The sequence below is a fragment of the Chiloscyllium plagiosum genome, unplaced genomic scaffold, assembly GCF_037043375.1.
Source record: "Chiloscyllium plagiosum isolate Xiang-an unplaced genomic scaffold, Cpla_swu_hap1 HiC_scaffold_4, whole genome shotgun sequence".
In the NCBI taxonomy this organism is placed as follows: domain Eukaryota; kingdom Metazoa; phylum Chordata; class Chondrichthyes; order Orectolobiformes; family Hemiscylliidae; genus Chiloscyllium; species Chiloscyllium plagiosum.
Genome location: NW_028270142.1, coordinates 102,837,285 through 103,051,890, shown reverse-complemented (window position 1 = coordinate 103,051,890; position 214,606 = coordinate 102,837,285). Strand labels below are relative to the sequence as shown.

At 40.9% G+C, this 214,606-nt stretch overlaps 1 protein-coding gene and 1 long non-coding RNA gene across 5 annotated transcripts; one reads left to right on the top strand and one right to left on the bottom strand.

Annotated features, from left to right (window-relative positions):
* Positions 1-4,212: 4,212 nt before the first annotated feature.
* On the bottom strand, positions 4,213-17,031 carry LOC122548999 (uncharacterized). The gene is made up of 3 exons (XR_006311384.2): positions 16,937-17,031; positions 6,285-6,368; positions 4,213-4,879 (listed from the first exon to the last, which is right to left on the bottom strand). It is a non-coding gene; the product is annotated as an uncharacterized LOC122548999 (long non-coding RNA).
* On the top strand, positions 16,830-110,852 carry triqk (triple QxxK/R motif containing). 4 transcript variants are annotated; one of them, XM_043688080.2, is made up of 4 exons: positions 16,834-17,215; positions 65,807-65,888; positions 97,928-98,013; positions 109,169-110,852. In XM_043688080.2, the coding sequence occupies exons 2-4, from the start codon at positions 65,828-65,830 to the stop codon at positions 109,289-109,291; spliced, it is 270 nt and encodes an 89-aa protein (XP_043544015.1). In that variant the 5' UTR covers positions 16,834-17,215; positions 65,807-65,827; the 3' UTR covers positions 109,292-110,852. The 4 variants fall into 4 exon arrangements, with proteins under 4 accessions (XP_087842656.1, XP_043544015.1, XP_087842654.1 ...); XM_087986528.1 differs by lacking the exon at positions 16,834-17,215 and adding an exon at positions 17,222-17,370; XM_087986529.1 differs by lacking the exon at positions 16,834-17,215 and adding an exon at positions 39,661-39,761.
* The last annotated feature ends 103,754 nt before the right edge of the window (positions 110,853-214,606 follow it).

Sequence of the window (214,606 nt, the reverse complement as noted above, 5' to 3'; positions counted from 1 at the left end):
GGAACTGGTCCTCCTCCCTCCCTCCCTCCGTGACTCCCTCGTCAGGTCCACACCCCCCACCAACCCAACCTCCACTCCCGGCACCTTCCCCTGCAACCGCAAGAAATGCAATACTTGCGCCCACACCTCCTCCCTTACTTCCCTCCAAGGCCCCAAGGGACACTTCCATACCCGCCACAAATTCACCTGCACCTCCACACACATCATCTATTGCATCCGCTGCACCCGATGTGATCTCCTCTGTATTGGGGAGACAGGCCGCCTACTTGCGGAACGTTTCAGAGAACACCTCTGGGACACCCGGACCAACCAACCCAACCACCCCGTAGCCCAACACTTTAACTCCCCCTCCCACTCCTCCATCGCCAGACCATGGCAACATGACGGTTGGAGGAAGAGCGCCAAGAATATGAAGCCAGTTGAGTAAAGGAGGGAAATAAGCTGAGGAAATGAATGATAAATTAATTGAATAAATAAATGCAACAAACATAATAAATATGGCAGGACAGGTGATGTGTCATAGCATGTGGGTGCTCCTTGACATCACAGCAAACCATGGCAACAACACTTATTAGATTAGATTCCCTACAGTGTGGAAACAGGCCCTTCAGCCCAACCAGTCCACACCAACCCTCTGAAGAGTAACCCACCCAGACCCATTTCCCTCTAACTAATGCTCATAACACTATGGGCAATTTACCATGGCCAATTCACCTGCCATCTTTGGACTGTGGGAGGAAACCAGAAATCCCAGAGGAAACCCAGGCAGACACAGGGCGAATGTGCAAACTCCACACAGATAGTCGCCCAAGGCTGGAATCAAACCTGAGATCTTGGTGTTGTGAGGCCACAGTGCTAACAACTGAACCATCATGCTACCCTTATAGTGAGTGTCTGCAGCTAGAACAGCAGTTTTTGAGCTGAAGCCACCTGCAGAAACTGCGACCCATCAGGGAAAGGGAAAAATACCTGGATATCTTGTTCCAGAGAGCAGCCACATCCTTTAAGTTAGCATCATCCACTTTTCTCAGTAGTCAGTGAAAGGAGAGTGACTGCAATTTAGGATCCCAAAAAGGTGGTAGTGGAAAGGTGTGAGCCCTTGCAATTGTCCAACAGGTTTCAGGTATTAGCAGCTTGCAGGTATTATAATAAACAAAATCTCATTGCTGTCACCATGTATGATAGGGTATTACTGCCACCCAATCTTACTGGCAGTCCAAACTGCTGACACCAATACAGAAGGTCACCAACACAAAGTCTTCAGAAGTGAATGAGCTCAATCTTGATAAATAATGAAGGTTTACTAAATAGTACTTATTATCCAGTTACTTCACATCGAATTTCATGATTGCTTCTTATGATACATCAGACTCAACTTAGCAGGAAGTAGCTGTTCCTGAAACATACTGCGACTGTCCTGGAAATTAAAACTGCACAATAGGAAAGAAGATGATGCCTACACGGAAACGGGGGATGAAGTGATTCGACTTAAGGGCAGGTGGCTGCTGGACTTATTGATGTGAGGATCTTTAAAGGGAAACAGCATTACACACAGACCCATACACTATACAAGACCCAGATCTGTGAGGCCCCTAATTCCTATCCATTGTATTGCACTGGTCGCCTGTTTGCTGTGTACCTCCTTTGCCCAGACATTGTGGACCACCTCATTCATACCAACACTTTTGGACACAGAGGTTCAGGAAAGAATCAGGAAGTTGCGGTTGGATGTGTGTGTGTGTGTGTGCATGCGGGGAGCTATTGTCCTGTATACACTTGTTCCTTTCATTGCCACATGCTTCAGCAGGCTCTCATCACAGACATTAATCGTACATCTTGTGTCGATGTGACATTAGGTAACATATTGACATGGTTATATGACAGGAAGACTCAAAACACACAGATGTAAAGTCAAAATGCTGACTTTTCACAAACATGAGAGATTGTGTGCAGTGTATTGTTATTAATGTCACCAAAGTCCCCTGAATAGGATTTCTTCTTTCTCTCCCTCTCATTAGGTCTCAGTGTACTCTCTGGATCCACTGCTGGGTGGAGGGAGCGTGTTCAGTAGTGTAGCCCACTGGCCAAAGAGGGTTGTGTCTGATTGTCCCAGACATGCCAAGGGTCTTCCTGCCAGAGGCAAGTGAGCGGTCTTTGTCCACAACTTCTAAGGGGCAGAAAAGAGTCGGCAGGGTGAAGGAGAAGGGCCCACCTGTCTCTGGGATGCCCTGATCGGAGATTTCTAAAAGGCCAACATGTGCTTCTTCCTCCAGCTGGGTGCCTCCTTGATGCCATCCTGTCCCTTGTGAGGAAGGGGCAGCTGGAGTGTGCAGCTGGTTCCCTGTCCCCTCAGCTCATGCCTTCAGTCCTGAAGATCAATGTCTGGGGCTAATGTGTGCCCCTGTTTGGCAGACCTTGATGGTACTGACCAAGCTCTTCATGGCAACCTACTAACCAGCTTATCAGACAACAATCAACGCTTTTACTCCAGCTTATCAGATCACTTTTCCCAAGTTGCTGAAAACCTTACTGCGAAGCCTATGCCAATGATGCCCACCTTGAAGAAGTACTCCTTCTCCCTCCACATGGATCTCAGCAAGTCTCTCTCCCACTGCACCCTGCAGATCATCTCCTCTGGCCTGAAGCTCTTCAACCATATCCTGAAGCAGACCTACTACGACAGCCACATCTCCTTCCCCACACAGGGCGAAAATGAGGATGGCAGATGCTGGAGATCAGAGTCAAGATTAGAGAGGTGCTGGAAAAGCACAGGTCTGGCAGCATCCGAGGAGCAGAAAAATCGACACTTTGGGCAAAAACCCTTCTTCCCCATGGATTCTAGACTACATTCAGATCATTGCAATTTGGTCTTGAATGGGACAGTCACTACCTATGGCAAATCCAAAGCCTCCGAAAACGGTTATCCCTCTGGATCCTCTGCTCCATGCTCACAGCCATGTGCTGGCATCTACTCTTCTTGCAGTCAGTCCTACCTCAGCTCAGGGCCTCACTCTCCCAAACCTGCAAAGGACCTCCACTGTTCTTCATCCTCAGAAGGTTCCACGCCCTCATCCAATGCTTTTTCTCCAGCTTATCAGGCACACTCCAGAACCCACTAACCTATCCATGGACGTCTGTAGATAGGCACATGGTTCACAGCACTGACCAAACTTCTCAGCAATGAGGACATGTTATCTAATACATCTTTCTGCCATTCCTGTTGCTTCTTCAGCATTCTGACAAAATCCTTGATGCTGACACCACAGGGTCTTCTATCGGGATAGGTGTCTGATCTCCAGGCAACCCCAAAATGCCAGCAGCCGAGAGCTTTTCCTCAGATGGCTGCAGAGTTGTCACAGTGATTGCTCACCAGCCTGAACTCCCAAACCTTGCAATGCTAGCATTTTTACGAGTGTCTGAATGGGTGAGAGGTACAGGAGACAGCATTGCTGACGCTTCTTTCTGACGCCTCAGTTCTTCGAGCTCAAGGAAGTGGTGTGTGGTGGTGCTGGCAGTTTTTCAATGGTGATGGTGGATATTCCACTGTTAACTGCAGTGGAATAACTATTGGCTAGCGAACATTCACTTCTGAAGAAGAGTCATATCAACTCTTAGCTTTGTTTTTCTCTCTGCAGACCTGTTGAGTTTCTCCAGCATTTTCTCTTTTTATTTCAGACTGCCAATATCTGCTGTTTTGTTTTTACATGAGGAAAAGGTTTTCCCTGTCAATTTAATCTTTCAGTGGTTCTATTTCGAATCCTTGTCCAACTGGTTGCAAAAAAGTGACACACAGAGTCAAAGGAAAACTTCAATGTTGACGAGATTGTTCTGAAAATGCTTGCTTGCCACTCATGAATCTCTGAGCAATGATCAAAGCCACATTTGCCTTTTGGATCATCAGTGGAACCATCATGGTCTGCAAAGATTTCTTGAAAAGCTTCTTGGGAAATCTTTTCCTGCTTTTTTCATTGTTCCTTTTTTTTGAACAGATTGAGTAGGGAGTGATTGAAATGAACTCAGAATAATTGTCTTTGGTAGAATGACCAGTGCACTGCAGCTTGCTGATTGATAGCCCTGGTGGGCTTGTGAGGGCTGGTGGTGGGGAGCACAGGAAGAGGTCAGCGGGGTCTACTACCTACTGTAGGTTTTCATTAAACTATTGTTAATATGTCACATATCAATAATTATAAACTACAGACTAATTTAGTTTACTGTAAGATGTAAATATCATTTAATGATAACTTTAGAATCTCACTATTCATTTTACAATTGGAACTTATGTGTTCATAATCAAATATACAATACATTCCATTCCAATGTCATAACTGAAGCTCTTTGAAGTTTTTTTGTGAGGTTGACTAATCTCCAAAAAATTTTCCAATATTATTTCATAGATATTCTAAAGTAACCCTACTTCAACCACCTCTCATCGTCCTTCCAATATTGTTCCACTCAGCTACATCATGGTACGAGAATAGCTTTGCAGAAAAATAGGTTGTAAAGATGGTCATAAATATTTTGCAATGTGCTAAGAATAAAACTGATTCATGTCCCACCTCTTATATATGCAGCTTCACTATATGTAGCCTTTCACAAGGAGCTTTGCACCTAATGATGTACAAATCCTATTCAAGCACATGGAAGCATTTATTCAATTAGTCTGATGCTACTAATGAAGATTTTACAATACTTTGTGAATATAACTATATTATTAACTACAAAATAATTTAGTCTCCTGCAAGTTGTAAATACCATATTGTAGAGATTCACGTTTCCTCTTGCAATTGGAGCGGACATGGTCATAATAAAATATACAACACAATCCATTCCAATGTAATAACTGAAGCTCTTTGAGGTTGCTTTTGTGAAGTTGACAAACCTAAAAAAAAATCCAATATTATTTTATGGATATCCTCTGTCAAGAAACAATATTTTATTTTTGTTTCAGTAATTCAATAGATTTTCATGAATTATTTATATGTTTCACTCTTCATTTTCTTCATGTTGCCTTTTCCCTTCTGGAATTTTGTAAACAAAAATAATTATTTGCTTGCTTTTTAAAATTATTATCTGATAGTAGAATTTTGATTATTGTCAGCAAATGACTTTTTTTAGATTTTGCAATAAAATATTAATTATACTGTATTCTAGACGGTCCACATTCATTCTCTCTATGCTTCATTAGGTACAAACTACATTTAATTCACATAATTTGCATTAGCATTAACAATTCAAAATGCCCTGATATAAACATTCCAGTTTATATAGTGACACAAGCTCGAACAGATTGATGAACAAATTCTAGTTCCTTTCCATTATGCTTTCATGTTTTGTACCCTGGGAATCTAACCAAGCACCCGAGAAAGCAAAAGAGAATATTACACAGAAGCAAAAAATGTAACAGGCCTAAATTATTTTAAAAGTCACTGAATTGGTTTGAATTCCATCAAAGTGGAGTATTACAATTTGTTTTATTTTTTTCTTTATACTTTTAGCATACAATTGCATCATCGTTCACATCAGACTTGGGAGGCAATTTGAGTCTAACCTTTTGTAGTAATGCTACAATTTTATTAATTTTTTTTCTGTTCTGCACGAATTGTTTTATGGCATGCAGAATTCGTCATGCTCATCACATTACTCTTTATCTGTTCTTGAGATTTTCTCTCTGGCCTAATTCTGTGCCAGTAATCTTTCAAAATATGTTCAACTGTTTTTTGCTGTGCTATGTCTTGATCTAACTTTGGGAATGTTCTAACAAGAATACATATTTTTCAAGAACAGCAGGTATCTAGGCACTTGGAAACAAGAAACCTCACTATTTACCATTTTCAGTTATCATTTTACACTATTCATTTCACAATTAGAACTAATTTCAAGAAAAAGCAGCAGACTTAGATTTTTTCAATGCAGAATGTTCACGTTTTTTTTGGTAGTTCTTTGTTGTTTATCCAAGTAAGAATGCTATCAATTTTAGAGTTTACTATTATTTTAAAAACATAATTACATTTGCTATTTTGAGCATGATTTTAATACTTCTTTTATTTCAAAGGTAAGTGTCAAAATGATCTGATGAAGCATGCAAACAATTAGTACGTAACACACAATAATATGATGGAACAATATTGAGTTTCTTTACACTTTCTTGGCAAGAAACTGACTGAAATTTGTGTCTGGAGCTGTTGAATGATACTCCATTCTATAACTACCATTTACATTTTTGTCAAAATGTTATTCATTTGAATTAATGACCACCAATTCTATTTTTAAATTATACAACTTACCTTTATATATGAATTGTAACTTCATATCCAACTTCAACTTCATATTCTACTTGTTCTACTTTTTATTGAGGAATAATTGTAAACCTGAAAACATTAAACCGCAACAATTAACGGTGAAGTGGTAGTGTCCCTTACCTGTGATTCAGGAGACCCAGGTTTAAAGCTCACCTGCTCCAGAGGGGTGCAATAACATCTTACCCTATCTACTTTAATGTCGAGGAGTGTCCAAACTGTTGTAGACAGGCACAAGCAAAACAAATACTGTAAAAGGCGTGTATACATAGAGAGACCATCAAATGGTGAAGGAGGTGACTTTTAAGGGTCTTCTTGAAAGAAGTGAAAAGGAAAGGTACAGAAAGATTTAGGGAGGCAAATCTAAGGTGGGACTGAGTGTGCTATGGGCAGGGCCACCAGGGGTGGGGAGAAAAAAAGAATGGATGAGACTGTAATTACAGGAGGAAAGAGCTGGGCAGGCAGGATTGTAGATCTGGAAGTGCATAAGAAGATTAGTTGAATTGGACAACTTACAATTAGTGCAGCCCAGTGACAATATAATTCATGAACAATTGGGAGTTGGTCTGGGATAGGATCTGAGCTGGCCAAGATTCATTCGGAATAATATTAACGTCCTAAACACTGAACAAGAAGCCCAGGAGTAAAACCACGAGAATACTTAAACAATACTGCTTTTTGTTCTTTTTTAACACTTTTATTTATTGGTCATTGAAAGGCAGTATAAAACGCAGAGTTGGAGTTTGAAGTGATGGGTTTGAGTGCTGTGGTAAGCTATATTTGGAGGATTAATGGTGTAGTGGGTTTTTAATGGAGGATATGGTGAGATATTTGTTGTGTATTTTCCAGGGTTTTCAGTGTTATAATGAAACACTGTTGGAATGTGTTAGTGCCACGGTTTCATTGCAGAATATGGGTACTTCTGGATGCCAGTGCAATTCGGGGCAAACAGTCAGCAGTAAGTGTTTATAACTTGAGGAGCTCCACTTTGAGGTGGAGGCCAAACTACAGACAATGCAACACATTATGGACGGAAAAGTTACCTGAAGGTGTTGTTCCAGAAGGTGGTCACATGCATTAGGACAGGATCTACAGATTCTGTCACTGGTGGAGGGTATGACTGCAAGTGAGATAGGGGAGGGGACGTAGAGAAAGCGTCGGCTTTTGCTATTGTTCAATAGATTCACAATTAATTCAGTTTTGTACACATTCAAGGAGATACTTTAGAAAATGCAGTATAGTTACATTTCAATTAAAAAAATTCAACAGGAGGAATTACCCATCTATTAGTAATTTAAAAAAATTAAAATGGCATTAAAGAAAAAACATAAAATTGTGCAGTGAGGGTGTCAGCTAAGAAGATTGTACAGTATATGAAATACAGCAATGAATGATAAAAATAATAACAAGGGGGACAGTTGGAGCATGAAAGAAAGCTAGCTAGATTTATCGAGCTCAATCTTACTTTTTTTTTAGTGAAGTGCAATTTACTTTGAGTTTTTTGTGAGGCCAACTGAGTTTTCACACCTTATCTTTAACCAACTTGCTGCATTAATTACCTGCACTGCCTCAATGGCATCCCTCATAATTTCCACCCTATCTTACTGCGTGCTCTTTTCACAGCAACTCACCACTGAGTGGCTACCTGCCCAAAGACAAACATTCCTTGCAGCTACGTTATTTTGAAAGACTGCTGTTCACTTGCCCAAGCATTGACAATCCAAATTGCTCATCAGCAGTAATAGCTTTGCACAATAGTTACAAAGCCATGTTGCTTACAACAATATCCAATATGACCAAAACTCCTTCACAAATGCAACCGCACTCTCTTGTCTTAGTCCACATGGGACTACTTTGCAACACACTTTGCCCCTGTCCCTAGCTACACCCTGTCTGAACATCCTCAAAGTACTGCTCAAACCCCAATTGTGGGATGTACCCTTAGCAGTAAGTAGGCTTATTGACATGGAATTCAATCAATGTTGAATGTTGGGCCTGGGAACTCAGGAAATATGGAGGCAATACTGCCCTGTAAATTAGTTTGGTAACAAACTGGAATTGCACTGGCAATTAGGCACTTGTATTCAATCTCAAGAATCCTAAAGAATATGGTCTATGGAGAAAAGATTGAACCACCAGATGTGAATGCTTACTTATGCAGCCTGTGACAAAGCATCTTTTACTGGTTTCCGAGGTTAATTTTTTGAAAGTAATGCATTGGAATCCGTTGCAAGGGAGGCAAAGTTTTGATGAGATTTGGTGACTCACAGTGCCACAAACTGGATTGCTGAGAAATCCATGGGATGAATCTTAACTGCATTGTTATGTGATGTATCCTGGTGTGTTTAATCACAGCTTGTCTGACCACCCATTTTTAACTTAGGTTAGTTCTGAACATTAGAATACATATGCAGGTATAACAATGGCAGGTATTTCTGGGTATAATGCAGAAGATGCAGGATCAGTTCATTCCAAAAAGGAAGAAAGATCCTAAGGGGAGGCAGGGGTGGCTGACGAGGGAAGTTAAGGAGAAAGTGAGGAATGCAGAAGTTAAGGACCATATAAAGACAAAAGGGAAAAAGTATAACATAGCAAAGATGAGTGGGAAATCGGAGGTCTGGGAAGCTTTTAAAGAACAACAGAGGATAACTAAAAAGGAAATACGCAAAGTAAAAATAAGGTACGAAGGTAAACTGGCCAAAAATATAAAGGAGGATAGTAAAGGCTTTTTTAGGTATGTGAAAAGAAAAAAAAAAGGTTAAGACTAAAATTGGGCCCTTGAAGACAGAAACGGGTGAATTTATTACGGGAAACAAAGAAATGGCAGAAGAGTTGAATTGGTACTTTAGATCTGTCTTCACTAGGGAAGACATCAGCAATCTCCCAGATGTAATAGTGGCTGAAGGACTTGAATGAAGGGAATTTATATGAGGCAGGAAATGGTGTTGGAGAGACTGTTAGGTCTGAAGGTTGATAAGTCCCCAGTTTAATGTGGATAAATGTATGGTTATCCACTTTGGTGGCAAGAACAGGAAGGCAGATTACTACCTAAATGGAGTCAAGTTAGGTAAAGGGGCAGTACAACAAGATCTAGGTGTTCTTGTACACCAATCAATGAAAGCAAGCATGCAGGTACAGCAGGCAATGAAGAAAGCTAATAGCATGCTGGTCTTCATAACAAGAGGAATCGAGTAATGAAGCAAAGAGGTCCTTCTGCAGCTGTACAGGGCCCTGGTGAGACCGCACCTGGAATATTGTGCGCAGTTTTGGTCTCCAAATTTGAGGACAGACATTCTAGCCATTGAGGGAATGCAGCGTAGGTTCACAAGGTCAATTCCCGGAATGGCGGGACTATCTTACGCTGAAAGATTGAAGCGACTGGGCTTGTCTATGCTTGAGTTTAGAAGGCTGAGAGGAGATCTGATTGAGACGTATAAGATTATTAAAGGGTTGGACATTCTGGAGGCAAGAAACATGTTTCCGCTGATGGGTGAGTCCCGAACCAGAGGACACAGTTTAAAAATAAGGGGTAGGCCACTTAGAATAGAGAGCAGCAAGTCAGGCAGCATCCAGGGAACAGGAGAATCGACGTTTCGGGCATAAGCCCTTCTTCAGGAATGAGGAAAGTTTGTCCAGCAGGCTAAGATAAAAGGTAGGGAGGAGGAACTTGGGGGAGGGGCGTCGGAAATATGATAGGTCGAAAGAGGTCAAGGTGAGGGTGATAGGTCAGACTGGGGTGGGGGCGGAGAGGTCAGGAAGAAGATTGCAGGTTAGGAAGGTTGTGCTGAATTCGATGGATTTGACTGAGACAAGGTGGGGGGAGGGGAAATGAGGAAACTGGTGAAATCCGAGTTCATCCCTTGTGGTTGGAGGGTTCCTAGGCGGAAGATGAGGCGCTCTTCCTCCAACCGTCGTGTTGTTGTGGTCTGGCGATGGAGGAGTCCAAAGACCTGCATATCCTTGGTGGAGTGGGAGGGGGAGTTGAAGTGTTGAGCCACAGGGTGGTTGGGTTGGTTGGTCGGGTGTCCCAGAAGTGTTCTCTGAAACGCTCCGCAAGTAGGCGGCCTGTCTCCCTAATATAGAGGAGGCCACATTGGGTGCAGAGGATGCAATAGATGATGTGTGTGGAGGTGCAGGTGAATCTGTGGCGGATATGGAAGTTTCCTTTGGGGCCTTGGAGGGAGGTGAGGGGGGAGGTGTGGGCGCAAGTCTTGCACCTCCTGCGGTTGCAGGGGAAGGTGCCGGGAGTGGAGGTTGGGTTGGTGGAGGGTGTGGATCTGACGAGGGAGTCACGGAGGGAGTGGTCTTTACGGAATGCTGATAGGGGAGGGGAGGGAAATATATACTTGGTGGTGGGGTCCGTTTAGAGGTGGCGGAAATGACGGCGGATGATGCGCTGTACATGGAGATTGGTGGGGTGGTAGGTGAGGACCAGTGGGGTTCTGTCCTGGTGGCGGTTGGAGGGGCGGGGCTCAAGGGCGGAGGAGCGGGAAGTGAAAGAGATGCGGTGGAGGGCATCGTCGACCACATCGGGGGGGAAATTGCGGTCCTTGAAGAAGGAGGCCATCTGGGTTGTACGTTTTTGGAACTGGTCCTCCTGGGAGCAGATGCGGCGGAGTCGAAGGAATTGGGAGAATGGGATGGCATTTTTACAGGGGGCAGGGTGGGAGGAGGTGTAGTCCAGGTAGCTGTGGGAGTCGGTCGGTTTGTAGTAGATGTCCATGTTGATTCGGTCGTCTGAGATAGAAATAGAAAGGTCGAGGAAGGGGAGGGAGGAATCTGAGACTGTCCAGGTGAATTTGAGGTCGGGGTGGAAGGTGTTGGTGAAGTGGATGAACTGTTCAACCTCGGGATGAATAGTCCCACAACCCCGCACCTCCGCTTCTACCTCCTGCCCAAAATCCACAAACCTGACTGCCCCGGCCGACCCATTGTCTCGGCCTGCTCCTGCCCCACCGAACTCATCTCCACATACCTTGACACCGTCCTGTCCCCCTTAGTCCAAGAACTCCCCACCTACATTCGGGACACCACCCATGCCCTCCACCTGCTCCAGGATTTTGCTTCCCTGGTCCCCAATGCCTTATTTTCACCATGGACATCCAGTCCCTGTACACCTCCATCCCCCATCACGAAGGACTCAAAGCCCTCCGCTTCTTCCTTTCCCGCCGTACCGACCAGGACCCTTCCACTGACACCCTCCTTCGACTGACTGAACTGGTCCTCACCCTGAACAACTTCTCTTTCCAATCCTCCCACTTCCTCCAAACGAAAGGAGTAGCCATGGGCACCCGCATGGGCCCCAGCTGTGCCTGCCTCTTCGTAGGATATGTGGAACAGTCCATCTTCTGCAACTACACTGGCCCCACCCCCCACCTTTTCCTCCGCAACATCGATGACTGTATCGGCGCCGCCTCGTGCTCCCACGAGGAGGTTGAACAGTTCATCCACTTCACCAACACCTTCCACCCCGACCTCAAATTCACCTGGACAGTCTCAGATTCCTCCCTCCCTTCCTCGACCTTACTATTTCTATCTCAGACGACCGAATCAACATGGACATCTACTACAAACCGACCGACTCCCACAGCTACCTGGACTACACCTCCTCCCACCCTGCCCCCTGTAAAAACGCCATCCCATTCTCCCAATTCCTTCGACTCCGCCGCATCTGCTCCCAGAAGGACCAGTTCCAAAAACGTACAACCCAGATGGCCTCCTTCTTCAAGGACCGCAATTTCCCCCCCGATGTGGTCGACGATGCCCTCCACCGCATCTCTTTCACTTCCCGCTCCTCCGCCCTTGAGCCCCGCCCCTCCAACCGCCACCAGGACAGAACCCCACTGGTCCTCACCTACCACCCCACCAATCTCCATGTACAGCGCATCATCCGCCGTCATTTCCGCCACCTCCAAACAGACCCCACCACCAAGGATACATTTCCCTCCCCTCCCCTATCAGCATTCCGTAAAGACCACTCCCTCCGTGACTCCCTCGTCAGATCCACACCCCCCACTAACCCAACCTCCACTCCCGGCGCCTTCCCTTGCAACCGCACCTCTCCCCTGCGCCCACACCTCTCCCCTCACCTCCCTCCAAGGCCCCAAAGGAAACTTCCATATCCGCCACAGATTCACTTGCACCTCCACACACATCATCTATTGCATTCTCTGCACCCGATGTGGCCTCCTCTATATTGGGGTGACAGGCCGCCTACTTGCGGAGCGTTTCAGAGAACACCTCTGGGACACCTGGACCAACCATCCCAACCACCCTGTGGCTCAACACTTCAACTCCCCCTCCCACTCCACCAAGGATATGCAGGTCTTTGGACTCCATCATCGCCAGACCACAACAACACGACGGTTGGAGGAAGAGCGCCTCATCTTCCGCCTAGGAACCCTCCAACCACAAGGGATGAACTCGGATTTCACCAGTTTCCTCATTTCCCCTCCCCCCACCTTGTCTCAGTCAAATCCATCGAATTCAGCACCGCCTTCCTAACCTGCAATCTTCTTCCTGACCTCTCCGCCCCAACCCCAGTCTGACCTATCACCCTCACCTTGACCTCTTTCGACCTATCACATTTCCGACGCCCCTCCCCCAAGTCCCTCCTCCCTACCTTTTATCTTAGCCTGCTGGACAAACTTTCCTCATTCCTGAAGAAGGGCTTATGCCCGAAACGTCGATTCTCCTGTTCCCTGGATGCTGCCTGACCTGCTGCGCTTTTCCAGCAACACATTTTCAGCTCTGATCTCCAGCATCTGCAGTCCTCACTTTCTCCACTTAGAACAGAGTTGAGGAGAAACTTCTTCACCCAGAGAGTGGTGGGTGTATGGAATGCTCTGCCCCAGAAGGCTGTGGAGGCCAAGTCTCTGGATACTTTCAAGAAAGAGTTGGATAGAGCTCTTAACAATAATGGAATCAAGAGTTATGGGGATAAGGCAGGAACAGGATACTGATGGAGGATGATCAGCCATGATCATAATGAATGGTGATGCTGGTTCGAAGGGCAGAATGGACTACTCCTGCACCTATTGTCTATTGTTACACATTTTAAACTTGGTATAGCAACTTCTCTTTGTCTGTTTCAGTAACTTGAGGCTTTATTCACTAAGTACCTGGGATCTCAAATTACACTTACTTTAAATTTAAAAAATGTTACTGGCTGCTAATAAGATTGTAATATGAATTTGGCGCTCTTGTCTGCGATCAAAATATAAATTTGTGGATCTACCAGAGATTGTAACATAATTAACATCATTCTCTTTATTCTTAGGATGGGAAATTAGTGGCCACCTTTACTTAAAAAGTGAAGGAGACAAAGCAAAACTATAGGTTGACTTAACATCTGTAATTGGGAAAATGTTAGAGTCTATTACATAAGATGTAATGGCAGAGCACTTAAAATACATAGTATTATCAAGCAAAGTTACTGTGGTTTTATGAAGGGTAAATCATGTCTGACAAATTTATTAGAAGAATTTGAGGAGGTAATAAGCAGAGTAAATGGGAAGCAATGAACGGATTTTGAGAAAGAGAGTGTGATTAAGGTATCACAGGTTAGGTTATTTAATACTACCAGTGTCCATGGTGTTGGAGATATATTAGCATGGATAGAGGAATGGCTAACTTATAGGGATTTATTAAGGAATGGTTAACTGAGAAGGAGGGAGGCATTTTCAGCATGGGAACCTGTAGCTAGCAGAGTACCAGAGATCAGTGCTGAGGCCACAATTAATCACAATATAAAATTATGCCTTGGATTAGAGAAACGAATATACTGTAGCCAAGTTGTGAATGAAACGAAAATAGATGGGAAGGCAAGCAGTGAGGATGCCACAATGATTCTGCAGAGGGTTATAGAGAGGTTAAGTGAATGGTCAAAAAACAGTCAGAAGTAATATAATGTGGGAAATGTGAGGTTATGCACTTTGGCAGGAAGAATAGAGGAGCTGAATATTATTTAAATGGCTAAAGACTTCAGAAAGCTATAGAGGGATTTGGGAATCCTTGTGCATAAATCACTAAAATGCTAGCATCCAAATTCAGCAGCTAAAAGGGAAAGCAAATGGAATGTTGCCTTTTATTTCAAAGGGCATAAAATATAAAACAAATGGACAACTTGCTAAAATAATGCAAGGCACTAGTCAGATCACATCTGGAATACTGTGAATAGTTTTGGTGCTTGTATCTAAGAAAAGACATACTAGCATTTTAGACAGTCATTGGAGGTTCCCCAGGGTGATCCTGGGCATGGAGGGATTGTGTAATGGGGAGATGTTGAATAGTTTGGGCCTGTACTCACTGGAGTTTAGAAAAAAAGAGGCAACCTCATTGAAATATCCAAGATTCTTAAGGGACTTGACAGGGTGGAAAGTTTGTTTCCCCTTGTAGCAGAATTTAGGACGAAAGGTTGTAATCTTAGAATAAGCGATCTCACATCTAAAGCAAAAATGAGGAGGTATTTTCTTCCTCAGATGGTAGTAAATCTGTGGAACTCTTTAGCCCTGACAGCTGTAGGTGCTAGTGCACCAAGTGCATTCAAGAGTGAAGCTGATAAAGTTTTAAAATCAATAAAGGAATCAGGAATTTGGGGAGAAAGCAGAAAAGTGGAGTTGAGAATGACCAGATCATGATTTCATTGAATGGTGGAACTTGATGGGCCGAATGGCCAACAAAAATCTTTATAATATTAATGACCTCACTATTCATTCACTTTTTTTTTCACAGATGGAGTCTTTGAAAATCCTCTCTGTACCTCGCCTAAGAGGCTGGTAGTTCACCATTGAAAGCAATGGCTATTGCTAGTACCAAATTTTTACCTTCAAGTGGCACCAGGGCAGGAAGCGAGCAGTATCCCCATCTGAAACTCTCCCACATCCAATCAAATACTCCAGCCCTACCTCCTAGGAGAACATTAAATTGTACCTGATGCTTTCCATGGTGAGGGAATCTAAAACTAAGAGGCATGTTTTCAAATAAGGAGGTGGAGATAACAAGAATTTCATTTCTCAGAGGTTTGTGGAATTCTCAATCCTAGGTAACTGTTTGGGTTGAGTCATGTTAGATGCAGTACATGGATACATTTTTGGATAGTGATTGAGACAAGGATTATGAGAACAGTCAGAAAAATCAAATTGGTAAAAATTCAGATCTACCACAAAATGATACAATGATGGAGCATTCTCAAGGTATCAATGGCCTATTCCTACTTTCATCCTTATGTTCATGACACTAAATAAAAACTGAAACAACTGTGGATGCTGTAAATCAGAAACAAAAACAGAAGTTGTTGGAAAAGCTCAGCAGTTCTGAGGAAGGATCTCTGGACCTGAACTGTTAACTCTGATTTCTCTTCACAAATACTGCCTGACTTGCTGAGTTTTTCCAGCAATTTCTGTTCTTGTTCATGACACTAACTTCCTTATGATCTCCCTCATTGATCAGAAGCTTTACTGGACCAATTATATAAACACTGAGGCCAGGAATGGGGTGAGTAACATGTCTCTTTAATCCTCAAAGCCTGCCTATGTACAAGTTTTAAGTGAGGCATTTGATGCAATACTCACCACTTACCTGGATAAGTGCAGCTCCACTAATGCTCAAGGAGCTTGACACATTCAAGACAAAGCAGTTCACTTGATGACCCTATCTACCAATTTAAAGTATTCACACTCTACACCACATGTACATTGGCAACAGTGTGCACCATCGACAACATTCACCGCAGCAATTTACTAGTGACCAGTATCACTATCACAAAAGAAGCAAAGACATACATGCAACCACCTGCCCATTGCCCTTATAGTCACATATCACCCTGACTTGAAATATCTCCCCATTCCTTCACAGTGGGTAGACCAATCATGAAACTACCACAACAGTGGGGTGGACATCGGATCAACTGCAGTCATTCAAGAAGGCTGCTTGTTATCCACAGCAAATATCTGCAATGGCCAAAAGTAAATAATAGCACTACCAACTCACCAGATGTCCCATGAATGAATAAAAGAAAAAAAGATAACCAATAGGTTCAGAGTAGGATTCGAGATTACAATAAGATAAAACAAAGAACTGTGGATACTGAACATCTGAAACAAACAAAAACACAAATTGTTGGAGAAACTCAGCAGCAACTGTAGAAGGGTGACTGGACTGAAACAATACTCTCAAGATTAGTGGTGCTGGAAAAGCACAGTTGGTCATGCAGCATCCGGGGAGCAGGAGAATCGACTTTTCGGGCAAAGCCCTTCATGCTCTTCCAGTACCACTCTAATCTTGACTCTGATCTCCAGCATCTGCATTCCCACTTCTGCCCTGAAAACAATACTCTGTTTTCTCTCGCTACAGATCCGCCAGGCCTGCCGAGTTTCTCAGCAATTTCTGCTTGCTTCGGGAACGCAAACAGTGGCTGAGAAGCTGCCTTTGAAAGTTACAGTACGTGCATTGCACAAACAGGGGAGCTGTGGTGGAGAAGCGAGCTCCGTGGCTGATTGCTGTGCGGAGAATGGAGCTGACGGGTTGTAAACACTGAGCCCCTGCCGCTGATTGAGCGGAAATGGGAGCGCGAGGCGATCCGGGCCAGGTTCTACAGCCGCTCGGCCCAGCCACCCGGGACTATCAGCACAGGCACTGACCTCGAGTTCCTCCACACCCACTACCAGCACCATAACTGCCCGAACACTGACTCTTCCGAGTGGGCGTTATGCACCATACCCGAGAGGAAAGGGATTGGCCTCAGGAAGAACACGGAACACCTTCCATTGCTGGTTTATGGCCACTTTCTAGCCTTTGATTGGTTGGCGCAGACGTCAATTTGGGACTGGTCTGACTCGGAAGCAACGTTGACAATTTTTTTTCGTGTGATCGGTTCATGAGGGGAGCTCACCGAATTTTTATCACATTTGCAGTGAGAGGTAATGGATTATTGTGTTTTAGGATGGCGAGAGGGTACAGTGGTAAAATGTGCAAACAAGCTTGAGCAAATAATTTAGGATCAGTTTCATTATACATTTCTAATTCGAACTGCTGCACTCTTGCCAACCTAAAAAAGGGGAGAAAGGACTTGCATGTAAGTATCATGCTGTATGCATCAAACTTTTCAAAGCATTTTGCACAAGGCATTATTTGAAGTGTAAACTCTGGGTTGCTACGTTTGGTCCAAGATATGTTTGAAAGCCTGATCAGGTTATTATCAATCGTATTGGCACTGTTTCTTTGCTGCATTTGACCAGACCAAGGGTAAGGAGACACTTATAAAAGTAGACCACGCCCCCACCCCCCCATTACTATACAGTGGAACAGAGGATAGTTCAGAGATAATGAAGGCATGTAATAAAGGGAGAAATCATCATGTTGATTGGGACAGTCAGATTGGAAGAGGAAGATGAAATAACTTTACAGAGGCTGGTATCATATTACCAAGACACCCTTTGACTAGATTCACACTCCCAATCAGGGAATTCATATTCTGTGAAGTGAACTCATTGCGATCACTACAGAAGGAATAGGAAGAATTCATAGAGTGCATTTGGGACACTTTACAATAACAGTATGTTATAGGTCCAACTAGGGATCAGGTTATTCTGCTAACACTATGTCCCATCCCACTCCTACTCAGAGGTGTCCTGGGCCCTTTTAGCACCAGGTCAGGTTCCTTTGATTTGGCATCCGACACGGGCGGGCGTACCTCTTGCATCAGTAGTGCCTCAGTAAACTTTCACTCTTCTTCTGGCGGCAAAGGTCTTGAGGTGGCTTCTTCTGTCTTTGTATTCATCTTTGATTCAACAAGGTTTGATGGAGAGGTGAATCCATGGGCTCTGGCAGCATTTCCAAAGGTTTCCAGGGGCATGGCACATTTTGTGCTCACAGCATCTGAAAATTCACAGCTTTCAAAATCTCTTGATTTGGAGATGCCGGTGTTGGAATGGGGTGTACAAAGTTAAAAATCATACAACACCAGGTTATAGTCCAACAGATTTAATTGGAAGCACACTAGCTTTCGGAGTGTCGCTCCTTCATCAGGTGAAGGAGTGCCGCTCAGAAAGCTAGTGTACTTCCAATTAAACCTGTTGGACTATAACCTGGTGTTGTGTGATTTTTAACTTCAAAATCTCTGATGCTTATTCAGGACTGTTGTACTTACCTGAACTTTAAACTTTGCTGGCGCTGACCTCACATTGACCATGCCCCATGCCTCCTACCCATTCAGGACCATTTCTGTGATTCTTACACCAAACTTCATCCCCTTGTCAAACTCTCTCACTTGGTAGAGTCTCGGGTCTGGCATTGGAGTTCCTGACACCGTTTCACACTCAACCCACCCTCGGTTCGGGTAGATCTTGGTATGGAGTCTTCAACCCATTAAGCACATTGCCGATGCTATCCCTGCATTTGCATGTGAGGTGGTCCTATAATCAAATAAGAACTGTACTAGCTTGGTATCTCACGAGGCTGTAGACGTTTCTTCAATCTAGCCTTTAATGTTTGGACCACTCTTTCTGCCAGGCAATAGATGATGGTATGGAGCTAGGCAATTAGATGGTGGTATGGGAGCTGTCCTTATATGTTGAATCCCACTCAACTCCAGAAATAACCAGCTTCCCTGCTAGTACACGATGGCCTGTTATCTGTGACCAACACTTGTGGGACTCTGTGTGCTGCAAAAGATGTGCACAGTTTTTCTATTGTTGTCCTGGTATTGACGAATCGACCCTATGCACGTCCAACCACTTTGAGTGAGCATGTACAATGATTAAAACATGGAACCCTTGAAAGGACCTACATAGATGACATGTAACTGAGTCCAAGGTTTACCCAGCCATTCCAACAGTTGTGGAGGTGCTAGTGGGTGGTAATCTTTGTACTTATTGGCACTCTGGGCACTGCCCCACCAATGCGGCTATGTCTACATCCAAACCTTGCCACCAGACATAACTTCTCACCAATATCTTCATTTTGGAGACTCTAAATGATTCTGGTGGAGTTCATCCAGTATCTGCTGGCAACCTTTGCTTGGGACAAGCACTCTTGATCCCCACCAATATGCTATCCTCTACTGTGAGCCAGTCCCTCCTGGTCTAAAAAGGTTTCAGTTGTAGTTGTGATGGCTTTTGGTTTCCCCCATTAATACTAATTGTTTCAGTTTGAAAAGGATTGGACCTTTCTGTGACCAAAGTCTGACCACACCATTGTCAGCTGTGACTGGGAGTGTGTACCGAAAATTTAATATCATTATAGACTCTTCTATTGGGGGTACCAGTGGTGGTGTATCTGCTAATGGGAGGCGGCTCAATGCATGTGCATTCACTATTCAGCCTCGAAGTTCTAACTTATAAAGACTTAGTATTAGAGCCTACAGCTGAATGGGGCCTCAGGCTATTGGGTGGTACTGCTTTAACCTCTTTAAGCAGACCAAGAGGTGTTTGTGATTTATGGTCCGTAAAGGTGTTGGTGGAACTTTTTAATGCCAAACATGTCTGTCAATCTTTCTTTTCCTATCTGGCTATATTTATGCTGTGCATTAGCCAAAGTGCTGAATATATAAGCTATTGGATGTTCATCTCCATTGGGCCATCTATGAGCTAATACCACCCTGATGCCGTACAGGGAGGCATTGCATATCACTCCCAGATCTTTCTTAGGATCAGAGTGTGCCAACACCTTAGAGAATGATAACTGCTTTGTTACTTCTTTGAAAGCTAGGGCTTGTCTGTGAGATCATTTCCAAGGCTAACACTCTTTTAGGGATTGATGCAAAGTTGCCAGGATGGATGTCAATTTATGTATGAACTTTCTATAATACTTTACCAGCCCAAGAAATGACCTGAACTTCTGGACAGACATGAGAATTGGGCTCCTTTAATCGTCTTTACTTTATCTTCCAGTGGGCGTAACTTGTTCTGGTTCACCCTGTAGCCCAAGAAGGCCATTTGGGGTACTGGAACATATTTTTCCCTTCTTAGGCATACACCCATCTTAGAAAAAACATCTTAGGACTATATACAAGTTACTCTAAGTGTTTCTAGTTAGTTTTCCCTGTTATCAGGAAGTCATCCAGGTAAATGGTAGTCTGAGGTAGACCTTACAAAATGTTCTCCATCCTCCACTGAACAGGCTGACGATATGTCAAATGGCAGTCTCATATGTTGCTACAAGCCTTTATGGGTATTAATTATAGCAGACTTCTAGTAATCCTGATCTAAATGCTATTGCAGCTATGTGTGGCACATGTCTAGCTGTGTGAAAGACAGGCCCCCCTGTCAGTGTTGTGTATAAATCCTCTATCCGAGGGATTGGGTAATTATATAGCTGAGAAAAGGGGTTCACTGTTTATGTAAAACCTCCACAAAAGCGAACTCACCGATCGGGCATCAACATTGGTACACTGTTTGTGCCTATTCCATAAATTGGACTGGTTTGATGATTCCTTAACTTTCCAGGCTTCTATAAGGCAAATGGCACGAATGGGCCTTGCAGAATCGAGGAATTGCTTCCTCATCAACATGAAAGGTGGCCTTGGCTCATCTGATAGTCCCTTGACCTTCCTGGAAAACGTTGTGTATTTAAATAAGTCTTCACTCATGCAGCCACTTTCTAATAAAAAAATGTTGACCCCAATCTAGGTGAATCTTTCCCCACCAATTTCGCCCCAACAACCTTGAGTCTTTTGCTACAATTACTGGTAACTGAACCATCTGCTTTTCTTGAGAAGTTGGACATTTTATCTGTAAAGGTTCCCCTGTGTAGATTATCAGCCTAGTTGAGGTCTTGCACAAAGTTGAGGGCTGAAGTCCAGGGTGAATTTTATTAAAAGCTGGTTCTGTGATCGTTGATATAGCCGTATTGGAAATGGATGACCATTTAACCAGAAGGTATTTTGATTGGTTCTGATTTGGATGTTACTAAGCAATTTAAGGTAGAAGACAGAGAGTGGGGTTGGGTTGGGTTGCTTTGCTTTCAGACTGTAGGCCTGTGACCAGCAGTGGTGTGCCACAAGGAGCGTGCTGGGTCCACTGTTTTTTGTCATTTATATAAATGATTTGAATGTGAACATAAGAGATATAGTTAGTAAGTTTGCAGATGACACCAAAATTGTTGGTGTAGCAGACAGCAAAGAAGGTTACGGAATCTTGATCAGATGGGCCAATGGGTCGAGGAGTTTAAATAAATGTGGAGTCCTGCATTTTACAAATGCAAATCATAGCAGGACTTATACACTTAATGGAAAGGTACTTGGGAGTATTGCTGAACAAGGAGACCTTGAAATGCAGGTTTATAGGTCCTTGAAAGTGGAGTCACAGGTAGAAATGATAGTGAAGAAGGTGTTTGGAATGCTTACCTGAATTGATCAGAGCATTGAGTATAGGAATTGGGAGGTTATGCTGTGCCTGTACAGAACATTGGTAAGCCCACCTTTGGAATATTGTGTGCAATTCTGGTCTCACTGTGAAACTTGAAAGGGTTCAGAAAAGATTTACAAGGATGATGCCAGGGTTGGAGGTTTTGAGCTATAAGGAGCGGCTGAAGGCAGGGGCTGTTTTCCCTGGAGCATTGGAGGCTGAGGGTGACCTTATAAAGGTTTATAATATGATGAGGTGCATGGATAGGATAAATAGACAAGGTCTTTATCCTGGGGTGGGGGAGTCCAGAACTGGAGGGCATAGGTTTAAGCTGAGAGGGGAAAGATTTAAAAGGGACCTGAGACACAACGTTTTCACAGAGGGTGGTGTATATATTGAATGAACTGCCAGAGGATGTGATGGAGGCTGGTACAATTACCGCATTTAACAGGCATCTGGAAAGGTATGAGGAGTTTAGAGGGATATGGGCCAAGTGCTGGCAAATGGGACTAGATTAATTTACGATATCTGATTGGCATGAATGATTTGGACTTAAGGGTCTCTTTCTGTTTTGTATATCTTTATGACTGTATGACTCTTTAACTGTTGCAAGTCAGACGTAGGTGGACTTTCTAGGGTGTGCACTCTCTTGAATACTGCCAGTGAGTCCTCTTACTCAGTTTAGGTCAAGTGAGACTGTTTTGCTGTCTTGAGTCCGCATACTGGCAACAGCTATAATAGCTTGCTGTCAGATCATGAATAAAATTATAACTGTTTGGCTGGGGCTTGGTTTTGTTTTGGGGTTTTGCTGTGGGCCAACCTCAAGTCCCTATGATGCAAGAGATGTCCTGAGTGAGGCTAAACAGTTGTCTGCATTCAAGTGGTGTTTCCCAAGCTGAGTCGGACTGGCAAGGGTGTCCAATTCCATTCGCATATCTTGTTCCTTGTATGCTCCACTTGCTGCATTTTCCAGTGATAAAGCCAGTTATTTGAAAGCCAGTTGTCTGTTTGAAATTCAGATGAGCTTCAGCTAGCAGGTATTTTTGCATAGTTACATCATTAATCTCACATACCAGATGGTCTCTGAACATTTCAGTAAGGGTTAAAGCAAATTCACGAACTTCTGCTAATTATCTTAACCTTGTCAAAAACCCCAGAATTGTTTCCGCTGGTTCTTGAATTGCTGAGTAAAACGACAGAATCTCAGAGTTAGAGGAGGCTTGGGTTCATAATATTCCTTAACTATATCTGTCAATTCTTGAAAGGTTTTAGTATTTTGGTACCTCAGGGAAAGTTACACTCCTAATGACAGAAAAAGCTGCAACTTCACAGGCTGTCAGGAAATTTACTTGTTATTTTTCATCTGCCATAATGTCATTGGTTCAGAAAAATAACACAGTCTTTCCAAGTACTGGGCAGCAGGGTCAAATGAGTCAAGCGTCTCAAACATGGCATAATGTAAGATAATACTTACCCAACTCAAACGCAATTGTTATGAGCAAGTTTCTTCAGGATCATGCTGTACTCTCATCACCACTGAAATAACCATTTAGAGGCTGGTATCCAGTCACCAATTCACTGTTTACTTACACATGAACAGTCTTTGACTGTCATCTATCTCATACAGAATCAGGCATCAGTGTGTCAGTATTCCTGACGTGCAACCTTTTCATGTCAACCAGGGGTCCCTGACTGGACCACATTAATAGCCCCAGTCATATTCTCTGTGGTGCAATTGGCTGACCTTTTTACAATTACTACAGAGGGCATGAGGAAGAATTTGTAGAGTGTACTCAGGATAGTTTCTAAGAACAATATGTTGTGAATCCTACCATGGATCACGTTATTTTGAATCTGGTGATGTGTAGTGGTTTAATAAATGATGTCAGACTAAAATATCCACTAGCAAACAATGATTATAATATGATAGCATTTGTTTTGAGATGGAGTAACTTTTGATGGAGACAACTGTGCTAAACTTAAAAAGGTGAATTACAAAGAATGAGAGCAGAGCTGGCTGGAGTGGACTGGGAAAGGATTTTAGCAGCAAAGATATTAAGGAACATTGGCAGATGTTTAAGAAAATAGTTAATGACTCACATCAAATATATATTTAATTGAGGAAAAATGATTCTAGGAAGGAAATAAGCCAACCATGGCTAACCAGAAAAGTTAAGGGTAACATTAGATTTAAAGGGAAGAAACATACAATGTGTCAAAGATTAGTGGTAAGGTGGAGGATTGCTAAAGTTTAAAAAGAAACAACAGAAAATGACCAAAATAATAAAGAAGGAAAAAATAAAGGTTGAGGGTAAACTTGCAACGAACATCAAGATAGATGGTAAGAACGATTTTAAATTCATAAAAAAGAGAAACATCAAAGTGAACAGAGGCCACTTGGAGAAAGTGGCTGGGGAAATAATAATGGGGAACCAGGAAATGGCAGAGGAATTCAATAAAATCTTTGCATCAGCCTTCACACTGGAAGACATTAATAGCATTTCAAGATCACTTAAAAAATCAAGGAGCAAAATCAGGAGAAGAAATAAATACAATACCTATCAGTTAAAAAATGCTCAGAAAACTAATGGGATTAAAGGCCAGTAAGTCCCTTGCACCTGATGGGGTTCATCCAGTTGCTCCAGAGATAGTGGATTCATTGATAGTAATCTTCCCGGAATTCTTAGATTCTGGAAAGCGTTGTCAGATTGGAAAACTGTCAATGTAACACTTTATTTAAAAAGGGAAAGAGACAAAAAAAAGTAACTATAGATCAATTAGCTTAATGTTAATGTCCGTTATTAGGGAAATGTTAGAATCTATTATAAAATATGTATTGGCAAAATATTTAAGAATAAATGTTATGGTCAAGCAGAGTCAGGAGGGCTTCATGAAGGGTTTTCTGCCTGATAAATGTACTAGATTCTTTGAGGTGACAAGCATGAAAGATTAACAGGAAGCAATGGATTTAATAGATTTAGATTTTCAGAAGGCATTCAGTGAGATCAGGGTTGATTTTGTAATCCTCAACTCCACTTTCTTGATTAGCTTACAGTTTAAAAGTCTGTCTATCCCAGCCTTGCTTATATTTAACTACCCAGCTTCAATAACCCTGTATGATAAATAATTCTACAGACTCACTTCCGCTGAGAGAAGAAATTCCACTCTGTCTTAAATGTGCAGCCCTTATCCTGACATTATGTTCTATGGTCCAAGACTCTTCTCACAAGAGGCACAAACCTTTCTGCATCTACCCTGTCAAGTCTCCTAAGAATCTTTATTTCAATGAAGTAGCCTCTCATTCTTCCGTATTCCAGTGAGTGGCCCAACCTATTCAATCTCTCCACTTAAGAAGGTACCGGACCTGTTACCAGTTTTGTGAACCTTCTATGAACTGCCTCCAATACTAGTATGTGTTTCCTTAGTGAAGGGGCCCAAATCTATTGACAGTGTTCCAGCTATGTCTCACTAGTGCCCTATAAAATTTTAGCAAAAGCCTACCTCCTTTCATACTGTACTCCCTTTGAAATAAAGGAAAACATTCCATGGCCTTCCCTATTATCTGTTGAACTTGGATGCTGGCTTTTAGTGATGTATGTGTGCGAACTCCTAAATCCCTCTATTCTGTAGCCTACCAAAGTCTTTCCCTATTTAAATAATATGTGTTTTGTAAGAAAATATGTGACCATAAATAAAATCAACGTAGGTTTAGATTACCTACAGTTTGGAAACAGGCCTTTTGGCTCAACAAGTCCATGCTGACATTCCGAAGAGTAACCCATCCCCCTACCCTATATTTATCCCTGACTAATGCACCTAACACTCTGGGCAATTTAGCATGGCCAATTCACCTAACCTGCACATCTTTGGATTGTGAGAGGAAACCAGAGTACCTGGAGGAAACCCACACAGACACGGGGAGAATGTGCAAACTCCACACATACAATCACCCGAGACAGGAATTGAACCCGGGTCCCTGATGCTGTGAGGTAGCAGTGCTAACTACTGAGCCACCATGCCACCCTCATTTACAAGAATAATACCTGGAATTCAGGGGTTGAGTTATGAGGACAGATTGTACAAATTAGGCTGGTTTTCTCTAGAATTTAGAAAGTTAAAGGGTGATATTATCAGGAGAAGATATGATAGGTAAAGATAAACTATTTCAGTCGATTGGAGATTATATAATTCGGGCCATAGTGTGAGAATTAGGGCCAGACCATTCAGGAGAGACGTTAGGAAACACTTCTACACACAAATCTGTAACTTTAAATCTGAGACAAACACATTTTTATTCATCAAAGGTATGAAGAGGTATGGGCCAAAGGCTGGTACTGTATATGGAATTAGGCTACAGATCAGCTCTGATCTCAATGAATGGCAGAACACTCTCAAGGGACATACTCTTGTTCTTGTGTTCACTGGTTTTTAAAATTCACACACAGCCATTCTCTTTTCTTGAGAACAGGCCCCATTTGAGCTGAATGAACAATGCAGTGGCAAATGCACAACTAGATCTCAATGTTTATTTCTGGACAGAAATTTCTAGTCTAAGCCAAGATTTGTGAGAGGCACAGGTCAGCAAATAAAACCTTAAGTGAAAGAATTAAAAGACACAAAAGACTATAGATCAAGCTAAGTACATTGTGAAGCATATCTTTTTAAATATGTCGGTCAGACTCCTGTTCTGCATGTAACAAATTTCAGTTGTTGTGGAATAAATGGCAGTTAAATACATTTTCAGAAGTTGCTGAAAGAATCTTGGGAACCCATGGGCTGCATTTATTACAAGGCCAGGTGTATGCTTTCTTTATCTATTATAAATGTGGAATTAGCAATTAACAGTTGAAGAAGACTGTAAATTGATGTAAATGAAAGATTTGTTCCCTCTCTCTCAGTCACATTTAGTGGGTAAACATGAACACAATTAAAGCTGACTGTCAGAAGTCATTAGCTCACCTTAATATTTTTCTGCTTCAAGTTCCCAAGCAGCCAGTTGTGGAGGAAAGAAATGCCTGATCTCACAGCCTCCAATTTCTGCCTTTTAGCTGGTTTGATCATTTTTGCTGAGTGCGTATGTATCCTACCCTTGAGCTGTCTTTGTTCTGGTAAACTTGTTTTAAATTATGGGACATGGGAACATGGAGGAACAAAAAATGAGCCATTTACATAAATCATGAAAAAAACAAATGCACTGTTACGGAGGCAACTCAACCTGAGGGCCGGAGAATGACTATGAGAGTGTGGGATTGTGCATAAAAACATTTCAAGTCCTAAGTGCAGAAAAGTTTGGTTTTGCAATAGAAGGAGTGTGTCTGATTTGAGAGAAAGTACTAGAGGAGAGCGTTGAATGCAGTAAAGCATCAGATTGGAGAACAAAGAGAATAGGTGAGGTCTGTGGTAAAATTAAGGAGACTAACCCGTAGAGTTTTTACGCAAAGCCTTCTTATTGGAAGATGTATGGAAGAATGTGGGAGTTCAGTATCTTTTCACAATGTATGGGCAGGTTGAAACGTTGCAGGTACAAAAGACAATTTATGCTGGCCTAGAACTAAAGTTATTAGGTATGTAACTACTAAGTTGTATGTATTTATAAAGTCTTGAGAGAATGTAAGACATTTTTTGAAAACAGATTTTGCTGTATTACACTGAATGTTACCTGTTTAAGGTTCCAATTGTAGCAAGACATGCTTGCAAACTGCCTGTAACAATGTTATGTGAATGGTATGCTTAAACTTAAAACTTAAAACTTTTTGCTGTGTATAGCACAGATTCCACACAGTCAGGATGGAATAAAAAGAAAGACATGTAGGAAGATTTAAAAGAGGTGTAAACATTATAGAGTAATAATAGTAGGGGATTTCAACTTAGAGTCAGAGAGTCATAGAGATGTACAGCACGGAAACAGACCCTTCGGTCCAACCTGTCCATGCTGATCAGATATCCCAACCCAATCTAGTCCCACCTGCCAGCACCCGGCCCATATCCCTCCAAACCCTTCCTATTCATATACCCATCCACATGCCTTTTAAATGCTGAAATTGTACCAGCCTCCACCACATCCTCTGGCAGCTCATTCTGTACAAGTACCACCCTCTGCATGAAAAAGTTGCCCCTTAGGTCTCTTTTATATCTTTCCCCTCTCACCCTAAACCTATGCCTTCTAGTTCTATACTCCCCCACCCCAGGGGAAAGACTTTGTCTATTTATCCTATCCATGCCCCTTATGATTTAATAAACGTCTATAAGGTCACCCCTCAGCCTCTGATGCTTCAGGGAAAACAGCCCTAGACTATTCAGCCTCTCCCTATAGCTCAAATCCTCCAACCCATGGCAACATCCGTGTAAATCTTTTCAGAACCCTTTCAAGTTTCACAACATCCTTCTGATAGGAAGGAGACCAGAATTGCACACAATATTCCAAAAGTGGCCTAACCAATGTCCTGTACAACCGCAATATGACCTCCCAACTGAAGAAGGGCTCATGCCCGAAACGTCGATTCTCCTGCTCCTTGGATACTGCCTGACCTGCTGCGCTTTTCCAGCAACACATTTTCAGCTCCCAACTCAATGCTCTGACTAATGAAGGAAAGCATACCAAATGCCTTCTTCACTATCCTATCTACCTGCGACTCCACTTTCGAGGAACAATGAACCTGCACTACAAGGTCTCTTTGTTCAGCAACACTCCCTAGGACTTTACCATTAAGTGTATATTAGTCCTGCTAAGATTTGCTTTCCCAAATGCAGCACCTCGCATTTATCTGAATTAAACTCCACCTGTCACTTCCATGCCCATTGACCCATCTGATCAAGATCCCATTGTAATCTGAGGTAACCTTCTTCGCTGTCCACTACACCTCCAATTTTGGTGTCATCTGCAAGCTTACTAACTGTACCTGTTATGCTCAAATCCAAATCATTTATATAAACGATGAAAAGGAGTCGACCAAGCACCAATCCTTGTGGCACTCCACTGGTCACAGGCCTCCAGTCTGAAAAAACAACCCTTCACTACCACCCTCTGTCTTCTACCTTTGAGCCAGTTCTGTACCCAAATGGCTAGTTCTCCCTGTATTCCATGAGATCTAACCTTGCTAACCAGTCTCCCATGGGGAACCTTGTCGAACGCCTTATTAAAGTCCACATAGATCATGTCTACCACTTTGCCCTCATCAATCCTCTTTGTTACTTCTTCAAAAAGCTCAGTCAAGTTTGTGAGACATGATTTCCCAAATACAAAGACATGTTGACATATCTCTAATCAGTCCTTGCCTTTCCTGTACATCCTGTCCCTCAGGATTCCCTCCAACAATTTGCAGACCACCAACATCAGGGTCACTGGTCTATAGTTCCCTGGCTTGTCCTTACCATCTTTCTTAAATAGTAGCACCATGTTAGCCAATCTCCAGTCTTCCAGCACCTCCCCTGTAACATCGATGATACACATACCTCAGTAAGAGGCTCAGCAATTACTTCCCACAGAGTTCGAGGGTACACGTGATCAGGTCCTGGCGATTTATCCAACTTTATGCGTTTCAAGACGTTCAGCACTTCCTCCTCTGTAACATGGACATTTTTCAAGATGTCACCATCTATTTCCCTACATTCTATATCTTCAGTGTCCTTTTCCGTAGTAAATAGTGATGCAAAATATTCGTTTAGTATCTCCCCCATCTCCTGCGGCTGCACACAAAGGCCGCCTTGCTGATCTTTGAGGAGCCCTGTTCTCTCCCTAGTTACCCTTTTGTCCTTAATGTATTTGTAAAATCCCTTTGCCTTCTCCTTAACTCTATCTGCCAAAGATATCTCATGTACCCTTTTTGCCCTCCTGATGTCCCTCTTAAGTATTTTCCTACTGCCTTTAAACTCTCCTAAGGATTCACTGGATCTATCATGTCTAGGAAAGGCGCAGCAGGTCAGACAGCATCCAGGGAACAGGAGAATCGACGTTTCGGGCATAAGCCCTTCTTCAGGAAAGCCTTCCTGAAGAAGGGCTTATGCCCGAAACGTCGATTCTCCTGTTCCCTGGATGCTGTTTGACCTGCTGCGCTTTTCCAGCAACACATTTCCAGCTCTGATCTCCAGCATCTGCAGACCTCACTTTCTCCTCTATCATGTCTATACTTGCTTCCTTCTTTTTCTTAACTGAAACCTCAATTTCTTTAATCATCCAGCATTCCCTACACCTACCAGCCTTTCCTTTTACAGGAATATACTGTCTCTGGGCTCTCGTTATCTCATTTTTGAAGCCTTCCCATTTTCCAGACATCCTTTTACCTGTGAATATCTGCCCCATGTCAGCTTTTGAAAGTTCTTGCCTTATTCTGGGGAAGGTGGGACCTGTACAAACAGGATGGTCTTCACTTGAACCAGAGGGGTAGTAATGTTCTGGGTGGAAAATTTGCTGATGCTATTCGGGTGGGTTTAAACTAGCTCAGCAGGGGAATGGGAACCTGAGGTGTAGTTGCAGTGCACAGGAGGATGAGAGTAGGGAGGACAGGGGCAGGAATTCATGGTCACAGGAATGTGTTAGCAGACAGCAAGCTGGTTTGAGGCGTGTCTACTTCAACGCCAGAAGTATCTGAAGTAAGGTAGGTGAGCTTGCAGCATGGATCGGTACCTGGGACTTCGATGTTTGTGACCGTTTCAGAGACATGGATAGAACAGGATGAGGAATGAATGTTGCAGGTTTCAGGATTTAGATCTTTCATTAAGAACAGGCAAGGTGGTAAAAGAGGGGGAGATGTAGCCTTGTTAGTCAAGGACAGTATAACTTTGGCCGAAAGAACTTTTGACAAGGACTCGTCTACTGAGGTAGTGTGGGCTGAGGTTAGAAACAGGAGAGGAGAGGTCACACTGCTTGGAGTTTTTTATAGGCCTCCGCAGAGTTCCAGGGAGGTGGAAGAGAGGATTGGTAAAATGGTTTTGGGTAGGAGTGAAAGAAACAGGGTGGTCATTATGGGGGACTTTAACTTCCCCAACATTGACTGGAAATTCTATAACTCCAGTGCGTCTGATGGGTCAGTTTTTGTCCAATGTGTATGGGAGGGTTTCCTGACACAGTATGTGAAAGGGCTGACAAGAGGGGAGGCCACACTGGATCTAGTGCTTGGTAATGAACCAGGCCAGGTATTTGATTTAGTGGTAGGTGAGCATTTTGGAGAGAGTGACCATAATTCAGTTACATTTAATTTAGCAATGGAAAGGGATAGGTACATGCCACAGGTCACCAGTTATCGATGGGGCAAGGGCAATTATAATGCGATTAGGCAAGACTTAGGATGCATAGAATGGGGTAGCAAAAAGCAGGGGATGCAGACAATGGAAAGTGGAGCTTGTTTAAGGAACAGGTATTGCGTCTCCTTGATAGGAATGTCCTTGCAGGCAGGGAGGAAGTTAGAAGGTGAGGGAACCGTGGCTTACTACAGAAATTGCATCCCTTGTTAAGCAGAAGAAGGAGGCTTATGTCTTGATGAGGCAAGGTGGTTCAGATGAGGCGATGGAGAAATTACAGATCAGCGAAGAAGGATTTAAATAGAGAATTATGAAGAGCAAAGAGAGGACACGAGCAGTTTTTAGCAAATAGAATAAAGGAGAACCCTAAAGTTTTCTATAGGTATGTGAGGAATAAAAGGGTAGGAATAGGGCCAGTCAAAGACATCGGAGAGGTGCTAAGCGAACATTTCGCATCGGTTTTCATTCAGGAAAGGGAGAATATTGTAGAGGAAAAGAATGAGGTACGAGATATTAGACTAGAAAGGATCGAGGTTAGTTACGAACAGGTGTTATCAATTCTAGAAGGAGTGAAAGTAGACAAGTTCCCTGGGCCGAATGGGATTTATCTGAGGATTCTCTGGGAAGCTAGGGAGGAGATAGTAGAGCCTTTGGCTTTGATATTTGAGTCGTCATTGTATCCAGGTTTAGTACCAGAGGACTGGAGGATTGCAAATATTGTGCCCTTGTTCAAGAAGGACAGCAGAGATAACCCAGGTAATTATAGACCAGTGAGCCTTACCTCTGTTGTAGGAAAGGTTTTGGAAAGGATTATAAGAGATAAGATTTATAATCAACTAGCAAGCAACAATTTGATTTCAGATAGTCAACATGGTTTCGTCAAGGGCAGGTCGTGTCTCACAAACCTCATTGAGTTTTTTCAGAAGGTGACCATGCATGTAGGTGAGGGTAGGGCAGTTGACGTGATATACATGGACTTCAGTAAAACCTTTGATAAGGTTCCACATGGTAGGCTATTGGAGAAAATACAGAAGTTTGGGATTGAGGGTGATTTAGCAGTTTGGATTAGAAACTGGTTTTCTGAAAGAAGGTAGCGAGTGGTGGTTAATGGAAAATATTCAGCCTGGAGTCTGGTTACTAGTGATGTGCCACAAGGTTCTGTTTTGGGAACACTGCTGTTTGCTATTTTTATAAATGACTTAACCGCAGGCAAAGGTGGATGGATTAGTAAATTTGCAGATGATACTAAAGTCGGTGGAGTAGTGGACAGTTTGGAAGAATGTTACAGGTTGCAGGGGTCTTGGAAAAAATGCATGCATTGGGCTGAGAGGTGGCAAATGGAGTTCAATGCAGCTAAATGTGAGGTAATGCACTTTGGGAAGAATAACAGGAAGGCAGAGTACTGGGTCAATGGAAAGATTCTTGGTAGTGTGGATGTGCAGAGGGATCTTGGAGTCCATGTACATAGATCCCTGAAAGTTGCCACCCAGGTTGATAGTGTTGTTAAGAAGGCATACAGTGTGTTAGGTTTCATTGGTAGAGGGATTGAGTTCCGGAGCTGCAATATCATGCTGCAACTGTACAAAATGCTAGTGTGGCCACACTTGAAATATTGTGTACAGTTCTGGTCGCCCTATTTCGGGAAGGATGTGGAAGCATTGGAAAAGGTGCAGAGGAGATTTACCAGGATGTTGCCTGGTCTGGAGGGAAAGTCTTCAGAGGAAAGGCTGAGAGACTTGGGTCTGTTCTCATTGGAAAGAAGAAGGCTAAGTAGGGATTTGATAGAGACATAGAAGATAATCAGAGGATTAGATAGGGTAGACAGTGACAGTCTTTTTCAGAGGATGATGACGTTAGCTTGTACAAGGAGGCATAGCTCCAAATTGAGGGGTGACAGATTTAAGGCAGATGATAGAGGCAGGTTCTTTACTCAAAGCGTGGTAAGGGCGTGGAATGTTCTACCTGTCAGTGTAATTGACTCAGCCACATTAGGGAGATTTAAACAATTCTTAGATAGATGATGGTGGGATAGTGCAGGGGGATGAGCTGAGAATAGTTCACAGATTGGCGCAACATCGAGGGCTGAAGGGCCTGCTCTGCGCTGTATTGTTCTATGTTCTATGTTCTACTGTCAAAATTGGCCTTCCTCCAATTTCGAACTTCAACTTTTAGATCTGGTCTATCCTTTTCCATCACTATTTTAAAATTAATAGAATTATGGTCTCTGGCCCCAAAGTGCTCTCCCACTGACACCCCCGTCACCTGCCCTGCCTTATTTCCCAAGAGTAGGTCATGTTTTGCAACTTCTCTCGTCGGTACATCCACATATTGAATCAGAAAATTGTCTTGTACGCACTTAACAAATTCCTCTCCATCTAAACCCTTAATACTATGGCAGTCCCAGTCTGTGTTTGGAAAGTTAAAATCTCCTACCATAACCACCCTATTATTGTCAAACAGGTTTATTTGGAAGCACTAGCTTTCAGAGTGCTGCTCCTTCATCAGAAGCAGTCCAACACCGGCATCTCCAAATCACCCTATTATTCTAACAGATAACTGAGATTTCCTTCCAAATTTGTTTCTCACTTTCCTGCTGACTGTTAGGAGGTGTATAAAATATAATCCCAATAAGGTGATCATCCCTTTCTTATTTCGCAGTTCAACCCAAATAACGTCCCTGGATGTATTTCCGGAATATCCTCCCTCAGCACAGCTGTAATGTTATCCCTTATCAAAAATGCCACTCCCCCTCCTCTCTTGCCTCCCTTTCTGTTCTTTCTGTAGCATTTGTATCCTGGGACATTAAGCTGCCAGTCCTGCCCATCCCTGAGCCATGTTTCTGTAATTGCTATGATATCCCAGTCCCATGTTCCTAACCATGCCCTGAGTTCATCTGCCTTCCCTTTTAGGCCCCTTGCATTGAAATAAATGCAGTTTAATTTATCAGTCCTATCTTGTTCTCTGCTTTGTCCCTGCCTGCCCTGACTGTTTAGCTTGCTTCTGTTCTCAACTGTACCAGTCTCAGATTGATCTCTTTCCTCACTATCTCCCTAGGTCCCCACCCTCCCACCTTACTAGTTTAAATCCTCCGAGCAACTCTCGCAAATCTCCCTGCCAGTATATTAGTCCCCTTCCAATTCAAGTGCAATCCATCCTTCTTGGACAGGTCACTTCTACCTATACAAGAAGAGATTCCAATGATCCAAAAATGTGAATCCTTCTCCCATATACCAACTCCTCAACCATGCATTCATCTGCTCTAACCTCCAATTCCTACCCTCACTAGCTCTTAGCACCGGGAGTAATCCAGATATTACTACTCTCGAGGACCTCCTTTTTAAATTCCTGCCTAACTCTCTGTAATCTCCCTTCAGAATCCCATCCTTTTTCCTTCCTCTGTTATTGATTCCAATGTGTACAATGACCTCTTGCTGGCCCCTCTCCCTCTTGAGAACATTCTGCACCCTCTCTGAGACATCCTTAATCCTGGCACCAGGGAGGCAACACACTGTTCTGCTTTTTCGTTGCTGGCCACAGAAACGTGTGTCTGTGCCTCAGACTAGACAGTCCCCTAATACAATCGATTGCTTGGGACCCGACGTACCTCTCAGTACATTAGAGCCAGTCTCAATACTAGAAACTTGGCTGTCGTGCTATATTCCCCTGAGAATACATCACCCCCTACATTTTCCAAAATAGCATACTTGTTTGACAGAAGACCCCTGCCCTAGGTGCCTACCTCTCTTATCTTTCCTGGAGTTAACCCATCTATGTGACTGTATCAGCAACCTTTCTTCCCTCCTACAACTGCCTTCCATTAACCCCCTTACTCTTGTAAATTCCTCATTGCCTCTAACTGTCTCTCCAACTGATCCATTCAATATGATAAGATTCGAAACCAACGGCACTTATTGCAGATATAATCCTGAGTAACACGTAAGCTCTCCCTAAACTCCCACATCTAACAAGAGGAGCATATTACTCTACTAAATTGCTTCTTTCAGTCTACAGACCCAGAAAATAACACTGTCTTGTTCCCCTATAAAACACTGCTCCAGACTAATGTAATACTTATGGCTTATATTTTTAAGTTTAATCAAGAGACATATCTCAATAAAACATATAATCAAGAAAGAACCCACTCTACTCACTACTGCAGACTTACTGTAAAGGCCACATTTAAAACTATTCACTTATATGTTTCTGTGCTGTGACCTCTCCCAAACAGGTTCCTCCATGATCAGGTGTGAATTTTACAGTTTGTTAATTTTCCCTGATGCACTTTGATGTCCAGCGATACATTCTTTCAAACAGCAAAGGCAATAACTGCGCAGGTTGCTCAATATTTTCTTGAATAGACAAAATCTGAAACACTTAGACAGGGTGGAATTCTTAAAATATGTCCAGAAGAGTTTTTAAGCCGACTACAGAGGGTGTGACGCTGGACTGACTTTTAGAAAACAAAGCCAGGCAAGTGGTAGATGTGTTAGTGGAGGAGCATTTTGGAAATAGTGACCATAATTCAGTAAGATATAGGATCATTCTGGATAGCGACAAAGATAAATAGGAAATAAAGGTTCTGTATTAGGAGAAGGCTGATTTTGATCACACAGAATCTGACCAAAATGAACTGGGAGCAATGACTTGCAGGAAAATCCGCATCAGAGCGGCAGGAGTCGTTCAAAAAATTAACAATGAGAGTGCGGGCCAACTTTCTTGTCAAGGTGAAGGGTGTGACGAATAGGTCCAGAGAACCCTGAACATAAAGGATGAATAGGATCAGATAGGGAAAAATACAGCGGGCTCAAAACAGCAGATGCCCCAGGGTATAGAAGGTACAGGGTGTTACATAAAAAAGAAATTCAGAAATCAAAGATGGAACATCGAAAAACACTGGTTGGGAACATTAGAGAATAAATTTCTAAATATGTTAGGGATAAGAGAATAACTAGGGAAATAGTAGGGCTCATTAGGGACCAAAATGACAATCTGTTGACCCAGGTGATGTAGCTAACAATTTAATTAGTACTTTATATCTGCATTCACAATAGAGAAGGTCTGTAGGTAAGGCATGTGATCAAAAGGCCAATGGAATGCTATCCCTTATTTCGAAAGAAATTGAACATAGAAGTCAGGATGTCATGTTGCAGTTGTACATGGCACCAGTGACTCCACATTTCAATTACTTCATGCAGACTTGGTCTATTTATTTAAGGAAGGATGACAATGCAATAGAGGCGGTTCAGAGGAGATTTACAAGATTGGGAGATGGAGGGCGTGGGTTATTTGAGAGGACAGGCTGTGATTATTTCCACTGGCCGACAAGATTAAGGAGTGACATGATTGAAATGTCCAAGATCCTGAATAGTTTTGACAAGATGGATGTGGAAAAGATGTTTCCTGTTTTCAGTCAGTCTAGAACGAGGGTGCACTGTTTGAAAATTTGGAGCCTCCATTTTAGGATGGAGATGAAGTGCAATTGTTTCTGTGCAATTTTGGAACACACTGTCTCAGAAAGAGGAGGCAGGGGCCTTAAATATTTTGAAGCTACAGGTGGTTATATGGTTATTGGACAGGGGAATCCGGGTTATTGGGGGTAGATTAAATGTGGAATTCAAATCACAAACAGATGAACCATGATCTTGTTGAATGGCTAACTTTTATACTCAGTGCCCCGACCAATGAAGGCAAGCTTGCCGTATGCCCTCTTCACCACCTTACCCACTTGTGTCGCTACTTTCAGGGAGCTTTGGACTTGCACCCCAAGATCCCACTGTTTATCCATGCTCCTCAGGGTCCTGCTAGTTACAAAGAACAAAGAAAATTAAAGCACAGGAACAGGCCCTTCGGCCCTCCAAGCCTGCGCCAATCCAAATCCTCGATCTAAAGCTGTTGTCTATTTTCTAAGGATCTGTATCCCTTTGCTCCCTGCCCATTCATGTATCTGTCTAGATGCATCTTAAATGACACTATTGTACCCGCCTCTATCACCTCTGCTGGCAACACGTTCTAGCCACCCCCACCCTCTACATAAAGAACTTTCCATGCATATCTCCCTAAACTTCTCCCCTCTCACTTTGAACTTGGTAACTGAATTTCGCACTCTGGGAAAAAGCTTCTTGCCATCCACCCTGCTTATACCTCTCATAATTTTGTAGACCTCAATCAGGTCCCCCCTCAACCTCCGTCTTTCTAATGAAAATAACCCTAATCTACTCAACCTCTCTTCATAGCTAGCCCGCTCCATACCAGGCAACATCCTGGTGAACCTCCTCTACTCCATGTCCAAAGCATCCACATCCTCCTGGTAATGTGGCGACTAGAACTGTACACAGTATTCCAAATGTAGCCTAACCAAACTCCTATTCATCTGTCACATGGCCTGCAAACTCTTGTACTCAATACTCTGATGAAGGAAAGCATGCAGTATGCCTTCTTGACCACCTGTATTGATCTGCGTTGCCACCTTCAGGGCAAATAGACCTGAACATCCAGATCTCTCTACATCAATTTTCCCCGGGACTTTTCCATTTACTGTATAGTTCAATCTTGAATTGGATCTTCCAAAATGCATTACCTTGCATTTGCCCTGATTGAACTCCCATCTGCCATTTCTCTGCTCATCTCTCCAATCTATCCATATTCTGCTGTATTCTCTGACAGTCCCCTTCACTATCTGCTACTCCATCAACCTTAGGGCCATCTGCAAACTTGCTAACCAGACCATCTATATCTTCCTCCAAATCATTTATGTATATCACAAACAACAGTGGTCCCTGCACGGATCCCTGTGGAACACTATTGGTCACAGGTCTCCATTTTGAGAAACTCCCTTCCACTACTGCTCTCTGTCTCCTGTTGCCCAGCCAGTTCTCTATCCATATTTTACTGTATACTTACCTCTTTTTTGACCTCCCAAATGCATTACGCCACACTTGTCAGGATTAAACTCCATCTCCCATTTCTCCACCCAACTTTCCAACTGATTTATATCCTGCTTTATGTTTTGATAATCTTCCTCACTATCTACAATTCTACCCATTTTCATGTTATCTGCAAACTTACTAATCAGGCCACCCACATTTTCATCCAAAGTCATTTAGGTCCCAGCACTGGATCTTTACAGAACACCATTGGTCACAGATTCCAGTCTGAAAAATTCCCCTCAACAACTACCTTCTGACTTCTATGACCAAGCCAATTTTGTATTCAACTCACCAATTTACCGTGGATCCGATGTGACTTCATCTTCTAGGCCAGCCTATCATGTGGGATCTTGTCAAATGCTTGAGTAAAGTCCATGGAGACAACATCCACTGCCCTACCATCATCAATCATCTTCATCACTTGCTCAAAAACTCGAATCAGATTTATGAAACAAGACCCTCCACTGCATAAGGCCATACAGACTATCCCTACTGTGATTTCATTCTCTCCTACAAAGCACCCTGATAAGGGCCTCACATTGCACACACAGATCTTGTGTGCTCAGAAAGAAAGACAAGCTAACTGCACTAATTCTGGTAGTGATTGCAGCCACTTTTCATTTCCAGGCTGCACTTATGATTCATGTGAAAATGTATGGCAATGCAAGTCATGTTTAGCAGAAGCAGACAACAGACTCAGCTTGGTAACCAAAGGACTCCCCTGAACCTCCGTGATTGTTTCTTCCTTGCATTCCCTGTCGAGTCGATCAATACTGAGTTTCCACACATTCCCACAGAACTCTTCCATTTACAAACTTCATCTCACAGCAGTACCCCTCAGGGCCTTGCCGTCTAGCTACGCCACACTGACTGTTCTGCTACACTATCTCACGTCAATGCCAGGGTGGCGGTGATAAACGGTGGACTTGCACTCACACAATAACCCATGGCCTCCAACGCACTGTTGTTTTGTGCCCTCCCCCACTAATATGTTGACTCCGTCTCAGTTTTCACAATTACTGTTCGCTCTCCCTCCAAACAGGCTGTCCCCAGTGCCCTGAACTCCAGAGTTGACTCGCCCAACTTCCCTCCTACGGAATTGGCCCTCAAAAACCTTCTTGAAAGTCATTGAACTGAACCCCAGTGATAGGATCAGACAGAGTCAGCCTGGATTTCCTGTTTGGCCATGTTTATTTTTGATTAGATTCCATACAGTGTGGAAACAGGCCCTTCGGCCCAACCAGTCCACACCGACCCTCTGAAGAGTAACCCACCCAGACCCATTTCCCTCTGACTAATGCACCTAACACTATGGGCAACTTAGCATGGCCAATTCACCTGGCCTGCACATTTTTTGGACTGTGGGAGGAAACCGGAGCACCTGGAGAAAACCCATGCAGACACGGGGAGAATGTGCAAACTCCACACAGTCAGTCGCCCGAGGCTGGAATCAAACCTGGGACCCTGGTGCTGTGAAGCAGCAGAGCTAATCACTGAGCCACCGTGCCCCCCCATGTTGATTTGTTAATGGAAAGACCTGCATTCGGAAAGCATTTCTCCGAACCACTAGCTGTCTCAAAGCACTTTGCAGCAAGTGCAATATTTGTGAAGTGCAATCACTGTTTTTGGAAAGGCAGCAGTTAGTTAGTATTGGGAGACTCCCGTGAACAGCAAAGTGATAATGACCAGATAATCTGTTGATTGGGCCAGAGTACTGGGAAAACTCCTGTACTCTTTTTTGAAATAGCTCTATGGTATCTTTTACATCTTTCTCGGAGGCAGAACGTGCTTTAGTTTAATACTAATCCAAAAAGGACACTGTAACCATGCAACGCTAGCTCAGTACTGCAGTGTCTGCTTTGAACCTTGTGCTCAAATCCTGGACATAGAACTTGAATCAAGAATGTTCTGCCTCAAGACGTGAGAGTACTGCCAACTGAGCCACAGCTATCACACAGGTACCTGAGAACAGAAGTTCTTGTGTTTTGATATTGATGATTAATGATGTATGCATGTATTAAAGCTTTGCAAAGCAGATAATTTACAAAGCAGTTTGCAGCTTTGGATGTAAGTTGTTTAAAGTGTGCAGGAATGTAAATTCACTTCTCAGCTGGGCTGTTAGGTATAATGCAATCACTATGCAAAAACGAGAGGCGAGTGAATTATTTTTATCACCCCTCTCCTGTTCATAGTAGAGATGGTTCTTAATTTTCTTTTCTTGGTTTCTTTTACCTTTTGAAAATAAGCGGTCCTGTATTTCTCCAAATGCTCTTTCTGAAGTCCAGTTTTAAAGTGATCCACAGCATATTCTTTCGGGTTGAAACACGTGAGGCTTTGAGGCTGCATTCAAAATCCGGAGAATGGTTCACACTGTACATTCACACTCACACGCACCCAAAGACAGAGAGAGAAAGAGAATGAGAGAAATAGCAATTTACTTAAAACAAAGAAATCTCAGAGTCCAGTGAGTCAGCATACACTTGAGGTTCTTTCACTTGGCTGTACACAAAAGTGCCTTTTTGTTGGAGTTCAAGGCAGTTTTTTTTTCTTATATATAACTCACTTGGAAGTGGACATCACTGGCTGGGCCAGAATTTCGTGCCAGTCCTTAGTTGCCATTGAGAATGTAGTAATGAGCTGCCTTCTTGAATTGCTGCAGTCCATGTGCTGTAGACCCCCAATGCCACTGGGGAGGGAATTCCAGCATTTGGACCGATTGACAGTGCAGGAGCAGAGATACACTTCCAAGTCAGAATGATGAGTGGCCTGGAGGGGAACCTGTGGATGGTGGTGTTCCCATGTAACTGCTGCTCTTGCTCTTCAAATTGGAAATTTTTGTGTGTTTAGAAAGTGCTAACAAAGCAACTTGGGTGATTTTCTGCAGTGCAGTTTGTAAGTAGAATACGCTGTAATTACTGAGCATCAGTGGGAAAGGAAATGAATGTTTGGGGATGTGGTACCAATCAAGTAGGCTGTTTTGGCTTGGATGGTGTCTAGTTTCTTGTTTTGTTGGAGCTGCATTCATCTAGGCAAGTGGGTATAGCCCATCAGATTCCTGATCTATGCCTTGTGGATAGTGGACAGGCTTTGGGGAGTCAGGTGGTGAGTTACTTGCTTGCAGCATTCCTAACCTTTGATCTACTCTTTTAGAAACTGTATTCATATGGAGAGTCCAGTTCAGTTTCTGGTCAGTGGTTAACCCCAGATTTGCTAGTGGGGGATCCAGTGATGGTAATCTCATTGATTGTCAAGAGGTGGTAGCTATCTTGTTTCTTTTTGGAAATGGTCATTGCCTGACGTTTTGTGAGATGAATGTTCCTTGCCACTTTTCAGCCCAAGCTGAATTTGTCCAGGTCTTGTTGCACTTCTGAAGAAGGTTCAGTGATTGTAAGCTGGAATTTGATTTACTGTGCAATGAAGTACAGGTTTGTGTTCAGGAATCGGTCTTTCAAGTAATATTGAGATCAGAAATAAACTTATAACTAAGCTTGGAGTAGCTTACCCTTTCGGTGTTTCAAGTAGACTGACAAGCAAAAGTCAAACCTTTATAATGAAAGTTGGTTCAAACAAACCAGCTATTTAGTCTTGACTGGGGTTAGGTGTTGAGACACTAAGCTCTGTGTCTGACTCTGTGACTGTCACCATGGTTGAGGAAAAGAGAGGTCAAGTTACCAAGAAGGCCACTAACAAGATGGTGAAGAGGGCGCTGTTAAAGAGTGGTCGGAGGAGGAGAAAGTCCAGGAAAGAAAGTTATTCTATCTACATCTACAGAGTGATGAGTATCATGGACTTGTTTGTCAATGATATTTTCGAGCGTATTGCTGGTAACCTTCCTATCTGGCCCATGACAACAAGCGCAGCACCATCAGCTCCCGGGAGATCCAGACTGCCACGCATCTGCTGCTGCCTGGGGACCAGGCCAAGCTCGTCGTGTTGGGGTCAGGAGGTGGGTGGGGAAGAACTTCAATGTCTTAGTTCATCAGCTCGAAGTGAAAAAGAACATCACGCTGAACAAAAACAAGAACCCATTGTGTTTTTGTAGTGAATAACTTGGGAGTTATTCATACCAAGTAAAGTCATAAGGTGTTTTGATGGTATTCTTTGTCAGAATTTGCTGAGATTAACTTGGCTAGAATGTTTATACGATGTAATTAGTATCACCTTTTAGGAAGTATTGAATTTACTAATTGCTGGATTTTTCTGGGAGCAGTCAACTTTCTCATGAAAACAAAACTGGAAAGATGGCTCAACAGTGGCTCACAAGGGAAATTAACAATAGTATTAGATCCAAAGAAGAGGCATTCAAATTGACTAAAACAAGCAGCAGGCCTGAGGATTGGGAGTACATTAGATTATAGAAAAGGAGAACAAAGGGATTGGTTAAGAGGGGGAAAATAGAATATGGAAGGAAGATTAGTAAAGTCAAGTGCAGGTCTCTGACAGTCAGAAACAGGAAGTTACAGCAGAGTACAAGGAGATGACAGGGAAATACACATTTTGCTTCTGTCTTCACAATGGAAAATGTTGGGGAATACAGGATCTAGTGAGAAGAGGAACTGAAGGAAATCAGAATAGTAGGGAAGAGCTGTTAGTTGAATTGATGGGATTAATGGCTGAAAATCCAAAAGATCTGATAATCTACATCCCAAATTACTTAAGGAAGTGGTCCTGGAAATAGTGAATGCAGTTGCCACCTTTCAAGATTCTATCAACTTTGAAACTTGGGAGGGTAATGAATGCAACCCCACTATTTAAAGAAAGGCAGTAGAGATGAGAAAGGGATTATGGAAAGGAATTGCATAGCTTTACATTGATCGTGGGTAAAATGCTCAAGTCTATTGTAAAAGATTTAATAGAAAATAGGATTGGACAGAGTCATGATAGATTTACAAAAGGGAAATCATGGTTGAGAAACCAACAGGAATTGTTTTCAGAATGTAATAGAATTGATGAAGGGGTGTTAGCAGATTTGTTTTATTTGGACTTTCAGAGGACTTTCGATAAGGTCCCACATAGGTAATTAGCATGTAAAATTAAAGCATGTGGGATTAAGGGTATTGTACCGAAATGGATAGGGAACTGGTTGGCAGATGGGAAACAAACAGTAGGAGTAATCTGGCTTTTTCCAAGTGGCAAGCAGTGATTAATGAGGTACTGCAGGTGTCAGTACTTGGACTTCAGCTATTCATAATTTATATTAATGATTTAGAAGACTGAACTAAACATGTTATCTCCATGTCTGCAGATGATACAAAGCTGGGTGGGAGGGTGAAATGTGAGGGAGATGCAGAAGTATTTCATTGTGATTTAGACAAATTGAATGAGTGGGCATATGCATGGCAGATGAGGTGTAATGTGGATCAATGTGAAGTTATCCACTTTGGTAGCACAGACAGAAAGGCAAATTGTTACCTGACTGCGATAGGCGATGTTCAACAAGACCTGGGTGTCTTTACACCAAATGCTGAAAGTATGCAAGTGCAGCAGGCAGTGAAGAAAGCAAATGCTGTGGTGGTTTCCATAGCGAGAGGATTCAAATACAGGAGCAGTGATGTCTCACTGCCATTGTGCAGGGCCTTGGTGAAACCATGCCTGGAGTATTCTGTTTCAATCTCCTCAACTGGGAAGGAATTTCAGGTGTGGAGAGAGTACAGCAAAGTCTTACAGGGCTGATGCCTGGGATGGCAGGACTGATATGAAGAGAGACTAAATCAGTTAGGACTATACTCACTGTAGTTTAGCAGAATGAGAGAGGAATCTCGTAGAAACTTTAAACATCCTAATAAGAGTTGAAGTGATAAATGCAGAAGGATGTTCCTGATAACTGGGGAGTCCAGAAGCAAGGGGCATAGTCTCAGGATATAGAGTAGCCCATTTAGGATTGAAATGGAGAAACATTTCTTTACCCAAAGAGTGGTGAACCTATAGAATTCTCTCCCACAGAAGTTGGTTGAAGTCAAAGGGTTGAATATTTTCAAGAAAGAATTTAATGTAGTTCTTAGGGTTAAAAGAATCAAAGAGTATGGAGCAAAAGCAGGAACAGGGTATGAAATTGATCACCTGTGATCTTATTGAATGGTGGAGCAGGCTTGAGGGGCTGACTGGCCTAATCCTGCTCAATTTTCTATGTTATATTCAGTATTTAACAACAGCCGTTTTTACATGCAGCAAGAGTCATTAAAATTGTAGAAGTTCATATAGTTTTTTTTCAAACAAAAAATTTAATTCTGGGCACAACACACACAAAATGGCAACTTTAGACTTAGTTTTATAATACACATATAATTATATATAATTAACAATTACAGAGTGGCATGACAGTTACTGACCAATAGAAATATTTTTCGTTTTGACCAGGTGGCCCTTAGTGACCTTGTACTTTCTTATGTCTTTACAAAACAGATTAGTGTGTCTCTTTAAGTCCATATCCCAGAATATTCTGCCTTCATAACTGATAAGGAAAGGAGGTTGGAGGCGTTGGGGAGAGATTCAAACAAAGAAAAAAGAGAAAGGTGGAAGCATATGAATTGCACACTTCAGTTCTGCTGCTGAGCTGATAGGCTTTTTACATTTTTACTGTAGTTCTTAGGGTTAAAAGATTTCTGCTGACTTGTGCATTTACACAAAATTTCCAACTGTATATGACATTTTACCCAAGTTCAGATTCTGACTTAGTTCCAATGGATGTTAATATTTTTGGTAATGTATTCATGCTCTGGTAATATTCAGCTATTAAAAATTAGCATTAAGATTTATGAAGTAAGACCCCAGATGATCGATAGGTTTGAATTCGTAATCTTTCAGCTGTATGACTGAGAATAAAATAAGAATACTCTTAACACTCAGCAGATGTGCAAGGTACCTTGCAGGAGGGGCATTTCTAGGTTAGGAATTGCAATGACATAATTAGTCCAAACATTACTACATTTACCTAAAATAAAAGCTAGGCCCCAAATGTTAGACTAGGTTTGCTCATGGTTTAGACCCAATAGCTGCTGTATAAGAAGTTCAGACATCAATAAAGCTACCTATGAGCAGACATGAAGGAACCCATGTTTCCTGGCCTAGAGGTAGGGAAACTACCACTGCACCACAAGTGTCCTAGTCACAGCGACGGTCAGATGCTTCATCAATGACCTACCCTAACCTCCATCATGTTTGCTGAGGATTGCACAATGCACAAATTAGCCGCAACTCCTGATACAGACGTAGCAATGTCCAAATTCAACAGGACCTGAATAACATGCAGGCTGAGCTGAAAAGGTCATAAAATCCCTCCAGTGTGGAAGCAGGCCATTCGGCCCATTAAGTCCATACCGACCCTCCAAAGAGCATTTCACCCAGATCCACCCCCCCCCCACATCGTATCCCTGTAACCCTTTATTTCCTGTGGCTAATCCACCCAGCCTGCACATCCCTAGACACTATAGGCAATTTAGCCTGGCTAATCCACCTAACCTGTATATTTTTGGACTGTGGGAGGACACTGGAGGACCCAGCGGAAACCCTAGCAGACACAGAGAGAATGTGCAATCTCCACACAGAATCACTCAAGGGTGGAATCAAACCTGGGTCCCTGACGCTGTGCTAGCCACTGTGCTATAAAAGTGTCAGAAAATGACGATCTTCAAGAAATTATAATCCAACTATTGACATACAGTGGCATTACTGTTACAGATTCCTCCACTCTAAATAACCTCAGGATTACCATTGGCCAGTACAGGTAGGGAGTGTGATGGAATGCAACTTACAAAGAAGTTCGACAACTTACAAAAGCTTTTTGGCTAGCACCTTCCAAGCTCATGATCTCAATTATCATAAAAGACAAAAAAAAAACACCTGCATGCTCCTCCAAGCCAGAAGCTATCCTGTCTTGGAACTATATCATTGTTCCTTCACTGCCTTTCTAACAGCTCTATGGGTGTATCTATCCCCCATGGACTGCAGTGATTCAGGAAGGCAACTCCTCACCATCTTCTCAAAATCAATTGGAGATGGGTAATGAGTGTGAGCCTAGATTCATCCATGGATAAATAATAATTTTTTAAAATTACACACATATGAATACCATCACCAGAGTGACAACTGGTATGTTTTGCAACTGAAATGTGCCTGCATGCATCTGACACAATTTTGGATCTCTAATGGCACCCATCACCACCTAAAAGACAGATGCTGCCCAGAGCAATATTTCTTGAAGTTTGTAAGAATACTTAAATCATGGCTGATTACTTCGCCCCTTTCCTCAAACCCACAGATGCTGCAATACTGATGTTGTTGTCCAAGTTCAAATGAGCTATCTCAGCCAGAACCATTATTTGAATGAGGAATATTCCTGCCGTACCTCATGGTGCATTTACCTATCCAACTATTACTGAAGAAATTTCTAGGCCTCTAACCTCATTCTGAAAATACAACATTAACTCAAGCAGTAAATTTGATGTCTGGAGTTGAGGTAACTATGAAGTATAATGTCCTTTGAATTGCAATTTCCAAAAAGGTTTCAACTCAGATTCCCTACATAGTGATACTAATTGTCTGAGTGGCTGATAAAGTACTTTCTTAAATTGAACCATTGCAATTTAATTTGGTCAAGGTTAAATAAATGTTCAAATAACTTATGTGTACCCACAAGTAATATCGTTAAAAAATCTTAATGTTTTGGAGGCTGCAGTGGGTTTCTTTCCTAGCGTGTTTCATCAATTGTGTGAGAATATCAATGTAGTTTGGTCTTCTGAGGTATAAACTAGACTTTATGAGAGTACAGTGGTGATGAGTTACAGTCCCAAAGGAATGTGTTTTTGATAACAGCCTTCATTTCAAACATACCAATATAGATCTATTATTCCCTTTCCACATCTACAGCAACACATTTTAAATTACACTTGATACTTTATGCAAATGGCTATCTGATTAGACACTGTGGCAGCGTCTGCTGATGTCTCCCAGGATTTCTGTAGAGTTTTGTTTACTAACCATCAAAGCAGTCTGAGAGAATGAAGATTATTGGTAGCTTTGAAAGAGGATTGCTAGCTCACTGTAATATGCATCTTATCATTAGAAATGCACTGTAGACTACAATTTCCAGTATGCTTTCACTTTAAATATAGTAAAATATTAAGGGACAATAATTCTTATATTCTAGCATATTTCTTAAAAGCTTCTGAAATATACATTAGCAATGCAAAGGCAAATTGAATTTGAAGTTGTATAAGCAATCAGATATAAATTCATTCTGCAAAGCATTGATGAAACTTCATTTTAAATATGGTGAAGATTTGTGGCCATTGTACTCAGTAGAAGAAATTATACATTTATAATATACATGGACTGACAAGGTATATGAAAAATGATCTCTTTATAACTTAAGGTGAAGTAAAGATTTAGTTAATGGGAATTTAGTAATTGGCTGAAGTGAAAAAAGCACCAAGCTAAGAAAGCCTGGGCCACAGTGGAGAAGGTACTGATTGATTGGTGGTAGAGTTTACAGTGTAAAATGAGTGCAATTCCCAAACAGGACTTATTGGCCACAGAAGGAATGTTCATGACATGACTCAAAGGGCTAATAACCAGACCAGGAATCATTTTATCCACTGTTTCCCAAAGTGAAAAAGAGATATTTGAAGATAGCATGATTGACCAGGACGATGTCATGGATAAAAGTACTGAGAAGGGTACCAATATCCTGGAGGTTATCATTGATCAGAAATTGAACTGGGCTAGCTATATAGGTACTGTGGCTACAAGAGCAAGTCAGAGAGTAGAAATCATGCAGTGAGTAACTCCTAACCTCCACCCCGCCACCCAAAACAAAAAGCACATCCCCCATCCTGTCCACCATCCATAAGACACTAATCAGGAGGTCAGGACTGTAATAGAATACATCGACTTGCCTGGATAAGTGCAGATTCAACAACAATTAAGAAGCCAGAACAGAGCAGCTTATGCTGATTGGCACCATATCCAGCAACATTTGCTCCCTCCAAAGCCTGTACACAGTTGTAATAACAGTGTGTACCATGTACAAGGTACACTCCAGAAATTCACCAAGGTTCTGTAGATAGTACCTTACAAAGCCGTGACCGCTGTCATTTGAAGGGAGTCGGGCAGAGGATACATGGTGATGGGAACATCACCACCCACAGGTTATTCATTAGTATGTAAATCCCAGAACTTTTTTCAAGGCACAATTTGAGAAAACTTAAGGTTTTATTAAATAAAGGTGACTTCTCAGCTCAGACAATGCATTAAAGGTCTGAGGTTAAAATCTGTATGTCTTCCAATCTGTATGAATCAGACTGGTTCTATTTACAAAGTAGGAATTTATAAAATGTCACATGGATTGAAGTTCTGGAATTGACATATTAATGAATCAGAATCTACAACCATTCTCAAAGATGAAAGACTTAACAGCAATCTAGGTTTGTTCAATATTTTGCGTCAGTTGTCTGATGTGATCTTTTGCTATAAATTCTGTGTCATTTGATCCTGCTCCATTAGCTACCTGACAAAGGAGTGGTGCTCCAAAAGTTTGTACTTCCAAATGAACCTGTTGGACTATAGCCTGGTGTTATGTGATTTTTAATTTTGACACCCTAGTCCAACACTGGCACCTCCAAATAAGTCAATAAGTTAGAACATTTGAATGCCTCAGACTGCAACATGTAACATAGATTCTTAAGTTATAAAACTAAATATAAGTTAAAAGAATGATAGAAGAGTTTAAGGTAATTTATTTGAAGTGTTTTATGACAGAAAGCTCTACCCTTAAAGAATCTACAGTAGCCACCCTTTTCAATACTTATCCATGTCTTTTGGAATGAAAAAGCTTTAAATGCTATGGAGCAGGGGAGGAGAAAAGAGACTAAACTCTGTCAGAGAACTGGTACAGGTGCGATTGGCCAAGTAATGTCTCTGTGCAAAATTATAGGTATTTTTAATCAGCCTGTTTGTGGATGTTATTAGACACGTCTGGAGCAGGTGGAATTTGAACCTGAGCGTCCTGACCTAGAGGCACGGACAGTATACTAATGCAAAATCTGGTTGCAATTTAAAATAAAAAATTTAGTGGCCCAAAGTTTGTTTGAATTTCATTTAAGAATGTGATTCTGGAGATTAAAAGTAAGCTAATAGGATTCAAGAGATTGTAAGAGCAAGCAAACTTATTGCCCAGACTAAAGGGAGAAGCAATCGTTTGATTTGGCCCCACACATAGGTCTAAATATAATACACATTTCTTCAAATTGAATTGGCTATAAAACAATTGAAGAATTTATACCATTATTTGTGGAGTGCAAACTTTCCTTACCTGCATTGGCTACAATGCAATTCCGGCCCCATTGGTTTAAATAGTGCTGCTATTATGCGATTTTCTTATAACACGGGATCGCATGGGAACAGAACTATTGTGTATATCAGAACAGACTATAAATGGGTCAGGAGAGGTGTAATGACTTTTTCTTCTTCCTCTCCCTTTTCATCGAAGGAAAGTGATCTATGAGTTATCGTAGAAAAGATGTGGTAAGATACAGTTCATTTCAATGAATGAAATAATGACATTGTTGTAAAGGTGATGTTATTACATACTGTGATATCTCTTCTGTGGTGGTTAGAAAAACTGTAATTTTTATGTCTGATGTTTACTTGTCCTTAAATCAAGACCATTGAAAAACTGTATCGTTTTCTCGTATAATCAGTTCGTAGTATTGTTTAATTTTGCCAGATAAAATCGAAAAGTTTATGGTATGCATACAATTGTTATTAAAGTAAAAATCCTACTGTGTGTTTTGTAATTTGCTGCTTTATGTTAATGTAAATATGGTGAGTAAAGCTATCCACAAAATGTTTGGAATAAATTTAGTTGACAGTTATGGGAAATTTAAAGTTTTGTTTTTTGTGACTTGGATTTAACCTGAGGAAAAGTGACAATTATTTGGCTCACTCATTCACATTTAATGTCAGATGTGTGTGTGTTACTAGCAGACTGACAGAATCACATCTAGGCATGAATGGGTAATGACTACTGTAAAAGAATAATACTGTGGGTTGTCCTCAAGTGCTTTGTTTAATTAAAAAGCAAAGTTGTCATAGTCCTACTGGAACCAGAGGCTGGTCTATTATTACAGAGAGACGATTGGTGGTGAGAGACACCATAGCTCAGGCACTGCACTGCTGGAAAATCCAGAGTCAATTCATTTTATACATTTGCATAATTGTTAAAACCCTTGCTGATTTTTGTTATCCTACTTTTCTCTTTTTATTGTTTTGGTTTAGAGCTGTGAACTGTGAGCTGAGAGCTGAACATGACCTTTTGACTGTGCACAGCACCTTGTGTTTTCAAAAACAATATCTGTTATTTGTTTTTGAGATCAGGCCTGAAAATTAATTGCAGCTAGATTTTTGTTAAAAATGACCATAGATACTGCAAATCCAAAGAGACCTTATGCTCAGTCAGATGGTGGATGCTGAATGTTAACAGTGACCTCATGGAGAGATGGTCAATCTGGCAGATAGACTTGGTTTGTGAGCTTTGATTAGGTTAGAAAGGTTGAAATGCAAAAATTACAGGATAGAGGTTGAATAGTTCCCTGATGTCCCCTCATCATCAACTTGATGGAGAATGGCATCTCAGTTATAAGAATTAAATAAATATTCCTCAGAGCCTGCTGGAAGCTATCTGCAAATTCAGTGTCAGCATAAACCAAGCTGTAATCCCATATGCCAGTGATGTTATAGATTGTGGAGAATGCTAAGTGAACCGGCCAGTTATTTCTTATTTATTTTTTCCTTTTGATTTTTCTTTTAACTCTGTCTGTTTGTCTATCTATCTTTGTGGGAAGGTGGGGACTAGAATTAAAGAGGATTGGGGTTAAATCTTAGATATTGATTAGATTACCTTGCTGTTTAACTTTGCTCTGCTAAACTTACTGTATTTTTAATAAATTGTTAAGTCTTTTGTTTGAGCTAGAAATCAGATGCCTTGTATCAATGATTCACAATGTCTGGTACTGCTTATTCAAAAAGTCTGGCTATGCACCATTGGGGTCAATTTTGAAGGTCACTGAGTATTGTAATTTTACTGTGTTGTAAGGACAGAGATAGGAAGGCTGATTTGATTCAACTGACTGTCTCAGTGTGGTAACAATAGTCATTACAAAATCTTTAGATCTGGCTTTCACTGTACACGGTGTGCTATGAAATGACGAAAGCATTAACATTAAGATGTGGAAAATAATATCAAAACTAATAACATTTTAAAGAAAATTATGATGTTTGAAATATTTGTGTGCTTTATCAATTGAGAAATTATATTTTTACTATAAATCTGTTTCTTTGACAATCTTCATATGAAACAATTTGAAATATTAGAAGCGTTTTTATATTATATGCATCAAAATAAACAATCTGCTGAGTGTTGTTACTGTGGTTAGTTTTAGAAGAGGCTGAATGTTGGATTAAGATCTAGAGCGACTGCTGCATCTAAGCTATTTGTTGCAATTACCTTTGTCAGTTAACAATCTGTTAACTATTTACACTACTTAACATAGCACCAGGCGCCGTACAGAATCATTTCCCTTCAAAGTATGCTGTCATGTGATCTCTCACACTACTGTACATCTCTGCTAAGTCTCTGACTTTATACTTTAATTATGTTTCCTATTCTACTCCCCAAAAAGAAAGTTGTCTGTCTTCATTCCTGGTTCATAGAGATAAATGTTTTGGTAGTTTTGCAAATCTCTCAGACCTTGTTCTTGGTCCTCGCGGAAGAAGATGAGGATCTCTGTACTCTTTAAAGTTTCATTTTTCTCTCTGCCATTTTGTTTAATTGTGTAATATCAAGACAAGGGTCCTGTTTAGTTTTGGCACGGACACCTTAAAATCAAACCAAATCAAATGACAGAATCACTTTGTTGACTTTGTCGCTGGTGAATTAATTCTCTGATGTAACATTGCCTCAATGTCATGCTTCACATTCTTTAAAAGTGGATGTGCAACTTTCCTTGGAGTGAATAAGTGCATAGCTTTAGTATCCAATCTCAACGTAATATGGTAAGCTAATTCTGATTTTCCGAACAATTTTGGGAAATTCACTCTGAATCCTTTTCGTCTTCCCAATTTGTTAATGTTATTAATAAGTCCCAGATTGTTACAAGCTTTGCAGCTTAGTTATAAACACCTGATTTTGATTCACATTTAGGGGTTCTGTGATTTAGTTTCCTGTATGTTGCAGTGTTACAGTTAACTGATCTTTAATTTTGAGTTGAATCCTTCTTGGTCCTTGGCATCGAACAGTTCAAAGCTGAAGGTCTTTTTTAGCCACTTTTCTGTGATTGAAACAGCTGCTGCTCTGTCTAACTTCAAAATTGTTTTGTGGCTGTTTAGTTTGATTTAAGCAGTCCAGTAATTTCACTTGGATCCTTTTATTTCATTGTGTTTAGGGTTGTCAATCTTTTGAAAGCTTCATGAACTGGTAGATTTGTCTTTTTGGTTTTGAGTTTGACCCTTTTTTACTATGGCAAACAGTTTTAAAATATCCTGTCTTCTGGTGGGAACGTCACTCCCATTTTTATCAGGGCAGTTTTCATGTCAGTGCAGCTTTTTTTAACACAGCAAGAACACTGCATAATAGGCAGCTATCACTTTCTCATTGTGCTTTTTTTGGCCTTAGTTTAGGTGCATTGTCACTTCCATGACATACCAATTACACTGCCTCAATTGGTTTTCTCCATGAAGCCTCCCTGATGTCTCAAAGAAAGCGCAGGACTCTTTTTTTTCACCTCTGCCTTGCTAATTGCATGATGTTAGCTAGTGTCTAATCTCCCTTTTATTTTAGAAAAATATAATAAGATCTCTTCCAATACTCTGACCACAATCTAATTAGGGTTTCATATTCGCAATTATCTGTTAATCGATCCAAATCATTAGTTAAAAGAATGGATGCTCTCACCTGGTTGTTCTTAAAGGGTTTGTTAAATTTCACCCTTTCTGCCATGATATTTCAGCCTTTGAAGAAATATGCATTGAAAGCTGAAATAACATCCTCAAATGTGACAGTTTCTTTGTTTATACCTTACCTCGCTAAAACATTTTTCTGCTTTGAATGCTGCCGATTGCGGAGAGGAAGGTACTGATCTGATCTTTGGTTTACCTGCTAACCTTGAAGGATTCCTATACTTAGTGAACTGTTTGTGCCAGTTTTGCCACTTCTTTGTTTTGGGACTTCCAAGTGCTCGAAAGATTCGGGCAGCAGTAAAATTTCTTCTGTGGCTTGTCTTTGCTAGAATTACTTCCTGCACTGCCCCTTATTCACAGTTACTGTGCTTATGACTGCTTTCCAATCACTTGCTTTGTTCTCTGCACTGCTCTGTCTTGTTACTATAGGGCTTTGCCTTTGGTGCTTTTACCTACTGTCTTTCTCCTACTGTTGGGTCAGTCACTCGCTGTTACCATCTGTTGTCATGGTGGTGAGTCTAAGAAGAGGTTGTGTCCTGGATACGGATCTAGAAAATCTGCTGAGTCTAAGCTGTTGGTGAGATTATCTTTTTACTCAAAATTTTGTGCAGAATAATTTCTTGACTTGTGATCTCCTACACCACTACTAATAGAGGCTGACTGTTTACTGTTTGAGTATTAACCCCCGAGACCAAGGAATGGATAAACTCAACACGATCAACAAAAAAATTACAAACACAAATAAGTAAAAAAAAATCCCAAACACATCCAAAGTAAGCCTGTCTATGTAATAGCTTATTCTTTGTGGAATTTGAAGTGATTTTCAAAGCGTGTTCTTTATAAAACATAGAACATAAAAAAAACAGCATAGAACAGGCCCTTCAGCTCAAGATGCTGGGCCGAGAATTAATCCTAATCTAAAACAAAATAAACTAACCTACACACCCCTCAATTCACTGCTGACTATGTGCATGTCCTGCAGTTGCTTAAATGTTCCTAATAACTCTGCTTCCAGCACCACTGCTGGCAACGCATTCCATGCGTTCACAACTCTCTGCGGTAAAGAGCCTACCTCTGACGTCTCCTTTATACCTTCTTCCTAACACCTTAAAACCATGACCCGAGATGGCAGTCAGTCCTACCCTGGGGAAAAGTCTCTGACTATAGACTGTATCCATGCCTCTCAATACCTTGTACATCTCGATCAGGTCACCTCTCTTTCTCCTTCTCTCCAGAAAGAAGAGTCCGAGTTTAGTCAACCTTTCTTCATAAGACAAGACCTCCAGTCCAGGCAGCATCCTGGCAAACCTTCTTTGCACCCTCTCTAAAGCCTCCAAATCTTTCCTATAGTAAGGCGACCAGAACTGGATACAATATTCCAAGTGTGGTCTCACCAGGGTCTTGTAGAGCTGCATCAAAACCTCACAGCTCTTAAACTTGATCCTCCTGTTAATGAAAGCCAAAACACCATATACTTTCTTAACAACCCTATCCACTTGAGTGGCAACTTTTGAGGGATCTATGCACTTGCACACCAAGATACCTCCACTCTGCCAAGAATCCTGTCTTTAGTCCTATATTCAGCATTCAAGTTCGACCTTCCAAAATGCATCACTTTGCATTTATCCGGGTTGAACTCCATCTGCCATTTCTCAACCCAGCTCTGCATCCTGTCAATATCACGGTGCAGCCTGCAATAGCCCTCAATACTACCAACGCTATCACCAATCTTTGTGTCATCAGCAAATTTACTAACCCATCCCTCAACCTCCTTATTCCAAATCATTTATAAAAACTACAAAGAGCAGAGGCCCAAGAACAGAGCCCTGCAGGGCACCACTCACCACTGACCTATAGGCAGAATACTTTCCATCTACAACCACTCTCTGCCTTCTGTCAGCCAACCAATTCTGAATCCAGATAGCCAAATCTCCCTGCATCCCATACCTCCTGACTTTATGAATGAGCCTACAGTGGGGAATCTTATCAAATGCCTTGCTGAAGTCCATATATACCGTATCCACTGCTCAACCTTCATCGACCTGTCTCGTCACCTCCTCAAAGAACTCAATAGATTTGTGAGCCATGACCTGCCCCTCTCAAAGCCATGCTGAGGGCCTTTAATCACACTATGGTTTTCCAAATAGTCATAAATCCTATCCTTGATAATTCTTTCTAAAACCTTGCTGACCACAGAAGTAAGACTAACTGGTCTGTAATTACCAGGGATTTCCCTATTCCCCTTCTTGAAAAGAAGAACAACATTCCCCTCCCTCTAATCCTCGGTATGACTCTCGTGTAGAGTGAGGAAGCAAAAATCTTCACCCACGGCTTAGCAACCACCTTTCTCGCTTCCCAGAGCAACGATGTCCAGGGAACTTATCAATCTTAATGTTTTCCAAAATTTCCAGCACATTAACTTCATCAATCTTGATCTGTTCAAGTCTATTTCCCAGCTCCTCAAAGTTCTCATTCACAACAAGGTCCCTTTCCTTAGTGAAAACCGAAGCAAAAAACTTATTTAGGGCTTCCCCTATCTGCTCAGACTCCATGCACAAGTTCCCTCCGCTATTCCTGATCGGCCCTACCTTCTCCCTGGTCATTCTCTTATTCCTCACATATAAGTAAAATTAGGGTTCTCCCTAATCCTTCCTGTGAAGCTTTTTTCATGCCCCATCCTGGCTCTCCTCAGTCTATTTCTGAGCTCGTTTCTAGCAAGCCTGTAATCCTCTAAAGCTGTGCTAGATCCTTGCTACCTTCACCTTACGTAAGCTGCCTTGTTTCTTTTGACGAGAATCTCCTCTGTTCTCGTCATCCAAGGCTCCTTAATCTTACCCCTTCTTGCTTGTCTCAGAGGAACAAATTTGTGCATCACTTGCAACAACTGCTCCTTTAACAGTCTCCACAAGTCTGTTGTGCCCTTCCTGTGGAACGATTGCTCCCAATCTATACTTCCCAACTCCTGCTTGATAGCGTCATAATTTCCTTTTCTACAATCAAATATCTTCCTATGGTAACAGCTCCTTTCCCTCTCCATGGTTATGGTAAATGTGAGGCAGTTATGGTCACTGTCACCAAAGTGTTCTCCCACCGTGTGACCTGACACCTGTCCTGGCTCATTGCCGATCACCAAATCCAAAATGGCCTCTCCCCTCATTGGCCTGTATGCATACTGAGTAAGGAAACCCTCCTGAACACACCTGACAAACACGGCTCCACCCAAACCATCTGCACTAAGGAGGTTCCAGTCAATATTGGGAAAGCTGAAGTCATCCATAACAACAACCCTGTTACATCTGCATTTTTCCAAAATCTGCCCGCCTATGAGTTCTTTGATCTCCCTACTGCTATTAGGGAGTGTGTAGAAAACCTCCAATGAGGTGGCTGTTCCCTTGCTGTTCCTAACTTCCACTCATACTGACTCAGTAGACAAGCCTTCCTTGACAACCTTGGTTTCTGTAGCTGTGATCCACTCTCCGATTAGCAATGCTACACACCCTTCTCTTTTTCCACCCTCCCTGTTCTTTTTTAGCATTCTAAACCCTGGAACATCTAGGAACCATCTCTGCCCCTGTGAAACCCACGTCTCCATTATGGCCACAACATCATAGTCCCAAGTACTGATCCATACTCTAAGTTCATCACTCTTATTTCTGACACTCCCTGTATTAAAGCAGACACACTTTAACTGATCCCTTTGTTTCATCACATGAAAGATCTTCCAGATAGATTCACTACATCCTGTCGCTGCCCCATCTAAAACTACCCCCTCTCAGATGTATACCTCTGGTTTCCACCCCTCTGTCAAACTAGTTTAAACCCTCCCGAATCACACGAGCAAATCTCCCACCCTTCAGTTGAAGTGCAACCCATCCTTAATGTACAGGTGCCACCTTCCCCAGAAGGCATCCCAATGGTCTAAGTATTTGAAGCCATCCATCTTGCATCAGCCTCACAGCCATGTGTTAAGCTGCACTCGCTGACTGTTCCTCACCTCACCATCTCATGGCATCGGTAGCAAACCTGAGATCACTACGCTACTCGTCCTGCCCTTTAGCTTCCAACCTTGCTCTCTGTTGTCACTTTTCAGATCCTCAGTCCCTTTCCTGGCTGTATCATTAATGCCAATATGAACCACGATTTCTGGCTTCTCACCATCCCCCTTCAGAATCGTATAAACCTGATCAGCGACATCCCGGATCCTGGCACTGGGAAGACAATGTACCTTCTGGGAGTCCCGTTCCTGACCACAAAATCTCCTGTCAGTCCGTCTAACTATTGAGTTCCCTACCACTAGAGCATTTCTATTCTCCCCCCTTCCCTCCTCCACTGACTTAAAAACTTCATGGCAGCACACGCTTCTCTCTGCCCTCTCTCCTCACCACTCTATTCAAAAATGTATTGATGAACTCTTCCCTCCATTTTAGGTTCTGCCTGGGCGTATGCCCAATAATTTAATCTTATACTTACATGCCATTGCAAATATTTGCATTTGAGATCATGCCCAGCCTAAAAGGCCAATGGATTATCAGTTTCAGGGCTGTTATTGAGAACGTTGACCTCAATTGTTTTGCATTCCTTGCTGAAAGCTTGTAAACAGTGATATGGAAGAAAGTCAGTCACTATAAGGGCACATTGGAAAGATATTTCAAATTCTAGAGTGATTAGACCAAGGAGAGCTGACATTGGGAAGATGTTTCCATTGGCAGGAGAGACAAGGACCTGAAGGCACAGCCTTAGATTGAAGGGAAGACTCTTTAGAATGGAGATAAGGAGAAACTTCTTTAGCCAGAGATGGTGAATCTATGAAAGTCACTGTTACAGAAGGCTGCGGAGGCCAGGTCATTGAGTATATTTAAAACAAAGATAGATAAGTTCTTGATAACCTTTGATCTTCCTGGCAATGGGGATAAAGCAGGAAAATGGGATGGAGAAACCTGTCAACCATGATTGAATGGCAGAGCAGATTCAAAGGGCCGAAAGGCCTAATTTCTGCTCTTATGTCTTGTGATCTATTGGTGTTGGTGACAGAATCTTTCACCTGTGTGTTGTGAGACAATTGATATATGTTTACAGTGATTACTAAGGATAGGAGCAAAGTTAAGGAATTGAGATTCCACCAGTTTCAGGTCTGGCGATGATAACACATGAAAATCTTTGAAAACAGTAGTCATTGCTTGTAAAATAACTGGAATCAATTACTGTACTCTATTAGCACAGGTGTATCCAGTGAAATATTGTTGTTATTAAGTGGCCAGCGAAGAACATGTAGCTGAAACTGAATATGGCAAATGATAAATTTTGTCACTTGTCCTATTGTGTTTGGAAAATAGTGCAATTGCAATTTACGCAATTGGGATATTATTTCTTCCTTTACAGGAAATTACAGCAGTGTCATTGATTTCGGGCAGAAATTTAGAAGACAAAAAAAAATCAATTATGTTAAAACCACTTGAACAATTTGCTTATCAGTCCTCCAGTGTTTGGAAAAGGATAAAGAATACAATAAGCTGATTGAGGAGGTAAACGATAGATGTGAGATTTACAAGAAATACTGAAGGACACTGTCTAAGCCAAAAGTAACTCAAAACTGAGCAAGAAATTTAATTTAGGCACTATCTATAAATTTGAAGGTTTAAGAGAAAGAAGAAAACATTCATTTTATGTTGCGTAGACTTGGCAATCAGATTTATTCAGTTGACAATAAGAGATATAACATTGGGGTGACACAGTGGGACAGTGGTTAGCACTGTGATGTTAGAGTTCGATTCTGTGTGTGTGTGTGTGTGTGTGTGTCGTTTGCACATTCTTCCCATATCTTCGGGTGCTCCAGCTTCCTCTGTCATTCCAAAGATGTGCACATTAGGTGAATTGGCCAGGGAAACTACAGTCTTACAGGGATTGGGTAGGGGGGTGGGTTGCTGTTTGGAAGGTCGGTATGGACTCGATGGGCTGAATAGCCTACTTCTACACTGCAGGGATTCTATGATTGTAAAGGATAGGAAAATATTTGTAGTTAAGGTATCAGAAATGTGGTTAGGGACTGGACTTGGAACACTTGCAATATTTCTCCCTCCTAATGGGGGAAATTTGCTGATGATGAACTTAGAGATATGTGTGCAAACATTAACATAATCATAATGAATATGGTAGTAGAAAGTCCTTTTAGCAATGAGGGTGTGTGAAATAAACTATTTGATATTAGATAAAATGGTTCCTAAAATTTTGGCAGATCAATCAAAAAGTAAAGCTTGGCTTTCCATGGCTAAGAATTTGCTGCGTGTGATGGGAGGATGTTCTTTACATCAGTTACTTTTCAATAGAAAACCAAAAGTTCCATCAGCCGTAAGTGATTAGCTGAAAACTAAGAAGGTGACCACAATTAGCTGTAACGTTTTGGATCATTTGAATGCATTGCAAACAAGCAGAAAGACTTTCATTAAAGCTAAAATCTCACAAAAACATTCTCAAACCTTAAGACACAATGTAAAGGAAATGAAAACCAGTTTCAAATAGGGAGATGTGGTTTATTTTAAAGAGAGCAGCTTAAAACCAGACTAGTGGTATGAGTTTTTGAAGAAAAAATGAGGATCAAGATATAAGTGTAAGTTCATTCATAGCAGGAAAAGTGTTTTTGAAGATGTTCCTGGATTACTATAAACAAATACTTGACAGTGTAGACCAGTTGTTCTTAATGCTGCATTTCTGCAGGGGGATTAGCCAGAAATTAAGTCTTTGTGTGCCTTCCAAAAGAGGCGGCAGTATAGCCGTGACACTTATTTTTATGGCCGATATGATGCCTCTGGAGTTTGGTAATCCTTAGTAAGGTCTGTCTTATTAAAATTGTCTGTCTCCAGTTGAAAGCAGACCCTGCACTGATTTACTGGGACCATAGTGGACAGCTATCAGGCATCTTTATGATGCATGATTTTATTTGGATTGACTCCATGACCGGTAGGAGGGGTAGGCAGGTAGTGCAGGAATCGGGCGGCACGGTGGCACAGTGGTTAGCACTGCTGCCTCACAGCGCCAGAGACCCGGGTTCAATTCCCGCCTCAGGCGACTGACTGTGTGGAGTTTGCACATTCTCCCTGTGTCTGCGTGGGTTTCCTCCGGGTGCTCCGGTTTCCTCCCACAGTCCAAAGATGTGCAGGTCAGGTGAATTGGCCATGCTAAATTGCCAGTAGTGTTAGGTAAGGGGTAAATGTAGGGGTATGGGTGGGTTGCGTTTCGGCGGGGCGGTGTGGACTTGTTGGGCCGAAGGGCCTGTTTCCACATTGTAAGTAATCTTAAAAAAAAAAGAATCCTTTGTGGCTATCCCCATTTCAAACAAGTATGCTGTTTTGGAAAATGTAGGGGGTCATGGACTCTCAGGGGAATGAAGCATGAACAGCCAAGTTTCTGGTATTAAGATAGGCTCTAATGTAATGAGGGGCATGTCAGGTTCCAAATGATTGATTGTAATAGGGGATATCCAGAGAGAGGCACAAACAGTTGTTTCTGCAGCCAGCAGCGAAAAATGAGAATGATGTTTTGTGTCTCTGGTGCCAGTATCAAGGATGTCTCAGAGAGGGTGCAGTATGTTCTCAAAGGGGAGAGGAACAAGCAGGAGGTCATTGTACACATAGTACACATTGGAACCAATGACATAGGAGGGGAAAAAGGAAAATATAGAGAGTTAGGCAGGAATTTAAAAAGAAGGACCTCGAGGGTAGTAAGATCTGGATTTGTCCCGGTGCTACGAGCTAATGAGGGCAGGAATAGAAGGATAGAGCACATGAAAGCATGGCTGAGGAGCTGGTGTATGGGAGAAGGATTCACATTTTTGGATCATTGGAATCTCTTTTGGGGTAGCAGTGTACAAGAAGGACAGATTGCACCTGAATTGGAAGGGGACAAATATACTGGCAGGGAGATTTGCTAGAGCTGCTCAGGAGGATTTAAACTAGTAAGGTGGGAGGTGGGGGCCAAGGGAAATAGTGAGGAAAGAGATCAATCTGAGACTGGTACAGTTGAGAACAGAAGCGAGTCAAACAGTCAGGGCAAGCAGGGACAAGGTAGGACTAATAAATTAAACTGCATTAATTTCAATGCAAGGGGCCTAACAGGGAAGGCAGATGAACTCAGGGCATGGTTAAGAACATGGGACTGAGATATCATAGCAATTACAGAAACATGGTTCAGGGATGGGCAGGACTGGCAGTTTAATGTTCCAGGATATAAATGCTACAGGAAGGATAGAAAGGGAAGCAAGAGAGATGGGTGGGGGGGGGGCAGGGCGGCGGGGCGTTTTTGATAAGGGATAGCATTACACCTGTGCTGAGGGAGGATATTTCCGGAAATACATCCACGGAAGTTAGTGGCTGGAACTGAGAAATAAGCAAGGGGTGATAATCTTATTGGGATTGTAATATAGACCCCCTAATAGTCAGAGGGAAATTGAGAAACAAATTTGTCAGGAGATTTCAGTTCTCGGCAAGAATAATAGGGTGGTTATGGTAGGGGATTTTAACTTTCCAATATAGACTGGGACTGGCATAGTGTTAAGGATTCAGATGGAGAGAAATTTGTTAAATGTGCACAAGAAAATTTTCTGATTCATTATGTAGATGTGCCGACTAGAGAAGGTGAAAAACTTGGCCTACTCTTGGGAAAAAAAGCAGGGCAAGTGACTGAGGTGCCATTGGGGGAGCACTTTGGGGCCAGCGACCATAATTCTATCAATTTTAAAATAATGGTAGAAAAGAATAGACCGGATCTAAATGTTGAAGTTCTAAATTGGAGAAAGGCTAATTTTGATGGTATTAGGCAAGGACTTTCAAAAGCTAATTGGGGGCAGATGTTCACAGGTAAAGGGACGACTGGAAAATGTGAAGCCTTCAGAAATGAGATTATGAGAGTCCAGAGAAAGTATATTCCTGTTAGGGTGAAAGGAAAGGCTGGTAGATATAGGGAATGCTGGATGACCAGAGAAATTGAGGGTTTGATTAAGAAAAATAAGGAAGCATATGAAAGATTTAGATAGGAGAGGTCGATTGAATCCTTAGAGGAGTATAAAGGCAGTAGGAGTATAGTTAAGAGGAAAATCAGAAAGGCCAAAAGAGGACATGAGATAGCTTTGGCAAAAAGAGTTAAGGAGAACCCATACGGTTTTTACAAATACATTAAGGACAAAAGGGTAACTAGGGAGAGAATAGGGCCCCTCAAAGATCAGCAAGGTGGCCTTTGTATGGAGCTGCAGGAGATGGGGGAGATACTAAACGAGTATTTTCCATCAGTGTTTACTGTGGAAAAGGACATGGAAGATATAGAATGTAGGGAAATAGATAGTGACATCTTGAAAAATGTCCATATTACAGAGGAGGAAGTGCTGGATGTCTTGAAATGCATAAAGGACCTGATCAGGTGTACCCTAGAACTCTGTGGGATGCTAGCGAAATGATTGCTGGGCCTCTTGCTGAGATATTTGTATCATCGATAGTCACAGGTGAGGTGCTAGAAGACTGGAGGTTCGCTAACACGGTACCATTATTTCAGAAAGGTGGTAAGGCGAAGCCACGGAACTATAGACCAGTGACCCTGACATCAGTGGTGGGCAAGTTGTTGGAGGGAATCCTGAGGGACAGGATTTACATGTATTTGGAAAGGCAAGGACTGATTTGTGTGTGAGAAATCATGTCTCACAAATTTATTGAGTGTTTTGAAGAAGTAACAAAGAAGATTAATGAGGGCAGAGCAGTGGACATGTTCTATATGGACTTCAATGAGGCTTTCGACAAGGTTCCTCATGGGAGACTGGTTAACAAAGTCATGAATACTGGGAGAACTAGCCATTTGGATACAGAACTAGCTAAAGACAGAGGCTGGTGGTGGACGGTTGCTTTTCAGACTGGAGGCCTGTAACCAATGGAGTGCCACAAAGACCAGTGCTGGGTCCACTTATTTTCATCATTTATGTAAATGATTTGGATGTGAACATAGGAGGTATAGTTAGTAAGTTTGCGGATGACACCAAAATTGGAGGTGTAGTGGACAGCGAAGAAGATAACCTCAGATTACAATGAGATCTTGATCAGATGGGCCAATGGGTTGAGGAGTGGCAGATGGAGTTTAATTTAGATAAGTGTGAGGTGCTGCATTTTGGGAAAGCAAATCTTAGCAGGACTTATACACTTAATGGTAAGGTCCTAGGGAGTGTTGCTGAACAAAGAGACCTTGGAGTGCAGGTTAATAGCTCCTTGAAAGTAGAGTCGCAGGTAGATAGGATAGTGAGGAAGGCATTTGGTATGCTTTCCTTCATTGGTCTGAGTATTGAGTACAGGAGTTAGGAGGTCATGTTGCAGCTATACAGGACATTGGTTAAGCTACTTTAGGAATATTGTGTGCAATTCTGGTCTCCTTCCTATCAGAAGGATGTTGTGAAACTTGAAAGGGTTCAGAAAAGGATGTTGCCAGGGTTGGAGGATTTGAGCTATAGAGAAAGGCTGAATAGGCTGGGGCTGTTTTCTCTGGAGCTTCGGAGGCTGAGGGTGACCTTTTAGAGGTTTATAAAATCATGGGGCGCATGGATAGGGTAGATAGACAAAGTCTTTTCCCTGGGGTGGGGGAGTCCAGAACTAGCGGGCATAGGTTTAGGGTGAGAGGGGAAAGATATAAAAAAGACTGAATTGGGCAACATTTTCACGCAGTGGGTGGTGCATGTATGGAATGAGCTTCCAGAGGAAATGGTGGAGGCTGGTCCAGTTGCAACATTTAAAAGGCACCTGGATGGGTACATGAATATGACGGGTTCAGAGCGATATGAGCCAAGTGCTGGCAAATGGGACGCGATTGGGTTGGGATATCTGGCCGGCATGAACGATTGGACTGAAGGGTCTGTTTCTGTGCTGTACATCTCTATGACTCTATGACTGTATTTGTGGCATGGTAGGAATGAATTTGAAAACATTCATAAATGGACTTAAAATTGGAAGCCATGCTGCAGGGATTTAAGTATATTTGATTGGAAAACAGGCAAAATAGATCAAGTATTGCTTTCTGTCACCAAGCTTATTTGAAAAATAGCAACCCCATTGCTATGCCAGAAAGACATAGCTCTTTCCAACTAAAATAGGGAAATTGCAAAGTCTGATTGGATAGCTGCATTGGTCTGTCACCAAATGAGGCCAATGCAGTTTTGAGGTCTTATAATTGAGTATGACATGAAAAATCCCAAGATGGAAGATACTATTTCAGTAAAGGGGGGGCATTGAAAACATTTCAATTGGAGTCTTGTATTGTGAAATTTCTGCCGTTAGGATGTGTCTGAAACATAAAGCTTATTGATCTGGATATTCTGAGGAATGGCAACCACAGTCAGATTGCCACTTCATTCCAGGTTTTGGTATCATAACTGAGTTCCAAGTTCCTGGCCAACAGCTCTGATCCCAGCTCTTTCAGGATTGTGTAATGTACCTAAAGGCCAACAGTTCTCTTGTACTTCAGGACGGTCAAGAGATGTCAGACCAAATTGGGAGGGAGAAAAATAGGGTGTTTAGGTCCAGAAGAGGTGAAATTTCGTCCAGGGTGACATCAGTTTGACAGATTGGATTTTGCTGTCAGGCTGGTAGGTGCAAGGGGTACGTTTGGATCTGGGTGTTTGAGGCCAGCAACAGTGGGATGTTGGTTCCTGGAGGAGTGTGGTTGGAATTGTGCTGGTTTCGGATGGGGCTTGCTGGTTGGATACTTGTTAGAGGTTTGGGGGGTTGTAGTGGTGTAAATGATGAGTAGGGAGTCAGTATTATAGTGACCACAGAGGTTAGACTAAGTTTTTAGCATTCTAAATTTTCCTGGGTAACTATTTGTGAAACTGGACCAGATTTTTTTAATGGATTTCTTTTTGAGCATTACAGATGCTGGGTAGTCCTTTTAGAATTTTCAATTTCTATATAATACCCAGGGAGTCAACTGCATTTAGGATTCCTTATGGTTCCAATGATCACATCCAGTCAGTGCTGCTGAGACCATCAGCATATCTAGCCCATTGATTTTAGTGACAATTTAATGCAAATCTCTCTACTAGGTTGTTGAATACAGGAGCATATCTGCCTTTTCTTTCAGAATGTTGCCCTTTAACTTAGAAAACTGAAACAAAAAAAAATCAGAACAGCAACACTCAGGAAGCTTGAAACCAGCCAGGATAAAGCAACCTATTTAATCTACATCCTGTCAACTTCCTTAAGCATTCAGACCCTCCACCCATCACCACATCATGGCTGCAGTGTGTAGCATTAACAAAATGGACAGCTCTCCCAGGTTTCTTCAACAGCAGCCCTCCAATCCACATGGCGGCACGGTGGCACAGTGGTTAGCACTGTTGCCTCACAGCGCCAGAGACCCGGGTTCAAGTCCCGTCTCAGGCGACTGACTGTGTGGAGTTTGCACATTCTCCCTGTGTCTGCGTGGGTTTCCTCCGGGTGCTCCGGTTTCCTCCCACAATCCAAAAAATGTGCAGGTTAGGTGAATTGGTCACGCTAAATTGCCCGTAGTGTAAGGTGAAGGTGTAAATGTAGGGGAATGGGTCTGGGTGGGTTACGCTTCGGCGGGTCGGTGTGGACTTGTTGGGCCGAAGGGCCTGTTTCCACACTGTAATGTAATGTAATCTAATCTAATCCTCCTGTGCCTTCAAGTTGCTTCATCGTAACTGGATCAATATCCTGAGGTTTTCTAGCTGACAGCTCTGTATCATGGACTGTATCAATTCACAGGCTGCTCACCATCACCTTCTCAAGGAAATTACAGATGGGCAACAAATGTTTACTTTATCAACAACACTTGCATCCTATGGAATAATGGAAACAAATTTTGTTGGAAGAAGAATTGGGTGTCCGCCTAGACTTTGTTCGAAAATATGAAATGGAGAAATGAATATGTTAATTTATCTTGCAAAGTGATTTTAAAGGAGCAATTCACTTTAAGTAGAGTTAGAACTCATTAAGTTAAATAATCATTATTAAAATATTTGAGTTTCTTTTTGAACATACCTCCTGATCGCACTGTTCTTAACTTGTAGATATTCTGTGCAACACTGAAAATGGGAAGGAAAGATGCTGCTGCTTCTAAAATCCCAATTGATCACTACCGGAAACAGATAGGTATTAATTCTTTTAGTATTGCATATTGCAGATTTTAAAATAACTATAAAAATCTTAACTCTACCAATTATAGAGTAAATCATTCTATTTTGCTGAAGAATTAGTCCAAACATCTTTGTGCATTAATTAGGAAATTACACCAATTTTTTGACACATTATTTATCAGAGAGTTTAAACATAGACCTGACTCATTTGGAAATAGCCATTAGAATGTAGAACATGGAACATTACAGTGCACTACAGGCCCTTCAGCCCTGGATGTTGCACTGACCTGTGAAACCAATCTGAAGCCCATCTAACCTACACTATTCCATTATCATCCATATGTTTATCAATGACCATTTAAGTGCCCTTAAAGTTGGCAAGTCTAGTACTGTTGCAGGCAGGGTGTTTCAAGCCCTTACTATATTCTGAGTAAAGAAACTATCTCTGACAACTGTCCTATATCTATCACCCATCAATTTAAAGCAATATCCCCTCATGCTAGCCATCACCATCCGAGGAAAAAGGCTCTTACTGCCCACCCTATCTCATCCTCTGATCATCTTGTATGCCTCTATTAAGTCACCTGACAACCTTCTTCTCTGTATTGAAAACAGCCTCAAGTCCCTCAGCCTTTCTTCATTAGACCTTCCCTTCAGACCAGACACATCTTGGCAAATCTCCTCTGAACCCTTTCTAATGCTTCCACATGCTTTCTATAATGCAGTGTAATACTCCAAGTGTGGCTGCACCAGAGTTTTGTATAGTTTTGTACCTCATGGTCCTGAAACTCAATCCCTCCACCAGTAAAACCTAACACACCATACGCCTTCTGAACAACTCTATTCCTGGGTGGCAACCTTCAGTGATTTATGCACATGGACACCGAGATCTCTCTTCTCATCTACATTACCAAGAATCTTACCATTAGCCCAGTACTGTGTATTCCTGTTACTCCTTCCAAAGTGAATCACCTCACACTTTCCCACATTAAACTCCATTTGCCACCTCTCAGCCCAGCTCTGCAGCTTATCTATGTCCCTCTGTAACCTGCAACATCCTTCGTCACTGTCCACAACTCCACCGACTTTAGTGTCATCCTCAAACTTACTAACTCATCCTTCTACGCCCTCATCCAGGTCATTTATAAAATGACAACATCTGTGGCCCCAAAACAGATCCTTGTGGTACACCAGTAACAACTGAACTCCAGGATGAATATTTCCCATCAACCATCACCCTTTGTCTTCTTAGAGCAAGCCAATTTCTGATCCAAACTGCTAAATTGTCCTCAATCCCATGCCCTGGTATTTTCTGCAATAGCCTACCGTGGGGAACCTTATCGAAAGCTTTACTGAAATCCATGTACACTGCATCAACCACTTTTCCCTCATCCACCTGTTTGATCACCTTCTCAAAGAACTCAATATGGTTTGTGAGGCACGACCTACCCTTCACAAAACCGTGTTGACTATCCCTAATCAAATTATTCTTTTTTAGATGATTGAAAATCCTATCTCTTAAAATCCTTTCCAACACTTTACCCACAACCGATGTAAGGCTCACAGGTCTATAATTTTCAGGGTTGTCTCTACTTCCCTTGCTGAACAACGGAACAGCATTTGCTGTCCTCCAAACTTCTGGCACTATTCCTGTAAACAATGATGACATAAAGATCAAAGATAAAAGCACTGTAATCTCCTCCCTAGCTTCCCAGAGAATCCTAGGATAAATCCCATCTGGCCCAGGGGACTTATCTATTTTCACATTTTTCAGAATTGCCAACACCTCCTTATGAACCTCAAACCCATCTAGTCTAGTAGCCTGTATCTCAGTTTTCTTCTCGACAACATTATATTTTTCCTGTGTGAATACGATGAAAAATATTCATTTAGCGCCCCTCTTATCTCCTCGGTCACCACGCACAACTTCCCACTACTGTCCTTGACTGGCCCTAACCTTACTCTAGTCATTCTTTTATTCCTGACATACCTATAGAAAGCTTTAGAGTTTTCCTTGATCCTATCCACCACAATTATTTCTCTTGTCCCCTTCTGGCTCTTCTTAGCTCTCTCTTTAGGTCCTTTCTGACTAACTTGTAACTCTCAAGTGCTCGAACTGAGCGTTCACGTCTCATCTTTACATAAGCGTCCTTCTTCCTCTTGACAAGAGATTCAACCCCCTTAGTGAACCACAGTTCCCTCACTTGACCACTTCCTCCCTGCCTGACATGTACATACTTTTCAAAGACACACAATAGCTAATCCTTGAACAAGCTCCACATTTCAATTGTGCCCATCCCCTGCAGTTTCTTCCCCATCCTATGCAGCCTAAATCTTGCCTAATTGCATCATAATTGCCTTTCCCTCATCTATAACTCTCCTCTTGTGATATATACCTATCCCTTTCCATCGCTAAGGTAAACATAACCAAATTGTGGTCACTATCACGAAAGTGCTCTAAATTTAACACCTGACCTGGTTCATTACCTAGTACCAAATCCAATGTGGTCTCGCCTCTTGTTGGCCTATCTACATATTGTGTCAGGAAATCCTCCTGCACACATTGGACAAAAACTGGCCCATCTAAAGTACTCAAACTATAGTGTTTCCAGTCAATATTTGGAAAGTTAAAGTCCCCCATAACAACTACCCTGTTACTTTTGCTCCTATCCAGAATTAGCTTTGCAATCCTTTCCTCTATATTTTACAGTTTATGGGAAAATGTTTCCAATTTGGCCAGGTAGTATGTAACAATTAACATCATTGGAGTCACTAGTTATACTTAAGTCAATTATGTTTGCTCATTCGTCACTCCTGTCCCTTTTGTTTTGTATCAACTACTTGTCCTCAATCCTATTATATTCTAAATCGTCACTGTTAGCATTAAATCTCTGTCTTATCTCATTTCAGTGTTGTCCTGTAACCTGCCTTCTTGGCCAACAAGTCTTCTTGGTGGCAGACTTCAGTTCTTCATCTAGCCTTTGTGTACAAAATCAAAATACTATTGATGTTGGAAATCTGAAATAAAAGCCGAAAACGCTGTGGGCACTGTCTTCCCATAATGCCATAATTCTTTTCTTTCATCAGTTTAAAAGCCTTGTCAACTATTTGCTTTCTGTCAGTTCGACTAATCACTTCCTCCATTGATTAACATCTATTTCCTCATCTATTTATTTAGTACTTTTTCTCTGCCCTCTAAGGAGCCCTGGACTTTTTCGGTGTTAAATGAGAATACAACCAAAATTTGCTCATTGCCTTTGTCCAGTAGATTGGAATGGAAACGTAGAGTTAACAATCCATCACCTGAACTACACAGATTTGCAATACTATTGATAGACCAGTTTGCCAGTCCAGTTCATTAATGGAATCTAAAATGAAAGGTTTTCTAGTGAGGCTGTGATTCTTTCCACTTGGTTTAAATCCCTGTTTAGGAAAGGTAAGCGTAGCTAGATGAGCAGTTGGAAGCTCCTAATGTTTTGAACTGGTTAAGCTATGGGCTTTCAACTGGTTTAGTTCCACTTTATCCCTTGGGATTCCTAAAGCTCCACTGCTGACTACCTGTAATTAAGGAAGCCCGGATGTGGGTATTTTATAAGTGAACATACAGTGAGAGATTGTGCCCTGTACATCTGGTAAATAGCAAGTTCATTTGTGAATTTCTCAATAGCTTAGTTTGGATACACTTAAAGTGATGTGCTCCCCAGCAATTTCCCCTTTGCAACATTTCAACAGGTATTCTGCATAAACTCCAACTTGTACCAAATACAGCTACCCAAATCCTTCCCATTTCGCCCAACTTGCCTGCTGAACGGCATTACCTTCATGTTTGAAATAAAAATTGAGTTTAAATCCTTAATATCCTTCTCAGATTGTGAACTCAGCTGTTCTGAGGAATCAAACCTGTATGACAATAGCACAGTTTTTCATGTCTCCACTTCACTCTGTGTATCTTGATGTTTACTATATTTGTAACTCTTTTTATATTTAGTTTGTGTGAGTGTTTGTATGCAAAGAAATGATTAGTCATACATATCCACTGCTATTCTTCAGTGGTAAGATGTGAATAACATCATAATTTTTGATGACCTGATGTTTTGTGAATTTTTGCAACTTCTGCTTCTGGGCTGCATTACAACAGTTTACTTTTAATTAAATGCAACTACTGCATGTGACAGAACTGTTAACTGACTTGCTGTAACGGAAGCAATTCGTAATAAAATATACAAAATAATGAATACCTGTGTGAAAGTGAAACCATGTTTGATTAATTTATGAGTTATTGTATAATGTAATAGGTAATATGGATAAAGGAGACACCTTAGATGTTGGATACTTAGATTTCTAAAATATGTTTGATAAATTGCCACATCAAATGTTCCCACACAAAGTAATAGCTCATGGTGTAGGATGGACCAGACTATGTGGTTAAAGGATTCTTGATTAGCTAACAGGACCTAGTGAGTAAGGCTAAATGGATAATTTTCCAAATGGCAAGTTGTATTTTGTGGAGTAGCGCAGGTTTCAGTGATAGATTGTCAACTATATTTGGTCTATTTAGAGTCATAGAGTCATAGAGATGTACAGCATGGAAACAGACCCTTTGGTCCAACCCGTCTATGCCGACCAGACATCCCAACCCAATCTAGTCCCACCTGCCAGCACCCAGCCCATATCCCTCCAAACCCTTCCTATTCATATACCCATCCAAATGCCTTTTAAATGTTGCAATTGTACCAGCCTCCACCACTTCCTCTGGCAGCTCGTTCCATATATGTACCACCCTCTGCGTGAAAAAGTTGCCCCTTAGGTCTCTTTTATATCTTTCCCCTCTTACCTTCAACTTATGCCCTCTAATTCTGGGCTCCCCCAACTCAGGGAAAAGACCTTGTCTATTTACCTTATCCATGCCCCTCATAATTTTGTAAACTTCTATAAGGTCACCCCTCAGCCTCCGACGCTCCAGGGAAAACAGCCCCAGCCTGTTCAGCCTCTCCCTATAGCTGGCAACATCCTTGTAAATCTTTTCTGAACCCTTCCAAGTTTCACAACATCTTTCCGATAGGAAGGAGATCAGAGCTGCATGCACTATACCAACAGTGGCCTAACCAATGTCCTGTACAGCTGCAACATGACCTCCCAACTCCTGTACTCAATACTCTGACTAATAAAGGAAAGCTTACCAAACGCCTTGCTCACTATCCTATCGACCTGCAACTCCACTTTCAAGGAGGTATGAGCCTGCACTCTTAGGACCTTACCATTAAGTGTATAAGTCCTGCTAGGATTTGCTTTCCCAAAATGCAGCACCTCGCATTTATTTGAATTAAACTCCATCTGCCACTTCTCAGCCCATTGGCCCATCTGATCAAGATCCTTTTGATGTCACAAGGAATTAAGGGCTACGGGGAGTATGCGGGTAAGTGGAGTTGAAATGCCCATCAGCCATGATTGAATGGCGGAGTGGACTCGATGGGCCGAATGGCCTTACTTCCGCTCCTATGTCTTGTGGTCTTATGGTAATCTGAGGTAACGCTCTTTGATGTCCACTACACCTCCAATTTTGGTGTCATCTGCAAACTTACTATCTATACCTCTTATGCTCACATCCAAATCATTTATATAAATGACGAAAAGTAGAGGACCCAGCACCGATCCATTTAAATGATTTGGATGAAGGGACAAATGGCATGGTTGCTAAATGTGCTGATGAGACATGGGTAGGAAAGTAAATGGTGAGCGGAATCAGAAAAAGTCGGCAAAGTGATTTAGATAGGCTAATTGAGTGGGAAAAACATTATAAAATGGTGTATAGTGCAGGAAAACATACCTGCCCACTTTGGCAGAAGAATAGAAAAGCAGCCTGTTATTTGAACATGGTTGTGATTGATTGAATGAATGTAAAACTCTTTACACAGGGATCTGGGTGTCCATAAATGTGAATCAGAGAAAGTTGGTATGCAGGTACATCAATATTGTGAGAAGAATGGAACAGAAAAGGACGGAAACTTTTGCTGAGTTCTATCGGGCATTAAGAGAACATATCTGGAATACTGTGTACTGTTTTAGAAGCAATTTAGAGAAGATTCATTTGATCTATTCCTGGGATGAAGGTGTTATTTTATGTGGAAAGATTGAACAGATTGAGCCTATCTGTTTAGATAAATGAGAAGTGATCTTATTTAAAAAAAATATAAGGTCCTGAAGGGAATTGACACTGTAGGTGCTGAAAGGATGGTTCCCTTTGTAGGAGAAACTATAACTAGTTTAAAAATAAGAGTTTCCCATTTTAGATGGAGGTGGGAAGATTTTGTATTCTCTGAGTGCTGTTGGGCTGTGGAATTCTCTTTCCTAGAGAGCAGTGGAGGTAGAGTCATTTTATATTCCTTTAGATAGCATTGCATTGATTTTTGATCATCAAAATGAGTAAAATGGAGATAGTATATTAGCATGGGTAGAGATAAGCCAACCAATAAAAGAGAGTTGGGATAAGGAGGCTATTTTCAGGATGGCAACCTATAACTAGGAGAATGCCACAAGATCAGCACTGGGCCACAATTATTAAGTGTATGTATTTAATGACTTGGATGATGAGAGTTAATGTACTATAGATTAGTTTGTGCATGACATAAAAATAGGTGGGAAGGCAAGTAATCAAGATAAAAGCCTTTGACAAGTTTCTTCATGGTAGATTAAATACTAAAGTTAGATCACATGGGATTCAGAGTGAGCTAATCAATTGTATACAAAATTGGCTTGATGGTAGGAAACAAGGTGGTGGTGAAGGGTTGTTTTACAGACTGGAGTCGTGTGATCAGAGGTGTTCTGCAGGGATCGGTACTGGGTCCACTTTTGTTTGTTGTTTATGTAAATGATTTGAATGAGAATATAGGAGACATAGTTAGTAAGCTTGCAGATGACTTCAAAATTGATGGTATAGTGGACAGTGAAGAAGCTTATCGAAGATTAAAGAGATATTGATCAATTAGGTCAATGAGCTGAGGAGTGGCAGCTGGAGTTTAATTTGGATAAAAGTAAGATATTGCATTTTGGTAATGCTAAAAAGGACAGGATTTATACAATTAATGGTAGGGCCCTGCATAGTATTGTCGAACACCTATTTTTAGGTACATACATTTTTGAAATTTGCATTCCAGGGTAGTCAGCATGGTTGAAAAGGCATTGAACGTACTTGCCTCCATTGCCCAGTTGAGTATAGGAGTTGAGACATCATTTTAAGGTTGTATAGGATGTTGGTGAGGCCAGTTCTGTTGTACTGTATACAGTTCTGGTCACCCTTTTATAGGAAGGATATTATTAAACGAGAGAGAGTTCAAAAAAAGATTTACCAGGATGTTTCCAGGAATGGAAGGTTTGAGATAGAAAAATAGACTGAAAAGGCTGGGACGTTTTTCACTGGAGCATAGGAGGTTGAGGGGTGACCTTATAGAGTTTTATAAAGTCATGAGGGGCTTAGAAAAGGTGAATGACAAGAGCCTTTTTCCGAGGTGCGGAGTCGAAAACTAGGAGGCACATTTTTCAGGTGAGAAGCGAAAGATTTAAAAGGAAATGAGGAGCACAATTTTTACACAGAGAGTGGTTCAACTGTGGAATGAACTGCCAGAGAAAGTGGTGGATGAATGTACAGTTGCAACATTTAAAAGACATTTGGATAAGTTTACGAAAAAGAAAGTTTGAAGTGATATGGGCCAACTGCAGGCAGATGGGACTAATTTAATTTGGGATTATGGTCGGCATGGACTTATTGGACTGAAGGGTCTGTTTCCATGCTATATGACTCTGACTTTAGCACAAAATGTCTGCAGAGGGAGATAAACAGGTTAAGCTTGTGGGCACAAACTTGGCAGATGGAGATAATGTTAGAAAATGTAAGATTATGTACTTTGACAGAAGGAGTTGAATATTATTTAAATGGAGAGAGCCTGTAGAAAGTTACTGAATACAGGAATTTGGGAGTCCTCATGCATGAATCACAGAAAGCGAGCATCCAAGTTCAGTGGTGAAAATGAAAGCAAATCGAAAGTTGGCCTTTATTTCAAAGGGAATGGAGGAATGTTTTTCTAAAACTATATAAGGCGTTAGTCATAGAGTCATACAGCAAGGAAACAGACCCTTCGTCCCAACTTGCTCATGCCGATCAAGTTGCCCAAACTAAAATACTCCATTCGCCTGCGTTTGGCTCATATCTCTAAATCCTTTCTATTCATATACCCATCCAGATGCTTTTTAAATGTTATAATTGTACTTGCCTCCACCATAGAGTCAGAGACTCTGACAACACGGAGACAGGCCCTTTGACCCAAACTGGTCCATACTGACCAAAATATCCATCTATGTTAACTTCATTTCCCTGTACTTGGCCCATGTCCTTCTAAACCTTTCCTATCCATGTAGTTGTCCAAATGGCTTTTAAATGTTGTTAATGTACCCACCTCAATCACTTCTGCTGGCAGCTCATTCCACATGCATACCACCCACTGTGTAAAAAAATTGCCCCTCAGGTTCCCTTTTATTCTTTCCCCTCTAACCTTAAACTGATGCCCTCGAGCCCTTGACACTCCAAAGTGGGGAAAAAAGACTGAGTGCACTCATCCTATCCCTGCCTGTCATGATCTTATACTCTTCTATAAGATCCTCCTCAGTCTCCTACATTCTAAAGAAAAAAGTCCTGGCAACATCCATGTAAATTTCTTCTGTACTCTTACCAGTTTAATAACATCCTTTCTATGACAAGGTGATCAAAATTGAACACAATACTCCTAAGTGCAGCCTCACCAACGTCCTGTACAACTGCAACATAACTTCCCAACTTTGATACTCAATGCCCTGACTGATGAAGGTCAGTGTGCCAAAAGCCTTCTTCATTGCCCTGTCTACCTGTGACTCCACTTTCAGACAACCTTGCACCTGAACTCCAATATCCCTTTGTTCCACTACACTCCTTAAGACCCTACCACTAACCATGAAATTTTGATTTCATTTGACTTTCCAAAATGCAAGACTTCACGCTTATCTATATTAAACTCCATTTGCCATTTCTAGGCCACTTCCCCAGCTGATCAAGGTCCTGCTGCAATATCTGATAACCTTCCTCACTGTCCCACGATATTGCCTATTTCAGTGTCATCAGCAAACTTACTAATCATGCCTTGTATATTCTCATCAAATTAATGATATAGATAACAAACAGCATCGGGCCCAGCACCACCCCTGAGTCACTCCACTAGTCACAGGCCTCCAGTCCAACAAGCATCTTTCTGCTATGCTTCCTACCATCAAGTCAATTTTGTATCCAATTTGCCAGCTCGCCCTGACTCCATGCGATCTAACTTTCCAGAGCAGCTTACCATATGGTACCTTATCAAGGGCCCTACTGAAATCCATATAGACTACATCTACTGCCCTGCCCTCATCAGCCTTCTTGGTCACTTCATCAAGAACTCTACCAAATTTGTGAGGCATGATCTCCCACGGACAAAGCCATGCTGACAACTCCTAATCAAATTCTGTTTCCAAATGCATGTATATGTTATCTCTCAGAACCACTTACTCTGGCAACTTGTTCCATACACGCACCACCCTCTGTGTGAAAACGTTACCCCTCTGGTCCTTTTTAAATCTTTCTCATCTTACCTTAAACCTATACCCTCTAGTTTTGTACTCCCCCATCCCAGGAAAAAGATCTTGGCTATTCATCCTATCCATGCCTCTCATGATTTTATGAACCTCCATGAAGTCACCCCTCAGCCTGCAACGCTGCAGGAGAAAAATCCCCAGCCTATTCAGCTTCACCCTATAACTCAAACCCTCCAACCCTGGCAACATTCTTGTAAATATTTTCTGTGCCTTCTCAAATTTAACAGCATCCTTCCTGTAAAAAGGTGACTGCAATTGTACGCAATATTCTAAAAATGGCCTCACCAATGTCCAGAACAACCCCAACATGACATGCCAACTCCTATTCTCAATGTTCTGACCTTTGAAGGCAAGTGTGCCAAATGCCTTCTTCACTACCTGGTCTACCTGCGACTCCACCTTCAAGGAATTATGCACGTTCAACCCCAACAACAAGCTCCAGGGCCCTACCATTACTTGTATAAGTCCTGCCATGATTTGCCTTACCAAAATGCAACACCTCACATTTACCTAAATTAATCTCTCTCTGCCACTCATACAAGATAGAGGGTTGCTTTTCGGATTGGAGGCCTGTGACAAGCGATGTGCCACAAGGTTCAGAGCTGGGTCCACTGCTTTATGTCATTTATATAAATGATTTGAACATGAAAATAGGAGATATGGTTATAAGTTTGCAGGTAATACCAAAATCAGTGGTGTTGTGGTCAGTGAAGAAGGTTATCTAGAGTACAACGGGACCTTGATCAGATGGGCGAATGGGCCAATATTGCAAGTGTTCTTTGAGAATTTAGGGGATTATGAGCTCACTTTTACCAAACAAAATGCACATCAAGTTGAAAGTAAAATTATCTTGTAAAGCACCCTTTGCACCTCTTTACCTTTCTTTGCTTGAAGAATCTTGTAACATTTTGAAGTTTTATCTTTTTTTTATTCATTCATGGTACACAGTCATCACTACTGAGGCCGGCTTTATTGCTCATTCCTAGTTTTGCTTAATCAACCATATTAAACTCCTTATTTTTATAACTCAGATATTTTATCAGGATATATTTTACTGCCATTTCCACCATCCTTTCTCCATTTTTCAGATTTCTCCTATTTCATTCTGATATTTTTACTTTTTCCATTTCCACTTCAGTTGAAATACACACATGCTCAGTAACAGCTGTGACCTTATAGGATTGTCCCATATTCTGATTCAACTTCAATAATCTACATTCTTATTAAAGTATATCCCACGCCTCCTAATTCTTCTAATTATCAATTCAATCTATTCCTGGGTGCTCTTGTAGTAAAGTGGTAGTGTCCCTACCTCTGGATCAGTCGCCCAAGTTGAAGCCCCACCTGCTGTAGAGGTGTGTAGTAATAGGTTGATGAGAAAATATCTTAAATGTACTTCTGCTCCTAAAATTCTGCTGACTCCACTCTAAGCAGCTGACATTTAAACAATGCTGTTTAACTGTATTTCAGCAAACTTGATTTTCCATATCAGCTAACCCCTTTTGCACAGATGGAGGAAAGAGTTTAAAGGTGCACAGTTTACTTTCTTGTTAAATTTTGTACTTCAGTACCAGCATAAGATCTTGAATCTCTCAGCGAAACTATACAGAGCAAAATGATATGTGCAGCAACAGATACACACAGCTGACATTAGCCAGCCAGTGCTCATCAGCTGTTGTGTACATCAGACAAAAGGGAATTTGGCTCAATAGCATCTCCTCCAAAGAAGAAAAATTCCAATTTAACTCCAGCAAGGCAGCATTAATTAGACTTACTTAACTCCGTAATGGAATAATTGTTCTTTGTTTACAAAAAGGACACATGTATAAACATAAACATAAAAGTGCAATTCGATATTTACTCCTATTCCTCCCCCTTCCCTTCCTCACAACCCCCCTAATTTTCTCTCCAACATCACTGCAGGTGGTGCTCATGGCATTATATGGTTTCATTAGTACCAGCAGTTTTCTGGTACCCATCCAAGTTGGCATTCTGCACATGAGAGTTTAGACAGTGAGTGCCAAGAGACTATTCTATAGGAAGCACTGCAGCATTGCCCCATCCTGTCCTTGCGTGACATCCAAGCACACACGATCCAGCAGGTGTCCTGAAGTAGTAATCAGGAACTGCAACTACTGGCTGGCTTTCTCTGAGGCATGAGACACTGAAACCAAATTACCCTGCTTCCATTACTACCCTGTCTAGATGAGATCATTTGCTGTTCTATAATTTTGATACAGGCAGCACGACTAAAATTTAGTCAGATGTTGAGAAGGCTGGTTTTATGCAGTAAATAAGAACTAGAATCTGTTATCTGATAATCTGCTGCTTGATTGTGATTTGCAATACTGTTGTCCTTTTTTAAAAAAAAATTTATACGTGTTTTGTTCATAATGAATTAAACAAGATTAGTCAAATACTTGACATAAAAACATTGTGCAGTTGGTGCTAGAATACTGTGGATACACATCTCGATTTTTAATTTCCAAAACTTGTTATATATGTAAACCTACTAGTAATTATGTCACTGATAAGAATTAATTCACTGCATATGTTCTGTCAATACATTAGTTGATTTATATTCACTCAAATAGAAATCAATTAAAATATCTGAAGAATTCCCCCTCTTTTGTTTCATTTGAAAACTGAATGGCATTTATGTTTCATCATACATGCAGAAGTAATATATTTTTCTTCTGAGATTTTCTAATTGCTGTGCTTCTATCCAAAGCCAAACAAAGATTATGACCTTGTGTTTTTCCACTTGAATCATTTCATTGTACTGAAATACTAAATCTAATCTCTTGAAAAAAAAAAGTGCAATATTTCAAAACTAAATTTATTCCAGATATAAAAGAATACTAAGTGAGTTTCATTAATTTTATTTGAATAGTTTCCATACATGCATGTACTGCAGACACAAATTGGTTTAGCTGAACAGAAATTTATTTGAATTTTCAGGAAAGTCGAAAGCCAACTCATTCAAGAAAAGTGATTAAACCTGCCATTAACTATTTCCCTTTCATTAAAGATTATATTTTCATTGATGTGTGAGAAAACATTATAATAAACAGTCCCAGTGAGAATTTAATGGCAAAATATTTCATTAAAATTACACGCAGAAGAACGTTTTCCTATACATGACCCATATTTATAAAGGTGTCGAGTTGAAGTGCTTAAAGCAGTGTATAGGAGGGATAGAGGGAACATTTTTTTTTCTGGTGGGGAAATAATGGAATGTGGGGCATAACCTTGAAATCAGAGATGGATAACTTGGGAGTGATGACAGATGGTACATCTTCACATAAAGAATGGTGAAAATATGAACGATTCTCTCAAAACCAGTTGAAATTAGTTTAGGAGAATTACAAATCTGGAATAGATACGTTTTGGACTATTGAACTATTAAACAGGCTTGAAGAACTGGGTAGACTACTCCCATTCTTGCATTCCTAATAAAATTACCTTTATCTCTTGTTTTCTATGTCATTGGATGTGAATCTGAATTTTGAGAAAAAGAAATAAGCAACACATGCTTTTTCCTAATAAAAATACAAAGCATTAAATATTGCACGAAAATGTTAAATCGATTTTTGTTTGGCTCCACTTGGAATTTTAGGTCCTTACAATATTTGACTCTCAGATTTTGCCAGTTTCCACCTACCCATGACTAATCCTGAATCACTGTGCACTCTTACTATATCCTTTGCCCTCTCTAATGTGAGTACTATTTTATGAACCTACAGATCAGGAATGACAGTAGACCAATATTTCTGATCCTTTCAATAAGGTCATGGCTATTGTAACCATTCTCAGTCCTGCTTATCTCTACTAACCTTTGATTCCTGGCTTAACAAAAAATTATTTACATCTGCCTTAAAAGCATTCCATGACTGCGTCCATCAGCTTTTTAGAAAAAGATTCAGAGGCTCACGACAGTCTGAGAGAAAAAACCCCACTTCTTCTCAGTTTGAAGTGAACGATCTCTGATTTTTAAACAGTGATCCCTAGTTCTTTATTTTCTCATCAGAAGAAATACACTGTCAATTTCTATCCTTTCAAGACTTCTGGATACTCGATCCTCATTGCGAGTTTCCATCTCAGTCTTCAAATTTTAAAAACCTGAACTATCACTCTAGCACAATATAAAGTTAAAAATCACACAACACCAGGTTATAGTCCAACAGGTTTAATTGGAAGCTCTAGCTTTCAAAGGGCCGCTCCTTCATCAGGTGACAGGAATCGCTCCGAAAGCTAGTGTGCTTCCAATTAAACTTGTTGGACTATAACCTGGTGTTGTGTGATTTTTAACTTTGTACACCCCAGTCCAACACCGGCATCTCCAAATCATAGCACAATATATTTATACTAAAGTCATTTTAAACTGCTTTCAGTCTTGGAGGTTATGGTGTTTGACTTTTGAATAGCAATTTAAAATAATTGGTCATTCTAGATTTCCCATATTTATGGTTTTTTCCTTCTTGCTAATGCTTTTATTTTTTGTCTTTTTGTGTGAGCCATTTTGTTTTTGATTAAATTCTCAAAATTCTACCAATACCTATTCCAAAATCACAGAGATTTTAGGTAAACATTTAGGGGCTGTGAAAAGATCATGTTCTCTTCTTCATTCCAGAGTGTCTTCTCCACAAACCTCTTGTTTTTCCAGATAGTATCGACAGAGTGCTTTGAGCTTGTTTCTATAGCAACTGCATGCAAACAGCAAATAATCAAAAATAAGTTCACAGCATTTAATGTGCCATTAGTTTCAGAAGGTTAAGTCAAACTATTGAACTCTCAACCTTGGAAGAAAACTGAATTATTGGAATTCAGCAATATAACTATTTATTTCTACCGTTCTCTTATCTGATATTTCTTTAAATCCCATTACAATTAATGGCAAATGTAATTAAAAGAGTTGTATAAAAGATTCAAGAATTAAAAACATCCATTTGGGAAATAATGAAATGCACCCATTAGGAAAATACTTGAATGATGGGCATAAATTTAATTCATATTCTTTATGAAAAAATTTCAGTGTTAGTTGTAACAATCTCCAGGGTATTGTCAAGCATTCAGGTATCATGTGCATAGAATTTATTGGTGAATGCTTGTAGGTTATTTTTCGCTAAATCTGAAGTAATCATTGCTAGATGTTGGTGTCAACATTGATCGCTTTTGCTGACACAAAAATTGGCCAAAATAGAGTAATGTTTCTGTTCACATTGGAAAACAAAGTCAAAAATACATACATGTGAGAGCACTTCGATGGAAAATTGGCAGTTGTTTAAAAATCTCAGTCTGTGAAGCAAGCCACTTGATAAGTCAAAGATTTTGGCAGGTGGCTGTAACTATCGTGGTACATCGACTAAGAAAAACCATAAAATGGTAAGAAATCCCAAAGACCGAGGAATGATCACAGTCAAGCTCTCAATGCTCACATATTTGCATAAAATGTGTCTGGGTATCTCAACTGAACAGTGACATCAAACACATTTTTAAATTGCCTTTGTTAATAACAGGAAGAACTTTATCTCCATATATGCTTATACATTGCCATAATTTTAAGACTTTTTTAAGAGTTTCCTATGTAAAATATAGTGACACTTTGTAACATGTTAAATGGTTATTCCTTTTGGGCAGTGATAATCTTCGTAAACTGGCCTTTATTTCTTATGGCTGTTGATGTCAGTCTATAATTATATGTATTATTGCCTTGGGATATGTATTATCTTGTATGTAATGCAACATCACATACTGTAGTGAAATCACATGTGGCAGTTGGCTTCAGAACTTTTTAAGGTCCTTTGTCAAAATACTGTCACAATTTTGCTCAGTGTCATGTTGCAGTGAAATAATTGCTGAATAAAACAAATTAGAAGAAAAGCTAATTTTACTAATTTAGAATTGCAGTAATTATTATAATATATTCACAGTACAAAGCTTAGTCAATGTATGCCTGAATTAATCAATACATCAATGAGTTACTCACTTCTGGCTACATAATCTACCCTATGATGACAACACATCAGAATGCCAAGAATTATTTTTGTTTTCATTTTGTTTAAGTGCACGTTTCATTCCAATATTTTATTATTTATTTTGATGTATATTCTAATAGAAGAAGCCATCTGACATGGAAAAGTAAACTCTGTCAGAGACAGAGGACAGGATTCTCCCAGCATCTGAGCAGCATGGGCTGTGCTGAGCAAGTTGGGAGAAAATAGCTAGAATGAGAAAATAAACTTCTTGACATTGAGGAAAAAAAATCTAATCTTCCCCTGAGGCTTTCAACAGTTAACTGAGAAGAACCTCGTTTGTAAGCAGTGAACTGCTGCTTACATGCATTAACATTTTATTATGACCTAATCTTGCCTAATGTGCAGGTTTCACTTCTGCCAGGTACTGTTGAGAAACCAAACAGTGTCAATTCCTGATTTGAATGTCAGAGCTCTTGCCTAGAGGTTGCAGCTCACTAGTGTCTTCTCAGAGCCTTCAGATGGGCTAGCATTCCCCAACACCTCAGAATAAACTCCAAGAGCAGTGACTTCCTGCAGCCTTCAACCACATAAGTCGATGTCAGCAAAGCACCAGTTTCACCACAGCATTGTGGCTAATCGTGACTAAAACACAGTTCTTCAACTCATGTTGCAGTACTGCTGCCATGCAGTACTTTCCATGCAGCGAAAGGCAGCAAGGCGCATTGCAGGGTTCAGAGCTTGCATTCGTAAAGCTGAATCACATTGTTTGGTTGCTCACAGCAACTCTGCCTTGCCTCTTGCCTTTTAGCACAATAGGCAGCATAGATTTATGAAGAGCCAAGTCATGTCTGACTAATCCAGTTAAATATTCAGAGGAGATCACCAGCGTGCTGGATGGGGATGTTGTATATATGGACTCCTACAAGATATTTGATGAGACTCAAGATTAGATTGGCAAAAGTGAGAGCATGGAGAATCAAAGGGAACATTTTGACATCAGTCAGTAATTATTTGGTAATTACTAAGAGTAAAGATAAAGGGTTTGCTGTCTGACTAATGGAATGTGGCAAATGATGTTCCGAGGAATCTGCACTTCAGCCTCATTTTTTCAGCATCATTTTAGAATGATTAATAACGTAATTGAAGAAATCGAGAGTTGCCTGTCAAATTTGACAGGTGAAACTAAATTAGGAGGCACAGCATGTTGTCAGGGATTAAAACATCAAATTGCACAAGGCCTTATCACAGCATTAGTCCAGTATTGATATCAAAGTAACATTTGACGAATTGTGGCATCAGAGAGCCCAAGCACAATTGGACTTAATACGAATTGGGGGGAATCTCACCATTGGGCACATTCACAGCAAGCAAAACTAGTCCAAACCTGTGACTTTGACCACCCAGTTGGTCAATGGCAGTAGGCGCAAGGACACCACCACCTGCAAATTTCCCTTCATATCATACACAGTCCTGACTTGGAATTGCATCCCTACTTTTCTTCAACCCTTGGACAATATCCTGGAACTTCCTACATGAAGCTGCTGTGGACACAGCTTTACCACACAATCTTCAGTGGTTCAAAAAGATGGTGCCCGGCCACCTTCTCGAGGGCAACAAAGGATGGCAAAAAAAAATATTGTCCCTACTAGTGATGCCCACATTTAATCAATAAATTATTTTAATGTAAGACAAAAATCAGAATTTGTGTGATAATATCGAAGGAATTTTTTTTTTGATAAAGAAATTCACTTGTGTTGCATTAGATGTTTTAAGTGTGTTCAGAATCCTAACAACCAGATGAATTCTCGGGATTAAACTGTCATCTCAACTGTGAAAATGCAAATGATCTAATTAGCCAGGAGATGAGGTTGGTCCCCAGTTGGAGGAGGCAGGAACTGGCTCCCTTGAGCTGTTCAGCAAAGGAGGCAACCAACATGGATATGGCTGCCTTGCCAATTAGAGAAGACAGTCTAGGAATGTAAACATGATGAAAAGTGGCCATGAGGGACAAAGTTAGAAGCAACATGCATGCTAGAGCTAGTTTGTCCTATATCTATGAATAAATGGCAACTTCAAAGAAATGTATTTATGCCCCATGCTGAATCCAACACATCTCGTACACTGAATTGTTTTAACCATTGATCATAATCCCAATTACCTGAGCACAATACCAACTTTAATTGAAATGTGTTTATTTTGAAAAAAATGAATGCGCAGACATGGGTGTAAGTTCATTAACTGCCTGGAGAGAGACTCTGGAATGTCACATCTGATGAGGTGTCAAAGAAACTTAAAAGGGAGAAAATGTACTACAAACTGAACTTGTAAGCTCCTGGGGCATCTCAGGCTATGGATATGATGGTAAAACATGACAGCGATCTAAGCAAGAAGCACGTTTGCATTTCTCCCCTTTCAAGAATACACAAGGAGGGGTAGTACATGGATGGGTGGTAAAGCCAAGCTTCAATCTTAGTCTCTGTCTGTCAGTGTTCTAATGTCTTCATGTGTGGACTGCTATACTATGAGGGGCATAGCTCTGAGAACAACCACTTAAACATCCTTGCAATTAAAAGAAAGTGCTACCAGTTAGCTGCTGCCAAACTGGTTTAGGGTAGGAGGGTTTCAATCAACCTACAAAGTGAAAACATTCAAAATTGACCTTCAACAACTAACATCACTGCTTCCGATAATATCCACTGCCATGGTCACAACATTCAGCTTTCTGTTCCTCAATTCAGAGACTGATCCATGTATTTATTTTTTACTTTTTGTTTGGACTCACCTCTTACTTTTAATATGTGTGGACATATTAGCAAGCCGGAACGGGAGTCTCGCATGGTGTGTTGCCTACCCGGTGCCAGGGTTCGGGACATCTCCGACCGGCTTGAAAGGATATTGGAGCAGGAGGGGGAGGATCCAGTTGTTGTGGTCCACATTGGGACTAACAACATAGGCAAAGCTAGGGTGGATGACCTGTTTGGGGATTATCGAGCACTAGGAAGGAAATTGAAGTACAGATCCTCAAGGGTCATAATCTCCGGATTACTGCCCGAGCCACGTGCCAATTGGCATAGGGATAAGAAAATTAGGTAAGTAAACACGTGGCTAAGGGATTGGTGGGGGAAAGAGGGATTCCACTTCATGGGGCATTGGCATCAGTTTTGGAACAGGGGGGATCTGTACCGTTGGGACGGACTCCACCTGAAACGATCAGGTACCAATGTTCTAGCGAAGAGGATAAATAGGGTGGTCAGTAGGACTTTAAACTTCTGAGTTGGGGGGAAGGGAAAGTGAAAGCGACAGGGAGTATGGAGTTAAATGGAAAGATAAGTGGCAGGATAGCATATGTGCAGGCAGATTTAAACTTGAGACAGACTGGGAATGCAGCAAAAAGGAAGGATAACTTAGGACATCTTATGACTTCCAATATCTCTAATGATAAGAAAGTTAACATTAAGGCACTTTACCTGAATGCTCGTAGCATTCGTAACAAAGCAGACGAACTAATGGCACAGATCACCGTGAATGATTATGATGTGGTAGGCATCACAGAGACGTGGTTACAGGGGGGTCAGGACTGGCAGTTAAACGTCCAAGGGTTTTCAACTTATCGAAAAGACAGAGAGGTGGGCAGAGGGGGCGGGGTTGCCTTGTTAGTTAAGAACAAAATTAAATCTATGGCACTGAATGACATAGGGTCGGATGATGTGGAGTCTGTGTGGGTGGAATTGAGGAACCACAAAGGCAAAAAAACCATAGTGGGAGTTATGTACAGACCTCCTAACAGTGGTCAGAACCAGGGGCGCAATATGTACCGGGAAATAGAGAAGGCATGTCAGAAAGGCAAGGTCACGGTGATCATGGGAGACTTCAATATGCAGGTGGACTGGGTCAATAATGTTGCCAGTGAATCCAAAGAAAGGGAATTCATGGAATGCTTACAGGATTGCTTTTTGGAACAGCTTGTCATGGAGCCCACAAGGGAGCAGGCTATTCCGGACCTAGTGCTATGTAATGAACCAGACTTTATAAAAAATCTTAAAGTAAGGGAACACTTAGGAAGCAGTGATCATAATATGGTAGAGTTCAGTCTGCAGTTTGAAAGAGAGAAGGCAAAATCGGATGTAATGGTGTGACAATTAAATAAAGGTAATTATGAGGGCATGAGAGAGGAACTGACGAAAATAGACTGGAAGCAGAGCCTAGCAGGGAAGACAGTAGAGCAAAAATGGCAGGAGTTTGTGGGTATAATTGAGGACACTGTACAGAGGTTCATCCCCAAGAAGAGAAAGATTATCCGGGGAGGGATTAGACAGCCATGGCTGACAAAGGAAGTCAGGAAATCTATCAAAGAAAAAGAGAGATCCTATAAAGTGGCCAAGAGCACTGGGAAATCAGAAGATTGGGAAGGCTACAAAAACAAACAGAGGATAACAAAGAGAGAGAAATAAGGAAGGAGAGGGTCAAATATGAAGGTAGGCGAGCCAGTAATATTAGAAATGATAGTAAACGTTTCTTTCAATGCATAAGAAACAAACGACAGGCAAAAGTAGACATTGGGCCACTTCAAACTGATGCTGGAAGCCTAGTGATAGGAGATAAGGAAATAGCAGGAGAACTTAATAAGTACTTTGCATCAGTCTTCACAGTGGAAGACATGAGTAATATCCCAACAATTAAAGGGAGTCAGGGGACTGAGTTGAGTACGGTTGCCATTACAAAAGAGAAAGTGCTAGAAAAGCTAAAAGGTCTTAAAATTGATAAATCTCCTGGCCCCGATGGGCTACATCCTAGAGTTCTGAGGGAGGTGGCTGAGGAAATAGCGGAGGCGTTGGTTGAAATCTTTCAAAAGCCACTGGAGTCAGGGAAAGTCCCGGATGATTGGAAGATCGCTGTTGTAACCCCTTGTTCAAGAAAGGATCAAGGCAAAAGATGGAAAATTTTAGGCCAATTAGCCTAACCTCGGTTGTTGGTAAAATTCTAGAATCCATCATTAAGGATCAGGTTTCTAAATTCTTGGAAGAGCAGGGCCGGATTAGAACAAGTCAACATGGATTTAGTAAGGGGAAGTCATGCCTGACAAACCTTTTGGAGTTCTTTGAAGTGGTGACAAGTAGGTTAGACTGGGGAAACCCAGTGGATGTGGTCTACCTAGACTTCCAAAAGGCCTTTGATAAGGTGCCACACGGGAGGCTGCTGAGCAAGGTGAGGGCGCATGGTGTTCGAGGTGAGCTACTGGTATGGATTGAGGATTGGCTATCTGACAGAAGGCAGAAGTTGGGATAAAAGGTTCTTTTTCGGAATGGCAGCCGGTGACAAGCGGTGTCCCGCAGGGTTCAGTGTTGGGGCCGCAGCTGTTCACATTATATATTAATAATCTGGATGAAGGGACTGGGGGCATTCTAACGAAGTTTGCCGATGATAGAAAGTTAGGTTGGCAGGCAGGTAGTGGAGGCTGCAGAAGGATCTAGATAGTTTGAAAGAGTGGTCCAGAAAATGGCTGATGGAATTCAATGTGAGCAAATGCGAGGTCTTGCACTTTGGAAAAAAGAATACAAGCATGGACTACTTTCTAAACGGTGAGAAAATTCGTAAAGCCAAAGTACAGAGAGATCTGGGAGTGCTAGTTGAGGATTCTCTGAAGGTAAACATGCAGGTTGAGTCTGTGATTAAGAAAGCGAATGCAATGTTGTCATTTATCTCAAGAGGGTTGGAATATAAAAGCACCGTTGTGCTACTGAGACTTTATAAAGCTCTGGTTAGGCCCCATTTGGAGTACTGTGTCCAGTTTTGGTCCCCACACCTCAGGAAGGATATACTGGCACTGGAGCGTGTCCAGCGGAGATTCACACGAATGATCCCTGGAATGGTAGGTCTAACATATGAGGAATGGCTGAGGATCCTGGGATTGTATTCATTGGAGTTTAGAAGATTAAGGGGAGATCTAATAGAAACTTACAAGATAATACATGGCTTGGAGAGGGTGGACGCTAGGAAATTGTTTCCGTTAGGCGAGGAGACTAGGAGCCGTGGACACAGCCTTAGAATTAGAGGGGGCAAATTCAGAACAGAAATGCGGAGACATTTCTTCAGCCAGAGAGTGGTGGGCCTGTGGAATTCATTGCCGCAGAGTGCAGTGGAGGCCGGGACGCTAAATGTCTTCAAGGCAGAAATTGATAAATTCTTGATGTCACAAGGAATTAAGGGCTACGGGGAGAATGCGGGTAAGTGGAGTTGAAATACCCATCAGCCATGATTGAATGGCGGAGTGGACTCGATGGGCCGAATGGCCTTACTTCCGCTCCTATGTCTTATGTGTCGTGTTCCTGCTTTTTCCCATGTTTACTCACATGATTCTGCTAGTTAATTCAAGAAAGCCTGATTAAATTGCCTCCTTTTAAGCCACAAGTTCATTTGGGTTTGGGCACAAGGGAAGGGATCCTTTTAAAATTAACATTGTTACAACCGAAGGGGACGCGTGAATAACCAAGAGGAGCCATTTCTTGGTTCCAGGGAAGTTAGCAGTTTAAGGTATCCCAGCTGGAACCGAAACAAATTGGGGAATCTTTCCTGGGGACTAGTCATAATACAGTGCACAGTTTGGGCTTACTAAATGGATGTGTCCCTTATTGGATTCTTTAAGGGGTTTTTAATTGATGGCAGTTACATTTCATGCTTCATTCACTTCCCCCATTGACGTTTTGAAATTATTAAACTGTCTCAGCAACATTGGGATCCGAAGATAAACTCTGAGGCTATGACTTTTTAAATCTGACACTAATCCCAAGCCTGTGGTCCTTTGAATACTCCTTTGAGTAAATTAAATAAACAAACAATTTTGGGGTAAAGGCTCTCCTCACAGAAGCTCACTCAAAAGAAATGTAATTGCAAAATCAGATGAGGAGCTGAATATATCCAACTTTTTATGTTTGATTACTAATTGGCAAAGCGGGACCAATCCAAGCGAACCTGCAGATCTGATCTTTTTTGATGTGTTCAGGAAGAAACATCCTCTTTTACAGCATCCAGGGTGGTCAGTTACATTACTATTTAATTTTCACTGCATTTTTAGTCCTTCTATCCTCTGCTGAAGACATTGACTCATAACTGATTTGCCTCCAGTACCTTATGAAGTAACAGTTTCACATACTTGGACCTTGACGGTGAATGTCAACTTAGTGTTCCACTGCAAAGAATATTCAGCCTGCCACCAATGACATGTAATCAGCAAGTGTACAATGTTGATTTTGTTCTCCTGCTCTATTAATCTTTCCATATATACTGAGACCGGTTTCCCTCACTGGTGGCCCAACAAAAGTTTGACTAAAAGCACAAGTTGGCGCTCTCCCGGTGTGGTTCACTTCTCAGATACTCACCGGCCAAACTGGCTGGGCCACCTGAGGCACAAGAGATTAAATTTCTAAAGCAGTCTTGCAAGGATCAAACTATTGTTCATGCTCAGTGATTATTTTGTGTCATATCATATGATCAGTTCTAGAATATATTTGCAAGATTAAAGCTTTGATTTTTTTTTCCTAATCAAGAGCAATTAAGTATTTGCAGTTAAAAAAAAATTAAAACAAGCGTGGGACTAAACACAGCTGAGAGTCCATTTGCAGGTGAAAGGATGAATATTCTTTGAAGCTGTACCAGCTGTGTGTTTGTTGAAAGAACAGTTTACTGAGCTTCTGTGCAACTGTCCACTGATATGTATAATGTAGTCATAAGCAGCTTATGTAGTATTCAGAAATAGCACTGCATTAATTTTTCAAGCACTAAATGCATAAGAGGCACAATACTGCTGCAGGATGATAATGAAACTCGAATGTTAAAGTCTGTAGGGAATAAAGCTCTGAGCCAGTGAGATGTAAGTGTTCATCAAATAATTTGGAGATATTCACATGTTAATGAACCTGGTCAACAATATCAATGAATGTTTGGATTTCTAGTTTCAGTGTTTATCTTAAATAATTTCTGTCTATGCCAATTTTATATATATATATATATGTATATTCGAGTTAGTATCATTTAAAAGATGTAAAGTTGGAATGAGTTCAGGTGGGAGTGGAAATCTTGAGTATCAGCCGAATGAATACTAAAGCAAAAGATCATGAAACAAAGCTTGAATTCTGTTTCACTGAGCTGGAATGACTATCAGTTAAAATAATTCACAATTCTACTGACCTTCAAAACTAGATTAAACCGTTGTAAGAATTCATCAGTTACTAAGTCATTGGTAGCATTTTGATTCTTTTCTTTGCAATTGGTGTTTCTTCAACAACTACTGAACATTTCAGAAGAAAAATGATGAAAAGCCAGGAATCAGTGACACAGATAGACAAAAGGTTGAGGTTTTGCAGTCTCTGGAGCTAGAAAGGCAGTTAAAAATCAGGATCTGATAGCTATTAACCTCTGGATTACTACCAGTGCCATGAGCTAATGAATATCAGGGATAGTAGGGTAAAACAGGAAAACCTTGTTTTTATTATTTATTCACAGGATGTAAGCCTCACTGACTAGGCCAGTATTTATTGCCCATCCTAATTGTCCTTGAGAAAGTGACAGTGAGCTGCTTGAGGTACACCCACAGTTCTGCTGGGGATAGAGTTCCAGAATTTTGACACAGCAACAATGAACAAACACTGACAGAAATCAAAGTCATGAGGGAATCTTGTAGGTGGTGTTGGTGGCATTCCTATGTACCTTCTTCCCTTGTCTTTTTCGATGGTAGTGATCATATGTTTGGATGCTGCTGTCAAAGGACCCTTGCAATGCATCCTATACATGGTACATTTAATCTACTGTGCATTGGTGCTGGAGTGAGTGAATGTTTGCAAGTTTTAGATGGGGTGCTGATCAAGCAGACTGTTTTGTATGAGGTGTCCTAATACTTGTAGTGTTCATTTTGGATACCTGTAGAATCTGATGAAGGGTTCAGTTTCCACATGCAGCAGGTGGGTTCTCAGTACCTTTCAGACTGGACCTTTCAGCACCTGCAATGCACCAACAGATGTCTAGGCTCCAGTTTATGTTGAGGGCTGTTGTAGCTGCAATCATCCAAGCAAATGTATTCCATCACACTTCTGGTTTGTGTCTTTTAGCTGGAGGGGCATTTTTTTGAGTCAGCAGGTTATTCAGTGCAGAACTCCTCGCCTTTGACTTGCATTTGGAGACACAGTATTTATATATCTTGAGTACAGTGAGCAGTTTTGGTCTCCTAATTTGAGGAAATGTATAATTTAATTAGAGTCAATTCAGAGAAGGTTCACTAGGATGATCCCTGTTAAGGACAGAATGTCTTATGAGCAAAGGTTACTTAAAATGAATTAACCGGAGGATGAGCGCAAAACATTTGAGAGTGGCTTACCGGGTTATGGGGATGGAGTGATTAAAAGTCATTGATTTTATTGCACAGTAGGACAGGCTCAACGGGCTGAATGGCCTAGTCTTGATCCCATGTCCTATGGAATGAACAAGGTACACTGAAGGTCGATAGACACGAATAGCACTAAAGTGAAGAATAATTAAGATCTTGAAATGATCAAACTGTTGGTCAATGGAAATTGGTCAAATATGAATCCAGAATCCATGAGCTATATATTCAGACCCAAACAGGATAGGGCTTGGTGGTCATTAGTCCTGCTAGCCTGCATCCAAAGCTCTATCTTCAAGCCATTTTTTAATCTAAAGCCTATATGCATTACTGGATGAAATCTGCAAATTATTAAGTGTTTTCTGCTTAAATTGCATAAAGTTTTTTTCATAAACAAATTCAATTTGAAAACTTCTCAAGAAAAAATAGTGGGCTAATTGCATCCACCTCTATTGATTTAAAATTTCCTCAATATAAACATTGTAATTCAGCATGCCCTGATAGTCATCCAAAACTGTAAGTATGCTCTTTGTGTTTCAAAGAGGCAGATGTTGGCCACCACGAGTGACTTTGTGATTACAGTACTGGTGGGGAGCTGAATGAGTAAAACAGATAGCAGAGTGATTTTTCAATCTCTTCTTTTTCCAACCAGATATGCTATTACGCACTTCTGAGCCTTTTGCTTACCTCCACTAAATCACCCCTGTTTGTAAATAAAGACCAATTATCAATTATTACCCACTGAGCAATAATAATAAATGCAGAATAAGTTAGGAAAATTGGAGGGAACGAAATTAAAATGGAGTTGAGCGGGAAATAATGCAGTCTAATCCTTGGCAGTACCTACCTCTCTCTAAATGCATTAAGGGTGTTGCTGGCTATTGAGTGTTCCAACTCTAAAGAATACCCAGGCGTAAGTGTGGCCATGAATGAGGGGCAGGCATTTGCAGCAGACCGATTAAAAGTACACAGTAAGTAAACTCACCTTGTGGTATTTCAGGGGTCAGATGCAAATCCAACCACTTTGTCCTGTGTCTCCTCCTCAATGCTGTTAAACGTTACTGACTCTCATTGCTGCCAAATTTTAATTCTTTTGTAAAAATTGAAGCCACTTGGCCCTTAAGCCAGGCCCGCCAGATCATGGCTAATCTATATACTCCACATTCCTACCTACTCTTGATAATTTTTCAGCTCCAATTATCACTTATCAATGACTCTATTTCCACTTCTGAGGATGAGGGTTCAAAAAGCTTGTGAGAAACCTTTTTCTTCGTCTCTGTCTTAAATCATCAGACCCTAGTTTTTAAACAGTGATCTATAGTTCCACTCACAAGCAGAAACATTCTCTCTTAGCCACCCTGTCAAGACCCCTTAGTATTTTTCACGTTTCCCTCAAATTGCATCTTCCTCTTCTAAACTCCAAATTATTCTTTGCCTACCCAATCTTTTCCAATAGACACCTACTCATTCCAGATGCTAGTCTCGGAAATATTGTCTAAACTGCTCCCAGTGCATTCATGTCTTTCCTTAAATAAGGAGACCAATGCTTTACACAGTACTCCAGATCTGTTGGGACTAAAATGGTATGCCTCTATTTTTGTATTTGTAATAAACAATTATACTGTATTAGTTTTCCTAATTGTTTGCTGTATCTGAATATGAATGTTATGTGATTCATGCGCAAGGCCAACCAGAGCCCCTTGCATTTCAGAACTCTGAAATCTCTCACCTTTGTGATAATATACTTGTTTGTATCTTTCGTGCCAAAATGGAAAATTTACGTTTTCCCACACCATTTTTCAGATCTTTGCCCATTCACTTAACCTATTTATATCCCTTTGTATCCTCTTTCCTATGCATTACTTTCCCGTTTCTGATGAGTCATAAGCAAATTTAGCAACTATGCTTTCGGTCTCTTCATCATGTTATTTATACAGATTGTAAAACGTTGAGGCTCCAGCAATGATGCTGTGTACATTTAGAGACAGAGCATTTAGCTCCATCATTTTATTATTTTTGAAACTTCAAGCAATAGCTTTTGATTTGCCCTTCAATTTGTACTTCTTATCATTGCTCTGTCACAGTTTATCTTTCATATTAATACCTTTCTCTCTTGCCTCTACATTTGATTTACTGCATCTTGCCAAATTTGATCCCTTGCCCCCACTATTTAGTCTCTACTTTATTAAATACTTGCATAGTATTACTTTTCTACCTGCAATGTTTTTAGTTTGCAGGGTATCCCTATCTATTTCATTTGCATCCCAGAATTGTACCTACTACTATCACCAGTAGATGCACTCCATTCCAAAGTCATTCTGGCCAGTATGTATGTATATACTATAGTAATTGTAATGCGGTCAGTCAGGTGTACCTTATAAAATACGAGTTTCCAGAGCTGTTAATCTGGTCCAATCAGGGAGCCCTAGCTGACAGATAGGAACAGGAGTATCAAACAGCCTATTCACTCTGGGAGCTGGCTTGGAGGAGCTGGATCAGTATCAAGAACCCACCATGTGTAAATAAAGGGCGACTTGGTGATGGAATACTGGCCTCTTTGGATTTATTTCACATACCTTATTTCAGGCACTACCATTCTCCTAATCAAAGTTACTTCCTACAACACACTCTAAGATGTGTCACTCATCCCCGTTTCAGTATCTTACTTATTCTCCTGGGTTTTGTTCTCCCAACATGCTGTTTCCTCACCCTCAAAAACCACCCAAATGATTGCTCTTTGATACTGGATGTTTCTTTCTGTTTATAAGTTGAAATCCGAATGAATAATACATATCATCCAATCAGCTACAAGAAATTTGCTTGGTGGAATATATTTGCAATACTCTTAACTTCAAAAAAAAAACTATTAACTTTACAAAGCAGCGAGCACATATTTCAAAATTATTGAAATGTGGGTGGAGAAAATCAATGGGCCAGAGATAATTAGAAAAACATTGAAAATATTAATGTTATAAATGATACAGTGGCAGCAGCAATTTGATTACATTCTCAGTGGTCCCTAATCCTAGAACTACCCGAAACCTTGAGGTGATCAGATTGTCTCCCACTATCCCCACATCCCATTTCCAGGATTCCACATTTAGTAGTAATGCCACAAATTCTGCACTGTATCTGGAACATCTCCCCCCCCAACCGTATTACAGAACCGTCCATGTACTGTTCCTAGATCTTGGTGTATCCCATTGGATAAAGCTATATTTTGAGGATCCACACCATTAATACAAGATTCTACATGACCATGATCACAGATCCGCCTCCGTGCTGGTGAGGGTCATTAGTCCTAAGTGGCCTTAACCCTATACCTCTGTGTTTTTCAAAACTCTGATTCACTGTGAATATTTTCATATTAGACCTCCCACTGATACAGTAAAATTTTAGAATACACACACCCACTAAGTATAAAACTCACTGTCTGTTGTTAGTGTTTCATTTATAACATTAATATTTTCAACATTTTTCTAATTATCTTTGGCCTAATTGTTTTTCTCTGCATACATTTTAATAATTTTAAATGAACGTTCACTAATTTGTAAAGTTAATCAGTTTTTTTTTTAAGTTGAGAGTATCACAAATGTGTTCCACCAAGCAAATTTCTTGTAGCTGATTGGATGATATGCATTATTCATCAGGATTTCAATTTGTCAGAGCACAATTTTAGCCAGAAAACCAATCACGTTACACAGAAATTAGCAAGTCACTCTGCTCACATTTTTTTAGTTGTCGATATTTAATGTCCAAAGTAGATTTTTAAACATTATAAAAGACAAATGTTTGTCTTTTAATATCTTCATTAATGGTTCTCATTCAAGGTCAAACCTTGTTTCAACAGGCTGATCTTAGACTACTCTAACTTCTCAGCTTAGAACAGTTGAAGCAATTTAGCAACAACTTTTGCAATGTACAGGTTGCAAAATTTCATACGTAAAATGTTATTGGCTTAAGGACCGCTACCTTTATCCTTGAATCATAGAGACATGAAAGAATTTATATACCACTTGTCACAACCACAAAACGTTTGAATCCAGTGAAGGATGTTTGAACTGTAGCCAATACTGTAATGTAGGAACACGGCAGTCAGTTTGTACACAGCACCCTCCTGCAAAGACCGATGTGATAATGACCACTTAATCTGCTTTCAAGGTATTGATGAGAGATCATCATCAGCCAACAGATACCTCCTCTGGCTCTTCTTCAATGGAGCACCATAGGACCTCATGCCTGACTGAGAGGGCAGACCATAGCTTAGTTTAACAATTAATCTTGTAACAGTGCTGCACTTGCTAAGTACTGGATTGGGATGTGAGTTTTGATTTTTGTGTTTAAATCGTGGAGTAGGAATTGATCCCTCCACCTTCTGAAGAAGCCTCATTTTTCATTAAATTCTTTGTTCACATAATCCAAACGGATCACTCTGCTTTGCTCATGCAACTCTTTATTTTCCTTTATTTTGGACTTTGATTTACTTTTCTACTTTAGTTTTAATGGTTTCTGAGAGAACATTCCATACTCCAATAATCTCAGTGTAAAATTTCCTCTCACTGCTTTCGTCACTCTCATTTACCGTTTTAAATTTATACACACTCAAGTTTGACTCCCCAACTACAGGAAATACGTTGAAAGCCACAATTAAATCCTCCAGGGAAAATAGTCCTCATATACTAATGATATCATTATAATTACTTATCTATGTATCATTTTGCTGAGCCTACCCTGTTGTCTGTGACTATAGTGTTCTTCCAACAATGTGGTTCAATACTTGTACTTCAGTAGATGAAGTTCATTACTACCGCCTAGTCTTTGGCCAATTTACAAATTGCTAATTCTAATTTTTTATTGCTGGTTCTGTTCGCCGAGCTGGAGCACAGCAACGAGCACCTGAGCTACAAATCTTCTCACAAACTTTGATCTAATTTTTTATGTTTCGTTTATTCATTCATGGGATGTGGGTGTCACGAGCTGGCCCAGCACTTATTATCCAACTCTATTGTGTGCATCAGTCTCTTGACAATTCAGTTTTTCTTTAATTCATTCAGGGAATATGTTTTTTTTCTGGCTGAGACAATATGTATTGCTTATGCCTAATTACCCTGATGATAGTGAATGCCTTCTTGAATCATTGCAGTTCAATTGGAGTAGATACACACAAATGCCATTAAGTCAGAAGTTCCAAGATTTTGACCCAGCCACAATGGAGGAGCTGCAATATATTTCCTAGTCGGGTTGGTAACCGACTTGGAGAGGAGCTTGCAATTGGGAGTGTTACCATTGTATGCTGTCCTTGTCCTTCTGGATGGTAGTAGTTGTGGGTTGAAAGGTCCATCTTGTAGATGATACACTCTGAGGCTGCTGTGCATTGCAAATAAAGAAAGTGAACATTTGTGGATATGGTGTCAATCAAGCATGCTGCTTTGTCATGGGTTTCTTGAGTGTTGTTGGAGCTGGACTCTTTCAGGCAAGTGGGGAGTATTCCATTGATCTTCCATATCATTATTTTCAATGTGTTCATGAAATGTGAGCGTTGCTGGCAAGGGCACTATTTCCCGTTCAACTCCAACTGCTTTGAGATATTGGTGATCAGCTGCCAACTTGAACTGTTGCTGTTCACATAATCTAAGTGGATTAAGTGAGGGAGCTCCAGGAATTTGACACAGCAAGAGTAAAGGAGTGACAATACATTGGATGCAAAATGACAGAGGAGACTTGGAAGTGACAATATCTCCTTAAATTTGTTGCACTCGTGCTGATTGAATAAGAGAATAGAGTGTAAAAGTAAGGAAGTGTTATTGCAACTGTACAAGGCATTAGCGAGACTACACCTGGAGTATTGCTTATAATTTTGGTTCCCTTTACTTGAGGAAGAATATAGTTGAATTCGAAGCAGTTCATGGGAAGTTCACCAGATTGATGCCAGAGGTGAGGGGTTTATTTTATGAAGAGACATTGAGGAGTTTAGTTCTGTACTGTCTAGAGTTTAGGAGACTGAGAGCTTTAATTGCAGAACATAAGACACTAAAGTGGATTGATATAACAGACATAGAAAGGCTGTTTCCTCATATGGGGCGCTCTTGAGTGAGAGTTCATTGTTTAGGATAAGTGGTATCAAATTTAAAACTGAAATGAGGAGTAATTACTTCTCTTAAATGGTTGTGAATCTATGGAATTCATTACCCCAAAGTGTGAGGGTTGCTGGGACATGGAGGGGGAGGTAGACAGTTTTTAATTAATAATGGTTGAAGAGTCATGGAGAATGGGCAGGAAAGTGGAGTTGAGGCTGAGATGAAATCAACCAATGCATTAAAATGGCAGAGCAGGCCTGAGGGCTGAGCTGTGGACTCCTGCTGCTGGTTCTTATGTTTTCAAAACCAAACTGTAGGGCTGCTATCTCATTAGAGAGATGACTGGTGGTCGTTTACCTTAAGAGCCACTACACCTAATGTGAGGGGAGAGGTTGAGAAGGAGACTCCTCATGGTAACTTCAACTTGGTGTAGTAATTGAAACCATATTGTTTGTGTTATTCTGCATTTGGCCTTCTAGCCAACTCAGCTAACTGACCCATGACTTTGGAGGGGAGAGTCACAGGATGTTTGGTAATTTGCTCATTGCATCTTGCAGATGTTACATGCTGCTGCTTCAGTTCACCAAGATTGGAGGGAGTGAATGTTTTAGGTGGTGATAGAGGTGCTGGTCAAGTGGGCTGTTTTGTCCTGGATGGATTTCAGCTCTTGAATATTGGAACTGAATCACTGGGGCAAGTGGAGAGTACTCCGCCATACTTACTTGTGGATGATGGACAGGCTTTGAGAAGCCAGTTTGAAATAAAACAAATAGAAACAGTTTTAGAATCAAATGTGCAAACATAATTGTGGTATAATTTATTAGAGTAATGTAGGATTATATAAGTTTAATATGTAATATTCAGTGTGATCTGGTTTTAATTTAATAATATTTTCTATAATATCAATGAGATTTAAAAATGCTTTTCATGTGGAAATAACACATTTCACTTACAATTGTTTTATTACCCCCAGGAAAACAAGATTATAAGAAAACCAAATCAGTTTTAAGAGCAACAAGATTGAAAGCAGAAGCCAAGAAAACAGCACCAGGAATAAGGGTGTGTGTAGTGGTTTGATAACCTTCATTAAATTTCAGTGACTGTCAGGTCTCTTTTCCCTAAAGATAAATGCACTGAATATTGATTATTTCTCTGGGATATTGTTTGTGACATTTCAAAATCTGTGTAGAATGTTAGAAACTAAATATTCATGCAGTGCAACACTTAGTACTGGAAATTATTGTAAGACTTTAGTGGTCTGTGAAAAAAATTACCCTGATTTTAGTATAATTCTAAATATTATATAAAACTCCAGGTAGTGCCTTATTCACTTTCTGGATCTTTTGATTAAGCTGTTCGAGTAGTGTATTTCAGTTTATTGCATAGTACTTATTGTTTTTAATTTGAATTCTTAATCCTCTGTTTCCACATTTCTGTGTAATTAATAACCAAAAATAAACTACTGTAAATGTATTGCTTTGCTCCCATTGGGATTCCAACTTTAATTTAGCATCCTCATGGCTGGATAAATGCATACCTGAACCAAGTATAGTTCTGATAAAAACTTGATGCCTTTATATTTCCGAGGATATTCAGTAAAATCTCACACAAAGGCTTACACAGATGAGGGTTGGTGGGATTCATAGCAATATGTGAGACTGCACTGAGGACTGGGTAATAGAGAGAAAATGAAGAGTAGGAAAAGGCGGATTTCTTTTGCGGTAGCAGCTTGCTGTTAATGGTGGATCAATGTTTGGGCCTCAGCAATTTACAATTTATATCAGTGATTCAGATGAGGGGACTGAGGGTAAGAAATATATTTGTGAGCTGTGAGGAGGATGCCTGAGGGACTTTTAATCATTTGTTCATGTAATATGGTTGTTGATAGCAGGAAGTAAGTGAGGACTGCAGATGCTGGAGATCAGAGCTGAAAATGTGTTGCTGGAAAAGCGCAGCAGGTCAGGCAGCATCCAAGGAGCAGGAGAATCGACGTTTCGGGCATGAGCCCTTCTTCAGGAATGAGGAAAGTGTGCCAAGCAGGCTAAGATAAAAGGTAGGGAGGAGGGACTTGGGGGAGGGGCATTGGAAATGCGATAGGTGGAAGGAGGTTGGAGAGACAGGCCGCCTACTTGCGGAATGTTTCAGAGAACACCTCGGGGACACCCGGACCAACCAACCCAACCACCCCGTGGCTCAACACTTCAACTCCCCCTCCCACTCCACAAAGTACATGCAGGTCCTTGGACTCCTGCATCACCAGACCATAGCAATATGACAGCTGGAGGAAGAGCGCCTCATCTTCCACCTAGGAACCCTCCAACCACAAGGGATGAACTCAGATTTCTCCAGTTTCCTCATTTCCCCTCCCCCCACCTTGTCTCAGTCCCAACCCTCAAACTCAGCACCACCTTCCTAACCTGCAATCTTCTTCCTGACCTCTCTGTCCCCACCCTCACCCCCACCCCCACTCCGGCCTATCACCCTCACCTTAACTTCCTTCCACCTATTGCATTTCCAACGCCCCTCCCCCAAGTCCCTCCTCCCTACCTTTTATCTTAGCCTGCTTGGCACACTTTCCTCATTCCTGAAGAAGGGCTCATGCCCGAAATGTCGATTCTCCTGCTCCTTGGATGCTGCCTGACCTGCTGCGCTTTTCCAGCAACACATTTTCAGCTGTTGATAGCAGGGCCAGCATTTAATGATCATCCATGGGCTTGGGGAGGTGTTTCTGAGCTGCCAGCATGAACTCAGCAGTTCAAGTGCTATAGGTACACCCACAGTACAGTCAGGTGTAGAGTATCTGGATTTTAACCCATCGATGATAAAGAAACAGTAATGTAGCTTCAAGTTCAGGGTGGTGACTTGCAGGGGACTTTTCAGGCTCTTGTACATGCTGTCCTAGTTCTCTGAGATAGCAGAGCAAGTTTGGAAGGTGCTGTTGAGAATCTTGGAGATTTGCTGAAGTGCATCATCAAGATTGAAATACCATTCACCACCAGTGTTTTGCGCAATTTTAAAAGTAGAATATGTGGAAGAATCAATGGTAAAAACATAAGCAGCAGGACTTCAGAATAAATAATGTTAACTTATATTTTTAAGTTTTGGTATACTGACAGGTAAGATAATGATTCTAAAATATGCACATGGTATATTCAACATCATGTTCAGGATAAACATGACATAGTTAAGAGTTAACAGGCAAGCTGTGGTCTAAGTTACACAAACTACTCTTAAAATGGCCAGTGCAATCAAGACAGATGTAACCCAGATGTTAGTAGTGCAATGAGTCTCAAATCTCCTTAAAACTCTGACTCTTTGGTGAAGGATTCCAAATCTTCACTTTTGAGATCTCTCCTTGGAAGTCCCTCAAAGCCACTTTAACTCGGACTGCCTCAATGATTGCTGGCATTCTGGTAGTTCAGTTTTTGATCCTGAGACCACGTTCCCTAGGACTGTTCCCAAGATTCTAATTACCCACACAATTTCAATTTTAATCAAACAAGCTGACAGTGATATTTCTCCAAATTCCAATCTTTTCAGCTGCATCAAGTAAATACTTTCTGTGGGCTTCCTTCACCCCAATCTCAGCTACATTGAACTAGCAATGGCTCCCAGGGCTTCTTCTCAGCCTTAACCTTTGTCTCTGGCATGGAGCCATAATTTTTTATGATTTCTCCTGAGTCCTAAGAGCTAACAACAGCATTTTCCGTCTGGACCTACTACTCCTGCTTCTGTACTGCCCTAGCACAAGAATACCATAACATCTCTCCCAGCAAATAAATTGCAAATATAAATTGAAAAACAAAAACGTTTTATAGCCTCATTTTTCTTCTTGATGCCACATCCTTCTCTGAGCTAACCTTAACTTGACCTTAAAATTAATATTGTATTACTATGTTTGCTTTGATTTGATGAAGTAAACGGTTTTTACAGCTTTTTTGAATGTTTTTAACTAATTTAGTTGTACTCCCAAAACAATCCTTCTGGATTGTCATCACTGCAAGCAATGTAGACTCATCTCCAGCTCAGCAAGCCCAGCTGCTGTTTCTGATCCTACCTTTCCAGCTGTTAACCTCTTAAAGTTCCCAAAACTAACATAATATAGTGAAACACAGGAACTAGACAATCTCAACAAAAGAATCCAATCACCTAGATGCTTGGTAAATGTTAAATGTTATAGGAGGAAATTCTTCAAATAAGGAAAGCATATCATCACAAGGGAAAGATTGTCACTTTAGTAAGCATCCTAAATGTCTTATGCTACTGGCTCAGCTCCTGGTAGAGAGTGTTTCAGAACAGGAACTTGGATTCAGAATTTGATTAAAGACAATGCAGCAGGAAGTTATGATAAATTCCTTTGGACCAGTGCATTACCGAAAGTTTTCTTGTGTGTTTGGCTGTAGATTTAATCTTCTCTTTCAGAGCTGCAGAGCCAGCAAGATATATATAGTGATAAATAGATATTCCACCAGTGATAAAGGGATATGAAAAAGAATCACAGTCGTAACACAACCTGAGGAATAGCAATTTAACTTGAATTTTATAGAAATAGTCTTTAAAGTTGATACAAACAGTAACCAAGGTGTAAAATAGAGTGTTATATCGTAATGCTTGCTCAAAAATGCATTGCCTTCCGTACCAATGTCCTTGTCATCTTGTCACCTAAAAAGTCAACATTTAATATTATAGTTGACACGAGGCAATAATGATCTTAGATAGCCTCCCCAGAAGGAAAGGCAAGAATGTTGGCTATGACCATGGTAATGCTGCTTGGAATACCAATGGTTATTTCAAACAGTCCTGCTGTCCACTGGCCTCACCAGATGGAGCCTGCAGTTGTGTGTCACTTGTTTATTACATCCTGTTAAGATTAGTAGCTGCGTGGCCAGATGGGTCTGTGAGCACAGCTGTGAATACAGGAAAATAAATGGAAGCTCTCTTTCACAATCTTAGCCTCTTGAGATGTACGAATGTTGCGATTAGGACAGAAAAAGCCTCTTAAACTCTCTGCAGATGTTTTTGTTATAGATAAACTGTCCATAAACATTTGAAAAGTTAAACATTATATGGGGCTTGTATGAATGATTTTAACCAGTAAATTTTTGGGTGATGCTGCAACACAAAAAACAGTTTCAATCTTGCAATTATTTTGTAATTACTAAAATATCTTGTAATTATTTTCTGTTTATCTGCTGCTTACTTTCTTCCATAGCCTAAATTCCTCTGCTTAGGTTATAACTTAGTCCAGGCCAGAGTTTTATTTTGATAGTCGTCTGTGCCAGTTCCAGGTCTGCCTGAATCTGATTTCTTCGGCAACTTATTTTAAAGCTAGGTCCTTATCCCTTACAACTTCACAGAATCACAGAAGTGTTACAGTGCAGAAGAGGCCATTTGGCCCATCATGTCTGGAGTTGCTGGTCCAATGAGCATCATTGCCGAGGAGCCAGTCTCCTGCATTTTCCCCAGACCCTTGCACATTATGTTTATCCAAATAATCATCTGGTGCCCACTCGAATGCCTCACAATTGAGGAGTATTCCACTCTCCTGAAAAATTGCAGTGAGTTGCACAATTGACAACAGGTTAAATTTTCCCAGAGATTGTCCACCTCTTCAAATATTTTTCACACACATGATTCAAACTCATCAGGTACACAGTTAGACTCCTTTGTTGTCCTGCTACTGTTGCCACCTGAAGACTGAAAATGTTAGGGGCCATAATTCCAGCTGTCTTGATGCAGCTCACATGGAACCCATCAGCATTGGCATTCTGTTCACAATGTCAATCAGCCATTCCAAGTAAATTCCTGAATGTTTCAGACAATTGCTTGGACAAATGGACTGAAATCCTGTGCAGTCACTCTCTGCTAAACCTGGGGTTCAGCTGCATGAGGGACCATTCCCTCAACCAACCTTCGCTAATGCTATTTAAAAGACCAGGAACCTAATTTGTAGATAAAATGTTTTTGACTTACTTTTGCTTATTGCATGTTTATGGGGAAACTTTGTGGCTGTAGTCTTTGAAGTGAGTTGCAGCGTACTTTCAGAAAGTCTGGAGGAATCAGTGACTGACCTCTGCACAAGCTAATGAGGGGTGTGCTTACAGTACCTCTCGGTGTGCAACATCACCAAGAAATGGAGCAGACGCTTCAGAGATGGAAGGTTTTTAAGAAATGGAGGAGAACTGGAGCTCTCCTCCTTCCCTCCATGAGTTTTTAAAAAAAACCTCTCTCACCTTAACCTGTTACTGTCACACGAGGGTAAGGACAGCACTTCCAGTAGATGTAAAAGTCGCAGCTACACACTGGAAGGGATTGGTTCTTTGCTCTGTGACATTTCTTTTGCCATATCAGAACCAGTCAGATCAATACTCTTCAACAGTGACAACACCAACGCATCAAACATGTCAGTTTTGTCTGTTAATCAGCATTCTCCTCAATACCATCTCATTGACTCCTCATCTGTGTTTCTTACTACAGAACCCCTCTACAACCACACTCGCCAGGAAGCTGATGGACAAACATCCTTTCCTTTCTTCCCTAACTGTAGCTCACTCATGCCTGGAGACTCACCACATTGCAAATCCTGACTCTATACTAACCTCTGAAGACCATGCAGTGGCAATAACTGAGCTGGTGCCTATCGATGTCAAGTGATGCTGCTTCTCTAACAGCAGTCTGTGCAGTCCTGTTCCTTTACTCTGAGGGTCCTGCGAGTGCAGTACCTGACAGTTCTTGAATATTTGAAAGCAAAATGTCAGAAGGGAAGGGTTGGGGTATGAAGCAAAGAGCCAGAGTCACATACTTCTGCAGCTTGTACTTCATGTGAGATAGCTGAATGAGGTTGGAAGTGAGAGTTGAAAAGGGACAAAAAGCAATAATATAGCATCATTCTGAATATCAAATGCGACTAGCTCAGCTGCAGCCAGCCTCATAGTAAAGAAACATCATCCACTTTTTAGAGCTCAGGGATGAAGGTATGCCTGCTTCCTGTTGGTTCTTTGTTGCAATCTTGTATTTTGTGTCACTATGATCTGCAGGACAGAAGACAGTGTGTGCCAGCAGTGTATTTGAGTGACATGCCTACCGTAGCTGAATAGCAGGAAAAATTTGGAGGCAACACAGGGTGGGTTAGAATCTGTCATTACTGGAAGAGTTGAGAGAGTAAAGTGGACTAGCCAAATATTAAAGCTGATTCCCAAGTGCAGGGCAGTGCAGATGGGTTAAGTGGTGCATGAAATGTCTTTGAAGGTGCATTTGTTGACCTTGACTTCCCTCATGAAGTAATTAAACTTCTTTCAAAACTACAGTCAGATCCTTGGGGCCAAACTTCACGGGTTGACCTCTGTGGCCACCTGTTCCATTCCTTCAGAGGGTAGTCCTCACTCGTAGAAGCAAGGTGTCTGTTATCCTGTTCACTTCCATGACTGTTCACTGCCACGACTAAGACATCCAGCGTCATATTAATGAACTGCAGCTGTCTCTCTGCCCTTGTTCTCCATTCTCATTTGCTCCAGTTACAGTTAGTTGCAGCTCTTTCATCCATTGTAGTTTCCTGTGAAGAGGCACAGAGTTCCTTTAAAAGCTAGAGGCTAGCTGGAGTATGTGCTTGCCTCATATGTTCATAGGTCTCCTCGTATGTATTAATAGCCAGCAGCAAGGTAGCACTGAACTGCATGTAAAGATCATAGAGATAAGGTAGCAGAAGAAAGTATGTGTGCTGCTTGCTTGAACAGGAGCAAGCTGGGACAGATTTCAAATTGTGACCCTTGCCTGAAATCAGGCCCCGGTGAACTTCTAGCCCATTGCTTTTTGGTTGGGAGCTTACCACAACATCTGGAGTTCCAGAAGAACTATTTCTGCTCTGGTGTTAGCAGGGGAGGACATTTTATTTGGCTCATGCCCAGAGTCATTTTCTCTTACTGTCTCTGTTGCTGACATTTCTCACTTCATTCCCATCCCTACAACTGCAGTAATTTGCTGAAGTGTTTCACATTTATTAATGTGTTTGATGAAATTCTGTAGTGTTGAGGTTTCAGAATTCTAGAAATCTGTTCTTCAGGGATGGAAATTCAAGCGTTTGGGAAATAAGCTTGATAAAGAGCATTGTTAGGCTGCCAGTCAGCATCAGTGTGTTGAAATTCCTGGACTACTGGTGGAAAAGCAACTATCGAAGGATCCAGTATCACTAGAGATACAGAGCAATTACGAAACAACAATAGACTTTCAAAGTCAAGTCAAGTTCAAACTGGTGCACAACAAACAGAAAAAAAGAAGAAAACTACAGATTAATCGTCGACCATGGTTCTGGTAAGATCATATTTTATACACATATCAAATAAACTTATTCCAGTCTCTATATACGGATAACATTGGTAGCTTAGCTGGCTAAAAATATTTTGAAATAATTATCATATCTTTGTCTTAAGTTTAGGTTGAAAATATTCATACATCTAATATAAGCCATTTTTTAAAAAATCATGGACGGTTTGTTAAAATCAATAAATTAATATCTTTGCAGATTATTCCTCTACATCCAACCCATAGATGCCAGGAGGAGAGATACCATTGTGGTGTCTGAGAAAGAGAATAAATAGGACTTCAACAGAGGAGTGAAAGAATTGGAAAGATTGCCAGAACTAACATCTAAGGAGAAGAGGAGAGACTGGCACATGCTTTCAAAGCAGGAAATCAATAAGGTCATCTCTGGAAGAACAGATGACAGAGCTGTAAGACACAAACCATATACAGTGATCAGGAATGCAATCCCCAAACTGCTTTCTTCTCACTAAGAGATAGAGATGGCAGTGTTCCCAGTTTTAAAGGCACTGAATACATGCACATTACCATACAGTCTGTTTTACATCAGCTGTACAGTAGCCCTTTCTATTACAAGTGTTACAATGAGCCAAACATGCTTGCTCAATAATTAATTTGTTGAACTGAGTTAGTAAGACATTTATTTCTAGGTCAAAGGAAGGTTGTAAGTTGGAATCTGATGGCAGAACACTCCAGCAAAGTGCGAAGGATGCGCTATACTATCAGTAGTGTTTCAAATGAAAGCTTAAGTTGATACCATATTCGCCTTTTCAAGGAAATTTAAAGGTTCCATGTCATTCCCATAGCAAACATCAGATATACGTGTTGTGTTTACCAACATAACTGTTACTGAGAAGACTAATATAGAATCCCTACAGCAAAGTGGAGAACATGGGCATGGATCCCACTACCTCTTGCATGCTAAGTAAGCACTCTACCATTTGAGCTAATTCCCCAACAGCACAAATTGCATGTAGCATTTTGATGTAATAAAGAACGCGATATGTTTGTTTCTCTGTATGTATTGTAATGTTTCTTGCGTGTCATGTTTATGTAAAATTAATGAATGTTTTTAAGAAAACTTCTATTATACATGGAGTAGCCTCTTTTCCTGAACAAACAGCTAATGGCCTGTTGGGAAGTCCAAAGCATTTTCATTCCTGGCTTCACTTGATTGTTGGAGATGCCAAATAGATGCTCTGTGGCAGCTTGTTGATTTTGGGAGAAAAGGAAATTGATTGCTTCCCATGCTGAGTCAGCTAGCAGATAAGAACATAGTTAAGGGAACAGAGAAAACCTGGAAAGTAGTCCTCAAACATACATGGGTTCAAAGATTAAAATGAATGAATCCCGTGCCCATCTTTAAATCGCTTGCAATAGCTCCTTTAAGGACTTCTAATTTGGTCACTCAATACTTGGTAGAAATGGGGAGAGTTATTTGACACACTTGTCCCCAAAAGCAAAATAATTATCAGTGACATCTTAATATTGGTATTGGACCAATTTTGATCGGAGAGCAGACCCTCAATTTTTATTATGGTTTAGTTAAGGATCAGTGAGCTTTTATTCAAACTCAAAGTAGTTTGGGAATCAGAGCTCCATGCTGATCAGATTCCATGCGTTGAAGCAACCAGACATAAAGTTTACAATACCAAATCAAAAAAGTAAAGATAAATGTGGGTCCCTTACAGTTTGAAGCCAGGGAAATTATAATGGGGAGCAAAGAAATGGCAGAAGATTTGAAACACAAACTTTGGTTCTGTCTTCACAAAGAGGGCAGAAATGTTAGGGAACCAAGGGTCTAGTGACCCATTGTTCTAGATTCTCCCATAAGAAGAAACATTCATTCGCATACGCCCTGTTAAGACCCCTCAGGATCATAAATGTTTCAATCAATCACCTTTTCCTCTTTGAAACCTCACAAATGCAAGTCCAGTCTGTACAACCTTTCCTCATAAGACAACCCACCCACTCCAGGTGTTAGCTGCCTCGTAAACGTTCTCCTTACTGCTTCAATGCATTTAGATCCTTCTGTAAATAAGGAGATCAATATTACACATGGTCCTCCAGCTTAGAGTTTTTGCTGATTTCTTAGGATCATGCACGGCAGTCCAGAAGTGGAAGTCAGTTCTGCGAACTGCGCTAGATCCTTGGAGCAACTGCAGCTCTGGAGCTCCGAATGTGCACTCAAGCATGACCTCTCTCATTTTGTATTCACTTCTCTTGCAGTAAAGTTGTATTAGTTTTCCTCATTGCTTGCTGTACCTGTCTACTAATCTGTGTTTCATGGACCAAGGAAACCCAGATCCCTCTTCATCTTAGAGCTCTCCTGTGTCTCATCATTTAAATAATATACTCTTTTCCTCTTCCTCCTATAGTGGACAACTTTATATTTTCCCACATCATATTCTATTTGCCATAGTTTCATGTTTTGGTAGATATTTGCCCACACTTAACTAATTTGTCACTTCTCCCCTTTTCACCTCATAATCCAGCTCAGAAATAAGACAATGTTCACCATCACAACAGTGTGGCAGATACCATATTAATCAGGTGCAAAAACATGTGCATGTGTTCACACAGAAGTTGCTAAGTCCTTCACCATAAAACTATTACCCTCTTTGTGATACTGTTTCCTATGTTCAGTTTATAACACAATTTCATGCAAATTACCAGTCAAGATGTGCATGTTACTGGAAAGACTAGCCTTTAATGGCCATCCCGAATTTCTCTCAACAAGTGTTAGAGGATGGTGGATATTGATTTTGTGTTTTATTAACTAATCCATGAACATAACCACTACTATTCTATTCCTATTGGATTTTCCTTAATTGCATGGACACACAAGGTGTTTTTCTTCTGTTGCTGTATTTTTTTAAAAACGCAGTTCAACAAAGGGAAATTATTTATACTGTTAATATCATTTTTAGTCCAACATTAGTTAAATATCAAATTTCTTTATTGTATTAGAATTTATATAATGGATAGTTAGTTGAAACTCTGTAATAAAGATAAATGGATAGCGAATGTATATGTAGATAATAAAGAATGTACATAAAACAACAAGACTTATTCTTATTCATATTTGACTTTTCATGCTTTTCACACAAAAGCAGCATATTACTTTTCTGATTTTTTTCATGTAGTTCCTATTTAGCTCCTTATAATTGTTTTGGTTCATATTTAAGTTCATCAGTTCTGTTAGGGGACTGTGTAATATTAACAGGGTGAGAACAGTTTACCACCAGTAACATTTTATTGTCAGCAATGTATATGCAGTTATTATTCCAGATATTATCCTTGAAAGTGAACAGTGGGTTTACTTGCTATTTACTTTTTCTTGTTAATGAGAACTGATTTGTTTCAGAATAAGATTTTTCAGCTTATTTTCAAATGTGTAGGGCGTAGAAAGAATGTTAGGCATTACAGTGCAAGTTGCATAAAATCTTATTATCTTATGCATTGAATAAACAAAACACATCTTGTGTGACCAAATACTAGATACTGCTGATGGAAATGTGTCCACAAATTCCTGGCATATCAGGCTAACAATTAAAGTTCCCTGTTCCGAACACTCTCTTAGAAAATCATGCTGTTAACTTCATAAAGAAATGTGAGTTTTGTAAATTTCATATTTATATTTCCTCTTCATTTTAACAGTTGTTTTCAGAGTGACCACATAGATATGTCCACACCTCTTTCAGAAGGTGTGTTTTTAAGTAAGTAGTCTGGCACAGTTACATAAATACAAACACTTTAATTCTTCCTATCTGAAAATAAAAAACATTTCTGTGTTTCTCAAACATATGTGTTTGAAGCAAATTTAAGTAGAAAATAATGGATAGAGAAATGTAACCATATTATATTTTTCCAATATTAACAATTATTTTCTTTTTAGGATGTGGCACTCATCGTTGCAGCTATTCTGATTTTACTTGTGGCGATTTATGGTTTCTTTTACCTGAAATTCACCACAGAAGTAGACCTTGACCTGGATCTGGATGAAAATTCAGAAGTGTAAAAATATTCTTCTCCTGGGAAGCATTGATAACCACTTAAATGGAATTTGCTTAAGTATTTTGGACCATATGGAGACTAATGTGACTTTTACCTTGTATTTGCTAAGAATTCCAAAAATGTGAACAATTTTACATCAATTTCACATCGCTGTGCTTACAAGATGATACAATCTGTACAACTCACCAGTCTGTATTTTAAAGTAGGCATATTTAATTGGTAGTTGTTTTTTGAAAATTCAGTTTACTAATATAGTGAGTAGTTGAGCCATCTGGGCCAGAAATATTCCAGATTCAATCGGTAATGCATGCTAACTTACATTTTACAGCTGAGACAACTGTTTCTTTGCTGAAATTGGTCATGCCCTTTTCAGTTAGGACAGACTATATCAGCTCTTCTTGCTGATGAAAGATCGAATATGGGCATTGAGTAAGAATGTGATTCATTTTGTTATAATAACATCTTAAATAAGTTGCCTCGGATCTTTGACCTGGCTCACAAAAGGCTCTGGATTTAATGGAGTGGCAGAGTCCCTACCTGTACACTGTAACCTCAAGGATAGACTTCAGTGACTCACCCCACTTTCTTTTAATATTCAGAGGGTGTTAGTTGCCTTGAGGCAAGACAGCCCTCCCTATGTGTGTTGAGAGTTCCTCTTCTGAGAGCTCCCAGACAATGAAAAGTTGGCAAAAGTATGATATGGTAGGCCAAGGGATTCACAGTACCCACAGAATTTGAAACTTACCGAGCCTCAAAAAAAGCCAGCACTTGAAGAAAAAGCACTTGAACAATGTATTCAAAAATTAATGAATGACTTTAGAGTTTTAAAACGTCATTGCTTATGGGTCAGGAGAGATACAAATTTGTAGACAGGAGGAGAACAAACAGGAAAATTATATTTGTAAATTGATTGAATCAAATATGTCATGGATCCAATTTGTAAATATGATATTTCGTTAAAAAGTGAACTGCACCACCTACCAGACAACTGTGCAAGAATCAATCCAAATAGAATAGCAGTATCATCATGAGGATGGACAAGTGAGAGCAAATGTAGCCAACAATCCAGGAATCAATAAATAATGGTGCTATCAACTCAGCAAGTAATTTAGGTTTGAAATGGGGAAACAAGCAATGAGTTGGGGAATTCTTTTAAATTAATAGACCGGAAGGTTTAATGGTATAGAGTCAAAATGATCACACATGAAACCGTCTCAATACTCAGATTGATTGTAATTGTACGTAGACACAGATACATGTTCAAAGATTAGCATTACAACAGCTCATTAAATTATACCATACATGAAGCATTGCATTGTTTACATTGAAAATATTGTTTCTATATTTTTATCCTCTTTAATTGAATGTGTTTTTAATATTTTTCAAACTTAATATCTTGACAATTGATGAAAATAATATGGTAATAATGTTTGTATGTTCTGCAGCATTATTGTCACATATTTTAAGCAAATTATATGAACATCATTCTTGTATTTGCTACTAATGTATGCGTGTGTGGTCTATTAAGGTGATTAAAAGTATCATAAAGGTAAAAGTATCATAAAGGTGTATGTTTGTTTGTAATACATATTGTGCATCGCTCAATTATCCTTCATGTGTAAAACAGCAATAATCTATGGCAATCTACATAAGTCAGATGGAAAATTACCTCTTAGTTACTAATTTCTTATTTTACTCTTGTTTAGTTATTTCTAAGTCCATAACAATATTTTATACCTGTTTTTATGCTCCAAAATTGCTGATTACGCATGTTGTCTGAGAGACTCAGCAAAAATAAAATTGCATGGAATTGGAACCAATCTTTAGACATGGAGAGAAATTGTTTTGGAAATAGGAATGGAGTTTGCAGATAATGAGTATGTACTTTGTAGGGATTGGAAAGAGGTCAGCCAGGTGGACTTCACAGAATATGAGTCCCCAGTTCGGGCAGTTAACCTGGTCCAAGCAGGGAGTCCAGGCTTTGACAGTTATAAAGAAGAGTGTCAGGGGTTCTGTTCGTTCTGGGACCTGGCTCTGTGCTAGCTGGGTCAATTTCATATACTATGCATGTGTTAATAAAGGGTGACTTGGTGACCTTATACCAGCCTTCTTGAAGTTAGTTCAAATTCCAATTGGCTGCATGTGATCAGTTACATTCCCTAGTGATCTGTTGTGAGTCCTCAGCTTTTCAGTGTATTTATCACTGACTTCGCTGAAGGACTAGAGAGCTGTAGGCCGAAGCACGCGAATTACTCTGTGTTGGTAGCACAGTAACCCAGTGAAGCATTAAGCTGCAAATGGACATTGATATGTTGAGTAAGTAGACAAAACTGAGGCAGATGGAGTTTAATGTGAGATCATCTCTAGACTGAAGTAAGATGGACCAAGGCATTTTTCGAATCTTAAGGAATCAGGAATTGAGAAGAAACAGAGAGATTTAAGGATCCATATACATAAATTGCATTAAAACTAGGAGCACACTCGAAAATAAATGTGACTGGAATGTGTGTCTTTTTTCACAATGGGCTACAATACAAAGTAATGAAAGTTTAGCCAGAGTTGTATAAAATTCTGTCCAGACTTCATCTACAGTATAAAGCGTCCCATCTCGGGTAAGATGTACAGGATTAATTTTAAAGGGGTGCATCATGGATTAATCAAAATAATAGTGAGGTTAAAAATGTTAACTTTTGGGAACAGATACATCAACAAGACTTGTGTTCCCTTGAATATAGAAATGTGTTTAATCATTTAAAGGTCTGGAAGAATGACTTCATGCACGGCAAACAATGGACAATTAAAAAGTTGCTTCTGCTGGGCCATTAAGTTAAAGAGGGAAGGCTTGAAATAGCAGATGGCCAGCAGTCCCATCAGGAAAGCTGGGTGCTGCTGAGACAGGAAGATTAGCAAAAGGACAACTCATAACAGAGCTGCTGTTTGACCAGATAGCTGAGGTCCAGTTTTCAAAAGAAGTGGCCCGGAGCTGTAAAGGCGATCAGTGTGGAGGTAAAACACCTCCACAGGATGGATTGTGCCATTGATTTGGCCATTTTAGCCTTGTGACAGGAAGGATCTTCTCCTCCTGGAAATGAGTGGGATAGGTGATAAGAGGAGACGATAAATAGGAGGGTTTGGCATTAGGGAATTACGAGCCGCTTTTCCGTCACCACAGGAATTAAGTTTGGGCAGGAAAACACAGGCTGAATGTTCTCACCACACTGCCATTTGAGATCTTTAAATAGTTAATTTATTATCTCTGTTCCTGTCTGGGCTGCAATTGCTTTAGCTCTCGGCAGGTGGGTCTATTTGAATGGTAAACCGATGCAGGCAGAGGTACCTCAATCTGTATGAATTAGTGCAACATCAAGTAACTGGACCTAGATGGAGACTAGATTCCCCCAATGAGAAACAAACAGGAGCAATCTTGCCGGCAGGGATATTTTACCGGGGAGCCTGTGTCCTGGCAGCAGTCACGGCCTCTGCTGTGTTGCCAATTTTTTGAGCAGTCAGCCTTGAGGTTCTAAGGCTCACTGCTTGATTGCTGGAAGATTCAGTGAGCTTACCTCAATAGGTTTCCCTGCTGGAAGTCCTTTTAATCTGTATTTCATTCCACGGTGTTGAGAAGAGGTTCCAGTGGTCCTCCGATCTGATTGAGGCCTTAATTGAATCATTTTGCCAACCACTTCTGAGTTGTGTCTACCAATTCCTTTGGAAACCCAACTCTCAGGAACGTACCTGGAGCCAGCCTGAGAGAGCACCAGGGAGCCATGCCACCAGATTTTCCAGCTGTTCTCCTCTCCCTATATTTTCGAAGTCACCTCTCACAATTCAGGGGAGTTCCACTGAATAAATGCCAACTAGCTTCAGACATTTCCTGGCTCTAATCAAGGATATCTTTAATCAACACTCAGAAGTGGCTCCATCTGAACTTTGTCCACGTTATTTCACTGGGAGCAGAAACTGGCGAGGTTCTACCAGACAGAAATTACATTGGCTTTGGGTGTTGCAACCACATTTGTTGACTCAATTAACAAACTTTGAGACTGCACAAACTTTGAGTTTTAACAGGACTGCTTCGGCCACAGGTTTAAGACTAACCATTCATTGGAAACGCAGTTATCATCAGTCAGCAACACAACACAACGTGGCCAGCTGTCTAGGAACAAACCTGGTGGTAAGGCCACCAAAATTGTCCATAACGAGCCATAGCTGAGTCCCCCAGTGGTAATTTTGCGATGTGATACACTGCTGAACCTTACAACCGAGAAATCCAACGTTCAACCCCAAATTTATACTGCATTTTTGTTTCCAGCTACCCAAGAGAGACTCAGCGGATAGCTGCAATGCCCTTCAGCCGATAAGGGAAAACTGACCATGATATCTGCTCATGATCACCATCTACTCAGCCTACTGCTGCAAGAGTACATTAATCATTCTTATATTTTTACTTCAAAAGAACAAGAGGTTTTCAATTCATATTGGATCTGAGATTCTTGAACATGAGTTACTACAGATTTTTCAGCCTATTTTCTAAGATCATGAATGTTGTGAATTAGCTGGGAGTTGCACATGAGTTTCTGAATCTGTTCTTTTAATCTGATGGAAGTGGTGAGTATTTGGATGTGCCAAAATTACAAGCACTAACAACCCCATAGCTGAGTTGCGGATAACCTTTAACAAGCTAGATTGTACATTTCTATGAACTCAAATTTCACTGTGAGTGATTCTCCATGTTTACAACAACTTATACCTGAACAAAACAAACAGGAACAGGAGTAGGCCAATCAGCCCCTTGAACGTAATTATCAATAAGTAAGATCCTGGTAGATTTGGTGTGGTCTTGGCTCTAATTTCCTGCCTGGCCCCATAACCTTTGATTTCTTTGTAGATTTAAAATCTGTTACAACTCAACCTTGAATATATTCAACAACACAGCCTCCACTACTCATTGGGATAGGGAATTCTAAAGATAAGTTTTGATTTGATTCATTATTGTCACATTTACCTAGGCGCAGCAGGCAGATCGTGCCACATGAAGTGCATGAGGGTATTGGAACTAAGTGAGGAATGCAATGTTACAGTTGCAAAGAAGGTGCACAGAGAGCAAGATCACCAATAAATTTAAAATTTGAGAGATCCATTCAGAAGTCTAATGACAGTGGGGAAGAAGCTGTTCTTGAATCTGTTGGTTCATGTGTTGAAGTGTTTGCATCTTCTGCGTGACGGAAGAGGTTGGAAGAGATTATAACCAGGGTAGGGGGCTCTTTGATTATGTTGGCCATCTTAAGAAACTCCTCCATATCTCCATCTTAAATGAAAGACGTCTTTTCAAACTACACCCTCTAATTCTGATTTCCTCACTAGAGTTAGCATTGTTTCAGCTTTCACCCTGTTAACCACCTCAGAATCTTGAATGTTTCAATAAGTTCATCTCTCATTCTTATAACTCCAAAGAGCATTGGCCCAACCTGCCTAATCTTACCCCATGGACAGCCCACTCATTCCATGAATCTGTCTTATGCACTTTCTCCGAAATATTTTTTTATATTTCAAAAATATACTTTATTCATAAAATACTTTAATGGTCTGTACAGTTGGACATGCCATACATATGTAAACATTCCATTTACATTTACAGGAAAACAGAGTAATCATTCCTATTTACAGGTCTGTACGATTATATTTTTAGCTGAGGCGTCAGCAGAGCCCAAATGACTGCGCGGGCCCCTTGTTCTTCTTTAGGCAGGCAGAAGTTACACGGTGGTCTTTCCCCACCACGCCTTGGCGGCAGCTGCCCCAAGCTTCAGCGCGTCCCTCAACACGTAGTCCTGGACCTTGGAATGTGCCAGTCTGCAGCACTCAGTCGGGGTCAACTCCTTCAGCTGGAAGATCAACAGGTTTCGGACCGCCCAGAGAGCGTCCTTCACCGAGTTGTTGATCCTCCAGGCACAGTTGATGTTCGTCTCGGTGTGCATCCCGGGGAACAGGCCGTAGAGCACGGAGTCCCGCGTCACGGCGCTGCTCGGGACGAATCTCGACAAACACCACTGCATTCCTCTCCAGACTTTTTCTGCGTAGGCACATTGCAGAAGGAGGTGACAGTCTCGTCCCCGAAATAACTTTCTCCAAAATATGCCTCTTGTACAAATATGTATCCCCTTAAGTAAGGTAATTGCATACGAGTTCTTCAGGTGTTGTCTCACCAATGCCCTTTACAGTTATAGTGAGATGACCCTTGTTTTACACTCTATCTCCATTCTGTAAAAAACAATACCCTATTTGTCTTCTTAATTTACTGGCATGCCACTTTTTTGTGAATCAAGCACAAGAACACAGGTTCCCTTGTACCACAGTGTTCTGCTATATTCATTTAAATTACACTCTGCTTTTCTAAACCTGTAAAAAAGAAAACCTCACATTTTATGACTTTATATTCCATCTGTTTTTTTTTAACCTGCTCAATTTATCTATCAATATCACTTTATCCACTGACAGCATGCTTCTTACCTATTATCACATCATAAGCAAATTTGGCTACTATGTAATAGGTACTTTCATCCAAGTCATTAATATAGATTATCATAGGGCAGCACGGTGGCTCAGTGGTTAGCACTGCTGCCTCACAGTGCCAAGGACCCAGGTTCGATTCCAGCATCAGGTGACTGTGGAGTTTGCATATTCTCCCCGTGTCTGCATGGGTTTCCTGCGGGTGCTCCGGTTTCCTCCCACAGCCCAAAGGTGTGCAGGTTAGGTGAACTGATCATGCTAAATTGCCCATAGAGTTGGGGGAATGGGTCTGGGTGGGTTACTCTTCGGAGGGTCGGTGTGGACAAGTTGGGCCAAAGGGCCTGTTTCCACACTGTAGGAAATCTAATCGAGATTACAAATAGTTGAAGCATCAAAACTGACACCTGTGACGTTCCACTAATACCATTTTGCCAACCTGAAAATTACCATTTATGTAAACTTATTTTCCTATTATTTAGCCAATCCTTTTTCGATTCTAATATATTGCCCCAAATACCAATGCTATTAACTCGTGTAGTGATGCCACCATAGTGGGTTGGATCTCAATCAAAGAGATAGAATACAGGAAAGGGATAGAGAGCTCAGTAGCGAAGACAACAATCTCTCCCTCAACGTCAGCAAAGTGAAGGAGTTGGTCATTGATTACAGGAAGCAAAGTGGAGGACATGCCCCTGTCTGTGTCAATGATTGGTGGAAGTGGTTGAGACCTTCAAGTTCCAAGGAGTAAATATCACCAACAGCATGTCCTGATCCATTCATGATGACGCTAGAGTCAAGAAAGCACGCTAACACTTCTACTTCCTCAGAAGGCTAAGGAAATTCGGCATGTCCACAATGACCCTTACCAACTTTTATAGATATTCCATAGAAAGCATCCTATCTGAATGCATCACGGCATGGTATGGCTCAAGATCACAGAAAATTACAGAGTTGTGAATGCAGCACAGTCCATTGCACAAACCAGCCTTCCTTCCATCGAGGAAGTGAGGACTGCAGATGCTGGAGATCAGAGCTGAAAATGTGTTGCTGGAAAAGCGCAGCAGGTCAGGCAGCATCTAAGGAGCAGGAGAGGAAGAAGGGCTCATGCCCGAAACGTCGATTCTCCTGCTCCTTGGATGCTGCCTGACCTGCTGCGCTTTTCCAGCAACACATTTTCAGCTTCCTTCCATTGACCCAGCCTACGCTTCCTGCTGCCTCAGGAAAGCAGCCAACATCATCAAAGACCCCTCCCATCCTGGTTTTGTGCTCTCTTCCACCCTTTTCTATAAGATAAAAGATATAAAAATTTTAAAATGCACAACAACAGATTCAAGAACAACTTTTTCCCTGCTGTTTTCATGGTTATGAACGGACCTCTGATATGTTAGAGTTAATCATTCTCTGCACCTTCTCTGTAGCTGTGACACTATATTCTACATTCTGTTTTATGTCCCTGATGTAAATATGTAAGGTATGATTTGTCTGGATAGCACACAAAACAATACTTTTCACTACATCTTGGTACATGTGACGATAAATCAAATCAAATGTATAAACAGTGGTGACATCTTGGAATACAATGAGATGTTTCAGCAAAGCTTTGGACAAGCTGAACTTATATGTAAGAAATAGTTCATTTGGTTGATGAAGAAACTTTGAAGACATCAACAGTAATAAAAACATAGATTGAGTTTTCAGTACTAGTGGGCAACATTTAAAATCCACAGGTAAGTAGTATTGATTTTGGATAGAATATGACCTTTAAGCACTAGGTCAAACTGCATGTTGAAACTTTGCATTGTTGGCTTTAGTTTGAGTGAGTAGCTGGAAATTGAGATGGGATAAGTAACAACAGTGTGAAAATCTAACAGAATGGTTTCAGTTCTATAAACCTTGAGCCACAGAAAGTTTCACCTCATCCATGCCTTGATACCAAACAGTGAGGACCATTTATCAGTGTACATAAGGAAGCTGGTCCCCATATTTACAGTTAATGCTCCCACGTCTCAGTGTTTGATTGGTGAATAGGTGGGAGACCAAGGATGAATCACTAAGACTCGGTAATTGATCATGCCACTGGAGAAGGAGCTTTGTTTTGAGAGATATGGTGCAGCAATTTTAGAACAAATCAGAATGGCAAGTAGTGCTGTGGAGCCATGTCGTGAAAATAAAACAATGGAAGTGGATGGTTGTGTCAACTATAGGTCAAAGTTGTTCTTGAATCTGTTGTTGTGCATTTTAAAATTTTTATATCTTTTATCTTATAGAAAAGGGTGGAAGAGAGCACGGTGTAATAGTGACCAGACTTCAAAAGTACTCATTGGCACTCGTGCCTTGGAACCTTCTAAGGATATTAAACGTTACATATAAATGCAATTTTTGAAGAAGGCTAAGCCAATCTTGTGGCCTACAGACCAATATTTTATATACCCTGAAACATATAGAACTCAGGTGTAAATATCAAAAGTAATAATAACAGGGATGAAGGTGTCTGAAATGGACCCCGAGAAGCAGAACAGCTTTGGAAAAGCATCACATCATCCGCTCAGTGTAATGCTTTCTGATAGTCACCATAACTCCTGAACAGAGAAACATGCATAAAAGCTCTTCACTGAAATGCAGTCACATTTATTTTCAGCAAGTGGGTTACCCAAATGTAGCTTCAATGTATTCTATTGTAAATGGTAAAGTAGGTCACGTCTAATTAATCAAGTTGAGCTTCTTGAGGAGGTCAGTACTCATTTCTTAAATAGAAGATCCTCATAAGAGATTCTTAAACAAAACTCACTTGGAATTGAGGACAAAATGACATGCACTGTGTGTTGCACAATAAGTAATGTGAGACAGGATGTTACAAATGGAGATAGATTAAGTGAGTGGAGGAACTAATGCTCTTAGAGTTCAATGTGTGGAAGTGTGAGATCATTCACTCTGAATCCTCAAATCAGCACATTTTATTAATCAAGAGAGAACAATAACTCCCGAAACAGTAAATGGAATTATGTGATGAGATACACAAAAGTTAGTGTATAGGTTAGCTTTTATCCTAATGGAGTTCAAATTCTGAAATGATTTGATTCTTCTTATCTAGAAGTATAGTCAGACTATCTGGAGTACTGTGGTCTGTTTTCGATACCAAATATCAGAAAGGATATATTAGCTTTGAAAGAGACACATTGTAGCTTCACCCATAGCTTAAAGGCTTAACTGATAAAGTGCAGGTTGCATAAACTGCAGAAGGCAATGGCCGGTGGTATTATCACCAAACTATTAATCCAGAAACTCAGCTAATGTTCCTGGCAGCTGATCTGAAAATGTGTTGCTGGAAAAGCGCAGCAGGTCAGGCAGCATCCAGGGAACAGGAGAATCGACATTTCGGGCATAAGCCCTTCTTCAGGAATCTTATGCCCGAAACGTCGATTCTCCTGTTCCCTGGATGCTGCCTGACCTGCTGCGCTTTTCCAGCAACACATTTTCAGCTCTGATCTCCAGCATCTGCAGACCTCACTTTCTCCTAATGCTCCTGGCACCCAGTTTCAAATCCAACCAGTGCCGACAGTGGAATTTGAAATCAATTAACAATGTCTGGAAGTACAAATTTACCATAAAACAATTGCCAATTGTCAGAAAGATGCCACTAAGGTCCTTCAAGGAAGGAAATCTGCCATCTTCACCCAGTCTAACCTACATGTGACTCCACATCCACAGCAATATGGTTTACCCTCAATTGCCTGCTGAAATAGCCTATGCAACCACTCAGTTGTATCAACCGCTATGAAATCTCAATGAAGATATTAAACCAGATGTATCACCTGACATCGAACTAGACCCTAGAAAAGACAACAGAGAAACACCCCGTTGACCCTAATACTAACAACTGAGGGCTAGTACAAAATTAACAGACTGATCAAGCAACAACCTGATATAGCGATACTCACAGAATAATACTTTACAATGTACCAGACACCACTCTCAGCTTCCCGTCCCATCAGAAGCACAGACTCAGCAAAGGTAGTGGTACAGTAGTTTAAAGTCTGGAGGGAATATCCTGGGAGTCTTCAAACTTGACTCTTCACTCCATGATGTCTCATGGCTTCAGGTTAAACATTGGCAAAGAAATCTCCTGTTGATTACCACCTACCTTCCTCCCTCAGCTGAAGAACTCTCTATGTTGAACAACACTTGGAGGAAGCACTGAGGATGGCAAGGGCACAAAATGTACCCCAGATGGGGGAACTTCAGTATCCACCACCAACGGTAGCTCAGCAACAGCACTACTGATCGTGCTGGTCGAGTAACGGGCATAGCTGCTAGACTCGGTCTGCAGCAAGCAATGAGGGAACCAACAAGAGGGAAAAACATACTGGACCTCATCCTTATCAATCTGCCAGCTGCAGATGCAACTGTCCATGACAGTATTGGTAAGAGTGACCTGTTGGAGATGAAAACTGGCTTTCACTTTGAGAAAACCCTGCATCATCTTGTGTGGATAGATCTAGCAACTCAAAACTTGGCATCCATGAGGTGCTGCGGGCCATCAACAGCAGCAGAATTGTACTCCAGCACAATCTACAACCACATAGCCTGGTATATCCCCAACTCAACCATTATCATCAAGCCAGGCATCAACCCTGGTTTAATGAAGAGCGCAGGAGGGCAAGCCAGGAGCACCACCTGAAAATGCGTGTCAATCTCCTGAAGCTACCAAGCCGGACCTTTTACATGTCATGACAATAGACAATAGGTGCAGGAGTAGGCCATTCTGCCTTTCGGGCCTGCACCACCATTCAATATGATCATGGCTGATCATCCTTAATCAGTATTCTGTTCCTGCCTTATCTCCATAACCCTTGATTCCAATATCCTTGAGAGCTCTATCCAACTCTTTCTTAAATGAATCCAGAGACTGGGCCTCCACAGCCCTTTGGGGCAGAGCATTCCACACAGACACCACTCTCTGGGTGAAGATGTTTCTCCTCGTCTCTGTCCTAAATGGTCTACTCCGTATCTTTAAGTTGTGTCCTCTGGTTCGGCACTCACCCGTCAGCGGAAACATGTTTCCTGCCTCCAGAATATCCAATCCTTTAATAATCTTATATGTCTCAATCAGATCCCCTCTCAGTCTTCTAAACTTAAGGGTATACAAGCCCAGTCGCTCCAGTCTTTCAGTGTAAGGTAGTCCCGCCATTCCAGGAATTGACCTCGTGAACCTACGCTGCACTCCCTCAATAGCCAGAATGTCTTTCCTCAAATTTGGAGACCGGAACTACACACAGTACTCGAGGTGTGGTCTCACCAGGGCCCTGTACAGCTGCAGAAGAACCTCTTTGCTTCTATACTCAATCCCTCTTGTTATGAAGGCCAGCATACTATTAGCCTTCTTCACTACCTGCTGTACCTGCATGCTTGCCTTCATTGACTGGTGTACAAGAACACCCAGATCTCTTTGTACTGCCCCTTTACCTAAATTGATTCCATTTAGGTAGTAATCTGCCTTCCTGTTCTTGCCACCAAAGTGGATAACCATACACTATCCACATTAAACTGCATCTGCCATGCATCTGACCACTCACCTCACCTGTCCAGGTCACCCTGTAATCTCCTAACATCCTCCTCACATTTCATCCTGCCATCCAGCTTAGTATCATCAGCAAATTTGCTAATGTTATTACTAATGCCATCTTCTATATCATTAACATATATTGTAAAAAGCTGCGGTCCCAGCACTGATCCCTGCGATACCCCACTGGTCACTGCCTGCCATTCCGAAATGGAGCCGTTTATCACTACTCTTTGTTTCCTATCAGCCAACCAACTTTCAATCCAAGTTAGTACTTTGCCCCCAATATCATGCGCCCTAATTTTGCTCACTAACCTCCTCTGTGGGACTTTATCAAAAGCTTTCTGAAAGTCCAGGTACACTACATCTCCTGGATCTCCCTTGCCCATCTTCAGAGTTACATCCTCAAAAAATTCCAGAAGATTAGTCAAGCATGATTTCCCTTTAATAAATCCATGCTGACTCTGACTTATCCTGTTACTACTATCCAGATGTGTCATAATTTCATCCTTTTCATAGACTCCAGCATCTTTCCCACCACTGAGATCAGACTAACTGGTCTATAATTTCCTGCTTTCTCTCTCCCACCTTTCTTAAATAGTGGTACAACATTATCCACCCTCCAATCCGCAGGAACTGATCCCGAATCTATCGAACTCTGGAAAATAATCACCAACGCATCCACGATTTCCTTCAGTACCCTGGGATGTAGACCATCAGGCCCTGGGGACTTATCAACCTTCAGACCTAACAGTCTCTCCAACACCAATTCCTGGCAAATATAAATTCCCTTAAGTGCAGGTCCTTCAGCCACTGTTACCTCAGGGAGATTGCTTGTGTCTTCCCCAGTGAACACAGATCTGAAGTAACAATTCAATACTTCTGACATTTCTTTGTTCCCCGTAATATATTGAGCTGAAAATGTGTTGCTGGAAAAGCGCAGCAGGTCAGGCAGCAACCAAGGAGCAGGAGAATCGACGTTTCGGGCATGAGCCCTTCTTCAGGAACCCGGGCTCATGCCCGAAACGTCGATTCTCCTGATCCTTGGATGCTGCCTGACCTGCTGCGCTTTTCCAGCAAGACATTTTCAGCTCTGATCTCCAGCATCTGCAGTCCTCACTTTCTCCCCGTAATATATTCCCCTGTTTCTGTCTTCAAGGGCCCAATTTTAGTCTTAACCATTTTTTTTGCCTTTCACATACCTAAAAAAAGCTTTTACTATCCTCCTTTATATTTTTGGCCAGTTTACCTTTGTACCTCATTTTTTCTCTGCGTATTTCCTTCTTAGTAATCCTCTGTTGTTCTTTAAAAGCTTCCCAGTCCTCCATTTTCCCACTTATCTTTGCTATGTTATACTTTTTCTCTTTTAACTTTATATTTTTCTTAACTTCCCTCATCAGCCACAGTATCCCATGCCTCCTCCTAGGATCTTTGTTCCTTTTTGGAATGAACTGATCCTGTATCTTCTGCATTATACACAGAAATATCCGCCATTGTTCCTCCACTGTCATCCCTGCTAAGGTATTGCACCATTGAACTTTGGCCAGCTCCTCCCTCATAGCTCCGTAGTTCCCTTTATTCAACAGAAATATTGTCACTTCTGGTTGTACCCTTTCCCTCTCAAATTGCATATTGAAGCTTATTATGGTCGTGCAGCATAAGCGCAAGTGATAGATAGAGCTAAGCGATCTCACAACCAACGGATCAGATCTAAGCTCTGCAGCTCTGCCACATCCAGTTGTGAATGGTGGTGGACAATTCAACAACTTATTGGAAGAGGAGGAAGCTCCACAAATATCCCAATTCTCAATGATGGAACAGCCCAACACATCAGTGCAAATGATAAGACTGAAGCAATTGTAGCAACCTTCAGCTAGATGTGCTGAGTGGACAATTCATCTTGACCTCCTCCAGTTGTCCCCAGCATCACAGATACCAGTCTTCAGCAAATTCGATTCACTCCACTTGATATCACTAACAGTAAGAGGCAAAAGCTCCGTCCCCTAGCCAAGCACTTCCAATACAGTAACAACACTGGCATCTACCCAATAATATGGAAAATTGCTCAAGTATATCCTGTACACAAAAAGCAGGACAAATCCAATCCCACCAAATGGGTAAAGTGGTGGAATGTGTCATCAACAATGCTATCAAACAGCACCTGCTCAGAAATAACCTGCTCAATGATGCACAGTTTGGGTTCCGCCAGGGCCTCTCAGCCCGGGATTACAGTCCTCATTACAGCCTTGGTTCAAACATGAACACCATTTGCAACATCTTAGATACTGAAGCAGTCCACGTACAAATGCAACAAGATCTTGACAATAGCTAGGCTTTGGCTGACAAGTGGCAAGTAATGTTCACACCACACAAATGCCAAGTAATGACCATCTCCAATAAGATACAATCTAATCAATGCCCCCTTGACATTCAATGGTGTTACCATCGCTGAATCCCCCACTATCAACATCCGGGCGGTTACCATTGACCAAAAACTCAAATGGACTCCCCACAAAAACACAGTGGCCACAAGAGCAGGTCAGAGGTTTGAAAGACTTAGGAAAGTAACTCCCCTACTGACTCCCTGAAGTCTGTGCACCATTTACAAGTCAGGAGTGTGACCTAGTTGCCGAGATGGGTGCAGCTCCAACAACACTCAAGAAGCTTGACACTATTCAGGACAAAGCAGCTTGCTTGATTGGCACCACATCTAAAGTAACTACTCCATCCACTACTGATGTTCAGAAGTAGTATTGTACGCTATCTCTGAGATGCACTGCAGAAATTCACCAAAGATCCTTAGATAGCAGCTTCCAAAACCATGACAGTACCACCTGGAAGGACAAGAGCAGCAGATACATGGGAACACCACCATTTCCAAACCATTCACCACCCTGACTTGGAAAATTATCACATTACTTCACTGTCATTAGGTCAAAATCCTCAAATTCTTTCCCTCAGGACATTGTGGGTCAACCTACAGCATGTGGACTGCAGCGGTTCAAGAAGGAAGCTCATTACCACCACCTCAAGGGCAACTAGAGATGGGCAATAAATGCTGGCCAGCCAGCGATGCTAGCATCCCACGAGTAAAAAAAAAACTAGCTTTATTTCTGTCTGTTGAGATTTGAGGATTGAAAATGGTAGATATTGAGAAATTATTTTGGTGGGAGAGTACAGAACAAAGTGTAAGATTAAGGGTAGGCCATTTCAGGGTGAAATCAGGAAGTATATTTTTGTTACAAAGGATCATAGAAATCTGAAACTTGCTTTCCCAAATGTGAAACTTTGGAATCACTAATTTTTAAAATTTATGATGACAAAACCATTAAGGTCCATGGAGGAATGAGTCAAATGACCTTTACTTGCATATCCCCTTATGTTCACTACTCTATGAAATGTTTTGAACAACCCTTGACAATAAAAAGGATACTTATCAGATAGTAAAGCTCTGACAAGTATCTTACCAAAGGCAATGGATCAGCGAAAAGGGAAAATCTAATGACGATAAAATCTACCTAAGTATAGGCTTGATAATATCTATGCCAGCATGTGACCTGAACATGCGAGTGAGTGAGGGGAGTGAGATTGATTATCAGAATTACAATAGAATATAGTATAATATTAGAATGGACTGATGAAAAGAAGATTGCTCTCCAAAACATTGAGTTCACAGAAGTAAACTGAATAATGTACAGAGCAAATAAAATGTGTACAGCTGTAACGTTAAATTGAGATATAGACAAAAATGATATCTTGCTACTATTTGAAAAAGAACACTGAATTTTCTCACTCAAGTCCAAACATGCTATCTATAAAACCTTGCAACAAGCAATCACACATTCTCCCTCTGCTAGGAAATCACTTAGAAGGAGCAGTAGGTTACAGGTCGCGCATCTGAAACAAAGTACAAACTAGTCAAGCTGCCGACATTAACATACTGCGTAATAGGGGCAAAAGTTGTAGCACAATGTGGTTTTGGCACAGCTCTTTGGCAGATGTGATTGTCAAGCATTTATGAGTAAGATGATTCCTCTTTGCACACATGCTGCTTCTTCATGTAAGATGTGACACATAGGATTATAGTTCCTCTGCTTCCCTGAGGCTTGAGGATGAGGAAGAGATTTCTGTTATTCCATAACACTTACATGTAAAAGAAATTTAAAATGGCTCAAGTAACCTCTTTCATTTAATACAAAGAGAAGTGTTACCGAAGAGGATTTGCTTGATTAGTTTGTTTCTGGCTGGTTCTGATTCTGGGGAATGATGTGGGTCAAATGGATCAAGTGTCAGTTGGGAAAACTTAGGAATCACAGCAGCATAAGGTTTAGATTAATGATGGAAAAGGAAAGGGAACAAGTTAAACTGAAATTACATAATTGGAAAAGGTGCAATTTCAGTGTGTTAAGAATGAATCTGGCCCAGGTGAATTGCAATCAAAGATTGGCAAGGAGAACTGAAGGAAAAATAGGCAGGTTGAGAAAGTTGTTAACAGGCCAAACAGCATCCAGGGCTTTATAAATAGAAGGTTAACATATAAAATAAGGGAATGTTGATGACCATTTATAAAAGTAAAAGCATTGGCTTGTCCTCAACTGCTGTATAGTGTCCAATTCTGCACAGAGCATCTTAGGACAAATGTGTAATCTTTAGCTAGGGCGGAGACCAATTTATAGAAGTGGTTCCAGGGAAGAGAGACTTCAGTTTCATCTTTGGAGAAGCTGGTTCTGTGTTACTTTATGAAAGATTAAAAGAGATTTGACAGAAGTGTTCAAAATCTTATGATGTTTAGAATCAGAGAGCATTAACTGATGGTAATGAAAACTGAAAATACTGGGAATACTTCAATGTCAGGCATTATTTGGAGAGAGAAACAAAATTAACCTTTCAGATCGATAACTTTTCTTCACTGGTTCTGGTGAAAGGCCATTGACTGAAAAGTTGATTTGGTTTTTCCTCAAATGTTACCTTGCATGCTGGGTATTTCCAGCATCCTATTTCTATTTTTATTTCCAGCATCTAGAATATTCTGTTTTTGTGTCAATTTAAGGTAATTTGCAAACAAACTGAAGACGACATGAGGAAGATGTTTTACGTTGTGTGTCCAGAGTGCATTATCTGAAAGGCTGGGAAAAACATGTTAAATCATGACTCTCAAAAAGGGCATTAGATAAACACCTGAAAAATGAACCAATGCTGACACAGGAACCAAATGCCACCCTTCTTTATTCTTAACGTTCTATAACTCTATGAATAACTGATGTGTTTTCTTCCAATTTCAGTTCTGGCTTTGTAATGACTAAGTTAACAAATTTACAAGGAGATGGCTTAGAATGGATATTGTGTCTGGCAGGTGATATGTTCTTTTCAAATTTTGTGTGTTCTGCTGAAAGGTCAAGGTTTCACATCGCCACCATGTGTTGACCACAATCGACAATGCCTAGCCATCATCAATAACTTCACCCCAAACAAGATCAGTGCTTTTGATCTCCACAGAAATTGAGAAAGCCAATTTTAGAGCTACAAAGCAGATAGCAATATTATGCACAAAAAGTCCGGTAACAAGTTGGATATGCAGCTGGAAGCATACGGTGTACCAAAGGTGCACTGTTTTGTATGAAGAACACTGAAGGAGAGGAGATTATGCTTGTGTGTGTAGGCTCATTGTACCACTAGCTTCCATATCAGTTAGGTAGCTGTCCCACAATTCAACGGTGCAGATGGAACTGGTGAAAATTAAATTGGCATTAACATTTTTAAAACATACTATCCTTTTACCTGTGCTAGGCCCCTGTGTGTATACTATATCTGCCGTGTTTCCTCTGATTTCATCCCTACTATGAGATTGGTTCCTTGCCCTTAAATATTAAGAAAATGTCTGGTAGTCAATGAGTGGCAAGCCTCACTGTACTGGCTACGGATAAACGGATGTGCACTCGGCACTCCTGGCACATCATAAGAGATAAACTATGTGAGTTAATAACTTCAAAGGACATAACTTACTATCTGCGAAGACCTGCCCGTTTATACCCCACTGGCGGTGTGGCACTTTGGCATATATTGTCTTGCTTGTTGTTGAATGCTTAGTAAATGAGAATTTATCATAACATTCTGGCATCTATTCAGAGACATAGAACATCGGAGCAGGAGTAGGCCATTTGTCTGATTGAGCCCACTCTACCATTCAACATGATCATGGCTGATCCTCAATCTCACATGCCATACTTCCAGTCTCTCTCCATACCCCTTGACACCTTTAGCTTCTGGAAATCAATCTAATTCTCCTTAAACTTCAGTCGAGTTTCACCTCCACAGCTTTCAGTGATAAAGAATTCCAGAAAATCATCATACTCTGAGAGAAGAAACTTCTCCTTAACTCATTCTAAAATCGTTTATTCTGTGTCTTGAGATTGTGACCCCTTGTTCTGTACACCCATCCAGAGGAAGCATCATTCCTGCTTTCAGTCTGCTCACTCATGTCAGAATTTTACATGTTCCCATTAGACTTCCACTCATTCTTCTAAACTCTGGTAAATACCGGCCCAGCTGACACAATCCCTCTTCATAAAACAAACCTGCCACCCAGGGATCAATTTGGTGAACCTTCATTGCACTTCCTTCAAGACAAATGTGTATTTCCTTTTGTAAGGAGACCAAAACTGCATTCAGTACTTAAAATCTGGTCTCACGAGGCCCTGAACAGCTGCGGAAAGACTTCCTTGTAATCAGGGTACTTCCTTGTACTGAGTACTCAAGTAAGGATGGCACGGTGGCTAGCACTGCTGCCTCACAGCACCAGGGTCCCAGGTTCAATTCCAGCCTCGGGTGACTGTGTGGAGTTTGCACATTCTCCCCACGTCTTTGTGGGTTTACTCCGGTTTTCTCCCACAGGTCAAGTGAATTGGCCATGCTAAATTCTCCATAGTGATAGGTGTATTGGTCTGGGTTACTCTCCAGAGGGTCGGTGTGGACTTGTTGGGCCGAAGAGCCTGTTTCCACACTGTAGAGAATCCACTCAGACCCTTTTGCAATACACATCCATGTAATTTGTCTTCCTGACTGCTTGCCACACCTGCATATTTGTTTTTATGACTGGGGTGTAACACCTAGGCCCATTCATACACAAAATTCCCCAACCTGCCATTTTAAAAGTATTTGCCATTCTATTTTTCTTACCAAACTGGGCCACTACACATTTACAGCGCATCCACCATACATTTGCTAACTCTCAAATCATCTTGAAGGCTCCTTGCACCCTCCTCACCACTCACTATCTCACTTTGTAAATTCTTTGAACTTGGCAAATTTTTCCTGCAATGAATGGTAAATTGGTGCATAAGCTGTCCATGGACACAGTGGAAGCAGATATCAATGATCATGTAAAGGCAAAATAAAGACCTTTGTAGAAACTAACAGCTTGGGATACATGATAATGTGTATAATTTGGGCCATACCATATGACAAGCACATCATGCTGCAGAGAAACTAGTAATTTTGGCGCTGTGATTCCCAAAGCTTTCCACAATTAGGCTTATTCATCTCAAGGTTAGAATTGGCAGCAAATTAATTGATAGAAATTGATTGTTGTGATTAGGCACTAATATCGCTATTAGTGTGTCATATGATGCAGCTGCTAAAACGTTAGAAGGAAAGCTCCATGGCTTTAGGTCTGTTTTGACAAATGACTCAGGTCATCCAACAGCAATAAGTCCACACATTAGATTGCCTCAGCTCAAATTATTTCAACTTACCCAGTTATTCCAACAGCTAGGTAGTCATCGGAGCAGTGAAAGCTGGAGTTGAGTGCTGGGACTATGTGGAATGCCAGAAGCAGCTGAATCTGTGGGAATTGCCCAGGAATTTGAGGATTCTGATAGTCATTCCTCTGTTGCTGAAGCACTCTGAGAAACATGAGAAAATCTTGAGGGTTCTGCTTCTGTTAAGCTAATAGTTGCCAAGTAAATATCAGAGAGTTAAAAACCTACTGTAACTCCTGAGTAGCTAGTAAACTGATGGCCTAGTTAACCACATCCTCTCCCACCACATACCCCCCTCCCCCTCACTACCCCAAACAGAGTCCAATTCTAATCTCCCAGGGCACATCATCCCTTGTGTAGCCTGAAATCCTCGCTAGTTCTGCTACCCCATTGTCCATTGCCCCCGACATGTCCCCCACCACCTCCAGCCTCAACATTGCCCTGCCTCTTGTTTTTCTGGCACCACCAGCTTTGACATCCCCACTGTACCTGTACTGACCTTGACACAGTGCTTACCACTCTCACCCAGCCTCAGTTCCTAAGCCCTCAATTACTTACCTAGGACTCTACCCACTGGGCAATATAACCCCTTCACTAACTGCCACACATCCATACCTACCCTGTCACAGCAGTTGTCAAAATGCCTGTGCTACTGGACATTAATTCTTAGAACAAGATAAAAAGGGATTTGGCTTGACTCCCTCCCACAATCCTACACTACAGGAAAACTGTGCGAATTTTAGGCTATAGTTTTCTGAAGAGGCCGGATTTGCATTTGCAGCTGGAAAGCAGAGCTCAGTATTGATGAAAAGAGATATGAATGGAGTGACAGTCAAAATATGATTAGCAGTTCTCAGATATTTGGGCTGTTGTGTTATTAATGGGGCCAGTACTTCCATTGTCGGTTTGCATTTTGTGCTGCATGTGGCGTAAATTTGCATGGCCAGAACTGAACTATTTCAATGAGTCTCTCTCGTTGACCAGCAACCTAGGAGAGATGGTGAGCAGGAGACATGTATAAAGACTTCTATTTCTTTTAAAAGAAAATGCATTTCAAAATATTATGTTTTTTTGTTGATAAATGATTTACCAATGTACAGTATTTGAAATTGAAGAGTTTACTGTCTTAATATTCTTTTCTTACAGAAAGGTAAGAATATACCTAAAATGCATCCATTGGCTCTAAGGGAAAAATCTGAATCACTTAATGTTGTTTCATTTAAAGTTGTTCGTTTTGGGTATGCAAATATAATGTGAACCATGGAATTGGGTTCTGGTTTTATTTACTTGGCAGAAGTCAGCTGAGTGATGGACTTCTCCTTACTTGTCTAAATTTAATGTTTGGAAAATTTAATTACATACAGTTTCCTATTGATGATCACATAAACCAATATCACAGTTCTGCGAAATCTATTTGTGTTCATAAATGGTTTAGAAGTCGTGCTCAAATGGTATTTCAACTGCATGAGCAGACCATAGAACAATTTATGGTAAATTGAATTTATGTGTTCTTTAGTGACCACTTTTCATCTCTCCCACTTGGTACAGTGCTTGACACATATAAAATCATCACTATAGCTTTGAATGTACACCAGTTTATCATGGTTTCTCACATCCTTCACATTGGTGAAATCATGTTAATCATTAATTACAAGTTAATTTCACTTGTATAGAGAATGGACAGATGATAACATGATTTTGTGATGAAGTTGAAAGCAATCATGCAATGAAAGGTAGAATAAAGAAAAATAATTAAAAGTATATATAGATAGAATGTGCCTAAACAAGAGTATGTTGCACATCAAAAAAGACTAGATGGGCTCTTATAAAAAGTGATCTTGGCAAATTGTTGTTATGCAGAGAGTGTTGTATCTTCCCTAGTAACTTTAAGGTCAGGAAGATTCACTGCAGAGATAAACCACACACTAGAGGCCAGTCCAGCAATTATAGCTGCAGAACACAGGAAATTGCTTTGTCTAGAATGAAACTCTGCTGCTCTTATTTGAGGCACTCTGTTTACCTTGGCCCAAGGCAATGTTTATTTCTGCATGGAATCATAATTATTTCTCTGTGGGAATCAGCAGAAAGTGCAGATTTTGAAAAGGTGATATTTTTAACCTGGTTTTATATTGGAAAATAAAAACTCCATTTAATGTTATTTTCTCCTGTTGTTCATCAGTTTGGCTTTGAGGGATAACAGGCCAGCATGGTTCTCTTCATTACAGCCACCGTTGCAACATTACGCTGCTCTATTTAAGAGTTGTTGCTGAACAACACAAGCTTTCTCGTATATTTTTCCTTTTGTTTCTTATCATTGAGTGCTGTCACTCGCTCATGTAAACATGTTTTCTGAAATTGATAGACTGTTCTTAATTAGAAACTGATGAAAGCCATAATAGATATTTTTACCAGTACAATTCATCGTATTTGTTCTCTATGATTAGCTAGAATAATTTGCATGTAGTCCATGTGAGAACAGCAGGTCCATTTGATGGTTACGAATGCCATTTACAAATGGGTGGACATTGCCATGGCTCTATAACAATGCCACAACACTAGCACTGTGCCTCCAAGTTGCCCAAGCAATTCAGATAGGTGGGTAGATGGAGTCACCCACCATTGTGTTGAAGGAATGATTTCTATTTGCAAAGGGACCTTATAAATGCACATCAACAAAAAGATCTTTAATGTTGTAGTATCCACAGGAATGGAAAGAAAACCTCAACATTGAAAGATGTTTAGGCAAAAGTGAGGACTGCAGATGCTGGAAACCAGAGTCTAGATTAGTGTGGTGCTGGAAAAGCACAGCAGGTCAGGCAGCATCCGAGGAGCAAGAAAATCGACATTTCCGGCAAAAGCCCTAAAAGATGTTTGACTATCACATGAACAATTAATGTGATATAAATTTTAATGACGGTGTAATGCCAGGTATGTAGACTGCACTATCACCCAATATCAGGCTGACTGTATCAGACAACTGATCCCATTGACCACTCATAGTGGGCAGCATGCCAATGATGCTCAACCAGCCCGAGCCTGCAAGCCTCAGAAAAGTATCGTCACATTACATGTGATTTTTCTATTGGAAATCATTTATTAAATAATCCAGACTGTGTTAAGAGTTACACCTAAACCAATTTAAGATCATCAGCTGAGTTGATGTGTATTTGTGTATGCTAGAGGCTACATATAATAATACACAGGACTGTTTTATATAGGCAAAATAAATTTGTACATGCACATTTTCAGGAAACAAAAGATATCATGGAGATTACCAATCTCCGATGTATTCCCATGCCAACACACTGACCATTCAGAATTTATTTGTCTGGTCTGAGAGTTAAGATTGACTGCTAACTCTTCTTGCTGTATCTCCATGCCAAGTGTAACTCAACCAATCAACACCCTGTTCTTATGGTGCATAAGTGGCTGTTTCTTCCATCCTGTCCTGACAAGTACAATGAGTAAAGTTTCAACTTCTTGTCTCATGTCAGTAATATTCAACTCTTCGACGTTAAAACTGCCTCTAGCTTTGTGTGGGTACCCACCCAATTCAGCTATCCAATTAAACTTCACCATTTCTTGATTGCAGATTTGGAAATGATTGTGAGACCCTACTTTGACTTTGTACATATGAAAGTGAGGAGTAGGTGTAGCCATTCAGCACATGGATCCTTCGTTCAATAGCATCATGGCTGATCTGACAGTACTGCACTCTAACCAACCTCTAATTAACCTGATCTCTTGCTTAACAAGAAACTATTTGCTTTACTATAAATATATTCAAGGACTCTTGTCTCCACTACCTTTTCAGGAAGGAAGTTCCAAAGATTCATGATCTCTCTGAGAGAAGATAAAACGACTAATTTGTTTTAAATGGGTGTCTTTTAACAGTGACTCTCCTTCTTGATTCTCTCAGAAACATCGTCAAAATCAGATACTTGTCAACCAATTTGCCTCTTACTATTCTAAATGTCAATGGATACAAGCCTAGTTTTTTTTCATTCAGAGGCTGAGGATGTCACTGGCTATTGAAGCATTTAGTGCCCATCATTAATTGCTTGGAGGGCAGTTAAGAATCAGACATATTGCTGTGGAGTCATCTATAGGCCAGACCAGGTAAGGATGGCAGTTTCCTTCCCTAAAGAGCATTTATGAAGTAAATGGGTTTTTCATAACAATTAATTCATGGTCCTTATTAAACTCTTAATTCTAGATTTGTGTTGAATTCACATTCCACTATCAGCTGTGGCAGGATTCACACCTGGATCCCCAGAACATTATCTGGGTCTCTAGATTAACAGTCCAATGATAATACCACCAGGATATCACCTCCCCTAAAGCTTTCTAACCATCTAACCTTTCATCATTTTAGGTAACCCTTCATTTTAGATATTCATCTAGTAGACATTCTCATAACCACTTCCAACACATTTACATCCTTCCTTGTGTAATGTGACCAATACTGTGCACAATTCTCCAAATGTGGTCTCAACAATGCCCTGCATTATTGAAGCATAAACTCCCTAATTCTGTTTTCAGTTCTCCTCAGAATAAATGATTATATTTTATTATCTTCCCTAAATCCTTGTTCAACCTGCACATTACCCTTATGTGAATCATACATGAGGACATCCAGATCCCTCTGTATCTCTGAACTCTGCAAAGTCTCATCCTTTAACTAGTAGGCTTTTTTACTATTCTAACTAAAATAGATAACTTTACTTTTCTTACATTATATTCCATTTGCTACATATTTGCCCACTCAGCTAACCTATCTACATCTTTTTTGTAATCTGCAACATTCTCTTCACAACTTTCTTTTCTACCTATCTTTGTGTCATGAGCAAATTTGGTGATCATACCTTTCGTCCCTTCATTTATAAAAATTGTGAACAGTTGAGAGCCAGGTCCAATCTGTGTAAACCAAATTGTTACATCTTACCAACCTGATAAAGACCCAGTGATACCTAATATCTGCTTCCAGCTGTTCATCCAATCTTCAATCCATGCCAATACATTATCCATTACACCATGATCTTTTATTTTCTGTCATCACTATTGATGCAGACTGTTGTCACATGGCTTCCATAAATCCAAGTACACTATAACAATAAGTTCCCTTTATCTAGGGTTTGTGTCAACTACAAAATCTCCAATAGATTGGTCATATATGTTTTATATCAACTCTGCTGATATCATTGAAATTGTCTCAGTGTTTGTTGTAATGTATTAAATCATACCTTATAATATTTTCCCTGTGATTAATGCTAAGCTAACTTATCTGTTCTAGTGTACTTTCTGTCTCCCTCCATTTTTAACGAAGCAGGTACAGTCACTGTTTCAATCTATTGGGGCTATCTATAAATCAAAGCAGTTTTGGAAAATTGAAATCAATGCATCAACTATCTCATCATTCAATTATTGAAGACACTAGGATGAATTCCATCAAGACTCCGAGCACTTGACTACCCATACCTCCAATAATTTACTCAGCAATAATTCTCTAGTGAGAGTGATTTTCCTGAATTCTCTCTCTTCCAATCTGTGATGTGATGAGAATGTTACTTGTACTCTCGACAATGAAAACTATTGTAAAATACATGCTCAGTTCATCCGCCATTTCCTCATTTTTCACTATTAATTCTCCAGTCTCACTTTCTATGGGGCCAATGCACACTTTGGTAACCCTTTTGTTCTTTAAATAATTATGGAACATTATTACTGTCTGTTGTTATGGTTCTAGCTAGTTTTCTCTCACACTCTAACTTTTCCCTCTTTATTAACTTTAAGTTATTCTTTGTTGTTTGTACATTCTTCGCAATCTTCTAACCTGTCACCTGTCTTAGCACAATTATATGTTTTCTCTTTTATTTGATACTATCTTTAGCATTTCAAGTTGACCACAGATGGTAGGTCTATCCCTTGGAAATAATCTTACTTGTTGAAATGTATCTAGTCTGTGCATTCTGAAATATCCCCCTAATTGTTTGCCACCAGATCAATATTACCCTATGATTTAACCTAATTCATTAACAAGTGCTTTCATGCACTTCATAAAGGCCCCTGCTTAAATTTTTAAGGTACTCTTGGACCCACTACCACTGAATATAAAATTCAGTCATTCTATCATCACTGCTGTAATGAAGTGCTTCACCATGAGATCATTAATTTATCCCATCTTATTGCTCAAGTCCAGGTCTAACAGCCACGGAGCTAGCATTTTCTAAATAAGATGGCTAAGGCAAAATGAGTCTCAATCCATTCTACATGATTTCCATTCATGTACTTAAAAGCCACAGAAGCTTGACTTCCAATTTTTAATTCTACTTTAAGCCCATTTTTAACAAGTTTTCAAATTCATTGCTCCTACTTCACAAATCCATTGCTCCTATGTGCATCACAAGAGGTGAAGAAACATTTCTGTTTTGAACTGATCTCGTTGCAGAAATGCAGCCTTATTATCAATTTATTTATATTTCCACGTACTTGTTGCTAACAAAGCCAAGAAAATCTTTAAAGTTGCTTTCCTGCCATCCTTTCCAAGATGTCTCTTATATCTTGGTCACCCACACTTTCTTCAAAACTTAGCCTGACTTTATTTTCTATAGCCTTTCGGAGGCAGTTTTCCTGTGTAGACCTGTCTATGCCATTGAGCTGGCTGCCCTCAGCCTGCCACTTCTGTGTGCACCCAGCTCGAGCTTTATGTTCTCCAGCTTTGCAACTCTTGCTGTTTTGCAGCTTTTATAAACTTGTCTTTGAAATTATTCATAGCCACAAAATCATCCCATCAAATGGGTACCAGATCCTGGTGATATTCCTGTCCTGTACGTTTATGCTTGACCTTATGCCCTCTATCTTACCTTCTTTCTCTTTCTGGACTGTTATTATTTGACTTCCTTTTGAATTGACAGCATTCTTTTCAATTGTTCATAATTTCTTTCTAGCCATATGTTCATTTCCAGAACCAGTGATTACGCTTTCACTGTATTTTGTTGCCTTCCATTTTTGTACCTCAATTCATGGGGATAATGTCCTTAGTCTCATTTCATGCATTCAGTCATATTTTTTAATGGTCTTCCCTGCTATACTTATAATAGTTGTAGTTGTTTTCTTACTTGCTTCTGGTAAATCATTGACTTTCTTGTGAACTGATGGTAATTGTTATGTGGGACTATCTCGATCATCAGGAGAAAGTGAGAACCCTGTAGATACTGGAGATCAGAGTCAAAAAGTGTGGTGCTGGAAAAGCACAGCAGGTTATCCACCCTTCACCAGGATTGTTGGAACCTAATGATTCTACCTACATCTAGCAAATTAACTGCATTAAATAAGTCTCCAATCACTTTCATTGTTATTTTCCACTGCAATGTGGCTATGGTAGGTCATCATAGAAACCACAAAGATTTTAACTGGCAGATCTGAGCAAACTTGTAAGGCCAGGAATGCCAGTGCATATGACTTTCAGTATTGTCACTATCCATGAGATCACTAAGGTATCTGTAGCAACAGAAGGGGCTAAGAACACACCATTGAGTCCATCCAGTCCTTAAAATAATTGTAGCTCGACAAGTTCATTATTCGAGGAAGTTTCAACGGTGATGCCATATTGAACCTCAGGAAAGATGTAATTCCACCATTTAATCCATTCAGAAAATGTGGTGTTTAAATGCAATAAAAGGTTAAGGGCAAGATAAATGACATGGAACAAAATGGCATCATCTGCCATATAGATTAATGCATAATGTAGTTCAAATACTTGCAAACTGAAGAAGGATAATTAGAACTCTACAAATACAAGCACAATCCATTCTTCATGCAATGCACACAGAAACTGAACCAGATTATTTCAATGAAGGATACTTGGCACTAAAATCGTAAAATCTAATCTTGAGAGAATAGAAGCTTTGGAGAATGTGAAAACGGCCAGGAAGAGGCTATTGAAAAAAGTCAAGCATGGTGCAGAAGAGTTCAGTCAAGAGAACAAAACTCGAAAGGAACAGTTGCAATTATCAGAAAAATGTCATTGGTGAGAGGAAGAAGGAAATGGAAAGGTTAACAACTGCTTTAGCAACAGCTGGAGGAGAGTACAGGAGATGTAGAAAAACTGCTCACCAGTCTGTTTTGCAGGAAACAATGACTGAGGTTCAGTTGGAAGTGACCATGGTTGAGGAGGAAACTGAACAAAGGCTCTGTGCCACATGAAAAGAATCTTCAGCAAAATAGTGGCATAGTGAAGCAGACTGCAGAGGAAAGATTTTTTTTAAATTTATGGGACATGGGTGTCTCTTGTTGGCAATTGCCCATCTCTAGTTGTCCTTGAGAAGATGGTAGTGAGCTTCTTAACACGCTGCAGTCCATCTGCTATAGAGAGGCCCACAATGCTGTTAGAAAGGGAATTCCAGGAGTTTGACCCAACGATAGTAAAGGAACAGCAATATATTTCCAAGGCAGGATGATGAATCTCTTCGAGGAGAAATTGCAGATGGTGGTGTATCCATGTATCTGATGCTCTTTGTCCTTTTAGATGGAAGTAATTGTGAGTTTGGAAGGTACTGCCTAAGGATCTTTGGTGAAGTTTGCCTGTACATCTTGTAGATAGTGCACACTGCAGTGATTGAGAGTTGGTGGTGGAGTAAGTGGATGTTTGTCAACGTGCTGGCAACAAGCATGCTGATTTGTCCTGGATTGTGTCAAGCTTCTTGAGTGGTGTTGCAGCTGTACTCATCTTGGCAAGTGGGGAGTATTCCATCACTCTCCTGACTTGTGCCTTATAGATGGTGGTCAGGACATCAAGACAAGCCAGGTCAAATCAGTGGCCAAACTGACAAGGAACATCATGGAGACTAAATAGGAACATAGGAACATGACTAAGCCATTCAGCCTCTCAAGCCTGCTCCACCATTCAATAAGATCGTGACTGATTTGCAGCCGAATTGCATATGCCTGCCTTGGTCCAATATCCCTTGATACCCTTGCTTAATAAAAGATTGTCAGCCCAAATTTAAATTTAACAACTGAATTAACATTAATTGCTGTTTGAGGAAGAGAGTTCCAAACCTCCAGTACTCTCTACAGGTAGAAGTACTTTCTAACATCTCTCCTAAATGGCCTTGCCCTAACTCTTAGCCTATGTTTCCAGTTCAAGAGTCTTCAACCAGTGGAAAAGTTCCATTATCTACCCTGTCTTTCCCTGTTACTGTCCTGAAGACCTCGATGAGATCACCCCTTAACCTTCTAAATTCTCAAGAATAAAAGTTTAATTTTTAATGCTTATTGTAAGAAACAGTTAAAAAGGTCAAGGAACTCTAGGTACAGAAATCTTGGGGAAACCCATGAGTTTGTTACCACTCGAGGAGGAACAGAAGCCAGTTAAAGAAAATGTACAATATGTCAATTGTTCACAGTGAACATGAAAACACACACCCAATGATGACAGTGAGATAGGACACTCAGAGAATAATCAACACACTGGTGATTGATCTGCAGACCAAAAGTACACAAGGGCAAAATTAACACATCCACGAGGTTACACCATAACAAGATTTGGAATAATGTCCAAACGTCAAAACAATAAATGGACTTTTAGGGCTCTGTATATGTAAACTTTACAATCCCTCTCTCTGAGTAACTAAGTTAGCTATTACCTAATCTTTATGTGTTTGCATTTATAATGTACAGGTGCTTTTCGGAAATTGTGTCATCAACTTTGGAGTGATGACCTTTAAAAAGTTTAGCTTACACGTGTACCAAGTGACTGGATGTTGTCACATGCATAAGCTATCTGCATTGTAGCATTCTAACTCTATATCTGAGTTTAACTGTCAATAATCCCATCAGAAATCTTCAAGTAAATGCAATTGATATATTTCATATGTGTTACATTTAGATAACTCAAGAATATTATTACAGAAATTAGAAACGTAGCCGCAGTGAAATGTTGCTGTACAGACGGAGGGCATTAACTCAGTTATATTTGCATCTTTCGAAATTAAACTATCCAATCTACTTTTGGTCCCTACTCTTGGTCCATATCCATTTAAGTTATAGTTTGTCATATGCATGTTTTTAAATGCAGAGGTTTTCTTGGTTGGGTAGCTTCATGCCTGTCTCTTAAGGAACAGCCTTTACATCCATCAGCACCAAGATCCCCCAACTAAATGCATTGCTTTCTGTGTGTCTAACATCTCTGGTAGATGAGACAATGCCAAGAATAAGTGTGAGCAGCCTTTGAAGTTTGTGTGGAACAGTGATAATGTATACCTATATCATAAATGTGAGTAGTTCTGCCTCTCTCTCCGCTGCAATGTATGCATGCACAGTGGTGTGTGGTGAGGCGAGTTGCTGGCTGTAACTGAGTGGCCGCAGTTGCTTGTGTGACAGAGAGCGGCAGGAGCTGTCCTGGCTCCAGGTGTACACCAGCAGCAGCAGCAGTGGCAATGTGCTCGGTCTCGGCATCACCTGCTGAGTGCACAGAGCCCAAGAATGAGTTGAGCTTTGGGGATTCAGGCTGTGTCCTCAGGGCTCTGTGTTTTTGTTTATTGGTGGTCAGAAAAACAAACAAATGTCAAAACAAGAAACTACAGATGCAGTTCTCGTGTTTGGTAGAGCTCTTATCCCCTACTTTTTAAAACCATTTTGTCAATATGGAAGAAATTTGTTGATATTTTGACAAAATTGTTGCATTCAGGGGATGATAAATAATATTTTTAAAAGGCAACAGTTGGATTGATTCTGCTGTCAAATGAGCATCAAACTTGCAGTGGGTAATAAACTTTTCCAATCTGTCACTGGCAATAGAAAATAGTATTGCATTGTAGAGGGGACCAGTTTTTAAACTTCATTTTAATCCAAAATCCTTTTATTTCTCTCACAAGGGATGATCAAATGGTTTGAGTATTGTGTTTCTTATTGTATGGCTTTCTGTTAACATGCAGAAGATTTCGTGCCAAGAGATGTTTGTATATTTGAACGATGGGAGTTACACAACATCAGGTTTCATAAGGTACAGGTGTTCAACAGGTGCATTCTGACAATACAGTTCCCAGTGTGCTTCCAGCCCTGTTGTGCTTCCTTATATTTGTTTTATTCAGGAGCAGCCATGCATTGCAAACCCGTGATGTCTGCTTCTGCAAAACAAATGATGCCAATGCCTGACACTGTTCCATCATATTCAAAATCGTGTAACCACAGCCTCACTTGTTCATCTACTTTATGAAAAATGGAAGATTAAAACTAATGGTATTAAAATTAGTACAACACTACTTCTATCTTACCTTTGTTTCAACAGATTATGTGTAAAATGTAATTATCTATGGTGGATAACCTAGATATAGTGTCGTGGGTAAAATATGTTTTTTTTTCATGTGTTTCTGTTTGGGGAAAGGAACTTCAGAAACATTATAGCCAACTACAGGGCACAAAGTGTTAAAAATATGTAATTGGTTTAGTGACTCATCTTTTTGGATAAAATATTTGGAGTACTTTAGAAATGGAAATCACCTGAAATAACTTAAATAAAAGCTTTTCTTTTACATAATAAAGATTAACTCCATTATAATACCTATTTTCTAGTAGCATTTGCAGTGAAATTGCAAATATCTTTTGATATTCACGCTGGAACCTGTATGCAAACAAAAATATTTCCGAGTGAAATTACACTCAATCACATGTTAACTCAGTGTCCTGGAGGAGGAGACGACACTGCCAAATGGAGACTGTTACCATTTTTGTGATGATTGTGAAAGGCTCATTACAGCATTTAATGTCAGACCTGAACTTCGACCTACTGAAAATAAATTTGCCAAGCTACAGGCTCCACTGATCACAGGTGCACAGTATCCATTTTTATCTTGAAGCTAATGAGCAAATTCATTACTAAGCTTGTAATTGTGTCACCGTGGATGCAGAAAATAAAGTAAGCTTTTATACATTTTTTGTGTGATTGTGGTTAGTTTTCAGGGATATTGTCTATTGTGTTTCAATATTTGTTACATTATTCCTCTGTGCAAAGTCCCAGGGGTATATTTAGGTTTTGTATGGTAGTGTGAAGTGAGTGCTATGTGATTGGCAGGCTAATTTTTAAAACATTTCTAAATTGACATCTGGACCCTGCAAAAACAATCTGTTCATTTTGTTTATTTAGAGTCACAAAGTCATAGAGAAAACAGGCCCTTCAGTCCAACTCGTTCATGCCAACTAGATATCCTAAATTAATCTAGTCCCATTTGCCAGCACTTGGCACATATCCCTCTGAGTCCGTTCTAATCATGCGTCTATCCAGAGATGTTGTAATTGTATCAGCCTCCACCACTTCCTCTTGCAGCTCATTCCATACACGCACCATCCTCTGCGTGAAAAAGTTGCCACTTAGGTACCTTTTAAATCTTTCCCCTCTCACCCTAAACCTAGACCCACTAGTTCTGGGCTCCCTCAACCCTGGGAAAAGACTTAATTTCCCGTATCTATGCCCCTCATGATTTTATAAACCTCTATGAGGTTGCCCCTCAGCCTCTGACAACCCAGGTAAAACAGCCCTAGCCTATTCAGCCAAAACGATTGTTCCTAACTTTGCATTTTGAAATTAGGGGTTAGGTTTTATGCAGAGTTTCTCTTTGCACCCTTTACAGAATTGCCGAAGGAACCTGAGAGAAATATGTAGAAGGCTATAGCATTTGTCCAGAGTTTGCATGGTTCTTGATGAAATGAAAGCAAAATGAAAAAGCTTAGAACATTCTCTTCTTCCACTTCCACATAATTTGGAATTACAGTGGGCTAATTTTTCAAAACCATCTCATGTAAATAAAAAAAAATTGTTTTGGGTAATTCTGTCAGAAATGTTTTGTTTTCAAATCCTGCGCCTATAAAACATATAATTTTTTTGAAATGCCCTTTTCAATGTGCCAGTTTCCATCAATTTCAATTTCTGGAAGATTTTATTGAATAACAAGTTCCTTATAAAAAAAAGATATTTTTCTTTCCCTCCAGTCAACTTTTCAGATGTCACTGTGAGTTAGAGGCTGCAATGAATTTTATGTGAGATGACAGTCACCGATGTTATGCATAAATTCATATCTTTTCATAAAGATAAAAAGAATGGTCTAAGTTTGTACCCAGAATAGTTGTAAGGCTAAAAATACTCACTATTTTGATTGAATAAACTGGATAGCAACATCTGCAGTACCTGAGAAAGTGTATTGTGTTCAGTTTTCTTGCTGCACTAAAAGTTGTAGTAGAGCATTATCTGAGCAGTACACTTGGCATTGAAACCAATGCAATTGTCTACCGTTAGGGCACGTATCCACTAGTTGACCACTAAGCAAGCCTTTAAAAGTTACGGTGGTGGAAGTGAGGTTTTAATAGTATGATAAGTCATAATCAATACTAACCAAATGATCTGAGCATGAAAGTTAATTTGTACAAGTGTAGAGTCTCATTTTTTAAAAATATAATTATTGTTGGAAATGTAGCACTTCTACTTTTCTAGCTGTCCATTTTTATCTTTCCCTCTTGACACACTCATTTTACAATATTTAACTAATGTTGTAGTAAATCTTATTGATACTTCCTCATTGAGGGGCTGGGTTTTGCCACCAATGTGATAGTTTGAGTTGGGCAGTTTCCAGCCTCAGTACATCTGACTTGGGAAAATTGCCTTGAATCACACAGTTTTCAGTGTAGAGGTCAAATGCAGGATACAAGATACAAGATACAAGAAAGGACTGGGTGCAACTGATAAATGCTCAGCAAGGCTTGGTGAAACAGATTTCTCTGGGATCTTGTCTCAGTTGCTTTCGAGTGCATGGCCCTTTAGCCCCCACCTCTGACATCCCCTCACGTGCCCAAACCATGCAACCTATGCATCTGCATATATCCATAATAGCCCCTCATAGCCTCCATGTCAACTAACACTATTGTATCTTGTATTGTTTCCTATTATTCATTCGTAAGATATGTGATTCAAGGCTGGGTCAGCAGTTATTGCCCAACTCTAGTTGTTTTCAAGGTGGTAGTGGTGATGAGATGCCTTCTTGAACTGCTGCAGTACATTCAATGTAGGAGTTCTAGGATTTTACCCAATAAAAGGTGATATATATCTAAGTCAAGATAGTGAGTGGTTTGGAGGGGAACTTACAGCTGCCATATCTGTTTATCTTATTCATTTTTCTGCTGTCCTTGTCCTGACTTTGGAACAGAAGTAGTCCATTAGACTATCGGGTCCACTTCACCAAACAATGAGATCTGGCTGATCTGATAATCTTTAACCCCAATTTATTGATTTATCCCATAACACTTGTTTCCATTAGAAATCTGTCTTTCTCCACTTTGAATATATTTAAGGTTCTAGCCTCAACAGATCTCTGTAGTAAAGAATTCCACAAATTCATAACCCTCTATGAGTACAAATTCTTCCCATCTCTACCTTAAATTGGGTGACTTCTTACTGAGATTATGCCCTCTGGTCCAAGACAATAAAGGCGAACAATCTCTGCATCTGTCCTGTCAAGTCTCTAAGAACCTTGTATGTTTTAATAAGGTATCATCTTGTTGGCCTTTTAGTTGGCAAAGGTCATGAATTTGGAAGGTGCTGGTTAAGGAGCCTTGGTGAATTTCTGTGGTGCATCTTGTAGATGGTGCACACTGCTGTCACTGTGTGTCAGTGATGGATGGAGTGGATGTTTGTGAATGTCGTGCCAATCCAGTGGGCTGCTTTGACCTGAGCAGTGTCAAGCCGTTGCTGGTGCTGTACTCATCTGCTGCTCAGGGAAGTGATGAGTACTCCATCAATACTCCTAAATTGTGGATTGTGCACAGACTTTTTTGTGAGTCAGGATGTGGATATTCTTATTTTTTGATCTGTTGTTGTGGCCACAGGATTCATATGGTTAGTGCACTTCAGTTTATGGTCAATGGTAATCCACAGCAATATTGATTGTGAGGGATTCAGCAATGGTAATTCCATTCAGTGAGAAGAAGGGCTTATGCCCGAAACGTCGATTCTCCTGTTCCTTGTCTGCTGCCTGACCTGCTGCACTTTTCCAGCAACACATTTTCAGCTAATTCCATTCAGTATCAAGAGCTGATGTTTAGGTTCTCTATTGTTGAAGATCGGCAATGCCTGGTATCTTTTTGCTTGTCGCTTGTCACTTAAAGCCTGGACACTGACCAAGTCTTTCTCCATTTAGATATGAACTGTTTCAGTATCTGAAGAACCATGAATAGTGCTGAATGCAGCCTAATCATCAGTGAGTAACCCAACTTCTGACATTATGATAGAGGGAAGCTCATTGATGAAGTAGCTGAAGATGGTTGTGTTTCAGAAAAAAAAGACCTAAGGAGCTCCTACAGAGATGTCCTGGAGGAGAGATGACTAACCTCCATCAATGATAACAATCTTCCTTTGTGCTAAGTATGCCTCCAACCAGTGGATAGCTTTCCCTCTGATTCCTGTTGACTCCAGTCTTCCTAGAGTTTCTTCGTGTCACATTTGGTCAAACATGGTTTAATTTCAAAGGTAATCATTTCACCTCTGGAGTTGGAATCTCTTATCCAAGTTTGAATCATAGAGTCAGGAACTGAGTGGTCTTGGCAGAATCCAAACTGAGTCTTTAAGATCTGTCTAAATAAACTTTGAACCATTGACAAAATAGATCTGAGAGAAATATCTGGACCTATCAATCAACAAATATTTTCCATTCTTTGTTTCAACAAAGTAATGAAAGTCTGGACTCTCAGCCAAACATGCATAATAAGGCTTATAAATTATGGTACTGATACTTAAGGATAATGGAAACTCAAAGGGATGTTACAGTTGCATTTTTGAGACAGTTTGGAATGACTGTTCTGAGTTGAAACTTTATTGCTGGAACAGCACAGCAGGTCAGGCAGCATCCAGGGAACAGGAGATTCGACGTTTCGGGCACAGGCCCTTCCTCAGGAATGAGCAGAGAGTGTTTAGCAGGAGAAGATAAAAGGTAGGGAGGAGGGACTTGGAGGAGGGACGTTGGAAATGTGATAGGTGGAAAGAGGTCAAGGTGAGGGTGATAGGTCGGAGTAGGATGGAGGCGGAGAGGTCAAGAAGAAGACTGCAGGTCAGGAAGGCGGTGCCGGGCTGGAGGGATCCGGCTGAGACAAGGTGGGGGGAGGGGGGATGAAGAAACTGGTGAAGTCCAAGTTCATCCCCTGCGGTTGGAGGGTTCCCAGTCGGAAGATAAGACGCTCCTCCTCCGACCGTCGGGTTGTTGTGGTTTGGCGGTGGATGAGTCCAATGACCTGCATATCCTCGGTGGAGTGGGAGGGGGAGTTGAAATGCTGTGCTACAGGTTGGTTGGGTTGGTTCGTCCGGGTGGCCCAGAGGTGCTCTCTGAATCGCTCCGCAAGTAGGCGGCCTGTCTCCCCAATATAGAGGAGGCCACACCGGCTGCAGCGGATGCAGTAGATGATGTGGGTGGAGGTGCAGGTGAATCTGTGGCGGATATGGAAGTTTCCTTTGGGGCCTTGGAGAGAAGTGAGGGGGGAGGTGTGGGCGCAAGTGTTGCACCTCCTGCGGTTGCAAGGGAAGGTGCCGGGAGTGGAGGTTGGGTCGGTGGGGGGTGTGGATCTGACAAGGGAGTCGCGGAGGGAGTGGTCTCTACGGAAAGCTGATAGGGGAGGGGAGGGAAATATATCCTTGGTGGTGGGGTCCGTTTGGAGGTGGCGGAAGTGACGGCGGATGATGCGCTGTACATGGAGATTGGTGGGGTGGTAGGTGAGGACCAGTGGGGTTCTGTCCTGGTGGCGGTTGGAGGGGCGGGGCTCAAGGGCGGAGGAGCGGGAAGTGGAGGAGATGCGGTGGAGGGCACCGTCGACCACGTCGGGGGGGAAAATTGCGGTCCTTGAAGAAGGAGGCCATCTGTGTTGTACGTATTTTGAACTGGTCCTCCTGGGAGCAGATGCGGCGGAGACGAAGGAATTGGGAGAATGGGATGGCGTTTTTACAGGGGGCAGGATGGGAGGAGGTGTAGTCCAGGTAGCTGTGGGAGTCGGTTGGTTTGTAGTAGATGTCCGTGTTGATTCGGTCACCTGAGATAGAAACAGAAAGGTCTAGGAAGGGGAGGGAGGAGTCCGAGACTGTCCAGGTGAATTTGAGGTTGGGGTGGAAGGTGTTAGTGTAGTGGATGAACTGTTCAACCTCCTCGTGGGAGCACGAGGTAGCGCCGATACAGTCATCAATGTAGCGAAGGAAAAGATGGGGGGTGGGGCCAGTGTAGTTGCGGAAGATGGATTGTTCCACATACCCTACGAAGAGGCAGGCATAGCTGGGGCCCATGCGGGTGCCCATGGCTACTCCTTTTGTTTGGAGAAAGTGGGAGGATTGGAAAGAAAAGTTGTTCAGGGTGAGGACCAGTTCGGTCAGTCGAAGGAGGGTGTCGGTGGAAGGGTACTGGGTGGTACGGCGGGAAAGGAAGAAGCGGAGTGCTTTGAGTCCTTCGTGATGGGGGATGGAGGTGTACAGGGACTGGATGTCCATGGTGAAGATGAGGCGTTGGGGACCGGGGAAGCGGAAATCCTGGAGGAGGTGGAGGGCGTGGGTGGTGTCACGAACGTAGGTGGGGAGTTCTTGGACTAATGGGGACAGGACCGTGTCGAGGTATGCCGAGATGAGTTCGGTTGGGCAGGAGCAGGCTGAGACGATGGGTCGTCCGGGGCAGTCAGGTTTGTGGATTTTGGGCAGGAGGTAGAAACGGGCGGTGCGGGGTTGTTGGACTATGAGGTTGGAGGCGGTGGATGGGAGGTCCCCTGAGGTGATGAGGTTATGGATGGTCTGGGAGATGATGGTTTGGTGGTGGGGGGTGGGGTCATGGTCAAGGGGATGGTAGGAGGAGGTATCTGCGAGCTGGCGTTTGGCCTCAGCGGTGTAAAGGTCAGTGCGCCAAACTACTACTGCGCCTCCCTTGTCAGCTGGTTTGATGGTGAGGTTGGGGTTGGAACGGAGGGAGTGGAGGGCTGTGCGTTCCGAGGGTGAGAGGTTGGAGTGGGTGGGGGGAGTGTGGGAGTTCAGGTAGCGGTTAATATCGCGGCGGCAGTTTGCTATGAAGAGGTCGAGGGCAGGTAGGAGGCCAGCACGGGGTGTCCAGGTGGACGGGGTGTGTTGGAGGTGGGAGAAGGGGTCGTCAGAGGGTGGGCGAGAGTCTTGATTGAAGAAGAAGGCACGGAGGTGAAGGCGGCGGAAGAATTGTTCGGTGTCACTCCGTGTATTGAATTCATTGACCCGAGAACGTGTGGGAACGAAGGTGAGGCCTCTGCTGAGGACTGATCTTTCATCCTCAGAGAGGGGCAAGTCTGGAGGGATGGTGAACACACGGCAGGGCGGGGAGCTCAGAACAGTCACAACCATGACTGTTCTGAGGAATCTCTACACATATCATTACTACTAGGGGGTTAATTGATTTTATATGGAAGTGTTATGAGTTACAATGGAGGGTGGCTAAAGTATGGATAAAACCTTTTTTTTCCACACCATTGAAAATTGGAGGGACAGGATAGGGTGTAGGGATCCCAAAATGAGATCCCAATTGTCTTTTTAAGAGATCTTTTGACTCTCTCTGAGTCTCCAAACATCTGGCCCTACTTTTCTGACTGGAGGGTCTTGTCGTTTCCTGCCCTACTTAACATTGCCACAGGTCTCCTGTAGGAAGTGCCAGGCTGTATTGAGTGTACGACGACTAGTGCAACGTTACTCTCAAAAGTTTCCAAGAAATCTGTGGATGGCTGTCAGTGAGGTGAATGGCAAGCACTGTTCCTTTGTCAGTGAGATTCTTCCCACAAAGAATTACATGTAGTCCAATCATAGAATGACATTTAATTTGAACACTGTTATGAGTTTTACAAACACAGGATGTCAGTAAAAGGTGTCAGTAGCTGGCCTGGTGTGAATAGCTGAAGCCTCAGGCTACTTGATGTGATCTGCCAATCTTTTACAACCTGCATATTCAGCATCCCATTGCAACTGAAATTCATACACCAAGTAATTCATTTATGTGATAGGCAAAGTGTCTTTTTGGCTTGATGACAGCATCCTGTTAGTGCCAAGCACCACTTGCATTGTTACTGTGTAGTAGCAGCGTAAAATAACTAGCTTCACCTGTTGCTCAAATTTTTAAATTACCTTCCAGGTAATCTGAGATAGAATGGAAACATTTCAGGACTGAAAATGTGAGCCTTGGGTCTGTTCATGAGTTTGTGCAAGATATCGTAGGAAATTAACTGGTAGAGTTAACATTATTTTGCAGCCTGCATCAGCACTCAGCACTAATCAACGCTGTCTTCTCATACATTACGAAATATTGTTCCCCTTTACAATGGTGGACTTCTGAACATCCTGATGAGTGCAAGCTTAAAAGCTTGAATAAAATATGTCTTTTTGCAGCAATGCTAAAGTAGATGATGTTTTGAAACTAAAGTTTTTCCCCAGTATTCAGTTTACTAGTACTTTGCTGAAGGGTTTCATGTACTCAATTCCACAGCAACTCATTTGGCTCTCAGCATTTAGAAACAGTTCATTGAGGAAAGTATTGTGTTTTTAACATGAGTGAACTAGCAAGGGTCTAATTAATGATGTTAAGATTGGGACAATGTTTGTATTGTTTTTATAGCTGATAGCCTGAAGAATGTCTTTTTCTCTGTGACTCAATTGCATGTCCTTTGGCTTTTTGTGTTTTGTTAGGTTGGTCAGAAAGATCTTAATATGTTAGGTTTAGTACAATGTTTGCTGTTCTCTCAGAGAGAGTTCAAAGTGATTTGAGAACAATGCAATTCTGAGACAACTGCATCTCTATGAATACTAGAATATATTGAATCAAAAGTTTATCATTTACCTCAGTTGTAGTGTTTAGCAATAGGCAAATAAAGTAACATTTTCAACAAGAGTTTTCGTTCATGAAAATTATTCAGAATTTCATGGAATATATTTAATTTGGAGCATTCATGGTGCATTCTCAGCTATTTTCCCCCCAACTTTGTTTTCTGTTTCCTAACTTGCTGGAAGTGTGAGTTGATAAAAGTCTATTGGGGAAATCAGTCATTTGGGATCTTAGTTCATGGTGAGCTGATCAAAGGAATTTAAAAAATGACAAAGACAGAGAGGAACAATAGACATAGGATACATTTCATTTAGGGAATTTGTCAAACTAAGTGGAGATATGATTTGGAGATGCTGGTGTTGGACTGGGGTGTACAAAGTTAAAAATCACACAACACCAGGTTATAGTCCAACAGGTGTAATTGGAAGCACTAGCTTTTTGAGCGCCGCTCCTTCATCAGGTGGTTGTGGAGGACACAATTGTAAGGCACAGAATTTATAGCAAAAGTTTACAGTGTGATGTAACTGAAATTATACATTGAAAAATATCTTGATTGTTGAGTGTTTCATCTGTTTGAATACCATGATAGCTAACAATTGGTGTTAGCCAGACAATATGTTGAAGGCGTTAGCCCCCTGTGTTCTCTGTCTGTGCCATAATGTTTAGACTGATTCTAATCTAAAAAGTGAGATAACAGAGTCTTACACGAATTCATGCAGTTTTTGAGCAAAGTACAATGTAACTCTGCAAGTACAAATTCATCCCACAAATGTATATATATGTGTGTGCATGTGGGTCTTTGTGCGTGTGTGTGCATGTGTGTGTGTAGGAGTGTCTGTTTGTGTGTATAGAGTGCAACGGTGGTCACCTGTAATGTGACATGAACCCAAGGTCCCGGTTGAGGCCCTCCCTATGGGTACGGAACTTAGCTATCAGCCTCTGCTCGGCCACTTTTCGCTGCTGCCTGTCCCAAAGTCCGCCGTGGAGGATGGTCACCCGAAGGTCCGACGTCACATGTCCTGGACCACTGAAGTGTTCCCCAACTGGGAGGGAATACTCCTGTCTGTTGACTGTTGTGCGGTGCCCATTCATCCGTTGACATAGCCTTTGCTCATATTTCCACTTAGTTTCCACAAATTCCCTAAATGAAACTTATCCTATGTCTATAGTTCCTCTCTGTCTTTGTCATTTTTAAAATTCCTTTGATCAGCTCACCATGAACTAAGATCCCAAATGACTGATTTTCCCAATAACCTTTTATCAATTCACACTTCAAGCAAGTTAGGAAACAGAAAACAAAGTTGGGGAAAAAATAGCTGCGAATGCACCATGAATGCAACGTATAAGATAAACAACGTTGGTTGAGTCATATGAGTACCTGCCACATACATGGTGGGAGGTGTCCCCATGCGTAACGGTGGGCATCCATGTCCACACTCTGACACGTCTTGCAGCGCCTACCGTGACAGGGTTGTATGGAGTTGTCCTGAAAGCCGGGCAGCTTGCAATGAACAATGAGATTTGGTGGTTGTTTAAAGGCAAGCAGTGGAGGTGTGGGGAAGGTCTTGGCAAGGTGCTCATCCGCATTGATAATGTATTGCACATCACGAAGAACATGGCGTAGTTTTTCAGCTCTTGGGAAGTACTGGAGAATGAATGATATCCTGCCGATTGCAGCTCATGTCTGTCTCCTCAGGAGGTCATTACGGTTCCTTGTGTGGCACGATGGAACTGGCAGTCGATGGGTTGAGCATCATACCCTGTACCCTGTACGTCATATCCCTCCAAATCCTTTCTATTCATATACAAATCCAAATGCCTTTTAAATGTTGCAATTGTACTAGCCTCCACCACTTCCTCTGACAACTCATTTACACGTACCACCCTCTGTGTGAAAAAGTTGCCCCTTAGATCATTTTTATATCTTTCCCCTCTCACCCTAAGTCTGTGCCCTCTAGTTCTGGACTCCCCGACCCCAGGGAAAAGACTTTATCTATTTATTCTATCCATACCCCTCATAATTTTGTAAACCTCTATAAGGTCACCCCTCAGCCTCCGATGCTCCAGGGAAAACAGCCCCAGCCTCTTCAGCCTCTCCCTATAGCACAAATCCTCCAACCCTGGCAACATCCTTGTAAATCTTTTCTGAACCCTTTCAAGTTTCACAACATCTTTCCAATAGGAAGGAGACCAGAATTGCATGCAATATTCCAACAGTGGAATATTGTAACCAATATCCTGTACAGCCGCAATATGACCTCCCAACTCCTGTACTCACTACTCTGACCAATAAAGGAAAGCATACTAAACGCCTTCTTCACTATCCTGTCTACCTGCGACTCCACTTTCAAGGAGCTATGAACCTTCAATCCAAGGTCTCTTTGTTCAGAAACACTCCCTAGGACCTTACCATTAAGTGTATAAGTCCTGCTAAGATTTGCTTTTCCAAAATGCAGTACCTGGCATTTATCTGAATTAAACTCCATCTGCCACTTCTCAGTCCATTGGCTCATCTGATCAAGATCCCATTGTAATCTGAGGTAACCATCTTCACTGTCCACCACACCTCCAATTTTGGTGTCATCTGCAAGCTTACTAACCATATCTCTTATGCTCGCATCCAAATCATTTATATAAATGACAAAAATACTTCATCTGCAAATATCCCTTTATAGATCCTTTTGTATCCTCCTCACAACTTGCTTTCTGACTTATGTTTATAGCCTCGAAATTTGGATTCAATAGTTGTTTTACCCAGAGTAGAATAATTTTATTTGTCATTGAGCATATTTACAACTCAATTACCGAGCCAGTAAAATGTTCCTATATTTCACTCACTGGTGGTGCTCAGGCACATGATGATGGCATTGTATGTACTTGCTATGTTAAAGTGACACCAGGTTTGGATTCTGAAGTTCCTGCAGCCATTTTTGGGTTTCACTGGGCTGTGATTGAAGGTGAAGTACAGATTGCTGTCAGGTCCATCTGTTAAGTAATTAAAGTACATTAAAAGTATTATTCAGAACTATTTAAACCCTCAATTTCATATTTTCCAGGTAGGGCCTGTTTCTTGAATTGTTAGTAATTTGCCAAAATTATCTGAGTGTATGGTAGGAGGAGCTTCTTCAGTAAAGCTGGCAGGTGGAGTGGAATGTTATGAGCAGTGTAACTGGAGAAGGTCAGCCCTGGTCAGGTGAGTAGCTGATATCCACAACACTTCTTTTGAGAGTGCTTTCATTTTCTGATAGGTCATTACTAACTTCTTCACTCACCTGCAGCTACACTTCCCTGCTGGCAGCCTGGAAAACTTGTGCAACTGTACTTTTGATGAGCAACAAGAGAAAAATCCACAATGCCAATAACAGCACTTGTGGCTTTCTCCTTGGCCATGTCTCTGCAAAAGGCAAACAAAATGAAGTCTGCGTTCCAGTTGGAAAGAGGTGATACCTCCAACACAGGGTTAACAGGCAGATGGTCAGCTCTCTTTGAGCAGCAGCACTTCAGAATACACAGGCTCTCTTATTCGGTCAAGGTTGTTGGTTTTTGCACCTTAAAGTCTAAGATTTCTACCTGCACTGTGAAGGGACAACATATTTGCTACTGACTTCCTCAGCCATTTTGATCCATTCCTGCTTGGGAGAATTCATCACACTGCAGCCCCCTAGCAGGATTCCCTGATGAGAAACATGGGAAGGAGCCTTTTCAGGTTTCCTCCTCATTCTGTGATTGCTGTAACCTCAGATATTCAGGTGTGGGTGAACTCTTGTAAGTTGTATCATGGCTTTCTGCCAAAGAAAGGAAATCCTTTCTTTGGCAGAATGAATGGGTGATTCTGAAAGGAAGTGAGATTACACACTTACATTAATGAGTGCAGTTATGAGATAGTTTACTCCTGTGGCTACACATTGGCCTGGATTTGACAGAGACTGATGATGTGGGCTGCAGTTGAGCTGCAAGTCTACTGGATTCTGAGGTGGGCTGTTCAAAAGGGCCACTTTGCCAGGGACCTATTACAGGTACCATGGTCACCACCAATAGTGGCATCATAAAAGCTCAATCATCAACGCTCTATTTAGATTATTTTAAACTAAATGAATTTGCAAAGAGTAATGCCTACCAGCAGTCAGCTAAACAAAGGCAAGGTGAATAAAAATACTACAGATGCTGGAAATCTGAAACAAGCACAGAGAATGTTAGAGAAACACAGCAGGTCTGGCAGTAACTGTGGAGAGATTAACAGAGTTAACACTTCGAGTCTTATATGATTCTTATTCAGAGCGGGTGATGACACATAAGGTGCAGTTTTCATTGAAATCCAGGAGTCAGGAACAATCATGAAATCCTTACTTGTCTGATGTGACAAAGGTCTTTCTAGTGGTAGTAACCTACTCATGCTATTCAGAAACATAACTGAAATGATCATAAAAAATCCAAATTGTCTAATCCATCAAGGTATGCAATGTTCTTAAGTGCCTGAAGACTGTTCTTTATGCAGATCTTATGCTAATTTGTCATAACTATACTAGAACTTTTGCATCCACATAATTGGTAAAGAAGGCAGAATGAAACTGTCCTGAACAAAGTAAATGACCTTGGGGATAAACAAACAATTATTTATTCCAGTCATAAACTATTGCTTATAGTTATCAGAAACAGCTTATTCCACTACTGGAAATAAATGGTGAAACCTTATCTGAGGTCCACAGAAGTCACAGCTTTATTTATATCAAGTCTGTTTTCTCTAATACCGAGATAGATAACTGCAGCAAAGTCAAAACACCTCAAACCTCCAACTACCCCTCTAAGTTATATAATGTCCTGACATACATTGTAATACTTGCATCATTCTAGGGTAAATGTCCTGGAAATAAGTACTTAACACCTTCATGGTAAACTCCTAGGATGTTGATAGTGTGGGATTTAGTGGTGCTAATGTCACTGAGTGTAAAGGGGCAGTGATTAGATTGTCTTTTGTTGGTGATAATCAGAGCTTGACATTTGTGTGGCGCTCATGTCACTTGTCACTTGTCAGCCCAAGCCTGGATATTTTCCAGATCTTGTTGCATTTTGACATGGACTGCTTCAGTATCTGAGGAGTTATGATGAATGGTGCTGAACAGTGTACAATCATCAGCAAACATCTCCGCTTCTGATCTTTTGATGGACAGGAGATCATTGAAGAAACAGCTGAAGACGTTTGGCCTAAGTTATTCCACTAAGAACCTCCTGCAGAGATGACCTGGTTCTGGGATCAGAATAGAATAGAATCCCTATAGTGTGGAAACAGGACATTTAGCTCAGAAGTCCATACCAACCATATGAAGGGCATCCCACCACACTCAACCCACCACCCTACCCCTATAACCCTGCATTTTCCATGGCTAACACACCCAGCCTACACATCCCTGAACAATATAGGTAATTTACTATGACCAATCCACCTAGCCTTCACATCTTTTGGACTGTGGGAAGAAACTGGAGCACATGGCCGAAACCTACACAGACACGGGGAGAACACACAGACAGTCTCCCGAGGATAGCTTCAAACCATTGAGTCACCGTGCCACCCAGATGACTGACCTCCAACAACCACAACCATGGTCCTACGTGCCAGGTATGATTCCAACCATCAGAGAGCGTCCCCCCTGATATGCATCTTTCCAATTTTGTGAGGGCTCCTTGATGCTAGCCTTGATTTCAAATGCAGCCTTGATGTTAAGGGCTATCACTATTTCCTTACCTCTGGAATTTAGCTCTTTTGTCCATGTCGAAAACAGGGCTGTAGTGAGGTCAGGAGCTAATTGACCTTGGGGGAAACCAAAATGCGCTTCACTGAGCAGGTTATTGCTGAGCAGGTGCTGCTTGATTGCACTGTTGATGACATCTTCCATCACTTCATTGATGATAGAAAGTAGACTGATGGAGTGGCAATTGGGTTTGTCCTGCCTTTTATGTACAGAACATATCTGGGCAACTTTCCACATTGTCGGGTAGATGTCAGTGCTACAACTATATTGGAAGAGTTTAGCTAGGGGAGTGGCAAGTTCTGGAGCACAAATCTTCAGTACAATTGACGGAATGCTGTCAGGGTCCATAGCCTTTGCAGTTTCCATTGCCTCTAACTGTTGCTTGATATCATGTAGAGTGAATCAAATTGGCTGAAGACTGGCAGCTGTAATGCTGGTGTTCACTGGAGCAGGCCAAGATGGATCATCCACTTAGCACTTCTGGCTAAAATTGCTGCAAGTGCTTCAGCCTTATCTTTTGCACTGATGTGCTGGGCCCTTCTATCATTGAGGCTGGGGATATTTGTGGAATCTCCTCCTCAAGTGAGTTGTTGAATTGTACATCACCATTCACAACTGGATGTAGCAGGACTGAAGAGCTTAGATCTGATCCATTGGTTGTGGGATCACTTAGCTCTGTCTATCACTTGCTGCCTATGCTGTTGGGAAGTTTTCCTTTTTTTGGTAGCTTCACCAGGTTGAGATGTCATCTTCAGTTATGCCTGGCGGAATGCTACTTGTGTGAAGTTATCCACCATACAATACTAATCAGTGTCTGAGATCTTAGAAAAGAAGAATGAGCAATCTGGAAAATAAATGTGCGAAGCTTTTCATCTTGCATTCCTCTGGAAAATTTGTGACAAATTTAAGAAGAGAAACGATTTCATACTAGATGAGAAGAAAGGGCTGATTGGGTGGCAAGTGATTCTAGTTGCTATGGGAATGCACTTCTTAATGCTGACTGACAGCTTAAAGTGACTGGGGAAGGGAATGTGTTGATGCCATGTTTTAGTCTGTTGTGCTGCAACAGGACAGAGGTATAACTCAGACTTGCAAAAATTAGCAAGTGTTTTGTCTGCAGGAATAAATTCTGCACCATTGTTGTTCACCATTTATAATTTGGACTTGGGAAACTGAACGCACAATTTTAAAATATTTTGTCACTACTAAATTGGGATGATTAATAATACAGAAGAGGCCTGTTCTGAATTGAAGCAGGCCATTAATAAACTCAGTTTGTGAATAAGATTTAACTTCATAGATAAATGTGCTGTGGTATGCTTTGAATATCATTTTTTGAAAAGTAAAGAGGTGACACATTTCTTCGAAGGTGTATTTTTAAATGGGGCAGAGAAGCAAAAGATCTCGGGGTACAAGATGCAAGCCAATGTTCCAAGTTAATAAGACCGTTTAAAAAGAAAGCACTAGGATTCATTTCTAAAGGCACAGGTTTGAAATACAGCAAGGGACCAAAAGTATATGCTATAAAATGCTCATCATCGAAACATAGAAGTCAGGAACAGGATTAGGCCATTTCACCTTTTTCGCCTGCTCCACCATTCAATATGACTATGGCTGATCTTCTATCAATGCCATGTCCCATACCTCTTGATGCTTTTAAAATCTAAAAAATTACCTTTCTCTTTCTTAAATATGTTTAGTAATTTCACCTCCGCAGCCTTCTGTAGTAGCAAATTCTATAGTTTCACCAGCCTTTGATTGAAGAATTTGTTTTCCTCAACTCAGTATTAAAATGGCCTACCCCAGTTCCTGAGACTGTGTTTCTTGGCTTTAGACTCTCCAACCAGGGAAAATGTTCTCATTGCATCTAGCCTGTTTGAATTTTCTACATTTCAGTCAGATCCCTTCTCATCTTTATAAACTGTAGTGAACAAGTCTCAGCCAAACCAATCTCTCTTCATAGGGCAGTCCAGACCTCCCTATTGTCAGCTTCGTGAACATTCACTGCACTCCCTTTATGGGAAGTGTATAATTTGTTAGATAAAGTTACCAAAACCATATGCAGTAATCTAGGTGTGGTCTCACCATGGCCCTGTATAACTACAATCAGATATCCGTACTTTTGAATTCAAATCCTTTCACAATGAAGACCAAGATATAATTGGCCTTCCTAGTGCTTGCTGCTTCTGCCTGTTCACTGCCATTGACTGGTGGACAAAATCCCTCTGTATCTCAACAATTCCCAATATATCACCATTTAAATAATGATATGGAGGTGCTGGTGTTGGACTGGGATGAACAAAGTTAGAAGTCACACGACACCAGGTTATAGTCCAACAGGTTTATTTGAGATCACAAGCTTTTGGAGCAGTGCTCCTTTGTTAGGTGAAGTGGTGGGAAGCACATAGGCACAAAATTTATAGGCTGTGCAATTCCCTATACCTCAACTGATGAAGGAGCAATGCTCCAAAAGTTGGCGATTTCAAATAAACTGTTGGACTTTAAACCAGTGTCTTGTGACCTCTGATATTGAAATAGTATTCTCAGTTTCTGATTTTCACATGAAATGTATAACATCACATTTTGCCATGTTGTACTGCACCTGCTATGTGTTTGTCCCCTCACCCTACTTGTCTAAATCACTTTGGTGCCTCCTTACATCCTGCTCACAGCTCACAATCCCACTTAGTTTTCTGTCATCAGCAAACTTGGAAGTGTTGCCTTTGGTTCCATCAGCCAGGACATTTATATATGTCACGATCCTTTTAGAAACCCTCTAGTCATGGCCTGCCATGCAGAAAAAGACCCATTTATATCCACATTAGGTTTCTATTTTGTCAACCAATTCTTGATCCATTTCAATGTATCACCTCCAATCCCCTGTGCTTTAATTTTATCCACTAACCTCTTATCAGGGACTTTATCAAAAATCTTTGAAAATACTAATATACCACATCCTCTAGTTCTTGCTGATCTATTCTACTAATTACATCCTGAAAGAAACTCTTGTAGAACTGTTAATCATTTTTTGCCTTTCATAAGTATATGCTGGTGTTATCCAATCCCATTAATGCTTTCCAAATGTTCTGTTATCACATAATTTATAAGGGGCTCTCAGGTTTATCCCTACTACTGAAGTGAGGCTAATAGGTCTGTAACTCTCTAATTTTCTGTCCCTCACTTTTTTTAAAATTATGGGGGTTACATTTGCTACCCTTCAATCTACAGCAATTTCTCCAGAGTCTATAGAATTTTGGAAGTTGACCACCATCCAAGATTGGAATCGACGTTTCGGGCATTAGCCCTTCTTCAGGAATTGGGCTAATGCCCGAAACATCGATTCTCCTGTTCCCTAGATGCTGCCTGACCTGCTGCGCTTTTCCAGCAACACATTTCCAGCTCTGATCTCCAGCATCTGCAGACCTCACTTTCTCCACCATCCAAGATTTCCAAGGCCACTTTGTTTAATTACTCTGGGATGTAGACAATCAGGCCATGGTGACTTATCAGTCTTCAACCCCACTAATTTTTCCAGCACCAGCTTCTTACTAGTATTGATTTTTTAAAATTTTGCTCTCTTGGTCATCATTCTGAAGATGGACTCAAAAATGTTAACTCTGCTTTCTCTCCACAGATATTGCCAGAGCTACTGAATTTTATCAACAGCTTCTGTTTTTGTTTCAGATTTTCAGCACCAGCATTTCTTCATTTTTGTATCTAACTCCATATATTCAGCTTGTGGGACCTAACCTATGTCATTGGTACTGAAGTGCGCCACAACCAGTGGCTATTCACCATCCCTCTTCAGAATGTCCTGCAGCTACTCTGAAGCATCCTTCACTCTGGTACCATGGATACCCTCAGCCTCAGAAACATCTATCTGTTTCCTTTACCATTGAATCCAGTATTATTTTTCTTCCTCCCCTCTTGTGCACCAGAACAACCCATGATGCCATGGACATGATGTCTGCTGTTTCTCTGCCTCCTAGTCACTAATTCCCTTCTGTCTGCTCAGCCTTTATCTGTGGTCTGACTACCTTATTGAATGTCCTGTCCGTGACAACTGCAGCATTGTAGGTGGTCCACACGGAGTCCACTGCTGTAGTTCCAAAATGCAGTCAGCCAGTTGTTGCAACTGGACCCATTTCTAGCACATGTGGTCACCAGACACAGTGGCAGTATCTACGATATCCTGGGTTGAGAGTGTGGTGCTGAAAAAGCACAGCAGGTCAGGCAGCAACCGAGGAGCAGGAGAAATGACATTTCGGGCATAAGCCCTTCAACATAGACATAGAAGAATACAGCGCAGTACAGGCCCTTCGGCCCTCGATGTTGCGCCGATCCAAGCCCACCTAACCTACACTAGCCCACTATCCTCCATATGCCTATCTAATGCCCGCTTAAATGCCCATAATGAGGGAGAGTCCACCACTGCTACTGGCAGGGCATTCCATGAACTCACGACTCGCTGAGTAAAGAACCTACCCCTAACATCTGTCCTATACCTACCCCCCCTTAATTTAAAGCTATGCCCCCTTGTAGTAGCTGACTCCATAAGTGGAAAAAGATTCTCACTGTCGACCCTATCTAAACCCCTAATCATCTTGTACACCTCTATCAAGTCACCCCTAAACTTTCTTTTCTCCAATGAAAACAAGCCTCAGCCTTTCCTCATACGATCTTTCTACCATACCAGGCAACATCCTGGTAAACCTCCTCTGCACCCGTTCCAGTGCCTCCACATCCTTCCTATAGTATGGCGACCAAAACTGCACACAATACTCCAGATGCGGCCGCACCAGAGTCTTATAGAACTGCAACATGACCTCAGTACTCCGGAACTCAATTCCTCTACCAATAAAAGCCAATACGCCATATGCTTTCTTCACCGCACTATTTACCTGGGTGGCAACTTTCAAAGATCTGTGTACATGGACACCAAGATCCCTCTGCTCATCCACACTACCAAGTATCTGACCATTAGCCCAGTACCCCATCTTTTTGTTACTCTTACCAAAGTGAATCACCTCACACTTAGCTACATTGAACTCCATTTGCCACCTTTCTGCACAGTTCTGCAGCTTATCTATATCCCGCTGTAACCTGCCATATCCTTCCTCACTGTCTACAACTCCTCCGACTTTCGTATCATCCGCAAACTTGCTCATCCAACCTTCTAACCCCTCCTCCAGGTCATTTATAAAAATGACAAACAGCAATGGTCCCAAAACAGATCCTTGCGGAACACCGCTAGTGACAGCACTCCAAGATGAATCTTTGCCATCAACTACTACCCTCTGTCTTCTTCCAGCCAGCCAACTCCTAATCCAAACCTCCAACTCACCCTCAATGCCATACCTCCGTATTTTTTGCAGTAGTCTACCATGGGGAACCTTATCAAACGCCTTACTAAAATCCATATACAACACATCTACCGCTTTCCCCTCGTCCACCTCCTTAGTCACCTTCTCAAAGAATTCAATAAGGTTTGTGAGGCACGACCTGCCCTTCACAAAACCATGCTGACTATCCTTGATCACATTATTCCTATCCAGAAGTTCATAAATCCTATCCCTTACAATTCTCTCTAAGATTTTGCCCACAACAGAAGTGAGACTCACCGGCCTATAGTTACTAGGGTTATCCCTACTCCCCTTCTTGAACAAGGGAACCACATTTGCTAGCCTCCAATCTTCTGGCACTACTCCTGTAGACAACGAGGACATAAAAATCAAAGCCAATGGCTCTGCAATCTCCTCCCTTGCTTCCCAGAGAATCCTAGGATAAATGCCATCAGGCCCAGGGGACTTATCTATTTTCACCCTTTCCAGAATTTCCAACACCTCTTCTCTACATACCTCAAAGCCATCCATTCTACTCTACATACCTCAAAGCCATCCATTCTACTCTTCATCAGGAACATCAGGATATCTATGACATCCTACATAGTGCAGGAGAAGCATGTCATGGGTGTGAGCTCCACTGCCACGACTTCCATTTAGATTACTTCCATTAGTGAATATTAGTTAGGCTGGAGACCTTGTTTCAAACACACCCATTACAAAGCAAAGTCTTTAGTATTTGGAGACCTTAGGTTAAGCACTAACTTCTATTGCATTCCTTTTATTCCTTTATTCTATTGGTCCAAACCTTCTCAGTTAAATCCAAATATTTCTACTTGTTTAAGAAATATATATTGCTAGTTTACAGAGATTTGAAAATCCAATGGGGAAATCAATACTGAATACTGAATGAATTTCTAAAAGAGAATAGTTAAAATGTGGAAAAAGCTACCCATAATATGTTGCTGAGGTAAATAATCTTGATGCATTAACATAGACACATCTAAGGGAAAGCTAAATAAGCACATGAGGGAGAAAGGAGTCAAAGAATTGCTGGTGAAAATCTGAAACAAAAACAGAAGCTGTTGATGAAATTCAGTAGGTCTGGAAACATCTATGGAGAAAAAGCAGAGTTAAGTGACCCTTCTTCACAATGATGACCAAGAGAGCAAAACTGAAAGAAATCAATACTAGCAAGAAGCTGGTGCTAGGGAAATTAGAAGGGTTGAAGACTGATAAGTCACCATGGCCTGATTATCTACATCCCAGAGTAACTAAACAAAGTGGCCTTAGAAATATTGGATGGTGGTCAACTTCCAAAATTCTATAGACTCTGGAGATGTTGCTATAGATTGAAGGGTAGCATATGTAAGCCCCACAATTTAAAAAAGTTAGGGACAGAAAACTAGAGAATTACAATGAAATTAGAAGAAGATTGGGAGAAGCCATTGAGTATTACAATGAGATTAGATGAAGAAGATTGGGAAGAGGCTTGTGTGGAGTATAAGTATTGGCATAGAGTTGAGTGACTTATTTCTGTCCATGAATACCCTGTAACTAAACATTTTGATATATCAACAGTGAGAAATGTCAGGAAACGAAATAGAAGAATGCTAGCAATATTTATAAGAGACAGAAGGTTATATTTTAGCTGCAAGAAAAGTATAGATTTGCTCTTTGTTTATCTGAAGGATACAGGTAAGGACTGCCTGTGACCCTAACACTTGTAGATGCACCTTATTTCCACAGGTTGGTCGTTTCCTCTATGTCATTGCCCATGTGAATCCATCTAGTTAACGTACACAGGACAGATGAACAAGTAACAGATGGTCATCTCTCACTGCACCTTGATTCTTTAAGAAGGTTTCTGTGGCATCTTCCAGCCTGAGATTCCAACGGCTCAGCATGGTGGCCTGTTTCAGCAGTGGCTTCGGTGACAAAGTGGGTCCTTGAGGCAGCTTCTGCAGCATCGTCAATGATGTGGTGGTTCGGACTGGATTCCAACAGGCCGAGATTCAGCATCTTTTTGCAGCAGTGGAGAATGTGGTTCCTGTCTTTTTCTCAACCTTGGCAGCCCATGAGCCACGAATTGAGCAAAAATAGACTTGCCTTAATTCTTTTTAAACATGTGATTTCTGTTATTAATATAAGCACCAGGATATGGTGACTTGTACACTTTTCACTGTATTTTTTGTAAAAGTGCAAGTGACAATAAATTTGATTCTAGTGAGTGACCAAGTTAATTCCAGGAGGTTGGTTGCAACCTTAAAGCATGACAATGAAGCCATGACCCCTCATTATTGTTCTACCTTTAAACACACTGCTGTTGACCCTGTTTGCTTAGCTATGCAAGGTGGATTGATTCAGGAGATATATGTGAAGGTCCTTACCTCCTGCATCCAGTTGTTTCCCCGAGGAGCTAGAATGATTCCAGCATTCCTATTTCTCTTCTAATACCAAAGGATTTGAAGTTGACCCACTTCATTCCCAAATGAAATCCCTCCCTGTCCAATTCCAGGGCAGATGGACCTGCTAGTGTGACCAACAGTGACCGGCTTTTTCCCTGACTGGAGGTGCAGCTGTCAATGCGATGGGGAACAGCTCTCTGCCTCAGGGATTCTGTTTGATGTTAAAACACAAAAGTGTATGGGGGAATCCAGTTTTCTGACTCGTCTCTTACCGTAGATTCAGTCTGTAAAGATTCTGTCCGTAACTACAATAGTGGAATGTAAGGATGTTGATCAGGATAAACAGGCAATGGAAGCATCATAAAATTTTAAAAGCAAGGAACAACACAGGTTTGAAGATTTTAGTAGTAGCTGTCTATACATTTCTTTACATTACTGGTGTACTGAGGACACTTATAAATATCAATATCAGGGAAATATGTAGCTGAGACCACGGGGATTTTAATTTTCACACAAGTAGAATATCTCAGTTAGTAAAAGCAATGAATTTCTAGAAAATATTAGAGACAAATATTTGGAATAATAAACCAATACTGAATTTAATGATGAGTAATGAACCAAAATAGCGAACAAAATGCAACTGTAATAAACATCATGCAGGTAGATTTCATAACATGACAAGAATGTGATTTTATGACCTGGAGGTATGTTTGAGATCTTGCAGAAAGAATTTAAGGGTGGAAGTGGGAACAGAGGAGGATGCAGAACAACTGTCAATTATAATTATAGAAATGGAATTTGATCTGAAAAAAAATTAGCAGAATTCAAGTTAAATTAGCTGTCAGAGATAAAATGTGCACGAGTCTGTTGAAATGAGCCAGACTGATTATAGTAGAGATTCTGGTCTCAATTTCCCAATTCTTTGTTTAATATGCAAATTGCACCATTGTACTGGAGAGTAGCCAGTTTCGTTCAAGAAGAATGTTAAATCAGTAATTATAGTCAAACATCTCTGGAGTTAGTCGTGAGCAAACTCTTACAAGATTGTATTATTTGGGGTTAGAAATCATGTATTAAAAAAAAGAAGCTAACAAGGATTTGTTACAGCAAGTTATATTTGATCAATTTAAGTTTTAGTAGATTGGGTAGCAATGACATAGTTTTAATACATATCCATTTTTACTAAGATTTTGACAAGGTCTCATGGGGGCTTGTTAGAATACTCAAGGGGAATGGTATAAAAAAGATGCAGTAATATGGATGGAAAGTTAGAAGAAAGAGAAAGTTTGGATTTTGTCTACATTACATAATGCTTAGAATAGTGGTCCTAGTGGCAGTACCAGATTCATTTTTGTTCTCTATTATTATAAATTTTATGTATTGAACATATCCTTTGAATTCTGACTATTTTGTACTCATTTCTCTGATATGAAGAAACCATTAGATTGATAATATGTTACACAGGAAATAGAACACATTTCTAACTGAAAGCTGAAGTTAGACAGACTAGTGACAGGACTGTACTTTCAGAATTTGTTAAAAGAAAGAATATTTCACGTATGTACTGAATGTGTACGATAATATACTTACCTGTAGAAGGACTCTTTCTATCTAAGTCTTGCAGTCGAAAATTTAGAAGGCATCTGGTTGGATACATGAATAGGAAGAGTTTAGAGGGATGTGGGCCAAGTGCTGGCAAATGAGTCTAGATTAATTTAGGATATCTGATTGGCATGGACGAGTTGGACCGAAGGGTTTGTTTCAATGCTGTACATCTGTATGACTCTATGATCGATAAATGTGCAGCACCCACTACCCCTTGGAGGAGTACAACTACTGACTCAGTATAAGCAATGAAAAGTGAGATCCAACTAAATGTACATGTGCAACCCATAACCCTCTTGCTAATTTAGATATTCTTATTTTATTCACTCAAGTATTTTGGATGTCAGTGGCTAAGCCAATATTTACTGCACATCTCTAGTTGCCCTTCAGAAGGTAGTGGTGAGCTGCCTTTTTGAACTGCCACGGACCTTTTCATGTAAATATTCCCCTCAATGCCATTAGGGAGGAAGTTTCAGGATTTTGACATGGCAACACCAAAGGAACAATGGTATAATTTCAAACCTGAATGGTGAGTGGTTCGGAGAGGAACTTGCAGCTGGTAGTTTTTCTATGTATCTGCTACTCTTTTTGTTTCTGATGAAAATGGTTGTGGGTTTGGAAGTGTTGTCTCAAGAGTGTTATGACATGGGGTAAATCCCTCTGCTAATTTAAACCAGCAACACAGAAAAGAGTTATCCCTTGCCGTAATCTGTTTAAACTCGAGAAGCAAAGAACCATCCCAGAGGAAAATATTAAAGTAAAAATTAACAACTTTATTCTTTAAGTCCAACAGAGAATATTAAAACTAACAATTATTTGCAACTCCTTTCTTTTAAATCTATCTTTTACCTCCCACTCTACAATGCTAGTCTAATAAAAAAATCCCAATTAAGATTTTTTTAAAAATCACATTTCAAAACCAGTCAGCTTTGCTGTGTTTCCTCTGTAGATTCGCTCCAGGTTCAGTTTTGATTTTTAAAAAGTAGAATTCCTACAGTGTGGAAACAGGCCCTTCGGCTCAGCAAGTCCACACCGACCCTCCAAAGAGTAAACCACCCAGATCTATTCTCCTACCATACATTTACCCCGATTACACATCACTGAACACTATGGACCATTTAGCATGGCCAACCCACCTAATCTGCATATCCTTGGACTCTGGGAGGAAACCGGAGCAAGGGAGGTAATCCATGCAGACACAGGAAGAATGCCCAAACTCCATACAGTCGCTCGAGGCTGGAATCGAACCTAGGTCGATGGTGCAATGAGGCAGCAGTGCTAACCACTGAGCGACCATGTTGCCCCATTCTGCAATGCAGACTCCCCACAGACAGGTACCTCACAGAGAGCTCTTGAGCTAGCAGCCTGTATGTATTGGTCTTTTGGCTGTTCTCTTACAAGTGTTCAAAATGTCTGGTTTTATACTACAAAACATTGGATTGTTTCATTGGTTTTAATATTATCAAAATACTAAATTCAAATTTGATTGGATTTTGGTATCTTGGGGCATCGTTTAAACTGATTGGCCAAATTTTAATTATTTTTGTCTCATGGCAACCCAACTACTTTATTTGTTTCGACCATGTGTTAAATTGTTACCTTGCTCAGAACACTTTGTGCTGTGTCAGGCAGTTTTGCTAGCTTTTCAACTCTCTTAAAGGTACAGTTACCTGTACACCTTCATAACTAGAGCCTTTGAGAATTTCTGCAGTGCATCTTGCGATGGTATGCATTGCTTCTACTGAGTATCAGTGGTGGAGAGAGTGAAAATTTGTGAATGTGGTGCTAAACAATTCTGTATTAAACATACTTAAGTAATTTATGTTTCACTTATATTTTCTATAGCAGTGATAAGCGATTCTTTTAGCTGGGGGAAGGTTGGTTATTTCTGTGGCTATAGATGTGATCCCTTCTTTGTGCAAGGGTTGAAGGCATTATGAAGGTGCTGCAGGATATCCTTTTGTAGTATGGTGATCTTTGGAATTATGGTCCACATTAGTACCAATGACAGAGGGAAGAAAAGGATGTGGTCCTGCAGTCATAATTTAGAATCCTTTATAAAACATTAGCAAAAAGGACCTTACAAGTGAAAATCTCCAAAATATTCCTGATAACATGAGCAACTGAATACAGAAATAGAGGACGTGAAGGATGAATATATGGTAGGCAAGATGGTACAGACAAGAGGGCTTTCGATTTCTGGGACACTAGAACTGGCTTTAGAAGAAATGGCAGATTTAATAGCCTCAGAACAGAAGAGTCAATGTTTAGTTCCTTCAGGGACTGTTTCGAGTGCTTGCATTTCTTCTAGCATTTGACAAGAGTGAATCTAAATTGGTCGGGGTTTGTGGAAGCAGGAGGAAATTTCAGAGAGGAATACTAGAGTGCACAAAATGGCGGGAGAGAAGTTAACACGTAAAAGTAAGCTAACATGAGGAATTTGAACAAGAGAGAGATTAAAACATTGTTGCTCAGGAATACAATACATACATGAATGTGTGGAATGTAGCAAATAGGATTTGTGAGTTACAGGTGCAGATTATGATATGGCTGTAACAGGGACTTGGCACAAAGGAAGAACAGGATTGACTGCCAAATATTCTTGGATACAAAAGTGTTCAAGAAAGATAGAACAGGAGGAGTGGTGGCAGCAGTACCAGTTGAGCAGAAGAAAAACATTTCCCAGAGGGGTTAAGGACAGACGGCTAGAACTCAGGAGAAATAAAAAGATGCAATTATGTTGCTCTGTGTGGTTTATAGGTCCCAACTAGTGGGGAGGGTGTGGAGTAACAAATCTGCAAGGTATATACAGAGAGGTGCAAAGATTATTGGGCAGTTATAATGGGGAGTTTTATTGTCCGAATGGAGCCTGGGATATGGGTTATTAAACCAGAGAATGACAAGTGTTACTAGATTGTGTTTCAGAGAATTTACTTCAGTAATATATGTCCAGTTTAAGAAAGAATCACTGCTACATCTGGTTCTTGGGAATAAGAGACCAAATACATCAAGTACATTTAGGGAGCAGTATCAAGTTTATTTTTAATTCATTTGAGATGCAGGTGTTACTAGCTGGGCCAGCATTTATTGCCCATCTGAAATGTCCCTAATCTGAATGGCTTGTTAGCGCCATTTCAGAGAGCAGGTAAGAGTTAACCACATTGCTATATCAGGAGTCCTATGTAAGACATGACCAGGTATGGATGATAGATTTCCTTCCCGAAATGACATAAGTGAACCAGGTGGACATTTATGAAAATTGACCATGGTAACATGGGTTGACATTAGGCTAGATTTAATTCTGGATATTTTATTGAATTCATGGTGTGATATAAACCCATGTCCTCAGACCATTAATTTGGGGTTCTGGATTATCAGTCCTGATAAATGTGTCATTGACTCCTCTGACATTAAGGTTAGGGTTTAGCATAATAGTGGAAAAGAGCAATAGACAATCTGGAAGAAGAATAATTGACTTGGGGAAGAGCTGACTTCAATGGGGCAAGAAAGGAGTTGAGCTGGATAGACTGGAGAGAAAGTGAGGTCTGCAGATGCTGGAGATCAGAGATGGAAATGTGTTGCTGGAAAAGCGCAGCAGGTCAGGCAGCATCTAGGGAACAGGAGAATCGACGTTTCGGGCAGATTCCTGAAGAAGGGCTAATGCCCGAAACGTCGATTCTCCTGTTCCCTAGATGCTGCCTGACCTGCTGCGCTTTTCCAGCAACACATTTCCATCTCTGGATAGACTGGAGCCAAAGTCCAGCAGACAAATCCGTAGCTGAACAATAGGCTGCCTTAATAGAAGAAATGGTTCATGCACGTTCAAGATATATTCCCTTAAAAGGGAAATGTGGGGCAAACAAATCTAGAATTCCTTGGAAGAGAAAGGAAATAGGTGCTAACACAAAGAAGAAAAAGTGTGGCAATGAAAAATGTCAGGTCAAAAAGTACAATTGAGAACCAGGCTGACTGCAGAAGGTTCAGAAAGGAGGTGAAGAAGCAGATAAGAGAAACAAGGAATATAAACAGTAAATGTGATTGAAGGGGTATGGCTGATTACTGATCAAAAGAAGACTTGCACGTAGAATCAGGGAATGGTTGAGGTATTATGTGAATATTTTACAACTGTCTTTACCAAGAGAGCAGATATGACCCAGGCCATGATGACAGAGGTGGAAGTTCAGTCACTAGGTGAGTTCAAAATTGATAAGGAAAATATATTGGAAGGACTGTCTCTTCTTAAAGTTGACAAGTCACCAGGGCTGGAGAGGATTCAACCATGCATAATCAGGCAAGTAAGAGTGGAATCTATGGATGCATTGGCCATTTTCAGTCTGCTCTAGAGTCAGAAATAGCATCAGGGGACTGGAAAACTGCAAAGCCTTGTTTAAAATGGATCTAAATGTAAGCCAGACAATTATAGACCAGTCAGTTTAACTTTGGTGGTGGGTATACTTCTCAAAGCAATATTTTGGGATAGAATTAATTGTCACATTGACAGGTTTGAATTAATTTAGAGGCAGTTTGCATTTCTTAAAGAAAAATCATGCCTAGCTAACTTGTAGGAGATTTTTTAAAGAGGTAACCGAGTGAGTTGATTATGGTAATATTGTTGATGCCTTTCAAAAGACGTTTGATAACAATAGAGCTGTAAGTAAAATCAAAGCTCATGAATAAAAGGGACACTAAAAACATGGAAACAAAATTGGCTGCATGATAGGAAGAAGAATTTAGTGGTTAGTGGATATATTTTAGCCTGAAGGAAAGTTTATATTGGAGTTCTCTAGGAGTCAGTATTGGGATTCTGAATTTTTCTAATATATATGACCTAGATCTTGATGTTCGAGGGCAATTTCGAAGAATGCAGACAATACAAAACTTGGGACAATTGTAAATGGTGCTGAGTACACCCTAGAACTTCATAAAGACCTTGCCAAGTTGTAGAGTAGATATTTGTGTAGATGAACTTCAAAATCTCATCATGTTTTTCTTACACCTCATATTTTATCCACAATCTAAATGATAGAGTATGACTCTAAAAAGAGTGGTGGCATTTAAGGATGGGTGGTATATGCATATAAGTCTTTCAAGGGGACAGAATTGGTGAAGGAGAGTTAATAAACATTGCTGTACCTTTCTTAAGCGGGGCATAGAGTGCAGGAGCAAGGATGTTATGACTGAGGCTCGATAAGGCTCTGATCAGAGTAATATTTGGATTATTGTGTGCAGTTTTGGGCCTCAAAACTCAGGAAGGAACTATTGGTCCTGGAGCATATTCAAAGGAGGTCCCAGGAATGAAAAGCTTAACATATGAGGAATGTTTGAGGACTCAGAGTCTATACTTGACGGAGCTTAGAACGATGAGGGGGAATCTAATTGAAACATATAGAATACTGAATGGCCTGGACAGAGTAGATGTTGGGAAGATGTTTCCATTGGTAGGAGAGACTGAGATCTGAGGGCACAGCCTTAGAGTAAAGGGAAGACCTTTTAGAATGGAGATAAAGAGAAACTTCTTCAGCCAGAGAGTGGTGAATCGATGGAATTCATTGTCAGAGAATTTCTGCTTCTATGGCTTATGGTTTTATGGTCTTATGTTGAATACCTATAAGATATTAGTTAAACCTAAGCTGGATTATTGTGTAGTTTTTCTGGTATCTTAAACAAGGAAGGCTGTGAATGCAGGAGAGGAAGTGCAGAAGAGGTTTATAAGGATAGTTTCCGGATAAACTATGTTATGAAGATTATTGGAGAAGTTGGGATTGTTTACCTTTGAAAGAAAAAAGGTTGAGAGGAGATTTGATAGATAAATCTAGAGGGGTCTGGCCAAAGTAGATTTTGAGAAATTGTTTCTACTCATAAAAGGACTGTGAATGAGAAGGCAAATGTAATTTGCAAAAGAAGCAAATGTGATGTGAGAAAAAAGGTGTTATGTAATTAGTATTTGGGTCCGTAATACATTGCCTGGAAGTATGTTGAAGACAGGTTAAAACAAGATGTTGAAGAGGGTTATTCATGACAAGGTAGAGGTCAGAGGGGGGGAGTGATGGACAGGTCCGGAGGGCGATGCCGAGGTAGAGGCTTATGACTGGGTAATGTGGGGACAGGGGAAATGTGGAAGCTGTTGAAATCCACATTTATCCTGTGTGGTTGTAAGGCGTTTTATGGGTGTTTTTCCTCCAGGCATCGGGTGGTAACAGTTTGACCTATCACCTTCTCCCTTACCTTTATCCACCTATCGCTTTCTCAGCTACTCACCCCACCTCCTCCCATTTATCTCTCAGTCCCAGCCCACAAGCATCATTCCTGATGAAGAGTTCCTGTTTGAAACATCGATTCTCCTGCTCCTTGGATGCTACCTGACCTGCTGTGACTTTCCAACACTACTCTATTGACTCCGATCTCCAGCATCTGCAGTCCTCACTTTCTCCTACCAGGAATGACCAGATTCTCACTCCTGAGGCAAGTAGCTCAATTCAGAAACTATATTTGCTCAGTTTACCCGCTTTGAGAGGGGGGGGGGGTGGCGGGAAGTGTCATGACTGAAGTGATCTGAGATTCATTGGGATCCAGTGCGGTGGGGAAGGAGGGTGTTGGGATATAAGATGGAAAGTTAGGCCTGCTGGTCCCAGCTGCAGATTGGAGTGGGCCATGGAGTTCCCGAGTACCTGGGCAGGCTGTATGAAAGGCCCACCTCAATTCTCTGCAGCTCTGCTCCAGTAATTTTCTGAAGCATTAGGGTCTCTCAATCTCATGATCAAACTCTCTAATCCACCATCAACACTGTACGTCCCATCCAAGCCAATTCATGCCACATATCTTTCATGCCAACCCAAGTTTTAATGGTTGACCATTTAAGTCATTCAATGCCTTGACAGTTCTACAGGCCTTGTTGCCCTTTCTAGAGTAGGGTTTAGTTTTAGTATCCTTAATTCAGAAAGGACATAATTACACTCGGGGTTGTTCAGAGATGTTCACTTTAACTTATCAAAACAAAGAAGATCTGAGTGGACTGGACAGGCTGGATGCCTTGGTTGAGAGCAGGGTCCAGTGCTAATGGAGACTTTTGAAATAGTATCTCATTTAAAACTAACCTGCTGAGAATGTTTTGCTCTTAGACTGCTGTTAGTCTGTGGAATTCTCTTCCCCAGAGTTGATTGGCTGAATAAAGGCAGGGCTGCGTTAGACAGATTTCCGATCAGTGAAGGAGTTGAGGATTACAGGATGGGATGAGTATACATTAAAAGAGTTGGGGATGCGATCTCTAGAAGAGCTGAGTTCCTTCTTCCCAATTCTTGTGTTAGGCCATAAGGGGTAGGAGCAGAAATAGGCCAGTCAGCCCATCAAGTTGGTTCTGCTATTCAATGTGATCATGGCTGATCTGATAATCCTCAACCATTTTCCTGCCTTTTCCTCATAGCACTTGATTCCCTTACTTCTTCAAAATCTATCTCAACCTTGAATATACTAAAATATCTAACTTTGACAACCTGATAAAGAATTCCATAGATTCACCATCCTCTGAGAAAAAAAAAAATCCTCCTTATTTCTGTCTTAAATGAATCAGTCCTTGCTCTGAGATTATGCCCTCTGTTCCGAGACAACCTCTCCTCATCTACTGTGTCACATATTTGTGTTTTGGGCTGCCAGAAGTTTTGATCTTTGGAATATTATTTATAAAAGATATTTAGGGTATAGCCTGCTGACATAAAAATTAATAAAAATCTGGTCCTTTTTGAGAAAACCCTTTTGAGAGTTTAATTGAGAGTTGAAAATCACTTGCAGAAATTTTCTTAGCAAACTTCTGAAAGACTTTGACCCAACTTCTCCTGAATGAGCTGCTTCTGAAAAGATCCCAGTGATAACCTTGGGTGGCTGGTGGCATTTGTCTTCATGTGCCAGTATGCCAGACTGAAAGACATCTGGAAAATTGCAGATCTTACCCTTTTCATTCAAGAATTAACAATTATTCAGCCAAGTTACTTTCTTAAATTGATTTTTGCTGTGCAAGTTTATTTATATTTTCTTTAATCAGTATGTGCGTGTGTGTGCGCACATACGTGTTAGATTTTTTCAAAGGGAAAATATTTATTCTTTCATTTTCAAATTGCATTAATCAGGTTTGCATGTTTGTTGAGTAAGTCTTGCTTTTATAATAAAAAAATTGTTTATTAAATAAACTTATTTGACATACTTATTTTTCTACTCTGAAACTAACAGTTATGAATTATATAATTTGACATATTGGTCACTGGTCATAATATTTGTTCAAATGCTACCCTGGAAGTAGAGACAGACACTGCAGTCCTGCTACCTCAGCCATAAAAGGGCTCCAGATGCAAGAAACAAGAAGCAGCTTCTACAAGCCTCAAACAGTTAGTGATGACAGTGACAATGCTGAGGAACTATGTTGTCAATAATGAAGTTACCTGCAGTTTGATATCAGCAAGACAGGCTTTGAAGGAATCCTTATGTTGCAATGACAGCCAGCAACATTTGCATCCATCAACTGAACTAACTCAAACTGAATAACATTACACTCAGGTTGAGAAAGAGCATGTGGCTATTGTGTTTGTTTGTTATCATTTTATCTGTTTGGGAGAGACAAACTCACAGTGGAATCTAACTACAAGCACAAACCTTAAAGCACTTCTTTCTGTACCAAAACATTCACAAAGAAAGTTTATTTCATTTGCAGAGATATTATCGAAAGGTGAAAAACAAGTAAAGTAAATGGGTGCACAATTCCGACAGTACTATTGAGGGCAGCGCCCCCAGTCCAAATTGTTGAGAATACCAAGACGGAGTGAAAAATCTTCCAGATTTGATAAGTAACAACATTATCTTTTCCAGAAGTTATCAGGCTAAGCAAACTATGAAACAAGATGCAATATCCAAATGCAGCAGAAAACAATGATCAAATGATGGTGTGATGGCATCACAGACACGTCTGTTGTTTTAGCTACGTGCTGGCATCAAGAGATAACGTGACATGCCAAGATAGTATCTTGTAGAAAGGAAATAGGGTTGTTGTTATTGCTGAGGAGGTTAGAAGAGAGATACTGAAATGCATCCATGCAAGCCCATAAAGGCTGGTCTGAGAAAGGTGAGAGAAGTGCTCTACTGGCCAAACATGAGCAATGGGGGGAAAGAGTACAACAGCCAGTACAGGGCTTGTAGCAAATGCAAGCTAAAGAACCTCTCATAGCAAATAACATTCAAGATAGACCACAGATGTAACTTGAAGCAAACTTCTTCATTCTCACAGGAAGTGAATACCTTGTCAATGTTAACACCTATTCTGATGACTGTGAGTGATATCAGCTGACTTCAGTGACTGCCAGTGAGATTCTAGCCTTCAGTCAATACTGCATTCCAGATATTGTAATGAGCAACAATGGCATTCAATTTATGAGTGGATTGGGAAATTCAATACCATTATTCTCCACACTATCCCCAGTCAAATAGCAAGGCTGACGTCGCAGTGAAAATTACTTAAATGATCATAAGGAAGTTATACAAATCCATCACTGACATGTATGCGGCAATCCTTGAGTGAGGAAACATAAAATCAGGGCAGGACTTACAATCTTAATGGCAAGTTGCTGAGGAGTGTTGCTGAACACATAGACCTTGGCGTGCAGATTCGTAGTTCCTTGAAAGTGGAACCACAGATAAACAAAGTTGTGAAGAAGGTGTTTGGTATGCTTACCTTTATTGGTCAGCGCACTGAGTGTAGGAGTTTGGAGGTCGTGTTGCATCTGTACAGGACATTTTGGAATACTGCATTCAGTTCTGGTCTCCCTGCTATATGAAAGATATTGTTAAACTCGAAAGGGTTCAGAAAAGATTTACAAGGATATCGCTATAGGGAGAGGCTGAATTGCCTGGGTCTATTCTCCCTGAAGCATTAGGGGCTGAGGAGTGACCTTATAGAGGTTTATAAAATCATGAGTGAATAGCCAAGGACTTTAACCCTTAGTGTAGGAGTGCAACCTGAAGGGCACAGGTTTAAGGTGAAAGGGGAAAGATTTTAAAGGTTGTCAGGGACAACGTTTTCAGGCAGAAGGTGATACATGTATGGAATGAGCTGCCAGAGGATGTGGCGGAGGCTGGTACAATTACCACATTTAAAAGGTATCAGGTTGGGTATATGAATAAGAAGGGTTTCGACGGACATGCGCCAAATGCTGGAAAATGGGACTAGATTCATGTTGGATATCTGGTCTGCATGGACAATATGGACTGAATGGTCTGTTTCTGTGCTGTATATCTCTATGAATCTGTGACTCTATGAAGGATTAGAAAGTAACCTAAAGACTAAGTGTATACTGCATCCAAACTGTTCTTCCATCAGTGATTAAAGTACTCAAGGCTGATGTAGTAAGGGGCAAGATCAAGGTGGAATAACAGTAAGCCGAATTTAACTTTGCTAAAACATCAAAATTGCTGCTAACACTGAGAAGTGGGGAACCAGTCAGAATGCAAATTTGGAATATTCTCAAGAAGAGACAACCTATGTGGCAACTTGGGATCTATAGTCAGTAGTTGGCTCCTCAAATATATGTGATGACATGAGCAACTGGACATATAATCACAATTGCAGACATCCACGTTCAGCTGATGAAGCTGTGAATCCAATTCAGACAGCAAGGGAAGATGTGAAAGTAGAACAGATGAGAAAGATGTCACCTCCCCCTGCACTAAGTCCAAATGGATCTGCAAGTGCACCATAAGGTGACTTGCATAATTTAAAGGTTATGCATGTTGTAAATGTGCAGAAACCAACAAAAATGTGAACGGCAATGGTGTAATGGTAATAACAGTGGACTAGTAAACAAAAAACACTACACTAATGTTTTGGGATACGGGTTTGAATCTATGGCATATGGTGAAGTTTCAATAAAAATACAGAATTAAAAATGTTAGCCTAAGGGTAAATATGCAACCATTATCAGTTGTCATAAAAACCTATCTGATTCACTAATGTCCTTTTGAGAAAGAAAACAGTCATCCTTACTGGATGATCTATGTGTGACTCTAGGCCACAGCAAGGTGATTGACTTTTAACTGCCTTCTGGGACATTTGGGATGGACATTAAATGACATAGCCCGCATCCCATAAACAAATATAAAATAAGTGGAACTGACGAGTTGACATTTTTATTAATAGCTGATAATTTTCTTTGTGACCTCATGTATATTGGGTAACATACATATTTTGTAACTGCAAATGATAGTGTGTGCAACTTATTTGTGAAGAGCAGAATGTTTGGAGCAGTGCAATTGTAGTTAATGTATTGGTGTTGTCAAGTGATCTCCACACCTGCTGTAAGTGGCTTTATGTGCAGCCTATGACAACAATTAAAACACATTATTTGAAATAATTCTAACTTGCATCATTCCTCTCCTGCTGTGAGGTGAGAGTCCTGCAACTCCCTATCTAACAGGTCTATGGGTGCTCTTACACCACATGCGCTACAGCAGTGCAAGAATGTAGCTTCTCATGGCTTCTCATGAGCACAAACAAATAAAGGAAATTCTATTACCAGTTTTCCAATTCAGATTTAATTCACAGAACTGATCCTTTTACTTTTGAACTTGCCCTTATTATCAAAGATTCAGCAAATAAGCATTGGCCTGGCTTTCTCTGAGACCAGCTGTAAGTTTTTTTTTAAGAAACTGGATTTCAAGTATTGCTTAAATCTGAATAATTTACAAACCTTGGTGACTGTTCCTCTCTAGAACTAATTTTGCCTTGGTTGTTCCATTAATTCCATTGCTGAATGCAGCACTGAATTAAATGCTTAACATTGAATCACATCTTATTTTAACTTGGGGAATTTTATGGTTCTCAAGGTTCACTTTTATTTTATTAAATGTTTTCATGGTTCACTAGAAATGATAATTCATTCTACATAGTTGGGGAAGGTTATCATAATTCAAGAGGGTTTAAATAATTCATTCTTTCCTCAAGTGTTTTTGTGATTTTCTTTGATATCTGTTTGTAGTTAAAGATCATGGTGCTGTACATTTAGTATGGCATCTGTGTTGAATTAGAACAGGAGCCATTTTATCCCTCCAGAGTTTGTCAAGTTTAAATGTTTTCTTCTGATTGCTGAAGTTGTTCCAATTCTTAAGTAAAAGACAGAGTGCAGACCTTGTCACGAACTGGTACCAGGATTTAAGTACATTCTTGCAATATGATTCACTGTCTGGCTCCAGCCTGGCCATACATCTTCGTCCTGCTCATTTTATTAAGTTACAGATGACTGCTGCTCTTGTTGATTTCTGCAAAATTATTGTCTAAGGAGAAACAAATCTGCAAACTCCGTCCTTTCATCAGCCGTTTTGTTTTCCTTTGGGTATGACACTTTTGATCAAAGAAGCAACCAGATGTATTTGGGAAAGATCAGAACAGTTAAGTGCTGAAGAATAAGGACTGGTTTTCAGAAGGATTGTAAACATTTAAAGAGCATTTTGTTCACATCTGTTTGGTTATGCTTTTACATATTGCAGTTTGGGAGAGCTGGTTATTTTCAGAAGCCATACGGGTAATACCACAATTGTGGAAGAAGTGAAATACATAAAGTGACAGAGTGATGGGCAGAAAAAGGGACACATTGTTTGAATTTGGGGGTTTGAGAGCACTATCTTCTGAACATGACAAACCAATTCCTAAAGATTACAACTGTTAGAAATGCCTGAAGCTTGTAAATATTTTATGAAATTAAAATATTTTAACTATAAAATTTTAGACAATGTAAGCAGTTAATTTTCACTGCGTTCTTTGTCTGCAAGTTAAATCTGCAAATACTAGAAATAAAAACAGTGCTGGAAATACTCAGCAGATCTGTCAGCATCCATGGAGACAGAAATAGTTCCAAGTCAAACATGAACTGAAGATTCTGAAAAAAAATCATATGTGACTCAAAATGTTAGTTATGCATCTCGCTCCGACGATGCTTTCACACCTTTGCCAATGTACAACTTTTGAAAATTGCTTTATCGTCTTGGGAAATATTACACTTTTTTTGCAAATTTAATTGAACCATGAAATGTGCAATCCTAATTAATAATCATGTGCTCTCTTCTTAATACAAAGTTAGGTGTATTTGTACTTATACGTGATTACATAAAATAAATTAGAAATGTATGATTACAAAAAAAACCTTTTCTGTCCATGACATTTGATTTGTGCTTTCAGCTTAGTGATATAGATCATGAATGATGGTGAACAATTGCACAATTAGGTACAAGCTCCACAATATTCCCCTCTTTAATGATGAGAAAGTCCAGTGAAAATGACAACATCAGAAATAGGGGGAAAGTATGCCATTTGATACCTCAAACCAGCTGTAGTGATTGCAACCAGGTGGATCTCATTGACTATAAGATCCTGGCTGAGGGAGGTTAACCTGGGCCAATCAGGGAGCCCTGGGCAATAGATTCAGAATCTCCTTTCTTCGGCGACTGAATCAAACTGGCTGGCTGCACATGTAAATAAAGGATGACTTTGAGACTGGATACTGGTCTCTGCGCAATTATTTCATCTGCCTCACTGCAAGATCTACTGTGGAACTTAACTCCTTATTTGTGCCAGCTCAGCATTGCTGTCAACTCCCTGACATTTCAAAAATCTATTTAGCTCCTCTTCACATACTTTCAGTGATTTAGCCTCTTTGCCTTTCCAGGATAGAGAATTCCAGATGTCTCTATAGTTTGGAAGTAGGCCATGTGGCCCATCGGATCCATATCGACCCGCTGAAAAGCATCCTATCCAGATCCACCCCTGTAACCCTTCATTCCCAGGGCCAATCCACCTAACCTTCTCATCTTTGGACTGTGAGAAGGAAATGGAGCACCTGAAGGAAACCCACGCAGCCACTTCACATGGACAGTTGCCCAAAGATGGAATTGAAACTGGATCCCTGGTGAGGCAGCAGCACTAATCGCTGAGCCATCGTGCCATCCTGACATTTACAAGGATAAGCAATTATACTTGCATACTTCCTGAATAAGCTTTTTTGATGATAAATCCATCATTGTGCTTAGTAAGAAACCTGGTTGCTGTATCTTCTTGTTTAAAACTCAATATGGGTAAGGTTACCTAATTGGTCATCTTCATAACTGGTATTTTTGTTTTATGTTGCGACCGGTGGAATGGGATGAGATTGAGAATGCAATTATTAGTCTGAGTCAGAACAATACTTTTGTCCTGATGAGCAACAACAACTGATTGAAGAATCTCTTAGAGAAGGAGGGGAAAATAATATTAGAGATTTTAAGGTTTAAATATATCAATATACAAAGAATTATGACTGTGGTCCTGCCAAGGTGAGAGAACAGAGAAAATGGCAAATATCAATACTTCAATACGAATCAAGAAACAGAAAAGACATTAAATTAATGGTATAGAGAAATGAAGCAGATTGGTGGCAATCAGCATAATGTACTGGAAACAACAACAACATAAGAGGTTTAGGGAGAGATTTATTAACAAACCTTGGTGAGGTAAGGAAGAGATGGAAGTGGCACCCCAAAGGTTGACATGCAAAAAGTTTAAAAATCTGAAATTATTCAGTACTAAGAGAGTTTTTTTACACTTGAACCATAAATTCTAGACGTGAGACAAGGGCAGCGATAAATTAAATAAAAGCTAGAGAAGCAGCTGGAATGGATGAAATATCTGCAGAACTGATTAAAAAAACATGGTAAGCATTGTAGCATCAATGTTTACTAAACTGTAAAAGGATATTTATCAGGAGAAAGGCCAGAGGACTTCATGCAGCCAGTAATGATCATTGGAAGAAAGAAGCCAAAGGCATTGAGACAGTCTGGACTTTGATACAATTGGCCTGATAGTCAATGCATAGACATCTGTGTCATTAATTTTAATGAAGAGAGTTGGTGGGAAGGCACAGAGCTACATTGAGAATGACTGAATTCATAGAAGGACAAGAAATGACTGAAGCAATCAGAATTATAGGATTAATGAGCGGACACAGTTTAGCAGAAAGTTTGTTTGTTTTGTAGATTTTGAAAAAAGCATTTGATCAGGTTGACTGGGTTAGTCCAGTGTTGATTGACATAGAAAGTAATGGCTCAAAAAATCTCTATTTGAGATGCATAAGAACAGTGTGAATAAGCAACAGGGAATCACTTCCTGAAGAAGGGCTTATGCCCGAAATGTCGATTCTCCTGTTCCTTGGATGCTGCCTGACCTGCTGCGCTTTTCCAGCAACACATTTTCAGCTCTGATCTCCAGCATCTGCAGCCCTCACTTTCTCTTAAAGATATTTAGCAAGCATAACATCTGCAGATGACAATGTGTGACAAATGCATAAGAACAATGGGCAACCCAGCAATAGTTAAAATATTTCCAGGTCAGGATGATGAGTGGCTTCAGCATCTGGCTGAAGTTAGACTTGCTACATTAGTTTCTTTTCATTCATTGTACAACTCAAAGAATTGCACGAGAGTGTGGCTCACAGTTAGGGAGCACCTTGCATTCTTCGCATTAATGTCTGAGAGTAACACTGCAATGCCCCAGAGGATCCAGTCAGTGAGGTTGACAAAGTAATACAAATGATAAGAAGCAACTAATAATGGCAAGGCAGAGCAGGATCCTGGTGCCTAGAGGACCATGTAACTGCCATCAGTGACCTTTGTGTTATTGTGTTCTTTCTGTTCTGAAATCTTGTAAATGCTTTCATGACAGTCAACCTTCTGATGAACTGACAGACAAAATACTTACCTATTTTAGGTTCTGAGATACACTACCAACATGCTGGAAAAGCTCAACATTTTTCAGAAAACATTTTTTTCCAAATAGTGTATATAATTAAAACATGCAATTGTGTGAATCGCAGAAGCACAAATAGGTCTTTCAGCTCTTCAAACCTATTCTACCATTCAATAAGATCATAGCTTACTTGTTATCAAATATCTTCATGACCATTCTCATACCTTTGCAATTCATTATTCTCATCAGTCTATGTATTACTCATTACGCATACAGTCCATAAATCATGCTGGTCTCTCATACTGGTACAAGTGCATGTTGTTGTTGTTAGGTGTTCATCTGCATATTGTTCTTTCCCCAGTGAGTTTCTCCACTTTTGTTGTTGAGTTGCTGTGGACTGCTGGGCAAGATGGATGATGTGTCAAGAAAGCATGTGTCAACTGTCCAATGGGGCATTCACCTCTTCTTGATCACTGTCTGCAGGGCAGGACCCAAGTTACCATTCAGGTGAGTTTTTGTTGAGAATGATGAAGATTTGTATCCTGAATGTCTCTCCAATGCTCAGCTGTTACAATTGTTTAACAGTCCTGTCAAAACAAAATTCATCTTTCCACTGTTTCACCTTGATTTCATTTTTATGAATTGTGTCTTCAGAAGCATTTTTGCTTTTGAAGGAGTAGTTTGTATGGGCATAATCTTAGTCTTTGTACTTGACTACTTCCCATGACTTCAGTAGGTGTGCTTCTTCACTGAAAGATTGCCTTGCAATCTGTGCAGGACTTGCTTGATATCTTTATGATTCATAGAATCCCTACAGTGTGAAAACAGGCCATTTGGCCCAATAAATCCCTTCAAAGAGTACCCCACCCAACTCATGACTCTATGACTCTGGGTGGGAGTCTATGACTCTAGATTTCCCCTGACTATTACACTTGACCTACACATCCCTAAACGCTATGGCAATTTAGCATGGCCAATTCACCTAACCTACACATCTTTGGACTGTGGGAGGCGACCAGAGTACTAGGAGGAAACCCATACAGACACAAGGAGAATGTGCAAACTCCACACAGACAGTCGCCCAAGGCTGGAATCAATCCTGAGTCCCTGGTGCTGTGAGGCAGCAGTGCTAACCACTGAGCCACTGCGCTACCCATGAACTCCTTTGGCAATTTTTCATTTTCATCTTGGCCTTTCCATTTGATTGGGGATACTGTGGAGATGATGTGTAGTGTTGAATTTCCCAGTCATTTATTAAGTGACCAAATTCTTTGCTTGTGAACTGAAGACCATTATAACTGCTGCACTATCCTTGTAGGGATTTGACAGGTTCAGTTGTCCATTATTGAAGTCAGCTGGTCCACCTCGCAGTAGCCTGCTGTAACAAGATAATCACTTTCTGTGAGTGTAAAGAGGTCTACACCTAGCTTCAGCCATGACCTGTCTACAGTGCCATGTGCATCAATGGATTTTTTGCTTGTTTAACTTGTTACTCTCAAACAGCATTATACTGACTGATGTGCAGATCAATTTCTTGCTCATGTTTGGTGAGTAGAGCACATCTCTTGTCTCTGACTCGACTCAATACCTAATAGCTTGGATGGACGTGCTTCATAATCTCTCCTCTCAAATCCTTTGGGCTAATGGCTCCATTTCCTTTGACAAGCATGCAATCTTTGGCTGTTATTCATCTCTACATGCCCAACTCTATCTTATAGCGGCAGCTGCATCTTTGATATTCTTGGGCCATCCTGTTATCACTATTTCTTGCAATACTTGGAGATTTGTACCTTACTGGATAGTTTGCCTGATTTGATCATGGTGCTAGTCTGTTATATTCAATGTTTTTGCTGGGTTGATGATTTCCAGGGCATGATGAGTCGCTGGTTCATGTTGAATCCAAAAGATTTTACATTCTGTTGTAGCACAATCTACTTTATTATTGGAGTGGTGCTCTTAATAGCATATTTGCAATGTACATCTGCTTCCCAGTGTTGTACATCATATCCAGGTGATTTCTCAATAACAGGAGTAACATTCTTTCAAGATGCTTTACAGCAAATAATAGCAGCTTGCGGAAGACACTTCAAAATGGTTTGCAGTCAACTTGAAACTTGTGCCTACTTCATAGTATTGACAAAAATGTTTCCAAGTGAAGACAATGGTCATGCACTTTTTTCTCGATCTGAGTGTAGTGTCGGTCCATTTATGTAAATGGAAATGTAGCCAGTTTTTCTTGCTGCCTTAGGGTTGCTTCAAGACCTGTGTCTCTGGTGTCACATTGCAGAGTAATGTCATTAATCAGGTCATAGTATTTTGGCACTGGCGTTGCTGTCACTAGTGGTTTGATTTTACTAAATACTACCTGTAGTTCTGTGCATCAATTCCACTGCACACCTTTGGCAGTGAATTAACACAATAGTTTACACTGATAACAAATTAGGCAAGAGTTTTGTCAAATAGTTTACAAATCTAACAAATCATTGCACTGCTTATACTTCTATTGATCACTGTCTTGCTCCTACAGTTCTTAATTTTTCTGGATCCACATAAAGACCTTTAGCTGACAATTTTCCAAGTCATCCATGATCATAGTGGGTGGCAGAGCAGACTCAAAGGGCTGAAATTCTTTGTTCGTATGCTCTTATGTGCAAAATGCTTCAGCTTCCCCATGCTCGATATACTTGCTTCTCTTCTGCATGTTGTCATCTGCAGCATTTGTATCCTGCCCTTGCTCTGCGATTGCTCTGCTCTTTCTGCCTGGAGGACCTGTATACATAAAACAAGACTCTGCTCTGATCTGCAATGAAGATGCTCTAGCTGCTGATTCAAATCCTTAGCACTTCTGTTTAGTTAATTCTCTTCTCATATTGGGGAGCTCTCAATGCAGAATCCCCTGTGCATATCACAGTCCTGTCCTTAATTAGATTATCATTCACTTCTGCAAATTCAAATGTTACTTCAAGCTGGGTTAATGATTTTATGTATTGAATGATGGTTATTTTTACTTTGGTCCCTAAAATTAAATACATATTGTTCATTTGCAACAATTGGAGCTCAAAATATGTCTTCAACACTTTTAAACTTTCGGTTATCTGTTACTTTTTCTGCTCTTCAGTAAGCCTTACAGTGAAATATAATTTGGAACAGCCTATTCACAATAGTGATATAAGTATCATAACTTGTAACTGTTCTGGTTTGCTCAACAAATCCTTTTCTATTTTACAATTCTGGCATTGTGCATGGACAAATTTCCAATTTTGCTTCATACCTCCTATCACTTGAACTGGAGCTGAAAGCTGAAGCTATTTTCTCTTAACAAATGTTTAAACTGCAGTTTGCTTTGTTATTTTTTGGCTTTTTCAAAAAAAAACTTGTCTTTCATGGCAGCTTACAGTTCTGTCTCTCTATCACTAGCCATACTTTCTTACAGCTGTGTAACATTACCACAAACCACTTTTGCATCATGTTTCAAGTGCACAGCATAACAGTGTGTTCAACACAATATCTTTATTAAAGTGAACTTAAGTTCATGTGTATACGTCAGAATAGAAGTCACATGCCTGTGGCAGGTTTGGAAGGATATTTGTCCATGATTGCATTTCAATCAAGACATACCCTATTATCCTGCCTCTCTCTGATATGTTATCACTTATTTATCAAGAATCCATCTACATCTGCCTTAAAAACATTCAAACCCTCTCCTTCCAGTGCCATTTGAGGAAGGTAGTTCCCAAGACTTATGACACTGTGAAAGAAAAAAATCACCTCATCACTGTCCTATATGGGTAACCTTTATTTTTAAGCAGTGAGCCCTAGTTCCAGATGCTCCCACAATGGGAGACAGCCATCCTGCCAGGAACCCCTAAGGTATTATGTGTTCCATTCAAATCATCTCTCACTCTTACAAGACCAGCAATTACAAGCCTAGCCTGTCCAAACTTTATGCAAAATACAACACTGCACACAGACAGACACACACAATCTCTCTCACGCACGCACACACATACACATCTACAGGTAATTGTCTAATATGCCTTCTCTAAATTGCTTCCAAGAGGTTTACATCTTTCCTTAGATAAGGAAACTAACACTGTTCACAGTATTCCAGTGTGGCCTTGGCAGTACCCTGCATTACTGAAGCATCAATCTCCCTAATTTGTATTCAATTTCTCTTGCATTATGCAACATTCTAGTGGCTTGCCTTCTTACTTGCTATACCCACATATTAAGCTTTCAATTCAAGAACTCAGATGCCTTTGCGTCTCAGAGCTCTGCAATCTCTCAGCATTTCAATAATACTGTATTTTATTCTTTTTACCAAATGGACAATTTTACATTTTTTCACATTGCACTCAATTAGCCAGATCTTTGTCAACTCCTTTCACTTACCCTATATCACGTGGTAGCCTCCTTCTATCCTCTTTACAACTTATTTTCCTACCTGTTCTTCTGTCACCAGCAATCATTGGAGTACACCGTCCCTCACACAAGGGCTGTTGTAGCACAGTGATAGTGTCCCCATCTCTAAACCAGACCATGCCAAGTTCAAGTCCCATCTATTCCAGGTGTGTGATGGCATCTCTGAACAGGTTGATTAGAAACAACCTACCCTCAATCCCCATTCTTTTATATAAGTTGTTTTCAAAAATCATGTATCAGCACTGGATGCCCTGGCTCAAAGTAAACCTTTCATGTATGCTTCTTATTGGTTAGCCAATCTTCTATCCAAGCCAATACGTTAATCCAAAATGATGAGCTTTTATTTTCAGCAGTAACCTTTGATGTGCCACCTGATCAAATGTCTTCTGGAAATCTATGTATAGTACATCCACCGGGTCTCCTGTTTCTATAGTATGTGTTATCTACTTAAGGAACCCCAGTAGATTGGTCAAGCATGTTGACTAATCCAAATTATTTTGTAAGTATTTATATATCCTGTTATAATTTATTTAATGATCACTTTTACCAATTTCCCTACAGTAGATGTTAACCCTGTATTGGCACCGTTTTCTCCCATCTTTCTTAAATAAAAGATTTGCAATTTTTTTTCAAACTAAACAAATCTTCACCCATTCTGAAAAAATAAAACATTAGCCACTTCTCTTAAGAACCTTGGATGAAATTCATAAGGACCTGAGGATTTATCAGTGCTGCTTACCTCCCTTCTATTGATTTCCTGATTTACAACTGAAACTTGGATGCTACTTGTACCCTCAGATCAATGCAGAATATCTGTTCAATTTATTTACCATTTCCTTATTTTCTCTGTTTTATTTCTTTAGGCTCACTTTCTATAGGACCAACGTTAACACTGTCAACTCTTTTACTTTTAAAATATCTATAGAAACTCTTATTATTTGTTTTTATGTTTCTAACAAGCCATTACTCATGCTAATATTTCTCTCCTTATTAATTTTTTCATAATTTTGCTTTTTAAAAATATTCTGTTAATTGTTATTGATCTATAAAACATGTCTTTGCACAATTATATACATCTTCTTTCAGTTTGATTCCCACAAATGATAAGTCCTCCACTGGAATTTTTCTCTCTTGTTATATGTAACTTATCATGTGCATTTTTAAATATCCCTTTAAGTGTCTGTCATAAGTCATACAACACAGAAAAACACCATTTGATCCAACTTGTCCATATAGACCAGACATCCCAACTTGACTAGTCCAATTTGCCAGCACTCTGCGCATATCCTTCGAAACCCTTCCTATTCAGGTATTCATTCAGATGCTTTTTACATGTTCCACTGTCTCTGGCAACTCATTCCATACACGCACCACCCTCTGCATGAAAACGTTACCTGTCAAGTCCTTTTTAAAAATTTTTCCTCTGTCATCTTAAATCTATTTTTGGACTCTCCCACCATAGGAAAACCTACCTTTGGCTATTTATCCTATCCATGTTCCCTCATGATTTTATAAACTTTGACAAAGTCAGACCTCAGTCTCTGACTTCCACGGGAAAAAAAAACCCAGCCTATTTAGCCGCTCCCTATAATTCAAATCCTCCACTCCCAGCAACATCCTTTTAAATCTTTTCTGCACCCTCTCAAGTTTAACAACAGACTTCCTGTAGAAGGGTGACTGGAACTGTTTGCAGTATTATAAAAATGGCTTCACCAATGAATTGTAAGCTGCAACAGTATGTCCCCGCTCTATGCTCAATGTCCTGACTAATGAAGGCAAACGTGTCAAATGCCATCTTCGCACTGTGTCTACCTGCGAGTCAGTCACTGCTCTGTTTTGACCTAACCCTTAACTCAATTTGCTAGTTCTGTTTAGCTGGCCTTGCTTTCACATCCTCACAATTGTCCTTCTTAAATTTTAAAATACTACTCTCGGACCCATTCTTCTCTCCTTCAAATTAATTATAAAATTCTATCACATAATGATTGCTGCTATCTTGATGTGCCTTCTGTATAAGGACATTAATTACTCCACTCTCAATGCTCAACATTAGGTCTGGTACAGATTGCTTTCTGGCTTGTTTCAGAATGAGCCGTTCTAAAGAACTAACCTATAAACCTATTCTGTGAATTTCTCTTCTAGACTACCATTTCCCATCTGATTTTTCTGATCTATATGTAAACTTAAATCACCCATGCTTATCGCTGTATTTTATTTGACTTATTCTTACTATTCTCTTCCCTTGTTCTCCATTCTAGCATTTCATTACTTTTCATGAAAGTGTACACCACTCCCAAAAGTGACCTCTCGCATTTGGTATTTATCACTACCCAGACAGCTTCTACATCCTGGTTTCCTGAACTTGGCTGCACATTTCTATTATGCTAATACCACCCTCCACCTTTTGCTAGCTTACTGTCTTTCTTACATTCCCTGTACCCTTCAATAATCAAGCCTCAATATATGTCATCCTTCCGTCATGTCTCTGTAACGGTTAATTCTTATTGATTTTTTATCTATCCTATCAATGTATGTCTTTTGTTTTAGTTTTGAATGTTGTGTGTATTCAGATATGGAACATTTAATTTTGTCCTGTGATTATTTTTGTAACCTCCAGCCTTATATGACGATTTACTCTTAGATTTGCATTGTCTACCCCTTTCTATCATTGTTCATTTTTCATTTGTTTGATTTAACATATCTTATTTAGCATATCTTTCACACATACACACATATTAAACCCTGTCTATTTTCCTGGTATCAGACTCTGCAAACCAATATACTATTCTCCCCCACAATCTTTAAGGCACAGCTAATAATCCAAAGGTTATTACCTTTGAGATCATTTTTACATTGCTGCACATACTGACTATGCAAAATATCTTTCATTGTCCTGTCTGTATCTCTGGGAGCTACCTGAACATTACGAGCTGGGTAATCTCTCCTTCACTGTAAGTCCCTCTCTGGTCCTTAGATGACCCAAACTCTGAAATGAACTGGGCAACACAGCCATTTAAATGCTACTGAGCTGCACTTGGTAATGAATGTTAAGTTCACCCATCCAGAATATATTCTATGCCCTTGTCACTCTTAGTACATTTTGTAATTAATTTATAATATGAAACCGAATTCATCAGCTGAAGAAGAAGGTTAGTTGTTGTCAACCCCATTCCTGACTTTCTTCCATTTCTGGTGGGTTTATCCTATTGATAGGGCAGGACTAATCAGAAATGGTGATAATGATATCTAGAATAAAATCATTCCCACAGAGTCATATATCGACAGGCTGTTCACAGAGTCATAGAGATGTACAGCATGGAAACAGACCCTTCGGTCCAACCCATCCACGCCAACCAGATATCCCAACCCAATATGGTCCCACCTGCCAGCACCCGGCCTAAGTCCCTCCAGGGAGTATTGCTGAACAAAGATTTGCTTTCCAAAAATGTAGCACCTTGCATTTATCTGAGTTAAACTACATCTGCCACTTCTCAGCCCATTGGCCCATCTGATCAAGATCCTGTTGTAATCTGACGTAACCTTCTTCACTGTCCACTACACCTCCAATTTTGGTGTCATCTGCAAACTTACTAACTATACCTCTTATGCTCACATCCAAATCATTTATGTAAATGACAAAAAGTAGTGGACCCAGCACCGGTCCTTGTGGCACTCCACTGGTCACAGGCCTCCAGTCTGAAAAACAACCCTCCACCACCACCCTCTGTCTTCTATCTTTGAGCCAGTTCTGTATCCAAATGGCTAGTTCTCCCTATATTCCGTGAGATCTAACCTTGCTAACCAGTCTCCCATGGGGAACCTTGTCAAACACCTTACTGAAGTCCAGATAGATCACATCTACCGCTCTACCCTCATCAATCCTCTTTGTTAGTTCTTTAAAAAACTCAATCAAGTTTGTGAGACATGATTTCCCATGCACAAAGCCATGTTGACTATCCCGAATCAGTCCTTGCCTTTCCAAATACATGTACATCCTGTCCCTCAGGATTCCCTCCAACAACTTGCCACCACCGTTATCAGACTCATGGTCTATAGTTCCCTGGCTTGTCTTTACCGCCCTTCTTAAAGAGTGGCACCATGTTAACCAACTTCCAGTCTTCTAGCACCTCATCTGTGACTATTGATGACACAAGTATCTCAGCAAGAGGCCCAGCAATCACTTCTCTAGCTTCTCACAGAGTTCTAGGGTACACCTGATCAGGTCCTGGGGATTTATGCGTTTCAAGATATATAGCACTTCGTCCTCTGTACAATGGACATTTTGCAAGGTATCACCATCTATTTCATTACATTCCATATCTTTCATCTCCTTTTTCACAGTAAATACTGATGCAAAATACTCGCTTGTTATCTCGCCCATTTTCTGCGGCTCCACACAAAGGCCGCCTCGTTGACCTTTGAGGGGCTCTATTCTCTCCCTAGTTACCCTTTTGTCCTTAATGTATTTGTAAAAATCCTTTGGATTCTCCTTAATTCTATTTGCCAAAGCTATCTCATATCCCCTTTTTGCCCTCCTGATTTCCCTCTTAAGTATATTCCAACTGCCTTTATACTCTTCTAAGGATTCACTCGATCTATCCTGTCTATACCTGACATATGCTTCCTTTTTCTTAACCAAACCCTCAATTTCTTTAATCTTCCAGCATTACTTATACCTACCAGCCTTGCCTTTCACCCTGACAGAAATATGCTTTCTCTGGATTCTCGTTATCTAATTTCTGAAGGCTTCCCATTTTCCAGCCGTCCCCTTACCTATGAAGATTTGCCCCCAATCAGCTTTCGAAACTTCTGGCCTAATACCATCAAAATTAGCCTTTCTCCAATTTACAACTTCAACTTTTAGATCTGGTCTATCTTTTTCCATCATTATTTTAAATCTAATGGAATTATGGTCGCTGGCCTCAAAGTGCTCCCCCACTGACACCTCAGTCACCTACCCTGCCTTATTTCCCAAGGGTAGGTCAAGTTTTTCACCTTCTCTGGTAGGTACATCCACATACTGAATCAGAAAGTTTTCTGGTACAAAGATCTCCAATTTGGCACAAAACCCAAAGGTATTAGTAAAGAGGACCTTGCAGGGCCAATAGGACAGGGTTTGTTGTTGGTCTTTCTGATGCATTGGTCAAGTTGACTGTCTAGTTTCATTCCTTTTATCCAACTTAAAAGCTGTTCTGAAGAAATGAATGGCTTGCTCAGCCATTTAAGAGTTAACCACATAATTATGGACTTAGTGCCCATATATTGTCCATATCAGGTGACAATGACCATTTCTTGGTCATTATTTTCCATTCTTAAAGGACATTAGTGAACTAGGTAGGTTTTCATGACAATTGATAAAGGTTATTTGCTCACAATTAGAGTCGCCTATTTTCTCAGATTTATTAATTTAATCTAAATTTCATAATATCCCATGGTGAAATTCAAACTTATGTATTTCAGAACATTAGTCTTTGGATTACTTGTCAAATAACAATGCAGTTATATCATCACTTCCCCTCTGCATCCCCACCTTCTCCTGAATTAAATCAAATGACTGGGAAACATCTGCTTATTTCAGAGATATGTTGTAAGGACATTTCCATAAGTGCACTCCAAATGGACAAACAAACTGCACAATGGCCTATTGTGCTGTGAATTACGCTTTGGTTAATTCTAATGTATTCTAAAGTTGCATATGAGAGTACTTACAGCTGCTGGGAAGATCATTCCTGTCACAAAAGTGGCAGAGTTCCAATTGTGTGGTTCTCTTCCTAACTTTCCAGACCATGATCATCTTTTTCACTCTGAAAGCACCAACTTGTGGTTAATGAAAAATGTACCCTGCTATTACATTCTGAGAGTACTAATCTTCCCTTGTAATATAGCTACCCTGTAATATTCTTACTCTATTGCTTTCCATCGGTAATTTCTTATTGGGATTCACCATTTTAACATCTGATGTTTTCCTTGCAAAGAACATGCCGAACACTGCTTCTGTTTTGCATCTTCTATTGCTGCACAACTCTGCATCATGATATCATCTGTACATCAAAAGAAAATTTATCTCCGCATCTAGTGTATCAGTTTTGGGACCTTTCTAGTTATCTGTCGCCATTAATAAAATACAATATTTATATTTGAACTAACATTTTCTATTAATATTTGATATTACCTCCAGTATAATTTAATTAAAATATTAATATTAGACTGGCATACACAGTATGTTACATTCAAACATGAAATATTGAACAAAGAGAACAAAGAACATTTTCAGTCCAGGAACAGGCCCTTCGGCCCTCCAAGCCTGAGCTGATCCAAATGTACTGTCTAAACCTGTCGGTCAATTCCTAAGCATCTATATCCCTCTGCTCCCCACCTACTCCATGTGACAGTGAGGCACGGAATAGGGAGAGAGTGCAGTTGAACACGTGGCTGCAAGGATGGTGTAGGAGGGAGGGCTTCAGGTGTTTGGATAATTGGACTGCATTCTGGGGAAGGTGGGACCTGTAAAAGCAGGACGGGTTGCACCTGAACCAGAAGGGCACCAATATCCTGGGAGGTAGGTTTGCTAGCACTCTTCGGTGGTGGGTGGGGGGGGGGGGGGGGGGGAGGTTTAAACTAATTTGGCAGGGGATGGGATCCGGACTTGTAGTCCAGCAAGTAGGTTAGCTGTTTTTCAGGATGTCCAAGAATGTAGGGAGGCTGTGGAGAAGGTAGCACTGACAGGGAATACTTGCGGACACAGAGATGGGTTCAAGTGTGTATACTTCAACGCGAGGAGTATCAGTAATAAGGTGGGTGAACTTAAGGCGTGGAAGGGTACTTGGGACTACGATGTTGTGGCCATCACGGAAACATGGATAGAAGAGGGACAGAAATGGTTGCTGGAGGTTCCTGGTTACAGATGTTTCAGTAAGATTAGAGAGGGTAGTAAAAAAGGAGGGGGGGGGGTGGAGTTGCTAATTAGAAATGGTATAACGGCTGCAGAAAGTCAGTTGGAGGGGGATCTGCCTTTGGAGGTAGTATGGGCTGAAGTCAGAAATAGGAAAGGAGCAGTCACCTTGTTGGGTGTTTACTATAGGCCCCCCAATAGCAGCAGAGATGTGGAGAAACAGTTTGGGAAACAGATTTTGGAAAGGTGCAGAAGCCACAGGGTAGTAGTCATGGGCGATTTCAACTTCCCAAATATTGATTGGAAGCTCTTTAGATCAAGTAGATTGGATGGGGCGGTGTTTGTGCAGTGTGTCCTGGAAGCTTTTCTAACTCAGTATGTAGATTGTCCGACCAGAGGGGAGGCCATATTGGATTTGGTACTTGGTAACGAACCGGGACAAGTGATGGGCTTGTTAGTGGATGAGCATTTTGGTGATGGTGACCACAATTCTGTGACTTTCACCTTGGTTATGGAGAAAGATAGGTGCGTGCAACAGGGTAGGTTTTACAATTGGGGGAAGGGTAAATACGATGCTGTAAGACAAGATCTGAGGAGCATAAGTTGGGAGCATAGGCTGTCAGGGAAGGGTGTCGTTGAAATGTGGAACTTTTTCAAGGAACAGATACGACGTGTCCTTGATATGTATGTACCTGTCAGGCAGGAAAGAGATGGTTGTGTGAGGGAACCTTGGTTGACGAGGGAGGTTGAATGTCTGGTAAAGAGGAAGAAGGAGGCTTACATAAGGTTGAGGAAACAAGGTTCAGACAGAGCATTGGAGGGATACAGGATAGCCAGGAGGGAGCTGAAGAAAGGGATTAGGAGAGCTAAGAGAGGGCATGAAAAATCTTTGGCGGGTAGGATCAAGGATAACCCCCAAGGCCTTTTATGCATATGTGAGAAACATGAGAATGACGAGAACGAGGGTAGGTCCGAACAAGGACAGTAGTGGGAGACTGTGTATTGAGTCGGAAGAGATAGGAGAGGTCTTGAATGAATACTTTTCTTCAGTACTTGCAAATGAGAGGGACCGTATTGTTGAAGAGGAGAGTATGAAACAGACTGGTAAGCTAGAAGAGATACTTGTTAGGAAGGAAGATATGTTGGGCATTTTGAAAAACTTGAGTATAGACAAGTCCCCCAGACCTGATGGGATATATCCTAGGATTATGTGGGAAGCAAGAGAGGAAATTGCAGGCCGTTTGCAATGATCTTTTCGTCTTCACTGTCAACGGGGGTAGTATCAGGGGACTGGAGAGTGGCAAATGTTGTGCCCCTATTCAAAAGAGGGAATAGGGATAACCCTGGGAATTACAGGCCAGTTAGTCTTACTTCGGTGGTAGGCAAAGTAATGGAAAGGGTACTGAGGGATAGGATTTATGAGTATCTGGAAAGACACTGCTTGATTAGGGACAGCCAGCACGGATTTGTGAGGGATAGGTCTTGCCTTACAAGTCTTATTGAATTCTTTGAGGAGGTGACCAAGCATGTGGATGAGGGTAGAGCAGTGGATGTAGTGTACATGGATTTTAGTAAGGCATTTGATAAGGTTCTTCATGGTAGGCTTATGCGGAAAGTCAGGAGGCATGGGATAGTGGGAAATTTGGCCAGTTAGATAGAAAACTGGCTAACCGGTCGAGGTCAGAGAGTGGAGGTAGATGGTAAATATTCAGCCTGGAGCCCAGTTACAAGTGGAGTTCCGCAGGGATCAGTTCTGGGTCCTCTGCTGTTTGTAATGTTTATTAATGACTTGGAAGAAGGAGTCGAAGGGTGGGTCAGTAAATTTGCAGACGATACGAAGATTGGTGGAGTTGTGGATAGTGAGAAGGGCTGTTGTCGGCTGCAAAGGGACTTAGATATGATGCAGAGCTGGGCTGAGGAGTGGCAGATGGAGTTCAACCCTGTCAAGTGTGAGGTTGTCCATTTTGGAAGGACAAATAAGAATACGGAATACAGGGTTAACGGTAGGGTTCTTAGTAAGGTGGAGGAGCAGAGGGATCTTGGGGTCTATGTTCATAGCTCTTTGAAAGTTGCCACTCAGGTGGATAGAGCTTGTAAGAAGGCCAATGGTGTATTAGCATTCATTAGCAGAGGGATTGAATTCAAGAGTCGTGAGGTGATGTTGCAGCTGTACAGGACCTTGGTAAGACCACATTTGGAGTACTGTGTGCAGTTCTGGTCACCTCATTTTAGGAAAGATGTGGAAGCTTTGGAGAGGGTGCAGAGGAGATTTACCAGGATTTGCCTGGAATGGAGAATAGGTTGTACGAGGATAGGTTGAGAGTGCTAGGCCTTTTCTCATTGGAACGGCGAAGGATGTGGGGTGACTTGATAGAGGTTTATAAGATGATCAGGGCAATTGATAGAGTAGACAGTCAGAGACTTTTTCCCTGGGTACAACAGAGTGTTACAAGGGGACATAAATTTAAGGTGAAGGATGGAAGGTATGTCAGGGGTAGGTTCTTTACCCAGAGAGTGGTGGGGGCATGGAATGCACTGCCTGTGGGAGTGGCAGAGTCAGAATCATTGGTGACCTTTAAGCGGCAATTGGATAGGTACATGGATGGGTGCTTAAGCTAGGACAAATGTTCGGCTCAACATCGTGGGCCGAAGGGCCTGTTCTGTGCTGTATTGTTCTATGTTCTATGTTCTATGTACTCATGCATCTGTCCAGACGCATCTTAAATGAATCTAGCGTGCCTGCCTCTACCACCTCTGCTGGCAACACATTCCAAATGCCCACCACCCTTTGTGTAAAGTACTTGCCACATGTATCCCGCTTAAACTTTCCACCTCTCACCTTGAAAGCGTGACCTCTCGTTATTGAATCCTTCACCCTTGGAAAAAGCTTGTCTCTATCCACCCTGTCTATACCCTTCATGATTTTGTAAACCTCAATCAGGTGCCCCCTCAATCTCCTTTTTTCTAATGAAAATAAACCTAACCTACTCAACCTCTCTTCATAGCTAGCACCTTCCATACCAGGCAACATCCTTGTAAACCTTCTCTGCACCCTCTCCAAAGCGTCCACATCCTTTTTGGTAATGTGGCGACCAGAACTGTTCACAGTGTTCTAAATGCGGCCGAACCAATGTCTTGTACAATTTTAACATGACTTGCCAGCTCTTATACTCAATACCTGTCCAATGAAGGCAAGCATACTGTATGCCTTCTTGACCACTCTATCCACCTGTGCAGCAACCTTCAGGGTACAATGGACCTGCACTCCCAGATCTCTCTGCCCATCGACTTTTCCCAAGGATCTTCCATTCATTGTATAATTCACTCTGGAATTAGTCTTGCCTAAATGCATCACCTCACATTTGTCTGGATTGAAAACCATCTGCCACTTTTCCGCCCAAATCTCCAGTCTATCTATATCCACCTGTATTCTCTGACAGTCCCTTATGCTTTCTGCTACTCCACCAATCTTCATGTCATCTGCAAACTTGCTGATCATACCAACAGTGCCCTCTTCCAGATCATTTATGTACATTGCAAACAACAGTGGCCCCAACACTGATCCCTATGGAACATCACTGGTCACCTTTCTCCATTACAAGAAGCTCCCTTCAACTCCTACTCTCTGTCTCCTGTTGCTCAACCAGTTCTTTATCCACCTAGCTAGAACACCCTGCACACTATGTGCATATTATTGGAACAATTAACGTAAGTCATTCATAATGTCAGATTTGTCTCCCTTTTATATTTAGATTAGATTCCCTACAGTGTGGAAACAGGCCATTTGGCCCAGCAAGTCCACACCAATCATTTAAAGAGTAATCCACCCAGACCCATTCCAAATCAGGGTCACTGGCGCTGTGAGAGGGCAGTGCTAACCACTGAGCTACCGTGCCACCCACAGGCAGGGATACTAGCCACTACGCTACCGAGGACAGCATATTGGAGTAAGTGTGGATGAAATTTCTTTGTTGCATACCTAATATATTTTAATACGAATTTGTGTGGTCATGCCATGCTTTAAATGAAAGGAAATCCTATTCTCATCCACGCATCCAGCAAAGATATATTTTGTAAAAAATCATTTGTTTTTCAAGTTGAGTTTCCTTTTTTATTTTGGAAACAAACTGCTTAAAAGGCATTCATTTGAAAAGTTTCAGTATAGAGCTAAGTCTTTCTGTAAAGCATATTTGCTTGTGCCATATTAATTTAGTATAGTGTGTTTGTAGTTTAATGCTGAATAATTAAATGGAATTTTGCATGTCTGGAAAATACATTGCTTCATGTTGCCATCTGTGATACATATTCAATCCTGTTTCCCAAGATGACTTTAAATCTGGGCTGTTATTCAGAATTTCTTGTGTATTTAGTCTTAATGGTTTAAACAGAAACTTGTACTTAAATTCTTCAGGTTTTGAGAATATAAAATAAAGTGCTCAGAATTGAAATTATTGAAATATTTGAATGTTAGTCACATTTTCACTGACTTGTGTATTACAGATTAAATGTTAGCACTTATTCCCTTCTTGTCCCTGTTCTGTATTCCATAGCTCTGATTTTAACTGAACGCATGTGCAGGGTAGGTGGATATAACCGTTGCAGAGAATTTAAAATGAAGCCTGGGCTATTTTAACTGTACCCTGCCCAAATTTGATGGAAATCTCATTAATTCTGATGGTGGGATCTATGTCTGTAAGGTTAATGTTTTGTGGAGAGAGGGTGATGACCAACAGATGATGGCACTAGAGGTGACAAGGAAAATTGAGGCAAGAGAGGTCAACCGATCCTTTGTGATGTTGGAGGAATAGTTCTGTTGCTCCTGGACCTTGAGGAATCCTAATACAATTTTTCATGTCCAAAGTAATTTTGATGTCAACTGTGTTCTTCTCAATTATTGCTTACCTAACTATAGGGAGCAAATTAACATATGAATAAGGAATAGGCCATTCAGCCTCTGAGTCTGCTCCCTCATTCAGTAAGACCATGGCTGATCTCTGATTACAAACTCAAATTCACATTCCCATCCACCCCAATAATATTTCAACCCTTAACTGAATAAGAAATGATCTATCTCGGTCATAAAATTATCCAAGGATGATGCTTCTGCTAACTTTTCAGGAAGAGAGTTCCAAATATTGACAATCCTCTGAGAGGAAAGAATTGTACCTAATCTCTGTTTTTAATGGGCAACCCCTGGATTTCAAACAATGACCCCTGGTTCTAGGTTCTCCCATAAAAGGAAACTTGTTCTCCACATCTACCCACATCTACATACATGTTTCAATCAAGTCACCTTTTCCTCTTCTAACTTACATGGATAAATCCCTAGCTTTTCCTGAAGGGCAACTTCACAACCCCATTCTTGGTATGAGTCTAATAAGTCTTTTCAACAGTTACATACTTCCTTAAATAAGGGGATATTCACACTTCTATTAAGGTACGACTACACACAGAACTACATATCCAAACTTGGCGAAGCCTTGTATAACTAAAGCATAACCTCTGTACTTTTGTGTACAACTTCCCTTATGATAAATGTTGACATGCTATTAATAGTTCTAATTATTTGCAGTATATTCATATTAACCTTTTGCAATTCATACAAGAGCACATCCCAATCTTTCTCCATCTCAAAGATCTACAGTTTCTCACTATTTAGATAATGTGCTTTTTTTTTAAATCTTACTGCCTAAATGCACAATGTTACATCTTCCCAAATTATACTTCATTCACCATATGTTTGCTCACTCACTTAACCTATATACATATCTTTTTAATGCCTCCTTCTGTGCTGTTCCCAACTTACTTCCATCCTTTCATATAAATGGCACACCATTCATTTCTATTTTGCCAACCTGAAAGAGACCCTTTATGCATTTTCTCTGCTTCCTTCTAGCCAGCCAATCTTTTATCCATGCCAATGTGCTATTTGCTACACCAAGAGCTTTTATTTTCTGCAATAACCTTTCATATTGCACCTTATGAAATATCTTTTGAAAATTGAAGTACAAAATGTGTTAATTCCTCGAAGGATTACAATAGATTGGTCAAACTGATTTCCTTTTCACAAAACCATGTTGACCATACCTGATTATCTGGAATGATTCCAAGTGCCCATATGTAACTTACTTCACAATAGTCTCTGACATTTTCACGATCGCAGATGCTAAGTTAACTGACCTATGCTTTCCAGTTTCCAGTCTCTCTCCCTTGTTGAATAAAGAGCTTGTAGTCGATAACTTCCAATCTAATGGATAATCGCTGAATTGAGGGACCTTTGGAAATTAAAATGAATGCGTTAATGATCTCACTAACCACTTCCGTTAAGAGTCGTGGATGAATTCCAGCAGGTCATAGGTATTGTCAACTCATACCTCCAGCAATTTACCCAGTACCACTTCTCTGATGATTGTGATTTTCTTGAGTTCCTCCCTTTTATTTCCTGATTCACAGCTTACTTATATCCTCTTAAGTCCATATCCTCTGCAGTAAAGACTGATGCAAAATGCTTCTTTGATTTATCTGCCAGATTCTCACCTTCCATTATTAATTCCCCAAGCTCATTTTCTGTAGGACCAATGCTCATGTTGTTAGTTCTTTTCTCCTTTAAATATTTATTGAGCCGCCCCACTGTTTGTTTTATGGTTCTGGCTGGCTTTTTTTTATATGCTAATTTTTCAGACTTTTTGGTTTGTTTTGGCAGTTCTTTGCTGCTTTTTCATTTTTTGCGTAATCTTCTGATCTGCTACCTATCTTTGCATAATTATATCCATTTCTTTTTGTTTTGATACTAGCATTAACACTTATAGTTAACCACAGATTGTGGATCTGCCCCTTGGAATTTTCCTGTCATTGCTATTTTGTGTATTCTGAAATATCCTCTTATATGTTTGCTTGTACATTTCTATTGACCTGTCCTTTAACCTGATTTAGCAATTCACTTGATCCAGCTCTGCTTTCATGAATTCATAATTTGCTTTATTTAAACTTAAAAATATAGTTTTGAAGATATGTACCAACAACTGTTGTCACTTATTTTGATGAACTGAAACAGGTGTATTGTCTGTATGGAGAAAGTGAGGTCTGCAGATGCTGGAGATCAGAGCTGAAAATGTGTTGCTGGAAAAGCGCAGCAGGTCAGGCAGCATCCAGGGAACAGGAGAATCGACGTTTCAGGCATAAGCCCTTCTTCAGGAATGAGGCCTCATTCCTGAAGAAGGGCTTATGCCTGAAACGTCGATTCTCCTGTTCCCTGGATGCTGCCTGACCTGCTGCGCTTTTCCAGCAACACATTTTCAGCTATTGTCTGTATGTGTTCTTGAAGAACAGGGCCATTTATAGTAATATATAAATCTCTCAGTACATGCAAGTGTATTCACTGTGAACCCGAATGACAATCATAAAATGTTTATTAACATAGTTCCTCATAGATTCAGGATTATCCAGTAAATGTTTTCCACTTTCAGAATTACATCGAATGGGAGACACTATGATATGGATTTTGCAAGCAAGGGCTAGCTTGACATAGTCACTACTTTCATTGTGATGAACGGTTATAGGGAAATACTAGATTAGATTACTTACAGTGTGGAAACAGGCCCTTCAGCCCAACAAGTCCACACCGACCCGCAACCCACCCATACTCATTCCCCTACATTTACCCCTTCGCCTAACACTACGGGCAATTTAGCATGGGCAATTCACCTAACCTGCACATTTTTGGACTGTGGGAGGAAACCAGAGCACTTGGAGGAAACCCACACAGGCACGGGGAGAATGTGCAAACTCCACACAGTCAGTCGCCTGAGGCAGGAATTGAACCTGGGTCTCTGACGCTGTGAGGCAGCAGTGCTAACCACTGTGCCACCGTGCCACCCACAGTGATCCACCAGACGTTTAGACCACATACCTAGCACCAAAATTCATATACCACATTATTCATTTGTGTGCTAGGCAGAATGTCCTTGTTGGCTAGACAATAGCATCTCATTAGTGACAAACACCACTTCTGTTATGGCTGTGTAGCAGATACCTTATCCTGAGGCTGACTGATACTTTATGACTGGCTGAGAGCCTTCTATCAGTTTGCACAATCCATAGCAACAAATAATTTGAGCAGAGTAGCCATTATCCCATAGGATTACTTGACAAATAAAGAAGCATAGAAATCAGGAGCATGAATATTCCATTTGGCCTTTCAGTAGACAGGCAGGAGGCTGGAAGAACACAGCAAGCCAAGCAGCATCAGGATGTGCAGAAGTCGAAGTTTTGGGTGTAATGTTTCAGGCCTGCTGTGCCACTCAAAATAATCATGGCTGATCATCTATTTAAATGCCATTTTCCTGCTTTCTCTCCATGCCTTTTAATGCCTTTAAAAATATAAAAAATTATCAAACATTTTCTTGAATATATTCAGTGGCTCAGCCTCTCCAGCTTAGTGAATTCCACAGGTTGACCAACTTCTGAGTTGAGAAATATTTACTTTGAGACATTCAATTTCACCATCACATTTCCATGGGAAACAAATAGCTTTGCCCTGTTTATGATGGGCCAACCTTATAGCAAGTGGGACTGAAGGATTCTCAATGTGAGGTTCACTAAATTGATTCCAGAGATGATGAGTTTGTTTTATGAGGGGAGATAGTGCACATTATGTATATATTCTTTGGAGTTTAGTAGAATGAGAGGAGATCTAATTGAGGTATATAAGATACTAAAAGGGGCTGACAAAGTAGATGTGGAAATGATGTTTCATTATGTGGGAAAATCTAGAATGAGAGGTCATAGTTTAAGATAAACAGAGAGGAAGCTTGTGGAGGAAGCTGGGATATTGAATAAGTTTAAGGAGGATATAAACAGGTTTTTAATTTGTAATGGATAGGTTATACGGAAATTGAAATTGAGGCTGTGATGAGATTAGCAGGCACAATGGGCTGAATTGCCTACTCCTGCTCCTATACTCTTATAGAAACCAGTGAAAGCAGATTTGTGGTAGACATAGGAGACAACCCCCTCATTTTGGGAATATGATCATTCTTGGATGAGTCAGTTTCAACTAAATGAGATTGGTTTAGAGCAGAGGTATTGAAATCTTTTTTCATTGTAAGAGTTAAGTGGTGAAATGTTAGTGCCACTTAAGACACATAATACATTTATTAGTCCTGTTTATTCTGGGTCCCTGCTTGAAAAATAAAATGTCTACCATTCTTTAGTATTTGTTGACTGTAAAATCAATACAATGCCAGTCTTTCAGATTCAAGGAGGATGATGTCTGAACTTCCCCAGGATAGAGGAGTCCAAAACTAAAGGGCATAGGATTAAGGTGATAGGGGAACAATTTACAAGAGACCTGAGGGGCAACTTCTTCACGCAAAGGATGGTGCATATGGAATGAGCTGCCAGCAGAAGTGATGGAGACTGGTACAGTTACAACATTTAAAAGGCAACTGGATAGGTACATACATCGGAAGTGTTCAGATGAATACTGGCAAATGAGACTAGGTTAATTTAGACTATTTGGTTGGCATGGACAATTTGGACCAAAGGGTCTGTTTCCGTGCTCTCCATCTCTATGACTGTATGACTCCATCTCTTTTGTGGTAAACACTGAATGGAATATTCCAGAAATGTACTCAACTTGTGATTAGTGGTCATCCTGTTTTAGTCCACCAAAGTCCATTTTAAAATTGAAACAAGAAATTATAGCTTTCAAAACAATGTAAAAGGCTGTCTTTGTGTTTTGTGAACATGACAATATTCAAAACAAAAGTTGATAGATTTCCAGATACTAACGGCATCAAGAGATATGAAATTTGGAAAGGTAGTGTTGACGTAGTTGATCAGTCATGACTAAGGATGGTGAAGAATTGAAAGGCCTCCTTCTTCTATTTTTCTTGTTTTAACTCCAAAATGAATAAGTCATGTCACTGATTCCCATTGACAAGCTTTGTTTTTAGTACTGTGGGAGCTAGCTAACAGAGGCTTCAGGATCACATCTGTCTATGGGGCAGAGACTGATCTATGAAGAGTGGAGAGGGGAGGATGGTGGGGGTGGCTGGAGGTGCGGGGTATGGGATAGTCAACCTAGGCAGTTGCTGATCATGGTGGCTAGGTGGTGTGTTGTGGGTAAGCAGGTGGTGTGAAGGTTGGTTAGCTTGGTGGAGGAGGGCTTGTGTTGAGTATGGTAATCGAACGTCTCATGGTTAGGGGCAATGGATTGTATGATGAGACTGTGGGCCTGGAAGGAGAGGAACTGAAGGCATGGGACATTGGGAGAATTAGAGGTAGGTTGGGAGAAATCAAAAGCTTCACTGTGATAGGGGTGAGAAGACATTTAACAGTCTAAGGGTCAGACAGCCAGTAAGCAGTCTACGAGAGGCACTCAGGGTCAGTCAGAAACTGGAGATGGAAACAGGAGAAATCAGGGGTATTCTGTGACATAGTATGCAAAAATGTGAGTGGAGTTTGGAATGCACCGTCGTAATTTATGAGAAATTAAAGATGAGCAAGTCTGCCTTAGAAGAGATCAGTGATACAATCCTCACAGAGAAACTGAGGGTGTTTTGCAAGTCTATGTTCCAGAATGGGAAACAAAGGAGAACTAGAGTAGATTTCTGAGATCTGTAGCATCTATTGATTTAGAATCAAGATAAATGAATGAATATTCAAAAAGCTGCAATAAAAAGAGATGCACATTTGAAATTGAAAATAAACAAGGATCTTGATTGAAATTATAAATGCTTGCAGGGTAAACTGTTAAGTTAGTAATTCTTGGTCTTTTTCTGTTGTCAGTAAAAGTTTGTATTTCGAAACATGAAATCTTGTTATGTGGCCTTTTCAGTAACAATTAAGAATTTATATTCCTTTTAAAAGTTACCTGTTCCGACATTGTCAGCAGATTCTCATGCTCATCTTCTTGAGCTTTAGCGGAGGTGCAACAGAAACACCAGACTAATGTTGTGAATGATATTTATACTGCTCTTTAGAGCACACGTGCAGAATTTACAGCAGATGCACAACATTTATTCCTGTTAGTGATGGCTGTGTTGCTTGACGCTTTAACTCCTTATTGGAAGAAGTCACTAGGGTTAAAACAGTTGTTGAGTTCAAAACAATGTGAAACTTATAAAATTAAGTGTGTTTCTTCCTGCATGAGAGAGCTACTTAACGTTACACTTGGCTAGAAATCACCATACAAAATTAGAGACAGAATATTTGGACATGTATTGTGCATTACAACCCCACCATTTAGATATAGAATCCCTGCAGAATGGAAACAGGCTCTTCGACCAACAAGTCCACACCAACCCTCCGAACAGTATCCCACCCTACCTATGTGTACCCCTAACCTACATATCCCTGAACACTATGGGCAATTTAGCATGGCCAATTCATCAAACCTGCACATCTTTGGATTGTGGGAGGAAACCCACACAGACACAGTGAGAATGTGCAAACTCCACACAGACAGTTGCCCAAGGCTGGAATCAAACCTGGGACCCTGATACTGTGAGGCAACAGTGCTAACCACTGAGCCACCATGCTGCCCCATCCAATTAAATTGTATGGCCTTTAGCTCCTACTTTTACTTTTGGTGAGTGGATCTCCACTAAAGGGTGAAAAATATCAAAAAATTACCACTTGCATATTCAGTTTAAGTGCAAACAGAATGCTGGGAATTTGGGGGTTTCCATCACGCATCTGGCAAATTTATGGCAGTAAAACAGCTGCAGTATCATGGAACTTTCTGGTCAAAGTATGATTCAACTTCATTGCATTGCTACAGCTTGCATTCTATTTGCCATCTGTTATTGGAATCAGAATCAAGTTTTATTATCATGTGTACTCAAGTACAGGGATGCAGGAGAACAGTGAAAACTTTACTATGTCGCTTTTCACGGCACTATCTCAGGTACAAAGTCTTAGCTAAAAAGTAAAGGATAAAGAAATAAGTTAAAAGTTCAACATTACAATTCTTCTCAGTATAAAGTAGAAATAAAGTTACAAGTTATCAATGTGTAATGAGTGAAGGTAATTTGAGTGGTGCCAAATGTTGTCTTTAGTGTTAACCCAGAACTGAACTCAAAGATGACCTACCTTTATTATTGTTTTTATTAATGGTTAGATGAAGCCTGCAATGCCACCTCTATGTTGCGATGTTGAATGACACTGTGAATACTGATTTCAAAAACTAAAAAAGAGGAGCAAAATTGTTGCTCATTAGGAATTTCAAGCCTATTGACAGTTTCTGTTGCATATTGTCACCCAGAATTCGGGTCAATATAATTATTGGGACATTAGATGACTTTTGTTGCTTTGAACTGAATCTCACATCTTTTTCAGCTAAGTGCAAGGTGGGTTGAATTTTCTGGAGTTTTTCGCCATTAGGTTTAGCGAGTTTTCTTGTAGTATCTTAGCAAACACGTCTCGTTAAGTACCTACCCTCTCGCTAAGGTAACCTTCACCTCCGACTGCAGTCTTATCTCACTACATGCCGTACCTTGTACATAACTGCTAAGAAGGCTGATATATCCCTTGTGCATATGCCACGTTTGAAAGGCTTCTGTGCACCTGGACAAGCATTGACAATCTGGCCTTGCCCCTCACTAGCAATGTAATGGGACAGCAACCACAAAACCACACTGCCCATGACTCTTAGTCGATATTGCTGACACTCCCTCGCACATCTAACACCATTGTCCCCTGCTTGTCACTGCTTAATCATCAGGCCACACACTTTATTCATGTAGCTATGTAGTGAGTGTAATGAGGTCAGCCAGGTAGATCTCATTTAATATGAGTTCCTTGATTGGGACTGTCAATCTGATCCAACCAGGGAGCCCTGGCTGACAGATAGAAACAGGAGTATCAGAGGTTCTGTTCATTCTGAGACCTGGCTCTGAGGAAACTGGACCAGTGTCAAGGACTCACCACGTATAAATAAAGGATGACATGGTGACAGGATACCCGCATCCATGGTGGTATTTCAAACTCTAGCCCTACCGAAAACCCTCCCTGATGATCATTGTAGATCTATAGCTTGTCATTTCCCAGTAGGTGAATATTATGTAGCAGTAAGCAATTGAGCAAATCCACATTTTATTTATAGATAGCAAAGGATAATAAACAAAAGCAATAGAGACTGGAGTTTAGTCCCAAATGCAAACCAAATGTTGACATTAGGACCAAAGAATATTTTACAGTCTGTGATGGTCTGATTCTCCCAGCTCTTATCTACTTGAAGCCAGCGTCATTAAGGTTCTATTGGACTTGTTACGCCAATGCAGCTCTGCTCTGTCATGGTCATAAAGAGCTTCTTTTCACAAGTGTCCTTGTCCTCTTCCTCAGAAGACTATTCCCTCAGTCCCCCAGCAACCATTACATCATCTCATAGCTTGCTGCAGTTGTGCACAACACATTACACCAGGATGATGTCGCAAATTCTATCCAGACAATAATGCAGGACTCCCTTCCAATGAACGAACCAAGCAACACAACAGCACGTTCAACAGGTCTACACTCCATTCCACCATGACTCTGATTGAACCTTGAGCAGCAAGTTTGCTCTGCATTAATCACAGAGTTCTATACAATGGTGTCATGAGCCACATTACTTGTCACCAAGTAACCAGCTTTGTAATGCCTCTGAACCCTCAAGCTTGCATGAGAGTGCTCCATGATGTATCCATCTTAGTTACTAGGCTAAGTTATATGCCTTTTGATTTTGAACTCCCCTACCCTAGGGAAAAGAACTTTGCTATTCATCTTATTATTTTATAAACCTCGATAAGGTCATCCTTCGACCTCCTATGCTCCAGGGAAAAAAATCCCAGCCAATCCAGCCTCTCCTTATAATTCAAACACTTCATTCCCAGCAACATCCTGGTAAATCTTTTCTTAACTTTCTTTAATTTAATAATATCCTTCCTATAACAGGGTGACCAGAACTGTACACGGTACTCCAAAGGTGGCCTCACCAATATCCTGTACAACCTCAACAGGATGTTCCAATTCCTCTACTCATTGGTCTGAACAATGAAGGCAAACATGCTAAACACCTTTGTAAACACCCTGCCTACATGTGATGCAATTTTCAAAGAACTTTGTATCCGACTGCTTGTTGTCTCTGTTTGGCAATACTACCAGCATACTACCATTAACTTACTCTCATTGGTTTTACCAAACTACAATACTTCACATTTATCCAAATTAATCTCCATCTGCCACTCCCCAGCCCATTGACGCAATTGAGCAAGATCCCTTTGAAATCTTAGATAACTTCCCTCACTGTCCATCATACCACCAATTTTGGTGTCATCTACAAACTTACAAACCACGCCTCCTAAATTTTCATTTAAATCATTTATCCAAATGAGGTCTTGCTACAATTATGTAGAACCTTGATGAGACTGCAGCTGGAATATTTGATCTCATTATCTAAGGAGGCATATAGTTTCTGTAGAAGGAGTACTACAAAGGTTCACCAAACTGATCTCTGGCACGGTGGGATTATTCTGTATATCCTCGAGTTTAGACAAATGAGAGAGAATCTTATTGAAGCATATATATTCTTACAGTACTCAACAGGATGGATGCATGAAAGGAGATCTCCCTGACTGGATGGGGTTTCAAACCAGGGGACATATGTTCAGAAGATATTGTCAGCCATTTAGGACCAAGATGAGAAGGAAATCTTCACTCAGAAGGTGGTGAAGATTTGGAATTCTCTAACCCGGTTGGATGTGGAAGCTTAGTCAATACAGAGATCTTCTAGCTATTAAAGATATATAGAGATATGTGGATGGTGCAGGAATATTGAGGTGATTGTGGCACAGTGGTAATATCACCGGGCTAATAATCTCTTTGCCGAGTTCTGGGTAAGTTTTTTCCTCCAATTCCAACAAAGGGATGGATTGAATATGATTGAAGTAGATGCATGTGCTGTTGGGCAATGATGCATGAGCAGGAGAGGTGGTTAAAATGTCACCTATCAGTATGAAGCATGGAAGGCAGGAACATTTAGTAGTTGTCAAGAACAAGGTAGGTGCGAATCCTTGCATGAAAGTGATGTTTATCATGCTGATAACTGTAGTCTATCACCTCTGTGAGACCCAAATAGCAGATTTAGAGTGATTATTGTACTTGTGAGTGTGAACTAGCGGAAAGAGATGGTGCCATAGCACTTTAAGGAAGGAAGAAGATCTTTGACATTCTTTCTGGATTGCTAATGATCCTTTTTGTCAGACCAGAAACAGCTTGGCAATTGCTGCTAACAGGCTGATCTCATATTGCTGAAAATGTGTTGCTGGAAAAGCATAGCAGGTCAGGCAGCATCCAAGGAACAGGAGAATCGACGTTTTGGGCATAAGCCCTTCTGCAGGAATGAGGAAAGTGTGTCCAGCAGGCTAAGATAAAAGATAGGGAGGAGGGACTTGGGGGAGGGGCGTTGGAATTGCGATAGGTGTTGGGAGGTTAAGGTGAGGGTGATAGGCCGGAGTGGGGTGGGGGCGGAGAGGTCAGGAAGAAGATTGCAGGTTAGGAAGGCGGTGCTGAGTTCGAGGGATTTGACTAAGACAAGGTGGTGGGAGGGGAAATGAGGAAACTGGAGAAATCTGAGTTCATCCCTTGTGGTTGGAGGGTTCCCATGCGGAAGATGAGGCGCTCCTCCTCCAACCATCATGTTGCCATGGTCTGGCGATGGAGGAGTCCAAGGACCTGCATGTCCTTGGTGGAGTGGGAGGGGGAGTTGAAGTGTTGAGCCACGGGGTGGTTGGGTTGGTTGGTCCGGGTGTCGCAGAGGTGTTCTCTGAAATGTTCCGCAAGTAGGCAGCCTGTCTCCCCAATATAGAGGAGGCCACATCGGGTGCAGCGGATGCAATAGATGATGTGTGTGGAGGTACAGGTGAATTTGTGGTGGATATGGAAGTGTCCCTTGGGGCCTTGGAGGGAAGTAAGGGGGGAGGTGTGGAGCGCAAGTTTTGCATTTCTTGCGGTTGCAGGGGAAGGTGCCGGGAGTGGAGGTTGGGTTGATTGGGGTTGTGGACCTGACGAGGGAGTCACGGAGGGAGTGGTCTTTTCGGAACGCTGATAGGGGAGGGGAGGGAAATATATCCCTGGTGGTGGGGTCTGTTTGGAGGTGGTGGAAATGACGGCGGATGATACGTTGTACATGGAGGTTGGTGGGATGGTAGGTGATGACCAGTGGGGTTCTGTCCTGGTGGCGGTTGGAGGGGCGGGGCTCAAGGGCGGAGGAGCGGGAAGTGGAAGAGATGCGGTGGAGGGCATCGTTGACCACGTCTGGGGGGAAATTGCGGTCCTTGAAGAAGGAGGCCATCTGGGTTGTACGGTTTTGGAACTGGTCCTCCTGGGAGCAGATGCGGTGGAGACAAAGGAATTGGGAATATGGGATGGCGTTTATACAGGGGCAGGGTAGGAGGAGGTGTAGTCTAGGTAGCTGTGGGAGTCGGTCGGTTTATAGTAAAGTCTAGGTAGCTGTGGGAGTCGTATCTCATATTGCAGTCATTTGAGAAGAGAACTCATGTTCTCCCCCTGACCTCAAGATCAGTGCCTCAAGATCTTTCTAAAAGAAGTGGGGAGCATTTTGCTTTGGTGGATATGTTTGAGACTTTCAAGGTGAACACCACAGTGTGAGGAGCAGTTCCTTGTTAAGAGCACTGAAAATGGTAGGCTTTAACTATGATGCCAGAGTTTTGGAAGCTGTAATATGGTGAGCATTTTCTATACAATTCATCATGCAGGCCACTGAGTCACAGGGGGACCATCTCACTTACATAATTAATGGACTGAGAAGCGCCTGATTGCATGACATAACTCACCCTGGGCCCTGATAGAGGAAATTATACCATGAAACTCATTTGCCATCACTCTTTAACTTCAAGTGTGAAAATCCTAGCCAATATCTCATTTCAACAATATTCAGTTTAAACTTTGTGTGTTGGCTGAAAGAGAATAAAACTCTAGTTAAATGAAGGCTGGTGGTGCCCCAGCAGTGAGCTGAACATATGGTTGACCATCTGACATCAATGCCATGTTTCCACTATCCACATATCCCTTGATGCCATTTAACTTTCAGGTTATAAAAAGAAACTATGCAACAAGAATGCAAAAGAGGAAACTACATTAAAGGAGGCATCTGTTCCGATGATCCCACCTTTCATGGGTTGGGGGCTTCGACATGTCTTCCTTTCTCCTCACCTGAGGATTCTTCCCTAGTTCCATGGTTGACAGGCTGTCAACCTATAGTTTCAGTCAATCATAAAGAGATAGTCAGCGATCACAATAGGCAGGGGGAAACATTCAAAATCAATAAGCTACTTCTAAATGTATTTGGAGTCTGAATTAGATCATATTTTGAGCACTATGCATATTTCTGGTCTGCACAAAAATAATTTTCCAGTGGTAGAGAAAAAGTGTGAAAGATTTGCTAGGGTTTAACCAGAATTCCCAGTTTCAAGAATTATGTTAATAATACATTATTAACACAATATAATATTATTACTAAACTGGAGAGGATTCAGAAGAGATTTGCCAGGATGTTGTGGGAATGGAAGGTTTGAGTTATAAGGATAGGCTGGATAGGCTAGGACGTTTTCATTGGAGCATAGGAGGTTGTGAGGTGACCTTACAGAGGCTTATAATATATAGATATATATAGATAAGGTGAATGGCAGATATCGTTTCCCTACAATGGGGGATTTCAAGACAAGGGGCATATTTTTAAGGTGAGAGGAGAAAGTTTTAAAATAGGCATGAGGGGCAATTGTTTTACACAGATAGTGGTTCATGTATGAAATGAACTTCCAGAGAAAGTGGTGTATGCAGGCTAATTGCAATGTTTAAAGGAGATTTGGATAAGTACATTAATAAGAAATGCTTGGAGAAATATGGACCAAGTGCAGGAAGATATGACTAGTTTAGTTTCGGATTATGATCAGCATGGATGAGTTGGACTAAAGGGTTTGTTTCTGTGCTGTGTGACTCTATGACTCTAAAAAATAATGAGATTACTGTGGCTCCTTTTCACTTACTGTCTCTCTCTGTTTCTCTCTGTTTTTTTTGTCTCTCTCCTCCCCTTTCTGTCTCTGTTTATTTCTCTCTCTCTCTCTCTCTCTCTCTCTTTCTCTCTCTCTCTATTAGCCTATCTTTAACAGAAACAGAAAATACTGGAAAATTCCGCAGATCTGTCAGTACTTGCAGACTTAAAAGCACCGTAAATGATTCATGTTCACTGACATTCTCAGAAATGACAGAATTATGGAACACAATTATGTTGTTGACAAAAGCGGAGGAAGAACGGATGAAAAATAAAGTGAAATAAAACAAAGAACTGTGCATGCTGGAAATCCGAAACAAACAACAACTGAAATTGCTGGAGAAACGCAGGAGGTCTGGCAGGATCTGTGGAGAAAAATCAGAGTTAATATTTCGAGTCCAGTGACCATTCTTCAGAACTGATAGTGAGGGTGGCCAGAGCAAAAATCAAAAAAAAGGAATGTTCATGATCAAGGAGAGATATAGATAAAAAATAGATATTAATTATCAATGTTAACAGCAGAAATTAGCTCTACTGATAACAGACACCTGCAAAGAAGACATTCAAGCAGGGTTGTGGAAATGAGGCAAAGATGTAATAAAATGGAGGAAAGAATTCACAAAAGTTGTTGAACTCAATGTTGATTGCTATATGTTGTAACTACCTAAATAGGAAATGAGGTGTTGTACTTCTTGGTTAATGGAACGCTGCAGCAGGCCTCAGATAGAAATGTTAACATGAGAACAAGGCAGTGCATTGAAATAACAAGTGACTGAAGATCGGGTTCATTCTTGCAGACAGAGCGGAGGCATCTCACAAAGCTGTCACCCAGCTCTCTTTCAGTCTCGCCAATGTAAAGGAGAGCACTAAATATGGTAGATGAGATTAAAAGATATACAAGTAAATCACTGCTTTATCTGGGAGGTGTGTTTAGGACCTTGGACAGTGAGGAATGAGAAGGTAAACAGCAAGGGTTACACCTTCTGCGATTGCACAGGAATATGCCATGGTGGAAAGAGTAATGATGTGCTAGGAGCAATGTAGGAGTGGACCAATGTGTTGTGAAAGAAGCTGACTCTGCATAATGCAAAGAAGGAAAAGGAGGGGTAGCCTTTTGGTTGTGATATCCTGCTGGATGTGATGGAAATAGTGGTGGCTGATGCGTTGAATGCAGAAGCTGGTGGGCAGAAAATGAAGACAGGGATATTGAGTCATTATTCTGGAAATCTGATACAGACCTGCTACCCCGAATTAAAAAAAAATTCTGAAAACAAAGTAAAAACTAATCAGCTTGATCTTCTGACCCACCTTTTCTGGCAAAGAAGATTTTCATTGCATTAGGAAAAGAAGAGGAAGGATGAAGTGAGGGAAACACAGTTGACGGGCCTGTTTTGGCGTCATAATGTCATACAGCGTGGAAACAGGCCCTTCGGTCCAACTCATCCATGCCAACCAGGATTCCTAAACTAAACTAGTCCCATTTGCTAGTGTTTGGCCCAGATCCCTCCAAACCTTTCCCATTCATGTACCTGCCAAATGTCTTTTAACCATGGAATTAGGGAGGTTACCTCAGTTCAGGAAAAGGAAAGATGTATGGGAAGCAGTCCTGAGAAAGGGGGAATTATCACAACAAGTGTCTCACTTGATGTTGTTTGTCTCTTTTGCATTCTTACGACAGGTGGTTCTGCTATAACGTGCGGTTCGTTAACACAAATTTGCTATAACACGATTGACAAATTGGGGACGCTGTTTCTAAGTATGAACACTTAAAACGCATGTTGGCTGTAACGCGACTACATCACCAACACTTTAAGTGCTGTTTCTAAAGCGTGACTTTTCTATAATGTGGTATTGCACAAGAATGCAACCGTTGCGTTATAGAAGAACTACCTGTAGATAGATTTTCATTTTTTAACTCACCTCATGGAGTCAAGAGAAACATGATACCTTTCTGTTACTTCACATTTCCATTTGACCTTCCAACTGCCAAAATGTTTGTGTCACAAACTTTGATGGGTGATTCGTCCATATGCCTACCATTGGCAAGTGGTGTTCCACCAATATTATACCCAAACCTCCCACCCAAGAGTGAAGTGGCAGTAAGGGATAAGTGGATGGTGCAGGAACGTGACATAGAGGTGAGATAATCTCGAATGGTGGAACAGGCTTGGGATTAAATGGGCTATTCCTGCTCCTATGTTCCTAAAGTGCTTCATACATCCTTTTCCAAAATGGTATATCTGTTTCAAATCTCACTGTTTTTCAGCAAGCACACCTGAGTATAGGGATAAAATTATTTATAGAGTGATTACAACACAGGAAGAGGATAGTGTTTCTTCTTTATTCTTTCAGGTATGATATTGGCCTTTGTTTAATTACCCTTGAACTGATTAGCTTGCTAAGCCATTTCAGGTGCCACTTAAGAGTCACCCAGACACTCTGGTCTGGAGTCTCATGTAGCCCAGACCAGGCAAGGATGGCATATTTCCATCCCTCAAGGACATTAGTGAGCCTGATGTTTTTTTTTCTCAACGATCAACAATTGGTTCATGACCATGATTAATGAGACTTGCTTTCATTTCTAGATTTATTAATTACATTTAAATTCCGCCATCTGCTATGATGGGATTTGAACCTATTTCCCCAGAACATGAGCCACTTGATTCCGAGTCAGTGACATTACCATGATTTTCAAAGGGTAGGACATCAGAGACCACCTGGAAGTGTGTTCCAATTGTCAGATCCAGAAGTAACAAAACCACGGATGAGCATTTCAGCAGCAGGCAGTTAGTTATGTTCTCTCTTCCTTGATGAATGAAATTATAAGCTCTCTTTTGTTCGATTTATTCATTCTCATGAGTGGAATTTTCCCTCCCCTGTTGTGGCATTGGCATTGGCAAGATGGGTGGAAAATATGGAACTGAATAAATTCAGAATCTTGACTTTCAGAATTTTTTTCTGATTTTTCCCTTAAGCATTACTTAGTTAAAAAAAAAACTCATGGGATGTGAGCATCATTTGCTGGTCCAGCATGTATTGCCCATTACTATTTCCCTTGAGAAGGTGATAGTGAACTGCCTATCTGAACCATTTCCCACTTTCAGTCCCACTTTCAAGTGGTTACGTATAAGATGTTCTACTGACTATAGGGGAAAAGCAGCAATCAGAGAACTTACAGCACATGGGGCTAAGGTTAGATAGCTTTGAAGGCTTCAGCTTAGTACTATGCAATTTAATGAATTTTTACGATAGGCCACAGGTTGAGAGGAATTCTGAGGAATCTCCTTTTGACGCTTCCATCATTGGTCACCATTCAGTATTTCAGAGTGTGTAGACTGCCAGTTTGCCCTGAAATGCTCAAGCATAATGTAGGACAGTGTAGAACCTGTGAGACATAATGCTTTGTGCAGCTATTCACTGCAGACTACTGTGCAATGAGAGAAAGTGGACATTTAAGCTGTCCATTGTACTTGGGCATGAACATCTCCATGTTTTGTGACCACAAGCAGTGTGGACGTGTAGGCCAGGGAACCTCTGGTATGTCCTAAGAGAAAGCTTCTGGAGATCTTGTGTATGGCAACTCCTTCTCATGTGTGCCTACTTGCACTGTTCTGACAGGAAAGGACACATCCACTGAGTTCATGGTCCCTCCTCCACCTGTTGCTTTACCATTGATGCTGAGATCCTATGGCTAGCGCCTATCCTAGGTGTACTAGCCTCCAACACTTCCGCTGGCAGCTCATTCCACACACGCACCCCTCTCGATGTGAAAACATTCCCCTTAGGTCCCTTTATGTCATTCCTCTCTCACCCTGAACCTATGCCCTCTAGTTCCAGATTCCCACACCCTAGGGAAAATTCCTTGTTTGTTTATCCTATCCATGCCCCGCATAATTTAATAAACCTCTACAAGGTCACCCCTCAGCCTCCGACGCTCCAGGGAAAACAGCCCCAGCCTGTTCAGCCTCTCCCTATAGCTCAAATCTTCCAACCCTGGCAACATCCTTGTAAATCTTTTCTGAACCCTTTCAAGTTTCACAACATCCTTTTGATAGGAGGGAGACCAGAACTGCACACAACATTCCAAAAGGGGCCTAACCAACGTCCTGTACACTGCAACATGACCTCCCAACTCCTGTACTCAATGCTCTGACCAATAAAGGAAAGCATACCAAACGCCTTCTTCACTATCCTATATAACTGCAACTCCACCTTCAAGGAGCTATGAATCTGAACTCCAAGGTATCTTTGTTCAGCAACACTCCCCAGGATCTTACCATTAAATGTATACGTCCTGCTCTGATTTGCTTTTCCAAAATGCTAGCACCTCACATTTATCTAAATTAAACTCCATTTGCTCAGCCCATTGGCCCATCTGATCAAGATCCCATTGTATTCTGAAGTAACCTTCTTTGCTGTCCACTACACCTCCAATTTTGGTGTAATCTACAAACTTACTAACTACACCTCCTATATTCACATCCAAATCATTTATATAAATGAAGAAAAGTTGTGGACCCAACACCAATCCTTGTGGCACTCCATTGGTCACATGCCTCCAGTTTGAAAGACAACCCTCCACCACCACCCTCTGTCTTCTACCTTTGAGCTAGCTCTGTATCCAAATGGCTAGTTCTCCCTGTATTCCATGAAATCTAACCTTGTTAATCAGTCTCCCATGAGGAACCTCATCAAACACCTTACTAAAGTCCTTATGGATCACATCTACCACTCTGCCCTCATCAATCATATTTAAAAGGCATCTGGATAGGTATATGAATAGGAAGGGTTTAGAGGGATATGGGCCAAGTGCTGGCAAATGGGACTAGATTAGATTAGGATATCTAGTCGGCATGAACAAGTTGGACCGAAGGGTCTGTTTCCATGCTGTCCATCTCTCCGACTCTATAACTCTATGTGAATATGTGACAGACACTGAGTGTGTTTCTCCAGGGTCTCGATGGCATTCAAACTCTTCCAGACAAATAGCCAGACACGCACAGTGCTGATAATGTTGGTGAACTCCTCCAACCTTCATTCCAGCTTATTAACTGCCTCTGAAAAACCTACCTGTTGTTCTTATGTCTCTGTGTGTTAGAGATCAGAGACATTTCTTCCTCAACCAGCTTAGAAATTTGCTTACCACATTATGCTGTAGAAATTAATCTAGATGCATTACTCATCATGGTGCAAGTCTCTGACCTGGTGAGGGGTGCAGGAAGAGGTCTTCCTGGTGCAACCTCTGAGGGTTTGGTGGCTTTCTTTTCACAAGTGAAGGTGGAGCTGAACATCTTCGGTGCTGGCTTCTTCCTGGTAGAATTTTACAGTGTTCGGCTTGTGCCTATGTCAGAGAAGAGAGGTAATTAGTTGTGGAAGTGAGATAAAATCTTGTGCAGATTATGTTTGGTGATAATGAGACAGAAGCATAGGGCAGAACAATG

Coding starts and splice junctions, on each gene's coding strand:
- triqk (XM_043688080.2), top strand. CDS start 65,828: ATGGGAAGGAAAGATGCTGCTGCTTCTAAAATCCCAATTGATCACTAC. Junction 65,889..97,927: donor TCACTACCGGAAACAGATAG/GTATTAATTCTT, acceptor TATTACCCCCAG/GAAAACAAGATTATAAGAAA. Junction 98,014..109,168: donor AAACAGCACCAGGAATAAGG/GTGTGTGTAGTG, acceptor TTTTCTTTTTAG/GATGTGGCACTCATCGTTGC.